At 38.2% G+C, this 288,358-nt stretch overlaps 1 protein-coding gene across 1 annotated transcript; it reads left to right on the top strand.

Annotated features, from left to right (window-relative positions):
* Window positions 1-138,865: 138,865 nt before the first annotated feature.
* Window positions 138,866-287,790, top strand: SRS2 (P-loop containing nucleoside triphosphate hydrolases superfamily protein). The gene is made up of 29 exons (XM_089981464.1): window positions 138,866-139,318; window positions 141,348-142,278; window positions 142,436-142,477; window positions 142,563-142,726; window positions 149,961-150,165; window positions 151,158-151,214; window positions 151,319-151,424; window positions 151,504-151,637; window positions 151,777-151,851; window positions 152,040-152,167; window positions 155,194-155,323; window positions 155,407-155,490; window positions 159,412-159,525; window positions 159,648-159,748; window positions 168,679-168,745; window positions 179,003-179,053; window positions 210,023-210,100; window positions 216,566-216,772; window positions 216,885-216,923; window positions 217,495-217,563; window positions 217,638-217,724; window positions 217,809-217,865; window positions 250,182-250,414; window positions 250,515-250,608; window positions 259,631-259,681; window positions 279,592-279,654; window positions 279,760-279,819; window positions 286,834-286,896; window positions 287,430-287,790. The coding sequence occupies exons 1-29, from the start codon at window positions 139,071-139,073 to the stop codon at window positions 287,517-287,519; spliced, it is 3,828 nt and encodes a 1,275-aa protein (XP_089837590.1). The 5' UTR covers window positions 138,866-139,070; the 3' UTR covers window positions 287,520-287,790.
* Window positions 287,791-288,358: the final 568 nt, after the last annotated feature.

Below are 288,358 nucleotides of genomic sequence, written 5' to 3'. Positions count from 1 at the left end.
CGAGAGGGGTTTTCGCGAAAGGAAGAAATATAGGGTCCCTAAAGCTTTAAAAAGGGGAAGAAATTGGGCGTCTCATTGCTGAGACTGAAATAGCTTTTGAAATGAAATGATCTTTCACAAATGGTTCAGGTTTAACCCTTATCCTGAGTGGGGGAAATCTACCATACAGGTTTCTCAAAAAAATGGAGAAAGCACGATGGGACCTTCGGAATTTGGACGAACAAATCCGATAGGGGTTTTCGCAAAAGGAAGAAATATAGAGTCCCTAAAGCTTTGAAAAGGGGAAGAAATTGGGCGTCTCATTGCTGAGACTGAAATAGCTTTTGAAGTAAATGATCTTTCGCAAGAAATTTTAGGTTTTGACCCTTATCCTGAGTGGGTCAGTCCATACGGAATCCTAAAATGAGAAGACCGTGATGGGACAGGAAGAGATACTTCTTCTGAGGCAACTCTTTTTGGGAAATACAAACAACGCTAGGTTGCATCAAAATGAATATTGAATGTTTATTTTATTCTTGGAATAGCTAGAAAATTTTGCCAATAAGATAAAATCATAGTAGATTCAAACGCTTCTAAATGTGCACGTATGTGCAAAGATATTCCCTCTTTTACCTAGAGTATTTCCTCCAATGAGGTTAACTCCTCAGTTCTAAGAGTCAAATTCAAAATTTTAGCACTGATGATTTTCTTCAAGGAAGTTATCCATTTCCCTGATATGAGAAGTAGAAGAAATATTCTTAATTTCATAACAGCAGGAAATGAAGAGATATTGATAAAAGAATTTTGCATGGAAAAGATGACTTCTGGCAACTTCGGCAGTTTGATATCTGGGTGCTTTCTCACGATGATCTTTTTGCACTCTTTTTGAGTCATTTGGGCTTTCTCGGGTTTTTCTCATCATCCTTCATTTGGATGTCCTGACTTTTTCCTCTTTTTTCAGGGAAGGGCTTGTCACAAACTCCTTCATCTTGGAGATGCTCTGATCCTTCTTTTATCTCAGGGATTCTATTGATCTCACTGGCTCAAAAGGTCTTTAGATGATAGCAGAAATCAAATATCTTTTAGGGTTTGTCGGTAGGTTCATCACACTCGCCTTCATCTCGACGGTGATCTGAACTTTCCCTGGAAGGATCCGTCACAAACTCTGTCATCTTGGAGATGTTTCAAATCTTCTTTGGCCCCGGGGGTCTACTCGCTTAATTCGCCTTCATCTTGATGACAATTGAGAGATCCCTTTTGCGGATATTTGATTGCAACTTTTTAAACGAAAATGAGAAGATATGGGTTTGAGCGGATTCTTTTTATAGCTCAAGATATTTTCACTGCCTGATTGCCAGAAAGTCATTTTAAAACATACGCCATAGCCAAGATCAATATCAATTCGCTTCTGGCTTTTCAACATCATTGAAGATTTCTTTCATTGATCATATCGAGGACATTTCTTACATCCTTTTGGTTGATCAACAGGAAAAGATTTGAATTTTACCTCTTTTCCGCAAAAAAGTTTCACCTTTTGGAAGGAAATACAGGAGGTAATCTAAGAAAATTCTTTTTGTACAGTAAGAATATTTAGAATCAACAAATGCTTTTAGCAAATTGGCAAAGTTTTCATGAATTCTTTGTGAAATAATCACTCAATATAGATTTTGATAAGATCTTGAGTTGCAATCTTTTGATTTTGGGAAATACATGACCAGCAGGAGCTGGAACGTTTGAAATACATGACCAGCAGGAGCTAGAACGTTTGAAATACATGACCAGCAAAAAGCTGGAACGTTTGAAATACATGACCAGCAAAATCTGGATCTTTTGGAAATACATGACCAACGAAAGTTAGATCTTTTGGAAATACATCAGATTTAAGTCTGAACTTGAATTTTGTAAAAAGGACATAATTTGATCAGAACACTGAATTTAGAAGGTTACCGATGCGAGGACCGGATTTTCTAAATGAGTTCAACATATGATTGAAAAATTTGAGAAATAGCCAGCACGAGGACTGGGTTGTGAAGATGAGCTAGAAAAATAAAATTTGATGAGAAACTCTGGATTAAATGGACCATCACATCCTAACTGCATGTGGTCTGTTTTCAGGATTTTATCCACGTATCCTGAATTGGGAAAGAAGGAAAGAAATACCTCGTTAGCAGGAGGCATCAAGTTTATCCCTTAACCTGAAGGGGAAAAAAAGAAATGGTGGATTTCCAATGCGAGGATTGGATTAAAAAGGAAATCCTTGTCGGAACTCAGAACTTCGACCGAAAATAAAAAGAAAAACCCGAGCTGGAACTTGGATTTCCAAAGAGATGAAGGATTTCCAATGCGAGGATTGGATTCAAAAGGAAGTCCTGGTCGGAACTCAGAACTTCGACTGAAAATAATAGAAGAAAAACCCGAGCTGGAACTCGGATTTTCAAAGGAATGAAGGATTTCCAATGCTAGAATTGGATTTAAAAGGAAGTCCTGGTCGGAACTCAGAACTTCGATTGAAAATAATAGAAGAAAAACCCAAGCTGGAACTCGGATTTTCAAAGGAATGAAGGATTTCCAATGCTAGGATTGGATTCAAAAGGAAGTCCTGGTCGGAACTCAGAACTTCGACTGAAAATAATAGAAGAAAAACCCGAGCTGGAACTCGGATTTTCAAAGGAATGAAGGATTTCCAATGCGAGGATTGGATTCAAAAGGAAGTCCTGGTCGGAACTCAGAACTTCGACTGAAAATAATAGAAGAAAAACCCGAGCTGGAACTCGGATTTTCAAAGGAATGAAGGATTTCCAATGCTAGGATTGGATTCAAAAGGAAGTCCTGGTCGGAACTCAGAACTTCGATTGAAAATAATAGAAGAAAAACCCAAGCTGGGACTCGGATTTTCAAAGGAATGAAGGATTTCCAATGCTAGGATTGGATTCAAAAGAAAGTCCTGGTCGGAACTCAGAACTTCGACTGAAAATAATAGAAGAAAAACCCGAGTTGGAACTCGGATTTCCAAAGAAATGAAGGATTTCCAATGCGAGGATTGGATTCAAAAGGAAGTCCTGGTCGGAACTCAGAACTTCGAACGAAAGAATAAAGGGAGAAGCCCCAGTGAAAACTCGGGTTTTTTACAAGAGATTGAGTTTTGGAAATTTGTCAGTGCGAGGACCGGACCTGGGATTGAGAATGACCATTTAGGGGACTGAATGATCTGATTGCCCCCTTATCTTGATTGGAGGGAAAATAAAATTTAAAAGAACAAATGAGAAGAGATAGAAATTGATGGTAGATTTGACGAAAGAGAAGAATCAAGGAATTTTTATGAAAATAATTCTCACAGGTAGCATTGTTGCTCCTATGAGGGGTTTCAGGATTATCCCTTATCCTGAATGGGAAGGGAATAAGAGTTTGGCAAGAATTAATAAAGAATCGACAAAAAAAAAGAAATAAAATTGATAAAATGAGATAAAGAAAAAGATTTGGCAGAGATTAATGAAGCTTAAAAAGAGGAAGAAAGACATTCAGGACTATCCCTTATCCTGAAGAAAGAAGGACCTCGTAAGATGAGGTTTCAGGTTTATCCCTTAACCTGAAAGGGGGAGAAAGAAAGAAAAGAAGGAAAAAGAAATACCTCATGGGAAAGAGGCATCAGGTTTATCCCTTAACCTGAAAGGGAATTTTTTTTTTAAATAAGAATCAAGGAGAATTAATAAAATGGATAAAAAAATGAATAAAAATTGATAAAACTGATAAAAATGGATAAACAAAAGGTTGATAGAAGTTGAGAAAAGAATTTGATCCTGCCTGCATGTGGGATCTTTTAAAATGAGAGAAGATGACGAGAAAATCATTTTGGAAGGAAGGATTAACCACGAGAGCTAATCTTTGAAAGGGGATCATTCATGAGAGATCATCATGAGGGTTAATTTTTTGAAGCAATGATTTGAAAATCAATTTGTAGAAAATATGATCAACCCGAGGGTTGATATTTGGAATGCAATGAAAAATCAATTTTTAGAAAATATGATCAACACAGGGGTCGATCTTTGAATGCAATGATTTTGAAATCAATTTTTTAGAAAACATAATCAACACGAGGATTGATCTTTGAATGCAATAAAATCAAATTTTTGGAAAAATGAGATCAGTACAAGGGTTGATCTTTGAATGCAAATGATTTGAAATCAATTTTTAGAAAATATGATCAACACAAGGGTTGATGTTTGAATGTAATGAAATCAAATTTTAGAAAATGAGATCAACACAAGGGTTGATCTTTGAATGCAGTGGTTTGAAACCAATTTTTAGAAAATATGATCAACACAAGGGTTGATGTTTGAATGTAATGATTCAAAAGTTAATTTTTGAAAATATGATCAACACAAGGGTTGATCATTGAATGTAATGATTCGAAGTCAATTCTTTGGAAAATATGATCAACACAAGGGTTGATCTTTGAAATGTGAGAATTCGAAATTAGTTTTCAGATCAACGCAAGGGTTGATCTTTGTAATAAAATATATGAACTAAAATTTTCATGATTTTTGAAAGACCCTCATAGGTAATATCATTTCTCTCATGAATGATGTCAGGATTGTCCCGAATTTTTGAAAAGGAAATTTTAATGCCCCAATATAGCAAAAAGGAAGAAAGTATTGAATATCAAAGATATAAAGAAAATCGACATTTCATTGATAAGCAAAAGTTGATGACAGAACTGAATATTTACAAGTATTTTAACTAGAAAGAAATCACAAAGACTGGGCTGACTTGCCCCTACAAAGCGACTAACAAAAAAGGGATGAAAGCAAAAAATTCTTGACATTCTCAATTCTCTGATTGGTCTGAAAAAGGTCCGGCTGAAGCTGCAGGTTGCTCTTCTCCTTCCTCTGGTACTAGAAGCTCTTTATCAATGTAATCCTGCACAATGTTTTTTAGGACGAAGCAGCGCTCCGTGTCATGCCCCCTTGCTCGATGAAATTTGCAAAAGCGATTCTTCCATTTTCCTTTGGTGACAGAGGGATCATCCTGCTTTGGGAGCTTGATCATTTCTTTCTCGAGCAGGTATTGGAGAACTTTTTCAATCGGCTGACCTAGAGGGGTAAACTGACGATCATAACCCCAGCCTTCATGCTTTGCTTTCTTCGACTTGTTTGGCTTCTGCTGAACACTGACCCTTGCCTGGTAGCTGGACTGAGCTTGCATGTTCAGGAGATCCGGATGCTTTTCTCCTTCATTTTGGACAAAGAGATTTTTATCGAGGCAATCATGGACGATATTCTTGAAGACGAAGCAATGTTCAGTGTCATGCCCTGTTACTTGATGGTATCCGCAGAACTGGTCTATATATTTTCCCATGACTGTGGAAGGGCTGGCGACTTTTGGGAGCCTGAGTAATCCGTTAGACATCATGTATTCGAGGACTTTGTCAAGCGGTTCATCTAAAGGGGTGAAATCTCGATCCTTGCTCCAATCTTTACGCTTCGGTTCTTCCTGCTTCTTGCCTTTCTGCTGGGGACTGTATTGAAGAGGTCTATCATGGTTTTCACAATATTTCCCAATTTGGCTTTTATGTTCTCCCAAGTAGCTGCCCTGGTTGCCTTGATTGATGCTCCTGCTGGCTTTAGAATTTTCTGCACTGATGTGGTTGTGCTTATTCATGGAGAAAGTGACAGGTGCCTTTTCTTCTGTGGGAGATTTTCCGCAACTAGCTTCAGCTTGCTCAGATAATATCTCCACCATCATCTTTTTGAATAATTGGTATATCGCGGGATCGATCTCGCTTTTGTTGTCCTGAACTCCCTTTCTGACAGATTTTTGAGAATCCATTCCTTACTCTCTCTGCTTGTAACTGGGATGTTAGATCAGTGTGATCTCTGCGTTTTGCCCGACTCAACTGATAGTGTTGATGCTCTCTGTGGATTATAAATGGGTCTTTTAGAAAAGATCTAGGAAGAAATTTTAATAAAGGAGGAAATCATAATCTGAAAATGAAAACATCCCATTACGAGGGATCGGGTTGTCACCAAAATTTGCTGCAACCGCACTGTTTTTCTGAAAAAAGGATACAAGTAAAAATGTGAAATAAAGATAAATTTTGAAAAGGACATATCCTGACAAAAGATGTTTTATTGTAAATGAGGGTAAGAAATAGAATGTAGAAAAGTAAATTTTTGAAGAATTGCAGGCAGGATAAAAAAGAATTAGAAGAAATTAAGAGAAGAAAAAGGAAAATACACCTGGGTTTTAAAACAAGAAGAAAATTTTGAATAATAATATACCCAGGGTTTTAGAAAATATAGGGAATATCATACAATCATAGATATACAAACAAGGATGCACAAACAGCAATCCCTAGGGGCTGACTCTAAATGCAATATTTTGAAATGGCTTGTAGGACCCTAATCCGAACTCTAAGGTTCAGATCATCTGATTCCCACAAGATACGCCGATATACTCAAGCTGATGCTCAAAAATACGTGGCATAGAAATATTCCTCCGGTTCTAAGGTAATGGCTTCCCAACATCCTTGAGCACCTACCGATATACCTCGGACTATGGCCCTTAGGTACGTGGTAGGGGGGTGCGAACCCAAATAAGTGGTCCAGTTGTGAGGCTCTCTCCCGAACTATGGTTCAGTGAGACAGCCCAGCAACGTGAAGACCGGGACAATATAGGTAAGGAGGTTTTCAAAATATGCTCAACATGCAAGAAATCAGATGGCTCTAATGCAAGTCCTAAAGAGATAGATTGAAATGAAGAGAAGCATACACTTGCATACATTGTTTACATTCAATCCCTAAAATTGAGGAGAGTTGTATTTAAAACCTAAGTCTAATGTGAACATGGATATAATCTCCTCAATATGGTCCTACCAAACCATACTTAGATCCTATATGCAATGATGTCAGCTCTAGGACAGAGTCTAGGCTCCTAGGGTTTGCATAGAAAATGTATCTGACATATGTAGAATAAAGACTTAGATAGTATCAAAGCAAAAGAAAAGGCATAATTCGACCGGACGGAGATGGGTCCCATCACGATCGCCAAAACTGTGATCATCGCAAAATTTTTCCTCTCTTAAGATTCTCTCTCTTCCTTCTCTTTTCCTTTCCAACCTCTTATTTTCCTCCTTTTTGAAGGGAGAAAGATAAAAGACGGAAAGAAAGAGAGAAGAGAAAAGAAAGAAGAGAAGAGAGGAGGAATTCTTTTGCGGGGTCTCACTTGACCTCCGTTTTTGAAATGTTTGCGGGAAAACTGAGAGACGGGATCCGCTCGTCGGTACGAGGTTCGACCGTTCCTGGCGCCTTTACCAGGGGTAATCGAACCAAGGGTCGAATTTATGCCTTTTTGCTTTGCTAAGAAATTATCTAAGAATTTATCCTAAGTCTAAATGCACAAAGAATCGTGCTTGTGCAAATGCAAAGATGTATGCTATTTTTAAACAATGTTTTGAAGAATTTCCAAGTGTTTCGGAGATGAATCTGATAAAGTGAAGAAATGATTTTTAACTTAGAACTTAAGATTAAAGTTCTAAGTTTTTAGAATAATCAAGATTTTGGAAAAATAAATCTGGATTTTGGAAAATGATTTTTGAAGTTTTGAGATAAAAGAAGAAGAAAGGAATTTTTAAAAGTCATAAATGGACTTTGAATCAGAATAGAAATGAAAAATGGAATTGAATCAGAAGGAAAGATGGAATTGGGAAATCTGAATAAAATTGAGAAATGGAATTTGATTTAAAAGTTGGAATTTCAAGGTGAAATCCGAATCCAAGATCTGGATTCTGAATAGAGTTCAAAGTTGAATTTTGAATTTAGGGTCTGAAATGGGAACTTGATTTGAAATCTGAAATAAAATGGAATTGGTTTTAAGGATTGGAATTAGAGTGGAATTTGGATTTGGAATTTTGAATGGAATTGGATTCAAGATTTGGAATCTAAGATAGTATTTGGATCTGAAATCTGAGATCCAAAGGTAGATTTGAACTCTGGATCCTAAGATGGAATTGGATCTGAAGTCTGAGATCCAAGGTGAAATTGGATTATGGATCCTAAAGGAAATTTCGGATCTGAAGTCTGAGATCCAATGTACAATGGGGACCTAGATCCTAAGTGGAATTTGGATCTGTAATCTGAGATCCAAATGTGGATTTGAACTCTGGATCCTAAGATGGAATTGGATCTGAAGTCCAAAGTAGAATTGGATTCTGGATCCTAGAATGGATTTGGATTTGAAGTCTGAGATCCAATGTAGAATTGGGTTCTGGATCCTAAGAATTGGAATTTGGATCTGAATCTGAGACGCAAAGTAGGGTTGGATTCTGGATCCTAAGAATTGGAATTTGGATCCGAATCTGAGATCCAATGGTAGAATGAGGATCTGGATCCTAAGAGAAATTTGGATCTATGATTGGAGATCCAAAGTGGAATAAGAATTTGGATCCTAAATGGAATTTGGATATGTGATGGGAGATCCAAAGTGGAATGGAGTTTATACTTGGAAATCTGGATCCAAATTGAGACTAGGATTTGTCTTTGGATTTGGGTTTTGAGAAGTCCAAATAGGACCTTTAAAGATGGATCTGGGTTTTAAAAACCCAAATTTAAACTTGAGATTCAAATCTAAACCTTGATTGAAGATAAGGGGATGAAATTGATTTTGAAATCAAGAGATAACTTTAAATTGAACTTTGAATTTGGATTTTGATTTGAGTTGGAATTTTGAAGTTTTTGAATATAAAATGATTTTTGGAATTTCAAAGTCAAATTGGACTTTGAAATTGGATTTTTGAATATTGAAATGAGATATCATTGGATTTGAATAAAACCTGATCTGAGAAATGAAGAAGAAGAATCACTTGGATTTTTGAAAAGTAAATTTTGAAAATATGATGCAATTCTACCCTATATGATGAATGAATTTGAATAAGTTTGAAATTGGATTTAAAAAAAAATCATATTTCATTCTTCAAATGAATTTAAACAAGACTAATGATATAATACATTCCTGACTATGGTTATTGAATGTATTATATAATAGTCATATCTAAATTCAAGTGAAGGATAAAATACCCTTTTGGTGCTTTTATAGAATTTAAAATGAAATTAACCCTCAATATACCCTGACTATGGCCATTGGTATATATTTTGAGTTAATTTTAAGTTAAATTCTGATAAAAGAAGAAAATATTTAAGAAAATATGATGAATTTTGAAAATGGATCCAGTGCGGATCTAGTGTTATTTCATAAAAGATAAAAGTACTAAGTTTTGTTTACACCCCGACTATGGTCGTTGGTGTAAATCATCAACTTAGAATTAATTTACCTCTTATGAAAAGGTGCACGTGCCATTCGTGTTTCACCATTGTGAGAATTTGAGAAATAAAGGCAAAAATGCATGAAAAACAAGTAATTCATGATATTTACAATGCTCATTCATTCTATCTAGGACAGGAAATATAAATTTTCATTCAAGTCTAGCTTATTACAACATGTACATTCAAATTTACAACTCCGGATAATAGCTTTTTCCACATATTTCCTGCAAAACAACTGGGTTAGTATGAAAATAGAGGAAAAATGCACATGTCATAGGGATATCAACGGTAAGACGCTCATATGCCAAGATATTGAAGATCTAAAATGTAGAAAGATAAAAATAATATATACCTATATACATATATACATGCCTATATATATGTATATATATCTATATACGTATATATATATATATGTATATAGGTGGAATGATAGTATACAACTACTAGGAGTTGTGTATGTGTTGGGAAGGTGATGATAGGTTACAATGATGAGTTTCTTCAAAACAATGGCAGTGACCCTGCTGAAGAGAATGGAGACGATGCTTTCAATGCTCCATAAGAGCAATCTGACTTGTTGTAAGTTAGCAGTCTATCCTCAATGATAGCAAATTGCTTTGTTGTGAATCACTTAGTGAGTTTTGGTCATGGGAATACTAGCAATGTTGACTGATTTTTATGACAGCATATACCAATAACCCCAACACAACATTATCAAGGTAGTCACCAAACAATATGACCATGTTCAGATATTTTTCAAATTGCATCCTTCATTATCCAGGAAAAAGGTTTTCAAGTTCTCAGCAGCATCTAAAGATCAAGCTAGAATTTATAATGGGGTGGTGCATCCATTACAGTGGTGAATGCCAACAGAAGGAGACAACAAATGGGGATTTGTTGCGAACAACATACTGTTGTGGCACTTGGCATGATTATGAAAACATGGTAAATCACAGCTATGATGCTATGAAGGTGGCTGTGTAAGAAAACAGGGGTAGTGTGACTTCAGGGGCTACTGCAGGTAAGTGCACTGTGAATCTGAAGTTTGCATCTTTGGAAGATGAAGTTGCAGCTGACATGTTGGGTGGTACTGATGATGCAGAGGCAGGGCTAGGAAACAGCATAGTGGATGGCAAGGTTGGTGGCACAATAGATATTGTAATGAGTAATAATAGTGGTTTAACAAAGACTGGTTCAGCAGTGAACCGGCTTCTGCTAATGGGAAGTGATGGTGGGAAAAGTGAATTTGTGGATGCAATGAGGTATAGTGAGGTGTTAATTGTGAGGGTGGTGTAGCAGCTGTGAAAGGATGCTATGCCACAAATGGTAGCAAAGGGGATGGTAAATGGCAAAAGGGAATGAAAAGGAAGTAGTGATGTGTGTACCGTTATCATGAAGGTGTCAAATATAATAGAATGTACACAGGATAAAGGTTGATGAATGAGGCCACAGTAGCCACTATACCTGATTATGTTTAAAAATGCTCTAAAGGTAAAAAGCCACAGCAGCCATGGACTGTTGTGAATGGGAGGTTATAAGAGATAATGGAAATGATGCTGCTGGGAAATGGAGCTGTGACAACTAAGGTGTTTATAGCACCAAATGTTGGCATGTTAGCAGGACACTGAAGAGGTGATGTATAACAGATGGACAGTGGTAAAGGGGTAAACAATGAGTGTAGTGCTATACACAGAGAAGCATAGGTGTCACTGGATGCTATTAGGTGTTGACAGTGAAGTGGAAAATATAGGAATGAAGGGTATAGTTGACGCTAAATGCTAGAGTGGGAACATCGCTGCCGTAAGTCACAGCAGGCATCAAAATTAAGGCCTTCAGTGAGTTAGGCCTAATATGGCTAGATGCTATGGTGGATAGTGTTACCTTCAGGAACACACAACTATATGATAGGCTAAATGAATGAAATGTGAAGGGTAACTTGGGTATAAAGTGCAGTGTTATGTTACGATACAATGAATGTATGTGCAGCCCATCACAAGCAAAATTTCCTGGAACTTGAACATCCCCATAACCATAGTTCATTTGTTAGTTAACCAAAACATTTGTAATATAGAAACCCAAAAGCAAAGTTTGCCAGATGTTCAGACTTCATGCAAACATTTTGATCTTCTTAACAAACCCGGCGATGAAAGGTGTTATCTCCATGTCAGCATTTCCTCCATTTTCTTTTACAAACCTTAGCGGGGATTTGTTTTGAGCAACCATGATGCTGAACAGTATCAAATCATTTAGCAGGGTCATCTGCTAAATTTCTTAATGATCCTATCTTTGTTTGGAGATAGTATGTTCATTGAAGCAAGGTGATGACCTTTTATGTTAGCCACCTCATCAATAGAGGCTTCTAATGCACATAACATGGGAGCATGCAACAGACAAAAAAAGATTATCTAAAAGGAAACAGGAAATCAAATCTAAATGCAAAGTGAAAAAAAAAATTGTCATACAGGGACCGATGATGGAACAAATCGATACACCGAATGGAATTTTTAAATGATGAATTGGCATATTTAAAAGGAAAAGGCAGACAAAAGGGAAATTATTACACTAAAAGAGACAAAGAAATGTTGTTCAACAATAACATCTTGGGATATAGGAATACTTACCTAATATCTAACAGATATTTTCTTTCAACTTTACACACCAACGCAGGCATGAACATATATGCACCAGTAAGATTTATAGCCTCACGCAATGCCCACTAAGTTTTCTATAAAAGAGAATAAGAAAAGAATATGACAACTGTTCTTAAGATTAGATTCCACAAGGTCTGAAACATAATTCATGCCAATATCCAACAATGTAACAAAATTATAAATATCCAACCAAAGCAGGTAGCCAAACCTGGAGTGCATGTACAAGAAGAAAAAGAAAATGAACCTCTATGAAGCCATGACTCCCCAGCAGTTTACTTCTTAATCAACCTTTCATTAGCATTCTCAACAGCTTCTCTCTGCTTCTTTACTTGGAAAAGTTTAGTCTATCTTACCTTCCATCGAACCATTCAAATGGTCTGTTCTGATAAATCATCCAGTCGACTAGATGTCTTAATGACTCAGCTCCACCAAGCCAAATCAAGCAGGAGAATTTTCCTGGACTTTTCTCAGCCAGATCACGTTCTTCCTCAGCTACAGCATAATGATCGGAATACTTTTCCAAAAATTAAGCAACAGGGTAATGACCAGATGTAGTAAGAAATTCCAATGCTGAAGGATTTTCCAAGAGGCATCTAATAACCGTGAGTCAGCCTGAATTGAAAAGAGACACGTGAATCAAGAGGGATGGAATGTAATGGGTACAGGCGTTAATGGATCAGAACTACCCTCTGAAGAGGATTCAATGTCCCTTTTATGCAAATACAGAGGCGATGCTTTGGAGGAGAGTCCTTCTTCAGTTTGATTTGTGATTCCACTGGTATTCCAGTGATTTTCTCCTTGTTGGCAAGGACTTTGAGATCAGAGAGAGTTGTCGTTTCTTCGGTGGCCTGGAGGGCTTCTACTACTGAAGTTGTCGGGTTTCTAAAGGAGGGGAAGAAATGATCTGATTGTTGGGCTTCAACCGAAGAAAAAACAATGACTCCTATGCACCATTGTAATGTGAGGATAGCCTTCTCTTCTAATAGATTGAGAGACGATCGGGATGAGAAAAGACAAAAGGGGAAGAAGAAGATGAAAGGGGAGATGGTAGGCAATCGGATGAGAAATCAGAAGATGATGGGGTGAAGACGATCATGCATGAAGAAGGGTGCGGGGGTGAGAAGCGGTGGTCTTGGGTTTCCTCATCGTGCCCCTCTTAAGGAGGGGGATGAAGGTTCGGGAAGAGGAGGTTAGAGATGGACGAAGGAGGAAAAAGGGGGGGCGATCGGTGGAAATGGAAGGTGGATGTAGGGTTTCAGTGGAGAGAGATGGTGAAGAGAGAGATGGAGAGGGCGGTTAGGGTTTCTGAGGGAAAACCCTGAGAGAAAAATTGGGCTAGAGAGGAAAAAGGGAGGTTTTTGGAGGGTTTATTTGTGAAAATTTTTTGTTTTTCCAAAAAGAGGCTCTCTTTAACAAAAATTTTCATAAAAATGGTTTAAAAATGATTTTTTTTACCAAAATCGACTTTAAAAAGCTTTAACTTATTTGTTTCTCATAAATTTTCCAATTTTTTTGAATTTTATGTTATTTCTCAATTTTTTGTATTTTTAAGTAAAAATCCTAAGATTTGTGAGAAAACAAAGATTAAAACCAATTTTTTTGGTGTTTTTGCAAAAATATTTACAAAAGAGAATTTTTCTGAGAATTTAAAAGCTATTTTGAGAAAATTTCTTCAGAAATGGGTTTTGATCCGGATTTTTGAGGAAATATGGATTTAAAGTACTGGATTCGGATCCGGAGTCGATTTTGAATATATCAATATGGATTTTAATTTAGAAAATCTAAGGGATAATCAAAATTTAGCTTTGGTTTTCTCAGAAAATGGAACCAGGGGCAAAAAGGTCATTTTTACCAATTTTTGAAAAATTTGGGGTGTTCACAGATGCCCCTCTTTGCTACTAAGCCGGTTGAAAGCCGAGCTTAGTGGAAAAGACAACACTCCAAATTTTGAAAAATGCCCTAGTCAGCAGGTCTGAACTGGGTGTGGAAGAATTATTTTGAAAATATGGTTTTTCAGGCTTTGAAACCTTATCCTGAATGGTTTTGAGGAGACGAAATCCTCGAAGATGATATGATTAAGTAGAAAATAAGGAAATCGTGATGGGACTTTAGATGGAAATTCTGAAATGGTGGGAAATGAAAAATTTTGATCAGGTCTCATGGGTGAGACAAGATACTCTTTTTGGAATGATTCAGGTTTAGCCCTTAACCTGGATGGGACGAAGATATATCAAGATGAATTTGAACCGAGGAAAGGGATACACGGGGACCTTGATGGGACATTTTGGAAAATGCCTCGTGAAATGAAGCTCGAGTCAAATCCTTTCTTGGATGGATGTACAAAGTATGGATTCATCAATGGGCAGAACCATGATGGGATTGGAAGAAAACATCTCGTCAAAACGAGGAATCTCATTGGAATGTGACTCAGGTTTAACCCAAACCTGCAAGGAAGATACCTCGCGAAGTGAGGTTCCGGGTTGACTCTTAATCTGGATAGGAAATCTACCATACGGGTTTCTCAAAATGGAGAAAGCACGATGGGACCTTCGGAATTTGGATGAACAAATCCGAAGGGGTTTTTGCGAAAGGAGGAAATATAGGGTCCCTAAAGCTTTGAAAAGGAGAAAAAATTGGGCGTCTTATTGCTGAGACTGAAATAGCTTTTGAAATCAAAGAATCTTTCGCAAATGGTTCAGGTTTAACCCTTATCCTGAGTGGGGGAAATCTACCATACAGGTTTCTCAAAAAAATGGAGAAAGCACGATGGGACCTTCGGAATTTGGACGAACAAATCCGAAGGGGTTTTTGCGAAAGGAGGAAATATAGGGTCCCTAAAGCTTTGAAAAGGGGAAGAAATTGGGCGTCTCATTGCTGAGACTGAAATAGCGTTTGAAATCAAAGAATCTTTCGCAAATGGGTCAGGTTTAACCCTTATCCTGAGTGGGGAAAATCTACCATACAGGTTTCTCAAAAAAATGGAGAAAGCACGATGGGACCTTCGGAATTTGGACGAACAAATCCGAGAGGGGTTTTCGCGAAAGGAAGAAATATAGGGTCCCTAAAGCTTTAAAAAGGGGAAGAAATTGGGCGTCTCATTGCTGAGACTGAAATAGCTTTTGAAATGAAATGATCTTTCACAAATGGTTCAGGTTTAACCCTTATCCTGAGTGGGGGAAATCTACCATACAGGTTTCTCAAAAAAATGGAGAAAGCACGATGGGACCTTCGGAATTTGGACGAACAAATCCGATAGGGGTTTTCGCAAAAGGAAGAAATATAGAGTCCCTAAAGCTTTGAAAAGGGGAAGAAATTGGGCGTCTCATTGCTGAGACTGAAATAGCTTTTGAAGTAAATGATCTTTCGCAAGAAATTTTAGGTTTTGACCCTTATCCTGAGTGGGTCAGTCCATACGGAATCCTAAAATGAGAAGACCGTGATGGGACAGGAAGAGATACTTCTTCTGAGGCAACTCTTTTTGGGAAATACAAACAACGCTAGGTTGCATCAAAATGAATATTGAATGTTTATTTTATTCTTGGAATAGCTAGAAAATTTTGCCAATAAGATAAAATCATAGTAGATTCAAACGCTTCTAAATGTGCACGTATGTGCAAAGATATTCCCTCTTTTACCTAGAGTATTTCCTCCAATGAGGTTAACTCCTCAGTTCTAAGAGTCAAATTCAAAATTTTAGCACTGATGATTTTCTTCAAGGAAGTTATCCATTTCCCTGATATGAGAAGTAGAAGAAATATTCTTAATTTCATAACAGCAGGAAATGAAGAGATATTGATAAAAGAATTTTGCATGGAAAAGATGACTTCTGGCAACTTCGGCAGTTTGATATCTGGGTGCTTTCTCACGATGATCTTTTTGCACTCTTTTTGAGTCATTTGGGCTTTCTCGGGTTTTTCTCATCATCCTTCATTTGGATGTCCTGACTTTTTCCTCTTTTTTCAGGGAAGGGCTTGTCACAAACTCCTTCATCTTGGAGATGCTCTGATCCTTCTTTTATCTCAGGGATTCTATTGATCTCACTGGCTCAAAAGGTCTTTAGATGATAGCAGAAATCAAATATCTTTTAGGGTTTGTCGGTAGGTTCATCACACTCGCCTTCATCTCGACGGTGATCTGAACTTTCCCTGGAAGGATCCGTCACAAACTCTGTCATCTTGGAGATGTTTCAAATCTTCTTTGGCCCCGGGGGTCTACTCGCTTAATTCGCCTTCATCTTGATGACAATTGAGAGATCCCTTTTGCGGATATTTGATTGCAACTTTTTAAACGAAAATGAGAAGATATGGGTTTGAGCGGATTCTTTTTATAGCTCAAGATATTTTCACTGCCTGATTGCCAGAAAGTCATTTTAAAACATACGCCATAGCCAAGATCAATATCAATTCGCTTCTGGCTTTTCAACATCATTGAAGATTTCTTTCATTGATCATATCGAGGACATTTCTTACATCCTTTTGGTTGATCAACAGGAAAAGATTTGAATTTTACCTCTTTTCCGCAAAAAAGTTTCACCTTTTGGAAGGAAATACAGGAGGTAATCTAAGAAAATTCTTTTTGTACAGTAAGAATATTTAGAATCAACAAATGCTTTTAGCAAATTGGCAAAGTTTTCATGAATTCTTTGTGAAATAATCACTCAATATAGATTTTGATAAGATCTTGAGTTGCAATCTTTTGATTTTGGGAAATACATGACCAGCGAAAGCTGAAACCTTTGAAATACATGACCAGCAGGAGCTGGAACGTTTGAAATACATGACCAGCAGGAGCTAGAACGTTTGAAATACATGACCAGCAAAAAGCTGGAACGTTTGAAATACATGACCAGCAAAATCTGGATCTTTTGGAAATACATGACCAACGAAAGTTGGATCTTTTGGAAATACATCAGATTTAAGTCTGAACTTGAATTTTGTAAAAAGGACATAATTTGATCAGAACACTGAATTTAGAAGGTTACCGATGCGAGGACCGGATTTTCTAAATGAGTTCAACATATGATTGAAAAATTTGAGAAATAGCCAGCACGAGGACTGGGTTGTGAAGATGAGCTAGAAAAATAAAATTTGATGAGAAACTCTGGATTAAATGGACCATCACATCCTAACTGCATGTGGTCTGTTTTCAGGATTTTATCCACGTATCCTGAATTGGGAAAGAAGGAAAGAAATACCTCGTTAGCAGGAGGCATCAAGTTTATCCCTTAACCTGAAGGGGAAAAAAAGAAATGGTGGATTTCCAATGCGAGGATTGGATTAAAAAGGAAATCCTTGTCGGAACTCAGAACTTCGACCGAAAATAAAAAGAAAAACCCGAGCTGGAACTTGGATTTCCAAAGAGATGAAGGATTTCCAATGCGAGGATTGGATTCAAAAGGAAGTCCTGGTCGGAACTCAGAACTTCGACTGAAAATAATAGAAGAAAAACCCGAGCTGGAACTCGGATTTTCAAAGGAATGAAGGATTTCCAATGCTAGAATTGGATTTAAAAGGAAGTCCTGGTCGGAACTCAGAACTTCGATTGAAAATAATAGAAGAAAAACCCAAGCTGGAACTCGGATTTTCAAAGGAATGAAGGATTTCCAATGCTAGGATTGGATTCAAAAGGAAGTCCTGGTCGGAACTCAGAACTTCGACTGAAAATAATAGAAGAAAAACCCGAGCTGGAACTCAGATTTTCAAAGGAATGAAGGATTTCCAATGCGAGGATTGGATTCAAAAGGAAGTCCTGGTCGGAACTCAGAACTTCGACTGAAAATAATAGAAGAAAAACCCGAGCTGGAACTCGGATTTTCAAAGGAATGAAGGATTTCCAATGCTAGGATTGGATTCAAAAGGAAGTCCTGGTCGGAACTCAGAACTTCGATTGAAAATAATAGAAGAAAAACCCAAGCTGGGACTCGGATTTTCAAAGGAATGAAGGATTTCCAATGCTAGGATTGGATTCAAAAGAAAGTCCTGGTCGGAACTCAGAACTTCGACTGAAAATAATAGAAGAAAAACCCGAGTTGGAACTCGGATTTCCAAAGAAATGAAGGATTTCCAATGCGAGGATTGGATTCAAAAGGAAGTCCTGGTCGGAACTCAGAACTTCGAACGAAAGAATAAAGGGAGAAGCCCCAGTGAAAACTCGGGTTTTTTACAAGAGATTGAGTTTTGGAAATTTGTCAGTGCGAGGACCGGACCTGGGATTGAGAATGACCATTTAGGGGACTGAATGATCTGATTGCCCCCTTATCTTGATTGGAGGGAAAATAAAATTTAAAAGAACAAATGAGAAGAGATAGAAATTGATGGTAGATTTGACGAAAGAGAAGAATCAAGGAATTTTTATGAAAATAATTCTCACAGGTAGCATTGTTGCTCCTATGAGGGGTTTCAGGATTATCCCTTATCCTGAATGGGAAGGGAATAAGAGTTTGGCAAGAATTAATAAAGAATCGACAAAAAAAAAGAAATAAAATTGATAAAATGAGATAAAGAAAAAGATTTGGCAGAGATTAATGAAGCTTAAAAAGAGGAAGAAAGACATTCAGGACTATCCCTTATCCTGAAGAAAGAAGGACCTCGTAAGATGAGGTTTCAGGTTTATCCCTTAACCTGAAAGGGGGAGAAAGAAAGAAAAGAAGGAAAAAGAAATACCTCATGGGAAAGAGGCATCAGGTTTATCCCTTAACCTGAAAGGGAATTTTTTTTTTAAATAAGAATCAAGGAGAATTAATAAAATGGATAAAAAAATGAATAAAAATTGATAAAACTGATAAAAATGGATAAACAAAAGGTTGATAGAAGTTGAGAAAAGAATTTGATCCTGCCTGCATGTGGGATCTTTTAAAATGAGAGAAGATGACGAGAAAATCATTTTGGAAGGAAGGATTAACCACGAGAGCTAATCTTTGAAAGGGGATCATTCATGAGAGATCATCATGAGGGTTAATTTTTTGAAGCAATGATTTGAAAATCAATTTGTAGAAAATATGATCAACCCGAGGGTTGATATTTGGAATGCAATGAAAAATCAATTTTTAGAAAATATGATCAACACAGGGGTCGATCTTTGAATGCAATGATTTTGAAATCAATTTTTTAGAAAACATAATCAACACGAGGATTGATCTTTGAATGCAATAAAATCAAATTTTTGGAAAAATGAGATCAGTACAAGGGTTGATCTTTGAATGCAAATGATTTGAAATCAATTTTTAGAAAATATGATCAACACAAGGGTTGATGTTTGAATGTAATGAAATCAAATTTTAGAAAATGAGATCAACACAAGGGTTGATCTTTGAATGCAGTGGTTTGAAACCAATTTTTAGAAAATATGATCAACACAAGGGTTGATGTTTGAATGTAATGATTCAAAAGTTAATTTTTGAAAATATGATCAACACAAGGGTTGATCATTGAATGTAATGATTCGAAGTCAATTCTTTGGAAAATATGATCAACACAAGGGTTGATCTTTGAAATGTGAGAATTCGAAATTAGTTTTCAGATCAACGCAAGGGTTGATCTTTGTAATAAAATATATGAACTAAAATTTTCATGATTTTTGAAAGACCCTCATAGGTAATATCATTTCTCTCATGAATGATGTCAGGATTGTCCCGAATTTTTGAAAAGGAAATTTTAATGCCCCAATATAGCAAAAAGGAAGAAAGTATTGAATATCAAAGATATAAAGAAAATCGACATTTCATTGATAAGCAAAAGTTGATGACAGAACTGAATATTTACAAGTATTTTAACTAGAAAGAAATCACAAAGACTGGGCTGACTTGCCCCTACAAAGCGACTAACAAAAAAGGGATGAAAGCAAAAAATTCTTGACATTCTCAATTCTCTGATTGGTCTGAAAAAGGTCCGGCTGAAGCTGCAGGTTGCTCTTCTCCTTCCTCTGGTACTAGAAGCTCTTTATCAATGTAATCCTGCACAATGTTTTTTAGGACGAAGCAGCGCTCCGTGTCATGCCCCCTTGCTCGATGAAATTTGCAAAAGCGATTCTTCCATTTTCCTTTGGTGACAGAGGGATCATCCTGCTTTGGGAGCTTGATCATTTCTTTCTCGAGCAGGTATTGGAGAACTTTTTCAATCGGCTGACCTAGAGGGGTAAACTGACGATCATAACCCCAGCCTTCATGCTTTGCTTTCTTCGACTTGTTTGGCTTCTGCTGAACACTGACCCTTGCCTGGTAGCTGGACTGAGCTTGCATGTTCAGGAGATCCGGATGCTTTTCTCCTTCATTTTGGACAAAGAGATTTTTATCGAGGCAATCATGGACGATATTCTTGAAGACGAAGCAATGTTCAGTGTCATGCCCTGTTACTTGATGGTATCCGCAGAACTGGTCTATATATTTTCCCATGACTGTGGAAGGGCTGGCGACTTTTGGGAGCCTGAGTAATCCGTTAGACATCATGTATTCGAGGACTTTGTCAAGCGGTTCATCTAAAGGGGTGAAATCTCGATCCTTGCTCCAATCTTTACGCTTCGGTTCTTCCTGCTTCTTGCCTTTCTGCTGGGGACTGTATTGAAGAGGTCTATCATGGTTTTCACAATATTTCCCAATTTGGCTTTTATGTTCTCCCAAGTAGCTGCCCTGGTTGCCTTGATTGATGCTCCTGCTGGCTTTAGAATTTTCTGCACTGATGTGGTTGTGCTTATTCATGGAGAAAGTGACAGGTGCCTTTTCTTCTGTGGGAGATTTTCCGAAACTAGCTTCAGCTTGCTCAGATAATATCTCCACCATCATCTTTTTGAATAATTGGTATATCGCGGGATCGATCTCGCTTTTGTTGTCCTGAACTCCCTTTCTGACAGATTTTTGAGAATCCATTCCTTACTCTCTCTGCTTGTAACTGGGATGTTAGATCAGTGTGATCTCTGCGTTTTGCCCGACTCAACTGATAGTGTTGATGCTCTCTGTGGATTATAAATGGGTCTTTTAGAAAAGATCTAGGAAGAAATTTTAATAAAGGAGGAAATCATAATCTGAAAATGAAAACATCCCATTACGAGGGATCGGGTTGTCACCAAAATTTGCGGCAACCGCACTGTTTTTCTGAAAAAAGGATACAAGTAAAAATGTGAAATAAAGATAAATTTTGAAAAGGACATATCCTGACAAAAGATGTTTTATTGTAAATGAGGGTAAGAAATAGAATGTAGAAAAGAAAATTTTTGAAGAATTGCAGGCAGGATAAAAAAGAATTAGAAGAAATTAAGAGAAGAAAAAGGAAAATACACCTGGGTTTTAAAACAAGAAAAAATTTTGAATAATAATATACCCAGGGTTTTAGAAAATATAGGGAATATCATACAATCATAGATATACAAACAAGGATGCACAAACAGCAATCCCTAGGGGCTGACTCTAAATGCAATATTTTGAAATGGCTTGTAGGACCCTAATCCTAACTCTAAGGTTCAGATCATCTGATTCCCACAAGATACGCCGATATACTCAAGCTGATGCTCAAAAATACGTGGCATAGAAATATTCCTCCGGTTCTAAGGTAATGGCTTCCCAACATCCTTGAGCACCTACCGATATACCTCGGACTATGGCCCTTAGGTACGTGGTAGGGGGGTGCGAACCCAAATAAGTGGTCCAGTTGTGAGGCTCTCTCCCGAACTATGGTTCAGTGAGACAGCCCAGCAACGTGAAGACCGGGACAATATAGGTAAGGAGGTTTTCAAAATATGCTCAACATGCAAGAAATCAGATGGCTCTAATGCAAGTCCTAAAGAGATAGATTGAAATGAAGAGAAGCATACACTTGCATACATTGTTTACATTCAATCCCTAAAATTGAGGAGAGTTGTATTTAAAACCTAAGTCTAATGTGAACATGGATATAATCTCCTCAATATGGTCCTACCAAACCATACTTAGATCCTATATGCAATGATGTCAGCTCTAGGACAGAGTCTAGGCTCCTAGGGTTTGCATAGAAAATGTATCTGACATATGTAGAATAAAGACTTAGATAGTATCAAAGCAAAAGAAAAGGCATAATTCGACCGGACGGAGATGGGTCCCATCACGATCGCCAAAACTGTGATCATCGCAAAATTTTTCCTCTCTTAAGATTCTCTCTCTTCCTTCTCTTTTCCTTTCCAACCTCTTATTTTCCTCCTTTTTGAAGGGAGAAAGATAAAAGACGGAAAGAAAGAGAGAAGAGAAAAGAAAAAAGAGAAGAGAGGAGGAATTCTTTTGCGGGGTCTCACTTGACCTCCATTTTTGAAATGTTTGCGGGAAAACTGAGAGACGGGATCCGCTCGTCGGTACAAGGTTCGACCGTTCCTGGCGCCTTTACCAGGGGTAATCGAACCAAGGGTCGAATTTATGCCTTTTTGCTTTGCTAAGAAATTATCTAAGAATTTATCCTAAGTCTAAATGCACAAAGAATCGTGCTTGTGCAAATGCAAAGATGTATGCTATTTTTAAACAATGTTTTGAAGAATTTCCAAGTGTTTCGGAGATGAATCTGATAAAGTGAAGAAATGATTTTTAACTTAGAACTTAAGATTAAAGTTCTAAGTTTTTAGAATAATCAAGATTTTGGAAAAATAAATCTGGATTTTGGAAAATGATTTTTGAAGTTTTGAGATAAAAGAAGAAGAAAGGAATTTTTAAAAGTCATAAATGGACTTTGAATCAGAATAGAAATGAAAAATGGAATTGAATCAGAAGGAAAGATGGAATTGGGAAATCTGAATAAAATTGAGAAATGGAATTTGATTTAAAAGTTGGAATTTCAAGGTGAAATCCGAATCCAAGATCTGGATTCTGAATAGAGTTCAAAGTTGAATTTTGAATTTAGGGTCTGAAATGGGAACTTGATTTGAAATCTGAAATAAAATGGAATTGGTTTTAAGGATTGGAATTAGAGTGGAATTTGGATTTGGAATTTTGAATGGAATTGGATTCAAGATTTGGAATCTAAGATAGTATTTGGATCTGAAATCTGAGATCCAAAGGTAGATTTGAACTCTGGATCCTAAGATGGAATTGGATCTGAAGTCTGAGATCCAAGGTGAAATTGGATTATGGATCCTAAAGGAAATTTTGGATCTGAAGTTTGAGATCCAATGTACAATGGGGACCTAGATCCTAAGTGGAATTTGGATCTGTAATCTGAGATCCAAATGTGGATTTGAACTCTGGATCCTAAGATGGAATTGGATCTGAAGTCCAAAGTAGAATTGGATTCTGGATCCTAGAATGGATTTGGATTTGAAGTCTGAGATCCAATGTAGAATTGGGTTCTGGATCCTAAGAATTGGAATTTGGATCTGAATCTGAGACGCAAAGTAGGGTTGGATTCTGGATCCTAAGAATTGGAATTTGGATCCGAATCTGAGATCCAATGGTAGAATGAGGATCTGGATCCTAAGAGAAATTTGGATCTATGATTGGAGATCCAAAGTGGAATAAGAATTTGGATCCTAAATGGAATTTGGATATGTGATGGGAGATCCAAAGTGGAATGGAGTTTATACTTGGAAATCTGGATCCAAATTGAGACTAGGATTTGTCTTTGGATTTGGGTTTTGAGAAGTCCAAATAGGACCTTTAAAGATGGATCTGGGTTTTAAAAACCCAAATTTAAACTTGAGATTCAAATCTAAACCTTGATTGAAGATAAGGGGATGAAATTGATTTTGAAATCAAGAGATAACTTTAAATTGAACTTTGAATTTGGATTTTGATTTGAGTTGGAATTTTGAAGTTTTTGAATATAAAATGATTTTTGGAATTTCAAAGTCAAATTGGACTTTGAAATTGGATTTTTGAATATTGAAATGAGATATCATTGGATTTGAATAAAACCTGATCTGAGAAATGAAGAAGAAGAATCACTTGGATTTTTGAAAAGTAAATTTTGAAAATATGATGCAATTCTACCCTATATGATGAATGAATTTGAATAAGTTTGAAATTGGATTTAAAAAAAAATCATATTTCATTCTTCAAATGAATTTAAACAAGACTAATGATATAATACATTCCTGACTATGGTTATTGAATGTATTATATAATAGTCATATCTAAATTCAAGTGAAGGATAAAATACCCTTTTGGTGCTTTTATAGAATTTAAAATGAAATTAACCCTCAATATACCCTGACTATGGCCATTGGTATATATTTTGAGTTAATTTTAAGTTAAATTCTGATAAAAGAAGAAAATATTTAAGAAAATATGATGAATTTTGAAAATGGATCCAGTGCGGATCTAGTGTTATTTCATAAAAGATAAAAGTACTAAGTTTTGTTTACACCCCGACTATGGTCGTTGGTGTAAATCATCAACTTAGAATTAATTTACCTCTTATGAAAAGGTGCACGTGCCATTCGTGTTTCACCATTGTGAGAATTTGAGAAATAAAGGCAAAAATGCATGAAAAACAAGTAATTCATGATATTTACAATGCTCATTCATTCTATCTAGGACAGGAAATATAAATTCTCATTCAAGTCTAGCTTATTACAACATGTACATTCAAATTTACAACTCCGGATAATAGCTTTTTCCACATATTTCCTGCAAAACAACTGGGTTAGTATGAAAATAGAGGAAAAATGCACATGTCATAGGGATATCAACGGTAAGACGCTCATATGCCAAGATATTGAAGATCTAAAATGTAGAAAGATAAAAATAATATATACCTATATACATATATACATGCCTATATATATGTATATATATATCTATATACGTATATATATATATATGTATATAGGTGGAATGATAGTATACAGCTACTAGGAGTTGTGTATGTGTTGGGAAGGTGATGATAGGTTACAATGATGAGTTTCTTCAAAACAATGGCAGTGACCCTGCTGAAGAGAATGGAGACGGTGCTTTCAATGCTCCATAAGAGCAATCTGACTTGTTGTAAGTTAGCAGTCTATCCTCAATGATAGCAAATTGCTTTGTTGTGAATCACTTAGTGAGTTTTGGTCATGGGAATACTAGCAATGTTGACTGATTTTTATGACAGCATATACCAATAACCCCAGCACAACATTATCAAGGTAGTCACCAAACAATATGACCATGTTCAGATATTTTTCAAATTGCATCCTTCATTATCCAGGAAAAAGGTTTTCAAGTTCTCAGCAGCATCTAAAGATCAAGCTAGAATTTATAACCGGGTGGTGCATCCATTACAGTGGTGAATGCCAACAGAAGGAGACAACAAATGGGGATTTGTTGCGAACAACATACTGTTGTGGCACTTGGCATGATTATGAAAACATGGTAAATCACAGCTATGATGCTATGAAGGTGGCTGTGTAAGAAAACAGGGGTAGTGTGACTTCAGGGGCTACTGCAGGTAAGTGCACTGTGAATCTGAAGTTTGCATCTTTGGAAGATGAAGTTGCAGCTGACATGTTGGGTGGTACTGATGATGCAGAGGCAGGGCTAGGAAACAGCATAGTGGATGGCAAGGTTGGTGGCACAATAGATATTGTAATGAGTAATAATAGTGGTTTAACAAAGACTGGTTCAGCAGTGAACCGGCTTCTGCTAATGGGAAGTGATGGTGGGAAAAGTGAATTTGTGGATGCAATGAGGTATAGTGAGGTGTTAATTGTGAGGGTGGTGTAGCAGCTGTGAAAGGATGCTATGCCACAAATGGTAGCAAAGGGGATGGTAAATGGCAAAAGGGAATGAAAAGGAAGTAGTGATGTGTGTACCGTTATCATGAAGGTGTCAAATATAATAGAATGTACACAGGATAAAGGTTGATGAATGAGGCCACAGTAGCCACTATACCTGATTATGTTTAAAAATGCTCTAAAGGTAAAAAGCCACAGCAGCCATGGACTGTTGTGAATGGGAGGTTATAAGAGATAATGGAAATGATGCTGCTGGGAAATGGAGCTGTGACAACTAAGGTGTTTATAGCACCAAATGTTGGCATGTTAGCAGGACACTGAAGAGGTGATGTATAACAGATGGTCAGTGGTAAAGGGGTAAACAATGAGTGTAGTGCTATACACAGAGAAGCATAGGTGTCACTGGATGCTATTAGGTGTTGACAGTGAAGTGGAAAATATAGGAATGAAGGGTATAGTTGATGCTAAATGCTAGAGTGGGAACATCGCTGCCGTAAGTCACAGCAGGCATCAAAATTAAGGCCTTCAGTGAGTTAGGCCTAATATGGCTAGATGCTATGGTGGATAGTGTTACCTGCAGGAAGACACAACTATATGACAGGTTAAATGAATGAAATGTGAAGGGTAACGTGGGGTATAAAGTGCAGTGTTATGTTACGATACAATGAATGTGTGTGCAGCCCATCACAAGCAAAATTTTCTGGAACTTGAACATCCCCATAACCATAGTTCATTTGTTAGTTAACCAAAACATTTGTAATATAGAAACCCAAAAGCAAAGTTTGACAGATGTTCAGACTTCATGCAAACATTTTGATCTTCTTAACAAACCCGGCGATGAAAGGTGTTATCTCCATGTCAGCATTTCCTCCATTTTCTTTTACAAACCTTAGCGGGGATTTGTTTTGAGCAACCATGATGCTGAACAATATCAAATCATTTAGCAGGGTCATCTGCTAAATTTCTTAATGATCCTATCTTTGTTTGGAGATAGTATGTTCATTGAAGCAAGGTGATGACCTTTTATGTTAGCCACCTCATCAATAGAGGCTTCTAATGCACATAACATGGGAGCATGCAACAGACAAAAAAAGATTATCTAAAAGGAAACAGGAAATCAAATCTAAATGCAAAGTGAAAAAAAAAAATTGGTCATACATGGACCGATGATGGAACAAATCGATACACCGAATGGAATTTTTAAATGATGAATTGGCATATTTAAAAGGAAAGGGCAGACAAAAAGGGAAATTATTACACTAAAAGAGACAAAGAAATGTTGTTCAACAATAACATTTTGGGATATAGGAATACTTACCTAATATCTAACAGATATTTTCTTTCAACTTTACACACCAACGCAGGCATGAGCATATATGCACCAGTAAGATTTATAGCCTCACGCAATGCCCACTAAGTTTTCTATAAAAGAGAATAAGAAAAGAATATGACAATTGTTCTTAAGATTAGATTCTACAAGGTCTGAAACATAATTCATGCCAATATCCAGCAATGTAACAAAATTATAAATATCCAACCAAAGCAGGTAGCCAAACCTGGAGTGCATGTACAAGAAGAAAAAGGAAATGAACCTCTATGAAGCCATGACTCCCCAGCAGTTTACTTCTTAATCAACCTTTCATTAGCATTGTCAACAGCTTCTCTCTGCTTCTTTACTTGGAAAAGTTTAGTCTATCTTACCTTCCATCGAACCATTCAAATGGTCTGTTCTGATAAATCATCCAGTCGACTAGATGTCTTAATGACTCAGCTCCACCAAGCCAAATCAAGCAGGAGAATTTTCCTGGACTTTTCTCAGCCAGATCACGTTCTTCCTCAGCTACAGCATAATGATCGGAATACTTTTCCAGAAATTAAGCAACAGGGTAATGACCAGATGTAGTAAGAAATTCCAATGCTGAAGGATTTTCCAAGAGGCATCTAATAACCGTGAGTCAGCCTGAATTGAAAAGAGACGCGTGAATCAAGAGGGATGGAATGTAATGGGTACAGGCGTTAATGGATCAGAACTACCCTCTGCAGAGGATTCAATGTCCCTTTTATGCAAATACAGAGGCGATGCTTTGGAGGAGAGTCCTTCTTCAGTTTGATTTGTGATTCCACTGGTATTCCAGCGATTTTCTCCTTGTTGGCAGGGACTCTGAGATCAGAGAGAGTTGTCGTTTCTTCGGTGGCCTGGAGGGCTTCTACTGCTGAAGTTGCCGGGTTTCTAAAGGAGGGGAAGAAATGATCTGATTGTTGGGCTTCAACCGAAGAAAAAGCAATGACTCCTATGCACCATTGTAATGTGAGGATAGCCTTCTCCTCTAATCGATTGAGAGACGATCGGGATGAGAAAAGACAAAAGGGGAAGAAGAAGATGAAAGGGGAGATGGTAGGCAATCGGATGAGAAATAAGAAGATGATGGGGTGAAGACGATCATGCATGAAGAAGGGTGCGGGGTGAGAAGCGGTGGTCTTGGGTTTCCTCATCGTGCCCCTCTTAAGGAGGGGGACGAAGGTTCGGGAAGAGGAGGTTAGAGATGGACGAAGGAGGAAAAAGAGAGAGATGGAGAGGGCGGTTAGGGTTTCTGAGGGAAAACCCTGAGAGAAAAATCGGGCTAGAGAGGAAAAAGGGAGGTTTTAGGAGGGTTTATTTGTGAAAACTTTTTGTTTTTCCAAAAAGAGGCTCTCTTTAACAAAAATTTTCATAAAAATGGTTTAAAAATGATTTTTTTAGCAAAATCGACTTTAAAAAGCTTAAACTTATTTGTTTCTCATAAATTTTCCAATTTTTTTGAATTTTATGTTATTTCTCAATTTTTTGTATTTTTAAGTAAAAATCCTAAGATTTGTGAGAAAACAAAGATTAAAACCAATTTTTTTGGTGTTTTTGCAAAAATATTTACAAAAGGGAATTTTTCTGAAAATTTAAAAGCTATTTTGAGAAAATTTCTTCAGAAATGGGTTTTGATCCGGATTTTTGAGGAAATATGGATTTAAAGTACTGGATTCGGATCCGGAGTCGATTTTGAATATATCAATATGGATTTTAATTCAGAAAATCTAAGGGATGATCAAAATTTAACTTTGGTTTTCTCAGAAAATGGAACCAGGGGCGAAAAGGTCATTTTTACCAATTTTTGAAAATTTTGGGGTGTTCACAGTGACACATTTTACTTCAACAGAGATGAGGTACTGGAAAACATTACATCTAACTGGTGATAAGAACAACTGTCTAGTGTCAGGCAACTCAGACCTTTCTTTCTTCACTCGCTCAAAACTTTGTTGTGACATCACAAGGCAGTTTTGCACCATATATTGAGGGGGGAAATTTCAAGACTACTGATAGAATATTACATTGAACCTCTATATATATAAAAAAATGAATCAACTCATCTCTTCAGGTGAATAGATGGTGAAAGTTCCATAGCATGGCTCCATCTGATGGAGCTGGAACGAGGTGAATTGCAGCCACACAATGAGGACATTTTTGGAAGACATCAACAACTTGACCTCGAACTGGTCTCACTATCAGAAATACTTATCCAGGTAACATCCAACGAAGACTTCATCACATCATCGTTATTGGGTGTTGGTGCCAACGGATGCCCAGAATTTTGACAGCAATGAATGTATATGAGGTAAAGGGGACAACTAATAGCAGAAAAAGATAGAAAGCAATGAAAGTAGATATAAACAGAAAATTTATTATAACTATGGAGATGCCTATAGGCGCATATGTAAGGATTCCAATCATGAAGTAAGCCAATAAAACAGTTATAATCTTAGAAAATAAAGAGAATCAACATAATTAATTGAGAAATTCTGCAAAAAGGGGGTCCTAACGTAGTAGGGATAAGTAGAAGTGATTAATGCTACTAACAAAGATTGTACAGGTAACCAGCAGGTGAAATGCAGGAGGTGGATGTATATGAAGATGCTAAAAAAAATGAAATGCAATTATTTCAATGGTCATTTGATACATATGAAATAAACAGATAGCAAGGTTCTTACCTTTTCAGATCTTTTCAGAGAGCTGAACCTCTTTTCAAAATAGTAAATGTTATGCTGAAGGCTGCGAATAACAAATATTTTCTCCGCCATTGGACCCAGAGATGCATAAAATATTAACACAGGAAAGATTTTCCTTGTTAGGCCAGACCGACAACCCTTTTGAGGAATCCAAAATACACCTCTGATTGTTGTTTGAGTCTTTGGAGGAAGGAAAAGGAACTGCAGGAATCCTGGATGTTGGCCGTTATAGCTGCAGGGAGAAGACCTTTTCTGCTAATTGGGGAAGAACCAGAAGAAAACCGGAAGAAGGCATGTGATTCGATGGAGAATCTGGTATTGCAGAGATTCTTCAGCTGGTGCTCATGAGAACCAGAGAAAAGAGAAAGATGAAGAAGGCTTTCGTTGCCGGGAGGGTCGATTTCCTCCAGTGGATTAAAAAAAGAGATGCTATTTAAAAGGGAAGGAAGGTAATAGAGAAGAAATCAGAGAAAAAAAAGCGTGAAGGATTGAAGAGGAAGAAGGAGCTATGGTGGGGTGAGAGGCAATCAGAGAGGGGAAAGAAGGATGATGCGGTGGTAGGGTGAAGACGGGCCCTTTACCCCTTCTCGATACCTGCTTATATCAAAGGAGGAGAACCATCGAGAAGGGGGGGTTCGGTTGAGGATTGAGGGTTGAGGAAGAGGCCATCCCCGATCGAAGGGTGGATTGTGCGAGATGGTGATCGGGCGGAAATGGAGGGGAGATACCAGAGTGAAGGAGGCGGCTCTCTTTTCCTTTTTCTCATTTACGAAGGGTTTTCAAAAACCCTAAAAGAGGATTTTGCATAGGACCCCCTCTGATTTTTGAGTTTTTACAAAAAGGGGCCCTCAGGGCTTTTTAGCAAAAATTTGATTTTTAAAGTTTAAACTAATTCATTTTTTTCTCAAAATTTTTCCATTTTTTTGGTTTTTGGTGTTATTTTTCCATTTTTTTTTTATTTTTAAGTAGAAAACCTAAGATTTGTGAGAAAATAAGGATTAAAACTATTTTTTTGTGTTTTTGCAAAAATATTTACAAAAGGGAATTTTTCTGAGAACTAAAAGCTATTTTGAGAAAAATTCTTCAGAAATGGGTTTTGATCTGGATTTTGAGGAAATATGGATTTAAAGCACCGAATTCGAACCTGAAAACAATTTTGAATGGATCAATATGGTTTTTAATCCAGAAAGTCTGAAGAATTTGCTTTGATTTCTCAGAAGATGGAGTCAGGGGCAAAAGAGTCATTTTGTAAATCTTTGAAAAATTTGGGGTGTTCACAGATGCCCCTCTTTGCTACTAATTAAGTCGGTTGAAAGCCGAGCTTAGTGGCAAAGACAACACTCCAAATTTTGAAAATGCCCCAGTCAGCAGATCTGAAACTGGGTGTGGAAGAATTAATTTTGAAAATATAGCTTCTCAGGCTTTGAAACCTTATCCTGAATGGTTTTGGGGAGACGAAATCCTCGAAGATGATATGATTGAGTAGAAAATGAGGAAATCGTAATGGGACTTTAGATGGAAATTCTGAAATGGTGGGAAATGAGAATTTTGATCAGGTCTCATGGGTGAGACCAAATACTCTTATCGGAATGATTCAGGTTTAGCCCTTAACCTGGATGGGACGAAAATATATCAAGATGAATTTGAACTGAGGAAAGGGATACACGGAGACTTTGATGGGACATTTTGGAAAATGCCTTGTGAAATGAAGCCCGAGTATGATCCTTTCTTGGATGAATGTATGAAGTATGGGTTCCTTGATGGGAAGAGCCATGATGGGACTGGAAGAAATCATCTCGTCCAAACGAGGAATCTCGTTGGAACGAGTCTCAGGTTTAACCCAAACCTGAAAGGAAGATATCTCGTGAAGCGAGGTTCTGGGTTAATTCTTAACCTGGATAGGAAATCTACCATACGGATTTCTCAAATGGAGAAACCATAATGGGACCTGTGGAACTTGGACGAACAAATCCGAAAGGGGTTTGCGAAAGGAGGAAAATATAGGGTTCCCTAAAGCTTTGAAAAGGGGAAGAAATTAGGCATCTCATTACTGAGACTTGAAATAGCTTTTTTTGAAATTAATGACCTCTCGCAGAAAATTCAGGTTTCGGCCCTTAACCGGGGTAGAAACACCATACGGAATTCTTGACTGAAGAAACCGTGATGGGACAGAAAGAGATACTTCAACTGGATGAGACAACTCTTCTGGAAGATATAAACAACGCTAGGTTGCATCAGAATAGATATTAGATGTTTATTTCACTCTTGGAATAGCTAGAAAATTTTGCCAATAAGATAAAAATTATAGCTGATTCAAATGCTTGAAAATGTACACGTATGTGCAAAAGATATTCCCTCTTTTACCTGGGGTATTTCCTCCAATGAGGTTAACTCCTTAGTTCTAAGAGTCAAATTCAAAATTTTAGCACTGATGATCTTCTTCAAGGAAGCTATCCATTTCCTTGATATGAGAATAGAAGAAATATTCTTAATTTCATAAAAGCAGGAAATGAAGAGATATTGATAAAAGAATTTTGCATGAGAAAAGATGACTTCTGACAACTTTGGCAGTTAGATATCTGGGTGTTTTCCCACGATGATCTTTTGCACTCTTTTTGAGTCAGTGGGCTTTCTCGGGTTTTTATGTCATCCTTCATTTGGATGGCGTAACTTTTCTCTCTTTTTCAGGGAAGGGTACGTCACAAACTCCTTCACCTTGGAGATGCTCCGATCCTTCTTTCTTTCGGGGATTGTATATGATATTGGCTCAAAAAGGTCTTTAGATGATAGCTAGAATCAAATATCTTTTAGGGTTTGTCATTAGGTTCATCGCATCTGTCTTCATCTCGACAGTGATCCGAACTTTCCCTGGAAGGATCCGTCACAAACTCTGTCATCTTGGAGATGTTTCAAATCTTCTTTGGCCCCGGGGATCTACTCGCTTAATTCGCCTTCATCTTGACGACAATTGAGAGATCCCTTTTGCGGATATTTGATTGCAACTTTTAAACGAAAATGAGAAGAGATGGGTTGAGTGGATTCTTTTTATAGCTCAAGATATTTCCACTGCCTGATTGGCAGAAAGTCAATTTAAAACACGCGCCATAGCCAAGATTAATATTAATTCGCTTCTGGCTTTTCAATAACATTGAAGATTTCTTTTATTGATCATATCGAGGACATTTCTTACATCCTTTTGGTTGATCAACAGTAAAAGATTTGAATTTTACCTCTTTTCGTAGAAAGTTTCACCTTTTGGAAGGAAATACATGAGGTAATCTAAGAAAATTCTTTTTGTGCAGTGAAAATATTTAGAATCAACAAATGCTTTTAGCAAATTGGCAAAGTTTTCATGAATTCTTTGTGAAATAATCACTCAATATAGATTTTGATACATCCTTGAGCTGAAATTTTGGAAGAAATAACATGAAAATATTGGTTTTATCACACAACATTGGCTCAACAGGGACTCAACCTAAGAGTCGCAAAGAATATTGGATCCGTTGGGATTCATCCTACAGATTGAAATTTTGAAAAATAAAGTTTTATTCAATAGGAATTCAACCTAAAAATTTTGCAAAAGAATTTGGGGCAAATAAGAATTTATCTATAGACTGAATTTTCGAAGAACGAATTTGGTTTAATAGGATTTCAACCTAAGAACAGCAAAAGAAATATGGATCAGTAGGAATTCAACCTACAAATTGGATTTTTGAAAAATGAATTTTGGTTTAATAGGAGTTCAACCTAAGAACTGCAAAAGAATATAGATTGGTAGGAATTCATCCTACTGACTGAAAATTTGGAGAAAAATGAATTTTGGTTCAGTAGGAATTCGACCTAAGAACCGCCAAAGAATATATATCGGTAGGTTTTCAACCTACAGGTTTACTTTTTTAAAAGATGAATGCGGTTTGATAGGAATTCAACCTAAGAACCGTGAAAAGAATATAGATTAGTAGGAATTCAACGTACAGATTGACTTAAGAATGGTCTGAAGGCGATTTTAAAATGAGAACGGCGAATTAGTAGGAATTCAACCTAAAGATCGCGGATCAGTAGGGGTTCAACCTAAAGATCGATGGAAGGAATGGTCCTAAAGGATTTCAACCTAAGGACTGCGAATCAGTAGGATTTCAACCTAAAGTTCGCTGATCAGTAGGAGTTCAGCCTAAAGATCGATGAAAGGAATGGTCCTAAAGGATTTCAACCTAAGGACTGCGAATCAGTAGGACTTCAACCTAAAGCTCGCTGATCATTAGGAGTTTAGCCTAAAGATCGAAAGAAATGGTCCTAAAGGATTTCAACCTAAGGACTGTGAATCAGTAGGACTTCAACCTAAAGTTCGCTGATCAGTAGGGGTTCAGCCTAAAGATCGAAAGAAAAGGTCCTAAAGGATTTCAACCTAAGGACTGCGAATCAGTAGGACTTCAACCTAAGGCTCGCTAATCAGTAGGGGTTCAGTCTAAAGATCGAAAGAAATGGTCCTAAAGGATTTCAACCTAAGGACTGCGAATCAGTAGGACTTCAACCTAAAGTTCGCTGATCAGTAGGGGTTCAGCCTAAAGATCGAAAGAAATGGTCATAAAGGATTTTAACCTAAGGACTGCGAATCAGTAGGACTTCAACCTAAAGTTCGTTGATCAGTAGGGGTTCAGCCTAAAGATCGAAAGAAAAGGTCCTAAAGGATTTCAACCTAAGGACTGCGAACCAGTAGGACTTCAACCTAAAGCTTGTTGATCAGTAGGGGTTCAGCCTAAAGATCGATGGAAGGAATGGTCCTAAAGGATTTCAACCTAAGGACTGCGAATCAATACGACTTCAACCTAAAGCTCGCTGATCAGTAGGGGTTCAGCCTAAAGATCGAAAGAAATGGTCCTAAAGGATTTCAACCTAAGGACTGCGAATCAGTAGGACTTCAACCAAAAGTTCGATGATCAGTAGGGGTTCAGCCTAAAGATCGAAAGAAATGGTCATAAAGGATTTCAACCTAAGGACTGCGAATCAGTAGGACTTCAACCTAAAGTTCGCTGATCAGTAGGGGTTCAGCCTAAAGATCGAAAGAAAAGGTCCTAAAGGATTTCAACCTAAGGACTGCGAATCAGTAGGACTTCAACCTAAAGCTCGCTGATCAGTAGGGGTTCAGCCTAAAGATCGAAAGAATGAATGGTCCTAAAGGATTTCAACCTAAGGACTGCGAAGCAGTAGGATTTCAACCTAAAGCTCGACTGTTTTGAGAAGGAATTTTAGTTCAAGAGGAATTTAACCTGTGAGCCATATTGGTTTGACAGGGGTTCGACCTATGGGCTTTTGATTCTATAGGAATTCAACCTAAAGAAAGGATTCAACTTGTGGATTGAAATAGACCATCATAGTTAAGTTGTATGTGGCCTGGTTTTCAGGATTAACCCCTTATCCTGAATGGGGCAGAAATAAAATTTTAGCGAGAATTGATAAAAGGTATGATAAAGGAATCAACGAAGCTTGAAAATTTGATAAAAAAAAAGATTTGGCAGAGATTAATGAAGCTCTAAAAGAAGAGGAAAGACATTCAAGACTATCCCTTGTTTTGAAGAAATAAAGACCTCGTAGGATGAGGTTTCAGGTTTATCCCTTAACCTGAAGGGGGGAAAAAGAAAAGAAGGAAAAAGAAATACCTCATGGGAAAGAGGCATCGGGTTTATCCCTTAACCTAAAAGGGTAAAATTTTTGAAATAAGAATTTGATAAAAAAAATGAATGAATAAAATAAAATTTGATAAAGATGAATAAAACTGATAAGACTGAAAAGAAGATTTGATAAATGAAAATTTTGATAAAAGTTGAGAAAAGATTTGATCCTGTCTGCATGTGGGATCTTCAAAATGAGAGAAGAATATGAGAAAATCATTTTTGGAAAGAAAGATTTTCCGCGAGAGCTGATCTTTGAAAGGGGATCATTCATGAGAGATCATCATGGGGGTTAATTTTTTTGAAGCAATGATTTGAAAATCAATTTGTAGAAAATATGGTCAACACGAGGGTTGATATTTGAATGCAATGATTCAAAATCAATTTTTTTAGAAAATATGATCAACGCAAGGGTTGATCTTTGAATGCAATGATTTGAAATCAATTTTTAGAAAACATAATCAACACCAGGATTGATCTTTGAATGCAATGATTTGAAATCAATTTTCAAAAAAAAAATATGATCAACACAAGAGTTGATGCTTGAATATAATGAAATCAATTTTTTTGAAAATGAGATCAACACAGGGGTTGATCTTTGGAATGCAATGATTCAAAATCGATTTGTAGAAAGATATGATCAACACGAGGGTTGATCTTTTGAATGCAATGTTTTGAAATCAATCTTGAAAGATAAGACCAACACAAGGGTTGATCTTTTGAACATAAATGATTTAAAACCCATTTTGGAAGATAAGACCAACACAAGGGTTGACCTTTTAATGTGATGTTTCGAAAACTTATCTTTGAAAACATGATCAACTCGAGGGTTGATTTTTCAATGCAACGGTTCGAAAACCTATTTTCATTAATATGATCAACACGAGGGTTGATTTTTCAATACAACGGTTCGAAAACCTATTTTTGTTAATATGATCAACACGAGGGTTGATTTTGACAAAGGTTGGACCAAAGAGTATTTGAACTCTTTGGTCATCATAATGAAGACTTTCAAAATTTCATGATTTTTGGAAAAACCCTCATAGGTAATATCATTTCTCTCATGAATAGTGTCAGGATTTTGCCCCGCATTTATGAAAAAGAACATGAATTTAATGACAAGAGAATATTTTAAAGTGTAAATGTAATTTTTAATAAAAGATGCCCCAATATGGCGAAAGAAGTAAGAATTGAACACAAAGGTATGAAGGAAATTGATATTTCATTTATAAGTAACTACTGAAAACAAGAACTTGACTATTTACAAGCATGTGACCAAAAAGATCACAAAAGACTAGGGCTGACTTGCCCCTACAAGACGACGGGAAAAAGTAAAAGGAAGAAAGCAAAGAAAAAAAAGCTTTGATATCATTAGTTCTTTGAGTGATTTGGGAAAGGCTCGGTCAGGACGGCGGGCTGCTCTTCTTCTTCGTTCTCTATCAGAAGATTTTTATCAATGCAGTCCTGGATGATGTTCTTTAGGACGAAGCAGTGCTCGGTGTCGTGCCCCACTGCTCGGTGAAACTTGCAGAACTTGTCCTTCCATTTTCCTAGGGATACTGGGGGATCAGCAACTCTCGGGAGTTTAATCATATCCTTGCTCAGCATATACTCCAAAACTTGTTCGAGGGACTGTTCAAGAGCAGTGAATTGGCGGTCATAACCCCAACCTTCACGTTTTATCTTTTCCTTTTGCTTGGCGAGAACTGGCTTGTCATTCTGCTTGAAGGGTTCCTTTTGCTGACCCATCTGCTTGGTCTTGTTATCTTTGTTGCCACTGCCCCCAGAGTTAGCTGAAAAGGTATAATTCACTTTCTTTTTGAGGTCTTGGCCGCCCTTGATGAGAGTGATGCCCTCATAATTTCCATTGTCCATTCCCATTTCGAGCCACTCAGCTCGTTCAATAAGCTCTATGAATGATTTTGATGGGTAAGTGGAGATGAGGCTTCTAAGAGGCTGAGAAAAATTGTTCAGGATAACTTGGAGTGCGTGCTCCTCTGAAATGGGGGTTCTCATCTTGTTGCAGGTATCTCTTCACCTCCGAATGAAGTCTACAGCTTTTTCCTTATCTCCTTGTTTCAGGTTATACAGGTGATTGAGGGTCGGAAGTGCCTCAGTGTTGAACATGAATCTTTCCACGAACAGATTAACAACTTTATCAAAATTTTGTAGTTTGACGGGGTTGATGTGCTTTGCGTACCATTTTGCGGCTACGCCTTCTAAGCTGCGAGGAAAGCACAAGAAGAGGGCCCGATTGTCTTCACTGAATCTGGCACATTCGGCAAAGAACATCGCGAGATGGGCCTTTGGGTTGCCGGACCCATCGAACTTAATAAACTTTCGGGGGAGATCTTCCAAGCTGTTGTCCCCATCTAAACCAAGGTAGAAGTTCTGTCTGGTATATACCCTCTTTCCCTTATCTCGGATCTGTAGGTCTTTGACCATCTTCGTCAATATTTGAACTGAGTCTTCCGTCGGGACTCCATCTTTAGGCTTGTTGACTGATTCAGGTTCCTCTGCCACCTTCTTGACTTGTCGCAGATGTTTCGGGACAAACACAAACTGTTCTTCCTCAGAATCCTCATCTTCTGACTCTGAACCCTCTGAGGTGTTGTTCTGCTGGACCCTCTTCTTGTTGATCCTGACACGCTTCTTCACTGACTTTCTCTTGGTCTTGCTCTTAGAAGATGTCTTATTTGAACTTGCCCTTCCTTGCTCAGACATCATCTTTGCCATCATTTTTTGAAAGATCTTATACATTGCCGGGTCAACATCATCTTTCTCTGAATTATGCTTTTGAGACAATCTAGAAGAGTTTATTTCTTCTACTTCGTTGTCATTGTGCTGTTGAGCTGCCCTTCTTCTCGCTCTCGTTTGAACCATGATGAAACGTTGACGTTTTCACTAATGAATAAATAGAGGGTTTTTAGAAAAGATCTAGGAAGGAAATTTTAATAAAGAAATCACAATTTGACAACGAAAACATCCCATTACGAGGGATCGGGTTGTCACCCAAAATTTGCGGCAACCGCATTGTTTTTCTGAAAAGTAAAATATGAACAAAAGATTAATTTTGAAAAGGACATCTCCTGACAAAAGATGTTTTATTGTAAATGAGGGTAAGGAATAAAATATAGAAAAGAATTGCAGGCAGGATCAAAAAGAATTATAAGAAATCAAGAGAAGAAAAAGGAAAATACACCTGGGTTTTAAAATAAAGAGGAAATTTTGAATAATATATACCCAGGGTTTTGGAAAATATAAGGAATATCAAATATCATACAATCATAGATATACAAACAAGGATGCACAAACAGCAATCCCTAGAGGCTGACTCTAAATGCAATAGTTGAAATGGCTTATAGGACTTTAAGCCTAACTCTAGAGTTCAAATTATCTGATTCCAATCAAGATACGCCGATATACCCAAGCCGAAGCTCGAAGTACGTGGTATAGAAATATTTCTCCGGTTCTAAGGTAATGGCTTCCCAACATCCTTGAGCACCTACCGATATACCTCGGACTATGGCCCTTAGGTACGTGGTAGGGGGGCGTGAACCCAAATAAGTGGTCCAGTTGTGAGGCTCTCTCCCGAACTATGGTTTAGTGAGACAGCCCAGCAACGTGAAGACCGGGACAATATAGGTAAGGGATGTTTTTTGAAAACATGTTTAACATGCAAAAATAAATCAGATGGCTTTAATGCAAGTCCTAAAGAGATAGATTAAAATGAAAAGAAGCATACACTTGCATACATTGTTTTGCATTCAATCCATAACTAATCGGTAGCCGTTGTTATATGCATCTTGAATAAATCGTAGTAAATGTATGCGCTGGCTAACGCAAATTGATATTTTGCACATGACAGTGTTAAGCATACCAACTAGTTGCAGTGAAGATGATGTATCTCAATCATTGAAAAGTCATGGAGCAACGGACAACCATACTATCGACGCACCTGAAGAATTGAATATGTGCACTAATGATGTACATGATAAGAAGGGTGCAGGCACTGGATTCAATCTTGACTTGAATATTCCTGCAGGCGAAATGCAATTCGATAATGAGGTAGATGATCATGACAGTGTACTTGACAAGTTGTAGGCACCTCAAGTCTACATGATAGTATACTTGACTCTGTTCCCATAGAGGGAATGTAGTTTAATAATGAAGAAGTTGCATACAAATTTTACAATGATTATGCCTTAAAACTTGGCTTCAATGTTAGAAGGTATTCTTGGGCAAAAAATGCACAGGGTGTCATGGTGAGAAAGGCATATGTTTGTTCAAAGCAAGGTTGGAAGAAGTCAAGTGAAAATCCAACAAGAAGCAAGTCAGATTCAAGATACGGCTGTCTAGCGAGAATGGTATTAAGAAGACTTTCGAATGGGAAATATGTAGTTCGTACTTTAATCAATGATCATAACCATGAATTAGTTGCTTCATTTATGACTCATATGTTAAGGTCACATCGTAAAGTAACTAAAGCGCATGCTGCAATTGCTAAAATAGTTGATACCGCCGGCATTGCACCAAGAAAGATATACAATTTTTGTGTGCACGTAGATGATGGTCGCGAGAATATACCATTCACACCTATGGATCTAAGAAACCACTTGACAAGGAAGAGGTCAGAAAACATGAAGAATAGAGGAATATGTTCTTTGGTTGATTACCTACATAAAAGATTAAACTTTGACCCTGATTTTCTTAGTGCAATGCAACTGGATGAAGATGAGTATGTTGTGAATATGTTTTGGACAGATTCAAAGTCAAGAGTGGATTATGAATGCTTCAATGATGTGCTTATTTTTTATATGACAGTGAAGATTAATACATAATAGTGGTCATTTAAGCAGTTTGTCGGAGTGAATCATCTCTCACGAAATTGCATATTAGGTGGCACTCTTTTGTATGACCATATCAAGGAAACATTTGAGTGGTTGTTCAGAGTATTTACACAAGAATAAATGGGAAGCACCCTGGACCTGTACTTACAGATGGTGATCATGCAATTGTAGTTGCAGTGTCTCATGTATGGCCATATGCACATCATCGCCTATGTTTGTGGCATATCTTTCAAAATGCAGCAATGAACATAGGACACATTTTTAATCAGAAGAGAAGGTTTGATAAAAAGTTTAGTACTTGCGAGCATAGACGAGGTCACCTTTATGTCTGATTGGGAGCAAATGATTCAGATGTACGACCTAGAAGACTGTGTGTGGTTACAACATTCAGATAATGAGAAGTGGGCATTGGCATATGGAAGACAATACTTTTGTTTAGGCATGATAAGCACACAAAGAGCTGAATCTATGCATGCAACACTGAAAAAAACATTGTATTCATGTTTAACAATGTTTCGTTTCATGGAACAGTATGAATTATTTGTAGACGGTCTTAGATAGAATGAGCTTGAACAAGATGTTAAATGCTTTAACACCCGCCCGGTAACTTTGGGCATGAAAATATTTATACGACCTGCAGATCTTCATACACTAATTGTATTTGAATGAACTAAGAAGAAGGTTATACAGGTCATGAATTGCAACATAGAAGGACGTATGCAATATGGGAATGTGCATAAATACCATGTTGTATGGGATGACGAAGACGATCCAAAAAAGCAAAAAGCACATGTTACGTACAATGTTGACAACAGAACACTTGAATGTACGTGCAAAATATTTGAATTCAAAGGTATTTTATGTCATCATGCATTAAAGACACTTAATCAAGAGAAGATACAAGAAATACCTAAATTATATATAATGCGAAGATGGATGAGACAAGCAAAGATTGAATTGATAGGGACAAATATTGTCAGTCCATCTAGTGTTGATGAGAAGTGTGAGATAGCCTCCTGTTACCAACAACTATGTAGGTCACTTATGCATGTTGCAGATTTGGCATCGAAAAGCGATGAAGCCTATGTATGTATAAGAAACGTGTCAAGGGAATTACTTAAAAAAATGCAGTTAATTAACATGAGTCCATTGCAGCTCGTGAAGACTAATCTAAAAAAATGGGATTGAACAACGTAGGTGAAAAGCATGCTTTCCCTGACCCTTGTGAGAAGTTGCATCGATGCGTAAACATCATCTTCGACAAGTCAGGAGTAAACGTTGTAGATTATGATAGGAATATTCACCTAGCGAAGGGTATCAAAAGAAAACCTGCCTCTGATCGCAATCGTCGGAGGACAAATGGTGCACTGGAATTGGTTGGCAAGAAAATGTCTAAGAAACAACCAACCCCTAAGCAACTAAGCCCTTCGCATGAGCAGGTATGTAATAAGTATATTGTTTCTCATATAAATTGTATTATGTGCAACCTATCAATACCTTACTTGTGTAATTTTCAACATGCAGCAATACCCTACAGACGTGCACTACAATGTTATAACCTGCAATCCACCTGACCTGTTTGAGTGAAACTATAGCATGAGTATGACAAGTCTTTTGGTATGTAACAATTTTGGGAGGATGTTAGCATTTCTTGTTGAACTTAATGTAGTGTATGATATTATTCTCTTTCATGACAGGCTCTATTCAATTCAAAAGCAAGCAATGCAACACAGAAATCACATGTGGATTCTTTAGCTTCAAAATAGTTGTAGCATTTAACTTTCATATCTTACAAATCATTATAATGTTTAGCATTCTATAATTCTTTGTTGTAGTTCTATAATTCTTTGTTGTAGTTCTATAATTCTTTGTTGTAAATCGATAATTCTTTGTTGTAATTTTATAATTCTTTGTTGTAAATCGATAATTATGTGTTGTAATGTTATAATTCTTTGTAATTCTACAATAGAAATCATACTACAAATATCATAAAAATTGATACTAGAAAACACATAATATCTTACACATCGATATACAATAATTGAGCATAATATACTACAAATCAATATTAACAACCAAACAATATCTCACAAATCGATATTAGAAAACACATAATGTCTTACAAATCTATATACGGCAATTCAGTATAATATATTATAAATTGATATTAACAAACAAAACAATATCTCACAAAAATTGATATAATATCTTAAATTATTGCAGAATTTACATTACTGCGTTTTGGCCGCTTGAGGTGATGATTTGTGTGTTCAACACACGTATGCCAGGTTCGTGATTTTGGTTTATGAATCAATGTGAATTTTGTACACAGTCTTACAAAATTTGTAACAAATGTCTGTACACAAAAAAATTAGAAATTGAAAGTCGAACCAGAAATTGATCTCTCTCTCTCAGCAGTAGAACGTAACCATCTTCATGTTATCCTTGAGAACAGGTAGACATTTAAAATGACTTCCTTTTACTCTTGGGGGCCTCACGTCCTTCGTAGCTTTCTAGGTAATCTTACAGTCTGGGTTTTAGTGTCATCCTCAACTAGAAAATCTTTCAATTCCTCGCATAGTTCTTTGCGGAATTCAGGTATATCATCCTTAAAAAAAACAAAAATGAGAACAATATCAAAATGTAGTAACCAATAATATATGTTAATAAATAATGTTTAAATATACAACATACAATGGTGAATTTTGGTGCTCGTCCATAGTATATTGCTTTAATATACTTCATTACAAAGATGCCACAATCGATGACATTATTTTATAAAGGAGCATCCTCTGCGACGTGAAGCCTCCACGGGCCAATGTCGACACCCAACATGTCTTTAAAAAATCCAACCTATGGTTTATGCAAAAGCAAGTAAATTTTGGGCCACGATACAAGATATGTTAATCTTAAAGATAGAAACTTACCAAATGCACAATGTCACGGTCTACACCAATGTCATAGTCCAAAGAGTTGTATAGCCATAACTTTTGTTCTCGTACATCCAACACGTATAAGACCCAATATTTTTTCGATTGCCACAATGTAGCAATCAATTTCTGCAAATCGATTATAAAATATCTTAAAAAATAGATATGGAAATGTGTACTGATACCATAAAAATCGATGTTAAGAATCAGCATATAAATCGATATTAAGAATCAAACAAATATCTTAAATCGATATTAGGAGTCAACATTGAAACAAAACAACATCCTAAATCGCTATAAAAAAATCCTATTGATGGCTTAAAAATATATATTAAGAATCAGCAGAGAAATCGATATTAAGAATCAAAACAATATCTTAAATCGATATTAAGAATCAACATAGAAATCAATATTAAGATTCAGAGCAATATCTTAAATCGATATTGAGAATCAAAACAATATCCTAAATTGATATTAAGAATCAGCATAGAAATCAATATTAAGAATCTAAATAATGTCTTAAAAATCGATATTTAGAATCAGCATAGAAATCGATATTAAGAATCAAAACAATATCTTAAATTAATATGCAAATTTGTATTGATAGCTTAAAATCGACATTAAGAATCAAAACAGGATCTTAAATAGATTTAATATCTTATAAATCATTATGGTCACAAACCTTTTCACTTAAAAAAAAAGTTTGTCATTTGGTCATTGTCACCCCAGTACTGTATTCCGTCTAGAAATCTGGCCGTGTATGGCATTCGGCGGACAATACTCTATTCGGGACAGTAATAATAATAAGTTTAAAATATGAAGGTACATTAGTAAATAAAATGACAAAATAAACATATCAGATAACCGATATACCATAAAATAAGGGGTGACGACGCTGACCAACATGGTTCTTTCCTTGCTTTGAATATACATGACGAAATCATGTATAGTCTCTTTAGAACAAATGTGCATTTGTTAATATACATACCCATGGCATACGTCAATGTATAACTGAGAGTGATTTCATACGTACAAAATTACTAATAGTGTGTCATTCTGCAAATTCATCTCACATCTGGTTGATGTTCTCTTCGAGCACGTTACTGAGTTTTCTGGCACCTTGTTTTCTAGACACTGCACTGAAATTAACTAAATATTCAGTAAAATAACTCTCGCATTATATTCAGTAAACGAACTGTAAATGACGTAGAAAGGCCAAAGCAGGTTATAGAAATCGAAGGTATCCTTTTTTGTGGACGTTCGACTGAATCATAGCATCCTTCGACATCGATATAGCTTGCGCTTAGAAGGAGGTTAGAGGAAACGTCGATTTTTCTGTTTGCTGCTCACGAAAGAGGTTATAGGAAAGGCTCCTTTTCTTCTTTAAATGAAACATCGCTTGTTCCATGCTATTAAAGGAAATGTCTTGTGTGCCTTGCGGAACACGACGATTCATTTATTTATTGTCCGCGTCGTTTCACAACCCACCAATTTTTAAAAATCATGCAAAAAGAATATTAACAAATAAATAAATTATATTGCGCATTAATTAAAAGATGTTGTTTCATTTGCTAGTATTATCGACACGATGTTAGTACATGTAAATGAATGACACGTAGCATAACATTAGTACCCTGTCAGATCCTAAACCCTATACTAATGTTATGCGACGTTTCTTGCAACTAAAGGAATCGCTTTACATAATAAACTCAAAACTAGTAATCGCTATAATTGCTATCAGAGGAAGTATAAATTGTGGTAACTGCATAATCGCTATACCTATTAATTGCTAAACTATGTAATCGCTATCACAAGAAACGCTATAAATAATAAACCCTAAACCAGTAATCGCTATACGATTTAGCAAACGTAAGTACAAATAATAGTATCTTCATAATCGCTATATTGAGTAATCGACATATTAAGTAATCGCTATCACAAGAAACGCTAAAAGTAATAAACTTTAAGCTATTAATCACAATACGATTTAGCAAACGTAAGTACAAATCATTGTAACTTCCTAAACACTATACATATTAAGCGTTATACAGAGTAATCACTATCACAGAAATCACAATACATAATAAACCATAAGTCAGAAATCGCTATACGTAAGTACAAATCATGAAAGAGTTAGTGGCACTTCTGTGTTACACTTATTAAGGAAAGAATTATATAATTACAACAAAGAATGTTAGAAATACAACATAGAATTATCTAGATACACAAATCACATATGTTTATTCACTTGCGCTTGACGACTCAAATAGACCTATAACTCATCTCTTGCTTACACTTGGTGGAGTCTCTTTAGTCGGTGGCCTCTTCGTTCCCTTGATCTTATATAACCCACAGGTAATCATCTCAACCAGTGACCCAATTTGTTTACTCAAATTTTGTACGTCCTTCCGTAACTCCTTATTCTCACTCTCCAGCATCGCAAACCTTTGGTCGGATGATACCTTCTCCTATGGGAGCTGTGTTTGCTCCTTATCGTGTACTACAACAAATGGAATCGTAGTATCTGCCAAATGGACACGATGGACATTACATCTATGCTAGAGGACGACATGCTTGAAGACAAGAGTGACCTCACTTTCAGGTTGATTCTCCTCAATCTGTTGATTCCCATGCATGGGTTGCCAATATGGTTTGAAACAGTTGGGGTCATATTGTCATTCTTTATAATCATATGGTATGGCACAAATACATCCTTTGTTCCAGTTATCCAATTATTTTCTGAAGTGTTCGTGCCAATTCACGTTTGTGGCCCCACCACTATTCATCTTCCTTATTAATGCCAGAGGCAATTTTGGTATCGATTGTCCCAAGTCAGCTTATAGGAGTACTCAACTACCATACTGCATCTCAGCTTCATATTTGCTAAAGAGCCAAATATCACAGACAGACAGTCTCGCAACCTTGGCAATGACCTTGTCGTCCTCGTCCTCCCCATCCCCATAAGGTCTCCACACAACCTCTATAATCGAGATTGTGGTTTAGATATAGACATAATTATTCATGCAAAATGTTGAATGCGATAATGATTTGTACTAAAGAAGACAAAATGTTGAATGTGATTATTAGTTAAGAATGCTAAACATTACAATGATTTACAGTAATGAAAGTTAGATGCAAATGCGATAACAATTTGTACTAAGGAAAATGAAATGCTGAATGCTATGATTACTTGAGAATGCTAAACATTACAATGATTTACGGTAATGAAAGTTAGATGCAAATGAGATAACGGTTTCTACTAAAGAAAATGAAATGTCGAATGCGATCATTACTTGAGGATGCTAAACATTACAATGATTTATGATAATGAAAGTTAGATACAAATGTGATAACAATTTGTACTAAGAAAAATACAATGTTGAATGCGATGATTACATGAGAATGCTAAACGTTACAATGATTTACGGTAATGAAAATTAGATGCAAAGGCGATGACGATTTGTACTAAGGAAGACAAAATCCTAAAGCGATGATTACTTAAGAATGCTAAACATTACAATGATTTACGCTAATGAAAGTTATGCAAATATGATGACGATTTTTAATAAGGAAGACAAAATCCTAAAGCGGTGATTACTTAAGAATGTTAAACCATATAACAATTTACGCTAATGAAAGTTAGATGCAAAGGAGATAACGATTTGTACTAAGGAAGACAAAATCATAAAGCGATGATTACTTAAGAATGTTAAACATTACAACAATTTTAAACCATTTACCTCATTTAATTGCAGCCCATCTAAAATGAATTGTGCATTTTTGCACTTGACATTTATTGAAGCCCACACGCTGATCATGGGAAGACCACAAACTGCAGGGCCACATTGAGGATGCAAGGCGACAATATGCTCCCAAGTCCAGGCCTACAAAAATAATATATTAGTAAGACTACAACCTTTAACGAGCTTAGTTCACAAGCACTAAATATGTAATAAACAAATACCTGAACAAATGGCCAAAACCCCCAGAGAGTTTTTGTACCTCTACTCGCACGGTAAAATTGACTATATAAGTATGCGAGCATAGCAACACCCCTTGCTCAGTTGCCGACTTCATCTAAGACTTCCAGAAACTGCAGCCACAAGTAACTTATTCTCGATCCAGAACAATCGAAAAATAAAGTAAGTCCAAAAAAATAAAGAAGGAAGTTGTGCAACTCTTTGTCAGCTGCTTCAGATGCACATGCAGTGGACCGGCCTTCTCATTTATTACATAAAAAATGAACTTCCATCGATGAGGAATTGCCTCCATCAGAAATACACTCACGCCATTCCTCCATCGACATTTCTAGAAGGGTTGTGCAATTGTCCTTTGGATTATAGTTTGAATCTCGTGTTAGGACAGCACTATCATGGCACTTAAGACCTGTAATCCGTGCAACATCTTCTTGGGTCATGGTGATCTCAAAACCCCGAAATTGGAATGTGTTTATCTTATGGTTCCACTTATTGACCAGGTGGGTCATGGTGTTCCAGCAATTTTCAAAATAATGTTGGTCCAGAAGGCCGCCGAAGTGCATCTTTCGTAATCGGTCCTTTTGATATTCACTCAGCTTTCTGAACCACGACAAAACTACAGGCCATTGACACCGCCCTTTCAGCTTTTCACCTGCTGCTCTACTTTTCTTCTGACATGTCTGTAATACAAAACATCAAATCATAGTTAATCGCTATACATAGTAATCTCTATCGCGGTAATCGCTATACATAATAATCTCTATCGCAGTAATCGCTATACATAGTAATCGTTATCACAGTAATCGCTATACAAAGTAATCACTATCACATTAATCGCTATTACAGTAGTCGCTTTAAAGAGTAATCGCTATACGTAATAATCGTTGTACATAGTAATCACTATACATAGTAATCGTTATACATAATAATACCTACAACAGTGCATCGCGATATACAACAACGATTAACGTACCTTGGTCACACTTTTCTCCTCTTTATCCCCTCCCTTCCTCTGCTTTTGTACTTCTTCCTTCCTTTCGTCCATCGTCTGCTTTTTCCTTTTTCTTTCATTCTCTTCCTCCTGCTTCTTCTTTTCTTTTTCCTTCTCTTCCTTGTTCTCCTTCTTCCTTTCTCTTTTATTCGCTTCCTCGTCTTCCTTTGTCTTTCCTTCTCTTCCTCGTCCCCTTTTTCCTTCCTTCGCCTTTCTTTCTCTTCCTCATCAGCCTTCTCCTTCCTTTGTATTTCATTTTCTTTCTCGTCCTCCTTCTCCTTCTTCTTTCTTTGCATTTCCTTCTCTTCCTCATCCTGAATCTGCTTCATTTGCCTTTCCTCTTCCTTCTTCTTCAATTGTCTTTGCTTCTTTTCTTCCTCCTTCTTTTTCAACTGTCTTTGTTTCTCTTTCACCTCCTTCTTCTTCGATTGCCTTTGCTTCCCTTCCTCCTTCTCCTTATTATTCATTTGCTTTTCCCTCTCCTACTCCTTCTTTTGCCTTCACTTCTCTTCCTCTTCTTTATTCTTACTTTGCTTCTCCCTCTCCTCCTCCTCCACCTCCTCCTTTTGCCTTCGCTTCTCTTACTCCTTTTTTTTATTCTTTCTTTGCTTTTCCCTCTTTTCCTTATTTTTTTCTGTCTTTTTCACTCCTCCACCTCTTTCTTCATTTGTATTATCCTCCTTTGCTTTTCAAAATATTCTTGCTTCATCAGTTGCCTTTCCTTCTCTTCCTTCTCCTTCTTATTCTTTAATTGCCTTTCCCTCTCCTCATCCTCCTGCTTCTTCCTTTGTCTTTCCTTTTCTTCCTCGTCCTCCTTTTCCTTCCTTTGCTTTTCTCTCTCCTCCTCCTCCTCCTTCTTTTGTCTTCGCTTCTCCTCTTTCTCCTTATTCTTCCTTTGCTTTTCACTCTCCTTCTCCTCATCCTTTTGCCTTCGCTTCTCTTCCTCCTTCTCTTTATTATTTTTTTGCTTTCCCCTATCCTCCAAATCCTTCTTCCTTTGCCTTGATTTCCTTTGCTTTTTTTCATTATCCTCCTCCTTTTTTTCATTTTGCTTGTCTTTGTCATCCTTCTTCTTCTTTTTCATCGTTGGATTATCATCTTCAATATCAGACGGATTAGGCTCTGATCTATACTTTACCTACAATTACTCCATTTCTTTATCATTCTCAATCTTCATTATTCTATAGTACGCTACTACTTGCTCATACAAAGCATACTCTTGGACGATTACGTCAAGAATTTTCCCCGCTGATGATGAAGCATTTCTTCTCTTAGTAATATAAGTCATTGGAAACCTGCACAACAAAAAAACTTACTGAGACATCAAAGGGTGCTCCGGGGAAAGAAGATGAATGTTAGAATTTTTATGGAATGTTTAGGGGGAAATATTGCGAAGAACTTTTTTTATAGCCGAGGAGTTTAATGCTTATCGGACCCGCCAAAGATTTTTTTTGTCAGTTCACATTTTTGGTGGTTCACGTCTTATAATAAAAGATTTTAAAATGACGTCATTGTCGGACACAATGATCTGCCTTTGTTGCAAAAATATTGTCATAGTATAATGCAATCGGATGATCAAATATCATACAAATAGATTTGAAAATTATTGTTGATAGCTTATAAATCGATATATAGAATCAAGATAGAAATCGATATTTAGAATCAAGTCAATATCTTAAATCGATATTAAGAATCAAAACAACATCTTAAATCAATATGGAAATTCGTATTGATATCTTAAAAATCGATATTTAGAATCAAAATAATGTCTTAAAATGATATTAGGAATCAAAACAATATCTTAAATCGATATTAAGAATCAGCATAGAAATCGATATTAAGATTTAGAACAATATCTTAAATCGATTTGAAAATTCATGTTGATATGTTTAAAATCGATATTTAGAATCAGAGCAATATTTGAAATCGATATTAGGAATGAAAACAACATATTAAATCAATATGTAAATTCTTATTGATATCTTAACAATCGATATTTATAATCAAAACAATATCTTAAATCAGTATTAAGAATGAAACAATATCTTAAATCCTTATTAAGAATCAACATAGAAATCAATATTAAGATTCAGAACAATGTCATAAATCGATTTGAAAATTCGTATTGATATCTTAAAAATTGATATTTAGAATCAAAATAATATCTTAAATCGATATTAATAATCAAAACAATATCTTAAATCGATATACAAAATCACGATAGAAATCAATATTATGTTGAATTGTCGTATCAATTACTAATATATTATTCTTTGTCTATTGTGATTTATACATTGAATATCCTATTGTGATTTGCCTTTATGAGCTTTATCTAAGTGATTTACTTGATACCGATTGTCCTTTCGCGAATTAATTTTATGAGCTTTGTATAAGTGAACATGTCCTACCGTGATTTATATAATGGCTGATTCATAAAAAGTGGAAAGAAAAATACAATAAATAAATCAGCACGATGTTTAGGCATAGTAAACTATAAATCGAGTTAACTTCAACGATACATTACAACCACATTCATTTACAAAATATATGAGTGTTGCACATTCTTTGCTTCTCATGCAAATATCCTCGGCTGAACATTCTTTGCTTTCAGAGTGTTGCCCATTCTTTGTTTTCAGAGATCCTCTAATGTTATCACTGTTGGCACAGAGTTCATATTTCAGCTAGCAAGAGCTCTAGAGAGATATATATGTGATCGGCACATAGAATCGCTTTGCAACAGAAAATGAGCACACTCTTGAAAATATGCTTCACAAACCAATGCTCAGGCACTCACCACTAGAAAGAACCGATACTATGTGCATATTTGTCATGAAGTATATCGAAGGTAGACAGATATTTTTTCAACTACGAATTATGGTTTGCAAACAATGAAGGGTTCAACAGTAGGAATAGATTAAATAGATGAACATCAACATCACCCCTTATCTATCATCCAGAATATGTGTGCTTGCTCCGGTATGACGGCAACAATTGAAGATGATTATGATTGTTATATTCTGAGTAAGCTTCGATATACTTCACGACAAATACGTCATAGTCGTATGTGTCATGAATATATCGATGTATACACAAAAGATAACAACCATAATCATCATCAAAGATTATACAGATCTTTCATCACGGCGTGAAACAACTACGTTATCAGCATCAAAACCCATCTATCAAGCACAAATAGAAGGAACACAGACGAACAAAGAAAAAAGAAAAATACAAGGGAGAAGAAGAAGAAGGCAGAGGAGAAAAAAGAAGAAGAAGAAGAAGTTGCGCTGCCGCAAAAAAGAGGAAGAGAGGTTAAATAGATTAGGGTTTTAGACATAGACAACGGGTCGGGTAGGGTAGGGTTTTACATAGAATAGGGTTTTACACAGATCTATATTAGGGTTTTACATAGAATAGGGTTTTACGCATGTGTACACAAATTGATACAATGCTTAGACTTAGTAAAGTACAAATCGATTTACAATTTGATAATCATTAAAAAGTTGTAAATCGCTATCATTGTTATATAGAAGAAGTGTTTTATCACGATCTGTATAGCAACAAACATTAAGTTAAAGTTGCAAATCATTATCATTGCTTTATAGAAAAAGTGTTCTATCAAGATATTTACAACAACGGACCTATATCGTTAACGATGTGTCCTATAGCGATTTTTGTTTACCAGCTTTGTCTATGTGAACGATATCCTATCGCGATTTGCTTTTATGAGCGTTTTCTACGTGAACGATATGTTGTATCATGATTTACCTAATGACTGATTCATAAAAGGCGGAAAGAAAATAGCTTTAAACAAATCGACACAATGTTTAGACTTACTAAAGAACAAATCAACACGATGTTTAGGGTTTAGGATTTAGGGTTTAGGGTTTAGGGTTTTGGGGTTCGGAGTTATGATCTAGGGTTTAGGGTTTAAGGTTAAGGGTTTAGTAATTTATTAAGGGTTTAGGGTTTAAGGTAAAGGGTTTAGTAATTTATTAAGAGTTTAGGGTTTAGCGTTAGGGTTTAGTAAGATATTAAGGGTTTAGGGTTTAGGTTTAGGGTTTAGAGATTTAGGGTTCAGGGTTTATGGTTTATGGTTTAGGGGTTATGGTTTAGGGTTTATGATTTAGGATTTAGGGTTTAGGTTAAAGGGTTTAGGGTTTATGGTTTATGGTTTATGGTTTAGGGTTTATGGTTTAGGGTTCAGGGTTTGAGGTTTAGGGGTTATGATTTAGGGTTAGTGTTTAGGGTTTAGGGTTAGGGTTTAGGGTTTAAGGCTTAGGGTTTAGTAATATATTAAGGGTTTAGTGTTTGTCGTGAGGGTTTAATCAGATATTTTGAACTTAGGGTTGTGGTTTATGGTTTATGGTTTATGGTTTATGGTTTATGGTTTATGGTTTATGGTTTATGGTTTATGGTTTATGGTTTATGGTTTATGGTTTATGGTTTATGGTTTATGGTTTATGGTTTATGGTTTATGGTTTATGGTTTATGGTTTATGGTTTATGGTTTATGGTTTATGGTTTATGGTTTATGATTTATGGTTTAGGGTTTAGGGTTTAGGTTTAGAGTTTACGGTTAGGGTTTAGGGTTTAGGTTTAGAGTTTACGGTTAGGGTTTAGGGTTAGATACTTGTAGTTGTAATTGACACATGTGCGTGAGGAATAACAATTGTAGGGACATGAGGTGACCATTTGCGTGTTCAAATCATTGCTCGTTTAGCAATTTCTATGGAAATCGCTTTAAAGCATCATACCTGTAATTAAATAGTTGTCACGTGAATCTCTATCATTAGTAATTACAAAACACTATTACATCAAATATATAAATTGTTTCTAATTTAAATGTACAAATTGTTGCTTCAAACTTACAAATCGATGTATAAATCGCACTCTTCATAAGTACATATCGTTGTAATATTTGGGCTTCAAGAGTAAACCTCGTTGTACGATTTAGCAAACTTGAGTACAAAGCTTGGTAACTTTATATATCATAAATCGCTACTGCGTTAAATGTATAAATCATTGCTGCTTTAAACATATAAATCTTAACTCATAAATCATAAATCGTGTCGATTTGGCTTTGTTACCAAAATATGTGTCATTCAATATCTGATGGATCAGGCTTCGCGATTTGTATTTATGATTTATGAAGTTACCACGATTGCTGTTGTTCAGGGTTTGTGAGGCATAACATTATTTATGTTTATCGTATCGATTTGTAATATGAAAAAGCGATTATGCTGAATTGTCGTATCGATTTGTAGTATATTATGCGATACGTATATCAATGTTAGTGTTCAAATCGTTGCTCAGTTAGTGATTTCTATTAAACTCGTTGCACGTTATTTAAAGTATGAATCATTGTAAATAGATATTATGTGTTTGCTAGTGTCAATTATTACGATATTTGTCGTATGAATCACGTCAAAATATGCTAATACTATAATTGTTACTTTTATTAGCATGGTAAATAATAACTCGAAGATCATTACAAATAATTGAATCACCTTTCCTTTGGCAGGGTCAACCCATTCTTTGTAAAGATCTTCAATTATTTCTCTTCGATGAGTATGTACAACCACCAATTGAAACAATATTGAACATAACAAACATCAGAGAAACTATATCGATTTGAATGGTGCAGTGGGCTACCATTACGAATGAGCTCGTTTGCTTGCAAAGGATATGTGAGATCTGACCCCTCATATAGAGTTGTTGTCAGAACTTCTGCAAAAGAACATGGAGCTACCAGCTGCAGAGTATACTTTTAAATATGCTCTTGTTGATTTAATATTTGATAGATCTTCATCTGCACGACAAAGGGTGGTCCGACAACAGACAACGATAAAAGGTGGTTCGGCAGCAGACAACGGTAAAAGGTGCTCCGACAATAGACGACGGCAAAGGGTGCTCCCACGGCAGCATACGATAGCAAAGGGTGCTCCTCCAAAGGTGTAAGGGTGATCCAGAATAGAGAGGGTGACATATTTCGAGGTTGAGACTCTTCAAGCAACAGTGTTGCTTAGGGTGAAAACAAAAGGTTATCCTCCATTTTTTGGATGGAGGAGATTTTGGTACATTACTCGAAAGGTTGTTTCATGGCACTAATGGCGGGAAAGGATACTTAAGTCTTTGCAAATGTGCCAGACTTTGATGCAAAGTGATGCAGACACACACGGGGAAACGAGCCCCATGTGCTTACATACGTGGTGCTCTGCGATCATCGCAAAATTTTTCCTCTCATAATGTTCTCTCTCTTCCTTCTCTTTTCCTTTCCAACCTCTTATTTTCCTCCTTTTTGAAGGGAGGAAAGATAAAAAGTACGGAAAAGAAAGAGAGAAGAGAAAAAGAAAGAAGAGAAGAGAAGAGGAACTCTTTTGCGGGTCTCACTTGACCTTAATTTTAAAGAATTTTTGAAATAACTCGCCTCCGTTTTTGAAATATTTGCGGGAAAAATCGGGAGACGGGATCCGCTCGTCGGTACGAGGTTCGACCGTTCCTGGCGCCTTTACCAGGGGTAATCGAACCAAGGGTCGAATTTTATGCCTTTTGCTTTGCAATGAATTTATCTAAGTGTTTATCCTAAATCTAAATGCACAATGAATCATGCTTGTGCAAATGCAAAGATGTATGCTCCTTTTGAAAGTGTTTTTGAAGAATTCCCAAGGGTTTGAGATGAATCTGATAAAGGGAAGAAATGATTTCTATCTTAGAACTTAAGTTTGAAGTTCTAAGTTTTTAGAATAATCAAGAGCTTGGGAATATGAATCTGGATTTGGAAAAATGATTTTTGAAGTTTTGAGATAAAAGGAATTTTCAAAGTCATAAATGGACTTTAGAAGAAAAATGGAATTGAATCAGAAGGAAAGATAGAATTGGGAATTTTGATCAAAATTTGAAAAATGGAATTGATTTAAAAGTTGGATTTTCAAGATGAAATTTGAGTCCAAGATAAGGTTCAAAGTTGAATTTTTGGATTTAGGATCCGAAATGGAAACTTGATCTTGAAATCTGAATGAAGTGGAATTGGTTTGAGAAGTTGATTTAAAATATGGGATTCAAAATGGGATTTGAATCTGGAATTTTTAGAATGGAATTGGATTCAAGGTTTTGAATTCAAGATGGTTTTTGGATATGAAAATAGAGTTGGACTCTGGATCCTAATATGGAATTGGATCTGAAGTTTGAGATCCAAAGTAGAATTGGATCCTGGATCCTAAGATGGAATTGGATCTGAAATCTGAGATCCAGAATAGAATTGGGTTCTGGATCCTAGAGTGGATTTGGATCTGAAGTCTGAGATCCAAAGTGAAGTTTGAGTCTGGATCCTAAGGAGGAATTGGATCTGGAGTCTGAGATCTAACATGAGTGTTGAATCTTAGATCCTAAAATGGATTTGTAGTTAAATTCTGAAAATGAATCAAGAATCTCAAAGTTAATTTGAACTTTGATTTTGATTGAAAATGTGAATATAAAATGAATTTTGGAATTTCAAAGTCAATTTGAACTTTGAAATTTGATTTGAATTTGAATAAAATGACTTTGAAATCTCAAAGTTAAATTGAACTTTGAGATTAAAAATGAAATTGAATTTTGAAAATGAAAAGGATGAATTGGATTTGATAAGGATCGAAGATAGATTGAAGAAGATATTAACATCACTTGGAGTTTTTGAAAAAGGAAGTTTTGAAAATATGATGCAATTCTATCCTATATGATGAATGAATTTGAATAATTTTGAAATTGGAATTTGAAAAGCTATTTCATTCTTTAAATGAATTAAAATAAGATTGAAAATATAATACATCCTTGACTATGGTCATTGAATGTATTATATAGTAATCTATATTAAAATTCTAGTGAAGAATGAAACACATTTTTGTGCTTTTATAGAGTTTAGAATGGAATTAACTCTCAATATACCCTGACTATGGCCATTGGTATATATATTGAATTAATTCTAAGTTAAACTCTGATAAAAGGTAAAATATTTGAAGAATATGATGATTTTTGAAAGAGGATCCAGTGTGGATCCAGTGTTATTTCATAAAAGATAAGAATACTAAGTCTTGTTTACACCCCGACTATGGTCGTTGGTGTAAATCATCAACTTAGAATTAACTTACCTTTTATGAAATGGTGCACGTGCCATTCGTGTTTCACCATTGTGAGAATTTGAGAAATAAAGAAAAATGCATGGAATAAGCCATTCATGGTATTCTATAATGCTCATTCATTCTACCTAAAGCAAGAAATGTAAATTCTTATTCCAACCTAACTATTACAATGGATAAAATCAAATATACAATCTTAAGTAATGATATCTTTTCCATATTTCCTGCAAAACAACTGGGTTAGTAAAAGGAAAAATCATATATATATATATGGAAATCAAATGATGACAATGATAAAAAGGATGGAAAAGATATCTATTTACATACATATATTGGTGTATTCACATAAATGTATGTATCTATGTATAGACATACATATAGGGGTATATTTAATGGAGAAATATGCTGAGGGACGGATTATGTCCAGGTTGCTGCAAGCAAACCCTTTTAAGATGATCTTCAAGTGGTTTACAGATAGTGCCACACAGCAAAAAGGCCTTCACTGGCTTCTACTAATAACTGGATTTACAATGCTTCTCCTGTCAGGGCCAGAATTAGGCCCAGTTGGAGGATGAGGATGGCAACTTACCTATTTCATGATTTTCCTAATGGAGGATCATGGAGCCTATGTAGAGATGGAGAACAGTGGTATGCAAAGTGGTGTAGTCCTAAATGATGATACAACAGGCAAGGGAAGTTGGAGTGTGAAACCTGTGCTGGGTGCTTGTAGCATGATAAAGAGTATGTGCAGGAACATGAACAACAAGTGTGGTGGTGTGCAACAGTACATGGCTGGAAGGTGAAGAATCATATGCTGCAGCCAATGGGACTGCAAGTGGGCACAGTGGTTTGGATATTGCAGTTTGCAAGCGAAAGGTGACAGTATATGTAAGGGAGTGTTGTGGGTATAGTGTGATTGGCAGCATATATTGAAGTAGTAAGAGACAGTGAGGGTGAGCTGGAACATACAATAAGTAGAAAATGCACAAAAGGGCAGGGAATTAATGCCAAGAGAGCATATCTCAGGTGCTTCCCTCATCCAGACTGGTGGCTCAGATTTTAAGTGAAGTGGGTTGAAGTTGATACGCACTTCTTTATGCATGCACCATTTATTAGTATCCATAAACATGATGACTCATAACAGCAAGAACTACTTTATGCACACATAGTAACAGAAACTCACTTAGCATATGGAAAGGAATTAGAAACTTCATTGCTCATCTTTGCTGAAAAGTGGACACCAGACAGATATAAATGACATTTCGATGTAAACATTTACTCAAAAGAGAACAATAAGATTACAAAAAAATGTACATTACCTCAATATATATATATATGTATATATATATATATATATATATATATATGTATGTATATATATATATATACATATATATATTTGATACAGGAGATGTATATGACTATTGTTGTAATAGCAGTAGTGAAAGTCAGGTAACAATAGTCTGAGTCTATGTAATGGGGTTACCTATTGAGTATGTTGTGAACACAATGGTGCACAATCACTACATGAATAGGATCAGGCCTAATATCATACTAAATGATACTAGGTAACTAAAAGGAAATTGATTGGATTTAGCATGACACAGCTAAATATAATTGGGCATCCCACACGGCAAGCTTGGAATCTCTCAGGTTGGGTTAAACCCCTCTGCAGCAGGAGATAATAAAAACACAGGAAGATGTTCATAGCATTCGACTGTCACCAAGGTCAGTACACACGCGCACCACCATGCTAGTTGATCTTGCAACCTCAGCCCCGGTGAGATGGCGAAAATATCTCCTCGTGATAGGGATTACCTGTCAATAACTCAGTCCTCTCATGACTCCTACCACACTTGATTTCTTCTACCCTTTAGCTATCAAAACTCGTTTTCAAGGAATTCACATGAAAAGGGACCTGACTCCTCCAACCACTGAAGTTGCTAAAAGGATTAGCAAAGCTTGGGAACAACTCAGGGGGACCTTTTGAGTTAAGGGTAACGTCTATACATATATTCCCTAGCTGTGTTAGCAGGAGATGTCAGCATGTTGAAGAATAGGAATCTACGTTGATTTGTGATGGAGACTCTGTTCAGCGGTCCATTGTGTAGTATATCCTTCCGATGCAGGGAAAAGACATTCAAACAGCACAAGGAAGGGCGCTAGTTCAAACCAATGTTACAGAATTTGAATCAACGCTACAGATGATTCAAATGGTCACGAGCCTAAAAAAAAGTAAGGGAGAAAGGGGAAGAATGCAGTTAAGGGAAACAAAACAAACAATCAATGAAACTGGGATTAAAACTCAAATGATGATCTGAAACCGAAGCCAAAAAAAAAAAAAGAGGGTGATGTAATGCAAATGGTATTATTCCAACCAAAATTTTATGGAATCAGATCACAGTGGACGGATGAAGATCATCCGGTGAAGCTAGGTCCATCACGAAGACCATCTGCGGTGCTAATTGGGATTTTATGACAGTTCAAACTGAGATTTTAGCTGCCACCCTGACCGGATGATGTGCAGGTGTTAATTCGCATGAAACTTGTGCGATGGAGGTGGGATACACGCAACATGAGTAATATGATGCATAAATGGAAATTGCAGGATGTAGAAAAACATATGGATCATATGAAACTGAAGAGATGAACAATACAAAGCTGGGAGTGATGATATAGATTAAAAAGCAAGATATGAACAAGAAAGTCACATGATAATCAAAAGGAAACGAGAAATCAAAAGAGAGCTCGAGGTGAAGAAGGGAAATTAACTTAATACAGAGTATAGATTGTGATGTAGATAAAACAGCAAAGCATAAAGGTAAGCGTAAAAAAAAATATCGGAATTGGATTATTCCATTACTGTTGCACTGTGTAAACTGATTTGTTATATACAAATTAGATTTACATGGTGTGCGTTCATTGGGACAAAACCAGAGATCAAAAGGAAAATTCGAATTAATGGGAGGAGGTGCTCTTACCTGACTCGCTTATATCTTGAAGGAAGAGACTAGATCGATTTCCTTGTTCGCAGAACCTCTAAAAAAAAGGGGGGGTGAAAGCTTCTCCTTCTATCTCCTTTTCAAGTTTTCCTTCTGATCGATAAGAAGAGTAGCAGGGAGGCGGATGCTGGAGAAGGAGGTCGGCCCCTTTCTTATCCAAGAAGATGTGTGATGCTTGACGATAATCGATCCTCCAGGAGCGAAATCGATCCTCAGTAGAACGGGTGCTTGATGGAAGAAATCGACGGATACTGAAGGAGAATTGATGCCTTGGTTCTCTTGGATGGTGGTCGTTCTTCGAGAAGCGATGGAGAACAGATGTTGATGATGGATTTCCGCAGAGAAACTCGATGATGGATTTAATGGATGTTGATGAACGATGCTTCAAAGAAAAACCTCGTTGAGAAGAAATATCGATCGAAAAACTGGATGCCTCCGAAGGGAAGTTGATCGGTGATGGATGGATGCGATAAAAAAAAATAGATGCTGTGAAGAATGGATGCGTGAGGGGAAAGACCGATCTTAATGAAAACAATGGATGCCGGATGATAGGAGCTCGCCTCTTCTTAAAGGGAGAATGGAAAATTCGAGACTGGAGGTCGTTTCGGATGGAAGGTTGTGAAGAGGGGAGGCTGTTGGGAGATCAACGGTGGTGAATCAGGAGAGAGCATGCGCGGGAGGGGTCCGTTGCAGCTTTTCGATATTTCAAAAAGGTGGTTCCCCCTTTTTTAGAAAATTTTATAAAATGGTTTTGAAAATGAGGTTTTTGGTAAAAATGGCTCCAAAAGCTTGAAAATCATCCATTTTCTTTGTAGCTTTTCTTGATTTTTTTTGTTTTTTATGTTATTTTTCTATTTTTTTGTATTTTTTAGAATAAAATACTAAAGCTTTACAAGAAATCAAAGATTGAAACTAATTTTTTTTTGATGTTTTTTAAAATATCTACAAAAGGAGTTTTTCTGAGAATTTTAGAAACTATTTTGAGAAAATTTCTTCAGAAATGGGTTTTGATCCGGATTTGGAGGAGATATGGATTTAAAGCGCTGAATTCGGATCCGGAATTGATTTTGAATATATCCATGTGGAATTTTAATCCAGAGAATCTGAAGAATAATTGAAATTTAGCCTCGATTTTCTCAAAAAATGGAATCAGGGGAAAAGAAGGTCATTTTGTAAATTTTTGAAAAATTTGGGGTGTTCACAGATGCCCCTCTTTGCTACTAAGCCGGTTGAGAGCCGAGCTTAGTGGCAAAGACAACACTCCAAATTTTGAAAAATGCCCCAGTCAGCAGGTCTGAACTGGGTGTGGAAGAATTATTTTGAAAATATGGTTTTTCAGGCTTTGAAACCTTATCCTGAATGGTTTTGGGGAGACGAAATCCTCGAAGATGATATGATTGAGTAGAAAATGAGGAAATCGTGATGGGACTTTAGATGGAAATTCTGAAATGGTGGGAAATGAAAATTTTGATCAGGTCTCATGGGTGAGACAAGATACTCTTTTTGGAATGATTCAGGTTCAGCCCTTAACCTGGATGGGACAAAGGTATATCAAAAATGAATTTGGAAATGAGGAAAGGAATGCATGAGTATCTTGATGGGACATTTTGGGAAAGGTCTTGTGAAATGAAGCCCGAGTATGATCCTTTCTTTGGATGAATGTATAAAGCATGGATTCCTAGATGGGAAGAGCCATGATGGGATTGGAAGAAATCATCTCGTTAAAACGAGGAATTCTGCAGGAACAAGACTCAGGTTTAACCCAAACCTGCAAGGAAGATACCTCGCACAGCGAGGTTCCGGTTTTAATTTTTTTTTTTAACCTGGATAGGAAATCTACCATACGGGTTTCTCAAAAATGGAGAAAGCACGATGGGACCTTCGAGATTTGGACGAACAAATCCGAGAGAGGTTTTTGCGAAAGGAGGAAATATAGGGTTCCCTAAATCTTTGAAAAGGGAGAAGAAATGGTGCGCCTCATTGCTGAGACTGAAATAACTTTTGAAATCAAAGAATCTTTCGCAAATGGTTCAGGTTTGACCCTTGTCCTGAGTGGGTCATCCATACGGAATTCGTTAATGAGAAAACCGTGATGGGACAGGAGGAGATACTTCTTCTGAGGCAACTCTTTTTTGGGAAATACAAACAACGCTAGGTTGCATTAAAATGAATATTGAATGTTTATTTAATTCTTGGAATAGCTAGAAAATTTTGCCAATAAGATAAAATTATAGCTGGTTCAAATGCTTGAAAATGTGCACGTATGTGCGAAGATATTCCCTCTTTTACCTAGAGTATTTCCTCCAATGAGGTTAACTCTTCAGTTTTAAGAGTTAAACTCAAAATTTTAGCACTGATGATTTTCTTCAAGGAAGCTATCCATTTCCCTGATGTGAGAATAGAAGAAATATTCTTAATTTCATAAAAGCAAGTAATGAAAAGATATTGATAAAAGAATTTTGCATGAGAAAAGATGACTTCTGGCAACTTTGGCAGTTTGATATCTGGGTGTTTTCCCACAATAATCTTTTTGCACTCTTTTTGAGTCATTGGGCTTTCTCGATTTTTCTCATCATCCTTCATTTGGATGGGTCCTGACTTTTCTCTCTTTTTCAGGGAAGGGGACGTCACAAACTCCTTCATCTCGGAGATGTTCTGATCCTTCTTTTATCTCAGGGATTCTATTGATGATGTTGGCTAAAAAGGTCTTTAGATAATAGCTGGAATCGAATATCTTTTAGGGTTTGTCGGTAGGTTCATCACACTCGCCTTCATCTTAACGGTGATCCGAACTTTCCCTGGAAGGATCCGTCACAAACTCCGTCATCTTGGAGATGTTTCAAATCTTCTTTGGCCCCGGGGGTCTACTCGCTTAATTCGCCTTCATCTTGACGACAATTGAGAGATCCCTTTTGCGGATATTTGATTGCAACTTTTAAACGAAAATGAGAAGATATTGGGTTGAGTGGATTCTTCTTATAGCTCAAGATATTTCCACTACCTGATTGCCAGAAAGTCATTTTAAAACATGTGCCATAGCCAAGATCAATATAAATTCACTTCTGACTTTTCAATATCATTGAAGATTTCTTTTATTGATTATATCGAGGATATTTCTTACATCCTTTTGGTTGATCAACAGGAAAAGATTTGAATTTTACCTCTTTTTTGCAAAGAGTTTCACCTTCTTGGAAGGAAATACAGGAGGTAATCTAAGGAAAATTTTTTTTTTTTAGTAAGAATATTTAGAATCAACAAAATGTTTTTAGCAAATTGGCAAAATTTTCATGAATTCTTTGTGAAATAATCACTCAATATAGATTTTGATGAGACCTTGAGCTGTAATGGCGTAAGAAATCAGACTTTAGAAAACTGGATTTGATGAAATACATGACGTTTTGGAAATCCCGACCAGTTTATGAGAAACTGGATTTTTGATAATCCCGACCAGTGAAAACGCTGGATTTCAAATCCCGACCAGTGAAAAATACTGGATTTCAAATCCCGACCAGTTATAAAAACTGGATTTCAAATCCCGACCAGTTATGAAAACTGGATTTCAAATCTCGACCAGTGAAAAATACTGAATTTCAAATCCCGACCAGTGAAAAATACTGGATTTTAAATCCCGACCAGTTATGACAACTGGATTTCAAATCTCGACCAGTTATAAAAACTGGATTTCAAATCCCGACCAGTGAAAAATACTGGATTTTAAATCCCGACCATTTATGACAACTGGATTTCAAATCTCGACCAGTTATAAAAACTGGATTTCAAATCCCGACCAGTTATGACAACTGGATTTCAAATCTCGACCAGTTATAAAAACTGGATTTCAAATCCCGACCAGTGAAAAATACTGGATTTTAAATCCCGACCAGTTATGACAACTGGATTTCAAATCTCGACCAGTTATAAAAACTGGATTTCAAATTCCGACCAGTTATGAAAACTAGATTTCAAATCTCGACCAGTGAAAAATACTGGATTTCAAATCCCGACCAGTTATGACAACTGGATTTCAAATCTCGACCAGTTATAAAAACTGGATTTCAAATCCCGACCAGTTATGAAAACTGGATTTCAAATCTCGACCAGTGAAAAATATTGGATTTCAAATCCCGGCCAGTGAAAAATACTAGATTTTAAATCCCGACCAGTTATGACAACTGGATTTCAAATCTCGACCAGTTATAAAAACTGGATTTCAAATCCCGACCAGTTATGAAAACTGGATTTCAAAAATGAAGGATTTAATCTAATGGTTTGAAAGTGATTGAATTTGGGAGATTATAACCCGAGGGTTGAGAAAATGATAAGATTTTGAGGATATTACAACCGGAGGTTGGGAAACTGATAGAATTGTGAGATTGAAGATCTTGGAAATGATAGAATTGAGGAGTCGCACCCTAAGGGCTTGATCTTTTGGAATACATGACCAGCGGGAGCTGGATCTTTTGGAAGATATAACCAACGAGTGTTGGATCCTTTTGGAAATTCATGGCCAGCGAGATGCTGGATCTTTTGGAAATATATGACCAACGAGTGTTGGATCTTTTGGAAATACATGAAATTTTGAGAGATTTAAGTCAGAACTTGAATTTTTAGAAGGAGAAAGGTCTTCGGTCAGAAGACTGATTTTAAAAGGTTACCGGTGTGAGAACCGGGTTTTTCAAATGTGCTATATATATGATTGAGAAGTTTGAAAAACAACCAGTGCGAGAACTGGGTTTTGAAGATGAGCTTAGATTTTCAAAATGAGTTTTTAGAAGATAATTCAGGATTTATCCCCTTATCCTGAACGGGGGAATAATAAAGAGAATACCTCATTGAAAGGAGGCATCAGGTTTATCCCTTAACCTGAAGGGGTAGTTTTTAAAGATAAAGGTAGATGAAAATTTTAATAAGATTGACGGAAATTTGTTTAAAACTTGACATAAATGAGCAATAGCTTGAAGAACATTTGCTCAAACCAAAAAGTAAATCAAATGAGATGAAAAATAAAGATCATAAAATCAAAATGAGAATTAACAAAATTCGAGAAAAAGAACTTTTGTCTAATCCTGCCTGCATACGATGGAAGAAGATGACTATAGATCAAAATAAAATGCCCCAGTATCATGGAGAAGAATGTAAGAATTGATAGAAGATTGTTATTTTATTGAAATGGCTCTTTGAAGAGTACAAAGGCTTTAGAATGAACATTTCAGGTATAAAACTTCTTCAAATGCAGAGCATTGATGGGATCTGACATCTCCACTCCATCTGCGTTGATTAGACGATACGAATTGCGAGGCAAAGCTTCCTTAACCACATAAGGGCCTTCCCAATTGGGTGACCACTTGCCCCGTGATCGATGCTTGAGATGAGCTGTCGATCTGAGCACCAAATCGTTAACTCGAAATTTTCTCTCAATGACAGACTTGGCATAATGCCGAGCTATCCTCTGCCGATAAGCTTGAGCATGTTCTGCTGCCTTGAGCCTCTTTTCATCCAGTAAATTTAGCTGCACCAATCTCTGCTGCTGATACTGATCAAGTGGTAATTCTATAAGAGAAGCGAATTTGAGAGCGGGCTTTTGGACATGAAGAGGCAATACTACTTCAGTTCCGTAAACAAGTTCTGAAGGAGTGGCATTAGTCGGAGTCTGAATGGTGGTCCGATATGCCCAAAGCGCGTCATGAATTTTCTCATGCCAATCTCGACCTGTCTTCACAGTCCTTTCCAAAATACGAATCAAAATCTTATTGGTAGCCTCTGTTTGGCCGTTCCCTTGAGGATAATAGGGAGCTGAGAAATGATGGGAAATTCTGAATTTAGAACAGAAGGTTTTCATCCTCTCATTTTTGAAATGGGTTCCATTATCTGAGACAATATCATGTGGTATGCCGAAGCGGCAAAGAATGTTCTTATGAATGAAAGAAACCACATGGCGGCCTTCTACAGTGCGTAGAGTAACAGCTTCAACCCATTTCGTGAAGTACTCTGTCGCAGCCAGGAAATACTTGTGGCCGTTAGAAGCAGAAGGAGTAATCGGGCCGACGACGTCGAATGCCCACATAGAAAATGGCCAAGGAGAAACAACTGATTGTAGATATGCGGCCGAAGCATGAATATAAGGTGCGTGCAATTGGCACTTGACGCACTTCTTCACAAATCTATGACAGTCCTGCTGCATGGTATTCCAATAGTACCATGCTCGAACGATCTGTTTGATGAGAGTTTGATAGCCGACATGGCCACCACAAATCCCTTCATGCGCCTCTTGGATAACTTCCAAAGCTTCTTCTTTGTCTAAGCATCTTGAATACTCAGAACTGAATCCACGGCGGTAGAGGATATTGGCGAGAATGAAATATCGGGTAGACATACGCTGAATTGCACGTTGCTCCCTTTTTGGCATCTCTGGTGGAAATTCACCAGTCTCAATGAAATTCTTGATATCTTGATACCAAGGTTTCTCCTTCTGATTGACCTGGTTTACTTGCATATTTGAATCGAACGCGGGGTGTTCAAGTCTGCCAATTTCAAAAGACCGACATGATTCACCACTTTTGAAGGACAGAATGGAGCCCAGACTGGCTAAACCATCAGCTATCTGATTATGCTCTCTTCTGATGTGACTAAGCTGAAATTCTTCGAAGCTGTCCACAAGAGCTAAGACGATCTTCTGATACGGAATCAATTTTGGATCTTTTACTTGCCATTCAGTGTTAACTTGACTGACAACAAGTAGGGAATCACCAAAGGCATGTACTCTTTTGACATCAAAATTTTGCAAGATTTTGAGGCCTTGTATTAGAGCTTCATACTCGGCCATGTTATGAGTGCATTGGAAACCAAGCTTGAGAGAATAAGGGATCATTTCTTTTTCTGGAGTGATCAACAGGACTCCGATCCCGATGCCAGACATGTTTTTAGAGCCATCAAAGAACAAGTTCCAAACTGGGGGCTGTTGGACATTACAGATGTGCTCGTCAGGAAAATCATCTTCTTTTTTAATTTCTTCTGTCAGAGGAAAATCTGCCAACTGATCTGCGATCGCTTGGCCCTTAATTGACTTTTGAGAAACATACTCTAAGTCATATTGCATCAGCAGGACTTGCCACTTTGTGATTCGTCCAGTGAGAAAAGGTTGTTCAAGAATGTATCTGAGCGGATTGAGCTTTGAAAGAAACTTAATTTCAGAAGCCAACAAGTAATGTCTCAATTTCTGGCACATCCAGACCAGAGCTAGACAAGTTTTCTCCATCTGAGAATACTTCTTTTCATAATCAATGAATGTTTTGCTCACGTAGTAGATGGCGTGCTCTATCAGGCTGCCTTCTTCATACTGAGCGAGGAATCCACCACAAGCATTCTGATTGACTGAAATATATAGTAAGAGAGGCTTTCCCAGCTTTGGCGGCTTCAAAACTGGTGGATTAAGGAGATACTGCTTGATGCGCTCAAACGAGAGTTGGCATTCTGATCCCCATTCGAATTTAACTCCTTTTCTTAGTAAATGGTTAAAAGGCTCACATCTCATAGCCAAATTGGAGATGAACCTGCGAATAGACTGAATACGCCCTTGAAGGCTTCGCAGTTCTCTCAGATTAGTTGGAGGCGGCATGTCAATAATGGCTTTTGCTTTGGCCGGATCCACTTCGATCCCTTTCTTGCTGATGATGAAGCCGAGCAGCTTGCCGGACTCGACTCCAAAAACACATTTCTGAGGGTTAAGTCTCAATTTGTAAAGAATAAGTCTTTCAAAAACTTGACTAAGAGCATCAAGGTGATCCTCTTCTTCTTTAGACTTAACCAAAATGTCATCCACATATGCATCCATATTCTTGTGCATTTGATCGTGGAAAATAACGACCATCGCCCTTTGATAAGTTGCCCCGGCATTCTTGAGCCCAAATGGCATCACTGTATAGCAGAAGGTTCCCCATGGGGTAGTAAATGAAGTCTTTGACTGATCACGAACGGCCAACTTAATCTGATTATAACCTGAATATCCATCCATGAAGGAAAACATGGCATGACCTGTTGTGCTATCGATCAACAGGTCAATATTGGGAAGCGGATAATCATCTTTCGGGGTGGCTTTATTAAGATCCCTGAAATCAATGCAAATCCGAACTTTTCCGCTCTTTTTAGGGACTGCTACGATATTTGCCAACCAATCTGGGTAATCAATGGCTCGGATGAAGCCTGCTTTCAATAGATCTTCAAGTCCTTCCTTGACTTGTTGCTCAATTCGAGGGTCTAATTTTCTCAATTTCTGCTTGATTGGTCTGGCTTCTGGTTTCAACTTGAGTCGATGCTCAACCAGCTTGATATCTGATCCTGGCATATCTTCGTAAGTCCAGGCAAATACTTCTTGATGCTTTTTGAGGAATTGGATGAGTCTAGCCTTTTCAATTTCGCTTAGACTCGACCCGATTTTGAGAATTTTTGGATTATCTTCCGACCCAATGTTAATATCCTCAGTTGGATCCTGAACCAAAGATGATGGTTCATCCTGCTTCTGAATGTGAGCAAATTCTGGCAAATCCTGAATAGTGGAATCAAATTCAGCTGGCTCTTCAGTCTGTTCCGCTGTCTGACTGACCTCTGCTCTGTTTTTCATCTCAGGAAACCTTGCCAATTTTAGATACTTGGGATTGATAACAAATCTTATCATTGATTCAGGAGTTAATGGTCCTGAAAATGTAAGAAAGGTTTTTATTTAAGAGAAAGTACGAGCCAAATCAAACTTTTGTATAAGTAAAGAACAATGATATAGACAAAATATAAGAAGAAATGATAGATGCTCAAAATGTGAAGAGAGAATTGATTTTTCATTGATTGGAAATGAAGTATTTACAAGACATTGATAAAAGATGGGATCGCGTTGTCCCTACAAGATTTAATAAAAGATAAGAAAAGAAAGCAGGAAAACTAAGGCATCATCTTCATTTGTTTCCTCTGACAAATACTGTTTTCTCGCTGGAATCCTGGCCGGTAAATCCCAACCCTGAACTATCCGCATGCCGAACTGGAATGATGGGCTCTATCATGCCATCTTCATCTTTCCCCATGCCTCGGAATGGCTGGTATCTGTGTTTGATCAACAGATCGAATCCCTTTCTTGCTTTAGAAAACTGAGGAAATAAGGGATGATCTTTGAAGGAGGCGTAATCAATGCGTCCTCCTAGCTTGAAGAAACAAGGTCCCTGCCATTGGACCGTGGCTGCAACATTTTCCTCTCCCATGACATCTTTTAGCTTCAGCATCTCTAGACTGTCACTGAGATTGATCTCATCCGCTTCTCGGATGCTTGGAATATCAACTGTGAATGTCGGACGAGGAATCATAGGCTGTGGCAGCCTCTCTTCAGGATCTTCACCCAAAATGGTGGTGATCATTCCACCTTTGGACCACTTTATGCATTGATGGAGAGTTGAGGGAACGGCATTGGCATTGTGGATCCATGTTCGTCCCAACAGAAGATTGTAAGTCGGTGGCACATTGACGACATGGAACAATACCGTATGCACTGAGTAGTTGATGAAGATTTCCAAAAAGACTTTGCCTTTGGCAGATTGCCCATGATTATCGAAGCCATAGATGGTGATGGGATCAGGCATATATTCTTCCTCTTTTAATCCCAATGCTTTCGCTGTCATTTCTGGGTAAATATTCAGACTGCTGCCCCCATCGACAAGAACATGTGGGACGGTCATGCCCCTGGTCCTGACCACTATATACAATGCATTGTTGTGGAATGAATGAGGCTTAGGCAAGTCCTCATCTGAAAAGGTAATAGGCGCGTTAGTCATTGCTTGGTTTACTATCTGCGCCATGTCTTCGGGCGTGGTGCCCGGCTTTACTTTGATCTTTCTTAATAAATCATTAAGCTTTTCCTGATGCTGGGGAGAATCATGAGTCAATTCGAAAATGGAGATGTTGGAGAGCGCTGTGATGGGCTTCTGAAGGCTTTTGGCCCGTTCTTCTGCTGCTTCCGAGGTTTCTGCTTCCTCTATGCAGGCTTCCCTTTTCACAAATCTTTTTGGAAAAACTTGGATCTTTTCACTCTCAACTGACATGTTTCTAATATTTAAAAATGAGAGGATATCCCCTCTCTGAAATGCAGGTTGATTCTGATGTAGAACCATCACCTGATGCTACAAACTTATTTCTTCGCTGGAGCAAGGATGTATGTGACTCTGCGGGAGAAAAGAACCTTCTGAAATGGTTGACACTGAATGTTTTGGGAATGGGGCGGATAGAATGTCCATTTTGCCCTCTTCTTCATCCTCGATGAGGATGATTTTATCAATACAATTCTGAATCAGATGCTTCAGGACGAAGCAATACTCAGTGTCGTGGCCCATCGCCCTGTGGAATTTGCAGTATTGTTCCTTAAATCTTCCCATGAGCACTGGTGGATCTGCCACCTTGGGAAGTTTTACCATCCCGTGAGACAGCAAATACTCCAAAATTTTCTCCAGTGGCTGGTCGAGGGGAGTAAACTTCTGATCCCTGCTCCAGTTTATATGTTTAGGTTTTTCTTGAAGGTCCCCCTTTTGTTGAGGACCGGTCGGGAGAGGCTTATCATTGTTCTTGAAGAATTTCCCTTTCCTTCCTCAGTTCTGCTCGGGCTTTGTGCCACTGCCACTGCCCTGTTTACTGCTACTGCCCTGATCATCCCCTGGAACCTCGGCGGAGTAGGTGAAGTGTGCCTTCTTCTTTGGGTCTGGGATATTCTTGGCTAAGGCGACACCTTCATACATCCCGTTCTCTACCCCCATCTCAAGCCATTTTGCTCGCTCCGTCAGTTCGATGAATGATTTGGAGGGATATGGGAAGAGGAGGCTTTTTAGGGGCTGGGAGAAGTTGTTGAGGATGACTTGGAGGGCATGTTCTTCGGAGATAGGGTTCCTCATTTTGTTGCACAGGCTTCTCCACTTGTGGATAAAATCCCTAGCCTTTTCATTGGGCTCTTGCTTCAGGTTGCATAGGTGGTTCAGGGTGGGCAGAGCTTCCGTGTTAAATAGGAAGCGCTCAACAAACATGTTGACGACTTTGTCAAAATCCCTCAATTCGATGGGATTGACATGTTCAGCGTACCATTTGGCAGCTATCCCTTCCAAACTTCGGGGAAAACAGAGGAAGAGGGCACGGTTGTCTTCGCTGAATCGGGCGCATTCCGCGAAGAACATGGCAAGGTGGGCCTTGGGATCTCTGGATCTATCGAATTTAATGAATTTTCGGGGGAGATTCTCCAAATTGGTGTCTCCTTCCAAACCAAGGTAGAAATCCTGTCTGGTGTATGACCTTTTCCCCTTATCCCGGACTTGCAGGTCTTTGACGATTTTGGTCAGTGCCTGGATCGAGTCTTCTGCGGGGGCCCCATGCTTGGGCTTGTTCACTGATACTGGCTCTTCTACCGGCCTCTTGGACTGCCGCAGATGTTTCGGGATGTAAATCAACTGCTCTTCTTCAGAATTCTCTTCCGCTGACTCAGAATCTTCAGAGGTACTGTCACGCTGTATTTTTTGCTTGCTGATCTTGACTGGCTTTTTCATGGGCTTCTTCTTAGCCTTGGTCTTAGAAGCCGCCTTCTTTGGAGCCGCCTTAGCCTGCTCAGCCATCATTTTAGTGATCATTTTCTGAAAAACCCGGTACATGGCCGGATCAACATCGCTTTCATCTCCGGAGTCATGCTTCTTGGACAATCTAGGAGAATTCATCTCCTCTGACTCGTTGTCACTGTGTTGTTGAGCAGCCCTCTTGTCAGCCCTTGTCTGAACCATTTTTCAGATGCCAAAGCTTTCCTGCAGAATATGGGAATGGTTAGAGTATGGAGAAGCTTTTTTGAAAATCATAATTCCTTTGAGAGAAAGCAAGAAATGAAGGGATTTGGTAGACAATTTCAAGAGATTATCCCATTACCCGGGATTGGGTCATCACACGATTTGTGATAATTGTGTTACCATTTGATGATAACAGAGAAATGTGCCTTGTTACCTAGGCGAGGTCGTCAACCATGAGAAAAATATATTTGAAGAAAATGTGGAAGGAATATCCCATCTACCCGGGATGAGGTCGTCACTTAAGATTTGTGACTTTTATTTGTGCTATAAACAAAATATAGAGAACAACATTTTTGGCCAAAAAGTAAATTTTTATTGATATTTTTAACTTTCAAAGACAAAGAGAGGGTGGACAGACAGTTTGCCACCACTCCTGATATTCAGATGATACATTTGGCCCAGGAAATATAGACAGAGAAATAAAGGAATTCCAGGTATATTTTGCGACATGATATGCCCCAGACCACTGATCCGACTGCAGGTTGAATTCTGACACGTTGCCTGTCGAGAAACGGGTGTTGGCACGGACATGCCGCTGTGAAAACTGCCTCAGACATCGTTCCGGCTGATAATCAACACAAAAGAAAGGTCCCATCAACTTGTAGCGCTTGTCACGGGCATAAGTGTATCGAGGAACAGTCTCTCTTCTGTCAAAGAAATCCCAGGTGATCTCCTCCTGATGCAGCTTCTCGATCAGAGCTCGGCATTGGATGACCGTCTTCGGCTGCTTACTGTTGAATCTGAAAGAACTGGCCTTCGAGGGAACGTGGCGTAGGAACCACGACTGCAAGGCGTAAGTGCATCCTTCTACCAGAATGGTCTCCCCAAGAGCAAATCGAGCCAAGCCTCTGTAAAGGAAGGCTAATGCGGCCATGGAGACTGAAAGTTGACGGGTCTGCTTGCTTCCCCATCTTCGAAAGAGCTGAGCGACTCTGATATCTATGAAATTCTGAACATCTTGGAAGAAAGCTAACCCCACTGTACACAGAATCATGGCATGCTGAATCCTGTCCTTCGCTGCTCGAGACAGAGTGTCAACCTCTTTGTAGGCTCCATACTTTTGATATAGTTCAAATAGGTCGATGAAATGATTTCCACCGATCTCAGTGAGAGGCCAAGATCTGCTCCCTGTTGCTCTTGCTAAGGCTTCTCGAACATCCACCCCTTTGATGTTGATCAAAAACTGCTGCTCGACAGGATCATCTGGCTGACCGGCTGGTTCGGGCAATCCCATAATGTCGTTGAACTCATCCATCAGTAGAGTCATTTCCCCCCAAGGAAACCAGAATGTGCAGGTACGTGGATTCCACCGTTCTGCCATGGCCTGAATCAACGCTCCATTGATGACTCGCTTGCCTACCGCTGATGCCATCTCCATCCCGCAGTCATCCAAGTGGTCTGGGAACATACATGAGAAGGTGGCGAACCAAGAATAATACCACCGAGGGAAGAAAGGACGAGACTGGATGACCCGCAGATCTGGGGTTCCATCCCTTATTTGATAGAAGACATGATCCCAAGGAAAGATGGTATCGGGAGATTCAGATGCCATCGGAGTGATACTGAGGCAAAAAGAGGGAGAGAGTCAGATAAAATGCAGGACTTACGGATAGACCTGGAAATTTTGAAAGATTGAGGAGATTTTAAAAGAATTTTCCAGGGTTTTGAAGAAAATTTGATCTAAAAGAGAAAAAAAAATGTAGGTAGATAAAAATATACACCTGGGGTTTTTGAAAATAAGGGTAAGTTTTGAATAATATACCCAGGGTTTTTGAAAAGGGTCTGATACATATATATGAGAGAATAAGAGAAATATCACACAACCAAAGCTGCACAAACAAGGATGCGCACACAGCACTCCCTAAAGGCTGACTCTAAATGCAATATTTGAAATGGCTTGTAGGACCTTAATCCTAACTCTAGGGTTCAAATCATCTGATTTCAATCAAGGTACGCCGATATACCTAAGTCGAAGCTTGAAGTACGTGGCATAAAAATATTCCTCCAGTTCTAAGGTAATGGCTTCCCAACATCCTTGAGCACCTACCGATATACCTCGGACTATGGCTCTTAGGTACGTGGTAGGGGGGCGCGAACCCAAATAAGTGGTCCAGTTGTGAGGCTCTCTCCCGAACTATGGTTCAGTGAGACAGCCCAGCAACGTGAAGACCGGGACAATCTAGGTAGGGATATGATCAACATGCAGATAAAACCAGAAGGCTCTAATGCAAGTCCTAAAGAAGATAGATTAAAATAAAGAAGAAGCATACACTTGCATACATTGTTTGCATTCAATCCCTAAAATTGAGGAGAGTTGTATTTAAGACCTAAGTCTAATGTGAACATGGATAATCTCCTCAATATGGTCCTACCAAACCATACTTAGATCCTATATGCAATGATGTCAGCTTAGGACAAGATCTAGGCTTCCTAAGGTTTGCATAAAAAATGTAGCTCACATATGTTAAAATAAAGACTTAGATTATATAAAAGCAAAGCAAAGGCATATATCCAACCGGACGAAGACGAGTCCCATCACGGTCGCCAAACCTGTGATCATCGCAAAATTTTTCCTCTCATAATGTTCTCTCTCTTCCTTCTCTTTTCCTTTCCAACCTCTTATTTTCCTCCTTTTTGAAGGGAGGAAAGATAAAAAGAACGGAAAAGAAAGAGAGAAGAGAAAAAGAAAGAAGAGAAGAGAAGAGGAACTCTTTTGCGGGTCTCACTTGACCTTAATTTTAAAGAATTTTTGAAATAACTCGCCTCCGTTTTTGAAATATTTGCGGGAAAAATCGGGAGACGGGATCCGCTCGTCGGTACGAGGTTCGACCGTTCCTGGCGCCTTTACCAGGGGTAATCGAACCAAGGGTCGAATTTTATGCCTTTTGCTTTACAATGAATTTATCTAAGTGTTTATCCTAAATCTAAATGCACAATGAATCATGATTGTGCAAATGCAAAGATGTATGCTCCTTTTGAAAGTGTTTTTGAAGAATTCCCAAGGGTTTGAGATGAATCTGATAAAGGGAAGAAATGATTTCTATCTTAGAACTTAAGTTTGAAGTTCTAAGTTTTTAGAATAATCAAGAGCTTGGGAATATGAATCTGGATTTGGAAAAATGATTTTTGAAGTTTTGAGATAAAAAGAATTTTCAAAGTCATAAATGGACTTTAGAAGAAAAATGGAATTGAATCAGAAGGAAAGATAGAATTGGGAATTTTGATCAAAATTTGAAAAATGGAATTGATTTAAAAGTTGGATTTTCAAGATGAAATTTGAGTCCAAGATAAGGTTCAAAGTTGAATTTTTGGATTTAGGATCCGAAATGGGAACTTGATCTTGAAATCTGAATGAAGTGGAATTGGTTTGAGAAGTTGATTTAAAATATGGGATTCAAGATGGGATTTGAATCTGGAATTTTTGGAATGGAATTGGATTCAAGGTTTTGAATTCAAGATGGTTTTGGATATGAAAATAGAGTTGGACTCTGGATCCTAATATGGAATTGGATCTGAAGTTTGAGATCCAAAGTAGAATTGGATCCTGGATCCTAAGATGGAATTGGATCTGAAATCTGAGATCCAGAATAGAATTGGGTTCTGGATCCTAGAGTGGATTTGGATCTGAAGTCTGAGATCCAAAGTGAAGTTTGAGTCTGGATTCTAAGGAGGAATTGGATCTGGAGTCTGAGATCTAACATGAGTGTTGAATCCTAGATCCTAAAATGGATTTGTAGTTAAATTCTGAAAATGAATCAAGAATCTCAAAGTTAATTTGAACTTTGATTTTGATTGAAAATGTGAATATAAAATAAATTTTGGAATTTCAAAGTCAATTTGAACTTTGAAATTTGATTTGAATTTGAATAAAATGACTTTGAAATCTCAAAGTTAAATTGAACTTTGAGATTGAAAATGAAATTGAATTTTGAAAATGAAAAGGATGAATTGGATTTGATAAGGATCGAAGATAGATTGAAGAAGATATTAACATCACTTGGAGTTTTTGAAAAATAAAGTTTTGAAAATATGATGCAATTCTATCCTATATGATGAATGAATTTGAATAATTTTGAAATTGGAATTTGAAAAGCTATTTCATTCTTTAAATGAATTAAAATAAGATTGAAAATATAATACATCCTTGACTATGGTCATTGAATGTATTATATAGTAATCTATATTAAAATTCTAGTGAAGAATGAAACACATTTTTGTGCTTTTATAGAGTTTAGAATGGAATTAACTCTCAATATACCCTGACTATGGCCATTGGTATATATATTGAATTAATTCTAAGTTAAACTCTGATAAAAGGTAAAATATTTGAAGAATATGATGATTTTTGAAAGAGGATCCAGTGTGGATCCAGTGTTATTTCATAAAAGATAAGAATACTAAGTCTTGTTTACACCCCGACTATGGCCGTTGGTGTAAATCATCAACTTAGAATTAACTTACCTTTTATGAAATGGTGCACGTGTCATTCGTGTTTCATCATTGTGAGAATTTGATAAATAAAGAAAAATGCATGGAATAAGCCATTCATGGTATTCTATAATGCTCATTCATTCTACCTAAAGCAAGAAATGTAAATTCTTATTCCAACCTAACTATTACAATGGATAAAATCAAATGTACAATCTTAATTAATGATATCTTTTCCATATTTTCTGCAAAACAACTGGGTTAGTAAAAGGAAAAATCATATATATATATATGGAAATCAAATGATGACAATGATAAAAAGGATGGAAAAGATATCTATTTACATACATATATTGGTGTATTCACATAAATGTATGTATCTATGTATAGGCATACATATATATATATACATATAGGGGTATATTTAATGGAGAAATATGCTGAGGGACGGATTATGTCCAGGTTGCTGCAAGCAAACCCTTTTAAGATGATCTTCAGGTGGTTTACAGATAGTGCCACACAGCAAAAAGGCCTTCACTGGCTTCTACTAATAAATGGATTTACAATGCTTCTCCTGTCAGGGCCAGAATTAGGCCCAGTTGGAGGATAAGGATGGCAACTTACCTATTTCAAGATTTTCCTATTGGAGGATCATGGAGCCTATGTAGAGATGGAGAACAGTGGTATGCAAAGTGGTGTAGTCCTAAATGATGATACAACAGGCAAGGGAAGTTGGAGTGTGAAACCTGTGTTGGGTGCTTGTAGCATGATGAAGAGTATGTGCAGGAACATGAACAACAAGTGTGGTGGTGTGCAACAGTACATGGCTGGAAGGTGAAGAATCATATGCTGCAGCCAATGGGACTGCAAGTGGGCACAGTGGTTTGGATATTGCAGTTTGCAAGCGAAAGGTGACAGTATATGTAAGGGAGTGCTGTGGGTATAGTGTGATTGGCAGCATATATTGAAGTAGTAAGAGACGGTGAGGGTGAGCTGGAACATACAATAAGTAGAAAATGCACAAAAGGGCAGGGAATTAATGCCAAGAGAGCATATCTCAGGTGCTTCCCTCATCCAGACTGGTGGCTCAGATTTTAAGTGAAGTGGGTTGAAGTTGATACGCACTTCTTTATGCATGCACCATTTATTAGTATCCATAAACATGATGACTCATAACAGCAAGAACTACTTTATGCACACATAGTAACAGAAACTCACTTAGCATATGGAAAGGAATTAGAAACTTCATTGCTCATCTTTGCTGAAAAGTGGACACCAGACAGATATAAATGACATTTCGATGTAAACATTTACTCAAAAGAGAACAATAAGATTACAAAAAAAAATGTACATTACCTCAATATATATATATATGTATATATATATATATATATATATGTATATATATATATATGTATATATATATATATACATATATATATTTGATACAGGAGATGTATATGACTATTGTTGTAATAGCAGTAGTGAAAGTCAGGTAACAATAGTCTGAGTCTATGTAATGGGGTTACCTATTAAGTATATTGTGAACACAATGGTGCACAATCACTACATGAATAGGATCAGGCCTAATATCATACTAAATGATACTAGGTAACTAAAAGGAAATTGATTGGATTTAGCATGACACAGCTAAATATAACTGGGCATCCCACACGGCAAGCTTGGAATCTCTCAGGTTGGGTTAAACCCCTCTGCAGCAGGAGATAATAAAAACACAGGAAGATGTTCATAGCATTCGACTGTCACCAAGGTCAGTACACACGCGCACCACCATGCTAGTTGATCTTGCAACCTCAGCCCTGGTGAGATGGCGAAAATATCTCCTCGTGATAGGGATTACCTGTCAATAACTCAGTCCTCTCATGACTCCTACCACACTTGATTTCTTCTACCCTTTAGCTATCAAAACTCATTTTCAAGGAATTCACATGAAAAGGGACCTGACTCCTCCAACCACTGAAGTTGCTAAAAGGATTAGCAGAGCTTGGGAACAACTCAGGGGGACCTTTTGAGTTAAGGGTAACGTCTATACATATATTCCCTGGCTGTGTTAGCAGGAGATGTCAGCATGTTGAAGAATGGGAATCTACGTTGATTTGTGATGGAGACTCTGTTCAGCGGTCCATTGTGTAGTATATCCTTCCGATGCAGGGAAAAGACATTCAAACAGCACAAGGAAGGGCGCTAGTTCAAACCAATGTTACAGAATTTGAATCAACGCTACAGATGATTCAAATGGTCACGAGCCTAAAAAAAAAAGTAAGGGAGAAAGGGGAAGAATGCAGTTAAGGGAAACAAAACAAACAATCAATGAAACTGGGATTAAAACTCAAATGATGATCTGAAACCGAAGCCAAAAAAAAAAAAAGAGGGTGATGTAATGCAAATGGTATTATTCCAACCAAAATTTTATGGAATCAGATCACAGTGGACGGATGAAGATCATCCGGTGAAGCTAGGTCCATCACGAAGACCATCTGCGGTGCTAATTGGGATTTTATGACAGTTCAAACAGAGATTTCAGCTGCCACCCTGACCGGATGATGTGCAGGTGTTAATTCGCATGAAACTTGTGCGATGGAGGTGGGATACACGCAACATGAGTAATATGATGCATAAATGGAAATTGCAGGATGTAGAAAAACATATGGATCATATGAAACTGAAGAGATGAACAATACAAAGCTGGGAGTGATGATATAGATTAAAAAGCAAGATATGAACAGGAAAGTCACATGATAATCAAAAGGAAACGAGAAATCAAAAGAGAGCTCGAGGTGAAGAAGGGGAATTAACTTAATACAGAGTATAGATCGTGATGTAGATAAAACAGCAAAGCATAAAGGTAAGCGTAAAAAAAAATATCGGAATTGGATTATTCCATTACTGTTGCACTGTGTAAACTGATTTGTTATATACAAATCAGATTTACATGGTGTGCGTTCATTGGGACAAAACCAGAGATCAAAAGGAAAATTCGAATTAATGGGAGGAGGTGCTCTTACCTGACTCGCTTGTATCTTGAAGGAAGAGACCGGATCGATTTCCTTGTTCGCAGAACCTCTAAAAAAAAAGGGGGGGTGAAAGCTTCTCCTTCTATCTCCTTTTCAAGTTTTCCTTCTGATCGATAAGAAGAGTAGCAGGGAGGCGGATGCTGGAGAAGGAGGTCGGCCCCTTTCTTATCCAAGAAGATGTGTGATGCTTGACGATAATCGATCCTCCAGGAGCGAAATCGATCCTCAGTAGAACGGGTGCTTGATGGAAGAAATCGACGGATACTGAAGGAGAATTGATGCCTTGGTTCTCTTGGATGGTGGTCGTTCTTCGAGAAGCGATGGAGAACAGATGTTGATGATGGATTTCTGTAGAGAAACTCGATGATGGATTTAATGGATGTTGATGAACGATGCTTCAAAGAAAAACCTCGTTGAGAAGAAATATCGATCGAAAGACTGGATGCCTCCGAAGGGAAGTTGATCGGTGATGGATGGATGCGATAAAAAAAAAATAGATGCTGTGAAGAATGGATGCGTGAGGGGAAAGACAGATCTTAATGAAAACAATGGATGCCGGATGATAGGAGCTCGCCTCTTCTTAAAGGGAGAATGGAAAATTCGAGACTGGAGGTCGTTTCGGATGGAAGGTTGAGAAGAGGGGAGGCTGTTGGGAGATCAACGGTGGTGAATCAGGAGAGAGCATGAGCGGGAGGGGTCCGTTGCAGCTTTTCGATATTTCAAAAAGGTGGTTCCCCCTTTTTTAGAAAATTTTATAAAATGGTTTTGAAAATGAGGTTTTTGGTAAAAATGGCTCCAAAAGCTTAAAAATCATCCATTTTCTTTGTAGCTTTTCTTGATTTTTTGGGTTTTTATGTTATTTTTCTATTTTTTTGTATTTTTTAGAATAAAATCCTAAAGCTTTACAAGAAATCAAAGATTGAAACTAATTTTTTTTTGATGTTTTTGTAAAATATCTACAAAAGGAGTTTTTCTGAGAATTTTAGAAACTATTTTGAGAAAATTTCTTCAGAAATGGGTTTTGATCCGGATTTGGAGGAGATATGGATTTAAAGCGCTGGATTCGGATCCGGAATTGATTTTGAATATATCCATGTGGAATTTTAATCCAGAGAATCTGAAGAATAATTGAAATTTAGCCTCGGTTTTCTCAGAAAATGGAATCAGGGGAAAAGAAGGTCATTTTGTAAATTTTTGAAAAATTTGGGGTGTTCACACGCTCATTCAGACCCGAGAACACACACCGGCATGTTCCGAGGGGGGGACATATAACCTGCTTCGCTATTTATATAGGTTAGGTTGTGTCATTGGGGATGCTGATGAGGTCAAATGGGCTAAACTACATGTTCTATCGAAATAGTAGAGTACAATTTTGGTATTTTGGGCCTCGAACATGGGTATGGTTGTAGCTAAGGATGAGATCAATTCTAGAGATTGTGTTGCAGGTCTAGGGAGGTTGTAAAGGGGTCAAAACATTCAAGTGTGATTAGGGTATGTGCAAAATGTTAGAAAAGCTAAACCAGTCTCCATAATGAAACTACACTGCTCATTGAGTTGCAGTATTGGTCTAAACAGCTTAAGAGATTTTTAAGAAGGTTAGAGTCTGATCTTAAGGTATGATTGTGGCGCCCGAAACTCCAACCTTAGAAAAATCCTTTGATTTTTTTGAGGATTTTTTTTTTTGAAATTGGTTTTATGACAAACTGCGGAAAGACAAAAGAAAGGGGTAAACAAGGGTAAAAAGGCCGCAAGTCTGAGCGGGCCACAACAAGTGATACGCATACATCAAAAAGTCTAAAATGTACAAAACTCAAGTGTTCTAAATTTACAAAAGGAGATATTATGCGTCAATTCTTACAGTCTCTCAAAACAAGAGGAAGATCCCCTCAAACCCCAAAAACGAAAAAGGAGCCAGGATCTGCAGCTAAGTGTGGGTCTCTAAGCCTTCAGACTGTGCGCTGATGCATCGCAGTTGTGCCTACTCATCACCTGCATCCCCATAAAATGGGGTTAGAACTCTTGCAAGTTGGTGAAGAACAACAACATCATACACCCATTTCTCAAAGAAAAAGCATGTAGCATGGAAACATGTGAAGCATCAGATATATGTGCATGTGTCAGGTAAGTGCACGTGCTACAAGTCTAAGTAACAAGGAAGTAACAAGTGCAACAAGCAATAGTAACAGAACAAGGAACTAAACAACCACTGAACGATGGGTAACTAAGTAGCAACAAGTAAGGCAGTACGAGAACGATAACAAAGTAAGCAAGTAAAGGAACTACTAAAGTAAGTTAGTTGTGATTGGTTAGTAATTGTGTTCTTCTGATTACTCATTCGGGTACACAAAGAAACCTCGCATTCTGTGAGACATGCACCCGACGTATGTTATTCAAATTGGTGGTTATAGACCGAGTTAAATCTTATGCGAGTAGCCACAACTGAGAGAAACCCATGCATAGGTAAAAGATTGCAATCCATACTACTACAGTAGTGAGGTACCTTAAAAGTCACCTCGACCTCTCTTACTCTGAGTGACTAGAGGTCAAAGGATGCCTCAACTTCTATAAAAACATATGTCATAGTAACGACTAGTCACTCAGAGTTGTACCATCCACCCTCTCTAAGGTGTACCATTTTGTGAATGGGGTGCAGCGGTTTATCTTTCTTAGGCTTGGTTTGGCAACTACCTTCTTTCGATGTGTATATGCCTTGTGGTCCCCGCGGGGTACGCAAATGAGGACTTAGCCTGCCCATTCACGTGCTCGGCCTCACACGGCCAACAAAGAGCACATCGCCTGTGAAAGCGATACAACACCAATTTATCATTTTCATTCTAGGGTATAGACATATGTGAGCTCACTCACGAACATGGGGCCATCGCCCAAAGACTCCAGTCGAGTCGAAAAACCTCCACAAGTGTATTCTCATACCCTATGGTGTTCAAGTTTTTGTCATTCTTTATATCACATGTGAAATGTGCACTTCGTGCACTCATCTATGCCTCATGCACGAGACCACGGTATACCACTCGAGGTACGTACCAAGTAGTACAGATGTCAACGTGTGCTAAGTGCACGTGCAAAGTTTAGTGCCACACAAACTCAAGTCTTTCGCATATTTAACGAAACAGAGGCAGAGATACATAAGCATATCCATGAAAAACACATTTCAACAGAATGACAAGGTGCAAGTGAGTGTACCATTCAATGTTCCCAAGTGATACGAAACTCACAAAGCCTAACTTTGGCACAGTGGTCCAGACCACGACACATGTCTGACACATGCAGGGCATGTGTCAGACGTGTTTTTTTTGTTTTTTTTTTTACACGGGCATTACATCCTACCTCTCTTAAAAGAATTTCGTCCTCAAAATTTCATAGGAAGGTGATCTGCCTAGACTGCAGCCTAAGGGAACTAGGTAAATCAGGATGCACGTGCGCACACAAGTCCCCAGACACATAAGCTTCTGAAGGGATCAGGACAACACATAATGAGTCCCTGAGAAAAGTTCGAATCCAAAAACTTGATCAAACAAATCGTATGTGTGAATTCATTAATAAACTTGTCTTCGCAAGAGTTCATACAGAGCCACTTACAAGAGTTTAGTGAGAGACTATAAGAATGTTTATTCGTTTTCTCCAAGGATGAAGAGACACAACGAGTCATCGAAGAAAAGGAATCTAGTAGAAGACCATAGAAAAGGTTTATTCATTAACTTCTACTTGACTTGATAGGGATGAAGAGACAAAATGAGACATTGTTGTAGTCTGCTTACATTCCTTGAACGAGGTCTCTAAATAATTATCAAGACGTCGTGTGTCACACTCGCAATTTCTAACAAACTCTTCGTCATGAATAATCACAATCTATTCTCATCTCTCAAGACCTTATGCGGCCAACTGCCACCTATCATGACTCACTTAAGGCGTCATACTTTCTCATAAAAACCCACCCTTCCATAGAAGGTCCAAAACATGATCACGATCTAAAAACCAGTAAAGATCGGACTCACGCATCTGAGTTGGGCATATCATCATGCTATAACAAAAGCCAAATCTATAGATTCATAACTGGCTATATCAATCAATATCAGAAGATTAATACTGCTCACCATAACTTTTCATGGAAATCAAAATCACACAAGTTCCCCGCCGGACCTCCTGATCTGGGAAACGTACGACCTCACAAGGGATCACCTCTCTAGATGGTATACCTGGTCTTGGACAGTACACTTCCTCACAGTTCACCATCTTTGCAGCTACCCGCTCTTGGACAGTGTATATCCTCACAAAGATTCTACCACTCTAACCGGATTACCAGATCTTGGCCATACCTACCCTTACAGAGAATCCTTTGGAGTCCCAATCCTCAATAAATGCCATAATCAAATAAAATCACTGTGATACACGCATTAGCACAAATGATCGCTCACATGGTCGATAGCCACTGATATGATTAACAAGATCCACGCCGGATCACCTGGTCTGATAAATGTACGACCTCACAAATAATTATTGCCCTAGATGGTATACCTGGTTTTGGACCATACACTTCATCACAGTTCAACGTCTTTGCGACTACCTGCTCTTGGACAGTGTACATCCTCACAGAAATCTATCACTCTAGTCGGGTCACCTGATCTTGGTCATACACCCCCCTCGCAGATAATCCATTGGAGATCATATCATCAACAAATACCATACATAGTGATATATGCATCAATACAATCGACTGCTCAGAACAATTGACCGCACTCAGGGTCAGAAGCCACCAAAATGAGCATAAGCATATATACCAACAATATGCATCGTATCACTTCACATGGCAAAACAAAACACAGAATCACACATTCTTCCAAAAAGGTTCCACGAACCATAATCATATATCGAATATAAACATTCATTGCATGCTCTCTATAATTCTATTCAGGTGGCATGACAATCACATCATGAGGAAGCATTTTACATTACGCAACACATCATACTGAAGCTATCATTGCCATAAGGAACAATGCATCCTCAAATAGGACCTCAAAGCATGCATAATCAAAGCATGAATTCTATACACAGAAACACGCAGATAATATATTATGAATCAACCTAACTTCAACTTACGTAACTCCTACGTAGTTCAATAAATTTATAGGATTCAAGTTATATGTGCAAATATGACAATTCAAATCATTGCACCATCATATGCATTCACAATTCTTACCTCAAAGCACATCGCATTCAACCATTTCAGCATGAAACACACGCACATATTTACAAGACAATTTTAGTCCAATATTCAAGATATTCATCAATCATGCTACACAAGGATGATATAATTACACAACCAATCATAATGCAAAACTCTCTGCAACACAGTTATGTAGGCGTGGTGTATCATCAAAAACTAATTGTTTGTAGTCGTGAGGTGTCATACATCTAAACGATCTAAACTAATGATTTGTAGGCGTATAGGTCATCCACCGAACAAGTCGAAACTGATCATTTGTAGGCGTAACAAATCAACAATCCAAAAACTAATTAGTTGTAGGCGTGACAAGTCATTCACCTAATAAGCATCATAATCATTAAGATCCCAAAGACACCAAAGTCATATGTACTTTCATCGATAAGCTTTTATTTAACAAAAATACGTAAGAAAACACACAAAAAGTCTTAAACTAAGACTATTAAAGGTGTCTATTTGATGTTTTCTATGCGTTCGTGTTACTGTTGCTGAGGAGGTTGGGGTGTACTGCCCACTCGCTGGAGGTCATCGACCTTCTTTATGCGACAATCATGGATAAAGTGGCCCATTTTGCCACAATAAAAACAAACGTCAGAGTCTCGGGGGCATGAATGTCAATAATGAACACAATTGCATCTCAAACATTTTGGGTTTAACGGTCGTTGAGGCTCATTTTCTCTACCTTGCTTCTGTCTTTTAGCAGGTCAACTCTTGTTATCAGCACTATCTTCAACAAACTTTTTGTCGCGATGTTGTTTAAAGTGGCTGGTGTGAGTTTTATGAAACCCTTTTCAAATAATATTTTTAATTGAAATTCAGTGAAAGCCAGACACCAAAAAATAAAAATCGGCTCGCACTAGTGGTGGAGTCCGGGTCGAACTCAGGGAACGAGAAATACTTCATATTCGAACACACAATCTAAACTACTCTTTATTGCCAAAATGAAAAGAATTGATTAAATAATTAACTAACTATGAGAGTACGGACCTACGCAGAGGGCTTAAACAAATAATTAAAGTGCCTTATTACAAACCCAATGAATTAAATAAAAGAATTAAAATTCCAATCTAAGAAGAAAAACAAGTCTTTAGTGCTTGAGGCTTTTGTAGTTCCTCTGTCCCTTATGTGAATCTCATGTATATTCTTTCTTTGAGGGCTCCCTTGGCACGTCCAAGCGCTTGCCTACACAAAACAAAAACCAAGAACACAGCAGAAACGAATCGAACTAAACAAAATCTAAACTTAAAATTCAGTGAAACTAAGATTTAAGCTAACTAAAAAACAAACCACTAAAAGTTGAATTGACATGACTAACTAACAATTTATGGCAGAAAGTTAATTATGACTGAATAACAACTACTAACAAGAAACAAAACAAATCAATGACTTAGAAAATAAACAACTAATGCAATTTATAACTCATGCAACAAAGAACTTAAGCGATTAAACTAATGTAATGGACGTCTACTGCAACCGACTAACACTAACTTGCTGAGAACATTAATACTAACAAAACTAAAAAGAAAACAAACGTTAATACTGACTTGCTGAATATGTTAATAAAACTAAAACTAAAACTAAAACATTTAACACTATAGCTAATAAACTCAAACACAGCTAATGCAGTGAAATACTAAACCATATAGTCTAATGAAATAAATAAATCAGACGATCAGCAACTATTGGAATAACTAAACATCTAATGCTAATGAGAAGGAAAAAATGCACATATCTAACCTATTTGAAATAGCTTAACCGACTACAAAAGCATGAATTCTGGAGTTATTTGATAACCTACAGCAATGGGAAAAACTCACTAAATGACCATGTCACGATCTGATAACCGGACTGCACAAGGTAAAGCACCCTAATTCACAAAAAGTGAATACTATTAAATACTTAAAACACAGCAACCTAATTCACAAAAAACGAAAAGGGATGAATCAAAAACACTATTAACTAATGCTAATATTTAAACTACCCAAGCTATAACTACAAACCTTAATGAACTACGCAAAGCATAGAATATACCTACTGAAATAAAAGAGTTAAAACTATATATTGCTGAATAAAATATTACAAATATTAAAACTATAACTACCTAATAGCCATCTAAGTCAATTAAATGGGAAAACATCTACTTAAGTATCAAACAAAAAAGGGGAATCAGCATCTTAGCAACAGGATGTTGAATCACGCAAGGGGTGAACCGGCGTTAGGGTCAATGATGAAAACTTGTGATTGACGTAAAAAAAATATTCACAACCCTGTGGGATACTGCAGAATGATCCAAGCTTGATTCGGCTCGATCGAACCAACGTGCTGCCCCGGAACCGACTCACAGTTGGATCATTTTCTTGTGAATCACTTTCGACGGACTGGTTGAGAGAAGAGTGGTCTCTCCATGGTGAAATCGGCCTGCTGCCTTGTTGTGCTGGAAGAAGGAGAAGAATCCACCGGTGAGAAGGAAGGGAGAAGGAGAAGAAGAAGAAGAAGAATAGATGGATGAAGGAGAACCGGCTGAAGGGAGAGAGAGATGAGAGAGAGAGAGAGCTTCAAAGTGGGTTGCGTCAATTCCATCATGAGAGAGACAGCTTTTTTTTCTGCTGTAGAAGACTACTTATAATATTAAATTAGGGTAAAAGAAAAAATTTCAAAACAAGTCCACAATTTTCAATATTTTTCAAAAGACCCATTTTTAGCAAAACATATTTTATTGACTAAAAAGAAAACTTCCTAAACTAATTAAAAATTACAAATTAGCTAATACAAACCTAAGCTAACTAAACTACCATTAATAAAATCTAAATCTAATAAAAATACTAAAACCGTAGAGAAAGCGTTGAAAACTCGATTTTCTGATAAAATTTGATTCAATGCGATTTCTCAGAACTAACAATAAAAATGGGTTTTTAGAGCGATTTTTAAAACGGATCATGCATAAATAATGATTAATAAAATGCAAATATTATGCATGATCAAATACCCCCATGCTTATTGTTTGCTAGTCCTCAAGCAAACTGAAGCAAAAGCAAAAATACTAAAGTAGACACAATAAAAACCTAACTCACTTTCGTAGGAATCACGGTTGCATTTAGCATATGCAACAAGCCCTTTCAACCCCTAAGTTACCCCAGTGGACGAGTAAGGTCTCGTGAGGGTTTGCAGTGATGCTACCCACAAACATCTGTGTCAAGTATGCATAAGAATTTTAAAACACAAAGCATTAGGCAGTTAAGGAGTTCGTTTCCACAAATATTTCATGCCATTGCATCATCAAAACAGGATTAGAGTCTTCTACTTGCCACCACAGAATAAAATATTTTCTTTCACTTTTCTAAATAGCATAATCATTTATGTTTCATCCTCAGAAATTCAAATACATACATATCATTATTTACTTATCCTCACTCATATGTGTTCTGCACAAGTTTCCTCAATATTTGCTTTTAAGCAATGAACTTTTCTCTTTTACGCTCTTTTCTCTTTCTTGATTTTCAATTTTTCTCATTTTTCAAATTTTTTTTTTGAGCACTATATCCAATTTCTAGTTTCGTGACCCGTGTAACGAGCTTTGGTTCAGTGACTCCTAGGCCAGACGACCTTAGGGCACCAGATACAAAGTATTCCTCAGACTTAATTGCTCGAGTCACTAGACCTTTAATTTTTTATAGTTTACGTATAGTCTACTTCTCTGTCATGTGCAATGTCAATATCTATTAGGCTCTCTATAAAGTCCATGTAACGAGCTTTCAGGCCGATGGCTCCCAAACCAGATGGCTTTAGGGCACCAGGTGTAAACACCCCTCAGGCTCTACTTGCTCGAACAAAATAGGCCACAGATATCAACGTAGACAAAGAATTGACTTGCTTCGTTATCCTTTTCAACGTGGACTCAAACACTTCAACTTGTGTCTAAGCCCAACTACTAGGGAGTACGAAGATATCAAACAACTAAAGGTATGCTCGTTTCACTTTTTGAGCTCTTTTGCAACGTGTTCATTTGCTTAGTTTTCAAAAATAAAACTGTGCATATTCATACTTGTGATTCAAAATAAACTCTAACATGCATTTATAATCATTTCTTTGAAATCCACATAAACAACCATGGTTTTCTAGATTCGTGTTAGAAAAAAAATCGTGGGGCTTAACAATTCTCTAAAGACGTTAGATGTTGCAAAGCAGTCATATAAGTTCAAACTCATTCCCTAAAAGCCTACTTTTAATGAGTTGACATAAACAAATGCAAGTACAAAGACATGAAAAGTTTAGGTGTGCACACTACACCCTCCCCCATGCTTGAATGACACTGTCCTCAGTGGCACTCCCCCATGCTTGTATGAAACTAAGAGGCTGCACTTGAGAACAAAATAATTGGGAGAAAAGAGCAGAAGTCACCTGAGATGACATATGAATGCATGTCCTACGATTACACAAGAGTGCATACCTGATCTAACAAAACACTCATGAGATACAAGAAAGCAAAGCAAAATAACGAAAAACCATCTATGATATTTACTAGATCCTACTAAAAATACAACATACAAACCTGTGCTCCCCCTCATGCATCCACGAGGTTAATAGCCTCAATGTCTTGCTGCACCACCATATCAGAAATGTAGGGCTTCAGTCGCTGCCCATTAACTTTGAAAATGCTACCCGTTCGAGGGTCCAAAAGATCTACCGCTCCATGTGGAAAAACTCTATGGACTATGAATGGTCCATCCCATCTGGACTTCAGCTTCCCTGGAAAAAGATGGAGACATGAATGATAAAGCCACACCTTTTGAACAGGCTCGAACTACTTCCTCACAATATGTTGATCATGGAAATGCTTGGTTCGAGCCCTGTATATTTTGGCACTCTCGTAGGCTTCATTGCGCAACTCCTCAAGCTCACTCAACTGCAACTTCCTCTCAGCGCCAGCTTGGGCCATATCAAAATTGAACTTCTTGATAGCCCAATATGCCCTATGCTCCAATTCAACAGGAAGGTGGCATGGTTTCCCAAAACCCAATCGGTATGGGGACATGCCAATCGGAGTCTTGAAAGCAGTCCTATAGGCCCAAAGGGCATCATCAAGGCACTGAGACCAATCCTTACGGTCTGGCCGGACTGTTTTTTCAAGAATCCGCTTGATCTCCCTATTGGAGACCTCAACTTGGCCACTAGCCTGTGGGTGGTACGGTGTGGCAATCCGATGATGTACCGAGTATTTCCTAAGTAAGGAAGCTACTTGTACATTACGAAAGTGCGTACCACCATCACTAATGATCGCTCTAGGGACTCTGAACCGACTAAAAATGTTGTGCTTGATAAATCGGAGCACCTCCTTATGATCATTGGTTCGGGTGGCCATGGCCTCGACCCATTTGGAGACATAATCAACCGCCACTAGAATATAAATAAATCCGAACGAAGGCGGGAAAGGACCCATAAAATCAATGCCCCACACATCAAAAATCTCAACAATCAAAATAGGAAGGAGGGGCATCATATCACGCTTGGTGATGCGTCCTGTCTGCTGACAGCGCAAGCACCTCCTACAAAAATCATGGGCATCTCTATGCAGTGTCGGCCACCAAAATCCTAACTGGAGGACCTTCGCGGCGGTCTTTCGACTAGAAAAATGGCCTCCACAAGCCAAGGAATGACAAAATGATAGAATGGAGTCATACTCCTCCTCAGGAACACACCTCCGAATCATCTGATCTGGGCATAATCGAAACAACTCTGGTTCCTCCCAAAAATAGTGCTTTACTTGGGAGAAAAATCGATCTCTCTCATTGCGGTTCCAATGCGCAGGGTATTCTCTAGTCACCAAAAAGTTGATTATATGCGCAAACCAAGGCAGATGCTTGACATGAAAGAGCTGCTCATCCAGAAATGAATCATCAATCTGCCCCTGATCAGTGGATGTCTCCACTGTCAGTCTGGATAAATGATCTGCTACAAGATTCTCACATCCACTCTTATCTCGAATCTCAAGATCAAATTCTTGTAACAGAAGGATCCATCGAATGAGACGTGGTTTGGCATCCTTTTTACTCATCAAATATCGCAATGCTGCATAATCTGAGTAAATGATGACCTTGGAGCCTAACAAATATGAGCGAAACTTCTCAAGAGCAAAAACTACGACTAATAATTCCTTCTCTGTGGTGGTATAATGCATTTGCGCATCAGAGAGGGTCCTACTAGCATAATAAATCACATGAGATCGTCGCTCAATCTTCTGACCGAGAATCGCTCCAACCGCGTAATCTGACGCATCACACATAATCTCAAATGGCACTGACCACTCAGGAGATCGAAGAATAGGCGCAGTAGTCAAAGCCTCCTTCAGGGCCAAGAATGCCTTCAGACAGGCATCATCAAACACAAATGACTGATCTTTCGTTAGCAGGTTGCACAACGGTCGAGAAATCTGGCTAAAATCCTTAATGAACCTTCTATAAAAACCTGCGTGCCCTAGAAATGATCGCATCTGCCGCACAGAGGTCGGTGGAGCTAATCTAGAAATGGTCTCCACTTTGGCTTTATCAACCTCGATTCCTTTCTCAGACACAATATGTCCAAGAACAATCCTCTGTCTCACCATGAAATGACTCTTTTCCCAACTAAGAATCAGATTTGTCTCCCTACAACGTTGAAGCACACGAGATAACTTTTGGAGACAATCGTCAAATGAAGAGCCATAGACTGAGAAATCGTCCATGAAAATCTCCAGGACATCATTCATCATATGTGAGAAGATCGCCATCATGCACCGCTGAAATGTAGCCGGGGCATTACAGAGCCCGAACGGCATTCTCCTATAAGCAAAAGTGCCATATGGACAGGTGAACGTCGTTTTCTCCTGGTCCTCGGGATGAACGGCCACCTGGTTGTATCCTGAATAACCATCCAAGAAACAAAAATACTGCTGACCAGCGAGTTTCTCTAAGATCTAGTCGATGAACGGCAGAGGGAAGTGATCCTTCCTAGTTGCACTGTTCAACTTTCTATAATCTATGCATACTCGCCATCCCGTGGTAGTCCTCATGGGGACACTTTCCCCTTTTTCATTCGTTTCTACAGTGAGCCCAGACTTCTTGGGGACAACCTGGGTAGGGCTCACCCACTGACTGTCGGAGATGGGATAAATGATCCCCGCATCCAACCATTTGACTACCTCCTTCTTTACCACCTCCTTCATATGGGGATTTAGTCTCCTTTGCACCTCTCTTGAGGGTTTAGCCCCCTCATCCATGATAATCCGATGCATGCAAAAGGAGGGATCTATCCCCTTCAAATCTGCCACCGACCATCCAATCGCCTCTTTATGCTTGTGCAAGACCTGTAAAAGCTGACACTCCTGTGTGTTCGTCAGGTCTGCGGAAATAATGACGGGGAGAGTCTGATCCTTGCCTAAGAAGGCATACTTGAGTGAGGCCGGTAAGGGCTTCAACTCAAGCTCAGGCGGACTCTCTATGGATGGTCGGGCTGGCTTTTCTGCCAATTCAGGAAGCGGCTCGAAGTGCCAGGTCCAACTCAGATCACCTGTCTGACTCTCTATCGACCCATGACAATCTTCTTCGAGTGATTCATCAACCTCCTCCTGAGGTGGATCACTCAATAACCAGGTATGTTCTGCTTCTACCAGGTCCTGAATGAAGTCAACCTCGAAAGAAGCCTCATCGCCGGCAGGTCCCATCGCCGCATGAAAAATGTTCAGCCTCATCTTCCTGTTGCCAAATGAGACATCCATCGCGCCTGTGCGACAATTAATGCACGCATTGGCAGTGGCCAGAAAGGGGCGTCCAAGAATGATGGGGGTCTGTCGCATATCATTAACTCCCTCCATATCTAAAATGATGAAGTCGACAGGGAAGTAGAAGTCCTCTACCTTGACTAGAACATCTTCCAGAATCACTCGCGGGACCTTGATTGATCTATCTGCAAGTTGCAGGGTCATAGGTGTTGGCTTCATCTCCTTTAATCCAAATTTGTCATAAAAGAAACCCGACAAGATATTGACACTTGCCCCAAGGTCGAGCAATGCACGCTCGACAGTGATGTCTCCTATGACACACGAAATAATTGGAGTCCCTGGGTCCTTAAGCTTTGGTGGGGTTTGGTGCTGCAACACCGCACTCACCTGCTCAGTCAAGTATATCTTCTTCGGTACTTGTGACTTCAACTTTCTTTTCTGCGTACAAAGCTCCCTTAGAAACTTTGCGTATGCAGGGACTTGCTGAATGGCATCAAGCAAGGGGAGGTTTATCTGAACGTGCTTGAATATCTCAAGCATCTTCTGCATATTCACTCCATGTTTGCCTAATGACTTCGGCCTCTCTAACGCCTCAGGAAAGGGGGCTTTGGGAATATAGGACTTTGAAGGCTCAGATGGTAGAGCCCTCTCGCTTTCCTGAGGTGGGATGGTGGGGACAGGCTGCCTCTCACTCGTTCTCTCTCTTTCTTCTGCAGCCTCCCTCGCCTGGTATTGCTTTCCATTCCTAAGGGTGATTACCGCTTGAGCCTGCTCTTGATGGGCATCTGTCATGTGCAGGCCATGCATCGGCTCCTTACCCCTAGGGTTCACCACCGGTTGGCTAGGTAAAGCTCCCTCACTCCGCCTGCTAAGCGCCTCGGCGAGTTGTCCCATTTGTGTCTCAAGCTTCGCAATAGAATGTGTATGGGAGCTCAGATTTGCCTTGATATCCGAGAAAGCTTGCAGCATCTTGTCCTCAAAGGACTGGCTGAACGAAGGCTCCTGAGACTGGGGTTGATTATAAGTAGGCTGAGCTGAAGGGTAGCTAGTTCTCTGAAATCCAGGCGCATAACCGCCTTGCCTGGGTTGGCTTTGGGAAGGGTTGAGAGGTTGGGCTTGTGGATTTCTCCATGAAAAATTAGGATGGTTTCGCCAGCCCGGGTTATATGTACTGGAATATGGATTGGGTGCGGGCCTAGCGAAACTCTGCGCCATCTAAGCTTGCTCCTGGACAAACTCAGGGTACTGTGGCGCAACGGGGCAATCAGCAACATGGTGTGCAGGGCTAGCACACAACGCACACACCTGTAGGACTGGAGAGGGACCCGACAACAACTGATCCAATTTCTGGGACAGCTGGTCGACCTTGTTTTGCAACTCAAGGTGCATCCCTATCTCGAATATACCAGCCTTCTTCGTGCCATCTTGCACAGGTGTGGCCCTCTCAGATCGTGAAGCAGAAGCATGGTGCATGGAGTTCTCGCTTAAGGTCTCAAAAAGGGCCCATGCTTCATCTTCACTTTTGAGCATAAAAGTGCCCCCACAGGCAGCGTCAACCATTTGATGGTTCTTCTCAGTGAGACCATCATAAAAATATTGCACCAGTTGCCAGCGGGGCACCTGGTGGTGGGGACACTTGCGGAGAAGATCTTTCATCCTCTCCCACGTTTCATGAAACATTTCTCCCTCGATCTGTGAAAAGCTGGTGATGGCTTTTCGATACTGGTTCGTCTTACCAATTGGAAAGTATTTCTTTAAAAACTCCCTTTGCATATGTTCCCAAGTGGTAATTTGAACTGTATCGAGAGCCTTCAGCCAATGCTTGGCTTTATCCTTAAGGGAGAAGGGGAATAACGTCAACCTTAACGCGTCATCTCCAAAATTGTTGATCCGCACCGTAGAGCAGATCTCGAGAAATTCGTCGAGATGACGGTATGGGTCTTCGTTGCTAAGGCCATAAAAGGAGGGTAACATCTGGATGACACTGGCCTTGATTTTAAAATGGTTCGCTCCCACATCAGGTCTTATGATGCAGGAGGCAGGAGTGTATGTGTTGGGCATGAAGTACTCCCTAAGAGGACGGATCAACTGCTGATCTTCAGCCATGGGGATGGATTGATGTGCTCTCCTAAAGAAAGATTCGGGATCCTCAACAAATTCGGCAAGCTCAGGTTCAAGCGAACGTCGCTCGTGCATGCACCAAAGGGTAGACCAGTGCAGCAACCGTCCTAAATTGGGGTTTTCTACCTAACTAACGTGCTAGCGGCCAAACCACACAAACCACAAAGCGAGTAACAAAAACAATTACTGAAAACAAGAAATAAACAAGCACCACGCAGTTGCACTCAGTAGAGAATTTACGAAAATGAAATCTATGTGCACGGTACCAATCGTACACAGTCACTTCTAAGGGGATCCTAATGGGTGAGTTGTGCAGAAAAGTAAGCTTGTCTCTACGGTATGCACACACGTGGTTCTAAGCCTAAATGCGAAAAGCAAACTAAACAATCCTAATTAAAGAACTGAATTAAACTAACAACCTATAAATACGAGAACAAACACAAGGCAATAAAGTGAATACTAGTATTTCGCCGTTCCCCGGAAACGGCGCCAAAATTTGGTGTGAGTTTTATGAAACCCTTTTCAAATAATATTTTTAATTAAAATTCAGTGAAAGCCAGACACCAAAAAATAAAAACCGGCTCGCACTAGTGGTGGAGTCCGGGTCGAACTTAAGGAACGAGAAATACTTCGTATTCGAACACACAATCTAAACTACTCTTTATTGCCAAAATGAAAAGAATTGATTAAATAATTAACTAACTACGAGAGTACGGCCCTACGCAGAGGGCTTAAACAAATAATTAAAGTGCCTTATTACAAACCCAATGAATTAAATAAAAGAATTAAAATTCCAATCTAAGAAGAAAAACAAGTCTTTAGTGCTTGAGGCTTTTGTAGTTCCTCTGTCCCTTATGTGAATCTCATGTATATTCTTTCTTTGAGGGCTCCCTTGGCACGTCCAAGCGCTTGCCTACACAAAACAAAAACCAAGAACACAGCAGAAACGAATCGAACTAAACAAAATCTAAACTTAAAATTCAGTGAAACTAAGATTTAAGCTAACTAAAAAACAAACCACTAAAAGTTGAATTGACATGACTAACTAACAATTTATGGCAGAAAGTTAATTATGACTGAATAACAACTACTAACAAGAAACAAAACAAATCAATGACTTAGAAAATAAACAACTAATGCAATTTATAACTCATGCAACAAAGAACTTAAGCGATTAAACTAATGTAATGGACGTCTACTGCAACCGACTAACACTAACCTGCTGAGAACATTAATACTAACAAAACTAAAAAGAAAACAAACGTTAATACTGACTTGCTGAATATGTTAATAAAACTAAAACATTTAACACTATAGCTAATAAACTCAAACACAGCTAATGCAGTGAAATACTAAACCATATAGTCTAATGAAATAAATAAATCAGACGATCAGCAACTATTGGAATAACTAAACATCTAATGCTAATGAGAAGGAAAAAATGCACATATCTAACCTATTTGAAATAGCTTAACTGACTACAAAAGCATGAATTCTGGAGTTATTTGATAACCTACAGCAATGGGAAAAACTCACTAAATGACCATGTCACGATCTGATAACCGGACTGCACAAGGTAAAGCACCCTAATTCACAAAAAGTGAATACTATTAAATACTTAAAACACAGCAACCTAATTCACAAAAAACGAAAAGGGATGAATCAAAAACACTATTAACTAATGCTAATATTTAAACTACCCAAGCTATAACTACAAACCTTAATGAAATACGCAAAGCATAGAATATACCTACTGAAATAAAAGAGTTAAAACTATATATTGCTGAATAAAATATTACAAATATTAAAACTATAACTACCTAATAGCCATCTAAGTCAATTAAATGGGAAAACATCTACTTAAGTATCAAACAAAAAAGGGGAATCAGCGTCTTAGCAACAGGATGTTGAATCACGCAAGGGGTGAACCGGCGTTAGGGTCAATGATGAAAACTTGTGATTGACGTAAAAAAAAATATGCACAACCCTGTGGGATACTGCAGAATGATCCAAGCTTGATTCGGCTCGATCGAACCAACGTGCTGCCCCGGAACCGACTCACAGTTGGATCATTTTCTTGTGAATCACTTTCGACGGACTGGTTGAGAGAAGAGTGGTCTCTCCATGGTGAAATCGGCCTGCTGCCTTGTTGTGCTGGAAGAAGGAGAAGAATCCACCGGTGAGAAGGAAGGGAGAAGGAGAAGAAGAAGAATAGATGGAGGAAGGAGAACCGGCTGAAGGGAGAGAGAGATGAGAGAGAGAGAGCTTCAAAGTGGGTTGCGTCAATTCCATCATGAGAGAGACAGCTTTTTTTTCTGCTGTAGAAGACTACTTATAATATTAAATTAGGGTAAAAGAAAAAATTTCAAAACAAGTCCACAATTTTCAATATTTTTCAAAAGACCCATTTTTAGCAAAACATATTTTATTGACTAAAAAGAAAACTTCCTAAACTAATTAAAAATTACAAAATAGCTAATACAAACCTAAGCTAACTAAACTACCATTAATAAAATCAAAATCTAATAAAAATACTAAAACCGTAGAGAAAGCGTTGAAAACTTGATTTTCTGATAAAATTTGATTCAATGCGATTTCTCAGAACTAACAATAAAAATGGGTTTTTAGAGTGATTTTTAACACGGATCATGCATAAATAATGATTAATAAAATGCAAATATTATGCATGATCAGTGGCATTCTTCAGGAGAATAACCCACCTTTCCGCAAAAATTATAATCATTGGGGTCCCCAAGGCATATCGGATCGGATCGCGCAACCCAACCCATCAACCTTATGATCCAAGTCCTGGACCATCGCTCGGAGCTGCTCAACCGCTCTAGTTAATGCGTCTATAGATTTGATAAGTTCATTGAACGACATCTAAGCAAAAACATATTCTTTAATTAAAAATAAATGCAAAATAAATCAAGTGAAATAATACTCACAGTGCGATGTAGATGTCGGATGATCAAGGATTACCACTTTCCTGTTGCTCTGATACCAAAAGCTGTAATGCCCCAAAATCGTGGACTTGAAAATTTTTGTGAGAAAGGTTGAAAGCTTTGAAATCAATCATTTATCAAAGTTTAAAACAGAAGTTCAGCGGAAGATCATGTTCAAATAGCAAGTCCCTAGATTTTGGGCTCATTACAACGTAAAAGCAGACTTCCACTTATAAACCGATTTGCAATTCAAGTACATATTTTATTGAAATGAAAAGAAGAACCACGTTTTGGTAATACAGTTTTAGAAATCCAGAGTTCTAATCAGAACAGATGTTTTCAAAGAAACATTATACCACATCTATCAAAAGGGTTTCTAGGAGCGCAATGTCAGGAAAGGGCCTTGCCTTGAACACATCACGTCATCGCAAGTTGTCACAACCTGTCCAGCACCTGCCCATAAAATGGGTAATTCTTACAACAAACTAGTAAGGGTGCAAAAGACAAGAAAGAACAAAGGCTACAATAAGCAAGATAATCACTAGATCAAGCAGGAAAAGCAAGATTAGCAGATATGACAAAACATGTTATGGAGTAAGCAAAGCTCTAGTAAGGCAAACAGTTGCATACAAGAGCAATAAGGATCATAGTGCTAAAGAAGCAACTATAGCAATCCCACAGATACTATAGGTGCAGAGTAACTAACTCTATCTAACAGTCAAGCAAAGCAATTGCATAAGACAAGCATTTAGGACGATGCTCGTAATACATATACAAGTACCATAGGATGGCTCAGTCCATCGACAAGTGATTACGTTAATCATAAGGCACAAGCTATTACATCGCAAGCAATTCATACGCTACACATGATAAGCAATCATACGGTAGCAATTATATCACAATACGTAACAACTAGCATAATGCTGGTATTATAAGTAATTAACTAGCATGAGAAGCTAGTCATTACATAGCAGAATTGCGCAAGCAGTTTAACCAACTAGAGCAACGCCTCAACAAGCGTACATAGCTCAATGAGTAGTGTACCGAACTACCGAGCTAACAAGCCAGCAATCAGTTCACGTCACAACACACATATCTCATGATCATGTGTATAAGTTATATCTTGTCTCATTATGAGCAGGTCGTTATGGGTACGCACAAGGCAAAATGTAGAAACAACTGAGATCGATTCGAGGGTCCATTATGCTATGTATTTTATTATACCCTGAATGACTGACTGAGTCCGCTCCTAAGGGAACGACCAGTGACCAAGAGAGTAAATCCCCAAAGGCAAACAAAGGTCCAATGGATGCGCATCCGAACTTCTGCAGAAGTGTCCTGAAAGATTTTCCCTAACCTTCGATGACTGGGGAAGTCGGATCTTTATCCGAGATTGCCATTAATGACTGTCCATCGGAGTTTTGTATCATTCATCCTCTCTCTTGATGAACTGTCTCGAATGAGCACGACTGAGGGTTTTCTTAACCGTTGTCCCATTCTACATGCTCTGGTCTTTCAATCTAATCGAGCATTTTGCCTGTGAAGGCGCATGACCATACGCGCCATTGTGCGTTCAAGGCAACCACACACCTCTCAACCTACTCACCGCAATACGCAACGTACATGTTCAAAAGTACAACCATGATGAGAGGGGTCAGCCCATAGTGAGGGTAGAAACATCACTTTTGTGATCTCAAACACATGCCATTCCATGTTTGAGGTAGTCATAGACCTCTCATCCTACTCATCGTAGTATGCAACGTATCTGTTCAAAAGCACAACTACGATAAGAGGGGCAAGGATCTCACGCAAGAAATCCCTCAACGCATCTGTTTTACAGAAGCCCATAGTGAACTCATTTGAGTTTGAGCTTATCGTGCTCGGGTCCTTTAGACAATCGCAAGCATTCTGCCTATTAGGCGAAATCAACATAACAGGATTAGCTTAATGTGTCAATACACGCTTAGATGTTACTACAGACCTTTCGTTCTGCTCTTCGTAGCCCAAACATATCGTACATGACTAAGAGTGCAACTACAAAAGGAGGTACATGGATTCCTCATAAGAAATCCAACAATACCTTCATGAAGGAAGGAAGGCGTGTGATCATCGCAAAATTTTTCCTCTCGTAATATTCTCTCTCTTCCTTCTCTTTTCCTTTTCAACCTCTTATTTTCCTCCCTTTTGAAGGGAGAAAAGATAAAAGAACGGAAAGAAAGAGAGAAGAGAAAAGAAAGAAGAGAAGAGAAGAGGAACTCTTTTGCGGGTCTCACTTGACCTTAATTTTGAAAATATTTTGAAATAACTCACCTCCGTTTTTAAAATATTTTGCGGGAAAACTGGGAGACGGGATCCGCTCGTCGGTACGAGGTTCGACCGTTCCTGGCGCCTTTACCAGGGGTAATCGAACCAAGGGTCGAATTTAGTGCCTTTTGCTTTGCTAAGAAATTATCTAAGTCTTTATCCTAAGTCTAAAATGCACAATGAATCATGCTTGTGCAAATGCAAAGATGTATGCTTTTTTTGAAAATATTTTGAAGAATTTCCAAGTGAATCAGATAAAGTGAAGAAATGATTTCTAACTTAGAACTTAAGATTAAAATTCTAAGTCTTTAGAATAATCAAGAGCTTGGGAATATGAATCTGGTTTTGGAAAAAATGATTATTTTTTTTTTAAAGTTTTGAGATAAAAGGAATTTTCAAAGTCATAAATGGACTTTGAATTTAGAAGAAAAATGGAATTGAATCAGAAAGAAAGATGGAATTGGGAATTTTGATCAAAATTTGAAAAATGGAATTGATTTAAAAGTTGGATTTTCAAGATGAAATTTGAGTCCACGATAAGGTTCAAAGTTGAATTTTTGGATTTAGGATCCGAAATGGGAACTTGATCTTGAAATCTGAGTGAAGTGGAATTGGTTTGAGAAGTTGATTTAAAATATGGGATTCAAGATGGGATTTGAATCTGGAATTTTTGGAATGGAATTGGATTTAAGGTTTTGAATCCAAGATGGTTTTTGGATATGAAAATAGAGTTGGACTCTGGATCCTAATATGGAATTGGATCTGAAGTTTGAGATCCAAAGTAGAATTGGATCCTGGATCCTAAGATGGAATTGGATCTGAAATCTGAGATCCACAATAGAATTGGGTTCTGAATCCTAAAGTGGATTTGGATCTGAAGTCTGAGATCCAAAGTGAAGTTTGAGTCTGGATCCTAAGATAAATTTGGATCTGAAGTCTGAGATCTAACATGAGTGTTGAATCCAAGATCCTAAAATGAATTTGTAGTTAAATTCTGAAAATGAATCAAGAATCTCAAAGTTAATTTGAACTTTGATTTTGATTGAAAATGTGAATATAAAATGAATTTGGAATTTCAAAGTCAATTTGAACTTTGAAATTTGATTTGAATTTGAATAAAATGACTTTGAAATCTCAAAGTTAAATTGAACTTTTAGATTGAAAATGAAATAGAATTTTGAAAATGAAAAGGATGAATTGGATTTGATAAGGATCGAAGATAGATTGAAGAAGATATTAACATCACTTGGAGTTTTTGAAAAAGGAAGTTTTGAAAATATGATGCAATTCTATCCTATATGATGAATGAATTTGAATAATTTTGAAATTGGAATTTGAAAAGCTATTTCATTCTTTAAATGAATTAAAATAAGATTGAAAATATAATACATCCTTGACTATGGTCATTGAATGTATTATATAGTAATCTATATTAAAATTCTAGTGAAGAATGAAACACATTTTTGTGCTTTTATAGAGTTTAGAATGGAATTAACTCTCAATATACCCTGACTATGGCCATTGGTATATATATTGAATTAATTCTAAGTTAAACTCTGATAAAAGGTAAAATATTTGAAGAATATGATGATTTTTGAAAGAGGATCCAGTGTTATAAAAGATAAGAATACTAAGTCTTGTTTACACCCCGACTATGGTCGTTGGTGTAAATCATCAACTTAGAATTAACTTACCTTTTATGAAATGGTGCACATGCCATTCGTGTTTCACCATTTGTGAGAATTTAGGAAATAAAGAAAAAAAATGCATGGAGCAAACAATTCATGGTGTTCTATGATGCTCATTCATTCTACCTAAAGCAAAAAATGTAAATTCTCATTTAATTCTAGCTATTACAACACAAAATAAAATTTACAACTCCAAACGATAGCCTTTTCCATGTGATTCCTGCAAAACACTTGATTAGTAGAGAAATCGCATTGATTTCAAAACTATAAGGAATAAGACATTCATATACCTACTTTATACTTAATGTTTGATGAAATAACCTTGATAATCTAGGTATGAAAGGATAACCCCTAATGAATTTATACATGTATATATATATATATGGAATGAATATAGAGTAGATGGGTTGGGACGGGAAGAATGGATACATGGACAGCAGGTATAGAAATATTGCTGCTGAAAATGACCTAACTGATATGCACCTAACGCAGCACAGTCGCATTGGCTGAAATGACCTATGGCTGACAGGAGCTGAGTGTAGCTGGTGACAGAGTTGTTGCATTTAAAGGGGAAAAGATATACTCAGGGTGGGACTAAGCAGGTGCGCACACTATATTGAAGCTACATAAGCTAAATTATGTTGTGAGGACTAAAGGTAGCCTCTTATTGGTATACAGAAGGAGTTATGGATGACAGCAGGGCAGGATGAGGTATTGTTGATGGCAAATCAGAAGGCTGTTGAGAGAAGACAATTGTGCAAGTGTAGGAAAAGGTGCACCTATACCTAATGATGTAAAGACAGGATGATGTGTACTTAAGTGCCAGGGACATAAGTGATTGTGGATGATTAGGGTAACAATACACCATATTGGGTGTTTGTTGGCACCCATGGAGTTTACTCATCAAAAGAAGATATGGATATTATACATTTTGACAGGTAAAGTATATATAACAGGTTATGTGCAAATGGTTTATTGATATGTTCATGACAGGTATAAAAAAAAAATAATGTAAGATGGGGGTACCATACATGTACCCGAATTTGAACAGCTCATAGAGAACTATGTGGCTGGGTATGAGTGGAATTGGAGTGGATGCTGTTGGAAACCAACCATAGATTAGAATGTCATCTGTTGTGGCTTTCTGTGGTGACGCCTCACAGAATTTTATACAACATTTTACAGAAAACCTAATAAGCTATTCCATGTAAAGAGCTACGAAGCATACTATGTACAGAATTTGCAAAAAGAAAAAGATATGTTGGCAAAAAGCTACAGAAGCACACTAAAGAAGGGAGGCGAGGAACCCTTCCAGAATTTTATTAATCTTTTCAATCATCCGAAGCAGCCTTAGCTACTGCAGTCGTTGCTCTTGCAGCTGGAATAGTGGTTGTTATGGTGACAGCTGCAGAAGCCAGCTTTGCTACAACCTTAATAATGAGCTCAAAATTTTCTGTACAGTAAACTCGCTTCAGGCTCCCAGCTGTACCAAACAGGGAAGTTACCATTGTTATGACATTTATGTAGGTAACCCAGTTGATTAAGAAAAAAAAATGACTCTTCTCCTCGATGTGGTTTCCATGTATTAACTGATAACCCATGGAGGAAGCTACAGGCAGTTAAGCATATCTGAAGTGGGGTGCAGGGTATCCAAAAATATGTTTCAGGACCAAGCTCATATCAGAAGACAGAATAGATAGCAGAATAGAAGATGCAAATTGCAAACACATTTAACAGAGACTTATGGTCAGCTCAACTTCTCAGAGAGGAAGCACATTAAACTGTGAATTTTCATGAATGAATTTAATTATTGGAATACACAGATTTATAGGATACTTACTGATCATCAATAAGCAATAACGATCTCCCAAATCCAAATAAAAGTATTTGGATTGTTACCAAAGCAAGCCTTGGAGCAAAATACAGGAATTCACAAGGTGGCTCAGGCTACCTAACTCACCAGAGATAGATACCATTTTGATCAACATGAGAGGTTGCCAAAATATCCATGTTAGGAGACAATGACAATGCAGCAATAGGCACGTAAACGTGCATCGCATCTACCTGTCTGGCCAGGATAACATCCTATAATCTGAGACTTCCATCCATACTGGCAGGTAAGAAAGCCATTTTCCATCTTTACTAAAACACAAATCAGTCATACAATCTGTATAACCCACAAATCTCTGAACCATTCACACAGCAATGCAATCAAATAACTTTATGATCACGTCATCTGTCAGCATGATAAACTAAAAAAAAAATGAAATGTAGAATAACAAGCAATATGGGAATGATCTAAGAGAAGATTTCACTGATTGTAAATAAAAAAAAAAGAGAGATAAACTTGGCAGCTGAATCGTGAATCCCATCGATAATTACACAAAACTTTGAAGCATCCAGAAATGGATGAGTAGAATGGTATTCAACTAAACAATCAGATGTAAAATACAAGGGGGGTCACGCTAAATCGATCATGCCACAAGTAGAAATTAAACATGCTAAGTAAATAAAAAAAAAAAAAAAACTGGAAGTATCAATAGGACGCAGAGATTATAAAGGAGGTGGCATTTTGAACCATCAAGCATACAGAAATGAGAATAACGGATTCAACAAAAAAAAATGAAATGAAGTAAAACCGACGAAAATATGTTGGAACGATAGTTCCGTTTGCTGTAGCACGGAAGGGGGGGTTGGGATTGCTCTAAGCAACCCAATACCCTCGATAATGCATTAATGGGGTAAAACAGAGGAATCTAAGGAGTTAAAGATAAAAAAAAAAAGAATAAGACTCTTACCAATTTCTTTGCGTTTTGGCTGAAGGATGAGGGAGGAGTGCAATCGGAAAGCCAATGGTGGATTACGAACGCTGGATGGCGCCAATGGATGCTTCTGAAGAGGTAGGAAACCGATGGCAGTGGAGAAGTGTGAGGGGATCCTTCAGGATTGAGATCCCTTTGCTTGCAGCAATTTTAAAGAAGGGAAGAGGCAATGGATGGAATGAAGCGAACGATGGGTGAAGTGTGAAGAAAGGGGATGGGGTCTTGCAGAGTAGCTCTCAGCAACGAAGATGCTAATGATGGGCGACGTGGATGGATTGCAAAAAAAAGATCGATCCCCTCCCGAAGCAATGGAGGCTCATTCTTAAAGGGAAATGGAGGGTTCGAGAAGAGGAATTGGTTGAGCATCGAAGGCTGAGAGAGTTGGAGGCTGTTAGAAGATCAACGGTGGAGAGAGAAGGAAAAAGGGCGGAAAGGGATTCGTCCGAAATTTTCCCTATTTCAAAAAGGTGGTTCCCCTTTTTAAGAATTTTCTAAAAAAAAATGGTTAAAAAAAAATGAGATTTTCAGAAAATTATTTCTCAAGGCTTAAAAATCCTTTGTTTTTCTTGTAACTTTTCCCACTTTTTTGGTTTTTATGTTATTTTTCCATTTTTTGGTATTTTTAGAATAAAATCCTAAGGTTTTACGAGAAATCAAAGATTGAAACTAAATTTTTTTTTTTGATGTTTTTGTAAAATGTTTACAAAAGGAGTTTTTCTGAGAATTTTAGAAACTATTTTGATACAATTTCTTCAAAAATGGGTTTATGTCTGAATTTTTGAGAAATAATCGAGGTTTACAACTTCGGACTGAGAAATATAGGGTCGAGGATCCAACAGAGTGCCGGATGAGCTGCCCGAGCCTTTCAAACTAATTTTTTTGGTATTTTTGTGATTTTATTTTGGAAATCGGACAACGGGGCTCAGATTTGAATTTAAAATATTGAGTTCAGACCCGGAGCTGAATTTGAATATATTAATGAGGAATTTAATCCAGAAATCTGAAGAAATAACTTGATTTTCTCAGAAAAACGGGGCTAGGGGCAAAAGGGTCATTTTTACAAGACTTTGAAAAAATTGGGGTGTTCACAGATGCCCCTCTTTGCTACTAAGCCGGTTGAGAGCCGAGCTTAGTGGAAAAGACAACACTCCAAATTTTGAAAATGCCCCAGTCAGCAGATCTAAACTGGGTGTGGAAGAATTATTTTTGAAAATATGATTTTTCAGGCTTTGAAACTTTATCCTGAATGGTTTTGGGGAGACGAAATCCTCGAAGATGATATGATTGAGTAGAAAATGAGGAAATCGTGATGGGACTTTAGATGAAAATTCTGAAATGGTAGGAAATGAAAATTTTGATCAGGTCTCATGGGTGAGACAAGATACTCTCTTGGGAATGATTCAGGTTTAGCCCTTAACCTGGATGGGACGAAAATATATCAAGATGAATTTGAAATGAGGAAAGGAATACTCGAGGGCCTTGATGGGACATTTTGGAAAATGCCTTGTGAAATAAAGTTCGAGTCAAATCCTTTCTTGGATGGATATACGAAGCATGGGTTCCTTGATGGGAAGAACCATGAGGGGACTGGACGAAAACATCTCGTCAAAAATGAGGAATCTCATTGGAATGTGACTCAAGTTTAACTCAAACTTGCAAGGAAGATACCTCGCGAAGCGAGGTTCCGGGTTAACTCTCAATCTGGATGGGAAATCTACCATACGGATTTCTCAAAAATGGAGAAAGCATGATGGGACCTTCGGAATTTGGATGAACAAATCCGATAGGGGTTTTTGCGAAAGGAGGAAATATAGGGTTCCCTAAAGCTTTGAAAAGGGAGAAGAAATGGTGCGCCTTATTGCTGAGACTGAAATAGCTTTTAAAATCAAAGAATCTTTTGCAAATGGTTCAGGTTTAACCCTTATCCTGAGTGGGAGAAATCTACCATACAGGTTTCTCAAAAAAAAATGGAGAAAGCCATAATGGGACCTTCAGAATTTGGACGAACAAATCCGAGAGGGGTTTTCGCGAAAGGAGAAAATATAGAATCCCTAAAGCTTTGAAAATGGGAAGAAATTGGGCGTCTCTTTGCTGAGACTGAAATAGCTTTTGAAATCCAAGAATCTTTCGCAAGAAATTTCAGATTTTGACCCTTATCCTGAGTGGGTCATCCATACGGAATTCGTTAATGAGAAAATCGTGATGGGACAGGAAGAGATGCTTCTTTCAGAGGCAGCTCTTTTTGGGAAATATAAACAATGCTTGGTTGCATCAAAAATGAATATTGAATGTTTATTTAATTCTTGGAATAGCTAGAAAATTTTGCCAATAAGATAAAATCACAGTAGATTCAAATGCTTCTAAATGTGCACGTATGTGCAAAGATATTCCCTCTTTTACCTAGAGTATTTCCTCCAATGAGGTTAACTCCTCGGTTTTAAGAGTCAAATTCGAAAATTTAGCGCTGATGATTTTCTTCAAGGAAGCTATCCATTTCCCTGATATGAAAATAAAAGAAATATTCTTAACTTCATAAAAGCAGGAAATGAAGAGATATTGATAAAAGAATTTTGCATGAGAAAAGATGACTTTTGGCAACTTTGGCAGTTTGATATCTGGGTGTCCTCTCATGATGATCTTTTGCACTCTTTTTGAGTCATTGGGCTTTCTCGGTTTCTCACATCATCCTTCATTTGGATGTCCTGACTTTTTTCTCTCTTTTTCAGGGAAGGGTACGTCACAAACTCCTTCATCTTGGAGATGTTCCGATCCTTCTTTTATCTCAGGGATTCTATATGATATTGGCTCAAAGAGGTCTTTTAGATGTAGCTGAAATCAAATATCTTTTAGGGTTTGTCGGTAGGTTCATCGCATTTGCCTTCATCTCGACAGTGATCCGAACTTTCCCTGGAAGGATCTGTCACAAACTCCGTCATCTTGGAGATGTTTCAAATCTTCTTTGGCCCCGGAGATCCACTCGCTTAATTCGCCTTCATCTTGACGACAATTGAGAGATCTCTTTTGCGGATATTTGACTGAAGCTTTAAATGAATAAATGAGGAGATATGGATTGAGTGTATTCTTTTTATGGCTCAAGATATTTTCACTGCCTGATTGCCAGAAAGTCATTTAAAACATGCGTCATAGCTAAGACCAATATCAATTCGCTTCTGACTTTTCAACATCATTGAAGATTTCTTTTATTGATCATATCGAGGACATTTCTTACATCCTTTTGGTTGATCAACAGGAAAAGATTTGAATTTTACCTCTTTTTCACAAAAAGTTTCATCTTTTGGAAAGAAATAGTAGAGGTAATCTGAGAAAATTCTTTTTGTGTAGTCAGACTTTTAGAATCAACTAATGCTTTTAGCAAATTGGCAAAGTTTTCACGAATCTTTTGTGAAATAATCAATCAATATAGATTTTGATGAGACACTTAGCTGTAATTTAAAGAAATGGTGTAAGAATCAGATTGATGAAATACATTGGGTTTTAGAAATCCCGACCAGTTTATGAGAAACTGGATTTTTGATAATCCCGACCAGTGAAAACACTGGATTTCAAATCCTGACCAGCGAAAAATACTGGATTTCAAATCCCGACCAGTTATGAAAACTGGATTTTAAATCCCGACCAGTGAAAAATACTGGATTTCAAATCCCGACCAGTTATGAAAACTGGATTTCAAATCCTGACCAGTTATGAAAACTGGATTTAAAAATCCCGACCAGTTATGAAAACTGGATTTCAAATCCCGACCAGTGAAAAATACTGGATTTTAAATCCCGACCAGTTATGAAAACTGGATTTCAAATCTCGACTAGTTATGAAAACTAGTTTTCAAATCCCGACCAGTTATGACAACTGGATTTCAAATCCCGGCCAGTTATGAAAAGTAGATTTAAAAATCCCGACCAGTTATGAAAACTGGATTTCAAATCCCGACCAGTGAAAAATACTGGATTTTAAATCCCGACCAGTTATGAAAACAGGATTTCAAATCTCGACCAGTTATGAAAACTGGTTTTCAAATCCCGACCAGTTATGAAAACTGGATTTCAAATCCCGACCAGTCATGAAAACTGGATTTTGAAAATGAAGGATTTAATCTGATGGTTTGAAAGTAATTGAATTTGGGAGGTTATAATCCGACGGTTTTGAGGAAATGATAAGATTTTGAAGATACTACAACCAGAGGTTGGGAAACAGATAGAATTTTGATAGATTGAAGATTTTGAAGGTTTTGGAAATGATAGGATTGAGAAGTCACACCCTAAGGGTTTCTACATGACCAGCTGGAGCTGGATCTTTTGGAATTACATGACCAGCGAGATGCTGGATCTTTTGGAAATACATGACCAGCGAGACGTTGGATCCTTTGGAAATACATGACCAGCGAGATGCTGGATCTTTTGGAAATACATGAAATTTTGAGAGATTTAAGTCATGACTTGAATTTTAGAAGGAGAAAGATCTTTGGGTCAGAAGACTGACTTTAAAAGGTTACCGGTGTGAGAACCGGTTTTTTTTTTTTTCAAATGAGCTCAATATATGATTGAAAAAGTTTGAGAAATAAGCGGTGTGAGAACTAGTTTTTAGAAGATAATTCAGGATTTATCCCCTTATCCTAAACAGGGAAAATAATAGAAAAAGGAATGCCTCATTGAAAGGAGGTATCAGGTTTATCCCTTAACCTGAAAGGGTGATTTGAAGATAAAAGTAGAGAAAATTTTTAATAAGATTGGAAAATTTGTTAAAACTTGACATAAACGAGCATTAGCTTGATGTAAATCTGATCAAAGCAAAATGAATCAAATGAAAAGACAATAAAAATCACAAGATCAATTAAGAATTAACAAAAATTGAGGAGAAGAACTTTCGTCTAATCCTGCCTGCATATGATGGAAGAAGATGATTATGGATTAAAATAAAATGCCCCAGTATCATGGAGAAGAATGTAAGATTTGATAGAAGATCATTATTTTTATTGAAATGGCTCTTTGAATAGTACAAAAGATTTTTGAATGAAAATTCTAAGTATAAAATTTCTTCAAATGCAGAGCATTGATGAGATCTGGCATCTCCACTCCATCTGCATTGATTAGACGATACGAATTGCGAGGCAAAGCTTCCTTAACCACATAAGGGCCTTCCCAATTGGGTGACCATTTGCCTTGTGGTCGATGCTTGAGATGAGTTGTCGATCTGAGCACCAAATCGTTAACTCGAAATTTTCTCTCAATGACAGACTTGGCATAATGTCGAGCTATTCTCTGTCGATAAGCTTGAGCGTGCTCTGCTGCTTTGAGCCTCTTTTCATCCAGTAAATCTAGCTGCACCAATCTCTGCTGCTGATACTGATCAAGTGGCAATTCTATGAGAGAAGCGAATTTGAGAGCGGGCTTTTGGATATGGAGAGGTAACACCACTTCAGTCCCGTAAACAAGTTCTGAAGGAGTGGCATTAGTCGGAGTCCGAATGGTGGTTCGATATGCCCAAAGCGCGTCATGAATTTTCTCATGCCAATCTCGACCTGTCTTCACAGTCCTTTCCAAAATACGAATCAAGATCTTATTGGTAGCCTCTGCTTGGCCGTTCCCTTGAGGATAATAGGGAGCTGAGAAATGATAGGAAATTCTGAATTTAGAACATAAGGTTTTCATCTTCTCATTTTTGAAATGGGTTCCATTATCTGAGACAATATCATGTGGTATGCCGAAGCGGCAAAGAATGTTTTTGTGAATGAAAGAAACCACATGGCGGCCTTCTACTGTGCGTAGAGTAACAGCTTCAACCCATTTTGTGAAATACTCTGTCGCAGCCAAGAAGTATTTGTGTCCGTTGGAAGCAGAAGAAGTAATCGGGCCGACGACGTCAAAAGCCCACATAGAAACTGGCCAAGGAGAAACAACTGATTGTAGATATGCGGCCGGAGCATGAATGTAAGGCGCGTGCAACTGGCACTTGATGCACTTCTTCACAAATCTATGACAATCCTGCTGCATGGTATTCCAATAGTACCCTGCTCGAACAATCTGTTTGACGAGAGTTTGATAGCCGACATGGCCACCACAAATCCCTTCATGTGCTTCTTGGATAACTTCCATAGCTTCTTCTTTGTCTAAGCATCTGGCATATTCAGAACTGAACCCACGGCGGTAGAGGACATTGGCCAGAATGAAATAACGGGTAGACATACGCTGAATCGCGCGTTGCTCCCTTTTTGGCATTTCTGGTGGAAATTCACCAGTTTCAATGAAATTTTTGATATTTTGATACCAAGGCTTCTCCTTCTGATTAACCTGGTTTATTTGCATGATTGAAGCAAAAGCAGGTTGCTCAAGTCTGCCCACTTCGAAAGAGCGACATGATTCACCACCTTTGAAGGATAGAATGGAGCCCAGACTGGCTAAACCATCAGCTATCTGATTATGCTCTCTTCTGATATGACTGAGCTGAAATTCTTCGAAGCTGTCCACAAGAGATAAGACAATCTTCTGATACAGAATTAATTTGGAATCTTTCACTTGCCATTCAGTGTTAACTTGACTGACAACAAGTAGAGAGTCGCCAAAGGCATGCACTCTTTTGACATTGAAACTTTGCAGAATTTTGAGGCCTTGTATTAAAGCTTCGTACTCGGCCATATTATGAGTGCATTGGAAACCAAGCTTGAGAGAATAAGGGATCATTTCTTTTTCTGGGGTGATTAACAAGACTCCAATCCCTATTCCAGACATGTTTTTAGAGCCATCTAAGAACATATTCCAAACTGGGGGCTGTTGGATATTACAGATGTCCTCATCAGGAAAATCATCTTCTGTTTTAATTTCTTCAGTCAGGGGGAAATCCGCCAACTGATCTGCGATCGCTTGGCCTTTAATCGACTTTTGAGAAACATACTCTAAGTCATATTGCATCAGCAGGACTTGCCACTTTGCGATTCGTCCAGTGAGAAAAGGTTGTTCAAGAATGTATCTGAGCGGATTGAGCTTTGAAAGAAACTTAATTTCAGAAGCCAACAAGTAATGTCTCAATTTTTGGCACATCCAGACCAGAGCTAGACAAGTTTTCTCCAGCTGAGAATACTTCTTTTCATAATCAATGAATGTTTTGTTCACGTAGTAGATGGCGTGCTCTATCAGGCTGCCTTCTTCATACTGCGCGAGGAATCCACCACAGGCATTCTGATTGACAGAAATGTATAGTAAGAGAGGCTTTCCCAGCTTTGGCGGCTTCAAAACTGGTGGATTGAGGAGATACTGCTTGATGCGCTCAAACGAGAGTTGACATTCTGATCCCCATTCGAATTTAACTCCTTTTCTTAGCAAATGGTTAAAAGGCTCACATCTCATAGCCAAATTGGAGATGAACCTGCGAATAGACTGAATACGCCCTTGAAGGCTTCGCAGTTCTCTAAGATTAGTTGGAGGCGGCATGTCAATAATGGCTTTTGCTTTGGCCGGATCCACTTCGATCCCCTTCTTGCTGATGATGAATCCGAGCAGTTTGCCGGACTCCACTCCAAAAATACATTTCTAAGGGTTAAGTCTTAATTTGTAAAGAATAAGTCTTTCAAAAACTTGACTAAGAGCATCAAGGTGATCCTCTTCTTCTTTAGACTTAACCAAAATGTCATCCACATATGCATCCATATTCTTATGCATTTGATCGTGGAAAATGACGGCCATCGCCCTTTGATAGGTTGCCCCGGCATTCTTGAGCCCAAATGGCATCACCGTATAGCAAAAGGTTCCCCATGGGGTAGTAAACGAAGTCTTGGACTGATCACGAACGACCAACTTGATCTGATTATAACCTGAATATCCGTCCATGAAGGAAAACATGGCATGACCTGCTGTGCTATTGATCAACAGGTCAATATTAGGAAGTGGATAATCATTTTTCGGGGTGGCCTTATTGAGATCCCTGAAATCAATGCAGATCCGAACTTTTCCGTTCTTTTTAGGGACTGCCACGATATTTGCCAACCAATCTGGGTAATCAATAGCTCGGATGAAGCCTGCTTTTAACAAATCTTCAAGTCCTTCCTTGACTTGTTGCTCAATTCGAGGGTCTAATTTCCTCAGTTTTTGTTTGATTGGTCTGGCTTCTGGTTTTAATTTGATTCGATGCTCAACCAGCTTGATATCCAATCCTGGCATATCTTCGTAAGTCCAGGCAAATACTTCTTGATGCTTTTTGAGGAATTGGATGAGTCTAGCTTTTTCAATTTCGCTTAGACTCGACCCGATTTTGAGAATTTTCGGATCATCTTCTGACCCAATGTTGATATCCTCCGTTGGATCTTGAACCAAGGCTGATGGTTCATCCTGCTTCTTAATGTGAGCAAATTCTGGTAAATCATGAATAGTGGAATCAAATTCAACTGGCTCTTCAGTCTGCTCTCTTGCCTGACTGACCTCTGCTCTGTCCTTCATCTCAGGGATCCTTGACAATTTCAGATATTTGGGATTGATAACGAATCTTGTCATTGATTCAGGAGTTAATGGTCCTGAAAACGCAAAAAAAGAGGTTGTTTTCAAGAGAAAGTACGAGCCAAATCAAAAAATTTGTATAAAGCAAAAGCAATGACATAGACAAAGTATAAGAAGGAATTGATGGATGCTCGAAGAGAAAATTTGATCTTTCATTGATTGAAGTAAAGTATTTACAAGACTTTTAACAAAAGATGGGACTGTATTGCCCCTACAAGATAAAAAGAGAATAAAAGAAAGCAGGAAAACTAAGGCATCATCTTCACTTGTTTCCTTTGACAAAAACTGTCTTTTTGCTGGAATCCTGGCCGGTGAACCCCAACCCTGAACTGTCTGCATGCCGAATTGGAATAATGGGCTCTATCATGCCGTCTTCATCTTTCCTCATGCCTCGGAATGGCTGGTATCCATGTTTTATCAACAGATCGAATCCCTTTCTTGCTTTAGAAAACTGAGGAAATAAGGGATGATCTTTGAAGGAGGTGTAATTGATGCGTCCTCCTAGCTTGAAGAAACAAGGTCCCTGCCATTGGACCGTGGCTGCGACATTTTCCTCTTCCATGACATCTTTTAGCTTCAGCATCTCTAGACTGTCACTGAGATTAATTTCCTCTGCCTCCCGAATGCTAGGAATGTCTGCTGTAAATGTGGGATGAGGAATCATAGGCTGTGGCAGCCTTTCTTCAGGGTCTTTGCCCAAAACAGTGGTAATCATTCCGCCCTTAGACCACTTTATGCATTGGTGGAGAGTTGATGGAACTGCATTGGCGTTGTGGATCCATGTTCGTCCTAACAACAAGTTGTAAGTTGGTGGCACATTGACAACATGGAATAGTACTGTGTGCATGGAGTAATTGATGAAGATTTCCAAAAAGACTTTGCCTTTGGCAGTTTGCCCATGATTATCGAAGCCATAGATAGTGATAGGATCAGGCACATATTCTTCTTCTTTTAATCCCAATGCTTTCGCTGTCATCTCTGGACAAATATTCAGACTGCTGCCCCCATCAACCAGTACATGCGGGACAGTCATGCCCCTGGTCCTTACCACAATGTATAGTGCATTGTTGTGAAATGAATGAGGCTTTGGCAGGTCTTCATCAGAGAAAGTAATGGGCGCATTTGTCATTGCTTGATTTACAATCTGCGTCATATCTTCGGGTGTGGTGCTCGGTTTTACCTTGATCTTCCTCAATAGATCATCTAGTTTTTCTTTATGCTGGGGAGAGTCGTGAGTCAACTCAAAGATGAAGATGTTGGAGAGTGTTATGATGGGCTTCTGAAGACTTTTGGCCCGTTCTTCGGCTGCTTCTGGGGTTTCTGCTTCCTCTGCGCAGGCTTCCTTTTTCACAAATCTTTTTGGAAAAACTTGGATTTTTCCACTCTCCACTGACGTGTTTCTGATGTTCAAAAATGAGAGGATATCCCCTCTCCGAGATGCAGGCTGGTCCTGGCGTAGAACCATTACTTGATGTTGCAAACTCATCTCTTCTTCAGAACAAGGATGTATGTGACTCTGCGGAAGAAAAGAACCTTCTGAAACGGTTGACACTGAATGTTTTGGGAATGGGGCAGACAGAATGTCCATTTTGCCCTCTTCTTCATCCTCGATGAGGATGCTTTTATCAATACAATCCTGAATCAGATGCTTCAGGACGAAGCAATACTCAGTGTCGTGGCCCATCGCTCTATGGAACTTGTAGTATTGTTCCTTAAATCTTCCCATGAGCACCGGTGGATCTGCCACCTTGGGAAGTTTTACCATCCCGTGAGACAGCAAGTATTCTAGAATTTTCTCCAAAGGCTGGTCGAGGGGAGTGAACTTCCGATCCCTGCTCCAGTTTATATGTTTGGGTTTTTCTTGAAGGTCCCCCTTTTGTTGAGGACCGGTCGGAAGAGGCTTGTCATTGTTCTTGAAGAATTTCCCTTTCCTTCCTCTGTTCTGTTCGGGCTTTGTGCCACTGCCACTGCCCTGTTTACTGCTACTGCCTTGATCATCCACTGGAACCTCGGCGGAGTAGGTGAAGTGTGCCTTCTTCTTTGGGTCTGGGATATTCTTGGCCAAGGTGACACCTTCATACATTCTGTTCTCCACCCCCATCTCGAGCCATTCTGCTCGCTCTGTTAGTTCGATGAATGATTTGGAGGGATATGGGAAGAGGAGGCTTTTAAGGGGTTGGGAGAAATTATTGAGGATGACTTGGAGGGCATGCTCCTCAGAAATAGGGTTCCTCATTTTATTGCAAAGGCTTCTCCACTTATGAATGAAGTCCCTGGCCTTTTCATTGGGCTCTTGCTTCAGGTTGCATAGGTGGTTCAGGGTGGGCAGAGCTTCTGTGTTGAACAGGAAGCGCTCAACGAACATGTTGACGACTTTGTCAAAATCCCTTAGTTTAATAGGATTGACGTGCTCAGCATACCATTTGGCAGCTATTCCCTCCAAACTGCGGGGGAAACAGAGGAAGAGGGCACGGTTGTCTTCGCTGAATCGGGCGCATTCCGCGAAGAACATGGCAAGGTGGGCCTTGGGGTCTCCGGATCCATCGAATTTAATGAAATTTCGGGGGAGATTCTCCAAATTGATGTCTCCTTCCAAACCAAGGTAGAAATCATGTCTGGTGTATGACCTTTTTCCTTTATCTCGGACTTGCAAGTCTTTGACTATTTTGGTCAAGGCCTGGATTGAGTCCTCTGCGGGGGCCTCATGCTTGGGCTTGTTCACTGACACTGGCTCCTCTACCGGCCTCTTGGACCGCCGCAGATGTTTCGGGATGTAAATCAACTGCTCTTCTTCAGAATTTTCTTCCGCTGACTCAAAATCTTCAGAGGTATTGTCACGCTGTACCTTTTGCTTGCTGATCTTGACGGGCTTCTTCATGGGCTTTTTCTTCGCTTTGCTCTTGGAAGCTGCCTTTTTGGGAGCAGCTTTGGCCTGTTCAGCCATCATCTTGGTCATCATTTTCTGAAAAACCCGATACATGGCTGGATCAACATCACTCTCATCTCTGGAGTCATGCTTTTTGGATAATCGGGGAGAATTCATCTCCTCTAGCTCGCTGTCACTGTGTTGTTGAGCGGCCCTCTTATCAGCCCTTGTCTGAACCATTTTCAGATGCCAAAGCTTTCCTGCAGAATATGGGAATGGTTAGAGTATGGAGAAGCTTTTTTTGAAAATCATAATTTCTTTGAGAGAAAGCAAGAAATGAAGGGATTTGGTAGACAATTTCAAGAGATTATCCCATTACCCGGGATTGGGTCATCACACGATTTGTGATAATTGTGTTACCATTTGATGATAACAGAGAAATGTGCCTTGTTACCTAGGTGAGGTCGTCAACCATGATAAGATTTGAAGAAATGCGGAAGGAATATCCCTTTTACCCGGGATTAGGTCGTCACTCAAGTTTTTGTGACTTTTATTTGCGCTACAAACAAAATACAGAGAGCAACATTTTTGGCCAAAAAGTAAATTTTTATTGATATCTTTAACTTTCAAAGACAAAGAGAGGGTGGGCAGACAGTTTGCCACCATTCTTGATATTCAGATGATACATTTGGCCCAGGAAAAATAGACAGAGAAATAAAGGAGTTCCAGGTATATTTAGCGACATGATATGCCCCAGACCACTGATCCGACTGCAGGTTGAATTCTGACACATTGCCTGTCGGGAAACGGGTGTTGGCACGAACTTGCCTCTGCGAAAACTGCCTCAGACATCGTTCCGGCTGATAATCAATACAAAAGAAAGGGCCCATCAACTTGTAGTGTTTGTCACGGGCATAAGTGTATCGAGGAATAGTCTCTCTTCTATCAAAGAAATCTCAGGTGATCTCCTCCTGATGCAGCTTCTCGATTAGAGCTTGGCATTGGATGACTGTCTTCGGCTGCTTACTGTTGAACCTGAAAGAACTGGCCTTCGAGGGAACGTGGCGTAGGAACCACGACTGCAAGGCATAAGTGCATCCTTCTACCAGAATGGTCTCCCCAAGAGCAAATCGAGCCAAGCCTCTGTAAAGGAAGGCTAATGCGGCCATGGAGACTGAGAGCTGACGGGTCTGCTTGCTTCCCCATCTCCGAAAGAGCTGAGCAACTCTGATGTCTATAAAATTCTGACCATCTTGGAAAAAGGCTAACCCCACCGTGCACAGGATCATGGCGTGCTGAATTCTGTCCTTCGCTGCTCGGGACAAAGTGTCAACCTCTTTGTAGGCTCCGTACTTTTGATATAGTTCAAATAGGTCGATGAACTGATTCCCACTAATCTCGGTGAGAGGCCAGGATCTGCTCCCCGTTGCTCTGGACAAGGCTTCTCGAACATCTACCCCTTTGATGTTGATCAAAAAATGTTGCTCGACAGGATCATCTGGCTGACCAGCTAGTTCGGGCAATCCTGTAATATCGTTGAACTCATCCATCAGTAGAGTCATTTCCCCCCAAGAAAACCAGAATGTGCAGGTACGTGGATTCCATCGTTCTGCCATGGCCTGAATCAATGCTCCATTGATGACTCGCTTGCCTACCGCTGATGCCATCTCCAGCCCGCAGTCATCCAAGTGGTCTGGGAACATACGTGAGAAGGTGGCAAACCAAGAATAATACCAACGTGGGAAGAAAGTACGAGACTGGATGACCCGCAGATCTGGGGTTCCATCGCTTATTTGATAGAAGACATGATCCCAAGGAAAGATAGTTTCGGGAGATTCAGATGCCATCGGAGTGATACTGAGGCAAAAAGAGGAAGAGAGTCAGATAGAATGCAGGACTTACGGATAGACTTTTTAAAGAATCAAACTTGGAAATTTTGAAAGATTGAGGGGATTTTAAAAGAATTTTCTAGGGTTTTGAAGAAAATTTGATCTAAAAGAGAAAATGTAAGTAGATAGAAATATACACCTAGGGTTTTTGAAAATAAGGGTAAGTTTTGAATGATACACCCAGGGTTTTTGAAAAGGGTCTGATACCTATATATGAGAGAATAAGAGAAATATCACACAACCAAAGCTGCACAAACAAGGATGCGCATACAGCACTCCCTAAAGGCTGACTCTAAATGCAAAAGTTTAAAATGGCTTGTAGGACCTTAATCCTAACTCTAAGGTTCAAATTATCTGATTCCGATCAAGATATGCCGATATACCCAAGCCGAAGCTCGAAGTACGTGGCATAGAAATATTTCTCCGGTTCTAAGGTAATGGCTTCCCAACATCCTTGAGCACCTACCGATATACCTCGGACTATGGCCCTTAGGTACGTGGTAGGGGGGCGCGAACCCAAATCAGTGGTCCAGTTGTGAGGCTCTCTCCCGAACTATGGTTCAGTGAGACGGCCCAGCAACGTGAAGACCGGGACAAAATAGGTAAGGAGGTTTTCAAAATGTGTGCAACATGCAAGAAATCAGAAGGCTCTAATGCAAGTCCTAAAGAGATAGATAAAAATGAGGGGAAGCATACACTTGCATACATTGTTTTGCATTCAATCCCTAAAATTGAGGAGAGTTGTATTTAAAACCTAAGTCTAATGTGAGCATGGAATAATCTCCTCAATATGGTCCTACCAAACCATACTTAAGTCCTATATGCAATGATGTCAGCTTTAGGACAGAGTCTAGGCTCCTAAGGTTTGCATGAAAATGTAGCTGACATATGTAGAATAAAGACTTAGATAATATCAAAGCAAAAGAAAAGGCATAATTCGACCGGACGGAGACGATGTCCCATCACGGTCGCCAAACCTGTGATCATCGCAAAATTTTTCCTCTCGTAATATTCTCTCTCTTCCTTCTCTTTTCCTTTCCAACCTCTTATTTTCCTCCCTTTTGAAGGGAGAAAAGATAAAAGAACGGAAAGAAAGAGAGAAGAGAAAAGAAAGAAGAGAAGAGGAACTCTTTTGCGGGTCTCACTTGACCTTAATTTTGAAAATATTTTGAAATAACTCGTCTCCGTTTTTAAAATATTTTGCGGGAAAACTGGGAGACGGGATCCGCTCGTCGGTACGAGGTTCGACCGTTCCTGGCGCCTTTACCAGGGGTAATCGAACCAAGGGTCGAATTTAGTGTCTTTTGCTTTGCTAAGAAATTATCTAAGTGTTTATCCTAAGTCTAAAATGCACAATGAATCATGCTTGTGCAAATGCAAAGATGTATGCTCTTTTTGAAAATATTTTGAAGAATTTCCAAGTGAATCAGATAAAGTGAAGAAATGATTTCTAACTTAGAACTTAAGATTAAAATTCTAAGTCTTTAGAATAATCAAGAGCTTGGGAATATGAATCTGGATTTGGAAAAATGATTTTTTTTTTTTGAAGTTTTGAGATAAAAGGAATTTTCAAAGTCATAAATGGACTTTGAATTTAGAAGAAAAATGGAATTGAATCAGAAAGAAAGATGGAATTGGGAATTTTGATCAAAATTTGAAAAATGGAATTGATTTAAAAGTTGGATTTTCAAGATGAAATTTGAGTCCAAGATAAGGTTCAAATTTGAATTTTTGGATTTAGGATCCGAAATGGGAACTTGATCTTGAAATCTGAGTGAAGTGGAATTGGTTTGAGAAGTTGATTTAAAATATGGGATTCAAGATGGGATTTGAATCTGGAATTTTTAGAATGGAATTGGATTCAAGGTTTTGAATCCAAGATGATTTTTGGATATGAAAATAGAGTTGGACTCTGAATCCTAATATGGAATTGGATCTGAAGTTTGAGATCCAAAGTAGAATTGGATCCTGGATCCTAAGATGGAATTGGATCTGAAATCTGAGATCCACAATAGAATTGGGTTCTGGATCCTAAAGTGGATTTGGATCTGAAGTCTGAGATCCAAAGTGAAGTTTGAGTCTGGATCCTAAGATAAATTTGGATCTGAAGTCTGAGATCTAACATGAGTGTTGAATCCAAGATCCTAAAATGAATTTGTAGTTAAATTCTGAAAATGAATCAAGAATCTCAAAGTTAATTTGAACTTTGATTTTGATTGAAAATGTGAATATAAAATGAATTTGGAATTTCAAAGTCAATTTGAACTTTGAAATTTGATTTGAATTTGAATAAAATGACTTTGAAATCTCAAAGTTAAATTGAACTTTTAGATTGAAAATGAAATAGAATTTTGAAAATGAAAAGGATGAATTGGATTTGATAAGGATCGAAGATAGATTAAGAAGATATTAACATCACTTGGAGTTTTTGAAAAAGGAAGTTTTGAAAATATGATGCAATTCTATCCTATATGATGAATGAATTTGAATAATTTTGAAATTGGAATTTGAAAAGCTATTTCATTCTTTAAATGAATTAAAATAAGATTGAAAATATAATACATCCTTGACTATGGTCATTGAATGTATTATATAGTAATCTATATTAAAATTCTAGTGAAGAATGAAACACATTTTTGTGCTTTTATAGAGTTTAGAATGGAATTAACTCTCAATATACCCTGACTATGGCCATTGGTATATATATTGAATTAATTCTAAGTTAAACTCTGATAAAAGGTAAAATATTTGAAGAATATGATGATTTTTGAAAGAGGATCCAGTGTTATAAAAGATAAGAATACTAAGTCTTGTTTACACCCCGACTATGGTCGTTGGTGTAAATCATCAACTTAGAATTAACTTACCTTTTATGAAATGGTGCACATGCCATTCGTGTTTCACCATTTGTGAGAATTTAGGAAATAAAGAAAAAAAATGCATGGAGCAAACAATTCATGGTGTTCTATGATGCTCATTCATTCTACCTAAAGCAAAAAATGTAAATTCTCATTTAATTCTAGCTATTACAACACAAAATAAAATTTACAACTCCAAACGATAGCCTTTTCCATGTGATTCCTGCAAAACACTTGATTAGTAGAGAAATCGCATTGATTTCAAAACTATAAGGAATAAGACATTCATATACCTACTTTATACTTAATGTTTGATGAAATAACCTTGATAATCTAGGTATGAAAGGATAACCCCTAATGAATTTATACATGTATATATATATATATATGGAATGAATATAGAGTAGATGGGTTGGGGCGGGAAGAATGGATACATGGACAGCAGGTATAGAAATATTGCTGCTGAAAATGACCTAACTGATATGCATCTAACGCAGCACAGTCGCATTGGCTGAAATGACCTATGGCTGACAGGAGCTGAGTGTAGCTGGTGACAGAGTTGTTGCATTTAAAGGGGAAAAGATATACTCAGGGTGGGACTAAGCAGGTGCGCACACTATATTGAAGCTACATAAGCTAAATTATGTTGTGAGGACTAAAGGTAGCCTCTTATTGGTATACAGAAGGAGTTATGGATGACAGCAGGGCAGGATGAGGTATTGTTGATGGCAAATCAGAAGGCTGTTGAGAGAAGACAATTGTGCAAGTGTAGGAAAAGGTGCACCTATACCTAATGATGTAAAGACAGGATGATGTGTACTTAAGTGCCAGGGACATAAGTGATTGTGGATGATTAGGGTAACAATACACCATATTGGGTGTTTGTTGGCACCCATGGAGTTTACTCATCAAAAGAAGATATGGATATTATACATTTTGACAGGTAAAGTATATATAACAGGTTATGTGCAAATGGTTTATTGATATGTTCATGACAGGTATAAAAAAAAAATAATGTAAGATGGGGGTACCATACATGTACCCGAATTTGAACAGCTCATAGAGAACTATGTGGCTGGGTATGAGTGGAATTGGAGTGGATGCTGTTGGAAACCAACCATAGATTAGAATGTCATCTGTTGTGGCTTTCTGTGGTGACGCCTCACAGAATTTTATACAACATTTTACATAAAACCTAATAAGCTATTTCATGTAAAGAGCTACGAAGCATACTATGTACAGAATTTGCAAAAAGAAAAAGATATGTTGGCAAAAAGCTACAGAAGCACACTAAAGAAGGGAGGCGAGGAACCCTTCCAGAATTTTATTAATCTTTTCAATCATCCGAAGCAGCCTTAGCTACTGCAGTCGTTGCTCTTGCAGCTGGAATAGTGGTTGTTATGGCGACAGCTGCAGAAGCCAGCTTTGCTACAACCTTAATAATGAGCTCAAAATTTTCTGTACAGTAAACTCGCTTCAGGCTCCCAGCTGTACCAAACAGGGAAGTTACCATTGTTATGACATTTATGTAGGTAACCCAGTTGATTAAGAAAAAAAAATGACTCTTCTCCTCGATGTGGTTTCCATGTATTAACTGATAACCCAAGGAGGAAGCTACAGGCAGTTAAGCATATCTGAAGTGGGGTGCAGGGTATCCAAAAATATGTTTCAGGACCAAGCTCATATCAGAAGACAGAATAGATAGCAGAATAGAAGATGCAAATTGCAAACACATTTAACAAAGACTTATGGTCAGCTCAACTTCTCAGAGAGGAAGCACATTAAACTGTGAATTTTCATGAATGAATTTAATTATTGGAATACACAGATTTATAGGATACTTACTGATCATCAATAAGCAATAACGATCTCCCAAATCCAAATAAAAGTATTTGGATTGTTACCAAAGCAAGCCTTGGAGCAAAATACAGGAATTCACAAGGTGGCTCAGGCTACCTAACTCACCAGAGATAGATACCATTTTGATCAACATGAGAGGTTGCCAAAATATCCATGTTAGGAGACAATGACAATGCAGCAATAGGCACGTCAACGTGCATCGCATCTACCTGTCTGGCCAGGATAACATCCCATAATCTGAGACTTCCATCCATACTGGCAGGTAAGAAAGCCATTTTCCATCTTTACTAAAACACAAATCAGTCATACAATCTGTATAACCCACAAATCTCTGAACCATTCACACAGCAATGCAATCAAATAACCTTATGATCACGTCATCTGTCAGCATGATAAACTAAAAAAAAAAATGAAATGTAGAATAACAAGCAATATGGGAATGATCTAAGAGAAGATTTCACTGATTGTAAATAAAAAAAAAAAAAGAGAGAGAGATAAACTTGGCAGCTGAATCGTGAATCCCATCGATAATTACACAAAACTTTGAAGCATCCAGAAATGGATGAGTAGAATGGTATTCAACTAAACAATCAGATGTAAAATACAAGGGGGGTCACGCTAAATCGATCATGCCACAAGTAGAAATTAAACATGCTAAGTAAATAAAATAAAAAAAAGAAACTGGAAGTATCAATAGGACGCAGAGATTATAAAGGAGGTGGCATTTTGAACCATCAAGCATACAGAAATGAGAATAACGGATTCAACAAAAAAAAATGAAATGAAGTAAAACCGACGAAAATATGTTGGAACGATAGTTCTGTTTGCTGTAGCACAGAAGGGGGGGTTGGGATTGCTCTAAGCAACCCAACACCCTCGATAATGCATTAATGGGGTAAAACAGAGGAATCTAAGGAGTTAAAGATAAAAAAAAAAAAGAATAAGACTCTTACCAATTTCTTTGCGTTTTGGCTGAAGGATGAGGGAGGAGTGCAATCGGAAAGCCAATGGTGGATTACGAACGCTGGATGGCGCCAATGGATGCTTCTGGAGAGGTAGGAAACCGATGGCAGTGGAGAAGTGTGAGGGGATCCTTCAGGATTGAGATCCCTTTGCTTGCAGCAATTTTAAAGAAGGGAAGAGGCAATGGATGGAATGAAGCGAACGATGGGTGATGTGTGAAGAAAGGGGATGGGGTCTTGCAGAGTAGCTCTCAGCAACGAAGATGCTGATGATGGGCGACGTGGATGGATTGCAAAAAAAAGATCGATCCCCTCCTGAAGCAATGGAGGCTCATTCTTAAAGGGAAATGGAGGGTTCGAGAAGAGGAATTGGTTGAGCATCGAAGGCTGAGAAAGGAGGAGGCTGTTAGAAGATCAACGGTGGAGAGAGAAGGAAAAAGGGCGGAAAGGGATTCGTTGGAAATTTTCCCTATTTCAAAAAGGTGGTTCCCCTTTTTAAGAATTTTCTGAAAAAAAATGGTTAAAAAAAATGAGGTTTTCAGAAAATTATTTCTCAAGGCTTAAAAATCCTTTGTTTTTCTTGTAACTTTTCCCACTTTTTTGGTTTTTATGTTATTTTTTCATTTTTTTGGTATTTTTAGAATAAAATCCTAAGGTTTTACGAGAAATCAAAGATTGAAACTAATTTTTTTTTGATGTTTTTGTAAAATGTTTACAAAAGGAGTTTTTCTGAGAATTTTAGAAACTATTTTGAGACAATTTCTTCAAAAATGGGTTTATGTCCGATTTTTTGAGAAATAATCGAGGTTTATAACTTCGGACTAAGAAATATAAGGTCGAGGATCCAACAGAGTGCCGGATGAGCTGCCTGAGCCTTTCAAACTCATTTTTTTGGTATTTTTGTGATTTTATTTTGGAAATCGAACAACGGGGCTCAGATTTGGATTTAAAATATTGAGTTCAGACCCGGAGCTGAATTTGAATATATTAATGCGGAATTTAATCCAGAAATCTGAAGAAATAACTTGATTTTCTCAGAAAAACGGGGCTAGGGGCAAAAGGGTCATTTTTACAAGACTTTAAAAAAATTGGGGTGTTCACAAGGCGCTACTATCTTGGTTGAACCAGAAAGCCTAGAAACTAGGTCTCGCATCAGAAGTGATGTAACATTGATCAAGCAATGGTGCAAGTACCTCGCTAAGATTCACGCCCTACTCATGCACAGGCTCCTAAACAAGGTTATCTGAGTTGTGTTGGATAGGCGGACTGAGGTTGTAACACACCTTTCCTAAATACATCGGTTTGAGAGATCCAGTTGCTATCTCTGCTTTATAAAGCTATACATCCTTAAAAAATAGGGTTGCACCTAAGACCGTCATCTTTGGAGAACCGAAATGTGTAAGTGTGTGTCGCGACCTTTAAGACAAGTAAAACAATATACACTATACACTCGAAGCTGCACTCAGAAAGTGCAAGCTGACAAGGGGCGAACCCGTGCACAAACTAATACAATGGCAAATCGAGGGGCAAGACTCGATGGGCGAAGTTGCACCGCGAGGGTAGAATGCTAGAGCTACACGCGAGGTATGAAATCATACATCGATCATCGAAACACACAAGCAGGCAACTACGCACGTAAATCACGAGGTATGGGATCATATACTAACTAAGCAAGTATAAAGGATGACTCATGAGGCATGGGGTTGCATCTCGTTAGATCGATAAGCATAAGCAAGTAAAGAAGCATACGACAGAGATAAGAATACATGCACCAGCAAAGCATATGCACGAAGTGCAACAACAAGGTAAAGACGAACATATAGGAAAGTAAGTGCAACAGCCAACATCACAGCAATAGGAAAGTAAGGCACGAAGAGTAAAGCAAGTAGCAAGGGTATGGCGCATAAAGCGTGGTGCAACAAGTAAATGCAAGAAAGTAAAGTGCAAGAACGTAAAGAAGGAACAGAATTGCATCCTGTAGAACAAGGCAGACATAAGCAAGTAAATGCCAGGGTGCAAAGTGCGGGGCAGCAGTAAAGTAAAGTGCGAGAAAGTAGAGAGGACAAGAATCGTGAAACTGCGTCCTTGAGTTAAAAGACATGAAATGTAAAGACAAGAATGAAAAGCCTAGGCACATATAGTGCGGCGACAACAGAAAGGAAAGTGCGAGAAAGTAAAGAGGACAAGGATCGCGAAACCGTGTCCTTGAGGGTAAAGACATACGTATATATATTATACGTATACATATATCATCCTCTTTTAGTTATATTTTCTTATTTTAGCATTTATTCGTTCATTGTCCTTTCACGCAAGAATCCCCTACCTTAAGGGGTTGCAGGTCCTTGTATGCCAACGGCGTAGGCAAGCGCAAACTTGAGCCACAAAGGCGAGCAAGATCCATCGTTCAACCTGCGTTGCTTGGAACGTTAGTATATGCCGTAAGATAACCAAGAAGCAACAAAGGCAGCAAGGACTCTCGCAGGCTGTCATGCCAGAGGCAGGGCCTCAGCTCTGCTGGCAACAGCAACAGATGCAGAGAGTTGGAGCTCCCTGTCTGCCAGCACAAGGAAAGGCAGAGGAGGGAGCAGAGGCTCCCCGCCACGCCTGCCGCAACAAGGCAGAGGGAAACACCCCCTATCAGAACACGAGACAGGGGCGCAACCCTCTGCTGGAAATGCAAACAGTCAGGGCTTATCGGCAACAAGAACAAGAAATGTAAGGGGCAAGCCCCTGCTCGAAAAGAGGAAAGCAGGGAGGCTTCACCCCCTGCCGGCAAAACGTAGGAGGCAGGGGGGACAGAACCCCCCGTCGAGGAGCAACAGAGGGTGCAGGGGGGCTCCACCTTCTGCAGGGAAAACAACTGAAGGCAAGGGGGCCTTGCCCCTGCCGACAAACAAAAGAAGGAAGGGGGGTGAAGCCCCCCTACCAAGAAACAACAGGAGAGGAGGGGGGATGCGCCCCCTGTCGGGACAACAACATACGGTAGGGAGGCGAAGCCCCCTGCCGAAAAACAAGATCAACGACAGGGGGCCTCGCCCCCTACCGGGAAACAGAAGAAGGCAGAGGGCTTGTCCCCTACCGAACACAGGATGGGGTAGGGAGGCAAAGCCCCCTGACAGGGGAACCAAAGAGGTAGGGGGCGAAACCCCTGCCTAAACAACAAAGTGACAAGGGGGGGGGGGGGGGGAGCCCCCTGCCGACAAGAGGCGACGACAGAGGGCTCAGCCCCCCTGTCAACCGACTGCAAAAAGGCAGGGGGGGGGGGGTAGCCCCCTGCCGACAAGAGGCGACGACAGAGGGCTCAGCCCCTCTGTCAACCGACTGCAAAAAGGCAGGGGGGGGGGGGGGGGGGTAACCCTCTGCCGACAAGAGGTGACGACAGGGGGCTCAGTCCCTCTGTCGACCGACTCCTCACAAAGGAGAAGAAAAGGATGGGAGGGTTTACCTCAGGATACCGCTGTGAAGAGGGAGTCATCGGGCTGGAAGGTCGTCAACGGATCTCTCGGGTTCACCGGCGTCAGGAGACTGGTGAAGAGAGGAGACAGTGGTGGTCGGTGACTATCGTTGTCGGCGCCCTGCCACCACTGGACAAAGACAAGAGAAGAGGCTCCCGAGGTCACTGGCGCGAACCCTCAAACGGCCAGAGGGAGCTCCGATGCTGGGTGGTGGCGTTGTCGCCTGGCGGCAGCACTCACCGATGACAGTGAATCAAGGGAGAGGAGTGGCTGACAACTCCGGCGTTGGGGTTCTGGCTCAGTCGACAGCCAGACGGGAGGTCGGTGGCCACAGAAGAAGGGAAAGATGTGTTGCCGGAGCTTAAAGGGTCAGCTACGATCGTCAGCGTCGTTCATCGGCGATGGGGAGGAAGAGAGGTGTGCTTTCATCGTCGGAAGGTCTGTCGGACTGAGAGAAGGCGGTCGGACGGAGCTGCTCATCGGCGTCTCCGATCGCCGGCGGCAGCGCGAGAGAGACGGAGCAGATGAGAGAGAAGGGGCGAGGGTTTTGAACCCTCGCCCGAGACACCTGCATCTTTTAAAAGATGCAGGTTCTCGAGGCTTTGAGAACCCGGGTTCGGGTTAGGCTCGAGTCCGGTTCGGACCCGGATCCAGGCCCGGCACAGCGGTCCAGACCCTGACACGTGGAGGGCACATGTCTGACACGAGTCGGATGCGTTTTGTATTTTTTTTTACACGGGCGTTACAAAAGGGGTTCAAGAGAAGCCCCCAGCCACCTTACAACAGTGAGAGAGGCTGAGGAAAAAGGCTAGCTCAACCAAAAATCGGAAAGGCCTTTGCACAAAAAACTAAGGAAAATGCCAAAGATACTACTCGGTTGCATGCAAGCACAAGGAAAAATAGAAAAAAAGAAAGCGCAATACGTATCTTAGTTGAATAAAAACAACAAGGAAAAACTCAAAAGTGCATTTCAGCTGAATATAATTTACAAAGGAGAAAGCATAAAGCATAACTACATTTTTGGTTTAAGATAAACATGGGATGAAAGCAATGGCCTTAAAATCGAATGGACATACGGTTGTCTTGAGCCCCTCTCCTTTCATGGAACGAAAGGGCGGCATGTTCAAACATACACAAATTGCCAAAGATACATCTAATCTGCCAAGAGCCATGCATACCATAGATGCATTTGGCCCTCTTGGCTTCACATTCCATACCACATGCAAAACCCCAAGAAAACGAAAATACAAAGTTGCAAGTCTTCACCTTAGGTTGTTCGAATGGAGAGGAGGAAGAAGCTATAGTTGAGAGGCTTAGGAGCTCCACGAAAATGGTGTCCAACACCCTCTCACACCCACGCACACTACACGGTTTTGAGTGGAGAAGAAAAGAGGAAGAAGAAAAAGAACAAAGGGAATGAGAGAGAGAGAGAGACTCCAAGAAAATCACCAACTAGTGGCTCTCTCTCTTTTTCTTCAAAGTTTATATATCTAATGCTTTAATAAGTGGGTGACTCGGATTCACCCTTGGAAAGATGGAGGGCTAGGGTTACTTCGCGCCCCTCCATGCCATGGCAAGGATCTCATTAATGCTATGGGGCATAGCCCCAATCACCTCTTGGGATGGCACACTCCCTATCATGATTACCCCTTTTTGAAAAGTGTTAAGGAATTTTGAAAATACCATGGGGCGCAGCCCCATGCAAACTCCTTGAAGGACGCCCCACCCTCATGATGATGTCCCATGCATCATCATGATGTCTAAGCTATGGGTAGGGTCAATCGTGACCCTCCCTTTGGATCTCGTCCCACTCTTTACAAGAGTGCCACTGCCCCATCTGGTCCACTTAACCAGCTGGTCTTCATGGCTAGGGTAGTCCAAAAGGAAAAACAAAGGTCGACCAAGGGCTTGGGTCAACCCCCTAGTCAGTCCTAAGGCCAAAACGAATAAAATTTTTATTTAACTTCCCAATTTACAACTAATTTTTCAAAGCAAAATTTTAAATTTCCATCTCTTGCGAAAACCATTCCCGTTATGACTCATTTCTTATCGATATACGTTTTTCACTAATTCACATAAAATAATGAAGTTTTTTCCTCGTTTGTGTCCCAAATTTGAGGATTGACTAATCTTATATATTCTAAATTTGATTTAGGATTCTCGGAAATTAATATATCATAGATTGCCTTCAAATACTCTGTACATCCCACTTACGCGATTTAGGACCTCGTATATCCATATGTATATATAATTTTATGAAAATCCTCGTAATCATACAAGAAATTTTTATCACTAAATCACATCATATATTATATTTTCTCAAAAATATTGCGGGCCTTACAATGATAAGGATCCGAGGAGTATATAAATAACTGGGATGATGACTCATCAATAAAACCATATATGACAAAGCTCCAACATTAGCTTTTGCAGGTAAGGATGCACTCCACTGTATGACAAGGGTAAAAGAAAGCTTGGGCCCTTGGAAGGGATGAAGGACCATCTTAAGGAGGTTTGACCTCACGTGAATCATTGAAAGGAGAGAGAGAGAAATGTGAAGGAGAGAGATAAGAAGGAAAAAGAGAGATACTTAGAGAGAGGGAGGGGGAGATAAATGGAGGTTTAGAAAAAACTTCAATATTATTTCATTTCATAAAATGAAAATCTCTTACCTCTATTTATAAATGGGAGGCCCAAGATAGAGTTTTTACTTAATCACATAAGTCATCAAAAGTCCTACGGTGAAACAAAAACTATACTAAAGAGCTAATTAATAACTAATTAATTTCAATAAAGATCCAGAAAGCCTCTCAATGTGGAGGTCATCCCAAGCTAGTGTAGTGTCCTATTGCACGCCCCTTATATGAGCCCTGCTTGATGACACTGGTTGTGATACATGTCAGATTTCTCCTCCTCCAAATTAGCAGTTGTGGCCCTTGACTTGTCAACACGTGAAAAAGCCACTTTAGCGACCACATTGCCCTTATGGGTCCCACCTAGGCCTGGATAGCCCTCATTACCAACAAAAAAAAGTGTTTATCGGAGAGCTAGAATATGCATAATCTTCTAAAATTTGAGTTGTAAAAGGTTGCGACAAAGGTATTCACTATTGTATATGGCATATGCTTATGACTTGTTGGAGACATTCTCATGTTTGTGGCGAAAGGTAACATCTATGAATGTCATTAACCAAATGGTGGTGCTTGAATAGGCTCTTCCATCCCATATGGCATATGCTTATGACTTGTTGGTTTTTACGGAGCCTAGCTCTACTTATAATGGGCTTTGCTAAGTCATATGCAAAATGTTTGATGTTGATCTCCAATGCCTTTAAATAGATGAAGAATGTCATCACCATTTTTTATTGTCCCCTAGTTCAGTTACCTTTAAGTTAATCAGGGATGTTTTTTATTCAAGGGCAACACAAAGGATCATCGTTGGGTAGATATTGAAGACAAAAATTTGCATCGTACACTGTCTTGGAAGAAAGGATACCTACTATTTGTTGGTCATCCACGTGTTGTGTAGCATACTCATTTTCACCCATGCCTGTACTGAAAATGCCTATGAGAGTTAAAAAATATATTTTATCTCATATATGTAAACTTTTATTGTAAGGATCATCTAAGTCTACCTTAAGACCTTTGACCTTAAAAAAGATACACTTTAACCAACACTATGGGAGGCCTTGGCATCTTGAATCTATCAACTTTCAACTTGGCGCTCCTATATACATGGTTGTGGCTGGGTGGTCATCGCCGCATTGGGCGGGCGCGGGACTGTTTAGAGCTTGGCTCATCGGGTTTAAGTGTGGCGCCAACCTATAGATGGGCTGGCCCATTTACTAATAGTTTGGGTTTTGACACGATTCTTAACGGACTCAGGTTTGAAGAGCATCCTATGACCTATCCCATTTGGGCTAATGTTCAGCAGGTCAGTCCAGCTTGACCTAAACCTATTTGTAGGTTACTAAATCTGACTCCAATATGGTTTTTGACCTTTAAAATGACTTTTTTAATATTTTTTATTAAAAAAAAAAGTTAAATAAAAGGTTTTTAGCTTTCCAACACACCAAAACAAGTTATTGGGTGTTAACGACAAATGTAATTGTTGTTATTATACCTTGAATTGTCATCATTGTATCTTTAATGGTCATGAACTCTTTTGAATTGTCATCAAAAGTAGTCATTTTTTGGGTCATGACATTAACATACCTTGATAACACAATTGATTATCGTCAAGAGCCGACCACTCTCATAATTTGTCGTTAACATATGGGTTAACTATGCAATAATTTGTCGTCATCAAGAATTGTTGTCTTCTGCCTTTTTTATGACAAAATCATTTGTTCTTAGGAGGTTCTGTCGGTTTCAAAAAGAACCTCCTGCCCTCGTCCTTGCGCACTGGCCGTCCATACTTAGAACTTAAATATCCTCCTTCCCAAATCCCCTTTACAGATATATTAAGCTTTATCCAAGACAACATTTCTTAGACAAATCCTACCTTTCATTTAAAACCTATCTAATAGGAACTGTCCATCGGTTTTGTATCTCAGATACACAAAAAATATATCCAATATAAACTGTCCATTAGTTTTGGATCTCAGATACACAAAAAATATATCTTGATTCACAAAAAAAAATCAAATAGGGGTCACCACCTATTTCAGATATGGTCATTGTCTCCCTAACACACCCTTACACTGCCAAAATTTCTGCAGAATGTAGCCTAGCTGACCTAGTCCAGCCCACCTAACCTAGCCTAGATCAAGCCCACATTGAGCCTAGCCTAGGACTTAGATTCTCAATCTCGCATCCATTTAGAATCTCGTCAAGCCAAAGTACCGCTTGTGCTTTCGCGCTCGTCAAATGTAAAAAGGGCTACCTAAGTATGGGATGAGTTTTGATTTGTTTTAATCTTTATTTTGTTTATTTGATGTATTTTTTCTAGAGTCTGATGACACTAACGTTTGCATGTCTCATGTTTTTCATGAGTTTTAGTGGTTTTCACCACCAAGCTTATCTTTTTCATAGGATTGCATACGAGGTACAAGCTTTTAAGACACCACCCTCTAAAAAAATGAAAACCGAAGGTTCCTGATTAGGCTAACTCCTATTCAACAGAAGAGAAAGGCATGTGACGTTGAAGAACAACCCCCACAATCATCCGAAATTTGGATTCAGGTTTATATCTATTTTTATATGAAACCCTTGTTTTTGTTATTTTCAAGAATTTGGGGAACCACATATAGTCATTTAGACTATTATTCTATCTTTGATTCCTTGATTTTTTGCTCATTTGTTTGCCTATTTTATTATGTTTTTCTCAATTCTCCACAATGATTACTTGTCACCATGGATTCCTATTGTTGCTTATTTAATGAATACATCTATCCCTCTCTTTTTGTATAAGTGGATGAGAAAATTTCCCATTGTTGGGTCAGACATGCCCACATTAAGAAAAAATACTTTAGCGACGATCATGACCATCACTAAAGCCTATTTCTTCTACCCAAAGCATTATTGGCGGCCATTAATTCCATGTTTTTTGTGCAAAATCAACGAAAGAACATTGTTCGACGAAAATCCTTAAGGAGCACAACATTGGACACATGCACGATGTTCGTCCAACATCTCTCTCTCTCTCTCTCTCTCTCTCTCTCTCTCTCTCTATATATATATATATATATATATATATATATATATATGTGTGTGTGTGTGTGAAAGGGGGGTTGTCTAATCAGAGAAAGGTCCAAAATCTGCAACCAATGATGAACGAATGGCTCCCCTTCTCCCATGGGTGTTTTGCTTATCTGACCTTATATTTCTTATATTCAATTTATTTAGTGAGAAACATGCTTTATACGAAGAGTTTATGACATCTGGACATGTATTTTTGAAATGTAAAAAATTGGCAACTGTGCATTTAAAACTTTATAATACAAAGTATTGTGACCCATTAATTAGAAATTGATCTAAGTATAAAAAAAACACAATCCAAAGCATGCCACTTATTCAATGAATGATAAAAATTCAATATGTAAATTCCGATCGATAGAAAACTTGATAGTTAAAGTAGAAACACTATCAATCATCGTCAGTTCTAGATTTTAGACCTTCCTTTGGTTGGACGGTTCCCTATGTGTGTGTATATATATATATATATATATATATATATATATATATATATGAGAGGTGTAATGTCGAACTCATAAAGTTGGATGCAACATCACACCTTTTTTGCATTTTAAAAACTTTTAGTGGCAACCTTGGACTGTAGATAAAAGCGCTTAAAAAAAACATGGGCAAAGTGGGCACATCCAATCTTACACCTTTTGTGTGTAGTCACTAGAATACGAGAACAAATGTGTGAACCATGATTTTCATGATTTTTTTATTCTTTTATCTTGAATCTAACTATAGAGATGTGATCTAAATGCTTGGTTTTATAAGAACCCGCTCTTGAATCATCTGATTTTGATGCATAAACAGAATTTCTTTAAGACTTTAAACTCGATGGCTCATAATCTTCACAAATATTCAAGCATTTAAAAATTATATTTTTTTCATAAAGAATACATGACCCAGTGGTTGATTCCTAGCAAATTCACCATGCCAAGCACATCCACATGGTTGGATTTGCAAAAAAAGTGTTGAAATTGCCCATATTTATAGTTCTCATATTTCATATCTCATATTATCGTAACTATATATATAAACACAAATTGTAACGCCCCAAAATTTTTTACTCCAAATTTTGGGAATAATTTTTTTTTCTAAAACAATAGCGAAATTATTTTATTAATTCCTCAGTCAATTTATTGGGGCGGGTTACAAGTGATAGCACAAACTCAATAACATTAGGCAAATTAAACTCTTGTTTTGGAATTTTACAAGTCATAAATTACAACTTAATGAATTCATTAGAGTTAGAGTTCCACAGGACATCTAAAGAAGATATGGTCTCATGGCACTGTCCGCAACGACGACCACAATTGCTCATCTTTAACTGTTTCCTAAAAATATTAATTCGGAAAGGGTCAGACTACTCCATCTGAGTAAGAAGCATAATATCTATATGAATGTGCTAAGTGTCATGAGTACAAGTATATGTGCAACGGATTGATATAGAAAATGACAAACATTTAAACAAGTCCTGAATGTACCATTTAGTAAATACAAGCATTTCATGATTTATTACATAAAATAAAGACATCAATGAACTACATGTCATATGAATGAATCACATTTAGGTTATCATATTTTGAATGTAAAGGAAAAACATGTCTCAGCTACGTATCACATGAGTGAATCACAATCATACTCTACCAAATGCAACATCAAGCATTGTGCAAATACTTGAAAACTTTTAGAAGTATACTAAATTTATATTTTCTCTTGTTAATTACCCGCTGAGTACCACACGAGGGTCTATTATGCTTTTTAAATTAATACCCTGTATGATTAGTCGTACGGATATCCAAAAAGGACGGTTCACGAGTGATAGAGTACTCCCTATTGGCTAGAACTAGAATTAAGATGCACCCTGTAACTTCTGCATAAGACTTGGATCCACTACCTAGAACGTATTGGTAATCCGACCTCCCTAACTCCAAGGACTGGGGATCAGGTGAGACGCCTCGCTCTCACAAAACAAAATTGTCCCACAGAGCTTGTACCATCTACCCTCTCAAAGGTAGACCATGGGTTCGGTAACATACACAGGCATTCAAGTGTACCCAGAGCCCTGAGAAACCAGTAGCATATACCGTTTTCAAATATACTCAGTATCTCGAAAAAACGGTAACATATATCGTCTTTCATATATACCCATAACCCTATATTTAGGTTATGTGTGTATATTTTTCATTCTTGTTTGTTTTTGTGTGCAAGTCATTGCACCACAGGGGATTTTAAAAATCCAAACCCATACTCAGGGTGATCTCAATGTATGTATATTACCCATCAAATGCCCTATAGGCACCAACCATAATTTCTCAAAATTTTGGCTCAACTCTGAGCTGAGTACTTATACTTACAGCATTTTAAAGTTTCATTTAGGAGCTCAAGTGTACGTTTCGTACCCCACTGACCATGCACTCATATGGCATGTCTAAAGTATAACTTTTCATAAGTGCTCGTATGGCACTACATTGGTCCCGCAAGACTGCAAGCTTGGTTTTGAGCTTTCACATGATCATGGCATAGAAAATGTCCTTTATTATGCAATTTTTTTTGCAAAACAAGCATAGATCAATGACACAAACCATGTTAAAACATTTGCATGCAATTACAACTCAGTTTATACGTGAATTAATTATCATCATAAGTGCCCCTATGGCACCACAATGGTTCTTCATTCTCAATTTCAATTTTATACTATCATGTCCCTATAGTTTTTTCTTAATTGTGCCATTATAACAAAATTATGCATTTAACAACATGCAGTTCATGCTTTGAACATGGGTCATAACATTTATGTGTCAACCATCTACAAAACCATGTTCAACATAAATACGTCATTGATATCTCATTCATTGGCCACATTCATCAACACATAATATTGTCTTCATATGCACTGCAATGAGTTTTGCCATAACCAATGTATGTGCACATTAGTGGGTTTCTTGTCTACTCTGAGTATGTGTATACTACTAAATCTCTGACATGATATATTTTTTACTTTCAGGAAAGTAACAAGTACAATTGTCATTTTCTATACTTCACAAACTCAAGAATGAGATAACCTTATATTTTGGGAACAAATGGTGAAATGTGCAACTTTTGCAAAGTGTGTCTACGTATACTATGACGGTCAAAACCATCCAAATTGCTATTTTGCTTAGATTGACAAATGGAACAAGAATACATATATAATTGAGGTTTTATGAACTCAAACATTTATCATTTATAAGGCAGTACAAAACCTTTTGTCTCTCAAAATATTTTATCATATATATATTTTATCTTTTGACTGTAGCTGGGCTGTATTGAGCAATAGACAAGTCGATGGTCTGTGGCAGCCCACACTAGGCACGATGACAGTGTAGCATACCCTATCAATCACCATCGATTGGTGAGGAGCTGAAATCATTTGATCAAGTTTGTTGTACCTGTAAGAGTGCGGTCGTCGCTACCATTCGAAAGAAATGAACAATGGGGCTGAAGCAGTCCCGATGCTTCTGTTTTATATTATTTATTTTTTTGTAAGCTTTGTTGGTTATAGCAGACCCCTATTGTTCTGCATAGCCTGCAGCACGCTCGCAGCGCCAACAACAAGCCAGTAATGCCAACAACATGCCAGTAGCGCCAGTTTCCTCGGGTCAACCCGAATTGGGGCTGGTCAGATCAACGAAAATATCTGGTCCGATCAGTCACAAATGCACCAAAAAAATGAGTCTGAGGTCAAGCTGACCCCTACCCATTTCCACACCAATATGTGCCAATGTTTAAAAAAACAACCCAGCACACTAGTATCATTTCTATGTCACAACTCAAGAGTAAAACAAATTTTGAAATGGTAATTAAACAATCCAGCATATTACATGGAAAGATATACCGACGGATGATGGTTTTTTTTTTTATATTTCCAAGAACCATCATTCAGGTTGATCCATATGGTGTTATTAAATTCTTTTAGGGAATACCGTATACATCAAGGATGCCCATGTATATCCTAACAAATAGTCAAAATGTTGAATCTCATATGGTGAGACGTGTATCTACATATAACCGGTCACAAGAACAAAAAAAATCAAAACATGAGAGTATGGCACATGTATATATATTACTATTATTATTATTATTCTTTGTAAAACGTGATGTACAAAGGGTCTATTTCATCTACCTGGGAAATCAAAGTTTGTTTTCTCAATTAACCAGTGTTGTTCATAAATGAAAGTCTTAGTTACGTACTACAAACAAAAAGGATCAGTAACCACCATTTATTTGTTTTGAATCCAATAATAACATGGCCGTTCAAATTAAAAATTCCAGAGGTTTACCATAGGGTGAAAAACCAACAAGCACAATGCATAATCAAAACAATATTTAATAAAACTTTAGGGCTTATAAAGGAAGAATAAAACCAAAATCATGTATGTCATCTATCATGCATACATGTTGCATGCGTACAATGATCTACATAAAATTTTAGCATGTGTCTGGAACCATGTTGTATGTTTTTTTTTTTTATAAACAGAAATTAACATGCATCCTAAAAGGATCACATTGTATTTGTACAAACTAGAAAGTAGTGTTCTTTCCTATATAACCAATTCAATAAGCGTGATGCCTAACTTCACCAGTTCGTCAACACCGATTCAACATTCTCCATATGAACCACTCACTATGCATGAACACAACTCTTTATAAACAAGGAAATACAAAAGCCTATTTGCAAAGAGTAGATATAAATGGTCAATCATTTGAATCAAGGTTATATTATAAATAAATAAAATATATATATATATATGTTTGTAACTATGTGCAATAAACCACTTGTATGCAGCTTAGCACTGAACAACGTGCATACTTATAGGAGTACCAAGAGACCTTGCGTCAGCCATGGTGAAGGTTGTTGGCTGAACCTCTATGCATCATCCTATATGTAAATAGATGATCCAGCACATACATGTGCCTTGTGACACTAAGCACAAGCATATAGAGATTGTGCCCTACAACAAAAAAATCGAAAATTGTTGCAACATATTCGTGCAACATGGGACCGAACACATGCACAAAGATACTATACCCCTTACCTTAACTTGAAGATGCAAAATCTGAATTTGAGAGTGCTCGACTTCTCACACAGTTTGCACGCCCTCTTGCATCGTTCTTCTTGGAAGTAACAGAGGTGAAAAGAGAGAAAAACGGTGGAATCAGTTGGAATGGAAAAAACGTGAAGAGAGGAAGATGGCTCCTCTCTATTGATTTTGTAAATGTAGGTATCTACTTTCCTTTTTTTCTTTTCTTTTCAGTTTCATTTATGTGTGTAACATCCCCCCCCCACCCCCCATTCAATGGTTCTTGTAATCCCCTCCCACCATTTTAAAAAAAAATTGTGTTAGGTCGTCCTACGTTTTTTGTTTATCCACTTCTTTTCCTTTAGCTTTTATGATATGGTCAAAAAGGTCTTTTTTTTTTTCAATTCCATTTTTCTTGAGTTTATTTCTAACTTTTCATTTGTTGCCTAATCAATTTGTATTGGGTTTTCCCTTTTAAAAATTTGTCCAACCTCCTTTCCTTGAAAACGTGTTTCTCTATTAATTTCAAAATAAATGAGGAGTTACAACATTTTAAAGCAAAACGAATTGAGTTTCTTTGGCAAAAAAAAACTCGTGCGCAGGGAGATTTAAACATGAGTCCTCATTCCAAAGAAGCAATGAACCCCACCAATGCACTATTTTTATTTCATTGCAATACATATCTTACTTAATTTACTTAAGTCTTTATAGACGTTAGGTGTTTTTGACCAAAAAGTCACGTCCTCTTGCTAAAATCCATGTATGTGGTTAATGAGACTTAAACTCGGGTTGCCTCATAACTAGGCAATACCTCTTGCCATAACACCATTTCACCTCTTATAGAATTATTGGTCTTTGTTAATTTATTTATATACGAATTGGTTTTCGACGAATCTCAAATACGAGTTGGATCAAAAATATATTTTAGATCTTCTGAACTTTCAAACTAGATTTTCGGATCTTGATTGAGATTCGACCATATTTGGATCCATTAAGATCCAATTGAATTTCAATCGGGGTTCGGGTCCATCCAGGATTCAAATCCATTCATCGTATCCTTATCCAAATATTGGATCTATTTGATTCTGTTTGGATTCAAGGTCCATTTGGATCAAATCCATATCATATTATCGTATTTATTTTAAAGAATTTTAACATTTATTTATTTTGATAATTACTGAAATTTTGTAGGTTTTACACAAACTCACATTATGTTTGTACCGAGAGACGCTCTTCGATGAACGCAATGCGATTATGCCCTTGGGCCTAATGTGCGGGCCGTGCGCCAGTTATGCTGCACCTGACGGTCAGCTAACCCAAACTGTCTGGTTCCCCAAGCCTAATCCTGATCATCCAATAGTTTGATCTTGTTGTCCATACTAAAGGGGTGGTAGTTACACTCCCACCCAAGAGAAGCCTCATTCCTTTGGGGCGCTTTTTGAAGCAAGAAAATTTTCTCACAAGATTTTTTTTTTTTGCCTACGAGAAGTTTTGATATGATAACTTTTCTAAATGAAAAAGTTTTAGTTGTTTGTGTAGCATGAGAAAACATAAAGGAAAATGCAAGGGGGGATCAACCCCATAGAGAGAGAACATCCACCAATCCCGTAAGAATGTTGCAATCAGACCTAAGATCGAGACCGTTCCCCTAAATTGCCGCTGCCATGCGTGCACTTTGTCCCTTTGAGTTAACCCTTGGAATCAAGCCTTCAATTTACATAATTGAATATGCAGGCTGCCGAACCGCAACAAAATCGAGCTATGGGGAGATGATTGCTGGCTCCTCGGCATTGAGGTGATGGATTTGGCATGGAAGGAAGATGGTACCCTAACAAGGCGAATTGAGGATCCCCAAGTAGAGGATTTTTCCTATAAAAAATCATACTTTTTATAAAATTTTCTATTTTGAAAATTTTTATCTCATTTGGAGCGGTTGGAAAAGTTGTATTTTTTCTTTCCTACTTTCACTCTTTTTCACTTCCAAATATGCCCTTAGGTTGTTGCACTCCCACTTAAGGAGAGCCTCTTTCCTTTTAAAGAGCCATTTTGAAAGGAAAGTGATTCCTGGGAGAGGTATGAATCCATTTTGATGGGAAAGATGTTTTTTGCATTTATTATTTGGGCATGACGCTCATAAACATGTTTGTTTGACTCTTCGCTTAAAAGAGACCTACCTTCTATGAAAGAGAGCCCCCTGGTAGGGAAGGCCGTGAAATGAACTCCCCACTTTGTAGGGAAACATATTTTGACAGGGAAGTTTTTTTTTTTTCATTTGTTATATGGGTCATAGACATTTTTTTTTCGCTCTTTATGGAGAAAGAAGCCCCATTTCATAGGAAAGAGTCGCGAGGGAAACCGTCGAAGTTTCGAAGCGGCCTTTTACACGGGTGGCGCCCTTCATGCAAAGCTTCGTTCTGCGTTTCCGCATTGCGCGGCGCCATGGCGCCATCCATCCGATTTTGAAATTCCTTTGGCTGAACTGAAGTAGCGAACCGTCGGTTGTCTTGCTCCTTCATCTTTCTTTCATTCTTCACGAATGACAGAAGGGTGTTCTCCTTTTTGACGATATTGGTAGGATATGGAGGAGGAAGCGAGCTGCTGCCGAGCGGCCGATCGTTCGAGCAAAGTGGTGATAAGCGAGCAACAACGGGCACGAATCAGCCAGAACTTCAGGGCAGCCAAAGCCCTTCTTTCTCGCAAGAGGGGTGGCCCGCCCCCTCATCCCCCAACAAGCCCAACCATTCATCAGGTTACGCCCAAACCCAAAAGGGTCGTCTCCGATTCCGATGTTGGATTTACACGCGAACCTCCCGAATTCGAAACCAGGTGATTGCCTATTATCGACGCGATCAGTTTCTTTGTTCTGAAAAGGTGAAGGGCATGCGACGCTGTTCTTTTTCATGATCTCCTGTTTCGTTAATTGCAAAAACTTGTATGCATTATGATTGGTATACAGTAGTTATTAGTTATTCATGTTGTATTTCTTTCGAAGATTTACCATAATTTCAACCTACATATTATGGGTTGAGTTCTGTTTTTTTTGGATGATCAAGCTAGATGTTGCCTCTGATAGGACGCAGTGATAAGTTTTCTGCGCATGGAATGTAATATGCATGTCTTTGTTTTTGGAATCGCTACAAACAATGAAGACGTATTTTTTTTTTTGGGGGAAGGGAGAGGCAGTCCAGAGTTTTGCATACGGCAGCAGAAGTCTTGGGGATTGCTTTTTCGTTCAAGGTCGACGATCAGTTGTTCTATGATTTTTCTTTTGCATTCTGTTTCTACCCCCACCTAGTTTGGATCAACTAAGAAGAATAGTTTAGCGCAGGGGATGGCAGAGTGAAGATCTGTCCTGGTATTTGGTGTTGGAGACACGCACATACACGCACACGCATGAATAGCTATTAATGTAGATGGGAAGAAAAGTTACCTCAACAGAGGAGAAGATATGATTCAATTCACCTTGATCGGAATTCCAATCAAACTGCTATTCTGTTGGGTTAGGGGAAGGAGATTGATTCTTATAATTAAGGCGGGTGAAGGAGGAGAAAAGCTCCGTGCAAAGAACTAAATGGGGATACATCATATGGAATACGTTTCTGCCGTTCTCTTAACAAACCCTGAAAACAAGTTGGTAGTGCATTCACGGAAATTACTGCATGTTGAATATATTGCAAATTTGCAATACTATCGCTGTATGTTCAATATCCTTTATTAAAAAAACAGCACTATATATTCAACAAATCAGAAAAGATAAAACATCACAATGTTACCTATTTGCCTGAAAACTATATAGCAGTGCGCTCATATATTTTTACTGCACTCTCTCCCTCTCATTGATTTTCCTTTTTATTCTCTGGAAGAGAAACTAAGTTCTGCAAGAGCCTTGGGCGCAAGAGTAAAGGAAGCTTCTTTTGTGTTGGTTGTGTGAGAAGAATGATGTTTTAGTTGTGATCAGGTGTAATAACTGCAATATCACATCAGAAGATTCAAACTATGATGTTGCATTTCTTACTGAGACTTTGAAAGAATTGTATAGGTTTTTCTGCCATTCGCTGTCTCAAGCAGTTTCTATTTGTTTCTGTGTTTCCGTACTGGTTGCTTTAATTCCTGTACCTTTCTCCTCATGTATAAATGAAACAACAATGTACTTGAGTTTAACCGTCTTTAATGAAATACAGTGCCATGTAACATGATGGTTTTCTTATGTCGGAATTATTTATTTTAAAAATTATATGTTCCCCCGGTGGTTGCTCCTGTAATGGAATGTAAACAATACAAACATGTGTCTCTTATGGGCAAGGACAACATACACAAATGGAGACCACTTATGGGTCAAGTTACAATCATGAACACAGTGCCACTTATGGGCAAGAGAAACAACATAAAAAATATAAGGATCTTAGTGAGAGAATACTTGAAAACAAGCTTAAAATACAAGAGGGGGTTCACCTCTATTTATATACAAAAGAAGGCTATCTAGAGCCATTGGGAGTGCTCCCCAACAGCTCTATTTTCAGAGCATTATAAGGTCTATAATGCCCTTAATAAAATGGGTAAAATACAAAATGAATAAAAACCTAAAGTGCCCCTAATGAACACAACTAATTACATGTGGTGAAATGATGAAAATACCCTTAATGGGTATTGCTTATTGCATAAAAAAGATATATATATATACTTTTAACATCTCCATGTGTCAGATTACTTCTGAATGTGCATGGATATGTTCCTGTTATCCTTCTCAGTTAAATTATTATAAACACAAAAGTTGGTGCTGTTTGTATATTATTGTTTGTTTGATCTGAATGTTATGCGTTGTGATTTCATATCTAAATTCAGTGATTTTGCTCAGTAGCAGATGCAGGAACGGCATGATTAAAAAGCTCCATGAAATCGCCAGAGTTCCTTTTCGAGAGATAAATTCAAACGCATGTGAGCCAACATTGTCAAGTCCAGGATTGTCATTGGTTTCTGACCGTGAAACATCCCAACTAAGAACATGGTTCATTCCCTGCAACAAGTCCTCAATGAAGGTTGGGATTGAGAAGATAAAGGATTTCGATGAAGTTCCAGGGCCAGTCCAAACTGATGATTCTCCATCATTTTGTTTTCATTCAAAACACACTTCAGATGATCACGATAATGACAAGTCTCCTCTGAATTCACTAGTTGAAGAATTTGATGACTCATTTTTGCAAGAAATTGATACAATTCTTGAACTGAAACATTTTGAAGGAACTGGAAAAAACACGGGTATACCAGATGGTTGCTTTGGGCAGTCCAAGTATCCTTATCCTACCACCTTTGAGCCACATAATTTGAACGATTATGGTGGCGAAGATACGAGTGACATCAGTACCGAGACACATTTGCTCCTACAAGACACAAATCCAATTGTGTCTCTTAAGGTTTTAGCAGAAAAAAAACCCAAACCTGTAGCATGTGATTTTAATTCTGAGTGTCTTAAGGAGCATGTCCCTGTCTTGACACAAGAAGAGCCTTACATTATAGTATGTGAGCTTGGTGAAAATGGTACTGGACAAGCTGCTGGCAACATTGGTATTGTGGATTCAGTAGCCAACTCTGTTTGTGATCATATTCTGGCCTCAGATGTTCCTTCTGATAGATGTGTAGAAGAGCCAAGCTTCATGGTTAATCACAATTATCTGAAAGATGATTCATTTTCTAAATATTTGAAATCACTAAATGACCTGCAAAGGGAGGCTGTTACTAGTGACATTACAGTCCCTTTACTGATTGTTGCAGGTCCAGGGAGTGGAAAGGTTTGAGTTTTTTCCTCTGATGGAACTTGCATGGGTACTTATGTAAATGAGTTTTAACCAGTTTGATTGTCGTTTAGAGCCTTACTTGACTCCTCTGGTTATCTATTATCTTATGCTATACCACAATTCTTATGGTTTTTTTGCTTTGGCATTGTAGACCTCAACAATAGTTGGTCGTGTATTGATGCTTTTAAGGGAGGTAAGCAGCACATTGTCCTCATGTCTGAAACCTTGTAGTTTTGAGATGCTGATCTATATACTTCTTTTGTTATATTCATCTACAGGGAATTGCTCCATCCCAAATCCTGGCAATGACTTTTACAACAACAGCTGCTTCTGAAATGAGGGATAGAATAGGAACATTAGTAGGAAAAGCTATTGCTAAAGAACTCATGATCTGCACTTTCCACTCATTTTGCTTGCAGCTTTGCCGTTCACATCCTGAGAAGTAAGTTCATTCTGCTTTTATTTTTCGAACTGTAAATGCTCTTTTTATGACAGACTTACACGTGCCTTGCATGTGCCAAGGCAATGCTGTTTTTGCTTTGTGATTTTCAGAAGGTTCTACTTGACACATTCCCCAATGTTGAAAGCATGTTGGTTGATGATATGATATAATGATAATACCCTGAATTTGAGAATGATGATCTTAGTTGTCAAAAGTTGCACCTAGGCTTTGCCTAGGCGAGCTAGGCACAGGGCCACTGCCTAAAGTTTATGAGTCTAGGCGGTAGGGCCCTGATTTTGGATCTAGGTTGCCTAGGCTATCCCCGCCTATGCCCCAAGGATATGGTTGTCATTTTTATTTTTATTTTTTTGTCTCCATTTTTTTCTTTTTCTTCTTCCTCCTGCCCCAAAGGCTTTCTTTTTTCGTTCTCTTATTTTCTTCTTCTTCTTTTGCTTTCTTTTTTACGTTCTCATTTTTTCCTTCAATTTTCACCACTCCGGCTACTCTTTTTCTTTGTCTTCCTCTTCTTCCTTTTTCCCCTTTTCTTTTTTTCTGCTTCATCTCGCCCCTACACTTTCTTCTTGTTTTTTCCTTTTTTTTTTCTCCCTTTTTATCTTTTTTATTTTTGTTGTTTATATCTATGCATATGTTTTTGACACACACACACACACATATATATATATATATAAAATCTGTTTTTTCAGTTATCTATGTATCTATATATAGGGTTAGTCTAACGTTAAACTACTTGTGTTTAACATTAGATGGATTCAACCTTATTAAAATGACTAAAATACCCTTAAAAAGAAGGCATTTAAAAAAATACATTATTACTTTATGAGGTAAAAAATGTAACTTTGACATATTTATAATTTTTTTTTTGGAAAAGGTGTCTGACTTTTAAATTCTCTCCAAGTTCAAAAGACCTATAATGCCCATAAATGCAAGCATGCATTTTAAAAAATGCCATTCTTTTAAGTTTAACATTAGATGGATTAAAGCTTATTAAAATAACTAAAATACCCCTTAAAAGATGGCATTTAAAAAAATACATTATTACTTTTTGAGATAAAAAATGTAACTTTGATATATTCCAGTGTTGTGAAAAGCATTGAGGCATAGCGAGACGCTCCACCAAAAACTGAGGCGAGGTGTAAGCCTCAAGGCGTAAAGCGTAAAGCGTAAAGCGTAAGCCTAATTCTTTTTTTTGAAAACTTAAAAAAATATCTAAAAATACAAATAAATAAAAAAATACTTTATTGATGAAGTAACAACTAATAAGAAATAGAAAATCTCAAATAAATACTAAAAAATATGAGATTAACATATAAAAGTAACTAAGAAACGGATTATATAATGAAAAATATCTGAAAACCAATTATATAAACTAATTATATAACTAAAAAATATCTGAAAACTAATTGTATAAGTGAAAAATATCAAAAAACTAATTATATAACTTCTTCCAAAATCTCAAATAAATACTAAAAAATATGATATTAACATATAAAAGTAACTAAGAAACTGATTATATAAAAAAAATATCTGAAAACTAATTATATAATTGAAAAACTTCTTCTTTTGAAAAATATAATATAACTTCTTCTTAAACTAATTCTATAACTGAAAAATATCTGAAAACTAATTATATAACTGAAAAGCTCTTCTTCTGAAAAATATAATACTTTGTTCACGCCTCAGGCTGGCGCCTTGAGGCGCAGAAGGCCTCGCCTCAAGGCGTCTTTTAACAACACTGATATATTCATAAAGTTATTTTTTTTGGAAAAGGTGTTTGACTTTTCAATTCTCTCCAAGTTCAAAAGACCTATAATGACCATAAAAGTAGGCATGCATTTTCAAAAGTACCATTCTTTTAATGTTTTTAGTCATTTTAGTAAGGTTGAATCTATCTAATGTTAAACACAACTAGTTTAATGTTAGATTAACCCATATATATATATATATATATAACGGGTTGATCCTATCCCCTTTTTCTTTAAATCACCATTAAGACCATCAAAATATCAAAGTTTTAGGTGTTTTATACTCAATTTGAACCATTAGATGTGTTTATGAATACTTATTTATTGAGAAACAAACTTTGTTTCAAATTGATTTGATGTAAAAAGTGTGTAAAGCTTATCATGAAATTTTAGTACTTAATCAACCGATGATTTTTTTACCTCTTTAAAATACACATGAGCATAAAGTTGCTTAATCAATTACATGTTCTCCCTTCAACAACAATCATAAACACATCTAACGGTTGAGATCTTGTATAAAACATCTAAAAAGTAAAAACTATGAATTTTTGGAGGGTCCTAACTCCTAACAGTGGCCTAACGAAACAGGGGCAGGTGTGTATGTATATAGAGTAATCCGATGGTGTGCCCCAAGTTTTGGTGTATGTTCAATATTGTGCAATTTAATAATTTTGCAACATGTTACATTGAATTACACACCTCATCCATAATTACAATAATATGTTTGTTACTGAATTTAACTATTTGTTGTAAAATTTTTATAGGAAAATTGGTTGTCACCCCTCCACAAGTACGGACATTGGTTACTACTCCTTCATACATATCCTTAATTATACTAATGTACTTGAGAGAAACACCTTTCTTCATCATTGTCCACCAGAGAACGTCCCTAGGTACTCTATCGTATGCCTTCTCTAAATCAATAAAAACCATATGCAAATCTTTGTTTCTCTCTATTTCTCTCAATAAGTTGTTTAAGAAGATGTATAGCTTCCATAGTTGATCTTCCAGGCATAAAACCAAATTGATGCTCCGATATCATGACAACCTTCCTCAACCTAGACTCAATCACCCTCTCTCAAAGATACGCATCGTAAAAAAAACATAATTTTTGACTTTTTTAAAATTCTAAAAAAATCAGAAAAATTTCTAAAAAACCATAACACGCGAAACAATGATGAAATGCATAAAATGCAACCATAAAATCATATATAAAGTATTTATGTCTCTATGAGTTGCATAAGACATCATCAAACATCAACTATCTCACAAGAAAAATGCAAAATATTAAATATCTTGTAATTACAAACATGTCACAAGATTCATACTTTCATATTACATATACAAAAATATTATGGCAATAATTGCACTTGATTTTCAATCGGTTTTCACTGATTACTTGAGTGCCTCTTTGCCATGCCAGATCATCTGATGACATCTTTGTTAGAGGAGTATGAAGCCTAATTTTTAGATTGACATAAATCTTTAATGTTCACGGATCCAACTTCATAGTAAATTGGCGGGTTGTAGGGTGTACGGCCCCCGAGGTAGAAATTTTTGGACAGTAGATTTGTAATTTTACTTTTAATATTTTTTTTACCTTAACCCATTTTCTTGAGTGAAAAATGGTGGAGTTGCACTTTTTTACTTCAACCCACTTCTTTAAGTGAAAAAATAGTCAAAATGCTATCTTGACGAAATTACAAAAAACCTCTCTCTGGCGCAAAGATCGACCCCCAAAATGGTCTCCCGACTCCTAGAGTGCATGGGAAGGTCTCCAATATGTTTTATACTAATGAGGGGTTCAGACCTCAAAACCTCTTTAAAACCCAAAAACATAAAAATATGATTTTGCCCATTTTTAAGTTCGTAGGCACCGTATCGTACGATACATGTGATACACATCCGTACCGAGATACAAGTATGTATTGTATCAATCTTTGGCATTGATACGATACATATCGTACCGACACTTTCCTTATGCAAAAGTATTTAAGTAATGTTGTTGCAAAATGTGCTTTTTTGATATTACCATAGAAGGGAGCTCAAGCATTGGCTATTCAAGCTCAACTTGTTCAGCCGGAACCTCAGATAGGTATTTTTGTTTGGGATGTATGTTTTGTTATAACTTGAGTTTGCACCAAACCTAATCTGCAACAGAAGAAAAAGAGAAGAAAAAGGTAGAAGAAGAAGAATACACAAAGTTGTTTGGGGCTGCATAGGTTCACAAATTTTCTTAATGCATACGTGACCTGATTCATGATATTTATGTATTAGGTTGCAAGGTAATTCGGTTATGGACATAATTGTCCTACAACAAAGCACAATATTACAGCCGTGCCCCAGTAAGCACGTCAATCGCGCAATCCCAGTTTGGATTTGGATCAGACCCAAACTGGTCCAGCATTACGCGACACTTAATACCCTCCCTCAAGTTGTGCATGGTCTTGAACCATGGACAACTTGTTCTTCAAGAACCAAAATCTGTTTTTCGTCAAACCCTTTGTAAATAAAGCTGCCACCTGGTCTTCCGTAGGGATGAAATGAGGCTCAATCTCTTTGTCTTCAACCTTCTGTCGAATGAAGTGCTGATCTATCTCAATATGTTTTGTCTTATTGTGAAAAATATGATTAAAAGATATTTCAATGGCACTTTGATTATCACATAATAAGATAGATTTCGAAATCCGTCCCTCCAATTCATTCAACAAATGTCTTGTCCAAGTAGCTTCAGCAGTTGCAGCAACCATTGATCGGTATTAAGCCTCAGTACTTGATCTAGCTACTGCCTTTTGTTTTCTACTGCTCCAGGATACTAGGTTTTCCCCAAGAAAGATGCAATATTTGGAAACCGACCTCCTTTCATCAGGATTTTCTGCCTAGTCTGCATCACTGTAGACCGTGACATCATGCATGCCTCATCTTTTCCAACTTTTCTTATATACCAACCCATCTCCAATGGTACCTTTTAAATACTTCAACACTCTCTTGACTGCATCCATGTGCCCTGTTCGCGGCTCATGCATCAACTGCTACACTTGATTGACAAAATAAACAATGTCAGGGCGGGTAAAGGTAGATATTGAAGCATACCGACTACACTTCGATGTCTTGTAGGATCTGGGTACAAATCTCCATCCTGTGAACTGAGCTTTTGATGTAAGACACTCGGTGTAGACAAAGGCTTGCAATCTTGCATACCAAATTTCTTCAAGAAATCTAGTGTGTATTTATGTTGTGTCAATGTCAGGTTACCATCCTTCCTGTCTACCTCGACTTCAAGGAAATAACGCAAATCTCTAAGTCTTTCATCTTAAACCTTTGACTTAATAGTCTCTTTGTTTCTTCAATATGGTTCATTGAGTTCCCTGTAACAATAATATCATGGCCCTCAACTGCAGCTCCTTCTCTCTCTCTAAATATTTCGTAACACCTGGCCTTTCAAAGGCCAGGTGTCAACGATGAACCATGTCTGAATCACCTGGATTTTCGTACTAAGGCCATGTCTTACGACAACTCAGGTCTGACTCAGACCTAGGGTGAAATTGGCCCAGGTCTGAATCGTACCTGTTCCCAAGAACGAAAACCGCGGTCTGATTCAAACCTGGGTCAAAGCAGCCTGGGTCTTATTTTCACTCAGACCTGGGTCTGGTTTGACCCAACTGATTTAGACTTTGGTCAAAGCAGCCCAGGTCTGATTCACCTGGGTCAAAATAGGTCCAGGTTATATATACGAGTAATGGTACGGTGCTCTGGGAGCACCTACTCCCACCTACTAGAAACCATAGTTGCATCTTCTCAATCAGACCTAGATGTACTTAACACAGTTTATTTTTATATGAATCATGTTTTGGATCATGTTTTTTGACATCAAAATAAGCTTTTTAAAGTCATGAAATTTTGGTACATTGTGAGCCATTGGTTTTTGAAGATCTTAAAAAACCTACATGTATGCCATAATCACATGATCCAAAATTTGTTTTCCACTAAATAATGATTGTAAATAATATCTATAGGGTCTGATCAACGGAAAAACACTCAAATTTTGAAAATTTGAAGCTTCTATTAGGTCGGAGTAGGTGGTCCGGGAGTGCCTTATCATTACTATATATATATATATATATATATAGAGAGAGAGAGAGAGAGAGAGAGAGAGAGAGAGAGAGAGAGAGAGAGAGAGAGACTGGGTTTTCCAGCTTCTGTTCTTTTTTCGCGAGTCCGACCCCATACTGTGTTTGACATGATCGATTTACTAGGAATCGAACCTTGGATCTTGTGTTTTCGATGAATAAAATGATAATTTGATCCTAACATATTTACAAAGATTTTGGACCATTGATTTATCGAACCTTATAAAAACCCACCCATGTTCAGATTCAAACGCCCCAAGAATGAAGTATATAGATCACACCTATGCTGTCAGAATTTAAAAATAAAATGAAAGAGGCCCGAACAACCCATTTAGCATGTTTGCGTCACTCTATATACACACATGCATACATACATACGTACGTACATACATACACCAGACCCTGGTTTTTTGAAAGTGCTGTGTCACTGCATCTGCACTGGCACTTGCATTTATGTGACATCCATCCTCTTTCTCCGGTTCTTTTTTTGTGATTCTGACCCCATAAATGTGTTTGACATGGTCGATTTACTAGGAATCGACACCTAGATCATGTGTTTTTGATGAAAAAAAATGATATTTTGAGCCTAAAATATTTACAAAGATTTTGGGCCGTTGATTTTTTTGAACCTTATAAAAGCCCACCCATATGTAAGAATCAAACACTCCAAGAGCTGATCACTATAAAATCAATTTCATAGATTACATCTGTACTGTAGGAATTTAAAAATAAAATGAAAAAGGCCTGGACAATCCGTTTAGCATGTTTGCATCACTTTCTCTCTCTCTCTCTCTATATATATATATATACACACACATGCATACATACACATCTATGTGACACAGTCCATTGTCTTTCAAAAAGGTTTCCAGAACCAGCCATTGCTAAGTATATTAATGTATGGGCAGGTGACCTCTAGGAAGAGCAATTTTTGGTGAGAGCTAGCTGATATCAGGGGTAGGTGCTCCCTTCATTAGCAGTACATGTGAGGGGACTTCAATTCTGTAGCAGGCCGGTTTAGGCTCATGGGCCTAATGGGCGGGGCATGGTCTAGCCTGGATTGGGCTTGCACCCCCTTGTCCAGTTGATGGGATGGTCGACCCATTTCCCAATACTATTTACCCTGGTTGTGTTATTCATCATATGTCCATTGTGGATTTTCTAGAATTCGAATTGTTACTTCTGCACTTAATGTTAGTGTGCCATCAACATTTTGATTGATCCTCCTTTTTTCTGTTTTCCTTTGATGTGTTATCATCTTTTTTTTTTCACAGTTGCCTGTTAACTTGCTATTTTTTATATTGATTATGTACTTTGTGTGATATTCTTGACATGTTTAAGGTTGGAACGCACACCTGATTTCCTAATCTATGGAACGGGGCAGCAAAGGCGAGCTGTAATTGAGGCTGTGCGGCTAACAGAGATGAGTAGGAGGACTGAAGAAAATTGTAAGGATCAAAATCTTGGGGGAGATTCTACTGGTAAAAACTTTTCTGCAATATCCTTTAAAGACAACTCAAAGAAGTGGCAGAAGTTTGTAGTGATGGTGAGTTCATGTGACGTTGTCCTGTCAACACATACGATGACTGTGTGTCGTATGTGTAACATGTAGAGTATATTAGTTTTCTACTTATGAATGTTGCGAAAGAAGACATGACATTGTTCATGTCTTATTGGCAAAAACTCGTGTGATAATTGTTTGTGTTCATAAGCAACCTACTTCTTTGGTTATAGATTTTACATTGCTTTTACTGTTCCTTAATAAAAAACAGTTTAAACTCTATCAATCTATTGAAAAATGTAAAGAAGATGCAAACATTGTACCATGTGAAGCGACATGCTCTTACTCTTAGAATTGCTCTTAGAATCTTGATCTGGTTGTGTTGTACTTAAATGCTGTGGGCAAAATAACTGATCAGAGCTTTCTGCTAATGCAAAAGCCAATTTATAGTGCTCTTAAGGTATTTTTCTCCAGCAAGGAGTATGAATGCAATCTGGTGTTTGAAAATGTATTTATATAGATTACCTGATTGGTCTGAAATCATGAACACAAGATAATTTCCATATGCACCATTTTTTGGTGTATACATGTTATATATGATACATAAGGTCTACAAAATAATGTAATTTATTTGGCAATCTAGTATGTAAAACGTTGTTAATCCACATGATATACCATTTTGAGTTTATTGTGGACCACCTTGATATACTTGAGTCTTACATTTTTTGTATCAACAGTGGAAATAAGTGCTGCACTGCTAACAGTAAAAGCAATTGGGATCCTCAAAGTCAGGCTTTAAAAGAGGTCACATGACATGCAACCTACCTTCATGTGTATTAACATAACCAAAACAGAAATTTTAAAGGAAACCCCACACATATACTTTTTTGCCATACTATGGCGCACTATTCTTTATTTATTTAATTGGTGCAAAAAATATTAAACTTTGATGATGTAATGCTATGATTTATGTTAGCAATTTGCTATTTTTGCTTGAGTATTGATTCTTTGTTTCTCTCAAACTAACAATTGTTTAGGCTAAAGCTTCTGGGAGGACTGTTGAAGATTACCAGAAGATGGGTTTTGAGATAGGGGTGAGTTGGTATTTTCTGTTATATTAAAGATGTCCCCTTTTATTTCTCAATTATGACATAGAAGTTAGAATATTCTTGTAGGCCTGACTTAAGTTCCAAACCAGGCCAAAATTCTTGAGCATTACAATGGCATTTTAAAATCATGCAATGCTCTGGATTACTATGACTTCATCAGCTCATCTTTAAAGTTACTGACTGACTTTCCTGAAGGTACTCATTTATAATAATCTATTTAATATGCAAACCGTGGAGTCAAACTTGACTTTATGCTGAACATTCTTATGTGCAGTTCATAAGCAATGCCAAGATTCATGGAAGGCTATAGTGGTTGATGAGTTTCAGGACACAAGTGCTTTGCAATACCGCCTTCTGCGAGTTCTTGCTTCTCATAACCTTGTCACTGTGGTTGGTGATGAAGATCAGGTCTATGATCTTTCTTGGTTGTTTCATCTGATGCAACATTTAAAGGATTGAATTGACGTAGCTTCAAAGATGATTTAAGCATGACTTATTTTGGTTTCCTTTTCCAGAACCTTGAAACTGGTGTATGTTGCCTTTGCAGTCTATTTTCAGCTTTAATGGAGCAGATGTTTCTGGATTTGATTCGTTCCGCAAGGACTTCCCTATTTACAAAGAGGTAAGAAGCCATTCCCCTTTAAGGTTTGCCTTGACTTGTGTGCTTATCGAGAAAGCAGTTTTTTGCTATGCGCTTCTATTTGATATTTAAAGATTTTGCAAGTCTCTGGCTGAATATATATATATATATATGTATGTATGTATGTATATTTGAAGTTCTGCTTTACAATTATGCCTTGATGCTTTCAGGTTAGGTTACAGAAGAACTACCGCTCAACACGATCTATTGTTGAGGCATCTTTGGCTCTCATTCAGAATAACAGAGGACGGTGCCAACTGAAGCAAGTGCTGACTGATAATGATCCTGGATCTAAAATATCCTGAATGGTGCTCTTTGGGAGAGAGAGGGGGGGGGGGGGGGTTGCACGCGTGCAGGTGTGTTGTGTGTATGTGAGTGCATGCACGTATGCATATTTGCATGGCATGCATGTGGGTGTGTGGGCTTGTGCGTGTGTGCGCATGGGTGGCTAGGCATGGGCATGTGGGTGCATGCATGCATGCATGCCTTTCTCCCTGTCTCTGTGTGTACTGTACTCTAAACACATTTCTCACAATTTAAAACAATAATGTTTGTGTGCATGATTTAGATGAGAGTTCTTTATGGACCTTTAGACTTTGTATTGAGACTGGATGATCGGATATCCACTAACTGGAAGTGGCTCTCTGATGAATGATGAAGTTGGAAATGCTCAAACAATAGATAGATCATATAACCATAAATACTGAGTGGGAGGAATAAGTGGAGAATGCTCTACATATTTGGTCACCATGCCTAAAAGCATGTCTAGTACATAAAGCTGAAAACAGATCTATTTTAAAGGCTAGGTATCTGGTATCCGATGTTCATGTTTTCTGAAAATGAAATAGTTGATGAAACAATAATAAGTAAAGCTACTAGTTTTCTCCTAGTTGGACATATCATGTATACAAGGAATAGAACATTAGATACTTGGTATACACCAAGGTTGTAAAAAATGTATCATACTCCCATATTGGCGGGGCCCAATATAAGATATGGATCATATCGTATCGAAAAAAATTGTATGTTTTAAATAAAAATAAAAAATCGAAAAAATTCAGGAAAAATCTAAAAAATTCACAACACAAGAAACAATGATGAATTGCATAACTATAATCACATATCAAAACAATTATGTGCTATGAATGGCATGCATAAGAAGACATGAACATTCAATAATCAAGATAATATGTGATAAATGGCATGCATAACTCACAAGAAAAATGCAAACTATGAAATAATTGTAATGAAACAAGATGTGCACAAACACTATGCCCACAAAGGGCTGCAAAAGTTAACACAATAAGTCCTCTAATGATCCAATTACAATCTCATAAAAGTGATACACAAAACTAACAACTCACACGAGAACAAGAATGTAAAAAATATCAATGCATTACTTCACACAAAATGCTTAGAAAAGCATTAATGAATACAAGGGGAAAACCCCTATTTATAACCAAATAAAAGGGAGAATAGGGGCAGCCCAACTAGCTGTTGGGCTAGCCCCCAACAGTCATATTAATGACCGATTGGGAGCAGCCCAACAGCTAGTTGGGGTGTCCCAACAGCTATAAACAAAAATATAAAAACAAAAATAAAAAGAAAAGAAAAAGAAAGAAAGAAATCACATTGTGAAATTACTGAAATACCCCTAATGGGTATTTCAGTTTATATATATATATATATGTATGTATGTATATATGATCTATACAATATATTTTAACAATAATATGCCTATTAAATAACAAATCTAAGCTAATAAGTCACGAGATTCATAATAATGTATGTTTACATAAACAAAAAAACATCTTAAAGTGTTTTTCAATACTTAGAAATTTTATATAACCATTTTTTTTTTTCAAATTCAAACAAAAATAAATTAGATAACATCAATCATGAGTATCATCATCATCACCATCTTCCTTTTTATGCAAACGATCTCCCTACATCACTCTTAAGGGATGAATATGAACTAGCCCCATGGGGCCTTATATGTTTTCAAAAAAATTTGAAATGAGTGCACTTAAACTGTATTTATAGTGTATCTTAAGATATGCCCCGTACCAGAGTACATCGTAAGATATAGGGTTGTATCCTAAGATACACACCCATATCAAGATATGGGTGTGTATTGTATTAGAACACCCCATAGAAATGATACATATCGTAGCATATAGTATGATACACTACGATACTTACAACACTAGCATACACTGCTGCAAGCCAACATTATTTACACATGTTATAATTAAGCTTCTCCTTATCCAGCTTTTTAGTGCTTTTGTCTCCAATTGGAGTATCTAAATGATTCATCTTAGGGGAACACTGGGTCTCCTACTGTAGTTGATACTGAAGTTTCCTGCCTGTAGCCATATGCAGGACATGTGGTAAGAAGTCGATCCACTTGTTATGTTGCATGGTGTAAACTGTAAAGTGTAAAGCTTATCATCTCTTAGCCCTGCAAAATGTAAGTGGAGTGTATGTTTAGAAGGTTCTACCTTGTGGTAAGCCTCATGCATACCTTTTATTTTTTTTCCCGATTCATCCTTCTAGAGACATCTTTTTGATGGTTCAGGTTATACATAACAACCTAGCTTTGTCCATGCAGCTGCTGTCCAAGTGAACATTCCCCACATGTAATAATACAAACTTTTCTGTTTTTCGCAATGTGCAACTAACTTTCTAATGGTGAATGCCTTGTTTATCTAAATGTGTTCACATTCGTTGTATTTACATAGTAATTAGTTTTTCATTCATGTGAAACAAAATATTTTAACTAACCTTCCACAGACTGAAGTCAAGAGTATCAACATTTTTTTGGCTATCGTTTTCATTGTCCAGCTATGTCTACATGTTTGTGCCTTTGTTGTGGGTGCAATTGTTTTCTGCCATTGTGAGGGTCCTGCTCTATAATGATGCATGTCTCCATGTACATCAATTTTTGCTGTGTTACCTCACATCTTTATTTATGTCCCAGATGTTCCTCTCATGTTTTTCAGTTTCACAAGGACTTGAATGATAATGAGAGAATAATTGCTTTACTCATCCATGCGCTGCACCTTTACTACACATTCCTTGTATTTTCATGATTGTAGTATTGAAATTCCTGCAGAGCAGCACCTTGTCTCATGTGTGTGTGTGTGCAGGAACATGCATGTGCACATGTGTGCGTACCTGTGCATGTATGCGTTTCCTTTGCAGCTACAGGTTGTCTTTGACAGCCTAAGTTTTTATTATTCTTAATCCTGCGTTTCCTTGATGCTGCAATTGTCTCTGACAGCCTAAGCTTTATTGTTTCTTAATCCTTGACGATACTTAGATTAGCATTGTTGAGTGCCACAGTGAGGATGCACAATGTTCATTTGTTATCGATAAGATCATGGAACTGACATCAGATAGTTCTGCTGATAAATACGCTTTTGGAAATATTGCTGTCCTCTATCGTCGCCAGGTGTAAAATTTTCAACTTCCTCAATTTTTTTTGCTTTATGTAAACTAATTCTTATGTTTCCTTAACTGTTTGCTTGTGTGAAGGTCTCTGGAAAACTGTTTCAGACATCCTTCCGGACTAGGAAAATACCTTTCAATGTCCATGGTGTAGCCTTCTATAGAAAAAAGGTGTGCATCTTTGGGTTTACCCTGTGGCGATCTATGCCTCTTTTTTTTTCTCTCTATTTTCCATGAATAAGTAAATAGTTTTTTGATTTTTTTTTTATTTTGAAATCTTTTGGTAAAGTTTAATCTTAGTTGCGAAAAGCTGTGCCTAGGCAGGGTTACCGCCTAAGCTTATAGGTCTAGGCGGTAGGGCCCTATTTTTTTGACCTAGGTTGCCTAGGCTGTCCCCGCGTAGGCTGCAGAGACATGGTTGTCATTTTTTTAAATTTTTTTGTCTCCATTTCTTTCTTTTTTTTCTTCCTCCCGCCCCCAAAAGCTTTGTTTTTTTGTTCTCTCATTTTCTTTTTTACCATCTTAATTTTTCCTTTTTTTCTTCTCTTTTTCTAATTCCTCCTCCTTTCACCCCTCCAGCTACTCGTTTTCTTCTTCCTTTCCTCCCTTTTTTTTCTTTTTTCCCTCCTTCCTCATCTCGCCCCTCCACTCTCTTCTTTTTTTTTCTTCCTTTTTCTCCCTTTCTATCTTTTTTCATTCTTTTTTATTTTTGTTATTTACATGTATGCATGTGTTTTTGACACACATACATATAAAATCTGTTTTGTAGTTATCTATCTATCTATCTATCTATCTATCTATCTATAGGGTTAATTTATCATTAAACTAATTGTGTTTAACATTAGATGGATTCAACCTTATTAAAATGACTAAAATACCCTTACAAAAAGGCATTTTTAAAAATACATGATTACTTTTTGATGTAAAAAAATGTAACTTTAATATATTCATAAAGTTATTTTTTTATAAAAGGTGTTGGACTTTTCGATTCTCTCTAAGTTCAAAAGACCTATAATGCTCATAAAAGTAAGCATTCATTTTAAAAAATACCATTCTTTTAATGGTTTTTTAGTCATTTTAAAGGTGTTGGACTTTTACTACTTTAATCTTAGATTAACCCATATATATATATATATATATATATATATATATATATATATATATATATATATATGATAACGGGGTTCATCCTACCCCTTTTTTCTTTATGTCACCATTAAGACCCTCCAAATATCAAAGTTTTTGTTTGATGCTCAATTTGAACCATTAAATGTGTTTATGAATATTTATTTATTGAGAAAAAAGCTTTCTTTCAAATTGATTTGATGTAAAAAATATGAACATCTTATCATGAAATTTTAGTACTATATTTTTCTTGATATTTTATTTTGTTGGTCCCACCTAGGCCTCGACTAGTCCTTTTAAGTGTCTTCTGCCTAGGCTCCAATTAGCGCTTTTGACCAAAGTTCCCAGAAGCTTCTTAGATAGGTGTGAAGCTCGCTTCGGAAGACCAATACTCTACGCTTTCGAAACTTGATGATAATCTCGATTCTCTCACACTTTTCCTATGCTTTCCACACGCTTCATCATTCTTCTTATATGTTCTCTCACTCTACATTTTATGTTTTTTGTGTTTTCTCTCACGCTTCTCACTCACTTCCATGTGCTTTCTCTAAATTGGCAGTCATTATTTTTAGATTTTGTTAAAAATTTAATTTTTGCACTAAAAATCATGAAATTTAAGAATAGTCACTTTATTTTAGTTTTTATTTGCGTTCCATTTTGATTCCCATTCAATTCTGATATTGTTTTTTTATTCCTCGCTCCCTGCTTCCTATACATTTTAAAATGCATCGTTTCCCGCTTTCGCTTCCTAGTCTGACAACCTTGCTTTTGACAACTAAGAGTTTAATAACTTTTGGAAGGGTAGCTACTATTTATAAAGCATGAGTGGTCACTTTTGAGTGGGTGTTGTTCATCAGAAGAATCATGTCTTTTCCAAACAATCAGGTTCCTTCAAAAAATCGTAACTATCCAGTATCCATAAAAGAACAGATCTATCAAGCATCCATTCTATTTAAGAGAAGTGAATTATCAGGTTCATGTTGAAGGGGAAAGGCCTACTTTTGGCTTGTAAATGTTTCCACTATAAGGTTTATAAATTAACTGTATTATTCATAAACCGGTGTGCAGCAGTGCTCAGAATATAACCTGAGAGAGAGAGAGAGAGAGAGAGAGAGAGAGAGGCCACAATCTGATGATTTTTAAGGTTGATATCAACCCTAGGAATTGGAACCACCTCTTTTCAATCAGCATCCCCACAAATTAACGGGATATGTCTGGAAATAAGCGAGGGGAGGTGATCCGATGGTTCTTCTACTCTTCGTCTTTGGATAATGGTGGAATGGGTCCATTGTAAAACATGGACCCGTTTGGGTCATAAGATATTTTGGACCTAAGTATGAATCGATCCAACGATAACTATGTTGATAATGCTATTTAGATCATAAGAAAGTGAACTAAGATGGAAGGTCTATGTGAACGGCAAGCTGAACTTTGGCCAACTTGATATCAGATTAAAATGACCATGTGTAAAGATTTGGTATTTAAGCATATCTTAGTTAATAGATGATTTTTAAATAACAAAGATGGCTCCTTATCAAGTCAATTCATCATTTTAATCTGTGTTCTAAATCCATTCACATGTTTTATTTTTGACCAAATAATAAAATCAAATTTATAATTAAAAAAAAACTAGGTTTGTGGAGTAGCATAGAGCCAAATGACCCCAGTGAACTAGCTTAAAACCTTAAGTAATTCCAGATTTTGCCAAGTCATGAAAATTGTTTATGGATAGTTTCTATGTAAGGTTTGCTTGCCACATTATCGCTTCAAAAACTTACATACATGTGGTTAAGGTATGATTTGTTTCTGCTTTTCATTTTCACACTATTGAATCGAGTAAAAGAACTTTTGAGTTTGCATAAGTCAGATGCCATTGCGAAATACTATATTTTCTTGCTTTGGAAAAAAGTTTCTTATAGAATTTTCTAAGGTATTCTAATGAATTTCTTTTTTGGTTCATATCGCTGACCCCAATTGTTTTGGGATGAAGGCGTAGTTGTTGTTGTTTGTTGTTGTTGTTGTATAGAATTTTCTAAGGTATTCTAATAGCTAGAAGCTCTTGCAAATGATATATGCATGACCGACACAGAGTTAAGAGAAGAGTTACCGGAAGCTTCTTAGATAGGTGGGAAGCTTGCTTTGGAAGCGCGATACTCCTCGCTTCCGAAACTTGATGAGAACCTCGATTCCCCCACGCTACTCCTATGCTTTCCACATGCTTCATTTATTCTTATTATACGTTCTCTTAACTTTTCATGCTTTTTATGTGTTTTCTCTAACTCCTCACTCACTTCCATTTGCTTTCGCTAAATTGGTAGTTATCATTTCTAGATTTTGTTAGAAATTTAATTCTTACACTAAAAAATCATGAAATTTAGTATTAGTCACTTTTATTTTAGTTTTTATTTGTGTTTTATTTTGATTCTCATTCAATTCTTATATATATATATATATATTATTCCTCGCTTCCCGCTTCCTATATATTTTAAAATGCATCGCTTCTCGCTTTCGCTTCCCATATCGTTTCCCGCTTCCGCTTCCTAGTCTGGCAACATTGGTTAAGAGAGAGGGAGGGAGATCAGCGTTGATACATGTAATTGTTATAGATTGTTCTCTTTATTGTAGGTTCAGTCATAGCTAACAAATTGTAGGGCTCATATTTGTGAGAGCAAAAAGTTTATCAATTTCAATTTTTGTGACTGGGAATCTGAAACCTGGTAACTGTGCCCAAAACTGGTACCTATATAGTCTGTAAGAATATAAAATGATAAGTTTTTCTCTGCATTAGTGCATGTTGATCCTATTTTCCATATTTGGAAGGACTGGTAACTGTCCAAAACTGATACATGTGTTCAGTTCATGAAGTCAATTTTCTCCTATAGAAATCTTATTTATGTTTCCCTTATTCTTTTGCTTCTTTTAAGATTTAATTGTGTTTTGTTTTGATAAATTCTTTTTATTTGACAGGTTATAAAAACTATATTGGCCATGCTTAAAATAGCCTTGCCTGGTTGTGATGATGGCCCTTATCGTCACGTTTTTAAGACATTATTTCCAGGGGAGAAGTCGGAAAAGAAAAGGGTATGACCTTCATGCTGGTACATTTTGCTATTGCTTCTTATTTGTACATGCTCATTCTTTTTCTTGTTTGAAGTTCTTGTGGTTTCGTTCTGCATCATATCTGGTCCCAATAAATTCTGTAGGTTGTTGAGTACATTGACAAGATATCTGCTACAAGAAAATGTAGTTTCTTCTCAACTGCTTGTGATGTCTTTACTGCGAAGGTCTCCGGCACTTTCACAAGGTCTCTTCCTGATTTTAAAAGCCTGCTGCAATAGCTGGACCTTTATTTTTTGTGTGTTGAATAGCTAATATTTTATATGCTAATATGCTAGTTTATCCACAATTATTTCATTCTTTTTCTTTTTTCCTGTTTAAAAACTTAGTTATGCCTCATTTTTGGTGCTTTGATTTGGTGTTGGGAGTACATCTAGAATGTGAAAAGGAGCAGCGGAATGCTAACCAAAAAATTTTGTTAAGAAAAAAGCGGAAGGCTAAACAAAAAATTTTGAAGAAAAAAGATACTTTTGCTTTACAGGGAAAGGTTGCACACATTTAAAGTTACAACTTCCGCCTGTTTGTACATGTTTCCAGTTGGTGTATATACTTACCAGGGGTGTGAAAAGATTGAGACTTTAAGAGATCATAGGCAAGTTGAAGATGGTTGATATTTTCTCTCCACCTATAAGGCGAGATGTTAAAGGGAGAATAGGGGTCACATGTATTTACTATTTCTTGTCAGAGGCTTTTTCATCTTTTGCCACATGCTATACAAGTGTGCATTTATGGTATTGCATAGGAATCATTTTGTTGTAGAAATACTATACCTTTTAATACATGGCTCTAATGGAAATGAAGGGGCATCTTGCCCTAAAGTATCTCTCTCTATTTCTCTTCTAATCTTCTCTCTTACTGATTTTTTCCCCACTATTTTGTAATTATTTTGATTTTGTTTCTTCACCAGATAGCCACAATGTAATTCCGGTTGAGAAGTACCTGTTGGACATGACTCCCTGCCCATTTTTTTTAGGGCTTCCTGTTCATACTTCCTTTCATGTGTACATGTATTGGTGATTTACTATTTTCTTTGATATTTATTTCAACTAAAAGTGTGCTTATCTGTTGTGATTTATTGCACAACGTTCAGCATTGGGCTTTGGTAATGGGTTTTCCATATGATTGCTGTGTGGCAGCAGAAGCTCATGACTAGAGATGAACCACTTACTGGACCAATCAATTTCCTCCTCCATTTATTGAAGGCATCCTGCATCTGAACTGCTTTTAATATGTCACTCATTTAACTATCTGGGTTTAATTTTGTATTGGGCTTCAATGCAAAGTAATTCTCATTCTACTCTGTCATCTGCTTAATATGTTTAAATGAATTTATATTGAATAAACAATTGTATAAAAGATTTTGGCATGGCTGTACCATTCTGGCAATCGCTTATACTTCTACCACAACTATCCTGCTGCTCCATATCATGAAATCATCACCTTCTTTACCATTATATCACCGACAACCATCATTGTATGCTTTGACTACGGCTACTGCTGCGATCAACATATATTTCCTGCCCAATAGTTATAACCATATCTTGGCATGAACTTGCCCTTTACTTTTTTGTTTTCTAAAATTTTACTTAAAAGACCATGTATTATCTATTATGTTAGTGTCATGATTTTGGTTGCTTGTCAAATCTTTCTAAAAGTGCAAGAGCATGAAAGATGTTGCTTCTTTAAACAAACAAATTGAGCATCCTAAGTTCCTAACCTAGAGCTACTTTTTGGTGGCTATCAACACCAGTGTTGTAAGTATCATACCATACTGTTCGATACATATCATTACTATGGGGGTGTTATACACCCATGTATCTTACTACCCCCCCCCCCCCCCCCCCCCCCTGTATCTTACGACACACTACGATACGGGGCATATCTTAAGATACACTATAAATGCAGTTTAATGCACTTATTTCAATTTTTTTTTTGAAAACATATAAGGCCCCTTAGGGCTAGTTCATATTCATCCCTAAAGAGCTTAAGAATGATTTAGAGAGTTTTTTTTCAGAAAAAAAAGATGATAGTCAATGATTGACATTGTCTGATTCATTTTTGTTTGAAATTTTAAAAAAATTAGTTATGTAAAAATTTTAAGCATTAAAAAAACATTGTGTTTTTTTTGTTTATGTAAACACACACTATTATGAATCTTGTAACTTATTAGCTTACATTCGTTATTTAATATGCATATTATTTCATAGTTTGCATTTTTCTTGTGGGATTGCCATTTATAGCATATTATCTTGATTATTTAAGGTTCAATGTCTTATGCATGCTATTCATAGCACATAATTGTTTTGATATGTAATATTATAGTTTTATCTTGTGCAATTCATCATTGTTTGATGATGTCTTATGCAACTCATAGAGACATAAATGCTTTATGTGTGATTTTATGGTTGTATTTTGTGAAATTCATCATTGTTTTATGTGTTATGATTTTTTTTTTTGGATTTTTGATCATTTTTCTGATTTTTTGGAATTTTTTTATTAAAAATTTACGATATGATACGATACGGTGTTGCTTTGGGCTCGACCGATATGGGTAACTATATGATACTTGCAACCTTGACCAACACAGTTCCATTCTTTATTTTGTTGAGTTGGCCACTAGTATATTGTACTAAAAGATCTTCTGCAATGTTTTCTCAACTTTGTTCATATATTTAGGGGGTGTTTGATTCGCGGGCAGCCCTGGACAAGAACACCATGTCCTGTCCATGTGGTGTCCTTGTCCAAGGTTGTCCACTGACACTTTTTTGCTTTTTTGTTTTTTATAAAGGTGTCCAGGGGTGTTTGGACACCCTCCTTCCAGTCGGGAGGGCGGACTCCCTTAGACACCAAAAAGTGTCCTAGAGAGATGCGTTGTACGCAATGTGCTACGTGTCCCACATTTGCACATTGCTGTCCGCCATACCGCCGAATCACACACCTTTATGGTCTGACAAGCTTGCACAAACTGTGGGTTGGTTTTTATTGTACACTTTTTATTGGATAAGAGATGGTTAGTTGCCTTAAGACATAGTTATCCCACTTGATGACTCAGGCAAAAACTGTTTGGGGTCCAAATCATGATTCATTGTAACTTAGCGAAAAAATTACTCAAGTTTTTTATATATTATAAAAAATAAAAATACACTTAAACTATTGTAAAAATACAAGAAATATAAAAAAATATAATTAGCATGCTATTTTATTGTTAATTTTCAAACATGAACAAACTTGCAAGGCTTTATTGCCTTCCTTTCAAAGACTACACAAGGGATCAGATGAAACATGCCAAAAGAGAAGGCAAAACGTTCATTTTGAAAATAAGGATATGCATATGCTAAAATTTCAAAATGCATGGGCTGGAATCCCAACCAAAGTCTCTTTTGGATTGGCTTTCCACTTCTCTTTTAACATGCCTTTTGATTTTTTGGGAAAAATTATTAAAATGGCCTATTTATTTTTAGCAATAAAGATCTGCATGAGCTAGAATCCCAAATCATATGGCCTTGAAACCCAAGAAACATCTCATTTGGATTGAGTTGTATACTTTCATTTTCAAAACATGTAACAAACTTCCAAAAAAAAAAAATTAATATAAGGAAATCTAAATCGGCCGGTGAATCGGTTCACACCGAGTACCAGCCGAGTAGACCAGTTCAGACCGAGTTTCTACCGAGTTTGGGTTGAGAACGAGTAAAACATAAACCGTGACTTGGTTGAGTCTTCACTCAAACTGAGTCACTGAGTCAGTCAGTTCAAACCGGCAAGTTTGCCAACTATGCCTAAGATGCTTTAGAATATTCGCTACTCATAGTAATATCTAGTATTTTATCACAAATTAGCCTAGTGCTACATGATTAGTTCATCTGCACCTTTTTTCTTTTCTTTTTTTTCTCTAAAAATCATATCTTTGTGATCAAGACTTCCAATTAATCTTGTGAAATGAGAATTGTCACTTGTCTGCATCTAAAATGGCAAAATTTTTGTAAGTAGCTACATTTATGGCAACAAACAAGTTGTGGAAAATATCCTATAGTTATGTTGTAAAAATGTGTGTTGACTTAGCAAACTTAATTTTCTTTTTTTCTTTTTTTGGTCCAAATGACCCCATAGATGTGATCTACATTTTGTTTTTAGTAGGAAACAACTTTCGAATCTTCAGTATCCGATTTGTGTCAGGGTTTTCCAGTGATATAAAAATTGATGGCTGTGAATGCATCAATAATCTTGACTCAAAAAAACATGTTTTTTTGTCAAAAAACATGATCCAATGGTCGTTTCCCACTAAATTGAGTGTGTTTAACACATCTACGAGGTTAGATTCAGTCAAAACAACTTGCGTTATGAGCTTTCAACTAGGTTGTACCTACAACCGATTGTATTAAATATAAACCCATATATATATATACACACATTCATGTATATATAATATACATATATATATATATATATATTTATGTTTTTACATACATACATGCTATGTTACGTGTACGGGTGCGGCTATAGGTAGGGGTGGCAAAAACTGACACGACCCGCCAACCCGCCTCTTAGGCGGGTTCGGGTTTGGCTTAAACTAACCCGTTTAATAAACGGTTCAACCCGCCTAACCCGTTTATTAAACGGGTTGGGTTCGTGTTAGGGGTATGCCAACCCGCTAACCCGGCTGACCCATTTAATAAACGGGTTAGGCGGGCGGGTCAACCTGTTTACTCGACCCGCCCGCCAACCCGCCAATCCGACCCGCAAACCCACCAACCCGTTTACCCGACCCAACCCATTTATTAAACGGGTTGACGGGTCGTGTCGGGTTACCCGTTTAATAAACGGGTCGGGTTCGTGTTTGCCACAGCTGACCCGTTTATTAAATGGGTCGGGTTCGGGTTGAGGTATGCTGACCCGCCAACCCGACCCGATTGCCACCCCTAGCTATAGGTACATGTACGAAGTGTACATCCCGACAATTTCGAAAAATGCGTGTAACGACCTCAACTTACCCTGACCTATCACATGGAAAAACCAATAATTTTCAGAAATCATTTTGCAATGCATAAACTGTTTCAGTAGCACATGAGCAATATAAGCTTCTGGCCTACGTAGGCCCCCGCAATGGTTCACATACAACCACTAATAGATCTAAAAAATAATTCATGCCATTGCAAAATGTCAGTGAACATAAAAACACACCGATACACAAATTTGTGTTCATAATGCACATTTACAACGCAAAAAGAACGGGCATATGACGAAGCACATACACATGTATATAGAAAGCTTGCAGACTTATCTATTTATGATCAGATTTATGCATATGATCAACAGACTGCAAACTATCTACTTATGATGAGGTTTATGCATATGATCAACAAACATGCTAGTGATTTACTTAAGATCAGATTTATGTATATGATCAACAAACTGTAAACATCTATTTATGATCAGATTTATACATATGATCAGCAGACTGCAAACATCTATTTATGATCAGATTTATACATATGATAAAGAGACATCAGATTCATGCATATGAGCGGTAGACTGCAAACTTATCTTGTTATGATCATATTTATGCATATGATCGGCAGACTGCAAACTTATCTGTTTATGACCAGGTTTATGCATATGATCAGCAGACTGCAAACTATCTAAATATGATTAGATTCATGCATGTGATCGACAGACTGCAAACTTATCTAGTTATGATCAGATTTATGATTATAATCAATAGACTACAATCAATCGATTTATGATCAGGCTTATGCATATAATCAGTAGACATGCAAACAATCAATTTATGATCAAGCTTATGCATATGATCAACAACCATGTAAACTATCTACTTATGATCAGATTCATGCACATGATTGACTAACAGCTACCATAGCTACGTATGATCTGGTTCATGCATATGATTAACAAACAAAAAACGTAGCTACTTATGATCAGATTCATGCACATAATCGACTGACAACAAAGTATATATACTTATGTTTAGATTCTGACAACAAAGTATATATACTTATGTTCAGATTCATGCACATGATTGGCTGACAGATATATATATATATATATATATATATATATATATATATATATATATATATATATATATATATATATATATTTGTAATAAGATTTATACACATGATCGACTAACAACAAAATATATATATATATATATATATATATATATATATATTCATGATCAGATTCATACACATGATCGACTAACAACAAAATATATATATTCATAATCATATTCATGCACATGATCAACTGACAACAATATATATAACGATCAGATTCATTCACGCCATCGACTGACTGCAAGATATGTATGTTCATGGTCAGATTTATACACATGATCGACTAACAACAAAACGTATATAATCATGATCAGATTCATGCACATGATCGGCAGACAACAAAATGTATATTATAATCAAATTCATGCACATGATTGACTGACTGCAAGATATATATGTTCATGATCAGATTCATATACATGATCGACTAACAACTAAATATATATTCATAATCAGATTCATGCACATGATCGAGTGACAACAAAAATATATATTTAGAATCAGATTCATGCACATGATCACAAAACAACAATATATATATATATATTTATTTATGCCTGGAACAAAATAGTACCCAACCTATATCATGATATAAAAGATAACAAAAGGTGCTATCGAAAACGTGTATGGTTGGATTAAAACATAGTTTTATTATTTAAAAATCTCCATCTGCCTAAAACATGTATATGTTAAGGTAATCAGATTTCTTTTTCTCTAAACCTATGCTTGAGTCAAATTACACTAATTCCCTTTCCATCTAGATTTGGAAAGAAACCCGTACCTTGATTCTTGATCTTACGAAAAACTTAGAGGAAGGAGGAAAAATCGTTGATGATGCTTCTTCTTCTTCTCTCTTTTCTTCTCTATCCCTCAACTCACGTTTTCTCTCTCTCTCTCTCTAGGGGATGGTTTCTAGAGAGAGACTCTTATTCATTTTTATAATTTAGGAAAGTCTCTAGAGGAGTTGACACACCCTTCTAGATATTTAGGGGTAGAGTTCTACCCCTGCTAGAACTCCTCTAACAAACATTATCTTTTTTATTTTATTTACTATTTTCTTTTGTTTATTCTATGGAATATTTCACATTAGGGGGGACGCCCCCTTCTAGATGGCCAAGTGGGGTAGAGTTCTACCCATGGTAGCACTCTACCTCATCGTTTCTCTTTAACTTGAAATATTTGTTTTTAAAGTTTTAAATTCATTTTAGTTTTAAATTGGCATGGATAGATCATGGGTCCAGTTTGGACCCATGATCCAAATCTATATCCAATCTCAATTGGATCTCAACCCGGACCGGGTCTTAGTGAATTTGGATCCTAGACTGGGTCCAGATCCATATTAACATCGGTCCAACGGAGTTGGTCGAGTCCGATCCAAACCGAAAAAGACCAAAAAATAGAGGTGGTTCAATTTAGAAAAACACATTTTTTAAACCAACCGATATCCAATTTCGATAAAACAAATCTCCTACGAGATCTACGTTCCGAAACAGATCTAAGTATGGTCTTAGATCAATTTCGCTCTCAAATGTCACCTGAATTTAACCTAAATTTCACTCAAATTCAAAGATTAAAAACAAATAATTTCGCAGTTTTTTCTTAACATGTATAGATCTTGTCAATTGTCTTTGAACCATGTCTCGACCCATGTTGATGTCAGCCCATATTTAAATATTTTCCATAATTTTGTCTTATGATATATAAATATTTAATTTAAAATTATGTTTTTGGGCTTAGAAATTATGGAAAATTATGAGATATTACAATGCGGGTACGGGGACACGGCTATATATATTAAATATCACATAAGTACAAAATAATTTCAAAATAAACTGAATATAATCTAAATATATATGCTATATCTAAAATATATATTATATACTGAAAATTTAAAGTTATAAACCGAAAATATAATTATAAATTATAAATTGAATACAAACTTGCATGTATATAGGGTAAAATGGCATGTCTAATTGTCGACGTGTGCCAAGACGGGGACACACATGTTGATACGGGTAAAGAGGGCAAAATGTTGTGTCCGTGTGGCATAACATACATGTATGTATATGTATATGTTTATCATATTCATTGATATCGCCGATATTTTGAAAATATCATGATATTATCGGCATTTTCAGCTAGGCTGATAATACTGGCAAAATATCACTATTATCATTGTTTTTTTTTTGTTTTTTTAAATCCTATTTTTATAGATTTTATGTTTTGCTTTTCTATTTTTGGTTTCTTTTGTATTTTAAAGAATTTTAAAACTTGTTCTTTATATTTTTTGCAAGATCTGTTATTTTTCTATGTTTCTTTTTATCGTTTATATTTTTTTCAAATTTAAAGCTTCCAAGATTTTTTGAGAAAATCACTTTTTGAAAATATCTATGAGAAATCCTCTTCAAGAAATTACCTTGAGCGATACAAGTGACTGTGATGTATATACATATGTATGTATACATGTCTATATTATATATGTTGTAAAATATTTACTTCAGATATTTCTTTTTCTTATTTCTTTTTTATTTATTTATTGTAGCTAGTGATTAGTAGCCGTTAGGACTAGTCTAACAGTTAGTATTTCTGGTTGTTAGACTAGCCTAACAGCTAGTTTTGGGCTTTCCTTTGTCTATACATTGAGTATTTCACCCCTTGTATCTCATGCATTCTTTGTGTATTTGAATTTTAATAAAAATAATATTTTTTTAACATTGTGAGTGTGTGCCTTTGTAAGAGTCCTTAGTTGTGTGTGCTATTGCCCTTATTGGCATTGTGATTTCATCCCTTGGAGGCTTTTTCATTACATATGTTGCATCTACAGTTTATCTATTTTTGGTTCAGAAGATGCTCCATTGTGTTTGGGTGAGTTGTTTTTTTAAACTTATGAAAAAATTCATGCCATGTCCCTCTAGCACCAAGTTATGGCATAGCTGATATTGCAATGCGGCCTAATTGTTGTTTTGTAGCATCACTTGGGTACTTTCATGGGTGTCGATAATTTGTATTTGCTGATTTGAGCTTTTTTTAATTGTAGGAGTCAACTTAGTCATGGACGTAAAGTATTACTTGGCCTTGATATGATAGCCAAACTTGTTCAAAGGGTATATCTTTAAACTTCTTTTTCTTTGCTATATTTTTTTTTCATTTATTTTTGCTATATTGTTATGCATGATTTTGTTGACCATGCAAAAATTAATTAAGAAGCATCCATCTCCTTGCTTTACTCTTTTTTAGAACTCACTGATAAATCAAGGACGCGTCACCACAGATTGAGAGAGAGTTGGAAGAAGAGAGATAGGAGAAGAAGAGGGCTGAAACAATATTCCTCACACCCAATGTGGGTCATGGGTACATGTACAGAAATGCCCCTAGGATTAATATATAATGTAACTTACATTAGAGGGGCAAAATAGGAAACAAATGAATACATTAAAGGGGTGTTACATTAGGGACCAATAATGATGTCAGTCTGGGTCCAGATCTGGATCTGAACCCAAAAGTGTCACATCTCAATACCCTCCCTCAAGTTGTGCATGGTGAGAACCATGAGCAACTTGCTCTTCAAGTACCAAAAGCTCTGCTTGCTTAACCACTTTGTGAACAAACCAGCTACATGATCTTGAATCCCGACAAATTGGGTTGTAATATCTCCACTTTCTACTTTGCTTTTCATAAAATGTTGATCTATCTCAGATTGTTTAGTTCGTTCATGCTGAATTGGATTATGTGTGATTTTAGTCGCGCTTTGATTATCATAGAACAATATGAAACTTGCTGTCTGCTGATTTTGATCAGACAATAAATACCTAATCCTGTTTTCCTCCGATGAAGATGCCGCCATCGACCAATACTCGACTTTAGTACTAGAATGGGCCACCACATTTTGTTTCTTGTTACTCCATGAAACTAGATTTTTTTAAATAAAAATACAACATTCAGAGACTGATCTTCTTTCATCTGGGACCCTTGCCCTGTTCGCATCTGAAATGGCCATCATTGTTATCATGTCCTCACCACTATCCCTTTTTTGATAACGGAGTCCATCTCCGCGAGTGCCCTTAAAATATCTAAGGATCCTCTTAGCAGCTTCAACGTGACTAGTTCGTGGACAATGCATGAATTGTGAAACTTGATTCACTTCATATACAACATCAGGACAAGTAAAAATGAGATATTTGAAAATACCCACAATACTTCCATATCTTGTAGGATCATTATAAATTTCCCCTTCATCACGTCCAAGCTTCTGCTGTAATATACTCGGAGTCTTCAGTGCCTTACCGTCCTTCATCCCAACCTTGTTTTGCAGATCAATCATATACTTGTGTTGAGTCAATATTAATGCATCTTTTCTCTTATCAACCTCCATGCTCAAGAAATATTTGAGATCTCTTAGATCCTTTATTTTAAACCATCCAATCAACACCTCTTTGATCTCATTAATATGTTCTTCAAAGCATAGTTGGCAAACTAGTGACTCAGGTCTGGATCTTCTGACCCTTGACTCGCGAGTCAGTGGGTTGACTCGGTAACTCGGACGAGTTAGAACATGAATTTTCTAGTGTTAAGACATGGAAGAAATCAAACTCCAAACTGTATAATCACTAAATTTAGTACATGACATCAATGACTAAGCTATATAAGTATTCAACTATAGATAATTGTTGATATGATTTAAAAATAGATAATTCTTTATAGAAACTATCCTTTTATAAGCATTATGCATTAAATCCATGAAATGCTTAACAAAAGATGCATAAGTGGCAAGTGGATCGGTGGTCCTGAATCAGTGATCTAGTTGGGGTTCGATCTGGGTTAATTCGGGCGATTCCTGTGTTAACTCGCCGGGTTTGCCAATTATACTTCAGAGCTCCCTGCAACTATGATATCATCTACATAAATTAGTAACACAGTTATCTAACCCCGACCCTTATAAATAAAAAGAGAGTGATCTAGATCATGTTTTTGAATCTCAAGTGAAAAACCTTCAGACCATGATCTAGAGTGGGATCCTTTTCACTGTACCCATGTGGCTGCTCCATATACCCTTCTTTTGAGATCTCCATGCAAAACACTATTTTTGACATCTAGCTGGCTCAAGAACCAACCGTGATCAACTGCTAAAGAGAGAATGACTCAAATAGTTCCCATTTTTACCACAGGACTGAAGGTTTCTTCGTAGTTCAGTCCCTATTCTTAAGTGAACCCTTTGCAACCATCCTTGCTTTGTATCTCTTTATGCTCCCTTCTGGTTTGTATTTGATATTGAACATCCATTTTGATCCAATAACGTTCTTATCTGCAGGCCTTTTAACTATATCCCAAGTTTTGCATTCATATAATGCTTGCATCTCTTTATTCATGGCTTCAATCCATTTGTTAGATTTTGAAGCTTGGTTATAGAAACAAGGTTCCTCTTGTTTTGGAATGGCAGTAAAAAATGCTTGATGTTCATTACTGAAGCTTTCATAGTTCACCCACCATTCAATAGGGTGTTAGACTCTTTAAGATCTTGTTGTTTGGACATTTCGCTTATCCTGCAATGCAATGGTTTTTTACTCCAAATCATTTTGGGAGCTACTTTTGTCCATGCAGCTGCACATAATATCTTTGAAATTACCATCCACTGAATCTAATCTGCTGATTTATTGCCATGCAACAGATTACTCCTCTATTCTATCTCTTGAATCGGCAAGCTCACCATTAGTTTTATCGTATTCTGTAACCGGCTCCATGGGGAATAGATTGTCACTCATCCATGGCTGACTAGCTAACTTGATTGAGATTGCACACTCTTTAACTTGCTGCCATTGGAATCAAAATTCAGTTTGTCAAAGACAACATTCATTGAAATACAAATACACTTGTTCTCAACATCAAAACATCTATACCCTTTATAATCATCAACATATCCATTGAATTTACAAATGCATGCTTTCTTGTTAAACTTAGTCTTCAAAGATTCATGAATATGAACATAACAAGTGCAACCATATTCTTTTAGGTAATCATAATCAGGATGTTGTCCAAACAGCTCATAATATGGTGATTTGTCCTGGAGAACTTTCTTTGGCAACATATTAGTTATATGGATTGCTGTATGAAATGCTTGTCCAGAGAAACAAAGGAACTTGCCCTTCATGCATCATGCAAGAGCACTCTCTACTATGTGCCTATGTTTTCTCTCAGCAAGTCCATTTTGCTGGAGTGTCCAGAGACAAGACACTCTTTGATTGACTCTATTTTCTTTAAAATATTTAATAAAGTCATTTGAAGAATTCTTGCCCCCACCATCGCACTGAAAATTAATAATGGGTAAGGAAAACTGATTTCGGGTCAAAGCATGAAAGTTTTTAAAGATTTTAAAAACTTCATGTTTGGGTTTCATAAAGTATACCCAAGTATACCGAGAGTAATTGTCAATGAATTTGACATAATATCGACTCCCAGAGGAAGAAGTGTTGGGAGTCGGTCCCCATACATCAACATGAACAATTTCAAAAAATTTAGAAGCTCTTTTATTAATGGAAGTAATATGTAATACATGACTTTTTGGCACTTGACAACTTGAACAAACTTTATTATTTGACTCTTAACTCAGACTTGACTGTGAAACCTGACCACTAGATACAAGTTTTTCAACAAAGGCCTTATTACAATGTGCTAGGCGACTATGCCAGACTTTTGACTAATTTGACTCCGACTCATTCATGAAACAAGGTGAAAAAGAACTTCTAGAATTTTCAGCTGAACACGTCCTAATGGATTCTCCTTGAAGAGATACATATTCTCTCTCCTTTCTCCTTCAATGAACGCCCTCTTCATGTAAAGATTCTTCACATAAACAAGAGTAAAAACGACATAGGATTTAGTATAATTAACAAGCTTAGAAACAAAAACAAGATTCTTTTTATGTTAGAAATAAGAAAGACATTGGACAATTGAAGACTGAAATTGAACATGGGAGTGGATACTTTTCCAGTGTGTGTGTGATGGGGTGACATGTGCCATCTCCAATAATAACTCTATCTTTACCAAAATAAGGAGTCAAGATTTTAAATTTACCTTCATCCCTGCTAATATGATTCACTGCTTTTGAGTCCACATATCAAACCCCCTGATCGTTCTGTTTCAGGGTCAGTCCTGCAATGGCAGCCAATGGAAGCTGCTTATCCATTGGTCTGATCCTCCTGATTTGGTTGTTGTAGTTTTTGTTTGTGAATTGGATTCTCCATTATACCTTGGGTCATCTTTGAACCAATAATTGACTTTAACATAACCTAATTTCTTGTACATGAAACATGTGGGGATCTTCCTGTCTTGATAGGGGATATGAGGAATGTTCGGAAAGGGAAGCAGCCCACAACCTCCATGATTTTCTCCTTGTCCTCGTCCTCTTGATGTTCCTCCTTTCTCTCTCCCATATTGTGTACCCGACATGAGTACATTGTGGCTATTTGTTGCAACTGTGGAACTCTCTGTTGTAAATGTCAATTTCATCTTGAACTAAAGCAATTTGAGATGCAAGGCTTCAAACGTGGGCAATGTTAAGTTGTATGTATATATATATATATGTCTCTCTCTCTCTCTATATATGCTTTGTATGTATTCACATATATATATATATATATATATATATATATATATATATATATATATATGCATAATTATGTAATAGGTAAATACCCATTAAGGGTATTTTGGTTATTTTGGTCCTTGTAATAGGCTGTGACCATTAGGGACACAATAGTACTTTTACTCTATTTTGTTCCTTTTGTCATTTTCTGTTTTTATAGTGATTATTTAGTCTTTGACCAAATAGAGCTGTTGGGTTCTTTTTGGACTAGTCAACATAGAGTTGACTAGTCAATAGAGCTGGTGGAACAATCCAACAACTATGTTTATAGCTGTTGGAACAGTCCAACAACTTTATTTGAGACTACCTCTTGTGTATAAATAAGGGTGAACCCCCCTCTTGTTCTTTAATGCTTCTCTTAGGCATTCATGCTCCATAAAATATATATTTTTTATGTTTTTGTGTTTGTCTTTTAAATTCTTTGTTGTCTCGAATGCATTTAGTGCTTGTGTAGTGTCTTTGTGCTCTTGTATTGTCCCTTAGTTGGACTTGTGTACGTGTATGTGCACTTTGTTTTTATGATCTTCTAAGCCCTTAGAAACCCTTTTTTTTTCTATTTTCGCATATTTCATTACAGGCAGCACATCGAAACATGACAAGGTAGTGTAGAGAACATCATACTTAGGCCCAATCCCACTGAGGGCCTGTTGCACCTTGTCTTTGTCAGGTATCTCACATCCGACCATTACTAGCTGATCTGTTATCTCCTTTATCTTATTAAGTTACTCTATGATTGTCATAGAGTCTTTTTTAAGATCCAGGAACTCTTTCTTTAAAAACATAATCCAGTTGTCCAAAACCTGTGAATATGTCTGCACAAGCCTAGCCCATAACTCCATGGCTGTACAATCATTAGGGATACTCACTAAGAGATGTTATAGTGTGGACATGATATAAGCAACAAGTGCTTGATCACTCTTCATCCAAGATATATATTCCGTATTTCGAACATGAACAATAGCAATGACAACTCCCTTTTCATCATTTTCTTCCTGTAAAATAAATTCAGGTGGGATTTTAACCGACCCATCCAGTGTCCCCCAAAGATCTTGGCATCAAATAAAAAGAATTATATGTCTCTTCCAGCTAAGGAAATTGAAAGTAGCCATTTTTTTTGAAACTAGCTGGTTAAGAAATCCATTGTTGGCAAACTCGTGACTCGGAGTCGGATCGCCCAACCCTTGACTCGCGAGTCAGTGGGTTAACTCGATAACTCAGACAAGTTAGGACTATACATTTTCTAGGGTTAAGATATGTAAAACATCAAAATTCATATTGTATAATCACTAGATTTAGCACATGACATCAATGACTAAGCTATACAAGTATTCAACTATACATAATTGTTAATATTTATGATTTAAAAACATATAATTCTTTATAACAAGTATTATTTTATGGGAATTATGCATTAAAATTGCAAAATGCATGAAAAAAATATTGTTTTTGCATGTGGATCGACAGTCTTGAATCGTGACCCAGTTGGGGTCTGATCTGGGTCAACTCGGGCGATTACCGAGTCGACTTGCCAGGTTTGCCAACTATGAATAAAGCTAGCTGATAGGGACCGAGGAAGAAGAGGAATCCATACTAAATGAAATAATAAACAAAAAGAACTACCTGAGTGCTGCTGTCTAATAAAGCGAGATGGACTGAAAGGCTCAATTGCAAACAATACGCAGGTCTGCCTTTTTTTGACAGATCAAACTCAGTCACAAAACAATATTTATTAGCAGCAGTAAATCAATATTTTCTGTTTCTAAACAAAAAATGAATTTTAGAGGGAATAGAAAGTAGCAAAGGATGATTTGAAATAGACGAGTTTGGAAAAGCGAGAGATTTGAAATAGGAGAAGATCTGAAACAATACTGAGAAAAATACGGATCTGAATACATCAAAAGAGGCACAGATCAATTTTAGATAGTAAAAAGATGATAAATGCAATTTTTTTGTTTAGGGAAAACACACAAAAGAAACACCCAAACCGATATTGGGTTCTGATATTGAGAAGAAGAAAATGTTACAGGAAGGTAAATATGAAGAAAGTATGCCAGCGTAAAAAAACCCAAAGCCAAAATCATGATCTAGGGCTTTTAACACAAGAAATATCAGCAAAACAGGAAGAAAAGAATGAATAAAGGAATAGAGAGAAAGCCAAGACCCTTCCAGACTTACCACAATGAGAATTTCCATTCCCAACTGTGCTCTGATACCTTGTAAATCATGGACGTGTCACCAGAGATTGAGAGAGAGGAGGAAGAAGAGAGGTAGGAGAAGAAGTGGGCTGCAGCAATATTCCTCACACCCAATGTGGGTTGTGGGTACCTTTTAATAAACAATATTACATGTACAGAAATGTCCCTAGGATTACTATACAATATAACTTACATTAGAGGGGCAAAACCAGAGTTACCGGAAACGCCTAGGTAAGTGGGGAAGCGCGAAACGTCGCACTTTCAAAATGCGCGGGGAAGCACCATTTTTTTGGGAAGCGCGCTTTCCATCACGCTTCCCTCCCTCGCTTCCCCCACTTTTTCAATTTTTTTTTGTATTTTTATTTTTATTTATTTTTCTCTTTTTTTGCTTCTCCCTCGCTTCCTAGGTCGCTTCCGAGATGATTCCTGATTCGCTCCTAAGTCGTCCCACGCTTCCCGCTTCCTAAACTTTTGAAAGTGCCTCGCTTCCCGCTCCTGCTTCCTCAACTGGCAACCATGGGCAAAACAGGAAACAAATGAATACATTAAAGGTGCGTTACATTAGGGATCAATAATGACGTCAGTCCAGTTCCAGATCTGGATCTGGACCCAAAGTGTCACGTCTCAATACTCACATGCAAGACTTTATGCTTTCCTTGACTAGCACACATTATATCTTATTCTTTATTTTAAATTGGTTATTTTGGTGGTTGCACTTGTGTGCTTCTACCTTTATCCCTGCTTACACTTTGATGTTTTTGACCTATGGTACCTGGACACTCCATTTTGCTTCTGTACCCGTGTCGACACGCGTGTTCCCGTGTCAACACACTTTGACACCTGGGCACACCATTTTAGCCTCCGTACATACAAGTTTGTATTCAATTTATAATTTATAATTATATTTTCAGTATATAATATATATTTAGATTATATTCAGTTTATTTTAAATGTGTTTTGTATTTATGTGATATATATAGCTGTGTCCCCGTACCCACATTTTTTTGAATTGCCATGTAGTACCCTCCGTACCTGTACCTGCACCCAGGTGACAGTTTTTGACTATAACTGTGCATGTGCAATGGTTCAAACAAGTTCTGGGTAGCTGGTTTTGTTATTTGTCAAAGTTTTGTCTAATCTTTGACGTGCACAACTTTTATTCTCTTACATGGCAGTAGTATATTTGTTTCTGACATTCTGTGTATATTCTGAGTTTGGTTCACTTATCTTACCTTGACATGCATGCTTATGTGATCCTGCATGTGTTCATTGATGTTCATCCAACTTTTTGCTTCCAACCATTTCCATGTTCCTGATTTGGTAGACAGGCTTATTGTTTAACAATTATTCTGTGTCACCAATGTCACAGATATTTTGAAAATATTGCGATAATATCAAGTCAGCCGATATTATCTGCAATTTATCATGATATTTTCAAAATATCACCAATACCATGCATGCTAAATGTGATCCTGCATGTATTCATTGATGTTCAGCAATCTTATTGCTTCCAGCCATTTCCATGTTCATAATTTGGTAGACAGGCTTGTTGTTTAACAATTATCCAGTCACCAATATCACTGATATTTTGAAAATATTGCGATAATATCGGTGATATCAAGTCAGCCAATTTTATCTGCAATTTATCATGATATTTTTAAAATATCTCCAATACTTAAATTATCATGATAATGTCACAATATTTTTGGGAAAAAAACTCATTTTTAATATTTTCATCATGCATATTCTATTTTTTGTTTCTTTTATATTCTATTTTTTGTTTCTTTTATATTTTAAAACCATCTATTGGGCCCGCTTTACTATATGGTACGTAATGTTGGGCTGCCAAGAGACATCATATTAGAAAATGAGTGTAGCTGAGATGCGTATACTTAAATGGATGTGTGGAAATACAATAAAAGATAAGATTCAGAACGAGGAGATACGTAAGAAGGTAGGCGTTGCACCCATTGAAAATAAGACGGTGGTTTGGACATATTCGGCGAAGGCCTAATGATGCTCCAGTTAGAAGGATGGAGAAATGGGAAAATATATTAGTTAAAAGAGGTCAGGGTAGGCCTAGGAAGACTTGGATGTAGATGATAGGAAATGATATGAATGCTTTGAACCTCACCGAGGACATGGTATTGGATAGAAATGATTGGAGGAGAAGAATTCATGTGGAAGACCCAGAATGATTTTCTTTGTTGGTTCATATCGCCGACCCCAATTGTTTTGGGATGAAGGAGTAGTTGTTGTTGTTGTAAAACTTGGTTCTTTATATTTTTGGAAGAATCACGCAGGACTATTTATTATCTTTTTTTCTTATTATTTATATTTTTTTAATATTTTTTAACTCGAGATTTCCCAAGATTTTCTCTATATTTTCAACTTTTGAAAATTTCTCTAAGAAATACCCTCGCCCAGAATTTACCTTGAATGATATAGGTGACAGTTATGTAAGCTAGCAAAAAAGGACATGAAAAATTGGGAATGTCCTTGATAGTTTTGGATGCATAACCTTAAATGTTCTTATTGTTGTATTGGCTTGTTACTTTGAAAACTAGTTCATAATCCATTCTTTCAAGTGCATAGGTAAGCTATCTTGACATGATGCTTACTCATGGTTAACTGAACTCATATTTGATATCCGGTGCTTACCTTCTTGTTGAAAAGTGCCCATGCTTTTATTCATAACAGTGTTCTGAAAATTGGGACAATGGGTGATTAACCCATTGGCTTGATTATGCACAGATATGATGGTACCAAAGATAACCAACAATCTCAAACATGAAAGTTTTTGTGATTTTCAAACTTGATCTTCAGTTTCTACGACATTGATTTGTACCTTGGTATGAAATACAACTGTTGGATAGTTTGTTTAGATTTTTTTTGGGGTTTTGAGAGATTTCTGATATAAACTTAACATATCTTGTTATTTTGAGTTGACATGAGGAGTGCTTGTCTTAATTCAAGGAATTTTTCACTTTTGATCATTCAAGTGCATGCTTGCTGTACTAGCTACTGATTTTACCAAGGTTGTAAAAAGCGTTGCAGTGCCCCTATATTGTAAAAACAATTGTGTTTTTAATAAAATAAAAATAAAAAATTCATCATGCAAGAAACAATGATATTATCTACAAAATAAAACCATAATATCACATACCAAACAATTATGAACTACATAAATCATTGATCATCCATTCATCAGGATCATATGTTGTGTATGACATGCATATTGTACAAGATACAGGGGCATATCATGCACTCTGTGTTGTGGTGTATCATATGATACAGGGGTGTATCATATGATATACTCGTTACAGATACTATACACACCTGAAATGCATTTTGAGCCTGTATTATATCAGTGTTCTTTATAGATACAATACATATGGCAGTACTTTGTAAGATACACTACAATACTTACAACACTCGGTTTTACCATTTTGAAGATAAATTCTCATGGAATTTGTCATATTTCAAATGCCATTCATTGCAAATTAATTGCTTTTATGTTTTTACAGGAAGAATCACTTTCAATGGTCATTAGTTCTGTTGCAAACCTACTGCCCCAGGTTTAGTCTCTTAACTTGTTCCGAAGCTGACCAATATCTGTACAATCTTTGCTCAGTACTTGTTTGAGCATGTTAAGCTTTCATGTATCACTTGCTCGTCTATGTTTTCATTGGTACCATGGTTGGTACCTTCGGCAGTTTAATGAGAATGGTTTTTCTATGTAGCTGTTGCCCTGCTAGCGCAGGTCTAAATTCTTATTATATTGCAAATCTATTGATATAACACAACTCTCCTTTGCTAGTTCTATAGTCACAATGACAGTTCTAATTACATCAATAGGTTTTGATAATTGAGTTTGTGCAGTAGTAAAATATTTTTTTTTCAATATAGCTATGATTGATGGAGATGTAAATCATAGGATAAAGGTTGGGTGGATGAAATGGAAAAGTGCAACTGGAGTGCTGTGCGATCGTAGAATGCCATTGCGGTTGAAGGGAAAGTTTTATAGGACGACTATTAGACCCGCTTTACTATATGGTACGGAATGTTGGGCTGCCAAGAGACATCATATTCAAAAAATGAGTGTAGCTGAGATGCAGATGCTTAGATGGATGTGTGGAAATACAATAAAAGATAAGATTCGGAACGAGGAGATACGTAAGAAGGTAGGTGTTGCACCCATTGAAAATAAGATGCGAGAGAATCGTTTACGGTGATTTGGACATATTCGGCGAAGGCCTAATGATGCTCCAGTTAGAAGGTTGGAGAAATGGGAAAATATATTAGTTAAAAGAGGTCGGGGTAGGCCTAGGAAGACTTGGATGGAGATGATAGGAAAGGATCTGAATGCTTTGAACCTCACCGAGGACATGGCATTGGATAGAAATGATTGGAGGAAAAGGATTCATGTGGAAGACCCAAAATGAATTTCTTTTTTGGTTCATATCGCTGACCCCAATTGTTTTGGGATGAAGGCGTAGTTGTTGTTGTTGTTGTATAGCTATTATTTTAGTCAGTGTTTTGGCATGCTTTTCAATCTAGTTGATAAATGGGTGTGTAATTTTTATGCTAAATGCAAAATACAATGATAAATTGAAAATGCAATATTTTGGTTCAATCATATCAAGATTAAAAGTTGAAATTGCATTGATGCCTTTTGATTTTCGTCAATACCAAAAGTTTTTGAACTTTTATTTTCTCTAAACTCTCATAGATCTTTCCTATATATTTTGTGAGAGAAACTACTTTTTGGTATTAATTTTTATTCCCTCTAGGATTTTTTCTGCCAATTGTGTCAATACCGAACGTAATGCAGTTTTTCTTGCAGTTGTTGATTGAAAAACCATGAGTAAATCACATATATGAGATCTTGAATCTGTTTTCATTTGCTTTCTCAGGAATGGAGGTTATTAGTGTTGTAAAGATGGAATTTCCACTGGACAACTAGATTTTTCTAGAATTACCAATAATTAGTACAACCTTGGCAGCTGACTATTGACGTGTGAGATTTCTTCATGTATTTGGATCTGGGATCTGATCCCAGTTCGATTGTGGATATGTTTGTATTGGCCTTATTTTTTATTTCTTTGTATTCCTGTTTTGCCCCTCATACTTTGTAATCTCTTGGATTATGTTAAGGGGGTATTATTGTAAAGTTGCAATTTTGTAACAGTTTGATATAATAACAAGGATCTACATGATTTCCCATATTGGGAATCGTGGTATTGTCAGCCCCCAGCACCGTTCTCTCCTCTCTCCATGCATGGTATGCTGTGGATCCTTCAGATACCAGAAGTTTATATGGTATCAGAGCATACGGGATTGAAGATTGACCTATCTTGGTAAATATTAGTCTTGATTTTTCTGATCTGATCTTTTCCCCCTTCTCTTGTTTCTTCACTATTTCCCTCTGTTTTCTTCTTTCCCAATATTTCCCCTCTCTTGTTTATCATCTTCAGCATCTTTGATTTCTGTTTAGTCTAGTTCCCAATCAGTTCTGAACTTTCTTTTTCATATTACCTCTTTTTTCTGAGTATTTTATGGTGGGTTTCTCTAAGTAAATGAGATAATTCCTTTTCTTGCTGAATCCCCCTCTGTTCTGCTGTTTTCACTGTGTTGGCTTCTTTACTGGTTATCACGTTACATCAAAAGACATCACGGCACAAATATTTTTTGGGAACATTGTGAAGAAAATTCTAAAGCGAAGATTCTGATCTGTTATATACATCAGTCTGGTTATTCTAAATAGACATATATATCTGAGTCCATCGGGATGCCAAAAACAAAAAAACAAAAAAACACAGTTCTGATTTTGGTTTCTTCTCGTTGTGGTTTGTTTCTTGCCGTGCATAGCAATATCTACTGCCGTGCATAGCAATATCTACTGACGTGAACCAGCCCTACCCGTCTTATTTACTTTGATATTCTTTCTCCTTTATCTCTTTTTATTAATGGATCAAAATTCGTATTCTTTGTTGTCTTCTAGTTTCCTACCTCAGCTGTTGTCTGAAAAGCTTAACTCCAATTATCTTACCTGGAAAGGACAAATTGCTCCTTTCATTAGGAGTCAAGACTTGGGTTAGCCATATGGATGGATCAGTTAATATTCCCACCAGAGTACATTGTGCATGAATAAAAGGATGAGAAAGAGGCTGTTGTTCGTGTCACTCACACAAGAAATCTAGTGTACATGGCTTGGATGAAAAAGGACCAAGCACTGGTCGCCTATATTACCGCCACACACTCTCAGGAGGTTCTATTAGGCATCCCCGATGGCTGTATGAGTATGGAGCTATGCGCACGGCTCGCCCAAACTTATTCTTAGATTTTAGAATTGCGCATCATGTTTCTCAAAAGGCAGTTCCATGAGTTGAAGAAAGATTCAATGAGTGTTCTTGAATATTTAAACAAGATGAAATCAATCACGGATCAATTGACTTTGGTGGGGTGTGAGATCTCTGATAAGGAAAAGGTGCAGAGTTTCATGTCTTGTCTGCAGCACTCCAATATCAGGAAATGTTGCCTACATTTGAGGTGCTTAGGGCTATGCTTCTACACTATGAAATGTCTATGAATAGCATGTCAGAGACAAAGTGGGGAGGTGATTTGCATGAAAGTTTTGGCTAGGAGTTGCCATGTGTGCAAGAGGTTGAGGTGGTTTCCATCGAAAAGGAAGGGCACGTGGTAGAGGCGGAAATCAAGGAGGGCGAGATCTTCTCCCCCTCTCGAATACTCCTCCTTTGGCTGGTTCCAATCAAGGAAAGAGGATTCCTACATGTTATATATGCAAGAAGCCGGGTCAGATCAAAGCTAACTACTATTGGTTCCAAAACTACCTGAATTATAATTCAGAGGTGATTATTCTTTCAGAATAAAGGGCAGCAACAATCAAATAAAAAAAATCTCCAAAGCAAAAAGCAGTGACACTCAGATTGGGGGAGATAAAGAGCTGCTGGTTGCTCTTGCTGGTCTTGGGCTAAAGAAGAATGATCCAGGAATTTGGTAACAGGATTCTTGGAATGCAAGCCATGTTTCAGGTGACGTAGGTAAATTCCTTAAAGTAGTCCCTTATCATGGTAAAAATAAAATAATTATTGGAGATGAAACTTGACATCCTATCACTCACATTGGGGAGGTGTCGATCCCTTTATCTAACTCTAAGTCCTTTTTATTGTCTAATGTCCTTTGTGTTACCAACATAAAAAAAATCTCATTTTTGTTTCTAAATTGGTTGATGATACAAATTCGTGCATTTTTCTTACTCTTACCTCTGTCTTGGTCAGGGATTATCACATGAAGGTTCGCCGAAGGAGAACAGTGTGGGAACATGTATATCTTCAGAGAGGATCCTCGTGAAGTCAAATCTGTCTTAGAGCCAAAGTTGGAGTCTAGTTCTTCTTGTGTGCTTAGCTTGGTTGTTAAAGGCAGCGCCTAGGCACAGCCCCACCGAATGGGCTTTTGGGTTTGGGTGGTGGGACCCTCTTTTTCTGCCTAGGCATCAAACCTGAAAACGTCTTTTTTTTAAGCATAGTTGACCAGCTGGTCAACCATGCCAAAAGGGGGAAACTGTAAAAAAGGTTTTCGCCCTTAGTTCTCCCCCCCCCCCCCCTACCTCTCTCTCTCTCTCTCCCTCCCTCTCGCCCTCACACTTCTCCTTTTCGTTATTGCAGCAAGGAGAATGAGGTACACTAGTTTGTCACTCTCTGTTTCTCGGTTTCTCACTCTCTCTCTTGTTTTGCCTCGGTTTTCTTCTTCTCTTTCCTCATTTTTTTTCCTTCTCTTTTCCTTTTTTCTTCTTCCTATTTTTCCTTTTTTCTTTTTTTTTTCATGTTCTTCTTTCCATTTTTTTTCTTCTTCCTCCTATTTTTCCTTTGTTTCTTTTTCTTCCTGTTTTTTCCTTCTTTTTCTTTTTCCTATTTTTTTCTTTATGTTTTTCCTTTTTTTCTTTCTTCCTGTTTTTTTCTTCTTCTTCCTCTCTCTTGGTTTGCTCTTTGTTCTCTTCCCCCTTTTTTTTCCTTCTCTTTTCTTTCTTTCTTTTTTTCTTCTGTCTGTTTTCCTTCCTGTTTGACTGTTTCTGGGTTATGTACTTGTGTTTCTGAGTTATATTTGTGGTTGACAGACTGTTTATGAGTTATAATCTGTTTGTGTGTGTATAATTTTTTTTTTGTATCCAATCTTTACTGTGTTTGTTTGTTATATAGTAATTTAGCAGCACATATGTGCTTTGGTTGTGCCATGAAATATCAAAGTTATTATTATGGCTGGATCAGAGTTGATATCTCTTTTCATTTCATTAAAATCTTAAGTGATCAGTCATTTGGAGATTATAAATCTCATGACGAAAATAGGAATTACTCCTTGTTTGAATTATTGTCTAGAAATGAGGATATTTCTAGTGATGATGAAATGATATTGGATGCTCCTTGTAATGATACACAAGAGAGTGATAATTCTCAATTTCTTGAGCAATCTATTGAAGAAGGAATATCTAGTGAACCAATTACTTATACCCATAGAGATAGAAGCACTTTTAGAAGTACTATTGAAAAATATAGTGAGCCTAATGAACCTTCTTTAATAAACAATCCTCGTAGGACCGAAAGAACTAGGAGAAATCTAGAATTCAACAAACAATCCTGGTAGGACCGAAAGAACCAGGAGAAACCCTTCTAGATTTATATCCTATGAATCCTTCTCACCTAAACATAGAGCATGTCTTAGTGCAATTCATTCGTATTTGGAACCTATGAATTTTGAAGAAGCCAAGAAAATGATAGAATAGAGGGATGCAATGGATAATGAACTTAAAGCCCTTAGAAAAGCTAAAACTTGGGAATTTCAGAATTTACCTAAAAGAAAAAAACAATAAGGTGTAGGAGTGATGAGTCTCTTGAAAGATATAAAGCCCATCTAGTTGTCAAGGGATATAATCTAGAATATGAAATAGATTAGGATGAAACATTTGCCCCCGGTGCTCAAATGGTCACTGTTAGGTGCCTACCGACAATTGACTCTATTAAAAAATAGAACATATATCAAATGAATGTTAAAAATGCATTCTTAAATAGAGACCTAAATAAAGAAGTTTATATGAATACTCCTCTGGGTATGTATGTGCCTAAGGGTAAAGTCCTTCATCTACAAAAAGCTCTCTATGACGTGAAACAAACTCTCAAGGTTTGGTATGATCGATTTAACAATGTAATGGTAGAAAATGATTTTATTTCATGTTACACTGGCACTGCTTTGTTTGTCAAGAAATCCGATATAGGAATTGTGATTTGTTATTATATGTTGATGATATATTGATCACAAGTGATGATGTCAAAGGAATCAAGAGTATTAAGTCTACATCAACAGAAAAATTCAAAATATCAGATTTATGTTTTCTGACATATTTCTTAGGCATTTGAGTTACCTACTCTCACTTGCTTGTGAGGTCGTTGACAAGTCAGGAATTGCTGATGACAATATTTACGAAACTCCTGAAGTGTTAGGAACAAAGTTGAAGATTGATGATTTCCTCTAGAAGATCCCACTCTTTCCAGGAAACTCGTTGGATCTCTGATGTATCTTAGCATTACTAGGCCAAATATATCTCATGTCGTGCATGTTGTAAGTTAATTTCAGCATGCCCTTACATCGGTTCATATGAGTGCCATTATTCGAATCATAAGATATGTAAAGGGGTCCATAAATAAGAGAGTATTTCTATCTTCATCTTCTAAATTAAATTTAATTGCCTATACTGAATCTGATTGAGGAGGTGATCCAAATAACCATCACTCCACCACTGGTTTTATGTCTTTCTAGGTGAATCATTGGTTTCTTGGAGATACAAGAAACAACAAAAGGTGTCTCTATCTTATATTGAGGCTGAATACTGAGCTATGACAACTACAATCATGGAAATTGTTTGGATTCGGCAGTTGCTAGAAGATATGGGCGTTCGTGTTCCAAGGACCTACGAAGCTGTGTTGTGACAACAAAAGTGCAATCTATATTGCCAACAATAACACATTTCATGACCGCACAAAGCATATCGTGGTGGACTGCCATTATGTCAGAGAAGAATACTTTAAGGAAGTTATTGATCTACCTTGTATGACATCAGAATATCAAGAGGCTGACTTATTTACCAGAGTTACCGGGAGTGCCTAGGTAAGTGGGGAAGCGCGGAACGTCGTGCTTTTGAAACGCACGGGGAAGCGACCTTTTTAAATGGGAAGCACACTTCCCTTTAATGGGAAACACACTTCCCTTTAATGGGAAGCGCGCTTCCCATCACGCTCCCCCCTCGCTTCCCCCATTTTTTCAATTTTTTTTCTATTTTTTTTTACTTTTTTTCGCTTCTCCTTCGCTTCCTAGGTCGCTTCCGAGACGATTCCCGATTCGCTCCTAAGTGGTCCCACACTTCCCGCTTCCTAAAATTTTGAAAGTATCTCGCTTCTCGCTCCTGCTTTCTTAACTAACAACCATGTTATTTACTAAGGCACTATGCTCTCCTAGATTCAATTTTCTTCTTGGCAAACTTGCGGTGATTACCCCGTAAGTTTGAGGTGGGATGTTAAAATGTAATATATATATATATATATATATATATATATATATATTACAAAACCCTATAAAGGTAAAATGGTCTTTTTCTTCTCTTCACGCATATTCATTTTTGTATTTTGTCTTTTCTTATTTTTTCATTTTTTCTTTTTCTTTTTTTTGTAAGCCATTGAGGGGGCCCACAATTATAGATGTTGGGCCCCTCTAACGGTCCATAATGTGACCGTTGGAGGGGCTCCAACGTCTATATGTGGAGCCCCTCCAAGGGTTTCCACTTTTATAAATAGGGGTTCATCTTCTTTGTATTGTTTAAGCTTTTGGGAAAAGCTCTCTTAACATTCAATAAAGATTCCATTTTATTTTTATGCCTTTGAGCATTTGTGATCTTTTTCAAGTGTTCATCTTGTGCCTTTGTGCACACATCACACGTTAAGAACTTAGTGCTTTTGCGTATATAGTCTCTTTGAAGACTTTTTTACAAGAAGATCATGTCGAATGAGTTCTGTGGCTGCTCATCCTTGCAATCCATGGCTGAAGTAGAACAGCCATTCTCTGTCACCCATGTCCTCGATGTCTAACACTATCGAGGAGAATGCCTTCACATAGTTCGCTTCAATTCCAACAACCTATTGCAGACCAATTTTTCTTCATTCTTGGGTAAAAAGATGTCACATAGCTCTTTCTTACGATCCTCCCATTAGACTACTGCGACCAACCCATATCGAGCATCGCCTAAGCGACGTCTCCACCAAAGAGTCGCTTCATCTACAAAGTACATTATTGCAGTGCGCAACCTATCTGCATCTTTCTCGATCCGAGCAATATCAAGATATTGCTCCATCTGGTAAATAAAGTTCTCGAGGTCTCTCGGGTTCCGAGTGCCCCCACACTTTGGAGGCTCAGGTAGCTTGATACACGACCTATCCACATGCGCGACAACTCCTCCAGTTGGAACAATCCTCAACTATCGCTTCAACTGATCATTCTTCTGTTAGACAACGTTCATTTCCATAACCATGATGTTGAACCGACCTAGCAAATCATCTAATTTGGTGGCAAGGTCATCCATCGAATCCCCAAATCTAGTGACAAGACTTTCCACAGAGTCTTCCACCCCTTCTACTGCCCTCTTGATCTCCATGTCGAGATCCGTAAAAGCAGCACAAGTCCCATTAACCAACTTCTATACGTTGGTCACTGTCCCCGTCAGCTCGGTGACATTTCTCGTCGATGCCATTGTCAATCACAATATCGACAATGCTCTGGTACCAACTTGTCACGGGATTAGAAGCGAAGGCCCCCGCGACGTAGCTTTGGGTAATCGCAAGCACCAAAAGCAGACCTTTTAAGCGCACAAGCAACTCACAACACACGTGCATGAGCGGAAGCAAGAGTTCACGCATGAACAAACACAAAAAGCAAAGATGTAAGGATTCATAAAACTTCTTTTATAACAACTTATAAGTAAAGTACATAAAGAGGGGAAGAGAGGGGCCCAATACACGGGGTTCTTAAGAGAGAAGGCCATATACAATGCTGGAGAGTGCCAAAGAGGTATATACATAAAAAACAGAAAGGTGAAAACATGGCAGTCCAGAACAAATATACCCCTACTATATAATACATATTAACTTGTTCTAACATCTAGAGCATAGAGTCTTAGAGTGGGGGCAAAAACTCCTGCTACAAAGGACCTAAGGAAAAAAAAAGATAAAACAAATAAAGAAGGTGGTGAGGATGGAAGAAGAGGAAAAAGCTAGTTCTGTAGAAACTGAAGAGGATGATCAATATATCGTTGAAGATGATTCAGATGATGACGATGAACTTTCAAGTTCATCATCTAAGGATTATATTCAAGTTATTTGCCGCCTTTGACATCTAAGTTGCTTGCTTAATTTTTTATTATTATTTAAGTTTTATATGTGTGTAGACTTCTTGTCTAATATTTGTATGCCTATATTTTTATTTAGTGGTTAATTGGTTATGTTTTATTTTAGATTTTTTGATATCGCCTTCACGTTCATGTCATAGAGATGATCTTGCGTGGCAATACTGCAGAAACATTGATGATGTACTACTACCAGGGTCTTCATTGAGATCTATATTATAACACCCCAAAATCCCGAACTTGTAATCTTTTAAAGCAAAAATTAAATGCTTGGTAATTAATCCTTTTTCAAGGTTTAAAATGGCAATTCAGCGAAAAAATAGTGTTTGAAATAACAAGTCAACGAACCTTGGGCACATTATAGGTGAACCTTCCTTTACATAATAGATTTGTATCTCCATATAAGCATTGGAACTACATAGATTCAAAACAAGGTTTTTGATAATTAAAGTTTATACGTAATTTCAAAAGAAACCCTTATGCAAAAATTATAAAACATGTTCATGAACGAAACATCAGAGAAAGAGTGGGATCTTGATATCATCACGTCATCGCGCCATCGCCTGTCGTAACGACCTAATCATCACCTGTACCCCATAAAATGGGTCAGACTTATAAAAATCTTGTAGGTGCATAAATAACAAAATTTAGAGCAAGACTAATATATGTGTTGTTCCTTTCGTGATGTGCAGTTCAGAATAAGTAAAATGATCATGATAATCTTGTTTCGATATTAACTGTCCTGAGGGTACGCACAAGAGAAACATAGAAATAACTGAGATTGTCTGGGGGTTTGTTATGCTATGTATTTTGATACCCCAAACAACTAGCTGAGTTCGCTCCTAAGGGGACGACCTCTGATCGTGAGAGAATTCCCCAGAGGCATACATGACAAAGGATGCATCCAAACTTCTGCAGAAGCCCATGAGATCTACCACCTAGGATCATTTTTGGTAGCCCTGTCCCCTAACTCCGATGATCGGGGACATCGAGTCATTGCTACTCGAGGAGCGTAGTTGTTAACAACCTGTCTATCAGAGTTTTTATACCATCCCATCCTCTCTCTTGACGAAACCAATGAGACGAATGATTATGTCAGGTTCTATTTTTTTACTGACGACACATTCTACATGTTTTGGTCTTTCGAACCAAAATGAGCATCTTGTTTGTGAAGGCGAACCATCACCATTTATGTGATTTTCTTTTAATCATTGTGCATTTTCATGCTACGAGGTTACCATAAACCTCTCATCCAATAATCGTAGTACTAACGTGCCATACATGTCTGATAGTACCACTACGATGAGAGGGATATCAGTTTCGCAGAAAGAAACCTCAATATTTTTTTAGAAATTTCAATGTTCCGTACTTTAGACCAGAGAATATCCGAGTCATTTCGGATACCAAAGAGAAGGACTAGACGTACGTACCACCTAGGGCTACATAGTCAAGGCCTTTCTGTTACGCAGGTTTGAGGGAAAAACTCAACTGCGAAAACGCAAGCATTAGATACTTGTTTTGCTTTTAGAGACAACGAATAATACGAGTCTGAAATCTCGCAAGTGAAATCTTTTTTTAAAAACAAAGACTTGGCGAGGATGCACAAATCTGCGTATTTAAATACATGCCGACTTAATATAAAGTGGGCAAGAGTATGCAAAACTGTGTAGGTTATAAATGTAAGAAGGGAGTCCTTGATCTGTCTACAGACCTGTCATGGAGAGAGAGAGAGAGAGAGAGAGAGAGAGAGAGAGAGAGAGAGAAAGTGCGTCAGTCATCTGTAGCTGTGCCCTTCATTCTATTTATATGATGAGTATATAATACTAGGGTACTGAAATACCCTTTTACAACATGCTAATATACATTATACATTGATTGGGTCTGGACCCGATCCAGTATATGAATCGGGTCGGGTCCTACATATACATAACGATGACTTCTTTTCAGCCTCCCTCAAGTTGTACATGGTCCTGTACCATGAACAACTTGCCCTTCAGAAACCAAAATCTGTCCTTTGTCAACACTTTAGTGAGAATGTCAACAACTTGTTCTTCAGTTGACACATACATGAGCTCAATCTCTTTATCTTCAACCTTTTTCCTAATAAAATGTTGATCTATTTCAATATGCTTTGCTCGACTATGGTGGATGGGATTGAAGGACATGTTGATGGCACTTTGATTGTCACACAATAGCAGTGACCGAGCAATCGATTCTCCCATTTTTGTCAGGAGATGTCTTATCCATGTAGCCTCAGCCGTGGCAGCAACCATCGATCTGTATTCCGCCTCAGTGCTTGACCTAGCAACCGCCTTTTGTTTTCTACTGCTCCAGGATACCAAGTTTGGTCCAATGTAGCTGCAATAACCGGATACTGATCGTCGTTCATCTGGATCACCTGCCCAATCAGCATAAATGATGATCTCATGGGCCCCGCCTGGATCTAATTCTCTTTTGTTGTATACCAGCCCATCACCAACTGTACCCTTCAGGTAACAAAGTATATGTTTGATTGCCTCCATATGTGACATAGAAGGTTCATGCATAAACTGGGATACCTGATTAACCGAGTATACTATGTCTGGTGTAGTAAAAGTCAAGTATTGCAATATGCCAACTAAGTTGCGATACTTAGTGGGATCTCCATATATGTCCCCTTCCTTTGAACTCAGTTTCTGATGGATGACACTTGGAGTTGTTAACGGCTTACAATCTGTCATGCCCGCTTTGCTGAGAATGTCCGTGTCTTTGTGTTGAGTAAGGGTGAGTGAATCACTTCTTTTATCAACTTCTACCCTAAGAAAATATCGCAGCTCTCCCAAATCTTTCATCTTAAATCTCTGATTTAATAACTTCTTCACCCGCTTAATGTGACTTTTACAGTTCCTTGTGATGATGATGTCATCTACATATATCAATAGAAGAGTAGTGATACCTTGTTCATTGTGAATAAATAATGAGTGATCTAGAAGGGACCGAGAGAAGCCATGCCTTTGTATCTCTAGAGAAAAACTGTCGAACCAGGAACGAGAAGCTTGTTTCAAACCATAGAGTGCTCTCTTTAACTTGCATACATATTTTTTGGCGTCTCGTTCTGCATATCCAGTGGGTTGTTCCATGTAGACCTCCTCTTTTAAATCCTCGTGCAGAAAAGCATTTTTTACATCCGGCTGGCTCAATGTCCATCCATGTTTAATGGCTAGACTCAACATAATGCGAATGGTCCCCATTTTAACTACAAGACTAAAAGTTTCATCGAAGTCTTGCCCTTTCTCTTGTGTGAATCCCTTGGCTACAAGTCTAGCCTTGTACCTTTCGATGCTCCCATCTGGTTTATATTTTATCTTATACACCCATTTTGACCCAACAACATTTCTGTTTAGTGGTCTAGGTACAATTTCCCATGTTCCACATTCATGTAAGGCCTCCATTTCTTCATTCATTGCTTCTACCCATCTTCTAGAGCTCACAACTTGATAGAACATGATGGGCTCATCCTCTTTACTTATGGATGTAAAAAACAATTGAAAATCCAATGATTTTTTTTATAACTTACCCACTTGTCAAGCGGATGTCGAATCCGTGAGGATCTTTTGATATCCATCATCTGTGAAGCGGGATCAGATGGGTGCGTACTTGTACACGGAATGAATGAGGGCTCTTTCTCTCGCCGGGTGTACACAACACCCTTATACCTTGTTGGCTCCAAGTCATGTGTAACAACCTCTTCCGTTTGAGTTTCATTGGTTGATTCCTCATGGGTCTCCTTCTGACTGCAATTTGCTGGACAATCTACTTTACCATTAGAAAAGAGTTCTGAATTTAACCATGGGTAGTATACCTCAACGCTGGGGCTTGAGTTATCAACATGAAGGGTTGAATTAGTAGTCTGATCATCAAAGTTCATTTCATCGAAAACTACATTCCTTGATATTTTGACACGCTTACTCAGGGGATCATAGCACCTGTACCCTTTGTAGTCTTCTGCATATCCTATAAACCTGCATTTTAAGGCTTTATCTTGGAACTTGTGCCTTAGTGAGCTGTCAATGTGAACATAGCAAACAAACCCAAACACACATAATTCATGATAATCACGTTGTATGCCAAATAGAAAGAAATATGGTGACTTATTCTCTAAGATACTCATGGGCAGTCGATTTATCACATGAACTGTGGAGTGAAAAGCCTCAGTCCATAATGATACAGGGAGATTGCTCCCGTGCATCATGCTCATTGCAGTCTCAACAATATGTCGATGCTTTCTCTCAGCAATCCCCTTTTGTTGAGGTGTATGCGGGCAAGACACTCTTCTCTTTATCCCATTATGTTGAAGGAAACTAACAAAATTACTCGAGGAGAATTCACCTCCTCCATCACACTGGAAATTGAGAATGTTGGTAGAGAAATGATTTTGAACAAAAGAATGAAATCTCTGGAACAATCCAAAGACTTCTGATTTGTGCTTCATAAAAAATATCCAAGTATAACGCGAGTAACTATCAATGAAAATAAGATAGTATTTACTGCCAGAAAGAAAAGTAATTGGGGCAGGACCCCAGACATCTGAACAAATGACCTCAAATAGCCTTGAAGCTCTTTTATTAATGGAAGCGAATGGTAAAATATGACTCTTACATAAATGACCGCTAGAACACTTTGTATCAACGATCTCTGAACTCAGATTGAACTTAGGAATGAGATTATTTAAGACAAGTTTTTCAATAAAATGACGACCACAATGGCCAAGACGACTATGCCAAAGTCTTGGCTTATTACATTCAGAAATAGTAAATATAAAATCAGGATAAAAAAATTGATGTTGGTGAGGCTTCAAGGATGAATAGTCGGAATGAATGGAGGAAGGATCTTCTTGAAAGATGTACATGTTGCCCCATCATTTTCCTTCAGCGAATGTATTCCTCGTGCGAAGATCCTTGACATAAACAGAAGACAGAGTTAATTCAACTGAAGCATTAGCATCATCAACGAGTTTTGAGACAGAAACAATGTTCTTTTGAATATTAGGTGCATGAATGACACTTGGACGTTTAAGAGAGGACTTTGACATGGGTATAATGGCATTATTAATATGTGAGATTGAGTGATGAGATCCATCTCTTGTGACTATGCTATTCTTACCAACATAAGGTGTAAGAGTCAAGAGCTTACCTACATCACCCGTGACATGAGTAGCTGCTCCGGAGTCGACATACCAAATGCCTTTGTCATTTTGCTTCATATTCAATCCTGCCAAGGCTGCCAACAACAACTCCTTTACTTCTCCATCCTTCCTAGCCTCTGCTTGTGGAGCTTTCCTTTTATTTTGAGGATTAAACCAACCATTTGCTGTAATGTGCACTTTACAGAAGTCCACAGTGAACTCATTCAATTCCAACGGATCGTGCTCGGGTCCTTTAGACAATCGCGAGCAATCTGCCTATTAGGCGAAATCAACATAACAAGATTAGCTTAATGTGTCATTACACGTTTAGAGGTTTCTATAGACCTCTCGTCCTGCTCTTCGTAGTCCAAACATATCGTACGTGACTAAGGGTACAACTACAAGAGGAGGAACATGGATCCCTTGTAAGAGATCCAACAATACCTTCGCAAAGGAAGGAAGGCGCTACCATCTGGGTTTGGCCAGAAAGCCTAGAAACTAAGTCTCGCATCAGAGGTGAGGTAACGCCGATCTAGTGATGGTGCAAGTACCTCGCTAGGATCCCCGCCCTACTCGTGCACAGGATCCTAAACAAGGTTATCTAAGTCATATCGAATAGGCGAACTGAGGTTGTAACACACCTATCCCAAATACGTCGATTTGGGAGGTCCGGCCGCTACCTCTGCTTTACAAGCTATACATCTTGAAAATAGGTTTGCACCTAAGACGATGTCTTTGGAGAACCAAAGTGCATAAGTGTGTGTCGTGGCTCGTAAGACAAGTGAAACGATATACACTATACATTTGAAGCTGCACTCAGGGAGTGCAAGCTGACAAGAGGCAAACTCATGCACATACTAATACAAAGGCAAAACGAGGGACAAGACTCTTTGGGCGGAGCTGCACCGCGAGGGTAGAACGCTAGGGCTACTCACGAGGTATGAGATCATACCTCGATCATCGTAACGCACAAGCAGGCAACTACGTAAGCAACTCGTGAGGTAGGAGATCCTATACTGACTATGCAAGTGTAAAGGACGACTCACGAGGCATGGGGTTGCACCTCGATAGATCGATAAGCGTAAGCAAGTGAAGAAGCATACGACGAAGATAGAATACATGCATGAGCAAGGCATATGCACGAAGTGCGACAACAAGATAAAGACGAACACATACAAAAGGTAATGGCAAGAGCAAGCACGACAACACAGGAAGGTAAAGCACGAAAAGTATAGCAGAAGCAAGGCCATGGCGCATAAAGCGTGGGGCAACAAGTAAACGCAGGAAGTAAAGTGCAAGAACATAAAGGAGGACCAGGATGTCCTGGAGTAAAGACAAACATGTACAAGTAAATACCAGGGCATAAAGCGCGGGGCAACAGGAAAGTAAAGTGCGGGAAAGTAAAAAGAACAAGGATCGCGAAACCGCGTCCTTGAATTAAAAGACATGAAATGTAAAGATAGGAATGAAAAGCCTAGGCACATATAGCGCGGCGACGACATAAAGGAAAGTGCAAGAAAGTAGAGAGGACAAGGATCGCGAAACCGCGTCCTTGAAGGTAAAGACATACATATATATATTATACGTATACATATATCGTCCTCTTTTAGTTATCTTTCTTATTTTAACATTTATCAGTTCATTGTCCCTTCACGCAAGAATCCCCTACCTTAAGGGGTTGCGGGTCCTCGTACGCATGCAGCGTAGGCAAGCAAGAGCTCGAGCCACAGAGGGCGAGCTAGATCCACCGTTCAACCTGGAGAGCTTAGAACATTAGCATAAGCCGAAGGTAAACAAGAAGCAACAAGGCAACACGGCCTCCCTGCCTGCAGGAGGCAGATGCAGAAACTCTGCATCCTGCAGCCATGGGTGCCAGAGGCAGGGGCCTCAGCCCTGCTTGGCAAGGGCAACAGATGCAGGGAGTAGGAGCTCCCTGTCTGCCAGCACAAAGAAAGGCAGGGGAGGGAGCAGAGGCTTCCGGCCACGCCTGCCGCAACAAGGCAGGGGGGAAAACACCCCCTGTCAGAACACGAGACAGGGGCGCAGCCCCCTGCCGGTAGCAAGAACAAGGCAAGGGGGCAAAGCCCCTTGCCGGAGAACAAAGATGCACACAGGAAAGCAGGGGGCTTCGCCCCCTGCTGGCACAACGCAAGAGGCAAGGGGACAGAACCCCCTGCCGAGGAGCAACGGGAGAGCAGGGGGCCGCCCCCCTGCCAGGAACAACAGAGGGTGCAGGGGGCTCCACCCCCTGCAGGGGAAACAACTGAAGGCACGGGGGGCCTAGCCCCCCTGCCGACAAACAAAAGAAGGCAGGGGGGCAAAGCCCCCTGCCGAGAAGCAACACAAAGGCAGGGGGACCCCGCCCCCTACCGAGAAACAACAGGCGAGCAGGGGGGCTCCACTCCCTGCCGGGACAACAACATAAGGCAGGGGGCGAAACCCCCCCCTGCCGAAAAACAAGAGCAAAGACAGGGGGGCCTCGCCCCCTGCCGAGGAAGCACAAGGAAAGAGGGACAGAGCCCCTTGCCGAGACAGAAAAAGGCAGGGGAGGTGAAGCCCCCTGCCGACAGACCCTAAAAAAGGAAGGCAGGGGGGGTTAACCCCCTGCCGACAAGAGTTGATGACAAGGGGCTCAGCCCCCTGTCGATCAACCCCAAAAGGAAGGCAGGGGTGGTTTAACCCCCTGCCGACAAAAGGTGTCGACAAGGGCTCAGCCCCCCTGTTGACCAAACCAACACCGAAAAGAAGGAAGGGGGAGAAGAGGTTTATACCTCGGAAGACCGCAACGAGGGGAAAGAAAGGCGGTCGATGGCGACGAACGGCGGTGGCTGCAACACCCCGAACGGAAGCAGAGGCTGACGGCGTGCTCGGGGTCCTTGGCGCAGCCTCTAAAGAAGGGGGCAGTGGTGGTCGACGGCTGAGTCGAAGCTAGAAGGCTGTCGCCGGCTGCGAATCGTCGGCGGCTGAAGGGGAGACCACTGCTTCTCGGCGGCAACTGCAGGGAGAAACAGAAAAAAGGGGGAAGAGGTCGGCGGCGAGTCGCCGGTGCTCGGAGGCCACTGGGTCGCCGAAACTCAGAGGGGAGGCGAAGAGGTGGCCGTAGGGAGGATCGCCGGTCGGAGCTGCTCGCCGACGTCTCCGATCGCCGGCGGCAGCAAGAGGGAGACAAAGCAAATGAGAGAGAAGGGGCGAGGGTTTTGAACCCTCACCCGAGACACCTACGTCTTTTAAAAGACGCAGGTTCTCGAGGATTCGAGAACCCGGGTCCGGCCCAGATTCGGGCCCGACACAGGGGTTCAAACCCTGACTCGTGTCCGACACGTGCCGGGCACGTGTCTGACACGAGTCAGACACGATTTTTTTTCACGGTTGTTACACAACTAATGGAGATTCTTCAGCCTCTCATCAAAGGTGCCTCTTCCTCATCTGAAGCTTCAACCGACGCAATAACCTCATCTTTTTCTGATCCACGTAAAATTTCTTGGCTCCTTGACTCTGGTGCATGTTTTTATATGATCCCAAATAATCAAAGTCTATCCAAATGTGTTAAAACTAAAACAAGTGTGTCAAAGGTCTTTACTGCTGATGGGACTTCTCTTGAAATAGAAAGAATAAGAAATTTTGAAAAAAAATTATAAAACAAAGAAATTTTCTATTCTAGAAATTAGACATGTTCCCAAATTAAATTTAAATCTTTTATCTGTATCTCAAATTTCTGATTATGGGTGTAATATTTTGTTTTCTTCTCTTGGTTGTTGGGTAGAGCTAGTCAGGCAAGCTGATTGGGTAAGGCTATAGAGAAGGACTCTATTACATGGATTTTTTGAAAATGCCGAAGAAAGCTTTTTGTTATAATATTCAAAAAATAGAGTTGGAACTGTGGCATAAGAGACTTGGTCACCTATATATAGCCAAAATCCAACATTTTCCAAATCTAGGGAAATTTTGTAACTTTGGATCATTTGATTGTAAAGATTGTATTCTCGGCAAAATGAAAATATTACCATTTTAGAACAAAACCTTTTTCTCTTCAAGACCACTTGAATTAATACACTCGGATGTTTGGGGTCCTGCACCAGTAGTTTCTAAAGGAGGATTTGTTTACTATGTTATTTTTGTCGATGATTTCTCCCGACATACGTGGATGTACTTTCTCAAACATAAGTCTGAAGTATTTTCATACTTTCAAACTTTTTATAATATGGTTAAAAACAAGTTTCAAAATGATATTACTATTTTTCGCACAGATTTAAGGGGAGAGTTTTTATCCACAGATTTTCAAAATTATCTTAAATTGCATGGCATCACACATCAAAGTAAAAAGAAGTCGTCAGTTTTCGATCCAACTTATATATGTACAGGACCCGATCCGATCCATGTTCCGGATCGGGTCAAGATCCAACTATATAATCTAAATTAAGATGTCATTAGGGGTACTTTCATACCCTAGATTTGTATATTGTATATTGTATATATGTTAATAGAATGAAAGACGCATCTCTCTGATGTCTTTTCCCTACACCGACTTTCTCTCCTTTTGGCTCTTTTCTTTTTCCTGCACAGACATAGGTGAACGTGAAACGTGAAGGCCTCCCCTTTTGAGATGGTATCAGAGCAGCTAAAGTCTTGGGTGTGAAAACTCATCTTCTAGTCTTCTCCAACGTCTCGACTCCTCATCCTCTCAGTGAGTGCAGATTCGTCTCCAACCCAGATTCGTCTCCGGCCCCTCGTCTCCTCTTCTTATTTTCTCGACAGCGAGTGCTGATCCTCCTTGTCAGCGAGCCCTCCTCTTCCTGAAAGGATCTTTCTGTCAACGAGTGCTGTTGTGACTAGCAGCCCTCCTCTTCCTCATTGTCAGCGAACTCTTCTCTTCCTGAAAGGATCTTTCTGGTAGTGCGAGCCTCCTCTTCTTCTTTTCTCATCAGGTTCTGATTTCCCCTTGTTCGTTCACCTTCTACTTTCATTTTGCTCATCAAAATTTCATTGCTTCCTCTTTTCCCATTCCCTCTATTCGTTCATCAGTTTGAATATTGTTTAGCCAGATTACCCTATTTCCTGAGACTAACATTATATTGCTTAAGTTTGTAATACATCTATCTTTAAGTATTTACAACTTTTCTACACATTGTCATTAAGTATATCACTGATTCAATTACTGAAATTCAGTTTTTGATCAATTAGTTTTTTTTTCTGATCATATCCGAATATATATATATATATATATATATATATATATATATCTGTTTAAAAAAAGGCAGAATATTCGGGTGACTGTTTTCCTTGTCTAGTCCAGACGCTTCTCTTTTCTTTCTTCCTTCAATTTTTCAAATGGACTCACCTCATCCACAGCCAGGACCTGGAAAAGGCAAATTGTTCCTTTTATAAGGAACCAAGATCTCTCTGGTCATCTGGATGGATCGGTCTCACCCCCTCCAGAGTTCACTTCACAGGAAAAGACGGATGATAAAGGGGCACAATCTATTGTTCTTCTAAAAAACCCAGAATATGTTGCTTGGATGAAAAATGATCAAGCGTTAGTGGCATACATTACTTCCACGTTCTCACAGGAGGTCCTCGTAGCCATTCCCGATGACTGTTCAGCCAAAGAGTTGTGGGACAAGCTTGTTCACACATATTCACAGATCTTTGAGGTGAGAATCATGTTCCTCAAGCGAGAATTTCAAATGTTGAAGAAAGATTCAATGTCTATTATGGAATACCTGAACAAAATGAAAGGCATCACGGATTAGCTGGCCATAGTGGGATGCCTAGTCAGTGATAAAGATAAGGTGCAGCAAACCCTGAGTGGACTGGGGCCAAACTATCATGTTCTGACGACGACTTTATTGTGTCTCCCAAAGCTTCCAAAGTTTGAAGACCTTCGTGCAACGCTGTTACAGTATGAAATGAATCTAAAAGGATCTTCTGAGAACACTCATGGGTATTCAGGAACCCAAGATGTGCTGGCCACAGGGATGACTTATGGTAAAGGTCGAGGAAATTTCTTTCGAGGAAAGGGAGGACAAGAAAGAAATAATTTTAGGGGTCGTGGTATACTTCCTACGCCCAATATACAGAGACAAAGGCCCATTCCCACCTGCTTTTTATGTAATAAGAAAGGACATGTTAAAGCAAATTGTTGGTTCAATCCTCAAAACAAGGGAAAAGCTCCCAAGCAGAGGCTAGGAAGGATGAAGAAGTAAAAGAGTTGTTGTTGACAGCCTTGGCAGGGTTGAACATGAAGCAAACTGATAAAGGCACTTGGTACGTAGACTCTGGAGCAACGACTCATGTCACGGGTGATGCGGGTAAACTCTTGAATCTCACTCCTTATGTTGGTAAGAATAGCATAGTCACGGGAGATGGCTCACATCACTCCATCTCACATATTGGAAATGCTATTATACCCATGTCTAAGTCCTCTCTTAATCTTTCAAATGTTATTCATGCTCCTAATATTTAGAAGAACATTGTTTCTGTCTCAAAAATTGTTGATGATGTTAATGCTTCAGTTGAATTTACTCCCTCTTCTGTTTATGTTAAAGATCTTCACACGAGGAAGACATTCGCTGAGGGAAAAAGATGGGGCAACATGTACGTCTTTCAAGAAGATCCTTCCTCCGTTCATTATACCTATTCATCCTTGACGCGTCACCAACACCAATTTTTTGCTCCTGAGTTTGTGTTTGCCATTTCTGAATGTAATAAGTCAAGACTTTGGCATAGGCGTTTGGGTCATTGTGGTCGTCATTTTATTGAAAAGCTTGTCTCAAATAATCTCATTCCTAAGTCCAGTCTGAATTCAGAAGACATTGATATAAAATGTTCTAGTTGTCATTTATGTAAGAGTCATGTCTTGCCATTCAATTCCATTAATAAGAGAGCTTCAAGGCCCTTTGAGGTCATATGTTCTGACGTCTGGGGTCCTGCTCCAATTGTTTCTCTTTCTGGCAACAAATATTACCTCATTTTTGTTGATAGTTACTCACGCTATACTTGGATATTTTTCATGAAGCACAAATCAGAAGTTTGTGGATTGTTTCAAAAATTTCTTTCCTTTGTTCAAAACCACTTCTCAACCAACATCCTCAATTTCCAATGTGATGGAGGAGGTGAATTCTCCTCTAGTGACTTTGTTAATTTCCTTCAACATAATGGGATAAAAAGAAGAGTGTCTTGCCCACATACACCTCAACACAATGTGATTACTGAGAGGAAGCATCGACATATTGTTGAGAGTGTAATGAGCATGATGCACGGGAGCAATCTTTCTGTAGCTCTATGGACTGAAGGTTTTCACTCCACGGTTCATGTGATAAATTGACTGCCCATGACCATATTAGAAAATAAGTCACCTTATTTTCTCTATTTGGTGTTCAACCCGATTATCATGAACGTGTGTTTGGGTCTATTTGTTATGTTCACATTGACAGCTCATTGAGACATAAGTTTCAAGACAAAGCCTTAAAGTGTAGGTTTGTGGGATATGCTGAAGACTACAAAGGATATAGGTGCTATGATCCATTGAGCAAACACGTCAAAATATCGAGAAATGTAGTTTTTGATTAAATGAATTTTGATAATCAGCCAACTAATTCAAGTCGTCATGTTGTTAACTCGAGTCCCAGTGTCGAGGTATACTATCCATGGTTAAATTCAGAACTCTTCTCCAATGCTAAGGAAGACTTCCCAGCAGACTGTAACGAGAAGGAGATATATGAAGAATCAACAAATGCAGCTCAAACAGAAGAGACAACTATACAAAACCTGGAGCCAATAAGGTATAAGGGTGTTGTATACACCCGACGTGAGAAAGAGCCCTGATCCATTCCTTGTACAGATACGAGTACTTCTGATCCTGCTCCACAGACACTGGATATCAGAAGCACCTCACAGACTCGACATCCACTTGACAGATGGATAAGCTATAAAAATTTTTCATTGGATTTTCAGCTATTCTTGACGTCCATAAATAAAGAGGATGAGCCTCTCATGTTCTATCAAGCTGCAAGTTCTAGAAGGTGGGTCGAGGCGATGAATGAAGAAATGGAAGCCTTACATGAATGTGGGACATGGGAGATTGTGCCTAGACCAGTAGATAAAAATGTTGTTGGGTCAAAATGGGTATACAAGATAAAGTATAAACCACATGGAAGCATTGAAAGGTATAAAGCTAGACTTGTAGCCAAGGGATTTACTCAAGAACAAGGACAAGACTTCGATGGAACTTTCAGCCCTGTTGTTAAGATGGGAACGATTCGTATTGTGTTGAGTCTAGCCATTGAACATGGATGGACATTAGTTAGATGTAAAAAATGCATTTTTACATGGGGATTTAAAAGAGGAAGTCTATATGGAACAACCCACTGGGTATGCAGAACGAGACACCAAGCAGTATGTATGCAAGCTAAAAAGGGCACTCTATGGATTGAAACAAGCTTCTCGTTCTTGGTTCGAGAGTTTTTCGCTGAAGATACAAAGGCACGACTTCTCTTGGTCTTTTCTGGATCATTCGTTATTCATTTACAATGAACGAGATGTCACTACTCTCCTATTGATATATGTAGATATCATTATCGCAGGGAACTGCAAAGGTCACATTGAGGAAGTAAAGAAGTTAAATCAGAGATTCAAAATGAAAGACTTAGGGGAGCTGCCATATTTCTTTGGAGTGGAAGTTGATAAAAGATGTGATACACTCACACTTTCTCAACATAAATACACGTTGGACATTCTCAGCACGGCAAGTATGAAAGATTGTAAGCCGTCAGCAACTCTAAGTGTCATCCATCATAAACTGAGTTCTAAAGAAGGGGATATATATGGAGATCCTACTAAGTATCGTAGTATAGTTGGGATGCTGCAATACCTGACCTTCACTAGACCTGATATAGTATATTCGGTTAATCAAGTGTCTCAGTTTATGCATGAACCCTATACATCGCATATGGAGGCCGTCAAACGAATACTTCGTTATCTGAAGCGTACAATTGGCGATGGACTGGTATACAAGAAAAGTGAATTAGATCCAGACGGCAGTCATGAGATCATTATTTATGCTGATGCTGATTGGGCGGGTGATCCTGATGAACGGCGATCAATATCTGGTTATTGCAGCTTTATTGGCTCGAACATGGTGTCTTGGAGCAGTAGAAAACAAAAGGCGGTTGCTAGGTCTAGCACTGAGGCTGAATACAGATCAATGACTGCTGCCACTGCTGAGGCTACATAGATAAGACATCTCCTAACAGAAATGGGAGAACCGATTGCTCGGTCACTGCTACTGTGTGACAATCAAAGTGCCATCAATATGTCTTTCAATCCCATTCATCATAGTCGAGCAAAGCATATTGAGATAGATCAACATTTTGTTAGAAAGAAAGTTGAAGAAAAAGAGATTGATCCCATGTTTGTGCGAACTGAAAAACAAGTTGCTGACATTTTTACCAAAGGACTGACAAAGGACAAATTTTGGTTTCTGACAGGCAAGTTGTTCATGGTCGAGGACCATGCACAACTTGAGGGAGGCTGAAAAGAAGTCGTCAGTTTTGGACCCAACTTATATATGTGCAGGACCTGATCCGATCCGATCCATGTTCCGGATCGGGTCAAGATCCGACTATACAATGTAAATTAAGATGTCATTAGATGGTACTTTTATACCCTAGATTTGTATATTGTATATATGTTAATAGAATGAAAGACGCATCTCTCTGACGTCTTTTCCCTGCACCCCTTTCTCTCATTTTGGCTTTTTTCTTTTTCTTGCACAGGCACAAGTGAACGTGAAACGTGAAGGCCTCCCCTTTTAAGACAAAGATCTTGTCCTTATACACCTCAACAAAATGGACTGGTAGAACGAAAACATCACCATATTATAGAAACCACTAGGACTTTATTAATAGCAAATCAAGTCTCGAAAGACTTTTGGGCAGAAGCTACTTTAACTGCCATCTATCTCATTAATAGGATGCCATCTTCTTCGTTACAAAATATACTCCCATTGAAAAACTTATGAACATTTTTCCAGACTACTCTAGACTAAAAATATTTGGGTGCAAATGTTTCATATTTACTGACAAAAATGATAAACTTTCCCTTCGTGCGATTCCCTGTGCCTTTTTAGGATATGCTGAAAAACAGAAAGGTTATAAATGTTTTGACTTAAAAAATAATAGACTATATATGTCTAGAAATGTTTCCTTTCTTGAAAATGAGAGCTTCTTTGATTTTAAAAAATTGAAAGACGTCACTGAGTACTCCTTTTTGCTAGATCTAACATCAACATCTGATGAATATGACCTTGAGTGTAACTTTGATGATGATCAAAGAATTATTGATCTTAATGTTGAAAATGAAAAAGTTCATGGAGATACTAGTATTCAATATTCCAGGCGACAAGAGTCTAATCCTCCATGTGTACTTGAAAAATATTTTAACATTTCAACTAGACAATTATCTCGAGTCTCGAGGCCTCCAGGAAAGTTTGTATCATACGAGTCATTCTCACCCACATATAGGGCAGTTATTGCATTAATTCACTCATATGAAGAACCGTCCACATATTTTCAAGCAAAAAATGATATCAAATGGATAGAAGCCATGAAAGCTGAATTAGATGCACTTGAAAAGGCTTCTACATGGAATATTCAAGATCTTCCTCTAGGGAAGAAAACTTGTAACGACCCCAATCCAGCCTTTGAAAAATGCGGAATATTTTTTTTTCTAAGAGTCGCGGAAAACTTCCCAGAGACCTGGGGTCCCTACAGTTCCAATTTCAGTTGGATAACCACACACCACAAAGCAACTTACATTTATCGATCATAACCCATCCACTGAATTCTTTTATTAATGAATCGATAAGAGTAATATGTTCCATGTCAAAAGTGAAATATCAAATTTCAGAAAATCAGAAGAACTAAAGGAAAATAACAGTAGAGCCACTCTGTCCGTAAGTGAAGTCGTCTGAAACAATTGTGACCCTCGTATCCCTCAGAAGCGAGTCGACTTCACTGATCACCTGTGCCTGGGAAAAACCAATAAAATAAGAGGGTCAGAAATCCGAAGAATTCTGCGTACAGGTTTCCCTAATGAATCAAATAAGAAAAAGAGCATAAATAAGATCCATGTAATATTTTGAGGAATACGATTATAATCAATTTCTAAGTCAATTAACCATTCATGCATAATTAAACATTTAACAAGAGGGAACACGAAATATGCAACATTGATCACAACTTAATCAATAAGGCAATTAAATGTAAAATAGATCAACATCATACAATGATCAACATAAACAACTAAGTGAACAGGTAAATATGCATGAACTAATGCATAGCAGGAATATGCATGATTTGTGTGCAATGCATGAACCATTTATTATCTTCCATTTAAGTTTTCCTCTTTCCATATGCATGTACTATTAAATGCACACATCCTTAAGTTCTTCTTTTTAATTACAGTGGCCCGCGGATACACCAAACGGGTACAAACCCCGAGGTCAAATAGGGTTCCCGGGGTAGCTTCACACACAATTTGTATTTTATTACCGGGTTCCAAACTCAGCCCTCGACCGATATCAGGAAACAACACCATCAATCGGAACCTTGGAAAACAGCATCCAAAGTTGGGGACACCAGGGAAAACAGCATCCACTGGCGCCACTTTCTTGGTATACCAAAACAAACTCACAGCTGTGACTAACACACCACTCCGGGGTAAAGTGACAGACTCTCCCTAAAACCGTGGCCAGGAGAAGAACCTCAATATTGGGTTCAGGGGCAACAAAACGCACACGGAGTTTTTGTATCCTCACGGTTTCCCCTAAACCGCAATATCCAAGATTCCCACGCTAAAGCAGGGACATCAAGGAGCAAGTGAATTACACTGTTCTTTACTTTCTTTTATCTAGTTATTAATTCATTTCATTTACATTTGCGAATTTACATGCAGAATTAATAACATACGCTTGCACATCAGCATGCTAAGCTTTTCACGGGACCACAGCCCGTGACAACATAGAACAGTGCGGTAAAACAACAATATCACATTTGATTTGTTGCAATGCATCAAAAAACAATTAAAACGGAGAACAACTAGTTCTCGAGGCTCACCCAGCCCCTGATGATCCAATTTATCATCGATGCACCACATGCAAAAACCATGAATAGCATACCACAAAGCATCCCCTTTGAATGTTTTACAATGTACATTTATGCATGCCAATTAAAAATGCGCACTAAACAATGATAAGCATATGCATGCATATGAATTCGCAGTCTCATATTTATTGCATGTGTCCCTCGGATTTGCATATTCATGTCAACGACATGATTTCATTGAGTATTTGTATGCATGCTTTCCCTGCAATACACACGTACAACGGCTATGTGCATACTCATACAACCACTCGCATGTAGACATACTTCAATTCCATGTAGACTCATGCATGAGAAAACAGCCAAGTGTTACCATTAGTAACGCAGCATAAGCTATCCTACGTATCTTGATCACCATGTAAATGGGCATGAACAAAATACATAAACATAAATCAAAATAGATTTGGTGTCCTAAGATTTCTTTTTATTATGATAAAAAAAATGCACAACCCTTGCACCAAAACTTTTTCCAAGAATTTTGAAGGTTGACAAATAATATGAATATTAGGCATATGGTCTAAGTAGCACTGGTGAACACTGGGCGGCCTGGACCAAGACCATGTTGGCTTACCAAACAGAAGCTTCTAGCACTGGTTACTGGACCAAAAAGAGTTATGTAGAAAAGTTACCCAAAACACGAGTCAACAATTCACCAATCATACACCACAATCTTAGTAAACCATGTACAATCTTTCTAGGACACTGAACTTGGAAACAGATTTTTGCAAAGGTAGTCACATTCATATATATATTGTTCACGAGATAAAGTATAACCAGAACATTTACATATGTTGAACATAAAGTAACATATAACAAGAAACCATTATACACATGTTGGTCATGAGATAAAATATAACCAGGGTAACACTATAAAATCGGTATAACTGTTGTGTGTGTGTGTACAATAATGGGGTAATGATAGGTTCAGCCCCCCCTACATAACCAACCGAGCGTGTATGCATATGTTGCAGTCAGACAATCTGGACATATGTTAAGTCTGGTCCCCCAATTAAAATTTGTTTGGCCTTCATATAAAGAATGACTATTATGCACTTTACAATTAAATAGGGGTATTTCTACTTACAAGAAAATAACATAACATGATGTATATTAACTGGATGGGTGGAATGTAATGTGCAGGTTACATGGTCTAATCTAGCATCCCAAAAACAGACTGGTTTAGACTTCCAGACCCAACAAGCATATCAGAGTATTTGATAAGAGTAAGCATTAGCATACCAAAAAGTTTTCAGTTTGCAGGCATAATAATCATAACTTCTAAGTTATTATTATTCATCTCTTCACTGACAGCAGCTAAAACAAAACACAGAAATGCAGCCTACTCAAAACAACAGAATATGCAAGACCATAAAAAAAAATCAAGTAATCGATATTATTAATAAAAGACCAAATAACTTGGATCATTACTATATATATATATATATATATATATATATATATATATATATATATATATATATATATATATATATGCAGGATAATAAAAATAACACACCCCTTTTTAGTATAGACAAAACAGAATTTCTAATCCTCATTTCATATCTAAATGAACTGGTCTATTGAAAAATAAATGAATGTAGCCAAAACCATAAAAGATCTGGACAACTTTTGATTTCAGCAAGCACATGTCTAATTATATACTACACAAGGTCATATACATTCCAATAGAATAGACAAACTCTTAAAAGAAATGGGATTCCTAAAATCAGTACCTACGAAAAACCTTTTATGATATTCAGCATACACACAGAACTAAGGTTTTGCAATGATTTAGTCCACTCATAGGGAGTGTATTGCAAACCCTTACACATCCTTGGAACAAATACTCCACAAAATCACGATAGACCCCACTTATGCTAAACAATACCAAACTAACCACACAATCTCAACATGTGCAACTCGATACCTCAAAAAAACTGAAAATCAGATTACTAGACTATCGGTCATGGAGAAAACTTCTGCTAGACAAACCTATCAGCCACAAAACTAATTTCGATAGCATCCTCAACCCACCCAATAAGGTACCAGTATAACCCAAAGCCTCAAATTTCACAAAACTGATGATTTGGGGTTCCGACGACTCAAACCCCCAAATCTGCCCCTCTAACGATTTTCCTAAAATATTCCATGGAAAACAAAATTTGCACCCTCTTTCCCACTCGAAATCAAGAGGAAAAACCCGTACCTTTACAATCCGATGTTTTGGGGGTTGCGGCTGACGTGAGGAGGCGAGCTATTCCACCGGCCTCGACTGCTCCGGTGTCGTGATGGTCGCACGCAAGGGAAGAGACAACAAAAGGGGCTGCCGTGGCCTGCGGTGGCTGCAGCCTTCCGGCGATCTTCCACCTCCCCAATGCTCGCCCACACGAGAGAGAGAGAGAGAGAGAGAGAGAGAGAGAGAGAGAGAGAGAGAGAGAGAGAGAGAGAGAGAGAGAGAGACCCCTCTTCCACTTCCCATTTATCGCCGACCCCCCCCCCCCCTTTTCCCCTTTTCTGCTCTGCTACAACCTCTCCTGGTCTAAGTATTCCTAAGGGTAAAGTCCGCTTAGAAAAAGCTATTTATGGACTTAAACAAGCACCAAAAGCTTGATATGATATGTTTAGTCGTGTTATGATTGATATTGGTTTTTAATTCTGTTTAACTGACACTACTTTGTTTATTAAGAATTTTGATGTAGGGATCATTGTGCTTCTTCTCTATGTGGATGATATGATCATCACCGGAAGTGATAAACAGAGAGTTGAAACAATCAAAACACTTCTTAAATCTTATTTTGAAATGACTGATTTGGGCTTATTGAGATATTTTTTAGGCATTGAAGTTGTTTATTCTCCTAGAGGATATTTATTTTTTCAGACTAAATTTGCTTTTGATATTGGTTTCAGGTTTGATATTACTGATGATAAGAAAGTTGACACTTCAGAAGTTGTTAATGTTAAAATGAAGATTGATGATGGAGAACTTCTTGCAGACCCTACTCCTTAGAGACAGGTTGTCGGGGCACTTTCCTATCTATCCATTACCAGACCAGATATAGTACATGTTGTTCACACAACAAGTCAATTTCAACATGCTCCTACTTCTGTTTATGTGGGAACAGTCATGCGTATTATCACATATATCAAGTCCTCTCTTTCACGCGGACTTTTCTTATCTTCCTCCTATTCTCTTGATTTAATTGCATATACTGATGCTAATTGAGGAGGTGATCCTAATAACAAACACTCAACCATTGGCTTTTGTGTCTTTTTAGGGGAATCATTGATCTCGTGAAGGTGTAAAAAATAGCAGAAAGTATCTCTCTCATCCACCGAAGCTGAATACAGAGCCATGACAACCACGACCATGAAAGTAGTTTGCCTCCGACGACTGCTTGCTGACATGGGAGCTGAAACAACAAAGGCTTCACAAAATGTGTTGTGACAACAAAAGTGCGATCTACATTGCCAGTAACAGAACATTCCACGAACGCACCAAACACATCGAAATGGATTGTCACTACGTCAGAGAAGAATATCTACACGGGATAATTGATCTGCCATATGTCACTTCAGAATATCAGTTAGCAGACTTCTTTACAAAGCCTCTCGCTGCCCCCCGATTTCACTTTCTCTTAGACAAACTTTCGCTCATTGTACCGTAAGTTTGAGGGGGAGTGTTAAAATGTAAAACTGTACATATATATATATAATATTATATATATATATATATATTTCATTTCTTTCTTTTCTGTAATTTTTTCCCTTTATTTTTATTTTTTGTCTTTATGTCATCTAGTTCAGTTTGAACTAGAATGACTATTGCTAGTCAAATCTTGACTAGCAATAGAGCTGTTGGACTGACACAGTCCAACAGCTCTAAATAGAGTCCTCCAGCTGTGTATATAAAGGGGTGCAGCCCCTCTTGTATTTTATTCCAATGCTTCTTAAGCAATTGGTTTTTCATATCAATAAAGAATACATTTTTATTTTTATTTTGTTTTCAGTTATACCCTTTTTAAGGGTTATGCTTTAGTGTCATTCTTGACACTTGCCCTTGTGAATCTAAGCTCGTGTTTCGAAGATCCCCATTTCATTTCAAAAGGGGTATATTGTAAAGTTGCAAAGGCATTGGAACATTGCTCAAACATTCTATGGAGAGTCTTCATCTAATCTATTTACTGACATGCTTTGTTTTAGTTATATGATGTGTTTCCTATCTATTGTACTGAAATATACTATGATAATATTTTCTGATTTCGTTTAAGAATAATAGTGGTATTTCTGCATGAACTTCTGGACGAATTTGAGGTTTTCGTGCATATGCAGAAAAAGCAACCCTGCATGTGGAATTGATTCACAGTGATGAAAAAATTCTCTTTTTTATATTGCATATCTTTCAATCTTTGGATCTCTTTCATGCAATCCACATTTTCTGAATTTGTCCTTTTCCCATTGTCACTCTTAGGATGCCTTTACATCATGAATATCACACAACCAGTTAAGTGGAAAATGATGTTGAAAAGACGTTTTATATATTTCCTTCTCGCTCTTTATATTATTCATATTTTCCTGGCAGAACTGGCCCCATCAGCCTTCCCACTTGTGTTTGTTTAGACATTACTGGTCTGCGACCTCGCTGTATTATCCATTGTTTGAGTGTAGGGTGGAAATGTGCTATTGTCATCTTCTTTTAAGGGTGTAGTTTTCACTAATTTTCCTGAAGCAAGTGTATGATGATTTGAGAATTTTTTTTATGCAGAAATATCTACTTAGTCGGCGTGCAGTTGTTGATGCTGATGGTGGGAAGTTGCTGAATGAAGACAATGACCTGAGAACTGTAAGCTAATTTTCTTTGTACAATCAATAGTAGTAGCAAAACTCGTCCTTGGCAATTCATCTGGAACTGCTTTTCTTGGCAAATTGGGATTGATTGAGACAAAATCGGCTAATTTCAGCATGCAAATACCTCACCACATCGTGATTAATAATCAAAATCATTAATTTCATTTTAATTACTATAAACAGCTCTCATAACAGTGGTTTCTTCCTGTCGTCAAAGAAAGGAAGAAAACTGAATTTTAAAGCTACAAAATAAATAAAAGCTTTTCTAGTTATGCTTTAAAAAATTGTCATGTTATTACCTTTACTATATAATAAAATTTTGTTGCAGTTATGCTATGCTTAGATAGAAATCAATTAGATGGAATTGAATGAATTTGTAGGACCTATGGCAGTAAAAAATGCTGAAATCAATGAAACATAAATCAAATATTATGATCTATGTAACATGACACAGCAGATGGCTCGCTGTACCTGTGTCGACACGCCTGGGTATGGGTACAGGTACTGGGTGTGTCACGGGTATGTTGTGGATTATTTGGGTCGGGTTCAACTGTGACCCTACCCAACTTTTGAAACTCTTTTTTTCTTGATAAAAAAATGTGTGTATGTGTGTGTGTGTGAGAGAGAGAGAGAGAGAGAGAGAGAGAGAGAGAGAGACGTCACAAGCCCCAAACCTTCTCTTTTTTGCATTTTATTTTATAAACCAAAATATCAAACATCCCTCTCTTCTTTTAGAAAAATTTTGTTCAACCCCCCCAATCTTGCCAAAATATCATCCTCTCATATATGTATATATACACGATGTATTGGATCCATCCCGATCTAAAGTCCAAACTATATATATATGTGTGTGTGTGTGTATATATATATATATATATATATATATATATATATATATATATATATATATATATATATATATATATATATATATATATATATATATATATATATATATATAGCTGTGTCCCCATACCCACAAATTTTTAAATTGCCATGTCGTACTCGCACCCATACCTGTACCAATGTGACATTGATTATGATCTACATTAGTATAAAAAACTGTTAGTTTTTTCTTTATTATTGAATTTATTAAAGTAATATTACTCTGTAAAAAGGTGAATGGACATAAAATACTTGTCATATTTTGCTATTTTTCATTTTTTGTTATTATATCTATATTAATATTATCTCTTTTTACGAAATGACATAAATTTGAATGCCATATAAATGAGCGAATGGGCAGAAGCACGGTCACACAATGCGTGTCCACCCAAATGGCCTTTAGCTGTGTTCAAGACCACCTCTAAAAGCCTCTTTTTAAACTTAGTGCACACCATTGATCTCCGCAAGTCCATTGTGTTGTTCGTTGAGAAGGGTGTTCAAAGATACACCCTTCACTCTCTTTTTATCGATAAATTTATTTATTTTTATTTTGCTATTATATCACAATTTAAGAGTTGTTTTAGTACGTATTATCTTTTTTTTGTAAAAGACATTGAGGGCCTCCATTTGAGGAATTAACTCCCTCTTTCTCTCTCATGATGCTTCCATTTAAAATACTCTTTCTCTCTCAACCTTCAAGCCGCAAACCTTTCTGTTTTAGAAAGGTGTTAGCTCGCCCTTGGTTCTCCCGTTTCATAGGTGTGTTTCTGATCCAATGATTTTCAAAGAAAATTGAGGTTGACAACTTTGCCATGAAGAAGATCATGATGCTTCAGCTATTTGGCTGATGAATCACCGGTCATGGTAACACTGCTATCAATTGTGACAATTTTCTTTTCTTGGTTGTTATTCTGGTTCTTAGACAGACTTCATGCTGACGTTCATTTTTCACCACCCAAAGTTCTTTTAGTATTTCATAAGTTTTCACTATGCAATTTCGGTTGCTTTTGTATCATTTTAACCAGTTTTGCATAGAGAAAGTTTAATTATCTATTGTTTTTTCTTCGAGAAGTAGAATATCCATGTTCTGTTTTGCAATATGAGCTCTCAAAAACATACTTTTGGAAATAAAACTTTTAATTTTGGTTTACTGTTTTTATGCAAACTAGACTATGAAGATAGTTTCAACTCTATCTCCATAACATGCTTTTGTTCTTGGTCCTTGCATCACTTTTCCCTTAACCGTATTATTTAAAATTACTTTCAACTCTTTATCTTCGTACCATGCTTTTGTTCTTGGTTCTTTTTTGCATTGCTTTTCTCTTAACCATATTATTTTTCATAAATAGTCCTGGGAAGAAAATGTAGCATCTCATGGCTTGGATCAGCTCAGCTTGTCTAAGGCTTGTTTGGGCTAGTAAAAGAGGTTCAATGGGTCAAGTACAAGCCTGTTTCATGAGCTTTTAGTGAGCCAAGTGAATAAGTAGTGCTTGCCCTGGTTTATTAAGTTAACAAGCAACTATTGAGCTGTTTGGCTCATTACAAGCTTGCAATCTCATTAAAGCTCATGTACTTATTATTAAGTGTCGTGTAGTGCTGGACTCAGTTTGGGTCTGACCCAGATCCAAACTGGGATTGCGCATTGACATGTTTACTGGGGCACAGATGTAATATTGTAACTTGTTATAGGACAATCATGTCCATAAGTTGTAACCTAATACCTAATGCTTAAATACATTAAAAAAGGCCACGATAATGAAATGAAAAATCGTGAGCCTGTGTGCAGCAAAAACGACTCAGTGTCTCCTCTTTCTTCTATCTTTATCTTCTCACTTTTCCCTCTTTTGCATATCAGCTCAGGTGGAAACTGATTTTCTAACATGGTATCAAAGCAAATTAATTCCTAAATCAAGCTTAGCTCTTGAGATCAGTAATAAAAAGTGTCCCAGTTGTCAAATGCGTAAGAGTCATGCACTTCCTTTTGATTCTATAAATAAAAGAGTTTCAAGATCCTTTGAAATTGTTTATTCAGATGTTTGGGGTCTTGCGCCCATATGCTCTTCTTTTGACAACAGATATTATCTCACCTTTATTGACAACTACTCTCGTTATACTTGGATATTCTTTATGAAGCATAAGTCTGAAACTTTTTCCATATTTCGCAACTTTCATGCCTTTGTTCGAAACCATTTCTCTACCAATAATCTGCATTTTCATTGTGATTGAGGTGGTGAGTATACATTGAAAGATTTTACTGATTTTTTCCAAAGTAATGGAATAAAGCGTAGAGTGTCTTGTCCACATACGCCACAACAAAATGGGGTCGCTGAGCGAAAGCATAGGCATATTGTTGAAACGGCCATGAGCATGATGCACAACAGTAATCTTCCCATTAGTCTGTGGACAGAAGCATTCCATTCAGCTGTCTATATTATAAATCTTCTGCTTATGACAGTTTTGCAAAATAGTTCACCATTCTGTTCTCTTTTTGGCATTCAACCCGATTATAATGCTCTGCGTGTGTTTGTATGCATTTGTTATGTTCATATTGATGATTCTCTCAGGAACAAATTCCAACCAAAGGCTTCCAAGTGTAGATTTGTGGGATATGCTGATGATTATAAATGTTATCGGTGTTATGGCCCCATGACTAAGCGTTTTAAGATTTTCAGGAATGTTGTATTTGACGAGAATAATCTTGGAGATGTATCATTTAATATCTGTCAAAGGATTCCCAGAGAAGAAGTTTATCATCCGTGGATGAATGCAAAATTATTTGCAAATGCTTATGGTGATTGTTTACCTCAGTGTACTCAAGAAACAAACTCGACTGACCAAAATAATATTGACTCAGGCCAAGCATGCTTACCTCAATCTGGTGATCAGGTCGGTGGAGCTTCACACACTGAAGAAGGGGCAAACCCACAATCGCATCCTATTGACAAATTTAAAGGGTATGTGTATGTGCGAAGAGAAAAAGGTACTCCCCCTGCTCCTCACATTGGATCAGATATTTATGTGCCTGTTGGAAACCTGAGGAGTTCAAATAGAATCAGACATCCTATTGACAGATGAGTCAACTACAATAATTTTTCTATGGATCTTCAACTTTTTCTGTCTCAGGTTGATAAGCATGATGAACCCATAGGGTTTCATCATGCTGTGAAATCAAACAAATGGATTGAGGTCATGAATAAAGAAGTGAAAGCGCTTCATGAATGTCAGACATGGGAAATTGTTGTCAGACCTCCTAATAGAAATGTTGTTGATTCCAAGTGGGTTTATAAAATCAAATACAAAACCGATGGCACTATAGAACGATACAAAGCAAGACTTGTTGCATAGGGGTTTACACAGGAATATGGTCAGGATTATGATGCGACTTTCAGTTCCGTGGTCAAAATGGGGACAATAAGAATTATATTGTCTTTAGCCGTCAAACATAGATGGACATTGAGTCAGTTAGATGTCAAAAATGCATTTCTTCATGAAGACTTGAAGGAACAAGTTTACATGGAACAACCTCCAGGATATGCTGAGGGAGACCCAAGCACATATATATGCAGACTAAAAAGAGCCATATCTGGTTTGAAGCAGGCCTCACGCTCGTGGTTTGAGAGTTTCTCCTTAGAAATACATAGGCATGGGTTTTGTAGATCTCTCTTAGACCACTCCTTATTCATCTTCAAGGATAAAGGCATAACCACCTTGTTGTTAATATACGTTGATGATATTATAGTTACAGGGAATTCAATGAATCACATTGAAGAAATAAAAGGACTATTAAGTCAAAGGTTTAAGATGAAAGATTTGGGAGATTTGCATTATTTCCTTGGGGTCGAGGTAGACAGGAAGGATGGTTACCCGACCTTGACACAACATAAATACACACTAGATTTATTGAAGAAATTTGGTATGCAAGATTGGAAGCCTTTGTCTACACCGAGTGTCTTATATAAAAAACTCAGTTCACAGGATGGAGATTTGTACCTGGATCCTACAAGATATCGAAGTGTAGTCGGCATGCTTCAATATCTTACCTATGGATGCAGTCAAGAGGGTGTTGAGATACTTAAAAGATACTATTGGAGATGGGTTGGTGTATCAGAAAAGTTGGAAAAGAGGAAGCATGCATGATGTCATGGTCTACAGTGATGCAGACTGGGCAGGAGATCCTGATGAAAGGAGGTCGGTTTCCGGATATTGCATCTTTCTTGAGGAAAACCTAGTATCCTGGAGCAGTAGAAAATAAAAAGCAGTAGCTAGATCAAGTACTGAGGCTGAATATCGATCAATGGGTGTTGCAACTGCTGAAGCTACTTGGACAAGACATTTGTTGAATGAATTGGAGGAACAAATTTCCAAGTCTATTTTATTGTGTGACAATCAAAGTGCCATTAATATATCCTTTAATCCTATTTTCCACAGTAAGACAAAACACATTGAGATAGATCAATATTTCATTTGACAGAAGGCTGAAGACAAAGAGATTGAGCCTCATTTCATTCCTACAAAAGACCAGGTGGCGGATTTATTTACAAAGGGTTTGACGAAAAACAGATTTTGGTTCCTGAAGAACAAGTTGTACATGGTTCAAGACCATGCAGAACTTGAGTGTTGTGTAGTACTGGACCCAGTTTGGGTCTGACCCAGATCCAAACTGGGATTGTGCATTGACGTGTTTACTGGGGCACGGATGTAATATTGTAACTTGTTATAGGACAATCGTGTCCATAAGTTGTAACCTAATACCTAATGCTTAAATACATTAAACAAGGCCACAATAATGAAATGAAAAATCGTGAGCCTGTGTGCAGCAAAAACGACTCAGCGTCTCCTCTTTCTTCTATCTTTATCTTCTCACTTTTCCCTCTTTTGCAGATCAGCTCAGGTGGAAACTGATGTTCTAACACTTATAACTTATGTTCAGGCATTTGCAATGGCTATTTTAGTTTTCTTGCTCTCTGTGTACTTGTAAGAATATCAGAACTAGATATAGAAATACTTGTTCTGTAAATGTTTTAATTGTGGGCTGTCTATTCTAAGTTGTTTCTAGTTATTTTTTTATTGCACCACTATTTTGTTTTCAGCCAAGCTCAATTTGGTTTGGAAGCTTGATGAGGTAAAATGAACTTGGTAACATGTCCAGCTAAAATGGCTTGCTTGCATGACAAGCTCAATTGTGCTCACATGCCTGCTGAGAGTGAGGTTGGCTCATTGCATAATCTTAAATGAGCAGTGTTCACACACTTAACTGACCTGAGCTGAGTATGAGCAAGAGGCAAGCCTTGATATATAGCTTAGTGAACTGAGATTGAACATCAAAAGCTTTGCTCAATCGGTTTGTAACTTTGTATCCCCAACCCTGATCATGGATGGATGTTTCTATGGCAAACAATAGAAAAAAGTTCCCTTTTCCATCTCTTGCTTGCTTATTTTCTACATGCCTTTGTTTAATTCCATGTCTTCTATGTGGTTTTCCAGAATTAATGAGACAATCGTGACTGAGCTAGTTTGATGATACTGATTTTGGTGATGGATATTTCATAGTGGACCTTATTATGCTGGAATGCAGGTCCTCCACTATCTACTGGATGATGTATCTGAATTCTTGTCTACACATTGTAATGCACTTGGATCCAAAGAAGGGACTTCAGGAGACAAAGGTTGCATATATGTGCTGAAAGAATTTATTGCTTATATATCTGAAAGAGAGAGTGAAAATTTTCGTTCTAGGCGGATTCATAATGAGAACTCTGTTAGTTTGACCACAATTCATCAGGTTGTCCTTGTCCTCTAAACTGCCATCTGTTCTGGAACTTCTCAAATTCATGTTTGTTTGTGTTCTGATTGGAAATATACTAATGGATTCATCTTGGAGCCTTGTAATGCAGTCAAAAGGTTTAGAGTGGGACACTGTTTTCATTATTAAGGTACATGAAATAAGTTTTCTAACAGTTATTACTTTTGGAATCTAGTCATAGTTACTCTCATCATCATTATTTCATTATGTTCATGGGGGGGATCTCAGGTTTGAATCCCATCAGGGTCATCTCCCAGCTTGAGTATGAAAGAACTTGTTTCTGATATGAACTAATTGAATGCTGCATGCGTGGTCCAGTGATGGTTGTACCTTCATATATTTGTAGAATAAGTTATTCCATTCGTATCAAAGTTGTTGTACATCTTTGTTTGATGATTGACCTGATCATTTGTCTTAGCTGCTTACTAGAGGGAGCTAATTTCACATACAATAGTATAGGTGTCTCCTCAGTCACATAGCCTTGTATACTGTTTTCTTATTAGTTTGAATTGACACTTCATGGGCATAACTGTTGATATTTCTTACAATTTGTGTTGCTTGGTAGGATTTTAGTTTTTTTTATGATGGCTTGGTAGGATTTTAGTTGCATTGCTCATTTGTGATTCTTTTGTTGTTTCATATTTTGGTGAAGTTATGGTTTCTTTCAAATGTGAGATTTAAGATTTAACCCATTTTCTCAGGCAAATGATTCTGAAATTCCTTTGTTGCATGACACTGATGGGTTCAGGGATGATTCATGCAGTGTTGAGGTGAGCTTGCACTTGTTAATCTGATCTCTTGTGATGCTTTACTCTTCCATTTTAACAGCTTTAAATATTTTTAGGAGGAGCGGAGACTTCTATATGTTGCAATGACTCGTGCTCGAAAAAAACTGTACATATTATATGTCATCATGGATGCAAATTGGCAGGTTTGGATCAGGTGCTTTAGATGTCATGCATCTGACTTCCTTCTCTAACTGTTTTATTGTATATCATACTTTCTTGTTTTGCAGGTTCTTCAACCATCGCGATTCCTGAAAGAGCTCCCTGCTCATGTTCTTGAGATTCAGGTTCTTGTTTTTTTTTGGATTTCCATTTGATTGCTTATATACCTTAGATAAGCTATTTAACTTTTATGAACGCAACCAAGTGAGATGTTGAAGACCTTCATTGAGATTGGCACTACCATTTCAGAAACCGCAGATTATATCAAGGTTGTAAGTATCATATCGTTATCGGTCGAGCAAAAATTAGCCTATACCGTATCGTAAATTTTTAATAAAAATTTCTAAAAATTCCAAAAACATCAAGAAAATCAGAAAAAATGAGCAAAAATTCTAGAAAAATTATAACACATGAAACAATGATGAATTATACAAAATACAACCATAAAATCACATAAAGAAAATCAGAAAAAATTAGCAAAAATTCTTGAAAAATTATAACACATGAAACAATGATGAATTATACAAAATACAACCATAAAATCACATATGAAACATTTATGTCTCTATAAGCTACATAAGACTCTTGCAATTAAGAAAATACCACAAGACTCATACTTTTATATTACAAAAACAAAAACAAAAATCTCAATAATCATAGTTGTCATCATCATCATCTTCTTCATCTTATTCTTCTCCTCCTACTAAAATTAATAACAAACCATGCAATTGGTAACTGACAATGTAAATAAAAGGCAGCTGCATAATTTAAATTTTAAGCATAATTAAAGCCTTAACTAACAATATTAACTTCACATCCAAGTCATACTAAAATGCCATAAGTCATAACTAAACTACTTAGAGTTCATGATAACTAAAAACATTACATTTAACCGTCTTACATGCCAATCTTCATCTCTAAAGTTCTAAACTATAAAGATCCTAAAACTGAACTATCTTCTAAATTATAAAGATCCTAAAACTATCTTCTAGAGCCTATTTGCCAAACAATAGGACAATAATTCCTCAGTCTTGCATCCCACTGCCGCTCAATGATCTCTTTATCTTTGGCCATTTTTTTGGCAAGTGGGTCATCGTCATCATCTTGTGAAAGTATCTTCAACAAGATACTAAGATCAAGATCTTAATATTCTTGATAACAAATCCGTGCACACATGCACAATAAGAACACTTAGAACACTTGTGCACAAAAGCACAAATCAATCCCATAAATGCACTAAAAGAATAAAAAGCTTTTATTGAATGCTTGGGCTTTGACCCAAATCCATACCTAATACAAGAATGAGGACCCTTATTTATAGGGGATTAGTGGGCCTTGGAAGGGGCTCCACACAGTCGTTGGAGCTGTAATAACAGAAAAAAAATCATCTCGGACCTTGGTCGGATCCGGATCCGACCTGGATCCAAGCCCCGTGAGGGGACGACTGTCGGTAGGCCGTAAGGGCCTACGTAGCGGCGCCCGCTCCCCCCCTTTTTTTTCCTGCTTATAAATGAAGCAGGCGGGAGGGGGGGAAAGCATCGAAGGCTTTCCCCTCCCTGTCGCGTCTCCTCTCCCCGACGCCCATTTCCCCCCCTCTCGGCTCCCCCGATTTTCCCTCTTCCTCTGTCTCTCCCTCCTTCTCACCGTCGATGCCACCCGCCGACACCCGCTACCCACCTTCGTCCGACACCGTCTGACTTCGCCAGCGACCTCCAGGTGAGTCCCCCTCTCCCACGTCTTCCTGTTTCCCGTGTGAGAAGGGGGGGAGCGAACCCCTCCGCTTGTGGCCTTGGCAGGGGTGGTGGTGGTTTCCGACAAGGGGGGTTTCACCCCCCTGCCTTGTGCCTTCCGACAGGGGTTTCGGCCCCCTGCCTTGTGTTTTTGTAGGGGGTTTCGCCCCTCTGCCTCGTGCTTTCCGGCAGGGGGGGGGGGGGGAGCCCCCCTGCCTTGTGCTTTCCGGCAGGGGACGACCCCCCCTGCCTTGTGTTTTCGGCAGGGGGTTTCGTTCCCCTGCCTCGTGCTTTTCGGCAGGGGGCGAGCCCCCCTGCCTTATGTTGTTGACAGGGGATTTTTACCCCCCTGCCTTTTTGCTTTCCAGCAGGGGGGCGAGCCCCCCTGCCTTATGTTGTTGGCAGGGGGTTTTGCCCCCCTGCCTTTTTGCTTTCCGGCAGGGGGGCTAGGCCCCCTGTCTTGTGTTTTCCGGTAGGGGGCAAGCCTCATGCCCTCTTGTGTTTTCTGGCAGGGGGCGAGCCCCCTGCCTTCTTGGGTTTTCTGGTCGGGGGTTTCACCCCCTGCCTTGTGTCTTCCCGGCAGGGGGCGAGCCCCCTGCCTTCTTATGTGTTGCGCAGGGGGATTCGCCTCCCTGCCTTCTTATGTGTTGCGGCAGGGGGATTCGCCCCCTGCCTTGCGTTTTCTGGCAAGGGGGCGAGGCCCCTGCCTTCCTGTACTCCTCGGCAGGGGGCTTTGCCCCCCTGCCTTGTGCTTTCCAGCCGGGGGGCGAAGCTCTCCCTGCTCTCCTTTTTGCTTCTCGTCAAGAGGGGGTTCTGCCCCCTGCCTTGTTTCCTTTGAGGTGGTCTTGGCAGGGAGCCTTTGGTCCCTCCCCTGCCTTGTTGCCTCTGTCCTTCTTGTGCAGGGAATTGAGCTCCCTGCCTCCCCAAGTTTTTGGGGTCCGGTACCACTGCAAGTCTTACTGGACCCGTTCCTCGTGGTATTATGGCGTTTTGACCCTTTTGACTTGCAAGTTGCACCACGAAGCCTTCTAGTGCTACGCGGCCTGAGACAGTGATCACTTACGCTCTCAAGCGTATAGACCCTCGCACCCCTTCTAGGTAGGGGTTTGCGTAAAAAGGAACAGGAACAATGAACTGCTAAAAACAAAGGACTTAACTAATAAATTAAAACATTTACATATAGTATATATGTACGTCCTTTCCTGCACTTTACTTTTCCTGCACTTTACTTTTTCTGCACTTTACTTTTCGTTGCCGTCGCGCTATATGTGCCAACGCTTTCCTTTTTGTGTACCTTTCTTTATTGTCTTTTACTTCCAGGACGCGGTTTCGCGATCTTGGTCCCGTTTCCTTTCTGCACTTTACTTTTCGTTGTCGTCGCGCTATATGTGCCAAGGCTTTTCTTTTTGCACTTTCTTTTCTTGTCTTTTACTTCCAGGACACGGTTTCGCGATCCTAGTCCCGGTTGATTTCATTTGTTGTTGTTTTTGCTATTTCATACATATAATACATATATATGTCACTCTTTTTATTGTCGTGGTCTCACCCTGCCATGGATTGGTAGGGATTCGACAGCAGAGCTTAGCCTTGCGTGAGAACGCAAGTATCAACGTTCGAACTCTGCAGTGAGTTACGAAATGAGATACTAGATTTCCTAACTCGAGACAAGACCCTCGTTGCACGAAGGGCTGCTGTTTCCTGAGTTTAGGCAAACATTTGGTTTTTGGGTACTATTGTAATGCTAACATAGTTGGCACAGTGCAAGGAGTACCGCGAGGCAGATTAGGCCTCAATTGTGCAATGATACTGATTGAGAATACACCTAAAAGGGTCTAAGGCGCCTTCACGGGCAAGATGCTCCTTTGGGTCCAATGGATCAGGGCATGAAGAATGAGTCGGCGGTTAAGAAACCCCCGTCGCGCTCGATTTGACTTAGCTTTGCCAAGAGAGAGGACGAAGGGTACCAACTCCGATGAACAGACCATTAATGGCTATCTACGGGCAAAAGACTCGGCTTCCCCGGTCATCGGAGGTTAGGAGAAAGAGGCTGCACTAGATAGCCTAACACTTCTTTAGAAGTTGGATGCATCCCTACTGGGCCTTTGGGGGCTTGCTCTCTCGACCGCCGGTCGTCTCCTTAGGATAGGATTCAGTCAGTCAACTGAGGTATTTTAAGATATATGACATAATGAACCCTCAGATTGGTTTCGACTGTTTCGGCTCGTATGCCATGTACGTACCCACATGGCCGGTTAACAAGTGATAACCAAATTAAGCATGCTCACCCTTCAGTTGTTGTTTTTGCATACTTGTGGTATTACGTGCTAGCATACGAGTGAGTTTTCCTGTGCAGTATATCCTTTCTCATTATTGCTGTTATGATATGCTTAACTGCTTTACCTGCTAGTTGTTTTTGTTCCTTTTACACTCCTACTAGTTTTTCGCGAGACTGACCCATTTTTATGGGCAGGTGATGAGTAGCGGCGACAGGCAGTTAACGATGCATGCGACGTAGCTCGAGGCTATACTTTTTCTTCCAGACTTCTGGCTGTCGTTGCAGGGTTTTGAGTTTTGGGTTTTTGTTTTAAATCTGGGGGGGGGGGCTGGGCCTCCTGTTGATTTTCCTTGTACAACGACTTTTTATTAAGGATTTAGTACTCTTTTCAGCTGTCTGCTATTCATCACCGTGGTCATGATTGGATTGTCGAGCTAACGTGCCTGGGATTTGCAAAAAACTTGATTTTCAAAATAGAAAGATACTTTTTGAAGGGGTTTCAGAACAACAAAGTTCAAACTTTCAGGGACTTTCCTAAAAAAACTTTAATTGTCAAGTTAAGAAATTTCAGGGCGTTATAGGAGCCCCTCGTGATCGTTGGAGGGGTCTAACGACTATTGTGTTGGCCCCTCCCAAGGTAAGTACAACTTATCTAATAAAAAAGAAAAAGAATTTAACGAAAAAGAAAAAGAAAATACAAAAAAGAATTATAATCATATTCACGAAAAAGAATATGCGTAAAAAGATGAAACTACCCCTACGACTATCAATACAAAAATATATATTTTATATATATAATAAGTAGATATATATACATATATGTAATATATGTATGTGTATTACCTTATATATATAAAATATATATTGGAGTACATGAAATGGATTACATAATTTAACACCCCCCTCAAACTTAGGGTACGATGACAGAGAGTTTGCCAAGGAGGAAGTTAAATCGCGGAGCACACAAAGCTTTAGTGAAGAAATTTGCCAGCTGATATTCTGACGTGACATATGGAAGGTCAATGACACCTTTTAGATACGCCTCACAAACATAGTGACAATCCATCTCTATGTGTTTAGTCCGTTCATGAAAAGTGTGATTTTTAACAATATAAATCATACTTTTGTTGTCACAACATAGCTTGGTGGCTCTTTTATTGTGACCCCCATGTCTTCTAGCAACTGTTGGATCCACACAATTTTCATGGTAGTAGTCGTCATGGCACGATATTCGGCTTCAGTTGATGATAGAGACACTTTTTGCTGCTTCTTACATCTTCACGAAATCAGTGAGTCTCCTAAGAACACACAAAAATCAGTGGTGCAGTGGCGGTTATTTGGGTCACCTCCCCAATCAGAGTCAGTATAAGCAATTAATTTTAAAACAGAAGAAGATGACAGAAAAACTCCTTTATTTACAATATTCTTTATGTATCTTACGACTCGCAAGATGGCACTCATGTGGGTTGATGTTGGTGCATGTTGAAACTGGCTTGCAGTATGAACTGCATGAGAGATATCTAGTCTGGTAATACTCAGATACATCAACGATCCTACAAGTTGTCTGTAGGAAGTAGGATCAGAAAGAGGAACACCATCATCAATCTTTATTTTAGCTCCTACTATAGCATGAGTTTCACAAACCTTTTCATTCGTAATACCTGACCTGTCAATGATCTTAGAAGAAAGCTTAATTTGAGATAGGAAATACCCTCTATGAGAGTATGCTACTTCAATACCCAAAAAATAAGTTAGAAAACCCGAATCAGACATTTCAAATTTATCTTTCAAAATTGATTTTATGCTCTTTACTCCATTAGAATCACTACCAGTGATGAGCATATCATCCACATACAACAGCAAGATCACAATCCCTGCATTGAATTTTCTAACAAACAAAGCAGTATCAGTAAAACAGGATGAAAAATCATTTTCTAACATTATAGAATTAAACCTATCATACCAAGCATTGGGAGCTTGTTTCAAACCACAAAGTGCTTTTCGAAGGTGAAGTACGTTCCCTTTGGGGGCCTCCATTTCGGGTGGGACATCCATATAAACTTCTTTATTCAGATCGCCGTTTAGAAAGGCATTTTTAACGTCCATTTGATAGATGTTCCACTTGTTGATTGAAGCAACAATTATGAAACACCGGACAATGACCATTCGAGCCACAGGGGCAAAGGTTTCCTCATAGTCAATCCCATATTCTTGACTATACCCCTTTGCAACTAATCAAGCCTTATATCTCTCAAGAGATCCATCACTCTTTGTTTTAACCTTAAATACCCATCTATACGCTATTATTTTCTTATCCTTAGGAATGTCTTGAAATTCCCATGTCTTGGCTCTTTTCAGAGCTCCGAGTTCATTTTCCATTGCAACTATCCATTCAGAACTTTTTCGTGCTTCCTCAAAGCTTTTAGGTTCTACGTAAGATTGAATAGCACTAAAACATGCTCTATATTTGGGTGAAAAAGAGTCATACGATATGAACCTAGAGGAAGCTTTCCTATGTCTTTCGGTCCTATGTAGGTTCTCCTCACCTTGAGGAACAATCTGACTATAATCATATTTTTCAAGAGCACTTTGGAAGGTGTTTCTATCTCTATGAACATAAGTGATAGGATCTCTAGATGGTCCCTCATCGATATGTTGATCAGAGGAGGAGAGCATATGAATGATTTCCTCAATTTCATTATCACTTGAGTCATTCTAACTTGACTCATTATCACTAGTATCATCATCTTTGACTAACAGTTCAAATAGAAAAGAATAGTCTACATTTTCATTATGTGATTCTGGGCTTTCAAAACCACTAAGATTTTCCAAAAAACTCACATTTCTGGAAACATACAATTTGTCATTTTTAACGTCATAACATCGAAAACCCTTTTGGGTTTCCGATTAACCAAGAAAGGCACAATGAATGGTTTTGGGGGAAAGCTTATCATTTTTATCGGTAAGGACAAAACATTTACATCCAAAAACCCTTAACCTGCTATAATCAGGTTCTTTTTCGTATAACTTTTCAAAGGGAGAAATTTATTCAAATTTTTTGATGGAAGTCTATTTATGAGATAGACTAAAGTAAGGGCTGCCTCAACCCATAGTTTCTTTGGGTTGTTTTGAAAAATGAGCAACGTTCTAGTTGTTTCAATAATATGCCTATCTTTTCGTTCGACTAACCCATTCTGTTATGGGGTTTTCAGATAAGATTTTTGATGGAGGATACCATAATTTTCAAGATAACTCTTGAATTCATTTGAAAGGTATTCACCTCCAGAGTCGGATCTAAGAATTTTTAAACTTTCATTGAATTGATTTAAAATCATCATATGAAATGTTTTAAACGTTAAAAAAACTTCATGTTTATGTTTAAGAAAGTATATTCAACAAAACCTAGTATAATCTGTTAAAATATAGCTTGCGTATGGATCTGGATCCAGATCCATACGCATGGTATGTTAATATAACACATGCTGTATTTTTCTCATTAATGGCATCCTTGTAATATCTCTGATATTACAAGGATAGTTGTATAACTGTTGATTTATTTATATATTGGTTAGGGCTTGGAGGTCGTGCATTCTTTTGCCGCCCCAGCCATTGTGTTCTCTCTCTCTCTATGTGTGTGTGTGTCCTGTAGATGCTATACCAGATCTCAAAACTGTCATGGTATCAGAGCAGACGTGAGGAAACTCTGAAATAGGAGATCGTGAACAGCGTGCGTGAAGAAGATCTGGAATAGCAGATCGTGAACAGCGTGGGTGAAGAAATTCTGAAATAACAGATCGTGAACAGCACCCATCTCTCGATCGTGAACAACAACAATCAGCAGATCGAGAACAGCGTGTTCAGCGTGAACAACGTGTTCATCCCAAATCTCATCAGCACCCATTTACCGATCGTGAACAGCAGCAATCAGCAGATCGAGAACAGCGTGTTCAGCGTGAACATCGTGTTCATCAGATCGTGAACAGCGTGTTCAGCGTTGTTGAGAATATGTGGTTTTAAGTAAAGTTATTTTATATTAAGATGCTATTTGTATTTTTGGTTTTTATAATGGAGCTTTATTGTAATTAGGCTTTTACGCCTCTCTTTATTTAACATAGAGAGAGGCCCTAATATTGAATGAGTGTTCTGAGGTTTTCTGTGCAGCCGTCTCTCTCTCTCTCTCTCTCTTTCTCTCTCTCCTCTCTCTCTAGGACTCAGTTCTTCTTCTACATGGTATCAGAGCCATGCCGATCGTGGGAGCGTGATCGAGGCTCGATCGATCGTGGAGGCCATCTTGATCGTGATTCAATACCTAATCAGATCGTGATCAAGGCCACCAGATCTGTCAACAGATCCAATGAGTAAAAGAAATCAATACCTAATCAGGTCAGCGATGTAAATTTTTTTTTATCTGCTGACAGATCTGGTCACGCTGCTGGTCGTGGATGCTAGCTGTAAGTTCGTGGATGCGTGCTGTGGGTTCGTAACTTCTTGTTTTATTGTTTCGTGACTACCTACTGCCTTGGTGGTATTTCCTGCCGTCAGTCTCGTGACTACCTGTTGGGAGTTTGATTGCTGTTGATGATTCTACATATGGTTGGGGCCCTGTTTTGTTTATCTTGATATCGTGGCTGTGGGGAGTTTGATTGGTGTTGGTACAATTTGCACTGAAAATGTCGTGATTTCAGGTCGTGACTTCCTGTTTTTTTTTTTTTGGCAGCAATCCAACACGTAGTGGTGTTGTTCGTGAAGAAAAAAAAATGAATGACTTATTGTCGAACTGTATATGTCTGGGGAGCTGCCCCTGTTATGAAAAAAAAATATTGCTGCATATGCAGAAGTCATGTTAGTCGTGATTCACTGACGTGCTGAATTATCTTTCTGTTTGTGGGCTGCTGCTCACTACTGTCGTGGTTTTTTTTTTTGTTCGTGAGTGAACAACTGCTGATTGGAATATCAGTTGGAGTGTGAGTGTAACACACGGTTCTTCCCTGTTTAGTTTGGAGACTGTCCAGTTTTTTTAACCAGGAGTATGGCTGAAACTTCGAAAAGTGATTCAAAATTGGAACATATTGGAGAATATAAGGCATTTTCCAATCCCTTTTCGTACGGCTCGTCTGTAAGGTTAAATGAAACTAACTATGCCAGGTGGTCCTGAACATTTATGATGTCGGTATCTGGACATCGTAGAAAACATATCTTGTTGGAAGATGAACCCACTGAAAAGGTGGGAAGATATGTTACCTGGGATGAAGATAATGATATAGTTATGTCATGGATTATGCATAGTGTCGAACCCCATATTGCAGATGGTTTAATTTATTATAATACAGCCAAACAGATGTGGGACAATCTTCGAGATACATACTCACAAGAGACTAATGTGAGTCGTATCCTACAAGTCGAACAGAAAATATACAATTTACAGCAGGGAGATCAAACCTTGGCCCAGTATTATGCCTCCGTAAAAGCTGCGTTTGAAAGACTTAATGCTCACAGACCTCTCTGTTGTTCGAAACAAAAAGATCATCAAGAACAAACTATGGTTGCTAGGTTTCTTACAGGTTTATCTTCATAATTTTCTGTTGCAAAAGTCCAAATGTTGACTGGTTCGGATGTACCTACTCTTGCTGAGGGGCATATAACCGTCTAAGCAGACTTGCGATATCTCTTCCACATTCTCAGCCTGTGACTCAGTCTTCTGCCTTAGTTGTCTCATCTGGTTATGGATGTGGAAATCTTCAGAACATCAGAGGACGAAGTCGCGGACGAGGTGTGGGAGGCAAAGGAAAGCTTCAATGTACATTCTGTGGAAAATCTGGACATTTAGAAGATCGTTGCTCGGATAAGCATGGCCGACCAACCTCCTCTTCAACAAAGTCATATGCTCCTAAAGCTAATACCACTACTCTCGAGGCAACAAAGGCACAAGAAAATATCTCTACAAGTGACAGTAGTATAACCCTCAGTCGTGCTGAATATGATGAGCTGATAGCTCTTCGTCCTTTGAGTTCTACCGCTCCTGTTGCTGGTGTTGCCTATTCAACCGGAAATCTTCTACATCCGACTGACCGTAAGTGGATTATTGATTCTGGTGCATCCAGACATTTGTGTGGAAATTCACTTGTTTTTTCAGATCTAAAGGATATTAAGGCTCAGCTTGGAGTCTCATTAGCCGATGGGAGTACCTCCCCGGTTGTTGGTCAGGGAAATATTTCTATATCCTCCTCATTACAGTTGAAAAATGCTCTTCATGCTCCAAAATTTCCTCAAAGTTTACTTTCTGTTAGTTGCCTTGTAAAAGAACAAAACTGTAGAGTAATATTTGATCCAATGGGTTGTCATTTTCAGGATTTGCTAACAGGGAAGAAGATTGGTGGAGGCTATGAAGAAAATGGAATCTACTACTTACATCATCCAATGGGTACTGTTCATGTTGCAGTGAAACATTCATTTAGTCCTGTTCAGTGGCATCGTCGTCTTGGTCATCCTTCATTGTCAAAGCTTCGTTCGGTCTTTCCTCAGATTCCCTCCACCACATCATTTCAGTGTGAAGCATGTCAGCTGGGCAAGCATCATCGAAGTTCGTTTCCTTCGAGTCAGAGTCAGTCTAGTAATAAAGTCTTTGAACTTCCTCATGCTGATGTATGGGGTCCTAGTAAGATTCCTACTAGGACTCAGTGTCGATACTATTTAGTTATTGTTGATGATTTATCTAAGTTATCATGGGTGTTTTTAATAAAGGAACGATCTGATGTTCCAAATATTATCAAATCTTTAATTCTTGAAATAAAAACTCAGTTTGAATCTAGTGTCAAGATTGTTCGCACTGATAATGCTCTCGAGTTTAAATAAAAAAGTCTGTTACAATTTTACCAAGATAATGGCATCCAACCCCAAACTTCCTGTGCCTATTCATCTCAACAAAATGGGGTGGCTGAGCGAAAACATCGTCACCTACTTGATGTTGCCAAGACTATTATGATTCAATCAAATGTTCCTGCGTTATACTGGGGAGATGCAATTACAACTGCTTGCTATCTGATCAACCGCATGCCTTCCTCTTCTGTGGGTGATCAAATTCCAATTCATATCCTAAAACCCAATACCCCTCTCTTCTCCCTCTCGCCCAAAGTGTTTGGATGTATTTGTTTTGTACACAAACTTGGCCCTGACCGAGATAAATTAGCTACTCAAGCTACAAAATGCATATTTATAGGTTATCCCAAAAATCAAAAGGGATATCGATGCTATGATCCTACTTCTCGCCGAGAGTATGTCAGTGCGGATGTATCTTTCTTGGAATCCACTCCATATTACTCTAATACCGGTTCCCCGCTGCAGGTTGATCCAGTTGAGTCTTGTCCATTACCTATACCTCCATTTCCCTTGGAATCCGTGCCCTCATTCCTGAACCACACTTCATCCTCTTCCAGATTTCATAATCCTCCATTGGTATATGTGCGTAGAGATCCACCTCCGCAAGTGCCTCCATCTTCTTATTCCCCTGAGGTAAGTTCTACTGACAATAATGATCTTCATGATGATGATAATAGGCCGATTGCTCTACGAAAGGGGACACGACAATGTACCTTATATCGCATATCTCATTTTGTCTCCGAAGCCAGAATTGGAAATCAGATGAAATCTTTTATTTCAGCTTTATCTGCTGAAGTTATTCCTCTGAACTATCAGCAGGCAGAGTTTGATACTCGCTGGAAGATGGTTATGCAAGAAGAAATGGATGCCTTAATATCTCAGCATACTTGGGATCTAGTTGATTCCCCAGCAGATGCTGACATTGTTGGATGTAAATGGGTATATACGATAAAGTACAAATCTGATGGTTCAATTGAACGGTACAAGGCCAGATTAGTAGCCAAAGGGTATACTCAGACATATGGTATTGATTTCTTTGAAACTTTTTCTCCTGTTGCACGGATGAGTACCATTCGTCTTGTTCTCTCAGTAGCTGTTCAGCATGGTTGAAGCCTGTACCAATTAGATATGAAAAATGCATTTCTCTATGGGGACTTATCTGAGACTGTTTACATGCAACAACCTCCAGGATTCGAGGTTGAGGGGGAGTGTCAGAAGGTGTGTAGATTGAAAAAGGCAATTTATGGCTTGAAACAAAGTCCTCGTGCATGATTCAGAAGTTGTTTGAAGTGATGTCATGTTTTGGCTTTAATAGGTCAGCAGCAGATCATACATTATTCATAAAAAAACTAGCTCTGGCATAGTTGTTATGGTGGTATATGTGGATGACATCATTCTTACAGGTGATGATGTGAAAGCTATTGAAGCCACAAAGGCTTATCTTCAAAAACATTTTGTTACAAAAGACCTTGGTTCACTCAGGTATTTTCTGGGTATAGAAGTTGCCAGGAGCCGTGAAGGGATGGTTTTGTCTCAACGGAAGTATGTTCTTGACTTATTAAAGGAAACAAGAATGTTGGGAGCTAAACCAGCAAATATTCCCATGGACCATAAAGTTCAGTTGTTTGAAGAAGGGTCAAAACTGGTTGATAGCAAAAGTTATCGCTCCCTAGTTGGGAAACTACTGTATGTAACTGTAACCAGGCCGGATATTGCTTTAGCAGTAAGTAAAGTCAGTCAGTTTATGGACAAACCAACTGAGGTACACTGGAATGCAGCTATTATGATTCTCAGATATCTAAAATCTTCTCCTGGAAAGGGGTTATGGTTCAAGAAAGGTGGAACTCTGGATATAGTGGCCTATTCTGATACTGACTATGCAGGATCTGTAGTAGATAGAAAATCTACCACAGGATTTTGTGTGTTCCTGGGAGACAACTTGATCTCTTGGAGAAGTAAGAAGCAAAATGTGGTTTCTAGGTCGAGTGCAGAATCAGAATATCGGGCTATGGCCCAAACAACTGCTGAATTGATGTGGGTTCGTACTGTTCTTCTTGATCTTCAGGTGAAGGTTTCCTCTCCCATGACCATGATGTGCGATAACAAAGCTGCAACATATATAGCGAACAATCCTGTATTTCATGAGAGAACAAAGCACATTGAGGTTGATTGCCACTATGTAAGGGATATGGTTCAAGCGGGTCATATTACTACCCAATATCTAAAGTCGGAAGACCAAGTTGCAGATATGTTCACAAAAACCTCTTGCCAGACCAAATTTCTCAAAATGTTGTGACAAGCTGAGCATGATTGATATCTATGCTCTAGCTTGAGGGGGAGTGTTGAGAATAGGTGGTTTTAAGTAAAGTTATTTTACATTAAGATGCTATTTGTATTTTTGGTTTTTATAATGGAGCTTTATTGTAATTAGGCTTTTACGCCTCTCTCTATTTAACATAGAGAGAGGCCCTAATATTGAATGAGTGTTCTGAGGTTTTCTGTGCAGCCGTCTCTCTCTCTCTCTCTCTCTCTCTCTCTCTTCCTCTCTCTCTCTCTCTCCTCTCTCTCTCTCTCTCCTCTCTCTCTAGGACTCGGTTCTTCTTCTACAAGCGTGAACAGCGTGTTCATCCCAATCTCAAAGAAATGAAATCTCCCCTTCTGAAAGTTGGTACCTTTATTTTCCTTTCAGCGTGAATAGCGTGTTCATCGACTGTGTTCATCCCAAGTTCCTTCTTTTCTGTTACTCTATCGTCTGTGCTGGTTCCAATTTTTTTTTCTCTTGCCTAAACATCACCAACTGCTGTTTCCTTTCCTCTTTGCTGTTTTAGTGTTCTTTGTGCAACACTTTTGGTCGTACAGGTATATGCCCTATTACAGTTTTTACTGATTGATTAAGTGATCTCAAATCTGTTTATTTCTTTTCATTCATCGTGTTTTGCTTATTCATTATTCCACTGATATGGATTATTCTTCATCTTCGTCATCCGGTCCCTCTGCCAATTTCTTGAGTCAGCTCGTTACAGAAAAACTTACTCATTCTAATTTTTTGACCTGGAAAAGGCAAATCCTTCCTTTTATACGGAGTCAGGATCTCGATGAACATTTAGATGGTTTAGTTCCTATACCACCACAGCTTATTTTGCAGGAAACCAAGGATGAGAAGGGTGACACAATTACCATTTCCATTAAGAATCCAGAGTATACGGCTTGGAGGAAGCGGGATCAATCTTTGGTTGCTTATATTACGTCAACACTCTCTCAAGAAGTGTTGGTTACTCTTTCAGATTGCACTGCGGCAGATCTGTGGAGTAAGTTGTCTCAGACATACTCTCAGATATCAGAAGCCCGAGTTATGTACTTAAAACATGAATTTCAAAGTTTGAAGAAAGGCTCCATGACAGTCATGGAATACATAGGCCGCTTGAAGAGTATCACTGATCAATTGGCTGTTGTTGGAAGTGCTATTGCAGATAAAGATAAAGTTCAACAACTTCTCAATGGATTGGGTCCTGATTTTGACATGTTTACCACAACTTTATCATGCCTCCCTCACTTGCCTACTTTTGACGACCTCCAAGCGAAACTTCTTCAGCATGAGATGATTATGAAGCAAAGGGCAGAAGGAAATGAATCAGCTCGTCCTCATTCAGTTTTGGCCATGGACACTTCTGTAGGTTTTGGACGAGGGAATGGAGGGCATCAAGGAGGCAGAGGCCGCGGACGTTTCGGGCAGGGAGGACGTGGTATCTTGCCTACACCTAATATTTCAGGGGCTTTTAATACAGGGAATCAGAGGAGAGTGCCCACTTGTTTCTTATGTAACAAAAGAGGACATGTGAAAGCTGATTGTTGGTTCAATCCACAAAATAGAGGAAAAATAAACAAAATTGAGAATAAATCAGCTACTGCTTTGGACACAAAAGTGCCATCCACAGATGTGCAACAACTTTTGTTATCAGCATTGTCACAGATATCGATCAAGCAAAATGAACAAGGCGAATGGTATGTTGATTCAGGTGCCGCCACACATGTTACGGGTAATGCGGGTAAGTTATCTCACTTATTGCCTTACTTTGAAAAAGGTAGTATAGTTACGGGAGATGGAACTTATCACTCCATTAGTCATACTGGCAGTGCATATATCCCTATGTCAAAGTCTTCACTTCACTTGTCCAATGTCCTTCTTGCTCCTAATATTAAAAAGAACATTGTTTCTGTAGCTAAACTTGTTGACGATATGAATTCTTCCGTCGAATTTACTCCCTCTTCTATTTATGTTAAAGATCTACGAACGAAGGAGACGTTCGCTAAGGGGGAGCGACAAGGAAACATGTACGTCTTCAAGGAGATTCCTTCAGTGTCTTCGTCTTCAGTCCCAGTCCTCCAGTTGCACTCGTCCAAGCATTCTTCAGTGTCTTCGCCTTCAGAGTCTTTGTTTTTTCCTTCATTGAAAGTTTTTAATTCATCTCATTGTAATAAGCCAGATATTTGGCATAGTCGTTTGGGACATTGTAGTCGAGGTTTCGTTGAAAATCTTGTATCTGATGGTCTCCTTCCAGAGTCTAGTTTATGTTCATTTTCTGATGATAATAATAAATGTTCTTCATGCGAACTCTGCAAAAGTCATGTTCTTCCTTTTCATATTATAAATAAAAGAGCTTCTGTAACGCCCCAAAATCGTCGACTTGAAACCTTTTATGAAAAAGGTTGAAAGCTTTGAAATCAATCATTTATCAGAGTTTAAAACAAAAGTTCAGCGGAAGATCAGGTTCAAAACAACAAGTCCCTAGACCTTGGGCACATTACAACCAAAAAGCAGTTTCCCCCTTACAAACCGATTTGCAAATCAAATAGATATTTTATTGAAATTAAAGAAGAACCACATTTTTGGTAATACAATTTTAGAAATGCAGAGTTATAATCGAAAGAGATACTTTCAAAGAAACCTTGTACCATCTATGAACGCAACGTCAGGAAAGGGCATTCCCTTGAATGCATCGCGTCATCATGCCATCGCAAGCTGTCTCAACCTGTTCACCACCTGCCCATGAAAATGGGTAAGTCACACAACAGACTAGTAGGGGTGCAAATGACAAGAAAGAGCAGAAGCTACAATAAGTAAGATAAACGCTATCTCAAGCAGAAACAAGCAAGACTAGCAGATCTAACCAAAAGTGCTGTGGAGTAAGCAAAGCTCTAGTAAAACAAACAGCTACGTAAAAGAGCAGGAAGGATCAGAGTGCTGAACAAACAACTATAGCAATCTCACAAATATAATGGGTGAAGAGTAACTAACTCTATCCACCAGCCAAGCAAAGCAATTTTATAAGACAGGTATTCATAACACCCGTAATACATATACAAGTACCATTATATGGTTCAGCCTATCGGCCAACAACTACATTAATCGTGAGGCACAAGCTATTGCATCACAAACAATTTGTAAGCTACACAGGATAAGCAATCAACTACTATGAGAAGCTAGTTATCACCAAGCACAGAACTGCGTAAGCAGTTTAACCAACAAGGGTAACGCCTCGACAGGCGTACCTAGCTCAACGAGTAGCATACCTAACTACCGAGCTAACAAGCAAGCAAGCAATGCACGTCACAATATGCATATCTCAAGATCATGTGCATAAGTTATATCTTGTCTCATTACTGAGCAGGCCGTTGTGGGTACGCACAAGGCAAAACGTAGAAACAACCGAGATCGATTCGGGGGTCCATTATGCTATGTATTTTATTATACCCCGAATGACTGACTGAGTCCGCTTCCTAAGGGGACGGTCTGTGACCAAGAGAGTAAATCTCCAAAGGCAAACAAAAGGCCCAATGGATGCGCATCCGTACTTCTGCAGAAGTGGCCCGAAGGATTTCCCCTAACCTCCGATGACTGGGGAAGGTCGGATCTTTGCCCGAGATTGCCATATATGACTGTCCATCAGAGTTTTGTACCATCCATCCTCTCTCTTGATGAACCGTTCCGAATGAGCACGACAGAGGGTTTCTTAACCGCCGTTCCATTCTCATGCTCTGGTCTTTCGACCCATTCGAGCATCTTGCCTGTGAAGGCGCATGGTTATTATTTAGATGTGTTATACGCGTCATTGCGCGTTCAAGGCAACCAAACAATTCACATCCTACTCACCGCAGGACGCATCGTAAAAATGCATAGTCACGCTGAAAGGGGGTCAAACCCTAGTGAGGGTAGGAACATCACTCTTGTGATCTCAAACACATGCCATTGCATGTTCGAGGCAGACATAGACCTCTCATCCTACTCATCGTAGTACGCAACGTACCTGTTCAAAAGTACAACCACGATGAGAGGGGTATGGATCTCTCGCAGGAAATCCCAAAGCTTCTACTTTATAGAAACCCGCAGTGAACTCATTCCAGTTCCAACTGATCGTGCTTGGGTCCTTTAGACAATTGCGAACAACCCGCCTATTAGGCGAAAGCAACATAACAGGATTAACTTAATGTGTCAATACACGCTTAGAGGTTACTGTAGACCTCTCGTTCTGCTCTCGTAGTCCAAACTCATCGTATGCGACTAAGGGTACAACTATAAGAGGATGAACATGGATCCTTCGTAAAAGATCCAACAATACCTTCACAAAGGAAGGCACTACAATCTTGGTTGAACCAGAAAGCCTAGAAACTATGTCTCGTATCAGAGATGAGGTAACGTCGATCTAGTGATGGCGCAAGTACCTCGTTAGGATCCCCGCCCCTATTCGCGCACAAGATCCTAAATAAGGTTATCTAAGTCGGATCGAATAGGCAAACCTTGTAACACATCAATCCCCAAATACATCAATTTGGGCGGTCCGACCGCTACCTCTGTTTTACAAGCTATACATCTTAAAAATAGATTTGCACCCAAGATGATGTCTTTTGAGAACTGAAGTGCATAAGTGTGTGTCGTGGCTTGTAAGCCAAGTGAGACAATATACACTATGCACTCGAAGTTGCACTCAGGGAGTGCCAGCTGACAAGAGGCAAACTCATGCACATACTAATACGAAGGCAAAACGAGGGACAAGACTCGGTGGGCGAAACCGCACTGCGAGGGTAGAACGCTAAAGGTACTCACGGGGTATGAGATCATACCTCAATCATCGTAACGCACAAGCAGGCAACTACGCAAGCAACTCGTGAGGTAAGAGATCCTATACTGACTACGCAAGTGTAAAAGACGACTCACGAGGCATGGGGTTGCACCTCGATAGATCAATAAGCACAAGCAGGAAAAGGAGCATGCGACCGAGATAGGATACATGCACGAACAAGGCATATGCACGAAGCGTAGCAACAAGGTAAAGACGAATACATACAAAAGGTAAGTGCAAGAGCAAGCACGACAACATAGGAAAGTAAAATACGGAGAGTGAAGCAGAAGCAAAGCCATGGCGCATAAAGCGCGGGGCAACAAGTAAATGCAGGAAGTAAAGTGCAAGAACGTAAAAAAGGACTAGGATCTACATCCTAGAGAACAAGGCAGACATAAGCAAGTAAATGCCAAGGCGCAAAGCGCGGGGCAGCATGAAAGTAAAGTGCGGAAAAGTAAAGAGGACAAGGATCGCGAAACAGCGTCCTTGAGTTAAAAGACATGAAATGTAAAGACAGGAATGTAAAGCCTAGGCACATATAGCGCGGCGGCGACAGAAAGGAAAGTGCAGGAAAGTAAAGAGGACAAGGAGCGCGAAACCGCGTCCTTGAAGGTAAAGACATACGTATATATATTATACGTATACATATATCGTCCTCTTTTAGTTATCTTTCTTATTTTAGTATTTATCAGTTCATTGTCCTTTCACGCAAGAATCCCCTACCTTAAGGGGTTGCGGGTCCTCGTACGCATGCAGCGTAGGCAAGCAAGAGCTCGAGCCACAGAGGGCGAGCTGGATCCACCGTTCAACCTGGAGAGCTTAGATCATTAGCATATGCCGAAAATAAACAAGCAACAAGGCCTCCCTGCCTGCAGGAGGCAGATGCAGAAACTCTGCATCTTGCAGACAGGGGTGCCAGAGGCAGGGGCCTCAGCCCTGCTTCGCAGCAACAGCAGAGGCAGGGAGCAGGAGCTCCCTGTCTGCCAGGCACAAAGAAAGGCAGGGGAGGGAGCAGAAGCTCCCTGCCACACCTGCCACAACACAAGCCAAGGGCGCAGCCCCCTGCCGACAGCAAGAACAAGGCAAGGGGGCAAAGTCCCTTGCCGGAGAACAACGAAATGCAGGGGGAAGGGGGACAGAACCCCCTGCCGAGAAGGAATAAGAGAACAGGGGGGCTCCGCTCCCTGCTGGGCCACAAATGCAGGGGGAACTCCATCCCCTGCAGACAGGCACAAGGACAGGGGGACAAAGCCCCCTGCCGAGGAGAGCAACAAGCGAGCAGGGGGGGCTCCTCCCCCTGTCGGGAGAACAACGTAAGGCAGGGGGCGAAGCCCCCTGCCGGAAAAACAAGAGCAAGGATAGGGGGCCTCGCCCCCTGCTGGCAGGCACAACAGAGGGCAGGGGGAGCTCGCCCCCTGCCGGGAAAGCAAACAAAGGCAGGGGGATGAAGGCCCCCTACCAAAACAACAAGAAGGGCAGGGGGGGAGCGAAACCCCCTGCCGACAAAGCTAAAGGCAAGGGGACGCAGAGCCCCCTGCCGACAAAGCAAAAAGGCAGGGGAGGCTGAACCCCCTGCCGGCAAGGCAAAATGGCAGGGGAGGCGAGCCCCCCTGTCGGCAAAGCAACGACGACAGGGGGCTCAGTCCCCCTGTCGACCGATACAAAGAGGAAGGCAGGGGGTTTAACCCCCTGCCGACAGGGGCTCATCCCCCCCCCCCCCCCCCCAGCCGTCTAACGGCAAAAAGAATGACAGGGGGCGGAACCCCCTGCCAAGAAGAGCCAACGACAGGGGCCCCAACCCCCTGTCGACCCAGAACAAAGGGAGGCAGGGGGGTTTTGCCCCCTGCCAACCGGCGCCGATGACAAGGGGCTCAGCCCCCTTGTCGATCTACCCAGCACACAGGAGAGAGAGAGAGGAGGGTTATACCTCCGAGACCACAGCGACGGGGGAGGAGCCGAGTGGAAGAGGCGCTGATGGCTCCGACGTCAGGGTCCTGACACAGCCGATCGCCAGACAGGAGGAGATCCAGCGTCATCGGGGCTGGAAGGACGAGGCCACCGGACGGAGGGTGGTGGCGCTGCCGAGGCTCCCAGGCTGCCGGAGCGTCTGCCAGACGCAGGGAGGAGCAGCAGAGAGGGAAAGAGGTCGGCGGCGATGATGCCGGCTATCGAAGGTCGGCGGCTGAAGGGGAGACAGCAAGGGGAAGAGGGGTGGTCGGCAAGGCTCGAAGGTTGCCGGCGATTCGTCGGTGCTCGAGGTCGCTGGGGACGCAAGCGGCGAAAAGCTCTGACGACAGGGGCTCTCGCGCAGTCGACTGGGTCACGGGTGGCCACCGAGGAAACCGAGGTCGCAGGCGGCGGCGTCGAGGACCGGGAGTCGTCGACGCCCAGGGATCGTCGATCGTCGGGGAGGCGGCCTGACGGGAACGCTCGCCGGCGTCTTTGATCGCTGGCGGCAGCGTGAGGGGCGGGAGATCGGAGCAGAGGAGAGAGAGAAGGGGCGAGGGTTTTACCCCTCGCCCGAGACACCTGCGTCTTTTTAAAAGACGCAGGTTCTCGAGAGTTCGAGAACCCGGGTCTGGGTTGATCTCGGGTCCGGCCCGGATCCGGCCCCGACACAGGGGTCAGACCCTGACTCGTGTCCGACACGTGCCGGGCACGTGTCTGGCACGAGTCAGACGCGATTTTTTTTTCCCCACTGGCTTTACAGCTTCAAAGCCATTTGAGATTATTTGTTCTGATGTTTGGGGACCCGCACCTATTCCCTCTCTTTCTGGCCGTCGTTATTATGTTATCTTTATTGATTCCTATTCCCGTTATACTTGGATATATTTCTTAAAACACAAGCATGAAGTTTTTCAAATGTTATCCACGAAAATTACATAATATGAGAATCCTCCTTTAGATATCACAGGAGCGGGACCCCATACATCAGAATGAACGATTTCAAAGGGTTTTGCTGAAAACATGGATCTTTGAAAAAAAGAAAGACTTTTCATCTTCCCAAAAATACATTCATTACATACAAAATTTCCTTTACAAAGATGTTTAATAAAAGGCAAATAAGAGATTTTAACAATGTTGAGATGTCTCAGTCTCTTATGCCATACATGAATATCTTTGTTTTGAACAAAATTACAAAATTGATTCTTGAGAACTTGAGACAATCAACGTAGTAGAGGTCTCCTCTCCTAGAGCCTTCCTCAATCAATCTCTCGGACCGACGATTCTGAATCCAACATTTATTAGAAGAAAATTTTATTTCGCAACCATGGTTCGAGAGTTGAGAGATCGAAAGTAAATTTAAATTTAGTTTTGGTATAAGTCAAATTTTTTTCTAATAAAAATATCTTGTTTTTCAAAATTGCCTATTCCTTTAATTTCAAGAGGTGTTTCATCTGCCGTTGAGACAAAAGATGGAAGATAGTTTTTAGAAAATTCAGAAGCAGAACAAACACTTGGGGTCATATGAAAAGATGTGCCAAAATCTAAAAGCCAAGATGTCTTACCGGGAGGTGAGGAGGTAGACATAGCAGCTCCGAAAATGCTTTCCTTGAGAAGAGGTTGTAAAGCTTCTACGATTTGTTGAAGAGAAAAAGACCCATTTGATTGTGATGGCCGTTCCTTCGGTTGAAATGACATAGTCATTGCAAGAAATTTCTTTCATTTTGGGCAAATAGGCTTAATATGCCCCGGTTCTTTAAAAAAATGACAATTTAATTTGCGATAGTCTTTTTTTCCATAACGATCATTTCATTCTTGACCTTGATTCTTGAAATGAGGTGGTTTGTAGGTCTTCACATTATTTCCCGGTCTTGACACAACATTCACCCCTTCATAATCTTCTTGAGTCGAAGATGTAACAAGAATGCTAGGATTACTCTTACTTTTTCTCATACGGGTTTCCTCCCCACTTAATTTAGTGATAACATCTTCAATTGAGGGAGATGTGATAGCGGAGAGAAGAGAGGGACCAAATTTGTTCAAATTCGGGTCTAAGTTCATTTAGGCAATTAAAGAAACGATCTTCCTCAATTTGTTTATGTCTTAATTCGATCGCTTCACCACTCCACTTTGGTTCAAGCATAGCAAGCTCGTCCCAAATGGAAGATAACTTGGCAAAGTATTCCTGAATAGTCATCTCATTTTGTTGGAGGGTCAATGCCCTCTTTTTGAGATAATATTTGTGTGGCAAGTCTCTTGAAGTATAGATTTTTTCAAGATATACCCAAGCTTTATAAGCTTTTTTTAACTTAATAATGTTACATGGATCTTGGTTTCAACGGATGAAAAAATCCAAGACAAGATCTTGATGTTTTTCATCTCCCATTCGTCATGCTTTCTTAAGTAATCTTCAAGAGCCCTTTGTCTTTCTTCCCCTTCAAGGATCTTAATATCCCCCTTTTCAACGATTGTAATTTTTGGTCCGGGTTCCGGTATCGAACCTTGAACATACCCCCAATGTAACGCCCCAAAATTTCAAACTTGTAAACCTTTCAGAAAAACAAACAATAAAAAGAAATCTCTTGTTCTCAGAGAGGGTTTATGAAATCAACGGAAGACTATTCTTTTGTTAATTTTAGAAAGGCAAGCTGATAACTTTGGGCGCGTTACCTAATAGAACCAAAGCGCACAACCCATGCTACTTGCAAACACTTAGGAAAGCTACTTTCATTTAAGAAGTTCTCCAAATAGTACAAAATTCAGATATCCCAAGGAAAATCCGTTACAAAACCCCAAACGTGCGAGCTAAAGAAGAATGTCTTGGAGTCATCTTGCTATCGCGCCATCGCTCGTGGTGTACCTAATCATCACCTGTACCCATAGAATGGGTTAGTTTCACGAAAACTAATAGGTGCACAAGAGAGACTACAAGAAACTGAATTATGTATATTTAATTCAGTAGGTTACACAGTTTAAAGCAGATATGCAGTCAAACAGGCAAGCAATGCACGAGGTAAAATAGTGCAAGCGCGTAAGTAGTACAAGCAAATAAGTAGTACAAGCGAGTCAGTAATGCAAGCGAGTCAGTAATGCAAGCGAATCAGTAGTGCAAGTGAATTAGTAGTGCAAGTGAATCTCACGATCCAACGACCCGTGTAAACAGACTTTATGTTTCGATATTACTGGCCTGCGGGTACGCACAGGCAAAATGTGGAAACAACTGAGACTAGTTCGGGCATCTGTTATTCTATATATTTTTTTAATAACCCGAATAGCTAGTTGAGTCTGCTCCAAAGGGGTTGCTTTAGCCGAGAGAGGATTCCCCAGAGGAGGCAGCGCCACAGATGCATCCAACTTCTACAGAAGTGTTGAGTTAACTATTGTAGCCCCTTGCTGACATCTGAAGTTAAGTTCCTGTCAAAACTCAATCCTCTCAAGTACATTCTCGAGCAACCCTTTCTCAGCGGACGGATTGTCAAATGACAAGTCCTACTGATGCAATATGACTTGAAATATGTCTCTCAATAATCGATCAAAGGCCAAGCAATCACAGATCAATTAGCCGGCTTTCCTTTAGCAGATGAAGTGAAAGCTGAAGATGACTTCTCAGATAAACAAATTTGCAATATTCAACAATCGCCAATATGAAATTTATTCTTCGATGGTTCAAAAAACATGGCAGGAATAGGCATTGGGATCTTATTAATCACTCCTAAGAAAGAGATGATTCCCTTCTCCCTCAAGCTCGATTTCTCATACATCCACAACATGGTCGAGTACGAAGCTCTGATACAAGGCCTAAGAATTTTGCAAGACTTCAATGTCAAAAGAGTATACGCTCATGGCGACTCATTGCTTGTTGTCAATCAAGTCCAAGCAGAATGGCAGGTTAAAGATCAAAAGTTGCTTCCTTATCAGAAGATTGTTTTAACTGCGATGATCGGATGAGACGATCGTGCGACCTCGAATAGTGTTAAATGCGCAATTGTGCAATCACATAAATGGCCTCACATTCGCCTTCACAGGCAAGATGCTCGAGTGGTTTAAAGACCACAGCATAGGATGAGTCGTTAGTTAAGTAACCCCTAACGCACCCATTCGCTTCTGGTTGTTCTGTCAAGAGAGAGGACAAAGCGGTACAAAACGTCAATTGACAGGTTGTTAACAACCACCCCACGGGCAAGCTCCTCAATAGAAGCCTCAACAGGAATGTTTCACAAAGACGTAATGTTTATCTTTTGAAACAACAGTACCTTGTGCCAACATTGTGCATGCGATTTTCTAGAATCTCATCTGCTATCGGGGTATCTACATGCCTCGCATGACTTGATACTGGCCTCGATAGACGGAATACAGGTTTCTCAACAGAACCCCGTTAAGTAGTTCGCTCGAACCCCAACTCGTCTGCAGGACTGCATACTCGAGTCAGGATCCTTGCGAGGTATCCCTCTCCTTAGACGAGGATGTAACACTAGCTCCCAACTCAACTCTCGCCGCAAGAGAGAAAGTGGTAAATGCCCCTTGCATCCTCCACGAGGATGCCTTTAAGGCATGTGCAAAGAGCAAGAACCTGCACATCATCTGCAATAGCAAGACAATACCAACACATGCAAAAGCAAGAGCCTAGGCGCAGAGCGTGACAACAAGGTAAAGGCGGTAAGCAAAAGTGCAACACTAAACCTCGACGCGATGCGTGTCGGCAAGTAAAAACTGTAAGCAGGAGTGCAACGCAAGATCTCGACGCGATGCGCAACGGCAAGTAAAAACTATTAAAAGGTAAAGGGCAAGGATCGCGAAACCGTGTCCTTGAGTGAAGTGCATACTCGTATAAATATATATATATATATATTAATTTAGTGATCGTTTTTAGTTTAATTGAACTTAATTCAATTATCCAAGTCTTTCGTGCTGTCTTCCCCTACCTTGGAGAGTTACGAGCTTGCTGGCGTCTGCGGTGTACACGATTGACGGCTCGGGTCGCGGAGCACGAGTGAGATCCGTCGTAGCTGCAAATATGCGATATTAACATGCAACCCAGACAAAAGCAAAAGCAAGGAGAAGATTCGACTTCTCCGATACATAGGGCTGGGGCCAACCGTCCCAATTGACTCGAAAAAAAGATGGGACAGGGCCAAATGACCCTTGCCGCCAAAAGAGGGACGTAGTCAATGCGAGCTGATAACTCACGCTTACTAGGAATTCCTCGTTGAAGACCAACAATTGCAATGATCTATCCCCATCACGATGTAGTTTTCGAAGATTACCCGGGCCTGTCGGCCAAGGGTATAGACTTGTGCACAAAGGGCAGGGGGCCATCGATCTCTGCTGGCAAGCAAAAATGGCAGGGGCCTTTTGCCCCTGCTGGAACAGAAAAAGAGCAGGGGCCGGCCCCTGCTGGAACAATAAAAGTGGCAGGGGCCGATGGTCCCTGCTAGAACAAAAAAAGGGACAGCCCCTACTAGAACAATAAATAGGGCAGGGGCCTTCAGCCCCTGCTGAAATAAACAGGACAGGGGCCGATGGCCCCTGCCAGGAAAATGAGCAAAAGGAAAGAGGCGCAGGGGCCAACAGCCCCCCTGCGACTTTTGGAAGCAGAGGCAGGGGCCAAAGGCCCCTGGTCGGCATGCTAAGCAGGGAAACGAGACAGGGGCCCGGCCCATCCCCTGCCGTTGCAGAGAGCAGGGAGGGGTCGTGCCCCTCCCCTGCTAAAAGTGGGCACAGGGAGGGGGTTGGACCCCCTCCCGTTGCCACACAGAGAGGTGAGGGAGAGAGAGAAGAGGGGAAAAGAGGGGAGAAAAGGAGGCAGTGGCGTACCAGGGGGTTTTCGGAGGAAGCTCGCCGGAAGCAAGGGGGTCGCCAATGTCGGTGGCGGCGGCTATCGGGGGTCGCCGGCGTCGGTGACAGTGGATGAGCGAGAGAGAGAGAAACGGAGAGACAGAGGGAAACGAGAGGGTCGGTGAGGGAGAGAGTGAGCGAGAGATTGCAGAGAGCGAGAGGGTAAGGGAGAGAGACGAGAGGGCGAGAGGCGGTGAGGGGGGTTTCGTAACCCTTCTCCTGCCTGCCTCACTGTCTTTTAATGACAGCGAGGGGTGATGGCCTCGGGTTGGGTCCGGATCCGACCCAAATCAATTAATTTTTTTTTTGAAGTTCTTACACCCAAAGCCCCTTTCTTTTAATATGGGCTTTCATATTTTCGGCCCAAACACGATAATTTGAACCATTAAGTTTAAACCCAAGGGAGAAATGTGAATCCTTTTCGCCCATTAGAGAGGATAGAAGTTGAAAAACAACACGTACCTCAAAAGATTTTCAAGTTTTTCTTGACAAAAGAGGCTTCTAAAATATTGCCTGAAGAAGATGATCCACTTCAAATTCCAATAGCTTGAAGGCATGTTTTTTGAGGCACTAAAAAAAAATGAAGAAACACACGATCCTCCTTCAACGGGGCTTTGATACCATGTGAAAGTATCTTCAACAAGATACTAAGATCAAGACCTTAATATTCTTGATAACAAATACGTGCACACATGCACAATAAGAACACTTAGAACACTTTGTGCACAAAAGCACAAATCAATCCCACAAATGCACTAAAAGAATAAAAAGCTTTTATTGAATGCTTGGGCTTTGACCCAAAGCCATACCTAATACAAGAATGAAGACCCTTATTTATAGGGCATTAGTGGGCCTTGGAAGGGGCTCCACACATAGTCGTTGGAGCCCCTCCAACGATCACAAATGTGACCGTTGGAGGGGTCCAACGACTATTGTGTTGGCCTCTCCCAAGGAAAGTACAACTTATCTAATAAAAAAAAGAATTTAACGAAAAAAAAAAGAAAATACAAAAAAGAATTATAATCATATTCACGAAAAAGAATATGCGTAAAAAGATGAAACTACCCCTACGACTATCAATACAAAAATATATATTTTATATATATAATAAGTAGATACATATACATATATATAATATATGTATATGTATTACCTTATATATATAAAATATATATTGGAGTACATGAAATGGATTACATAATTTAACACATCTTGGGAATATGGAACAATGGTTGGACGTCTTTCTTTGCATTTTTGCAAAATTTTTCTTTTTTGAATTTCTTTTAGTTCAACAGTAACATTAGCACAAAAAATGGCAGTGGCATGAATAAATGAATAATCACGTGGATGTACATTTTGACGAAGACCTACAATATGTTGCTTAAATCTATCCAATCCACCTCTAATAATAGCAACACAAAATGTAACACCCAAAAAATCCCAGACTCATAACTTTTAGGAAAATTTTTGAAGCCTTATAATCATTCATTTATCAGAGTTTTTAATAGTAATTCAGCAGAAAATGGTATTTTTGAAACAACAAGTCAACGGACCTTAGGCGCATTACTTGCAAAACCTTTTCCTTTACACAATGAATTTGAAACTCCGTGCATTCAAAACCAAATAGATTAAAACGAAATAGTTTTAATAATTTAGAGTTTATACTAAAGATGAATTTTCAAGGAAACCTTTATGCAAAATTACAGAAATGTCCTCAGGAGCGAAACGTCAGGGAAAGAGTCTCATCTTGATACCATCTCGCATCGTGCCATCGCTTGTCTCGTAAACCTAAACGTCACCTGTACCCATAGGATGAGTCAGTTTCATGAAAAATTGGTGGGTGCAGAAGCAAGACAATAAAGAACAATTCTAGTATAAGCATTTAATTCATACGTAATTCAATAAGTAATGTGAATAAAACCAAAATATGCATTTAATTAATATATGATGCACAATTCAACAATTAATATATCTAACATATGCATCTGATTCATTCATGATACGCAATTCAACAAGTTAACGTGAACAAATTTAGATTCGACAAGTAATATGAACTAATCTAGATTCAACAGTTATTTGTTCTATTCTAGCTTCGACAAGTAATATGAACAGATATAGATTCAACAAGAAATGTGAGCAGGATAACTTTGTTTCAATATTAGTTGTCCTGTGCGTATGCATAAGGCACAAAACGTAAAAACAACTGAGACTAATTCGGGGGTTTATTATGCCATGTATTTTCGCTAGCTGAGTCCGCTCCTAAAGAGACGGCCAGTGACCGAGAGAGAATTCCCCAAAGGCATACCTAGCAAGGGATGCATTCATTTTCTGCAGAAGTCTGTAGGATCTACCACCTAGGATAATTTTCGGTAGTCCCGTCTCCTAACTCCGATGACTGTGGACACTGAGTCATTTGCTCGAGGGGTGGTTGTTAACAACCTGTCCATCAAAGTTTTTGTACCATCCCATCCTCTCCCTTGACGGAAAACAACGAAGTGAATGTGTGCATTAAGTGTTATTTGACTGAAGACCCATTCTGCATGCTCTGGTCTTTCAAACCCACTCGAGCATCTTGCCTGTGAAGGCAAATCATCACCATTTATATAATTTTTATTTCATCATTGTGCCTTTGCACGTTGCGAGGTTACCATAAACCTCTCATCTAATCATCATAGTGCTAACATGTTGTGCCTGTCTAAAAATACGACTAAGATAGGAGGGGAATAGGTTTCTCAGCAAGAAACCTCAACTTTAATGTGTTGTGAAAGAAACGAGGTAATCATTTTAGTTTACATTTGACATGCTCTGGTCCTTTAAACCAACACAAGTATCTTGCCTGTGAAGGCGAAACATCACTATGTAACTGATTTCCACAAAGTGCCATTTGCACGCTTCGAGGTTACACAAACCTCTCATCCAATCATCATAGTATAAACATGTCGTGCTTGTCTAAAAGTACTGCTACGATAAGAGGGGTATTGGTTTCTCAACAGAAACCCCAACTCATTGCTTTGTAAAAGAAACGATGCAACAAATATTTAGTTTGACGTGATCTAGTCCTTTTGCTTATGCAATTTGCACGATATGAGATTGCCACATATCTCTCATCCAATTTAGCGCAGTATCAACATGTTATGCATGTTTTGCGATACTGTTTACAATATAGGTTTCTCAGTAGAAACCCCACCCAAACTCATGCTCATACCCCTAATTGGGGTTATCCGAGTTGTATTGGAATCTCAAACCGCAATTGTAACACACTTCTCTCAAATGCACCGACTTGGGAAAACTTAGTTGTTATTTCACAACCTATAGGCTCTTAAACTTTACTTTGCAAAACTGCGCGTTTGAAAAGTTGAATTTGCGCAAGGAATCCTCTTTTTTAAAGAACTGTAGCGCACAAGCGCAAACTCAAGTGTTTTTGGTAAAAGAGCGAAAATAGGTTACGCTCTTGTGCGTCCTGCGAGGTTGCATTTAGGTAAATACATATATTACAATGTAACCCCAACTTAATTTACAAAATCTCAACGTTCTGTACCTTTGGTCGGGGATATCCGAGTCATTATCGAATATCAAAACGAATGATTGTATAAAATTCTTAGGGTTACGTGGGGTAGAGGGAAATACTTGGTTGCAAATGTGCAACCGCCAAAAGTTTGATTTTTGTATTTCGAAACAACGGGTATTTCAAATATTTAAATCTTGCATGAAATCTCTTTTTATTAAAGACTAAGCAATGATGCGCAAATCTGCGTCTTTAAGAGTAAGCGTAAGCCTGTGAACATTTTAGCGCAGCAGCAAGGTAATTGACATAAAGCGAGACTAAATTGCATAAACAATGCATTATGTATCATACCGTATATCGGCTAAATAAACTGCGTAAGCAATGCACGATGTACGAAACCGTACATCGGCCAAATAAACGTGTGAACAATAGCATGTGCACGTAATAGCGCGGTGGCAAAGCAAAGACAAAAAGTAGTGAGTGCGAAAGCAAAAGCCTGTGCATTAAAGCACAACGACAAAAAGCAATAAATGCGAAAGCAAAGAGCCTCTGCACTAAAGCGCGACGACAAAGTAAAGACAAGAGGCAGTAAGTGCGAAAGCAAAAGCCTATGCACTAAAGCGAGGCGACAAAGTAAAGACAAGAAGTAATAAATGTGAAAGCAAAGAGCCTCTGCACTAAAGTGAGGTGGCAAAGTAAAGACAGAAAGCAATAAATGACAGAAAGAAAATGATAAGGATCACGAAATCACGTCCTTGAGTTAAAAACGAACATTTATATATATATATATATATATATTTGTACGACTTTCTCCTAGTGTATTTTAGTATAATTGCTTAATTTAGTTCGTTCATTATCCTTTTGCACGACTTTCTCCTACCTTGGGGAGTTTCGGGGTTGCGGGCGCCTCAGAGTATAGGTGACGAAGGGCTTGGACCTCGCGGCACGAGCGAGATTCGTTGCACAAGCTGCAAAAAGTAAAAGGTAAGAACTTATCCAAAAAATACTAAAATGGTCAGAAATAAAAAAAAAGGGATCGAGACCCGAAATGGGGAAGGGTTGCGCCCCTGCCCTCTGATCTGACAGAAGAGGGAGGGGGCAGGAGCACAACCCCTGCCTGCTGTACGGTTTGAAAAAGAAGCAGGGGCAGGGGGCATGCCCCTGCCCGTCGGCCTGCTGAGGGGAAAGACAGGGGGGTTGTGAGCTTGATCTGGCTGCCGAGCCTGACCCGAACTGTGGCAAGGGACCGAGCCTAGGCTCGGTCCTTTCCCAATGCTGGGCTGGACTTGGTTCAGACCGAGCCCAACAACAAGACAGGGTGACCGAGTCAGGCTCGATTCCCTTATCAAGCAGGGGTCGAGCCTAAGGCAGCAATAGCAGTGCTGCGCTGGGGACCAGGCAGGCATTGTCGTGAGGTGGGATCTTGGCCCTACTGCACTCCATGGTGGTGCACTGGGTGACTGGGCCATGACCACCGAGGGCAACCCAGGCCAGAGAGAGAGAGCCATGGTTGCGCCAAGGGCCAAAGCCCCTGTCGGCCACAGGCGGCGGGGGGGGGGAGAGAAAAAGAGGGAGAAAGGAGTAGGGGGGCAGCGGCCCCCTGCTCACATGTCGGAAAAAAGAAAAGAGGGGCAGGGCATCACACCCGCCCGCCAACCGGAAAACCCAAAGAGGAAGAGGGGATAGGAGGGTCAACACCCTCCTGTCGTGGGTTATCAGGGAGAAGAGAGGGCAGGAGGGCGCAACCCTCCTGCCATGCTTTAACAGGGAGGCGAGGGAGGAGGGGCGGCACTCCTTCTCTGCCTCTGTTTACCGAAAACAGAGAGAGGGTAGGAGGGTCGCCCCTCCAGGATTGACTCGTTTATGAGTATCTAGCCTGAACCCTTGCTCAGGCTTGGCTCATTTATATTCTCGGAAGAGTTCGAGCTGATCTAGCTCAACTTGTTCTGCAGCCCTAACCTTAAGATAGACAACTAAATCAAACTATCATGAGATAGCGGTAAACAGTAGGATCACTATGCAACTGTCCATTATCTGGTCTAAACTGTGCATTGACTTTTGTTGGTGAATCAACATGCTTCACATCATCTACTAGTATAGCACATCCCACCAAGTCAACTAGATACCTGTGCTAATTATGGTAAATACCTCTTTTAGAGTGAGCAATTTCAGGCATAGTCACAAATCTCGCAGATATTTTGAATATCGCACAAAAAACATGATATATATGAAAAAAACAAAATATACATGTATAAAACACGACATATTCAATATATCACTTTAAATGTCACGGTTATATCATAAGTTTTTAAAAAAGACGTTAGAACACAATGGCATCTTTTTGATGGCGTGTTTCTACATTTATTCTTCTTTTTATACAAGCATTAAATGCAAATGCTGCATAGCAATGGCAGGCAGTATTGAATGCTGCCCACCCATTAAACTAATGAAAGGGTTTAGTGTGCATGTGGGAGGGGCACTCTCAAATGCCCCAACTTCCTTACATGGTAAACTGAATGTATCATACTTTCATAATGTTTATGCCCTTTCTTCCTCTCTCTTCACACACACACACATATATAGTTTTTGTTTATGCATAGGAGAAGCGTGGGAGAATTGAGATTCCCATCAAGTTTCGGAAGCAAGGAGTATCACGCTTCCGAAGCGAGTTTCCGGAAAGCGGGCTTACCACCTATCTAAGAAGCTTCTGGTAACTCTGGTCCTGACCGGATAGTGACCAAACATTTTTATGGTAAATATCGGCAGCAAAATTATTTTTTGCTATTTTATTGGCAAAATATCAAAAAATGGATCTATACAAAGAAACAAAAATAAATATATAAAAGTAAAATCACAAGTTTTTTATGCAAAAATAGCTGTTAAAAATGTTTATATAATGATAAAAATGTGATATTTACATTTTTGTGAAAATCTAGTAATACTTTGAAAATATCAAAGATATTGCTATGTAAAATTTTTTGGCAATATATCACATTTTTCATGATATTTTGAAAAAAAAATGGCAATATTTGTCGCATTTGTCCTGACATTATTTGTCTTTTTGGTTGACTACATTCTCATAAGAGGTTGTACCATTGGCATTTTGTTGATTTCTGATTCCTCTTTGCCCCTTTTACTGATATTCATTCTTTCTGTAGGATGGTTCATTATTGCAAGAACTGCAGACTCCATTATCTACAGATCACATCAGAACACCAATATCCAAGAATCACATGCTGGAAACCATCCAGAAGGATTCCAACTCAGGTGGTGCTAAAAAATCACCAATGGTGGATTGTATGCAGAAATTTCCTCAAAATCTAGACATTGATGCTTCTAAAGATGAAGGTTTAGAATTGGATGCTTGCTTTGGAAACAGTTTTCTTAAGAGGTACTGCTGTTGTTGAGTACAAATTTAATCACCAATACTTGAGATCACAATTTGAATTGGTAGTATATGTGTTTGTAATTTTGACTGTGATAGTTCACAGGTTCAATATGGAGAATAGATCTACTGTATCCCATTTATTTCATTCTTGGGCAAAAAAACAAGCATTTCATGATCCAAAGCGGTTGCTCGACAAAGTAATTTCTTCACTTGATTTTTGTGGTGAATAGTATTTGGTATTCATTTTCTATGTTGATGAGTAACATGGTTGTTTCATTCTTTCATTAGCCCATTTAACATTTATATAACAAAAAAAAAGATATTGACCTTAAATTACAAAATATATTCTTTTCATGTACATGGGATATTTCCCTCCTGGCAGCATGCCTTTCTCTTTCATAAGCAGTAGGCTGCTCATCTTCTTTCCTAGGCGGTATTCGATGCCTATCTCTTTCATTGGTAGATCTCCATTGCTGGAAAGGATAATGCTGGATCTTTAGCTTGCTCATAGGTGGAGAAATACCTCTATTGCAGTTTTCCTATCTATTATTTTGGAGAGACCAAGGGCCTACCTCAGTCAGACCATACCAGTATGCATATAGCCAAACAAATGAGATTGAGAAGTTGGTGAGTGAGATGATAGGTGCAGGCATAGTGAGACCAAGTTGTTTATTTCTATTGCAGTGGATTAATGTATTGCAATTGATGTGGCTTTGCATGTCTTTTCCTCTATACACTTAATGGTATGTCAATTTGTATTCATGTAAAGGACTTTCTTTTACCGCAGCATAAATTGTTTAATTCCATATGGTGGATATCATGCTCAAAAGGAAGTGGTATTAGACCAAAACATCAAATGAAAAATTATATGTACAATATGCTTGTTCCAGAAATTAATAAGGCAACCGTTTAGAGTCACACCCACATGTGTGTGTGTCTTCCGCAAAGGAGCAATACTATTGGTGTTCACTTTTCATTATTCCTGATAATAATGAAATGAAAAGATACAGTATATTGCCTAAATACAAGGAAGGTGATTGCGATAACCCTGAAGAATATAATTAAGTATAACTGGCAAAAAGAGTAAAATACCCTGGTGCAAATTTGTAATTACAGACCTGCCATTGTTGACTAGCTTAATCAGATATATATTCTGATACATATTTTTTCACCCCCTTCGAAAAAAATTTTAATCCAGAAAAAGGATGCTACTTTGTTATGATGTTTGCAATTTGATTTTAGATGAAACATGATAAGTGTATTAGTCTGGCGAATACTCCTGCCTGGTGCAGTGATTTTCCATTTTCACTTGTTTGGTCGTTCACTAAACAGTCTATGCTATGGATTCTTGTCTTTGTGAACAGCACTTTTTCAATGAAGGGGGTTAGATTCTTCAAATTTACATTCATCATGTACTAACCATCAGATCCATATAGTTTTATGTCTAATGATTTAGCTTTAATTGCTGATTTAGCAACTCAGTCTTGCTTCTTGTTACTTCGTGAGATAAGGGAGCCAAGAAATGCACAAATGAATAGTAGAACACTTTATGAAGGAGATACTGCAAAATTTGCATTGGAATTTGTTTGAAGTTCCCATGTTCTTTCACATTCAAATTATGTGCATAACTGCTATTATATGTACTGAGCATGGTTCAATCATAAATTGATTTACTAGATGCCTTGCATATGTGAGATCTAGATCAGTAATAGTAAGATACACAAGACTCCTACCAGTTTATGTTGTGTATGATTACGGTCACTCTTATTTTTTGAGAACAATGAAAATAATTTACTTAGGAGTAAAAAACATGAAAAAAACAAAGGTGATACTAAGTCACTCCAACAGCCTATCCACATCAAGAGTAAGAAGATATCCACCTGGATCTATGTACTGGTCTCTGTCCATCATTCTTCTTGAGTTTAACGTTCAGTTATGTTGAGGTATTAACTTTTCTTTTGCAGTCATCAATCTAGTTTGGCCAAATTTGTTAGGTGTATACTTGTGTTGGGATAATAGATGACTTCTTCTTGACTATGCAACTTATAACTTGCGAAAGTACATGATATTTTCCAAATCCTTCTCTGATTTTTTTTTTCAAGATTGCCTTGGTTTGAGATATAATGTCAACATCCCCTATTCTTATCATATCATCAACATGTAAAAGTAATGGAACTTTACTTTTACAGGACATCAAAAACAAAGAAACTTATCAGTATAACTTTGTTTAAGCCCACGTGAGGTCACTGGCACTAAACTTGTTAAGCCAAGCCCATGGGGCTTATATAAGTGGATATAGATATTTTTTTAGTCTGCAAACATTTTCCAGTGATAGCTCCATATCTGTTTACTGGCATCTAATTAGTGCCCTTTTCATTGTTTTATTGTTGCAATTGCTCGCAATGGTTTCATTTTGGTCATTATTTGCCACTATTGACAAGGTCCTTGCAAAATCTGTCATATTGTTGGTTGTACCTTTCTATCAAGCCATCCGCTTTAATCTTAATATTAGAGTGTGTTCAGTGTCATGTCCTGTCAACATGGGATGGACATGTGGCTCTAAATGCAATGAAAAGGTTAGCATAATCCAAAAGATTTCTGAAGTATAACCAAGGGCAGAACCAACAAAAAGACTAACATACCCTTCACTATTATGTATTTACAATGTTGCCATTATTAACTGGGCTAAGTGCCTATATATTTTGATGCATATCTTCACTGTATGTGCGTGTTTTCTCCCATTTTTCTGGTATGCCCGTTGGTATAGTTCAAGAATTTTAGCTTATTAAAATAAGGTGGTGAACATCTGATAAGCTCTATCACTTATGTGATTGTCTTTGTGCGTATTTGTTTGATGTGCCCTATCTTGTAAAGTTACAGAGTGACTAACCTTAACTTGTCTCGGATGTATTAGCTTCTGCTATGAAACCACCCTGTTAATTTCTGAGTCTATTGATAGGTTCAGCTGTCACGAAATGATGCGGATTCCAATGCACTCCTAGACTCAAAACATTATACAAAACTTAAGAATTAAAAGACATATCAGAATGTAAAAAGATAATTTTATTCATAATGAACATTAAAAGAAATACAAAATTAAAATTACATTCAAGCTTCACTACAATGCACTCAACAAAAAACAATATAAAACCCTAATACTACCCATCACTCTCAGAGTGTACAAAGGCACAAACCCTCCCATATTTATAGAGAAAGGTTGAGAAGAGAAAGAGAAAAGAGGAAAGGACCTCAAGTGGGAGAGAGCTCCCTACGGCTAGAATTCTAGCCGTTGGGAGCAAGACAAACTGGTTTGACTAGCTCCCAATGGCTAGAGTTTTAGCCGTGGGGAGCAAGTCAAAGCTAATTTGACTTCTCCCATGTATATATTATATATACATATATCACATTACTCTTAACACCCTCCCAAACTTATAGTGTCTCACTGTAAGTTTGAAATTACAAAAGAAGAAACCCATTACACAATATGTCTTCATAGACTTCATCAAGTTTTTCCATTTAGCGTTTCTTTAAGGAGTGCTCAGTCATATGCTTTATTATATAAGGGATCTTCAATATCATTAATCTTTGATACTCTCAAAATGTCTTTAGAATCATTTATCCCACTAATATTTGAAGAACCAGTAAAGAGAGCAAAAAAACAAAAACAATCTACCAAGAAATAACTATATATATATGTATATATATATTATGGAGAGAGGATGGACAAGCACACAAGCATAAGATACGTGCAAAATAAGTCAATTGTAACAACAACAACAACTACGCCTTTATCCCAAAACAATTGGGGTCGGCGATATGAACCAACAAAGAAAATCATTCTGGGTCTTCCACATGAATCCTTCTCCTTCAATCATTTCTATCCAATGCCATGTCCTCGGTGAGGTTCAAAGCATTCATATCCTTTCCTATCATCTCCATCCAAGTCTTCCTAGGCCTACCCCGACCTCTTTTAACTAATATATTTCCCCATTTCTCCATCCTTCTAACTTGAGCATCATTATGCCTTCATCGAATATGTCCAAACCACCGTAAACGATTCTCTCTCATCTTATTTTCAATGGGTGCAACACCTACCTTCTTATGTATCTCCTCGTTCCGAATCTTATCTTTTATTGTATTTCCACACATCCATCTAAGCATACACATCTCAGATACACTCATTTTTTTAACATGATGTCTCTTTGCAACCCAACATTTCGTACCATATAGTAAAGCGGGCCTAATTGTCGTCCTATAAAACTTTTTCTTCAACCGCAATGGCATTCTACGATCGCACAACACTCTAGTTGCACTTTTCCATTTCATCCACCCAACTTTTATCCTATGATTTACATCTCTATCAATTTCTCCATACTTTTGAATGATAGATCCCAAATATTTGAAACAGTCATCCACCGATATTTCTTGCTCACCAAGCTTCACTACACTCCCATCACTACTTCGTTGCTTACTAAACCGACATTCCATATATTTTGCCTTACTCTTACTCAACTTAAAACCTCTTGCTTCCAATGTCTGTCTCCATAATTCTAACTTAGCATTAACCCTAGCTCTAGACTCATCAATCAAAGCAATATCATCAACAAACAACATACACCATGACACATTTTCTTGAATTGATCTCGTAAGCTCATCCATCACTATAGCAAATAGGAAAGGGCTTAAAGCAGATCCTTGATGTAACCCCACCGTTATAGGAAAATTGGTTGTCACCCCTCCACAAGTGCGCACATTGGTTACTACTCCTTCATAAATATCTTTAATTATACTAATGTACTTGAGAGAAACACCTTTCTTCATCATTGTCCACCAGAGAACGTCCCTAGGTACTCTATCGTATGCCTTCTCCAAATCAATAAAAACCATATGCAAATCTTTGTTCCTCTCTCTATTTCTCTCAATAAGTTGTCTAAGAAGATGTATAGCTTCCATAGTTGATCTTCTAGGCTTAAAACCAAATTGATTCTCCGATATCATGACAACCTTCCTCAACCTAGACTCAATCACCTTCTCCCAAAGTTTCATAGTATGACTCATGAGTTTTATACCACGATAGTTTGTGCAATCTTGTATATCACCCTTATTCTTATATAGAGGCACCAAAGTACTCTTCCTCCACTCATTAGGCATCTTATTTGTCCGCCAAATCTTGTTAAAAAGATTTGTCAACCATTCTAAACCTTTCTCTTTCAAGCATTTCCAAGCCTCGATAGGTATATCATTTGGGCCAACTGCCCTTCTTGATTTCATTTTCTTCAAAGCATCTGCAATTTCTTTCTTTTGAATCTTGCGCATGAAGTCACGATTCATCTCATAAAAAGGAATGAACAAGTCTCCAAGATCCTGAGCATGACTTTCATTAAATAGCTTATCAAAATAATCTTTTCATCTCTCCTTAATCTCCCCATCTTTGACTAAAACCCTTTGCGTTTCATCTTTGATACATCTAACCATACCCAGATCCCTCGATGTCCAATCTCTCATCTTTGCAAGCCTATAAATATCCTTCTCGCCCTCTTTGGTATCCAACTTGTCATAAACCTTCTTATATACCTTCTCCCTCGCGTTTCAAACTAGTTTTTTAGCTTCTTTCTTTGCTATCATATACTTCTCCAAATTCTCAGTATCACGACTCTTACTTAGATTTTTATAACACTCTCTTTTAACCTTAATAGCTTATTTGACATCCTCGTTCCACCACGATGTATCCTTATCTAGGGGTGCACCGCCTTTAGACTCACCCAATACGTCCTTAGCTACCTTTCTCATGCCACCCGCTATCTTATTCCACATTGATTTTGAATCCTCTTTGAGACACCAATCAACTTCCTTAATTACCTGCTCTACAAACATTCCTTGCTTAGCTCCTTTCAGTGCCCACGACTTAATTCTAGGATCTATCCTATGTCTATCTCTTTTGCGGCATTGTCTAATTCTAAGATCTAAAATTAAGACTCTGTGTTGTGTAACTACACTTTCTCCCGGTATAACCTTACAATCGATGCAACAACCTCTATATCTTTTTCTAAGTAGGAAAAAATCTATCTGACTCGTATTAACCCCACTTTTAAATGTTACTAGATAAAACTCCCTCTTCCTAAACCAAGTGTTTGCTAAGATCATATCATAGGACAAACCAAAATCTAAAATCCTTTCTCCACTTTTGTTTCTTTCTCCTATACCATAGCCTCCATGGATACTCTCAAATTCATCCCTACTAATGCCTACATGTCCATTAAGGTCACCGCCGGTGAAAGGCTTTTCTACAAAAGATATCCCTTGTACTACATCTAAATCTTCCCAAAATTGACGCTTAATGGAATCATCTAAACCTACTTGAGGTGCATAAACACTAATAATATTCGTAATATCTGTATCTAATACTAATTTAATAAGTAAAATCCTATCACCCTTTCTACGGACCTCAACTACATTATCTATAAACTCACGACTCATAACAATCCCTACTCCATTCTTATTTTTATTTATTCCTGTATACCAAATCTTATATCCCCAAGGTTCTATCACTTTTGCCTTCTCACCTACCCATTTGGTCTCTTGTAGATATAAATTATCAATCTTTCTCCTACACATAACATCTACTAACTCTACCAACTTACCAGTTAAAGACCCTATGTTCCAAGTGGATAACCTAATTTTATGGTCTTGGACTAACTTCTTTACCCCCACCCGTCCAACAAAGTGAGGGAACCCTTGCCTATTTGACATCACACCCTGGCGCCGGTGTGACGCGTCGCTTTCGGGCGACGACCTAACAACCCTTGCCCATTTATCACTGCCTCCGGGCCTATAGAGTATAGTGTGTTGCTTAGTAGGGAACACCCTAACAAAATTCTCATATTGGTTCATATTCATAGGGTATGACAAAGTTTTTATGCTGGCTGTCACTGGCCTACCGCAACCCTCCTCCTTTATTCGGGCTTGGGACCGGCAGTGTACAGTTTATACACAGGCGGAGTTTTTATGCTGGCTGTCACTGGCCTACCAAAATAAGTCAATTGTAACATTTTTAAAAAATCATTTAAGGTAAGAATTTTGAACAGTCATTAACTACAAACTTGATAGTCATTGACAAACTCAACCACAATAAAATAATATTATGAGAGATGAAAACAACAAAAGTCATGTACATATATATTTATCCCAAAAGACATATTAATGTATCATGAATTTTTTATCATTATTAATACTATGAAAGAATAACTCAATAACAAACCATCTTTACCCAGCAGAAGATATAAATAGGCATGGATCAATTAGAAGCAATATTTTAAAATAACAATTAATGCATGTACGAATGAACCATGCAATAATTTATAATCAATAAAGAAGTCACATATTGACTAATAATAAATAAAACAAACTTTCAAGATCAAATACTTAGAAATAAACAAAAAATAAATGAATCTGAATGAGGATTCACACAAATACAATAGAAGTGCCCAAACAAACAAGAGCATTCGAATGCACACAATAGCCACTATGGGCATACACATACGAGATTTTACTAATGAAATGCTTAGAAAAACATGTAATGAAATGATAGAGTACAATTACAATGCCAATGAGAGGCTACACAAGTGCACAAATATAAAATTGAAGATTCTTAGGAACCAGCCAATAAGAACCAAGTGCACTAAGCAAATCTTATACAAAAGATCAATAAATCTCATTAAAGACAAGAACACATATGACTTAAGAAGTTAGAGCTAAATCATAAGTCTATTATGAAGCAATTGAAGACAATCAAATTGGAGATTCTCAAGAATATCAATATGCAAAAGAGAAATTTCAAAAGATAAGCACATTTTATATGATAACAAGTCAAGTTTATGCCTTTCAAACGTGTCATTTGAAAATAATCTTTAATTAATAGAGCAATATTGCTCAATTATATATGAAATAACACATTCAAAAAAACCTTATTATAAATAAATTACGATAAAGGATTATGCTTGATCATATTATACAAATTTCAAAAACCGTCCGCACATATGTCAAGAAATATTAATTTTAGTATTTTTCAAAATACGTAATATTATAAGAAGCCACATATTCAACTTGAGTAGATAACAACAAAGATGTTCTCTAAGGAACACACTCACAATACCCACAAAGGGAACACAAAAGAGGTATTTTAAACGAACACAATCACAAATCCCACAAGAGGATACACAAAAAAGAATAATACAAAAATAAATATTTTTGATCAAATTAAATGAGTGCATAGAAGCATATGCAAAATATAGTTTTACACTACACATATCCATAGTCTAAGACATATCAAAACGTCACAATTTTTCACATACTTCACAAAAAATTATTTATTTTTAACATAACTTCCTTTTAAAACTTACCATACATATAAAGGACAAGAAGCGAAAGATACATACCGGAATGCAAAACCTTTGAACCCATTTCATTTACCAATACGAATCCTTTCCAGGACCGATGTCTCGCTCTGATACCATGTTGCGAAATGGTGTGGATTCCAATGCACTCCAAGATGATCTCCAAGACTCAAAACATTATACAAAACTTAAGAATTAAAAGACACATATCAAAATGTAAAAAGATAATTTTATTCATAATGAACATTAAAAGAAATACAAAAATAAAAGTACATTCAAGCCTCACTATAATGCACTCAACGAAAAGCAATATAAAACCCTAATACTATCCATCACTCTCACACTTTACAAAGGCACACACCCTCCCATATTTTATAGAGAAAGGTTGAGAAGAGAAGGAAAAAAGAGGGAAGGACCTAAAGTGCGAGAGAGCTCCCAACGGCTAGAATTCTAGCCATTGGGAGCAAGTCAATGCTAGTTTGACTTCTCCCATATATATATATATATATTATATTAAAATATATATAATATATATAATATATATCATTATATATATACATATATTACATTAATCTTAACATCAACTATGCTAGACACCAAGTTCATCAGTAACATGTTTTACTATCCGTACTTGTCAATGCTTTATACTTGCACTCAGAGGATGTATGGCTGCATTGCATGTGCCTGTCCTGTTGTGTTGCTTCTTGTGCTTTTGAGACCAAAACTGCTTTCCATATGAATCCATTGTAGTCTACACTTGCTACAATTCTGCATATCAAGTGCTATTTTGTGATTTTTAGCTTTCCATATGTTTATTTATTCTCAGGTTGGATTTGTGGTTGACGAGCGACTTCGAACTAAGACAAGCAAAAATAAGGTCAGATGATATTTTTCTTACCTGTGTAACAACCTAGTAACCTCTATAAGCACATTTTCTTATTTTTACAAGTTTTGCTAAAACATTTGGTTTACCTTTAAGTATAGTTACATTGACAAGGTTAGTGGCTTGATTTTTATGTATATTTTGTTGATCTTATTTTAATTAATTATTAACTAAAATGTTTGTCACCAAAAATTGAAGCGAGGTGTAAAGCGTAAATTGCAAGCCTCAAATTTTTTTGAAAAACTTTTAAAAAATATCTATAAATACAAATAAGTAAAAGGAATGCTTTATTGATGAAGAATCAACCAATAAGAAATAAAAAATCTCAAATAAATACCGAAAAATATGAGATTATCATGTAAAAGTACGAATATATGGAATAGAAGGGGATATGTTTACTTTCAGTTTCATGACTTCTTTTTATGTTTTAAGTGTTTTTTCTTTCCATGGAAAATATTGAAACCATGGTTGTAAGTATCGTATCGTTACCCGTATCGTTCAGACCCAAATTAAGCTCGTATCATATTGTATCGTAAAATATCATAAATTTTTAATAAAAATTACAAAAAATTAAGAAAAATCAGAAAATTCTAAAAAATCATCACATGAAACAATGATGAATTGCATAAAATACAACCATAAAATCACATGAATTATTTATCTCTATGAGATGCATATTGTAACGCCCCAGAAGTTCGACTTGAGAGAAAAAGATTTGAATAAAAGTACCTTCGAAAATCAGAGTTTGCAGCAAAGATTTTTAAAGATGCCAAATGTTTTAAATAAAAGCACAAGTCGATTCTTCTGAGTACGTTAGCAAAAAGACTCAGCACAAACACAAACCCATATCCTAAGCCAAACTAGTGAACAAAAGATAGAAAAGAGTATATTCATAAAAAGCGTTTAGTTTATACAAAGCAGGAGGATATCCACCCAAAACAACAAAAAGTACAAAACCAAATAGCTAGCGTGTCGACGAGAGAGGCGAGGCTTTGACTACGTAACATCTACACCGCCGCTAGTAAGAAGAGCTACCTATCACCTACACCCATAAAAAAATGGGGTCAGTAATGAAAACTGGTAGGTACGCAAAAAGAAAAAGATGAACTAATCTAAAGCATGCTCAAATCTAAGCAACTAGAAACTGATACATCATACGCAGGTGAACAACAAAGCTAACCAAGATATCATGAGCTCAAGCAAGCTAGTATTACAGTGATAACAATCTAACTATAAGCAATCACAACTAGACTTATCATGCATACCTTCTAACTATTGCAAGGTAAAAACATGCAATCCGAAGAAAGAACAAACAACAGCGGTGAGCATGCCATAATGTGATCTGATTATTATCTGGACATTATGGGTACACACAATGTATAAAACGTAGAAACAACCGAGATCCATTCGTGGGTTCATTATGCTATATATTTTATTATACCCCGAAGGACTAACTGAGTCCGCTCTTAAGGGAACGACCAGTGGTCGAAAGAGTAAGTTCCCAAAGGCTAAAGAGGGCCCAAGGATGCATCCAACTTCTGCAGAAGTGTCGGGCGACTACCACCTAGGATACTTATGGTAACGCCATTTTCCCTACCTCCGATGACTGGGAAAGCCGGATCTTTGCGCGAAATAGTCATGAATGGCTTGTCCATCGTAGGTTTTGTATCATCCATCCTCTCTCTTGATGAACCAGCCCGAACAAGTACGATGAAGGGTTATTCATCGTCATCCCCTTGCTTTATATGCCCTGGTCTATTCGACCCACTCGAGCATCTTTCCTGTGAAGGCGCATGATTACCATTTAGTGAGATATTCAAATGCAGAACATGAGTCCTATTTACTTTGTGCTACGCATCATAGCATCGCATTGCACTGCCGAGAGATGCGACTAGGTTTATAGCCACAAGCCACCAGAAACACTCAAATGAGCTCACATGCTGACAGCAATCTCTAGAGGTACTTGCAAGGCAGAACGATAGCATAATCGTATATGGCGCAGGCAAGAAGTGAGTCAGCATAAGCAAGCAGGGCAACAAGTAAGGTGCTGAAACGTAAATAGCCAAGGCGCATAAAGCGCGGGGCAACAGAAAGTAAAGTGCCGAAAAGTAAATAGGACAAGGATCGCGAAACCGCGTCCTTGAGTTAAAAGACAGAAAGTAAAGCCTAGGCACATATAGCGCGGCGGCAACAGAAAGTAAAGTGCTGAAAAATAATTAGGACAAGGATCGCGAAACCGCGTCCTTGAGTTAAAGAACATAAAAGAAAGTCTGAGCACATATAGCGCGGCGGCTGCAGAAAGTAAAGTGCTGAAAAGTAAATAGGCCAAGGATCGCGAAGCCACGTCATTGAGTTAAAGAACAGAAAAGAAAGCCTGGGCACATATAGCGCGGCGGCAACAGAAAGTAAAGTGCTGAAAAATAAAAAGGACAAGGATCGCGAAACCGCGTCCTTGAGTTAAAAAACGTATGCACACGTATATATGCATATTGTTTGATTATTTTTTCTTTTGTTCAGTTTAGTTTATTCAAAGTCCTTTCGCTCAACTTTCCCCTACCTTGGGGAGTTACGGGTTCCTACACACCTGCGGGCGTAAGTGCGAAGGGTCTCAGGCCACGAGACACGCGTGCGCTTCGTCGTGCAACCTGCAAACGCAAAGAGGTTAGCATAAGACAAAAGTGAAACAAGGGCCTGACCGCCAAGCAGAGACATGCAGACAGTGCCCCTGACGAACAACCCAGGCGGCAGGCGGCAACCAACGGCGACAAGGGGTGGAGCCCCCTGCCGGCAGACAGAAAGACGACAGGGGGCTCCGCTCCCTGCCGGCAAGACGACGGTGACAAGGGGCCAAGCCCCCTGTCGGCAAACCAATGGCGACAAGGGGCGGAGCCCCCTGCCGGCAGACAGAAAGACGACAGGGGGCTCCGCCCCCTGCCGACAAACAAAAGCGACAGGGGGCGAAGCCCCCTGTCGACAAGACGACAGTGACAGGGGGCCAAGCCCCCTGTCGGCAAACCAAAGGCGACAGGGAGCCAAACCCCCTGCCGACGAGCCGTCGGTGACAGGGGGCCAAGCCCCCTGCCGACAGAAGAAAAAGCGACAAGGGGCGAAGCCCCTTGCCGACAAGCCGAAACAACGACAGGGGGATCCGCCCCCTGTCGGCAACCAAAAGCGACAGGGGGCGAAGCCCACTGTCGGCAGACAGGACGTCGACAGGGGGCCCTGCCGGCAAACAGAACGACAGGGGGCGAAGCCCCTGCCGGCAAGCCGACGGTGACAAGGGGGCCAAGCCCCCTGTCGGCAAACCAACGGCGGTAGGGGGCCAAGCCCCCTGCCGTCCAGCCGTCGGTGACAGGGGGCCACCCCCCCTGCCGACACACCGACGGCGGCAGGGGGCCAGGCCCCCTGTCGGCGAACCGTCGGTGACAGGGGGCGAAACCCCCTGCCGACACACCGACGGCGGCAGGGGGCCAGGCCCCCTCCCGACGAACCACCGACGACAGGGGGCCAAACCCCCTGCCGACACACCGACAGCAGCACGGGGCCAGGCCCCCTGGCGACGAATCGTCAGTGACAGGGGGCCAAACCCCCTGTCGAAACACTGGCGGCGGCAGGGGGCCAGGCCCCCTGCCGACAACTCGAACTCCGGGAGGAGAGGGGAGGGCACCTACCTGCAACAACAGGCGGCGAGTCGCCAGAGAAGAAGAAGATGGCAGTTTTTCGATGCGGCACAGAGGAGGGGAGTCGACTGCCACCAAGATGGCTGTTGGAGGGCCGTTCATACGGTCGCCGGTCGGCGGGTGGAAGCGACGACGTCGGAGCTGGGCCGAGAGAGAGCGAGAGAGAGAGAGAGAGAGAGAGAGAGAGAGAGAGAGAGAGAGAGAGAGAGAGAGAGAGAGAGAGAGAGAGAGAGAGAGAATCGGGCAAGGGCAAATGCCCTCGCCCGAGACACCCAAACCCTTTTAAAAAGGGAGTGTACCGGCTTATCGAAAATTCTAGAAGCCGGATCCGGTATCGTCGGTCGACCGAGGCACGTGTCTAATACGTGCCTGACGCGTTTTTTTTTTCCGGACATTACACATATGACATCATCAAACATCAACTAATATAGAATTATAGATAATATTGCATGAATATCTCACAAGAACATGCCACACGACTCGTACTTTCATATTAGATAAACAAAAACAAAATAACCAAGTTTATGAACAATTAAGTGTTAAATACAGTTTTTTAATTCATATTACATAAAACCTCAATAATCATAATCATCATCATTATCTTCTTTTTCTTCTCCTCTGACATCAACATCGTCTTCAAGATACTTGGGGTCTTCATCATGTACCTCTTGTGCTCATTCCACGATAATCTACTTAATGTCCTCTTTATTCAAAAGAGTCCTTGCTTCTTCAACTTATGCATCCAATGCATCAAAATTGTAATGACCCCAAATCATACCCCTGAAAAAGTGATAATTTTTTTTTAAACAAGTGCAGAAACATTCCATGAGACCCGGGGCTTTTACTACTACAACACATCTACAACCATAAGGGATCTTATACTCATCTTTCAAACCAAACCAAACTTCATTTATTAAAATGCAGAGTCTGAAACATAAGCAAATAAAATGTAAATAAAGCAAAAAGAAGAGTCACATTGTCCAAAAGAATCTGCTAAGTAGTCGCATAGTCCTCTTGTAGCTCATCTCAAAAGCAAGTCGCCTTACTGGGCCTTTGAGACTGCGAAAAACACAGAAGTAAGGGTGCCAGAATCCAAAGAATTATGTGTACAAATTCTTTTAATGAAACAAATAAGTAAAAAAAAAACACAAATAAGATTCATGCAATATTTTATAAGGATGCAATTATGACAATTTTATAACTCAATTAACTATTCATGTAATAAGGAACAATTATTAAGCCTGAGGGAACAACTTAGTAAACAACATGACCCATAAATTAAGCAACAAAACATTTAACATGCTTTAGGGAACAAACATTATGCATTCACCAATATATAACAATTAAGAGAAGAAGTAAATATGCATGATCTAATGCATAATAGGAACATGCATAATTTCTATGTACATGCATGAATAAATTATTATATTTTATTAGTTTTTTTTCATGTCCCTATTAAATGTACACAATTTAAGTTTCTTTTTTTATTATCGTTGCTCGCGGATACTTTAAACGAGTAAGAATTCTCGAGGTCAAGTAAGGTTCCCAGGGTAACTTAGCACACAAGTTGTATTTTGTTGCTGAGTTCCAAACTTAGCCCTCGACCGAAACAGCCTTCGGAATATTAGACATCCACATATAATGTCGGGACACCAGGTACCTCCACATCCACAAGTGTCACTTTCTTGGTATATCAAAACAACTGTGTCTACACACTACCTCCAAGGTAAAGTGACATATTCTCTCTAAAACCGTAGCTAGGAGAAGAACCTCAATATCGGGTTCAGGGGTAACAACTACGCACATAGAGTTTTAGTGTTCTCACGATTCCCTAAAACCACAACTCTAAGAGTCCTATTCTAAAGAGAGATATCTCAGAACGTATATTATATTGTTCTCTTTCTTTATCTTGTTATTAATACTCATTCATTAATTTGTAATTCAACTTGCAAAATTAGTAAAACAAGTTCGCATATCCAAATGCGAGGCTCATCAAGGGATCATAGCCCGTGGAAAATATAAAACAGTGCAATATAGTGAAACAATATCAATGTGACTTTTACGATGCATTAAAACAAACAAGAAGGAGCAATCCAAACTCAAGGCTTACACAACCCACAATGATCTATTATTTGATCATCAATGCATCATATGCAAAAATCATAACATGTCATATATGCAATGATGTCAACGTGCTTTTCGATGCATATTCCTATATGCCAATTTAACCATGTGCATGAAACAATAATATTCTTATGCATGCGCATGAATTCACATAATCATGTTAAATGCATCCTTTCATTTAGTTCACATGCATGCTTTCATTCATGAATCACTTCACTTAAAACATGTGAATACTTATGCAAGTAGGTTCAACCAATGGCACATCAACTTCATGTGTGCTCATGCTCGTGAAAGCAAACATGCAATAATAATTGGATTGAGCACGATATACCAAGTTCCAACATATGAAATTTTCATTCTTTTGCATACATAAGCCAAGTCTAATGCAAATAACAAACCTGAAAATTAAATTACATAACTGAACACATTCATTTTTTTTGAACATGTGACCCAGCCGACCCAGTCGACTGGGTCTGGCACACAGCCAAACCCACCCAACCGACTCAGTCGGCTGGGGTCAGTCCCTCAGCCCAACCGGCCGAGTCGGCTGGGGGCTGACTGCCCATAGCCCCTTTATGTTTTTTTTTGAAAGACCCAGCAGCCCAAGCCAATCGGCTGGGCCTGATATAGTCTGTCAGCACTCAGCACCTGCCAAGTACTGCCAGACCTGCCTCTTTCCCAACTGACTGGCTGGGCCTGGCCGGGCTGGGTTTTGCCTGACCGAGCCCCACTCAGCTGGGCTGCCAGCCAGGCCAGCACTCGCATATATATAAAAACTGTATTTCTGACATACGAAAACACACTTTTAGTTTTCGATTATGCATACATATGCATGCTCATTTTCAGACTGCATGTATAATCAAATTTTTATGTCTCACGTATGCATGAATATACATATTTCACTCGGATTTACATACATGAACAAACTCATATTTCAAGTATGCATTTAAATATTTATTCAAAACCAAAGATACATGCATATTCAACAAATATGCAAGCATGAGCATCCTAACAACTCCAAAAATATTCAGAATCACCATTATACAAATTTTTAAATGATGAATGCATGCTTAAACTCAAGTTTCTAAATAGAATGGTTTAGGAATTTCAGCTAAACTTCTCCAGAAGACACCCTAGCTTTTGTTAGCTTTCCTTTCTAGTGATCTCACCTCAATGAGAACAGCAACACATCATCTTGCATAAAAAGCCAGATTGAATTAGTTGCAACAAGGTAAAACAACAATAAGAGAATGAATCACCAGAAGAAATTCCAATTATGACCAAGGGAAATGCTGTCACATGGATACATGTACAAGCATACATGTACAAGCATACTGTACAAGATCAGCACAACTGGTATGATATGGGTGTTTCTGTCAAAAATAAGGATGCCAGGGTACAGATTGTTATGCACAGGTGTGGGTGCAGGTATATTTAAGATTGTAAAAAAAGAAATTCACAAGAATTTAAAGATACAAAATTTCAAACTTTGTACAAGAATATATTTGTATATACAATGAAGGATATGATATGAGTGCATAAAGTGAGAGGTGTATTTAAGATTGCAAATAGAGAAATTCACAAGAATATGAAGATAAGCAAATACAGGCTTTGTACAAAAATGTATTTTTATATACAATGAAGGATATGATATGTGTTCATAAAACAACACTCAAAGGCACCCAACACCAGAACATGAAGTACAAGCACCAATATGTGTATGCTTCACTTTTTTGTTAGATCTTTGAATCATTTTTTTTTGCCAATATGTTTAATCAACACATAAAGATTGATAGATTATTGTATCTTTGAACTGGTTTGTCTTGTAATTTATTATTTATTATTAAACTGTTATTTTAAAATACCCAAAAAATCAAATTTCAATTATCCCAAAACTCGGCCGAGTCAAGCCGAGTCAAGTTTTGTAATGAGATATGCGGAAGTACAAATAGTGCTATAAGCACTTACAATGTCCACCAACGGACAAACAAAAGAGATAATAGCCAAGTCCACAAAGGGACAACACAACACAAAATATAAATGCCTCTTTATTGAAAGAGATGGAGCTCTCAAGAATGAAAATATACAAAGGGGTTCATCCATATTTATACAAATAAAATGAGAGAAGGGGGAGGCCAAATGGCCTAAAAAAAAGAGCCACAAAGGGGGCTCCCATGGAGTCGTTAGGATCCCCCAACGACTCAATGGTGGGCCCCCCTTAAGTGGGTAAAAAAGAAGAAAAAAAATAAATGCAAAAAATAAAAAGAGAAAAACAAGTACCCCTATTGGGTACATGTGAAATGACTAAAATACCCCTATCGGGTATGATTGAATATATATATATATATATATATATATTGATTAAATGTATTTTAACACCCTCCCTCAAGCTTTACGGGGATATAACCGAAAGCTTGCTGAGAAAGAACATAAAATGAGGAGCTGCGAGGGCTTTAGTGAAGAAGTCCGCCAACTGGTAACATAAGGCAGTGCTATGGTTCCTCTTAGGTATTCATCACAAACGTAGTGGCAGTCCATCTGGATGTGTTTAGTACGCTCATGGAAGGTGTGATTGCTTGTGATATAGATTGCGCTTTTGTTGTCACAACACATCTTCGAAGGAGTAGAGATGACTATGTCCATATCACTGAAGAGACTTCTTAGCCACACAAGCTCCATGGTTGTAGTGGCCATAGCATGATATTCTGCTTCTGTTGAGGACAATAATACTTTGTTTTGCTTCTTGCATCTCCAAGAAATTATAGTCACCTAAGAAAACACAAAAACTAGTAGTTGAGACTCTATCATCGAGATTTCCTCCTCGATCAGTATCAGTATAAGCAATTAAATCAAGTGATGAAGAAGAGGAAAGAAAAACACCCTTAGTTATGGTGTTTTTGATATATCTGACTATCCTTAAGACTGCACTCATGTGCACAGTTGTAGGTGCATGTTGAAACTGACTAACTGAGTGGACGGCATGAGCTATGTCTGGCCGAGTGATGGATAAGTAGGTCAGAGACCCAACAAGTTGGCGGTAGGGAGTAGGATCCTCGATGAGTGTTCTATCTTCCAACCTTAACTTTGCATTGATAACTTCAGGGGTTTCTGTCTTCTTATCATGGGAGATACTAGACTTAGAAGAAATGTCAGCAGCAAGTTTCATCTGAGAGAGAATGTACCATCGAGGAGAGTACGCTACTTTAATTCCTAAAAAATATCTTAAGAAACCAAGGTCAGACATGTCAAAGTTTTCTTTTAAAACTTTCTTAATATCATTGATTCCTTGCTCATTACTTCCAGTAATGATCATATCATCAACATAAAGTAGTAGAATAACTACTGAAGACCCTGTACTTTTCACAAACAAAGCAGTGTCAGTATAGCATGAATGAAAATTCAAACTTATCATTACATTGCTAAATCTATCATGCCAAGCCTTTGGAGCTTGCTTTAAACCATATAATGCCTTTTTAAGTTTGAGAATCTTATTTTCACCAATACATACTCCTGGTGGAGGATCCATGTAAACTTCTTCATTTAATTCACCATTTAAGAATGCATTCTTAACATCTAATTGATAAATAGGCCATTTTCTAACTAACGCAACTGCAATAAGAGTCCTAACACTAGTCATTCTAGTTACGGGCGCGAAGGTTTCTTCATAGTCTATATCGTATCCTTGAGCGTATCATTTTGCTACCAACTGGGCTTTATAGAGTTTTAATGATCCATCACTTTTAGTTTTAATTTTGAAGACCCATCTACATCCAATAGATCTCTTTCCAGTGGGTAATGAAGTTATTTCCCAAGTTTTTGCCTTTTCAAGGGCACTAAGTTCTAAGTTCATGGCTTCAACCCATTGGGGAATGTTTTTGGCTTCATGATAATGTGAAGGTTCATGAAAAGAGTGTAATGCAATTAGACATGCTCTATACCTTGGGGTTAGACATTCATAGGAAACAAACCTATTAGGAGGATTGGAGATTCGGCCGGATCTTCTTAAAGAGGTTTCTGCTATGGTGGAACCTTGAGAGTATTTTTCTAAGGCACTCATTGGAGCTTGTTGACTACACCTAACATAGGTTTGAATGGTTCTATCACTTTCATTTTCAATATTGTTAAGAGGAATATCCTCTAGATCATTCAACAAATCATTAGAGATTTTCTCTTCTTGAGGAGTCCCATCTTCTTGAGAGAGAAGATCAAATAAGAAAGCATATTCGCTTTCGTCAGTATCTTTAGTTTTCTCAAAACCATTTTCATTTTCTAAAAAGGTTACATCTTTGGATACATAGAGTTTGTTATTGTTAAGGTCAAAACATCTAAAACCCTTTTGATTTTCTCCATATCCTAAGAAAAAACATTCAATAGCTTTATGATATAATTTGTCTCTTTTATGTGTAAGAACAAAACATTTACACTAAAAAATTCTTAATCTATTGAAATCGGGTGTTCTTTCAAATAGTTTTTCATATGGATATGTATTTTGTAAGGATGAAGATATCATTCTATTTATCAAGTAAGTTGAGGTTAAAGCGGCTTCGGCCCAAAAACTTTTTGGAATTTCTTTGGAAATAAGAAGTGTCCTAGTGGTTTCCAAAATGTGTCTATGCTTTCTTTCGGCTAGACCATTTTGTTGAGGAGTCCTAGAACATGATCTTTGATGACAGATTCTATTTGTTTCCAAATAATTTTGAAATTCATTTGATAGATACTCTCCACCCGAATCGAATCTAAGAGTAGAGATGTTACTTGAAAATTGATTTTTGACTATCATATGATTTTTTTTGAAAAAGTCAAAGACTTCGGATTTTAAATTGAGAAAATAGATCTACACATATCTAGTGTAGTCATCAATGAAAGTAACATAATAAGAGTATCCTCCTTTCGATATGACCGAAGAAGGGCCCCAAATGTCCGAATGGCCTAACTCAAAAGGTCTTTTGGACACAAAAGTTCGATTTGGAAAAGGAGTGGATTTCATTTTTTCAAAAATACAATTCTTGCAAACAAAATGTTTCTCATTACAAAATTTCTTTCCAAAAGGAAAGTACATTTTTGAGAAACTTGGATGTCCAAGTCTTTGATGCCAAGTTTCAATATTTTTATCTTCGACATGATTACAAAAAGAGTTAGTGGAAAGTTTCAAGTTGCTCATATAATAGAGATCTCCCCTCCTATGGCCTTGCCCAATCTGCTTCCCGGATCAGAGATCCTGTATAGAGCAATCCTTAGTTGAAAAGGAGATTTCACATCCATGATCACATATTTGAGAAACAGAGAGAAGATTTAAATTAAGTTGAGGTATCACTCTTATGTTTGGCACAAAGAAATCTTTGAAAAAATTTAAAGTTCCAAAACATTTTACTTGTAAAGATGTACCATCGGCGGTTGAAACATAAGAGTTTTTAGAGTTATTACACAAATCGGAAAGCCCATTTTCAAGAGGGGTTATATTAAAGGAAGCTCCAGAATCAAGAATCCAAGAAGACATGCCTGGAGGAGAAGAAGCTATGACGGCACCCGAGGTTGATGGCGATTTGAGTAGAATTTGAAGTGCTTCCATTTGTTCTCTTCCTAATTCCACATCTACACTAGAAACCCACTTTGGTTCTTGTAAAGCTAGTTCATCCCATAAGGGTCCAAGAGTGCTAAAGTAATCTCTTACACTCATTTCCCCTTGCTTAATAGTCCGGATTTTTTCTTTGAGAAATAATTGACGAGCAAGGTCTTTTTGAGTATACATACCTTTCATAAAGAACCATGCTTCATTAGCCATCCGAAATTTAGCGATGTTGGCACAAATTTTGAGCTTCACATTGTTTATGAATCAGGCAAGGATCTTTGCATGCTTGTTTTCCCAATCTTTCACTTTAGATTGATGATCTTCAATGACCTTCATGCGGGTATTTCCTTTAAAAGCTTTTTTTTTATCACCATCCATCTTGGTGAGTCGGAGTTGCGGTTCCGGAATGGTGCTCATAACGTATCCCCAAAGCTTTTTACCCTTGAGGTTGTTCTCCATGGTGGCGGCCCACATCATGTAGTTGAAACCATTAAGTTTGAAAGAGAGATCGATCTTTTGTTCTCCTTCCATTTAAACCTCTCTCAAGAAGATAAACCAAGAAATAGAGATACAAAATAAAAAATATAACTAGTCAACTAGTTATATCAAAAACCAAGAGCACACACAAGGCTTTGATACCATGTAATTGTAATGAAGTGCCGAATAAGAGAAGCGAAGTCTCCAAGAGCAAACAAGAGAGCACACACATACACAAATAGCCACTAAAGGGCAAGAGAACAACAAAACCACAAAAGTGGCAAAACACCCAAAAAAAGAGGAAAAAATATATTCCACTCAAGAAGGCTTCAAAGAAGCATTCCTTATAATAGGGAAAACCTGTTTATTTATAGACAAAAGAGGAGGCCTTGGAAGGGCTCCTAGAGGGACGTTGGAGCCCTTCCAACGGTCATAAATATGACCGTTGGATGCTCCAACGTCCTCCTAGGGGGGCCTTTCCAAGGTGGAAAAAGAAAAAGAATAAAAAATAAAAAAGAAAGATTACAATATGCGAGAAAATGTAAAAAGATTGTTTTACCCCTAGTGAGTATTTACAAAAGAGATATATTTATATATGTAGATAGACACATAGTCATATATATATATATATATGTATAATATATGTGTATGTGTCATAATCTATATATATATATATAGATATATATGTATAACATATTTTAACACCCTGCCTCAAACACACGGTGAGATCACCGAGAGTTTGCTAAGGAGAAAGTAGAAACGAAGTGATGGCAAAGCTTTGGTGAAGAAGTCCGCCAACTGGTAATCGGTAGGAACATATGGCAATTGAATGGTGCCCCATAAAAACTCATCACGAACATAATGACAATCCATCTCAATGTGATTTGTTCTTTCATGAAAGGTGTGATTGTTGTCAATGTAGATAAAGCTCTTGTTGTCGCAGCATAGCTTTGAGGGAGTTGAGAATGAGACTCCCATATCTTTAAGCAAACTTCTTAACCATACGATCTCAGTGGTGGTAGTGGCCATCACACGATACTCTGCTTCAGTAGAAGAAAGAGAAACTTTCTGTTGCATCTTACACCTCCATGAAATAAGTGACTTTCCAAGAAATACATACTAACTTGTGGTAGAAATACGATCATCGGGGTTACCCCCCAATCAGAGTCAGTATAAGCAAGTAAAGTAAGAGGTGAAGAAGAGGGTAAGAATAATCCTTTTGTTATGGTGCTTTTCAAATATCTGATAATTCTCATGACTGCGGCCATGTGAATGGTGGAGGGAGCAGTCTGAAATTGACTTGCACTATGAAATGCATGGGAAATATCGGGCCTGATGATAGATAAATATGTGAGTGACCCAATCAATTGACGATAAGGTGTGGGATCAACTAAAGGAGTGCCATCACTGGCTCTCATCTTGGCATTGATTACTTCTGGCGTCTCCACCTTGTCATCTGTCAGCCCAGACCGATCAATAATGTCGGAGGCAAGCTTCATCTGAGAGAGAACATACCCCTTGGGCGAGTATGCAACTTCAATACCTGAAAAATACCTTACATAACCAAGATCAGACATATCAAAATTTTCTTTAAGAATATTTTTAATAAGGTCAATACCCTTCTTATCATTACATGTGATAATCATGTCATCAACATATAATAACAAAATTGTAATGTGATCATTAAAATTTTTAACAAACAAAGCAGTATCAGTATAACACGGGGAAAAACCATTATCGAGAACTACTTTGCTAAAAAGATCATACCAAGCTTTTGGTGCTTGTTTAAGATCATAGAGAGCTTTATTTAACTTTAGAATATTTCCTTTACCAATTTCAAGACCTGGCGGAGGATCCATAAGGACTTCTTCACATAAATTTTCATTTAAAAATGCGTTTTTAACATCAAGTTGATATATCGGCCATTGCTTAATGGAGGCTAAGGCAATTAAAGTTCGCACACTAGTCATTCTAGCTATAGAAGCAAAAGTTTCTTCATAATCAATCCCATATTCTTGGGTGTAGCCTTTTGCAACCAAATGAGCTTTGTATCTCTCAAGAGATCCATCACACTTGGTTTTAACTTTATATATCCATCTACACCCAATTGCCTTTTTTCCTAATGGTTGACGAATAATGCTCTAAGTTTGAGCTTTGTTACAACAAACAACAACAACAACAACAACTACGCCTTCATCCCAAAACAATTGGGGTCAGCGATATGAACCAAAAAAGAAATTCATTTTGGGTCTTCCACATGAATCCTTTTCCTCCAATCATTTCTATCCAACGCCATGTCCTCGGTGAGGTTCAAAGCATTCATATCCTTTCCTATCATCTCCATCCAAGTCTTCCTAGGCCTACCCCGACCTCTTTTAACTAATATATTTTCCCATTTCTCCAACCTTCTAACTGGAGCATCATTAGGCCTTCGCCGAATATGTCCAAACCACCGTAAACGATTCTCTCGCATCTTATTTTCAATGGGTGCAACACCTACCTTCTTACGTATCTCTTCGTTCCGAATCTTATCTTTTATTGTATTTCCACACATCCATCTAAGCATCCGCGTCTCAGCTACACTCATTTTTTGAATATGATGTCTCTTGGCAGCCCAACATTCCGTACCATATAGTAAAGCGGGTCTAATAGTCGTCCTATAAAACTTTCCCTTCAACCGCAATGGCATTCTACGATCGCACAGCACTCCAGTAGCACTTTTCCATTTCATCCACCCAACCTTTATCCTATGATTTACATCTCCATCAATTTCTCCATACTTTTGAATGATGGATCCCAAATATTTGAAATAATCATTCACCGGTATATCTTGCTCACCAAGCTTCACTACACTCCCATCACTACTTCGTTGCTTACTAAACCGACATTCCATATATTCAGTCTTACTCTTACTCAACTTAAAACCTCTAGCTTCCAATGTCTGTCTCCATAATTCTAACTTAGCATTAACCCCAGCTCTAGACTCATCAATCAAAACAATATCATCAGCAAACAACATACACCATGGTACATTTTCTTGAATTGATCTCGTAAGCTCATCCATCACTATTGCAAATAGGAAAGGGCTTAAAGCAGATCCTTGATGTAACCCAACCGTTTGAGCTTTGTTAAGAGCCTCTAATTCAAGTTTCATAGCTTCAATTCAATGTGAATGATCTTTAGCTTCTTTAAATGAAGTAGGCTCATGATACAAATGTATTAACATGAGACAAGCCTTATAATTAGGTGAAAAAGATTCATAAGATACAAATTTTTGTGGTGGTCTACTATTACGAAAAGATCTCCTAGGTGGATCAATAGGTTCTTCTAAAGAGAGGTCTTGAGAATATCTCTCAAGAGCAGGTTGATGTTCATTTCCTAACCGCCGGGTATATACATTTATATCATTAAGGCTCTCATTTTGAGAAACATTACCATGTTGTAGCATATCATTATGATGTGAGATGCCATCACAAGTATCATCGCAAATGATTGCATCAGGCGACTCAATTCTAGGAGCTAGATTAAATAGGAAGGAATAGTCAATGTCTTCTCTAGATGTGTGAACATCAAATCCATTTTGTTCTTCAAGAAAGTTTACATTTCTTGATACATAGAGTTCATTATTTCGAATATCATAACATCTATAACTTTTTTGATTTTCACCATAGCCAATGAATACGCATTCAAGAGCTTTGGGTGATAATTTATCTTGTCCTTGAACAAGCACAAAGCATTTACATCCGAATATCCTTAATCTATTAAAATTTGGAGTAATTTTAAATAATTTTTCAAAAGGTGATACATTTTTTAAAGAAGAAGAGGGCATACGATTGATAAGATATGTTGCGGTAAGAAGAGCTTCGGCCCAAAAGTTTTTAGGAACATTTTTAGAGACAAGAAGTGTTCTTGTAGTTTCAATTAAATGTCTATATTTCCTTTCCGCAAGACCATTTTGTTGCGGGGTTTTAGGACAAGATTGTTGATGTAAAATTCTATTTGTTTTGAAAAAATTTTGAAAATCTTTAGACATGTATTCTCCTCCAGAATCGGATCTAAATATAGCTATATTGTTTTGAAATTGATTTTGAATAAGAATATGAAATTATTTAAAATTAGTGAAGACATCGGATTTGTTTTTAATAATGTATACCCGTGTATATCTAGTAAAGTCATCAATAAAATAACATAGTAGGAGTAGCCCCCTTTGAACATAACGGGTGCCGGCCCCCGTACATTGGAATGCACAAGTTCAAAAGGTCTTTTTGACACAAAGTTACTATGCGAATACGAAAGCGAATGAATCTTTCCAAGGATACAATCATTGCATGTGAATATATTTGTATTACAAAATTTTTTCAAAAAAGGAAAGAGATACAACTTGGAAATACTAGGATGTCCAAGCCTCTTATGCCAAGTCTGAATATCTTTGGATTGAACATGATTACAAAATGATTTGGATGACAACGACAAAAAATCCATATAATAAAGATCCCATCTTTTATGACCTTGCCCAATCCGCTTCCTGGACCGGAGATCATGCACATAACAATGGGTTGGTGAAAAAGTGACATCACATTCAAAATCGGTAATTTGAGAAACGGAGAAAAGATTTAAATTAAGTTTTAGAATAATTCGGATTTTGGGAACAAAAAAGTTTTTGTTTTGATCATAAGTTTTCTCGAGGTTCCCAATGCCTTCAACATCCAAGGATGTTTCATCGGCAGTAGAAACATAAGATTTGAATTTGTTGAGACTTGGTTTTGACAAAAGTGATGCATTCAGAGTCATATGAAAGGAGACACCCGAGTCAAGAATCCAAGAGGTTATACCTGGGAAGGAGGAGATGGCGGCACCGGAAGTGGATGGTGTAGAGGATGATGGAGTGAAATTCATCTTCATGAATTGTTGAAGAGTTTCGGTAAGATGAGCAATGGACTCCTTTATGTCTCCATCTTTCTTTGAATCTTCATTCGGAGGAATTTCCCTAACGGAGGTTACCTTCTTTTTAAACCTTGGACAATTCGGACGAATATGGCCTGGTTCATTACAATTATGGCAAATATTTTTTCTTCCTCCACCATAATATTTCAAAAAGTGGGGTGGTTTGTATGGCCTTACATTGTTGTCGGCTCTAGACACGGCATGAACTTCATCAACATTCTTTTTTAGAGTCAAACGAGTCTCTTCTTGACACAAGTCAGCTAAAATGTCACTTAGAGGAATAGAAGCCCTATGAAGGAGTGATTTTCTTAATTGCTCAAACTCGGGACGAAGCCCATGAATAAATTGGAAAAATCTTTCTCTTTCCATTTTATCTTGCCTCATGGCAATAGCACTACCTTCCCATTGTGGTTCGAGAAGGACAAGTTCATCCTATAAAGAAGATAGGGTACTGTAATAATCCCTAATACTCATGTCACCTTGCTTGGTTTCTCTTACCTTTTTTTGTAAGAAGAAATGTCTGGCAAGATCTTTTTGAGTGTACATGCTTTTCATAAAAAACCAAGCTTCATTGGACCTCTTAAACTTTGCAAGATTTGCAAAAAATTTTAACTCAACATTATTCATGAACCATGCTAAAATTTTAGCATGCTCACTTTCCCAATCTTCCATTTTGGAGGAGAAGTCAAGAATAACTTTCTCCTTTTCTTCTTCATTCAAAGCTTTTTCCTCATCACCTTCAAACTTCGTTAACTTCAATTGTGGTTTCGGAATGGTTCCACACACATAACCCCAAAGCTTTTTACCTTTAAGATTATTTTCCATAGCGGCCGCCCATATACGATAATTGGTTTCATCTAACTTGAATGAGAGATCGATTTTGGCGTCTTTGCTGGCCATTTATAGAAAAATGGTTTGAAAGCAAAAGAGAGGAGAGATATTACTTGACAAGAGAGGATCCGATGAAGCTTTTGCAACCAATGCTTTGATACCATGTAATGAAGTGTCGAATAAGAGAAGCAAAGTCTCCAAGAGCAAACAAGAGAGCACGCACATACACAAATAGCCAATAATGGGCAAGAGAACAACAAAACCACAAAAGTGACAAAACACCCAAAAGAAGAGGAAAAAATATATTTCACTCAAGAAGGCTTCAAAGAAGCATTCCTTACAATGGGGAAAACCCCTTTATTTATCGACAAAAGAGGATGCCTTGGAAGGGCTCCTAGAGGGACGTTGGAGCCCTTCCAACGGTCATAAATATGACCATTGGATGCTCCAACGTCCTCCTAGGGGGGTCCTTTCCAAGGTGGAAAAAGAAAAATAATAAAAAGAAAAAGAATAAAAAAGAAAAAAGAAAAAAGAAAAAAGAAAAAAGAAAGAAAGATTACAATATGCGAGAAAATGTAAAAAGATTGTTTTACCCCTAGTGAGTATTTACAAAAGAGATATATATTTATATATGTAGATAGACACACACACACACACACACACACACACACACACATATATATATATATATATATATATATATATATATATATGTATAACATATTTTAACAGTAATGAGATATGCGGAAGTACAAATAGTGCTATAAGCACTTACAATGTCCACCAACGGACAAACAAAAGAGATAATAGCCAAGTCCACAAAGGGACAACACAACACAAAATATAAATGCCTTTTTATTGAAAGAGAGGGAGCTCTCAAGAATGAAAATACACAAAGGGGTTAACCCCTATTTATACAAATAAAATGAGAGAAGGGGGAGGCCAAATGGCCTCAAAAGAAGAGCCACAAAGGGGGCTCCCATGGAGTCGTTGGTGGCCCCAACGACTCAATGGTGGGGCCCTCTTAAGTGGGTAAAAAGGAAGAAAATAAAAAATAAATGCAAAAAATAAAAAGATGAGAAAAACAAGTACCCCTATTGGGTACATGTGAAATGACTAAAATACCCCTATTGGATATGATTGAATATATATATATATATATATATTGATTACATGTATTTTAACAAGTTTACCATGTCGGGTTGACTCGCTGAGTTTTAAAACCTTGGTTTGGATAAATTCACTTATGGGTTGATCTAATCTGCTGTAAAGTTGGGGTTTATCAGATTAGGTTTAACATCAAATTGTCTTGTGGGTCTTGTTTTGGGCATTTAGTTCGAGTCAATTGGTCCGCTTGAATTTTGAGATTTAGACTTTAGCTCTTAGGGTTTAGGTCCACTAATGATCCCCATCCAATTAAGATTAGAGATTGATGAGTCCTATAAATACTGGAATTCTTAAGGTGTTTTCATTAATGAATGAAGAATTCTCTTTAGGCTAGAGAAATGCAGGGCTTAAGAGCCTGCGGTTTCCTTGAAGTAACCCAACCTTCTCTCTCTCTCTCTCTCTCTCTCTATCTCTCCAGCAGCTAGGGATGCAAGCCTTCCCCATCTTGGAATGAACCTGGACTCACTGAACAGATCATGGGATTCACCCTCAAATGGTCCAACACCACCAGTTGGCCATGACACGTAATCATCTGGGTCATTGTCCAACTTGCAAATGACCTAGGCTAAACCTACAGGGGAGCGCCTTTAACCATTCTCTTTGATAGTGCTCTCTCTCTCTCATGCATTTGCTATTGTTATTTCTGTAAGTTTCAAAGGGAAAGAACAGAGAAGAAAAGAAGGAAATATCTCAGTAGTAGATCCAAGTATGACATGGTGATGGTATTCATCAGATTCTTCATCACTTGATGTTAGATCTGTCCTTATATCATTTAGAAAAGAAAAGAAAAGAAAAGCTAACAAGAAAAGAACAAGAAACCCTGTTCATGAACTGATGTTTTAATCTGTCAATCATGCTGGCCTGTACAAACAGTCACAAAACTGTCTTGCACTTTCTTCTGCACAATAATCCTTCTTTTTAACAAGGCTTTGTTAAATAGATCATTATTTTGTGTTATATTCCGTTGTTTATTGAGTTAATCTACATTCATAAATTAGTAACTTCCAGTTCTATTAAGTGAATTTTTGAATGCTAAAATCTTTATGTACTAATCACAAATTTTCTCTGCCTCAATTGGTTTTTTCATATGATCATATTGAAATGCTGAACAGAATCTTTTGCAAGCTCTACGCTCCTCATTAAAGTGTGATGAAGCTTTTCAGTTTGCACAATATGTAGGTTTCCTTTTTTTCACTGCTTATATTCAGCTTCTATTTTATGTGTTTTCTCTTTGCTGAAATTTGGATTGCGTACATGACTGACTTTTGTTCTCCTCATAGGTCTTAAGGTGGGAGAAAATTCCTATGGATAAAAGAGTTCATATTATGCATGAGAAACAGGTAAGCATTTTTTCTTCTGTTACATGTGAATGTTGCATCTTGACAAGAAATCACAAATAATATAGGTGGATTTACAGAAATATGTTTCCTACACCTAAATGATGTCTGTAGCACATCATTTATCCATATTGGATCCATAGAGTTTGAAAACCTTCTGACTCCCTCTTCATCGTTCGAGGGTTGCGTGATTCCATTGGAGGTGGCCATCATTAGAGTCAAGCACTTATCTGTCTAGGAGATGCGTAACTCATTTTTAATCAAATTAAAGACAGATATGCTTCACTCTATGTAGTTAAAATCCTACCTAGGCCACCTAGGTGCAAATCTACTGCCTAGGTGCCTAGTGTGAGTACCTAGGTTGGGGGAGGGGCACCAAGGTTGGTATACATTTGTTTTTATACAATTCAAAACATTATAATCATGTTTTGTTTGAGTATTTTGAAATATTTAAGTTTTTCAGTATTTTTTCTTATTTTTATGTTTTTTATATGTTTATTTTGAATAATTTTATTCTTTTGTGTGTCTCTAGGTGACGTAATGAACAAATATTTGTTTAGATAAAATTTAATGTTAAAAATGTATTTATGTTTTAATTGTTTAGATTCATTCGTATTTTTTTCTTAAGTTTTAGTTCTTTAGCTTTATAGACTTTGTTAATATGTACCTTATATTATTTTTAAATCTTTATTGTAATTGTTTATTTTAATTTTTTTGGGTCCCGACTATACCGGCTAGTCCCGTCTAGGCTTTTAGAAATGTTTCATGTACATAATCATGTGTGTGTGTCTTTAATCTGATAAACCTATGTCACATAGACATGACAACCAGGCATACCCGTGTCGAAATGGGTACTTGGTACAGGACTCAGCACGGGTACGTGTTGGTCCAGATCGGGTCGGGTCCAACCTTGACCCAACACAATTTTTTTTTGTTTTGCCCTCGGTGAAGGGGGGAAGAAGAAAAAGGAGGAAGATGAAGAAGAAAAAGAAAGAGGAGGAGGAGGAGTTAAAAAAAGGAGGAAGAAAAAAAAGCAGGAGGAGAAAGAATAAGAATTTGATAGAGAAAGAGGAAGAGGAGGAGGAGAAGGAAGAAGAGGATGAAAGAGAAAGAGGAGGAGAAGAAGGAAGAAGAAGACGAAAGAGGAGAAGGGAGAGAGATGGGGGAGAGTACCTCTTTTCTTCTTCTTTCTACAACAATCCTAGAGAGAGAGAGGAGAAAGGGCGTGCCTCCTCTTCTTCTTCCTAAAACAATCTGAGAGAGAGAGAGAGAGTCTGGATCGTATGTGGGTCCAGACCCCAACTCTTTGCTCTCTTATAGAGAGGAAATAGTTTGGATTGTATTTGGATCTAGACCAAACTCTTGCCTCTCAATAACAAAGAAAGAGAGAGGAAAGAGTTTGTGTCTGGATCGTATGTTGATCTAGACACAAACTCTTTCCTCTCTTATATATACCCATGTCTCTGTACCTGCATTTTTTGAAATTGTTGTGTCGTACCCGTACCCATACCCATACCCATACCCATACCAGTACCCATGTGACATAGCGATAAACACAATAATCAACAAAAAAAGAAAAGAAAATGGACATCTAAACGGAGCTGTGGCTGGATGAGCAAAGGCTTCTGCGTTTCTTTCTTGGCTTCCTTTTGTCATTGATTACATTGCATTTCAAATTGTCACATAAACCTATTATTTGTTGTTCATGAATGAATTGATGCTTAAAATAATATTTCATGCTTTACTGTTTTAGGTAAATAATGTTGCATGTAGATAATCATATGTCTGTGTGTGTGTGTTGAGTAGCTTCTAAACAGTGTTTTCTCCTAAACTATCTAAAATGGCTTTAAAAGATAAAACTTTGGGTATTTGACTAATCTGAACTTATAGATCTATGTCACATGGGTGCGGGTGCGGGTGCGGGGATTCAGCACTTCCAAAAAACCCGGGTGCGGGGGTGCGGCAGGGGCAAATATATATATATATATATATATATATATATATATATATATATATATATATATATATATATATATATATATATATATATGCGACGCAGGTTTTTTCAAATTTCATTTATACAGCTGCACGCACCCATTTCGTCAGGAGAACAGTGGAAATCCTTTACTAAAAAAACCATCATTATCATTTATTATGGAGAGAGAAAATCCTTTACGAAAAAGGATTGAAAAGGCAGCTGCTGTCAGCTGTCATTTATTGTGGAGAGAGAAAATCCTTTACGAAATTGAAAAGGCAGGAGCAGCAGCTGCTGTCATTTATTGTGGAGAGAGAAAATCTTTTACGAAATTGAAAAGGCAGCTGCTGTCAGCAGAATTTTTTTTAAAAAAAAATTTCGCAGCCCATTTCGTAGGGCAATTTTTTTTAAAAAAAAAAAATCCAAACAAAAATGGACCGAAATGATCCTGGGTGCGGTCAACGCACCCAGGATTGGGTTGACCGCACCCGGTGCCGCAACCGCATCCGCATCCGCGTCGAGTTGCGTCGACGCGGGTGCGGCACCCTACTAGCCGAATCCCTGTGACATAGTTATAGATGTATTCTCTCTAGCTTACTTAGTAGAAAACATGTATACATCAAGTATTTTTCATGTTTAGATGCATTTTTAGAGCGATTGAAAATCAACAACTTATATTATAACAAAAATTTGATGCAATAAGAATCAAGGTTTCCTGCTAAACTGGTTCAATCCAAATCATGGTTTTGGCTGAATAACCAATTATGAACATCTCTATAGTTTGGATTAAGTGAAAAATATGCTACTATGTTTCTTAGAAGTGCTTAGGATGGTTAAGGGCATAAAGTGTTCAAGCGCTACTCATTACCTGTATGTGTGGAGAGAGACCATACAATCAAAGGAAGATCCAAAATCTACAATCAATGATGATCAGACAACTCTTCTTGTGCAATGATTGAGTGTTTAATCGATGAAACTCAACAGATTGGATGGTAATAATTTTAGTAAGGAACATGTTTTCGATTAAGTTTTTATGTTATTTAGACATGTTTCTTTATAATGCTAAAAATCAACCGGCCAAAATACTTTGTATTTTAAAATTTTGACACATTTTGAGCCATTGTTTTTTCACATTTTGAAAATCATGTTTAGATGTTGAAAAAACTATCGTTTAAAACACATTTCTTACCATAGTCTCATATATAAGCGATATTTTGGAAATTTTGTGATAATATCACTGTAAAGGGAAAATATCATGATATTTTGAAAATATTAAAATTTTTTATATGTCACGATAATATCGCATGATATGATCAATTACTTTTTTTTTACTTCTTTTCTATATCTTATCTATCTTTTTCTTCTTTCTTTTATATTTTTTACTTTTTCTTTTACTATGTGTATTTTATTATTTGATGCTCCAGTTAGAAGGATGGAGAAATGGGAAAATATATTAGTTAAAAGAGGTCGGGGTAGGCCTAGGAAGACATGGATGGAGGTGATAAGAAAGGATATGAATGCTTTGAACCTCACCAAGGACATGGCATTGGATAGAAATGAATGGAGGAGAAGGATTCATGTGGAAGACCCATAATGATTTTCTTTGTTGGTTCATATCGCCGACCCCAATTGTTTTGGGATGAAGGCGTAGTTGTTGTTGTTGTTGTTGATGTGTATTTTATTATTTAAACATGTTATTTTTTTATTTATGCTATATATATATTTTTATTTTTTTTTAAATTTTTAAGTGTTGAGCTTTTCCTGAGATTTACCAACAAAACCTATATTATCACAAAAAATTGCCTTGCTGAGATATAGCTGAGACAGATATTTGTGACTGTTTCTTAATAAATTATAGATATCAAATATAAAAGATTTGATTAATGAAACACTCAAATCTTTGGAGAAGGAGAGTTGTCTGATCATCATTGCTTGTAGATGAAACGCTCAGTCGTTGGAAATGGAGAAGTGTCCGATCATTATTGGTTGTAGATTTTGGACATTCCTTTGGTTGCATGGTCCACCTGTGTCCTCTTGTCCTAGTTTTACAAAAGTCTAGTATCATACCTAGTGTATCCTTGTCACATCCCATATCCGTGTCTGTTGAATATGCTATAAGTGACCTTGATGCGGTCTACAAATCAAATTTGTAGTGTCACATTAGATTTTCTTGTTATTATCTGAAAAATCCATATGCATATAAGTTTCAAATATATTTGCATAGATCTCAAACACATATGGTGGGTGAAAAGCATATATACCTGTTATAAATTAGTTTTAATGCCAAGTGGTATTAATTTTTGTTTTAACAGCCACTCATGGAGCAAAAGCTTGCACTTTAAAATGTTTGATGCCACAAGGCAAGATTTTGACTGGTGTTTGCATCCCATGAAAACTAGTGACTTTCTGTAGGAACACACTTTGTTTATCTTGAAGTGGGCTCTATGCAATTTTGTGTGAGACCAACACACCTTGAATCTTCATGTTATTTGAGTGATTACATATCATATTGATGAATCCAAGGTTGTAAAAAGTGTATTGTAACCCATGTTGGCTGTGATCAAAATAAGATACGTATCATATCGTATCACAAAAACACATATTTTTTACTAAAAATTCTTTAAAATTTTAAAAAATCCAAAAAACCATAGAATACAAGAACAAAATATATTTATGCAATAAGATTAACTAAACATAGATATTGCCTTTAAACATTCATGATTCAACTAAACATACTTGTCCCTCAGTCATGTCACAATAAACTAAACATAGATTTCATTACACAAGTTTTGTGACAAAACACACAAAACAACATCAATCATCTTAACTATCAAACATCCCATGTTCTGCATCGGAGATGACATCTTGTTGTGGGCCTTATGGCTCTTCATTTGGTTGTACCGGTGCAGCCAGTGCCTAGGCATGTGCTAATCCTTGTATCGACTGCTTCCTTAATCTAATATTCATATTTCTAGTTTCTTTTATATCAGCACGTATCTTAGCTTGTTTTTCATCTGTATCCAATGGACATTGTGGTGTTTTTTCCACAACCGTCGGAATATGCTCTTTCATGTGGTGCAAGCCTCCGTGAATCATTAATTGACAAAACCTACATCTCAAAGACACATGCCCTCTATGACTGTCAGGAATCTCACAATATCGCCATATTGGCTCATCAACACGTTAGAGATGTCGAACCATTAGTAAATCTAATCATCACAAAAATAATTAGTTAAGACAAAAGAACACTATATTCAAAAGTCAAAAGGTTTTCATAAACTCATTACAAAAGTTAAAGTTACAATTTTTAGTTACAGAATATCATGCTAAGAACACTTTAGCATCAAACTTTATATATAAAAGTCATCTTCATTCTTCAATATCAGACTTTAGTTCAATGATTTTCTCCATTTGCTGCATTGTTTAGTAGCCTAAGATGGTGGTGAGTCATCTTCATCTTTTGAATCAGAATCCATCTGTGGTAATTTCACTCCGACAATTGTTGCACGTTCTCGTGCTTTTTTTTATCATCTTCGATAAGACTAGTAAAAAGCTCATCACGACTATCAGTAGGAATATGATGCATAAATAATTTCGCAGTAGAGTTGCTATGCCCCATAACATGGCATTTAAATTTATACAATCTTCCATGCATTACAAAACCACAAAAGTTACACTTAACTACTTTTAATGGGGACTTCAAGTCAACTTGTGTGCAATATTTCAATGCGGGATCTTTTAGGAGGCATCTTCTAAAACCTTCACCCTGCAAGGACACATAAAGGTTTTTTTACCTTACCTCACTTCATTGAGTGAAAACTGTGTGAAAATGCATGCTTATGCGAGAAAACTGCAAAATCCCTTTCCCTTGAGCAAGAATCGTGTCTCACAACGCTCTCAAGCCTCCTAGGGTGTGTGGGTTCTCCTCTAATAACCTCTACAAAAAAGGAAAAATCAACTTTAAGGAAGTCTTTAAAACCCAAAAAGTAACTTTTCAAACTTTTAAAATCACGCCAAGGGTGTATCATACGATACACCTTGTGTCATACTATATTGTACGATACTGGGGGGAGGAGATGTATGGTGCGATATGCCCAATACTTATATGATACACACTCATATTGCAATAGGAGTGTGCATGTTATCAAATAATCTGATAGTAACGATACGTATTGTACGATGTTGTGTGGTACAACATTGGATGAATCTATGCATGTAAATTGTTTAATCCTGATTGGAAAAGAATATACCCATGAACTGAATGAGATTCCCATAAAACATGCACATGCATGTTTTATGCCAATTGTCTTCTTAACATACATGTGCATTGTATTATGCACATTGACTTTCAAAATTCACCATTATGTCTAAGAACCTGGTTGCTGAACAGCTCACGTGCTAATTGCAGCATATCATGTTTGGTCTATCATGTAATTCTGATTAATTCAGTATTAGATTAGGCTGCATGGTTTAAAATAGCGTGGCTGATCACAGTGCCTAGATCATACATATCCAACAAAACTGCTACCTAAATTTGGTCTACACTGTTAGTTCATGCTTATGCCTTATTTTCTGAGAACTGCCTTATATGTTCGATGATTGACATGAAGCTCTCATGGCTGATCATGGTGTCTATCACACATATCCAACAAAATGGCACCCTAAAATTGGTTATTTAGTTCATGCTTGTACCTTATTTTCTCATCACTATATTACATGGTTCATATGATGTTCTGGTTGTGGCATTATCCTTTTAGCAACTGAAAATTGTATCCTGAATTCTCCATTAGAGTACAAAGAATAGATTCAAAATAATGCAAAAGTATTACAAAGTTTACATATTAGAACCTGCACCAGTTTGTAAACTTACTCTGTTTGCAATTATGTAATGCTTTACAGATATGCTATTGCTACGTGAGAAGGGGATAACAATTTTTATTCTTGTTCAGTGACGTTCTAGTTTTCTAAATTTTCAACTAAGAGGATTGTTTCATGGAGATCTTCTAGATAGTGTAAAATCAACATTGGTTCACTGTCTGCAGGAGCACTTTCAGAAATTGAGAATTGAAGCATCGATGGGTTCATCTGCTGCTACTTCCAAGCAGGTTGACAACCATCCTTGTTGATGTGGTTCTCGTGTCCTGTTTTCTTGTCAAATATCCCATTGTTGAAATATTGGGGTGGTGAAGAATACTTGATCTTTTATTTGATCCATTTGTGATGATGATCCTTCTGTACTCATCTGCTGCAATATTTCAGAAAGGTGGTGTAGGAATTTTTTTTGGCATAGGTTGACCTGTACATTCATGGAATGTTCTGGATTCCTGTATTGAACTAGCGTAGGACATTCCGACTTCTTTCTCAACTAGAATGAAGTCCAGGGATTAATAATATTTGTGGAAGCATATGAGCATTGAGCATCTGAGTTGCAAATAAATCAAGCATGACCTGAAAATCCATATTTGGTTGTATTTGTCCAGAGCTCGGAGAAGTGGCACTAATTCAAGTCTGATTGAGAATCCTGGGTCACTGGTCTTGTGGCACAACCAATTTGGTCAAGTTGCAAGCAAGACCAGCTTGGTGTCTCCTGGTTATCTATGTTTATTTATTTGTTCCTCTTTTCCATGTTCACATGCAGATCTCTTATCTCCAGAAACTGGGATGTACAATCAGCCCAACCTCCCGTCTCCATGCATCTCGTTTAATAGAGCAGTACAAATCTCTTTAAGGGATGCATCTGTTTTGCAACAATCCAGACAGTGTTCTTGGAATGGAGGTGGTGAGGATCATCATCCACATTAGGGAGTTGCTGTGCCTGTGTTTCTACAATGGAGATGTTAAGGATCCCTTTTTACCATGCTAAGTTATATTCTCAATGTACATTATCCTTTGGTAAATAATTTGTGTTCTTGGAAGCTCATCTAGCCAAGCAATGAGGAAGACTGTTGGGACAAGTTGAAATTATTAATATTATTAAAAGTGAATAGTTTCTTTGATTATCAAATGCTGCAAATTTCAAAGTTTTCTAGCTACTTTTCTTATTAGTGGGAACTGTTTTAAAAACCTTTCAAAGTTACTTAAGGTTAAATTAAAAGCTTTTTAGGGCTCGTTTGTTTCATTCCCAGGAAAGGAAAAGGCCTTTCATGAGAATGGACAGATTTCTAAAAACCCTGCCCGAGAATGCTTTTATGCTGGAGAGGGAGGGGTACAAAAGGATTTGCATACAAAAAGTGGTAGGTGGTGGAAAACAGTGAGGCTCACTTATGTACTAATGATTTGATGCTTGTTTCACTCATGATGAGAAAAAAGGGAAAGATATGTGAGCTTAGCATTTTCTCATAAAAATTATAAGAAACAAACAGGCCCTTAGGGGAATTTTTGAGAGATGGGATCTTCCTTTTTCTTTTTCGTGAATATAGGGCAAAGAAAGGCAGTTACGAAAATTTTTATCAGGAACACTTTTTCGGAGCTAGGCTCGGTCTGTGTCTAGAAATGGCTCACATCTGACTAATATATACCCTTTTTTGCATCCAAAACAAGAGGCCTTGAAAAAGCCTGGCACACTTC

The sequence above is a fragment of the Nuphar pumila genome, chromosome 11 (assembly GCF_984573655.1).
Source record: "Nuphar pumila chromosome 11, dmNupPumi1.hap1.1, whole genome shotgun sequence".
Classification (NCBI taxonomy): Eukaryota; Viridiplantae; Streptophyta; class Magnoliopsida; order Nymphaeales; family Nymphaeaceae; genus Nuphar; species Nuphar pumila.
Note: the sequence above shows the minus strand (reverse complement) of the source record. Positions and strands in the feature narration are given on the sequence as shown.

Coding starts and splice junctions, on each gene's coding strand:
- SRS2 (XM_089981464.1), top strand. CDS start 139,071: ATGGAGGAGGAAGCGAGCTGCTGCCGAGCGGCCGATCGTTCGAGCAAA. Junction 179,054..210,022: donor TTGCAAACCTACTGCCCCAG/GTTTAGTCTCTT, acceptor TTTTTTATGCAG/AAATATCTACTTAGTCGGCG. Junction 216,773..216,884: donor GTTTGACCACAATTCATCAG/GTTGTCCTTGTC, acceptor CTTGTAATGCAG/TCAAAAGGTTTAGAGTGGGA.